General features: G+C 40.0%; 4 protein-coding genes and 1 long non-coding RNA gene across 17 annotated transcripts; 2 read left to right on the plus strand and 3 right to left on the minus strand.

The window, feature by feature from the left end:
• Positions 1-31,308: 31,308 nt before the first annotated feature.
• On the minus strand, positions 31,309-40,959 carry MAIP1 (matrix AAA peptidase interacting protein 1). Its single transcript, XM_061149069.1, has 5 exons — positions 40,460-40,959; positions 35,465-35,536; positions 34,922-35,048; positions 33,294-33,441; positions 31,309-31,563 (listed from the first exon to the last, which is right to left on the minus strand). The coding sequence occupies exons 1-5, from the start codon at positions 40,907-40,909 to the stop codon at positions 31,485-31,487; spliced, it is 876 nt and encodes a 291-aa protein (XP_061005052.1). The 5' UTR covers positions 40,910-40,959; the 3' UTR covers positions 31,309-31,484.
• Positions 40,960-41,096: 137 nt separating this feature from the next.
• Positions 41,097-66,055, plus strand: TYW5 (tRNA-yW synthesizing protein 5). The gene is made up of 9 exons (XM_061149068.1): positions 41,097-41,308; positions 47,848-48,002; positions 52,547-52,616; positions 55,420-55,464; positions 56,077-56,214; positions 59,762-59,849; positions 60,256-60,372; positions 62,366-62,639; positions 65,399-66,055. The coding sequence occupies exons 1-8, from the start codon at positions 41,231-41,233 to the stop codon at positions 62,620-62,622; spliced, it is 948 nt and encodes a 315-aa protein (XP_061005051.1). The 5' UTR covers positions 41,097-41,230; the 3' UTR covers positions 62,623-62,639; positions 65,399-66,055.
• Positions 66,056-67,230: 1,175 nt separating this feature from the next.
• Positions 67,231-81,553, minus strand: C8H2orf69 (chromosome 8 C2orf69 homolog). Its single transcript, XM_061149054.1, has 2 exons — positions 81,075-81,553; positions 67,231-70,227 (listed from the first exon to the last, which is right to left on the minus strand). The coding sequence occupies exons 1-2, from the start codon at positions 81,423-81,425 to the stop codon at positions 69,400-69,402; spliced, it is 1,179 nt and encodes a 392-aa protein (XP_061005037.1). The 5' UTR covers positions 81,426-81,553; the 3' UTR covers positions 67,231-69,399.
• Positions 79,474-206,729, plus strand: FTCDNL1 (formiminotransferase cyclodeaminase N-terminal like). 12 transcript variants are annotated; one of them, XM_061149059.1, is made up of 11 exons: positions 81,696-81,882; positions 87,226-87,294; positions 88,095-88,162; positions 103,725-103,818; positions 106,875-106,993; positions 125,591-125,692; positions 130,390-130,516; positions 133,190-133,285; positions 134,746-134,898; positions 161,009-161,194; positions 170,631-172,072. In XM_061149059.1, the coding sequence occupies exons 7-11, from the start codon at positions 130,402-130,404 to the stop codon at positions 171,065-171,067; spliced, it is 987 nt and encodes a 328-aa protein (XP_061005042.1). In that variant the 5' UTR covers positions 81,696-81,882; positions 87,226-87,294; positions 88,095-88,162; positions 103,725-103,818; positions 106,875-106,993; positions 125,591-125,692; positions 130,390-130,401; the 3' UTR covers positions 171,068-172,072. The 12 variants fall into 12 exon arrangements, with proteins under 12 accessions (XP_061005039.1, XP_061005042.1, XP_061005040.1 ...); XM_061149057.1 differs by lacking the exon at positions 103,725-103,818; XM_061149060.1 differs by lacking the exons at positions 103,725-103,818; positions 125,591-125,692 and having other exon boundaries at positions 170,631-172,073.
• On the minus strand, positions 206,018-223,983 carry LOC133061001 (uncharacterized). Of its 2 annotated transcripts, XR_009693887.1 has the most exons (3): positions 223,503-223,983; positions 207,153-207,420; positions 206,018-206,338 (listed from the first exon to the last, which is right to left on the minus strand). It is a non-coding gene; the product is annotated as an uncharacterized LOC133061001 (long non-coding RNA). The 2 variants fall into 2 exon arrangements; XR_009693886.1 differs by lacking the exon at positions 207,153-207,420.
• Between the last annotated feature and the right edge of the window lie 64,375 nt (positions 223,984-288,358).

Raw genomic sequence — 288,358 nt, forward strand, 5'->3', positions numbered from 1 at the left:
TTATCAAAGGGACACTGGCCTCTCTGATTACTGACTTGTTTTATATATTCAACTTCCACACACAAAGTTTTCAATCTTGCAAAGTTATCAGATCCTGAAACTGCCTGAGAAAAAGAAACTTCGTGGTCCAGTACACCCACCTGACATTTTTAGGCAGTTCCTCTAACTTAAATTTTACCTTTGGCTTATGAAATTTTATTTAATGGATCAGTTGTGCTCCTTAAAAACTTTGGGATTTTATTAAATTACTAGTTGTTAGTTGACCCCATGCATCTCTCCCCATTGTCCCAGCTTACTGCAAGGTACATATGATTAAATATCCTTAACCAAATAGAACTAAAGAAGTTTCATAAATAGACACACCAACCTTTCACCGAATATGGTCCATAGGCTCTTTCAGAAAAGAAATGCTGGAGCTTTCTTTTGGCGTTTCTGTTTCTGAATTCGATTAGGACTGTGTGAGGTGATAAGGGTACTCACCTAGGAGTTACAAGCCTGGCTTCCTATCTAGACCCTTCCCTCTAGTTGTTTTGAACTCTCAGAGTTATTTAATTTCTCTAAGCCTCAGTTTTTCTCATCTGCTTCTGAGAATGATAAAACTTATCCAACCTGCCCTGCCTGCCTAGGTGGGAGGATTAAACAAGAGGATGCTTTGAAGGGGTTTTGGACACTGCGAAATGGTCTACATAGAAGTGCAGGTCAGTGGTGACAGATGCTGTTACTTTCTGCCCCACAGAGCCCTTGGTTTGCAATGCTTCCTCTAAAGATACAGCTTTGCTTTTGCAACAGGAACGTGTCAGTGAAGCAGTAACTGCAGCTCTCACCGGACAGAAGAACAAACCATCTGAAGCACCACCTCTTTGAAGCATCCCAAGCCTTGTCGCACTGGTTGCTGGGAAGGTGGGCCTTGGCCCCTCCTGGGAGTAATCTCCACCTTGTTTTCAGAACTGCCCTCTCACCTGCTATAGAAGGTCTCTGCAGTGTGTTATTGCATTTATTCATTAGATTAGATCATTAGATCATTTTTATACCTGCAGGATGCAATCTACCAAAAAAGTTTCCACACTCATTTTATGCACAGCCCCTAACATTTGTGGGACAAATGGAAATCGATACATCCTGAAAAATATGTTTCGAGTATCAAGGAAGCTAATAAAGGGGTTAAATAAAATACATTCTCATATCCTGACAAATATACCTTTACATTATGACCTTGAAAGCTAGTTTCAAATGTAAATTTCCTCTAAATTCAAACTTAGACTTTTCAGAGTTCCTTCCTACAACATGGTGCCCCCCGCCCTTCTCTTCCATCCTGCATTCTGAGGGGCCTAGTGATCACACATGTGGACACCGCAATCCCTGTGTCCACGCTCCACTCACACTCCTCACAAACCTTCTGGGCCACGGGTAGACCCGAGGTGTGCACTGGGGAAGCACAGTCCACACTCAGAAGGGCAGACTGGGGTCAAGGTCTGCACAGTCCCTGGAAATGGGCCACGGGCCATTTGAGCAGGGATTTCCAGGGTCCTGGACACGCGGGTGTGGTCTAGGAGGGGACCCGTGGGCTCTAGAAGCTGTGTTCCCTTGGGCCTGCAGACTCCTCAGCCTTTACTTACTAAAATCCTGGAGGCTGTCAATTCTCAGGTTCACCACCTTCCGCCCTCCAACTTCAAAAGCAAGCCACAAGCCATGAAGGGATTGTGTTGGCCACTGGTAGTGACAAAAAACACCACCACAAAATTATGTCCATTCAGTCAAGATGCCTGCATGGGCTTTGGAGGCAGGAAGCAGACCCGAGCTCTCTGGATGGTGGATTTCTGAGGTCCTAGATACCCAAGTGGATGTTGTTGACCAAGAGGGAGGGTGGGCTTTAGGGGGACATCTCTCTGACCCAGGGACTGGCACAGCTGGTGAAGGTGGGAATGAGGCCCCCTAAAGCTTGAAGATGAGTCAAGTTTGAGAAGCTGATGAGAAATCCACGTGTAGATGTCCTGCAGACCATTGGAAATGTGGATGTAAAGTTTGATCAAAGAACAAATAAATAAACTTGAATATTAAGAAAGGAAATGAAGTGGGATTTCCCACACAAGCTGAGAGATGGTAGAAAATTGTCAGCACAGGCTTGCAATGACCCTGAAATCACTGCTCCTAACAGCACAGAGGTGGTTGTCTCTCCATCTCTTGCAAAGGCTGTTTTAGTGAGATATGAGACCGTCCAGTGACCATTAGGGGGCATCTGAAATTATCCTGAGATAAATGCGTTTGGACTACAAGTGTCAAAAAGATATCAATTACCTACACAGTAGCTGTCCAGGCTGCAAACTTGGTGCCACAATCTTCAGATTTCCAAACTTCTTCTGTCTGCATCCTGAATAATAGTTTCTACCTCATGGTTTAAGATTGCTGCTCAAGCTCCAGGCATCATGTCCATATTCCAGTCAGCAGGAAAGAAGAATAGAGTAGTTCTTTACCAGAACTTAGACATATGATCACATCCAACTACAAGAGACTTGGAAAAAAGAAAAGAAAAAAAAAAAAAAAGAGAGAGAGAGAGAGAGAGACTTGGGAAATACATAGTTTATTTCAGTCAGCCAAGATCCCTCCCTCCTAAAAATTAGGGCTTCCATTACTAAAGAAGAAATAGATAATGGAAAGTTAGAGACAATTAGCTGACTCTGCCGCAGGTTGGAAAAGAGATAACAGAAAGAATCGCTTTAGCAATAGCCTCTCTGTTTCTGATACGTTGAAAGAAGTGAAAGTATTAGTCACTCAGTTATGTCTGACTCTTTGAAACCCTATGGACAGAACCCACCAGGCTCCTCTGTCCCTGGGATTTTCCAGGCAAGAATACTGAAGTGCATAGCCAATCCCTTCTCCAGGCGATCTTCCAAACCCAGGGATTGAACTCTGGTCTCCCACACTGCAAGCAGATTCTTAGCCATCTGAGCCACCAAAGTCCTGGGAATGTGCCCTGCTTGATATCCTGGTCCCTCTCCTGCTGTTTCGGAGGGTGTGGCAGAAGCCTCCCCAGCTCCTCGCTCCATTTCTTCTCAGATAAAGCCTCCTGCAGCAGGCTACTGTCTAGATACTGGGCCAGAGTCACGTCTTAATTTGTCCTTGCTCTGCTCATCAAAGGCTATTTCTCTCTTTGAATGAGCTGTAGCTGTAGCCATTATTATGCCCAGAAAGGCTGTGAAGTTTCCACGGATCAGCAGTTTTGGTAGTTGACTCTGCCTGATCAGATGTAGAGCAAATCATAAACTATTCAACATGTAAACATTGAGGATGTGCTCTGCATGGGTAACTCCCACGAAGTTTGGTTTGGCTAAATGCGTCCTGGGAGGGCTTTAGCCCAGTCCATGGATTAAAGGAGAGAGGGGCGGCTCTAAATCCTATCAGCAAAGTTGGGGAAGGGGAGGCGGTGTTGAAAGGGAGCTAAGGGGGAAAATAAGGAGCATGGATTTATATTCTAACGATGAGTTTTTCCTATGATAGTCTGTTGTCTTCCTTCCTGATGAGTCCCTTAAAGCCAAGGACTTCCTGGGAAGCCCACTGGGAAAAGACTTGGTCACACAGCAGTCTAGGGGAAGAAGGATGGCAAGACTGATTCCTTGGAGTATGAGCAAATTTGCCACTCAGGCTGAATCCTCGCATTCACGGGCCCCTCCTGGTAACACTTTTCCCAGAACAGCTCTCAGTGATCTGTCTTTCTCACCAGTGGGCTTTTCTGGTAGCTCAGAGGGTAAAGAATCTGCTTGCAATGCACAAGACCCGGGTTTGATCCGTGGGTCAGGAAGATCCCCTGGAGAAGGGAATGGCTACTCACTCCAGTATTCTTGCCTGGAGAATTCCATGGACAGAGGAGCCTGGTGGGCTGCAGACCGTGGGGTCGCAAGAGTCAGATATGACTGAATGACCAACACTTTGACTTTCCCACCAGTTGCCACTCACTGAAGGGTGGGACAGGGGGCACCATTCTGGCAAATGCATGGGATTTGGAGCCACAGATTAAAACTCCAGTTCTGCTGTTTACTATTAATAGTTACACAGTCTTAGGTGTGGCAACCTTAAGCCTCAATTTGCCTACCTGTACAATGATGGGGAGAGGACATCCTCACAGGATTGCTTTGAATCTGAAGTAAGGTAATTCGCATAAACTCCTAGATCAGTTGTGGTCCATTTGGTGACGCAAATTATAATTTCCTTCCACCTTTTCTCCTTCCCCACTGGAAACACTGAGGCACCTGTGGAGACCACCCTGGAAAACTTGCTGTGTCTAATAATCCTTGCTCCCCACCTCTACCCCTAGCAACAAATCCCCCATCTTGTTCTCCCTGTCGGATTGGGCCCTCCTCCAACCCGGTTCTTGGCTCACTGGTCATGGACTGTCCTTTCTCAACAGCTACCTGGCCCCCATCAAGTTCTCTCTGCCCCAGAGAGGCTTAGGGAGGAAGTCTTTAATTTCTCTGATCACAAAAACTGCTTGTTAGCTAAGCCATACGTCAGCCCAGATGACGGGGGCCTGGCCAGTCCAGGGTGTCAGGAAATCCACAGCTGTGAAAACATGCAGTCCCAGTGGACAAAAGTCCCCTGGTGCCCAGGGCCCTCAGGAACCCCCCACGGTGGCTGAAATCTTCTCTTGGATCAGAGCAGGATGCCAAGTCTAAATGGAGAGACTGGAACCCCAGAATCTTCCTTCTTGGCTGGTGTGCCATTTACAATTCAAATCCCTTATTCTCTCCTTCTCCTCTGCCTCCTGCCAGGAAAAGCCTGGCCTCATTGGGGTCAGTTAGCATTGGAGGCCTTAGGGTGGCAGGAATAAGAGAACTCACCCCTGAACCACTTGCTTCCTCAGTGAGACACATCCCGTGAGACCTGTACCCGCCTCATCTGTTTCCCCCTCCTCATAATGCAGGGAGCCCCTCAACCAGCCCTCTCCAGGGTCCCTGCCCTTCACGCCATGTCCCTCAGTCATCCTTTCCTCTGCATTGTCAATGCTGCCCTCTGGATGGACTCACTCCCCTCACCATACAATCAGATTTGACCATCTCTCATTTAATAAGCAAACAAAACAAAACAGAGACCTTCTCCTCACCCTCCATCACCCGGCAAGCGTTATCCCACTTCCTAGGTCCTCTTAGAAGGGTTGTCTCCCTCCCTCACGCCTGTTCCCCGCACAACGCAATTCAACCTCCTCTCTGCCGTCTCTGTTGTTATCAAGAAGAAGACCTCCAACCATCTCCGTGTTGACAAACCCAGAGGAACGCTTTCTTTCTTCATCTCCCTTGACTGAGCATCAGTTTTCAGTGAAATGGGCCTTTTCCTCTCTTGATGTGCTCAATCACGTCAGTCAAGTCTGACTTTTTGCAACCCCCCAGGCTCCTCTGTCCATGGAGATTCTCCAGGTAAGAGTACTGGAATGGGTCGCCATGCCCTCCTCCAGGGGATCTTCCCAACCCAGGGATCAAATCGGTGTCTCCTGCATTGCAGGTGAGCCAAGAACCGCATCGGAGGAGGGCCCAACCGGACAGGAAGAATGAGGTGGGGGATTTGTTGCTGGGGGCAGAGGTGGGGGGCAAGGATTATTAGACACAGCAAGTTTTCTGGAGTGGTCTCCACATGTGCCTCAGTGCTTCCAGTGGGGGAGGAGAAAAGGTGGGAGGAAATTGTAACTTGTGTCACCGAATGGACCAGAACTGATCTAGGAGTTTATGCGAATTACCTTACTGCAGCTTCACAGCAATCCTGGGCCACCATGGAAGCCCTCCTCTCTTGATCCCTAGTCCCAACGGTCTCCTGGTTTTCCTCTTTACTCACTAATCACAGTCTCTTCAGCTCCTTTATGCACACCCTCTTCTAGCCAAGCCTTAAATACTGGAGTTGCTCACTTCCCAGCCACGGCCTTACTTCCTCCTTTTTTACAGCCTGACTTCAAGGGCAACATCCATTCTCATGGGTTTAGATCTCTCTAAATGCCATTTATATGCTGATTACTCCTCAATCCACAAGTATTCCTCAGAACTCTCTTCTAAAATCCAGACTCCACTCACTACTGGGATTCTTCATTGGGTGTCTCACAGGTATATTCAAAATGGCCAAAATAGTACTTTTGATGACCTGAAACTCCTCTTTCTTCCTCAGCCTTCCTCGACCGAGGAAAAGACATAACAACTCTATCCAGTTAGTTGCTCAAGCCAGTGATCCTGGTTACATGTAAACTCCACAAAGGAAAGGATCTTTGTCTATTTTCATGGTTGATGGTCCCAAACAAAGAGAGCAGTGATGGACACATGCTGACTCAGCACTTATTGTTGAATGAGCGATTCCCTCAATTTTTCTCAAGTTTCACATCCAATCCATCAAGTCTGATTAACTATACTACTTCCAAACCATATCCCCCACCACCCTCACATCTTCATCATATGCCCACCATTCTTCTCATTTCCTATTTAGATGTCTCAAACAGCCTTTTTTTTTTTTTGGTCTTGCTGTTTCCCTTTTTTCTCCTTGTCAATCTGTTCTCTTTACAGCATCAGATGATATCGTATCAGTCCCTTAAAATCCTTCAGGGACTTCCCACTGGGCTTAAAAGGAAATATGAACTCCATTATTTGGCCTACAAAGCTTTGAATGATCTTCATTTCACAACCGTTTCAGATTTTCTCATTAATTTTGATCATTGGTCTTCTATGAATTCCTGGAAATTTCTGATCTCTTTCCACCTGAGACACTTGCTGCTTCTTTTCCTAGAGTATTTTTCCCATTTCTCGCTGTACGGAGGGCTGTTTCTCAGCCTTTAGGTTTCAGCTTAAATGTCACTTCCTCAGGAGACCTCATTGACTATCCCACCCAAAATATCCCACCTTGGTATTTTTTTATTACAGCACTCCCATTATTAACACTGGGCTTCCCTTGTGGCTCAGCTGGTAAAGAATCTGCCTGCAATGAAGAAGACCTGGTTCAATCCCTGGGTTAGGAAGATCCCCTGGAGAAGGGAAAGGCTACCCACTCCAGTATTCTGGCCTGGAGAATTCCATGGACTGTACAGTCCACGGGGTTGCAAAGAATTGGACACAGCTGAGCGACTTTCACTTTCATTATTAACATTGAATAGAACCTGTCATTATTTGGATCATTCATTGGGTTAAATGTTTATCATCTCTTCCTATCTTTTCCTCTACTCATCCCTCACTAAAGGAAACTCCGTAAAGTTAGGGACTGTGTCTGTCCTGTTCCCATCATATGCCACTGGGTCTGGTTTGCAGCGTTTACTCCTACATTTATTGAATAATGAATACATGACTCCAATGTGCTTCACCTCTCAAGTTACATGTGCATTCCTGAGATAGCTGTTCTACCTTCGCACTCATTTGAATGTTAAGTAACCCAGATATCCGTTGAAGGACCCGTTCTTTCAGATGTATATGTAGTTAAGAGGAACTCCCTTTCCTGCACAAGTCCAATGCCCTTGTCAGGATTTTTCTGAATTCCTGATGTCTTAGGTTCTTAAGAGCACTTCTGCTTTAAATTTTCTGCTCCTATAAATTCTCAGTCCCATGCAGCTGTTCTTAGCTTTCTGCTCCACCGTGACCCCCATGAGAAACTCAGCTTCCTCTTCCTCATTGGCCTCAAACATCACATAACCAGGCGGCTGAGGACAGGGCAGACTTTGTTGATATGTTGGAGCTCAGGTCAGGACGGAAAAGAGGCAGCCAGGAAAGCAACGGAGTGTTTATCCTACAGCACCAGAGAATAAACGGCTTTACATTTCAGTGCTAAATTTTCCCGTCCTTAAGAGTCCCTCTGTCCTCAGCACAACCACATGAGCCTCGCCATCACTGCCACCACCCTGCTGTCGCTGAGTTTTCACTCTGGCCATTTCTCGCCTTTGCTCCTCACCTCATTTCTTTTGGAAAGTGGCTTCAAGCTCTTTTCCTGTTCTTTCAGACCAGAGGTGAGAGGTGACAGGATGGGAAGAGAAAAGGGGCACTTGTCTTCCAGATAAACAGAGGGCAATCTACTTCAGAGAAATAGTCCAGTCTCTTATAAACATTGGCTTTAGGTAACTGTGATTTTAAAAAGCATCTTAAAAAAAAAAAAAAAAAAACCAAACCATTTTACTTACACATTCTGTGCATTGATTAGAAGCGTATTTATTGCCATATAGGCCCGCCTTGATAGTGATACATAGATTGATAGGTATAATGTAATAGTGATATAATAGTTATGCATATGGAGACAGGGGGCCTTCCCAGGTGGCACTAGCGGTAAAGAACCTGCCTGCCAGTGCAGGAGATGCAAGAGACGTGAGTTTGATCCCTGGGTCGGGAAGGTCTCCTGAAGGAGGACAGGCAACCCCTCCAGTATTCTTGCCCAGAGAATCCCATGGACAGAGGAGCCTGGTGGGCGACGGTCCACAGGGTCACAAAGAGTTGGACACGGCTAAAGTGACAGCATGCACGCATGCATATATAGTGAGATTCAGAGACAGAGACAGCGAGAGAGATTTGGGGCAATTTTTTGGGTTGTTTTCCAAAGAATTCCTGTAGACAGGCCAGAATTCAGTGAACTTGACTCTCTAGCAGTCATGACTTTGGAATCCGGGCAATGATTCCCCTTAACTGGATCTATAGTTATCTCACTTCCACCCCTTCACACCGATACCTGTTACACCTGGACTCAGGTTAACAAAGTAACTGCACTGGTAGAGTGGTCTGGGGAAAGGCTCCAGTTAAGATCAGGGCCAAGGAAGAGTAAAATCCTCATTTGGATGTAAAGTGCGGAACGTTGATGGGAATGGTCTCACTTGATTTCCAAAGAACCACTCTGAGCACATAGGAAATCTCACACATCTCAGAACAATAAAGAAAATAATAAAAAGACTATGTTCCTCTGGTGAAAGAGATTGAAACCATTTTCTCTGGATGAAAACAACTGAAAGGGTCATGTATAGATTACCTATGAAACATGATAGCTGACTCCCCAGAGCCAGAGTCAAGGATACTCTCAGACTTCAGTCTGTGATTGAAGTACATTACCTTTTGTTCTAAGTTCAAGTTGATATACTCTAAACCATTCAGACCCCTCAAACTTGGTCTCGGAATAGAGAATGATTTATACTTCTAGGGATACCTCGGACCCACTGCTAGCTTCCTTAAATTACGGGGAAAGTGAAAGTGTTAGTCACTCAGTTGTGTCTAACTCTTGTTGACCCCGTGGACTATTGCCCGCCAGTTTCCTTTGTCCATGGGATTCTTCAGGCAAGAATACTGGATTGGGTTGCCATTTCCTTCTCCAGGGGATCTTCCTGACCCAGGGGTCGAACCTGGGTCTCCCGCGTTGAAAGCAGACTGTTTGCCATCTGAGCCATCAAGGAAGTAAATTATGGGGAATGAAGCCATAGTAAAATGATTTGCATTCATTTTTGTGTGGGTTACTGAGTGACACACAGGCCAGATAATCTAAAGAGGATGGAAGTGGGACCGTCCCACCATACCTAGCAAGGGGGAGAAAGAGCGGTAGTTCTGTTGTTCCTCTTCTATGCTCTCTCCTTCCCCAGGGAGGGCAGATCGGGCCAATCCTCACCCCCAGTCACTGTCTTCCCCCAACCTATCCCCTTTGGCAATTGTCTGAAATAGCAAGAGACACAGAGATGGAGTCTTTGTCTTTGCAGGAAGCTATGGCCCTTGTGTTGGGACCAGACATCATGCCTCCCACATGGACCACACTCTCGTCTCTGAATGACTTCTCCTGCCCACTGTTCTTCCTCCCTCTTCTCCACCTCTGGCCTTCTCTAGCACCAGCTCGCTGGCCAGGTGAGTGGTCAGAGCTAACGACTGAATGAACTCCTGCTCCTGTTCTTCCCCTCACCTTCAGGCATAACTCAGAGTAAGGGGGAGTGGGAGGGGTCTTTTTGGCCAATGTCTGTGGCCAATAGAGGACCCAGAGTCCTCGGATCCCCTTGACTGAGTAGTTCTGTGGTCCCAGCTCTGCTTCAGCTCCTCCCTTCCCTCAACTCCCTCCAAATTCAATCCAATAGATTTGTAGACTTGTCAGTAGATGGCTCAAAATCTGCTCCCTCCTTCCGCCACCACTGCCATCAGCCTCGCCCAGTCCTAGACTCCTTCATCAGCCAGTTCCAGTATCTTCCTTCACCTGATTCTCTTCTCTTCCTCTTCTCCACACACCAGCTGGAAGGATGTGCTGGTCGGATGACATCATTGCCCTTCTAAAGGTCTCTGATGTGAAGGTGGCTTCAGAACGTCTATTACAGGTTGTATGCCATTTAGCTGGTATTGTGGAAACAGCAATTGAAGAATGAGGGCAGGAAGGGTTGATGCAGATTACCAGGCATAGTTTGGCGGGGGTCGGGGGGGCAAACCACTCTGAATAAAATCCACTCTATGCCGTGGCATTCAAGGGCTTGCATGGGATAGCCCTTTTCTTTCTTTCTGCCCTCAGGTGGTCCCATTGTCCCTCCACTTGACAGTCTTTCCCACAAATCCAGCTAGCTCTAACCCTGTCCTGTCTTTCCCATAAGTCCTCCCCTCCACCTCTGCTTCAGCAGGACTGGCTCCTCCAAAGCCAGCGTGTCACCTCATTGGAGAGGTCTTCTCTGGCCTTCCTGTCAGCCAGATCCCAGGGACTTCCCTAGTGGTCCAGTTCATTGGTGCAGCCAATGCAGGGGGCCCAGGTTCAATCTCTGGGCAGGGAACTAGAGCCCACATGCCACAACTAAGAGTACTCACTGGAAGGACTGATGCTGAAGCTGAAGCTTCAATACTTTGGCCACCTGATGTGAAAAGCTGGCTCATTAGAATACACCCTGATGCGGGGAAAGATTGAAGATGAAACAAGAAGAGGGCGATAGAGGATGAGATGATTGGATGGCATCAGTGGACATGAGTTTAGACTCAGTGGACATGAGTTTGAGCAAACTCTGAGAGATAGTGAAGGACAGAGAAGTCTGGCATGCTGCAGTCCATGGAGTCACAAAGGAGACTTAGCAGCTATACAACAACTAATAGTTGTTATATACAGTAACTTAAAAAAAAGATCCCGCACGCGGTAACAAAGATTCTGCATGCTGCAACTGTTGTTCATCACTGTTCCCCAGTGGCCAGCACACTGCTGGTCGTCATGGTCACCCCGAAAATATTCGGGAATGAATGAATGAAATTTACACTGGCTGACTTTATCATTTCTTTTCCAGGTAAAAGAATCATGTGTAGCCAAATTAAGAAAGTAGCAATGATTAAAAGCAAATCCGGGCTCTGCACATGTAACCTCAATCATTCAGGTGCATAATCCATATTTTATCTGGAGTTGACCACATACATGTGCTATCAAAGGACAGCCTGCTGGTGGCTGAACCCAGAGAACAGGTATCAGGGGTTTAGGAAGGGACGTGTCAAGATATATCACCATCATATTTTAAGTACATCTAGAATCATGTGGTCTAGTGCAGTGTTTCTCAGCCTCCACACTATTGAAATTTGGGGCTGAACAGCCATTGTTGTGAGGAGCTTTCATATGCTTTGTTGGACATTTAGTAGCATCCTTGGCTTCTACACATTAGATGTCAATATCACCCTCTTATCAGTGGTAAACAACAAAAATGTCTCCAGAAATTGCTAAATGTCCCCAGGGAACAAAATCATCCCAGTTGAGAACCACCAGTCTAGAGGAACAGTTAGTCATCTTCAAGAAAATTGCTATCAAATCTTGGGTACCACACACACACAAAAAGAAACTACAAGAGTAGACTGGTAGTAGGTTGCTTTTTATTCCTGGTGTGAGGACTAGCACAAAGTATTCAAAGGCTACAATGTGTAATCAATCTAGCTTCAGCTTCAGAAACAGACAAAAGATCCACTGGATGAAGCCTGAAGCTCACCAGAGATTTCCAAAAGAAGAAGGAGGTGAATTAAATATGACCAGATAAAATAATTCATGCAACAGAGGTAGAATTTAATTACGGGTGACTGCAGTCTATGAATGTGAATCCAAAATGTGCCAAAGGCACATCATGCAATGATGACTGAAATGAAGCTCATGGTAAATGACTGGCTTATAAACCAGGGCTTCCTGGATGGCACACAGGATGAGCAGCATCAGGCAGGGGCCGTCATCAATAGGCAAGTCCAGGTAGACAGTTCAGAAGCTGCCAACCTGATGGTGTCACTGGCCCGTGGTCCTGGGATGAAAACGCTTTATAAATCATCTTGATGTCAATCCGAGCACTTAGAAAAGCAGAACTGAGGTTTCAGGTCTTAGGTCTGGAAGGATGTGGCACGTGTCGAGATAAATGGAGTAAAAAGAAATGACAGGAATGAGACAGAAGTGAAACATGCTATACTTACTTGAATAAACACCCCTATCTTACTGCAGAAATGCAAATTTTGACACAGAGAAGGCAGCAAAACAGTTAAGTAAATCAGCCTAGAAGGAACTAGGATGGAAAAATGATTACAGGACAGAGCCCGCCCAAGGAAAACAGGAAACATGCTGTGCTGGAGAGAGAGCAGAAAGCCTTTCTCAAACAGACAATTCTACAAGCAAGTGGGAACTTGAAAGGAGATACGGAGCCACCAGTCCTCACACAAACACTCAGTAACCACAGAACAGCTGCCTGATGCAGAGCCGAGTCTGTGAATATGTCTTTGAAATTATCAGTGGCAACAGCTGAATAGGACAGAAGCTGTGAAGGCTTCTTCTCTGTTAAGAGAGGCTTTTAGAAAAGATGTGGGAGACCACATACTTCATGATTTCAACAGCGAGGGAAAAGTGTTTTGAAGCTCTAAGCCATAGCTTGAATGTAAGAATTGCTAAGAAAGTTATGTTTAATTACAAAGAAATCAGCAGAAATTTTCAGCAGGGAAACTGTCCTGCAAATCTGTGAGGTTAAACTGCAAAGGAAAATGTTAATGGCTGAAGCAGGCTATCCAAAGAATTCAAACACCTTTCCGGAAAGCATTCGACGTTGTCCCTTGTTTAAAAAAAAAAAAATCCTAATCTGCAAAAAATATATTCTGGCATTTACAAGGCAAGCTATTTTGACCACAAGGAGAAAAAGAAGCTTCCAAACCAATTTTGAAATCAACTATCGGATTACAGTCAATATTTTGGCATGGCAGGAAGAACACTGAGGCTCATTTGAAATACTGTGTGCAGCTTTGATAAGGACATAAATATGGAGAAGGTGGAGCAGGAAGCAACCAAATGATAAAGAGACTCAAAGGAGACATTCTTTACATTAGCACGTATCTTGCAAAATCAGCAACTGCACAGCACTTGGTCAGCAAAGAAGGGGATTTATGAGAGAATTTCATTGAGATGTTAAGGGAAAATCTAAAGGGATTACCAATGATAATGCAACAGGGCTGCTTAACTTGAATGTAAGACCAGGGTCTGCAAATTCAGGTGAATAAAAAAAAAGAAATTAAAAATATTTTTCTTGTTTGTTTGTTGGGGGAGGGTTTGGGGTTTTTGAGGAGGGGAGAGGAGTCTTGAGGAATATTGAGTGGGAAAGAGGAATTGTCAGAGCTGCGGAAAGGATAAAGAAAGAAGAGCATGAATTTTACAGCATCTTGTAAATGACAGTATAAACTAGAGAAACAAACATTTTTCTCCTTGAGTCCACCCTTAGTTTTAAACTTCCCCTCGTGGACCTACCTCATCAGTGAATTTTGTATAATCCTGCTCTACAATATAAAAAGCAACTTGTTTAACTGTAATAGAGAATCTGGGTCACATAGCTCAGACCTCTCAATGTCCTTCCTGGCTTTTTGCTTCTGTTATTTCAAGTCCAAGTGCTCCACCAAGATTCAGCCCAAATTCCATCTTCTCTGGAAAGCCTTTGCTGGCTTCTTCATTGGAAGCGATTTCTTCCTGTTCTGAGCTCTTCCACCTCGGCTTTCACGTTCATTCGACGCTGTTTAACTGCCAGGAAGAGGAAGCACACTCTGTCATAAGAAATTTAAAAGAAGGATCAATATGCATGTTTTCTGCTTTTCCTTAATACCTCTCACTGTAATTTTTGGTAAAGAAGTTACTCCTTTGGTAAAAGAGTTAACTTTAAAATGAGTTATAGATTGGTTGATGAAGTACACACAGCATCTCATAATAAACTCATTGCATCTTATTATCCTAGGAGAGTTGTGCAGTGGGGTTCTGTTGTGGTAACAATAATAGCTACTGCTTACTATCCCATTACTATATACTTAGCATAAGTTTTGTCAAGAGCAAAGGAAAAAATGAAAGAACTAAAAGGTGAGTATCTAATTTTGAGTGATGAAAAGAAGCAGGAACAGATTAAAATTAGAGAATTGAGATCTAATCTTAATTAAGGTTTTAAAATGGAAGAGACCAATTTTCTTAGAAAAGAAAGGACTTTTAAATGCTAATATATGGTTATATTTATGCTACATTATTTCATTATGCTTTCATTAAGTGATCATACTATACAATAATGAGTCTGTGTGTGTGTGTGTGTGTGTGTGTGTGTGTGTGTGTATAAATGCATTTTTTAAAGTTCTAGAGTGACAGACACCTGTTAATAACTGTATTTTCCTCTAGGGAATGAAGTAACTAAGTAATTGAGTAAACCCGAACAAGATCTTATTTATGTCACCCCATTCAGAATGGGGTGTGAAAAGAGAAGGAGAGGAGATGTTTAAGGACGTTTGACTTGACTCTATTTGTAGATTATTTTTATATTCATATTCATGAATATGAATACGCATATTCATGTGTGTATCACCCAGAGTCTCAGTCACAAGAAATAAATCACCCCAATTATCCTAACAGTGAGCATTTCATATAAAGAATTTAAACTCGGCATTAAAGAATGGAAAAAGTAAAAGGGGAACCCTGAAATATCACAGGAGAAATAGCTGTACAAAGCAGCCAGCACCTAGGGCTGGGGAACAGAAAGGAGGTTGGGATTGTTAGGTTTTAGGAGTTTGGAAGGGAGTTTAGCTGGTGCTACGGCCTCAGGACCGCAGAGGACAGAGTCAGATCTCTGCCAAGTGGGTATCTGCAAAGACTGGGACAAGTGCAAACTGAAATCAGCTACCTCGGGGGAGGGGTTCCGGCGAAGGGCCCCTGCTGGGCAACACCCGCAGGAACAGGAGGGAAACAGGAAGCAGCTAGTTCTTCCTCTTCCTTCCATCTTTCTGTCTCCCTTTGGCGCCCCCTCATGGAGACAAGTGGCTGAGGTTCTTTCTCAGTCTCAGGGCATGTGCCTAGCTTATTAATGAACCTATTTACAGTTTATCGATTAAGCTGTGCTGCAAACTCTGATCCTGGGGGATGAAATAAACAATTCAGCTCTATCATAATCATAGGAGTCAGAAATGGCCTCAAAGAGGTTTCCCTCTGCTTACACAAAACCAGTTTCCTTGGAGAGGAACATTAGTTTGGTAGAGGACACACAGCTAGGAGCCAACATTTTTTAAATTCTCTTTTTGGCTCTGCTACTGAGTGGGCAGTCTTATGTAAACCACATAATCTCTTTAAAAATAACAATAATAAAAATTAATTCCTGAATGGTGCTCACCATGTGTCAGGCACTGTTTTATGTATATTAATTAATTTAATCCTTGCAACAGTTCTATGAGAAAAGGGACTTTAGCTACTTCACCCAAGGTCACAAAATAGTGAGGAAAAGGCCAGAGATTGAATCCAGCAGCCTGATACACAAATTTTCTCTTTATCACCAAGCATCACCGTCTCTCAAACATTTATATTACACACCAGAGACCATTCTACATTATTAAAATAGAGAAAAACCGTCTGAAGTAAGGACTGTCACCCTCAACTTACATATGAGAATAATGAATCCAGGGGGCTCTCTGGCCTCCATCTCTCTGTCTGTCAAATGGGTAGGTTGGATCAGCTGACATTGATCCCAGTTTCTGCAGACACTGGGATTCTATAATTAAACAGCTCAAGGGTTCTGGTTAAAACCCAACTAGAAAAACTCATTTTACACATTTGCAGACCCCCTGATCTCACAAGTTTAATAATAGCGCACTCACTGTACAGAAGTACAAAAATTGCCAACTCAACACAGGTTATTATTCTCCATCATCTATTCTCTAAGAATTAGATGGGCAATAAAAGGAAGGGAATCAAAAATCATTTAGGGTAACACATTTCTTGCTTTCAGCAATTAGCTCCAAGATCATATCCACATCTAACTGTGTTATATTGGGAAAGGGATGACACACACTTTTTATTACTTCTCTTTTCCTCATTTTTTAATATTCTGTTTGACTTTTAGACTTTCAGTCTACCACAAGCCTTTGAGAAAGGTTAGTATTTTCACAGCGGAAAGGTTCAGAACCCAGGGAAGCTTGCCTGAGGACACCCACCTGATAAGAACTGAACTGGGATTTGAACTTGTGATGAGTTTTACCTAAAGTGACAGTATCAGGACTGTTAAGACTAAAATTGACCTTGTCTTCAAAAATCCTATTTTTTTTTAAATAAAAACTCTCCTGTCAGTGTATATAACCTTGTAACTCTTGACAAGCCAAGGGATGGACATTGATAAACTCCCAGCTGAGTCAGCTGAGTGACCTGACCTCAGTGACTCCCTGTCAGCATCACTGTAGCAAGTCACAGACCAGCCACGTAACATGCTGACACCATCCAGGGTCCACAGGCATCTATTGTCCCTAGGAACTTCACACCACACTACAGAGCCTGGTATGTAGAATATGGCAAAATCTTTAAGAACCTCAGAAATTCAGTGATTTTTATAAGGGCAGATGCCTATCTTCTTAGAAATGTTTCTATGAAAAAAGTTGTGCATGTGGGCAAAATCAATTCCCCTCTGCTCACCAACCCTTGATTGGTGCCACTTTTACCATTAAAAAAAAAATTCCTAATAGTCTTTTGGGCCCTAATCTTCTGGGAAATGAGGGTTTCCTGCCATAACAAGAGGTCTGCCTCAGAGAGAGATTTGATTCCTCATTTGAACATTTGTAGAAACCCCTAAAATAGTTTAGATAGAAATGAAAAGGATGGGAGGAGAGACAACCTCCATGAGGGATGGTCCTGGAATGCAGGTTCCATGTGATTTACTCCAAGAATAATTAAGCAATAAGAGGATGGAGCGCTTGCTCCTGATTCTCACCTTCCCTCCCCAGATGGGGCAGAAGTCCTTCGGGAATCCTCTCCTCCGGGTTACAGCACACTTCCCACAGCTGGTGCCCCAGGGCTGCCTCCAAACTGAAGATGAATGACTGCATTCAACCATCAAGGTCAACAGCCGACTGAATCCAACGCTACTGGAAGGAGGTTGGGAGGCTTCGGCACTTTGTTACCTGGGGTTCAAATCCCAGGTCCTCCACTGACTGTGCAAATCTATGCAAGTAACTTTGAGCCTGTTTCTTCATTTGACAAATCAGGGCAATAATACCCATTTCACTGGCTGGTGCGTCAGTTTTCAAAGGCTTTCATAACAAGTACCACAAACTAGGGGGCTCAGAATAACAGACACTTTTTCTGTCATAGTTCTGGAGGCCAGGAGACTGAAATCAAGATATCAAGGAGGCTAAGTTCTCTCTGAAGAGTCTAGGGAAGAATCCTTCCTTGCCTCAGCCCCTGACATTTCTTGGTGATGGCAGGATCACTCCAACCCCTGCCATCTCCTCACATCTCTCTGTGTCTCTGTTCTCCCCTCTTCTTATAAGGACATGAGTCATTAGATTTAGGGTCATGGCTAACCTGGGATGATCTCATCTTGATCCTTAACTAATTACATCTGCAGAAGACCCTATTACCAAATAAGATCAAATTCTGAAGGCCAGATGGACGTAAATTCTTGTGGGGGCACTACCAACCCATGATAACTGTTTAGGGGATTGAATGAGAAGGGTGCAGTTAAAGCGCCTCATTTAATACCTGCATGTTATAGGTCTTTAATAAATACAGGGATGATTTTTATTTTTTGTTATTACTGCTGCAGCTGGTCTCATCATTGCCTTCTGGGCAATAACGGAAAAGGGTTGATTTGGGAATGAAAGGACAGGTCTGAGGAGTGGCAAGGAAAGGGGCAGTGGAGAAAAAGCAGGAGGTTTGGAAAGCGGGAGGAGAAAGTGCTGAGTGGACACTCATGACCTAATTTGCTCCAGTGCCCACATGGGCTTCCCCTGAGGCTCAGCTGGTAAAGCATCCACCTGCAATGCGTGAGACCTGGGTTCGATCCCTGGCTTGGGAAGATCCCCTGGAGGAGGCAAAGGCTACCCACTCCAGTATTCTAGCCTGGAGAATTCTACGGTCTCTATAGTCCATGGGGTTGCAAAGAATCAGACACGACTGAGCGACTTTCACTCACTCACTCTGGATACACTGGGCGTGAAGTAGGAAAACTGGACATCTGAGCCCGACCCAGCCTGGCCACCTCCCCATTGTGGTCTCACTGCCCTGAGGGAAAAGAAACTGAAGAATCTGGGGGAAAAAATTCTCTACATGCTCACTTCTTCCTCTCCTGGTACAGATGCCTGCTTGTTCAGACATGTCTGACTCTTGTGAACCCAAGGACTATAGCCCACCAGGCTCCTCTGTCCATGGAATTTTCTAGGCAAGAATACTGGAGCAGGTTTGCCATTTCCTACTCCAGGGGAATCTTCCTGACCCAAGGAACGAACCCTCATCTCCTGTGTCTCCTGCATTGCCAGGCAGATTATTCTTTACCACTGAGCCACCTGGGAAGCCCCTTTGGTACAGGTACTTCAGAATTTTTCATATGGGAGTAGGAGAAGAATTGACTCTGGAAGCAAGACTCACGGAGCGTAGAGGCCTCCTCCCTGAAAATTAAGTGGATCTCAGTGCTGAGTGTGGGGAGAGACTTCTGTTATTTCAGAAGATTCCTGAGCCCTGGAAATGAGCCAAGCGTAACAACACATGAAGTCAAAGGCAGCTAGAGAAGCTCGGCCTCTTCCGCCCCGAGGCCAGAATGACAGGCATCCTGGATGCTCTAAAATTTATCAGTGCCATTCTGAAGACACCAAAGTTTCACCCTGATATAAGTTATACACCACCAAGCACTGTAGCTTGGGTCAGATTCCTGGGTCAGGAAGATCCCCTGGAGAAGGAAGTGGCAATCCACTCCAGTATTCTTGCCTGGAGAATCCCATGAACAGAGGAGCTTGGCAGGCTACAGTCCATGGGGTTGCAAGAGTTGGACATGACTGAGCGATAAACCACCACCAAACACTGTAGCTAACAGTTTTGCTAGAACTGTGGTACATGTTTATGTCACTGGAAGAGATCGAAGTGCAAGAGGTGAGTCGTGACCAAAAAATTATTTAAGCCTAAAGACTCTCTTGAAGACTAACTCCTTTCCTCCAGAGAAAGCCTTGTAGACTGTCAGCCAGGTGTCTGCTTTTTTGTAGCATGAACACTTTGACGGTCTGAGTCCATGGGCTACTTCTCAGAATAACATTTTAAATAAAATAATTAAAAAGGACAAAGCAAACAATGAAATCAAAAGACAGTTATTAAAACACCAACCAAACAACCAATTTATGATATGTGCTTTTTTTCTCAATGCATTAATCACAAGTTCTAGGAACAGGTCTTATAGCTACTGTCATTTTTTGAAGTTAGGGGGAATTTAACCAATATTTCAAGATCTCTGCAGCAACTGTAGAGAGTTTGACAAATTTCAGTGGTTTAGTGTCTACGTTCATAATTGAAGAAATGCTAACTTTCAGTTGGGGTTAAGTGGAAATATACACATAGTTGTTTTTTTTTTTTTCTTATCCAAGTTCACAAAATTCTCTTCCTAGGAGTCGGTGGACCCCATATTTCGAACCTCTATTCTGAGCAAACTTCAAAGGTACCCAAATTGTGGTGGTACTCTGCCAGCAAGCGCAGGCGCCAATTCAGTTACGTTAGCAAAGGAGGCCCCCTGCTGGCCAAAACGCGGCGGCCATCCATCCGAAAACTCAGTTGGCAGTGTTAGAAAACAATTGGTCAGGCAATTAATTCACTGACTCACATCAAGAAATGGAGCGCGGAAGGCTACTTGTCAGCCAGGCCCCCGGGTATCTAATCAGTACAGATTTAAAAGTCCCATCTGGCTTAATGGGAAAGTGCTGAGGTTTATGCTGTTGGTCATTAGCAGAGGTGGAGATGCCAGCCTGGACCGCTGTTTCTAAGGCTGCGTCTTTCTCCTCTCCCGGTCAAGAACAAACTCTGCAGATTGCTTAAAGGCTAGATTTCCCCCGGGGCTTGTCTGACCAGGGTACTTAAAGCCTGGTTTCAGTGCTTGGAGCCAAGGGCAAAGGAAGGAGAGGAGATATGAATGCAGGACTTAGGATGTGCCAGAAACCAGGATAAGAATTTTCACGTGTGCTATTACTGTCAATTCCTAAAGCAATCCTGCATGAAGTTACTATTATTATTTACAGAGTCTTGGAGAGCTGTCACTTGCTCATGGTCACTTGCTCATGAATGAATGGCTGGGTGGGTTTGGGGGGATGGGTAGCCCGTCTGACGCCCAGTTTCTGCAACCTGAGGCCAGGAGAGTCCGGCCCCGGGCACCCACGACAGTTAGCACAGTTAGAGTTCTGGATCTTGGTGTCAGGTTTGAGCCCTGGGCTTCACACTAACAGCATGAACTTAGACAAGTTTATCAATCATCTGTGCCTCGTTTTCCCTATCTGGGAAAGGAGGATAGTAACAGTACCTATTACAAGAGTTGTTGTAAAGATCAAAGGTAAAACCCATAGAACAGTGCCCAATATCTGTAGATATTCAATAAATGACAGCTGCTATTACTCCGAGAAAATGTTGCTTTCTGAACACTAACACAGCCAGCAACCTCATCATTCCTCAATTAAAGGCAATTTTGTTCCCCAGGGAAGTTTTGGCCAAGTCTGGAGACATTTTTGGTTCTCACAACTAGGGACCATCTAATGGGTAGAGGCTGGCAATATTGTTAAACATCCTACAATGCACAGGTCCCTCAACAAAAAATCAAGTGGCTTTAAATGTTAATATTGTCAAGACTGAAAAACTCTGCCCTACTCTGAACACCAGTGAGGTGAAAAATAGTTTGTCAGATATAATGGGGTATTAGGTAGAAACTGGAAACCCCATCCTAATGGAGGAGGGCCAGGCAATAACCAAGTACATAAACAAGAAACTCTTAGATGACCATAAATGCTGTGATAGAAGTAAACAGTGGCAGAGAGTGATGGGGTTGAGCTCCTTAAAGTGGATGAGAAGAATGTTTTCTTAGAGGAGGTGGCATTTTAACTGGACTTGAATGACAGGAAGTGACCAGACAGCGAAGATCTAAGCAAAGAGCCTGGCTGGCAAAGGGACAGTCCCTGCAAAGGTATCAAGGCAGCGACGTGATGTGACTGAGGGCAGAAAGAATGGGCAGTTAGAGAGCAGTGGTGGGAAGAGGGAGGTCGAGAGTCAAAGAAAATTCCAGGAAGAGACCACAGGTGATTTCCTTTTGACAGTCCTACTTCCTGATATGCTTACTCCCTAGGAAAAAATATTGTCTCAAAGTACGTGACAGTAACTAAAATATGTGATTTGCTATGTGATATACATTTTAAGTTGGTTTTTAAACTGTTGTTCTTTCTTTTAGGAAGCAATAATGGAGAGTGTCTTCCTTAGCAACAAAGTAGTTAACAAGGTCAGTTATTGGATTTGGTTACTTCCGGTTTGAGATAAACCATGCTGCATCTTCCTGTTCTCTGTCGCAGGGGGCTTATTCAGATGCAGTGCGGTAAGAGGAATTTTCAGAGGAGGGAGGGCAGGACACAGTTCCATTCTGCTCCTTTGGAGCCTGTCAGTGGCCCCGAGTAGAATGCAATACTGCAAAGCGTAGTTTGAGAATCAGTAAGGCCAGGAGAGGAGGCAGGGAGAAGGGCTAGGCATCTTGCCAGCTTTGTCCATAGCTCTTCTGCCCGCCCAACATCAGAGGCTAAGGAAAGGCCTGTAAAAGGAGTCAATTATCTAATTTTTCCTCTGTTTCTGGTGGATTTCTCATATATTGCTGAGCCACAGTTGTAGTTTATTAAGCAAGTAAAGGAAGTAAATTTTGATAGAATGTCTAATAGACTGGTTTATCAATAGGAAGGGGGAGGAGTAGGCAGGAGGAGGTTTCTGTTTTTGAAGATGGGATAAACTATACTGGGATCCTCAGGGCAGGAATGTGTGTGTTTGGTGTAAATAGCAGGGATTGCGCCCCCTGAGGTTTGGACTTATTGTTTGAAGCATCCTAAAACAGCTCTGTTACATTTAGTTTCAAAACTTGCTGGCCATGTTTAGGACTTTTTACCAGACCCGTTAGAAAACACATGGGCTCTTAAAGATGGTTCTCAGTGAAGCTGGCAAAGCAAGCCAGTCAGCGAATTACCAGAGTCAGCACTGGTTTACGACTCAAGTAACCCAATTTGGACAAATTGCTGATTGTCTTTTCCTCTTCCTTAATCTTAGGACCCCTAGTTTTATTCAGGGCAATAAATGATACCCAGCTAAAAGACTATGTATTTCCCAGAAGCCATATGACTTCTGTATGGCCATATGACTAACTCCTAGCCAATGAAATGAAGTGGCAGTGTTTTGTGTAACCTCTTGGAAAGCATCTTAAAAGACAGGTAATGTAAACACTTTGCTCATTCTTTCCCCCCATTCTGCCACCTGGAATTTGGAAATGATGGTTGGAGCTCTACCAGCCATTGTGTGCTATGAGGACAGAGTCATACTCTAAGGAAGGTGTGGTGACTAGAAAGAGTCTAGATCTCCAAGGACTTTGTGGGGTTGGCATACTAGCCCAAAATATCTTGTCTCTGGACTTCTGTTATGTGTAAGAGAAAGCTGTTTCTATATTACTTATTTTTTATATGACGTTAAAGTTTTCATTTAATGCAGTCAGAATTACTCCACCAATATTTGCATAATGTACCCACATTGTGAGACTGAATGAACAAGATTAATACTTTCATAAAGTTGTATTTTATCTAAGCTTCTTAAAATTATCAGTTTGAAACAATAAGCAATTTATAATGAGATTGACATTATATAAAGTCTTAGCTGACTAATTTTGACTTAGTCTAAGGGGTATTTTAATGCACCTTGGCAGATCTCATCAAATGAAGAGAGTGGAATTCGGGTTTTGGTGGCTTTTTTTCACTTAAAACTGGTCTAAGACAGCTGAAATCATTGGTGAACAGTAACAGAGTACCTCACCTTATGGGTCCTATAGCAGCGTATCACGGATTCTGTTTGTATCACCAAAACATCTGGGATGTCTCTCTATCTCTTGAGCCTGCTGATCTCTCTGATGTAACAGTGTCTGCTGATGGCTTTACAGTAGCCCTCCCTAGGGCTGAAACAAGAGTGGTTCCTCAAAGCCAACTGCTGCTCACCAAATACTTCTCTCACTCTGCCTTCCAGCCACGGGATGAGAGTTATACTTCCTCGCTCTCTGTGGCTGAGTATGTCTGAGTTCTGGCCAGTGAACGGTGTCACTTCCAAGTTTGGCATATACTGCTCATGTGAGACCCTTCACAGTTGTATTTTTCACTTGCCATAGTATCAGGTAGTGGCTGCCCATCAGCTGTGTCCCAGAGGGCAGGTAATGCCAACCTCTGAGCAGCGTCCCTAAGTGTCTCTTGTTGGACATGTAGTTTGAACAAGAAACATGCCCGTTTTTGTTTCAATCCACTGAGATCTGAAGATTGTTTCTGCAGCATAATCTATATTCTGATTAATGCATTATACCATCCAAGAAAAGAGTCTGAGGATGGCAGTAATCACAGAGGAACTGAATGATATTATCTATGGTTCCAGCCATCAGAGAAGACATGTGAGCAACAGTTCCCTCTGAGGTGACTCATACTTTTAACACCAAGAAGTTCAAAAAAATTTTTTGTTGAGAAGTTGCCTTAACATATCTAGCTACAACAATCCATCAAAACCAAGCAATCCCAAAGAAAGGCAATGCCAAAGAATGCTCAGACTACTGCACAATTGCACTCATCTCACACGCTAGTAAAGTAATGCTCAAAATTCTCCAAGCCAGGCTTCAACAGTTCATGAACCGTGAACTTCCAGAGGTTCAAGCTGGTTTTAGAGAAGGCAGAGGAACCAGAGATCAAATTGCCAATATTCGCTGGATCGTCGAAAAACCAAGAGAGTTCCAGAAAAACATCTACTTCTGCTTTATTGACTATGCCAAAGCTTTTGACTGTCTGGATCACAACAAACCGTGGAAAATTCTGAAAGAGATGGGAATAACAGACCACCTGACCTGCCTCCTGAGAAACCTATATGCAGGTCAGGAAGCAACAGTTAGAACTGGACATGGAACAACAGACTGGTTCCAAATAGGAAAAGGAGTACATCAAGGCTGTATATTGTCACCCTGCTTATTTAACTTATATGCAGAGTACATCATGAGAAACGCTGGACTGGATGAAGCACAAGCTGGAATCAAGATTCCCTGGAGAAATTTCAATAACCTCAGATATGCAGATGACACCATCCTTAAGGCAGAAAGTGAAGATGAACTAAAAAGCCTCTTGATGAAAGTGAAAGAGGAGAGTGAAAAAGTTGGCTTAAAGCTCAACATTCAGAAAAATAAGATCATGGCATCTGGTCCTATCACTTCATGGCAAATAGATGGGGAAACAGTGGCTGACTTTATTTTGGGGGGCTCCAAAATCACTGCAGATGGTGACTGCAGCCATGAAATTAAAAGACGCTTACTCCGTGGAAGAAAAGTTATGACCAACCTAGACGGCATATTAAAAAGCAGAGACTTTACTTTGCCAACAAAGGTCTGTCTAGTCAAGGCTATGGTTTTTACAGTAGTCATGTATGGATGTGAGAGTTGGACTATAAAGAAAGCTGAGCGCCAAAGAATTGATGCTTTTGAACTGTGTTGTTGGAGAAGACTCTTGAGCGTAGCTTGGACTGCAAGGAGGTCCAGCCAGTCCATTCTAAAGGAGATTAGTCCTGAATATTCATTGGAAGGACTGATGCTGAAGCTGAAAGTCCAATACTTTGGCCACCTAATGCAAAGAGCTGACTCATTTGAAAAGACCCTGATGCTGGGAAAGGTTGAAGGCAGGAGGAGAAGGGGATGACAGAGGATGAGATGGTTGGATGGCATCACCGACTCAATGGACATGAGTTTGGGTGGACTCCGGGAGTTGGTGATGGACAGGGAGGCCTGGCATGCTGCGGTCCATGGAGTCGAAAAATAGTTGGAGACAACTGATGACTGAACTGAACCGAAACTAAGCAATTCTATTTTTCAGTGACTTCCGGCCCTATCAAACTTACTTCAAGTTCTGCATTTACATTCCCCACACAACTGGCTCCACCATGTGGTGTTCAGAAGAAATAACATTTATTATAGGACTGTAAAAGCAAGGTCACATATCCAATAATACCATATATGCCTTGAGTGGGGACTGCACATGATAAAAAAAATTACATCCAGCTTACTAGGCCATTAAATCAGAAGTAAGAGGGAAAATGTTTCTGTCATGTGAACCAGAAAATGCAGCAGTAGGGAGTGAGGCTTGATCATTTGTTATTCAATTATTAAATAATATTTACTGAGCTCTACTATGTACCATAATTTATTATGGGCTCCGGGGATATAGCGGTGGACAAGATAGAAGTTACTGCCTTAGTTGGAAAGGCAGACAATGTAAAAAGTCAACAAAGTAATATTTATTACAATGTTGGATGTGATAAGTGCTATAAACCAAAATAAATCTGAGTTAGGGCACAGAAAGTGATGCTGAGGGGTTCTTTTAAATAAGGTTGACAGAAATAAAGACAAACAATTCACATTTAGCTCTCCCAAAGTTCATTTAGATCAGTCCAGTCACTCAGTCATGTCCGACTCTTTGGGACCCCATGGACTGCAGCACGCTAGGCCTCCCTGTTGATCACCAGCTCCCAGTTTACTCAAACTCATGTCCATTGAGTCAGTGATGCCATACAACCATCTCATCCTCTGTCGTCCCCTTCTCTGTCAGCCTTCAACCTTTCCCAGCATCAGGGTCTTTTCCAATGAGTCAGTTCTTCACATCATGTGCCCGCAGTACTGAGTTTCATCTTTAGCATCAGTCCTTCCAATGAATATTCAGGACTGATTTCCTTTAGGATGGACTGGTTGGATCTCTCTGCAGTCTAAGTGACTCTCAAGAGTCTTCTCCGACACCACAGTTCAAAAGCATTAATTCTTCAGCACTCAGCTTTCTTTATAGCCCAACTCACATCCATACATGACCACTGGAAAAACCATAGCTTTGACTAGATGGACCTTTGTTGGCAAAGGAATGTCTCTGCTTTTTAATTTAATATGCTGTTTAGGTTGGTCATAGCTTTTCTTCCAAGGAGCAATCATCTTTTAATTTCATGGCTGCAGTTACCATCTGCAGTGATTTCTGAGCCCCCACAAATAAAGTATCTCACTGTTTTCATTGTTTCCCCAACCATTTGCCATGAAGTGATGGGACCAGATGCCATGATCTTAGTTTTCTGAATGTTGAGCTTTAGGCCAACTTTTTCACTCTCCTCTTTCACTTTCATCAAGAGGCTCTTTAGTTCTTTGCTTTCTGCTATAAGGATGGTGTCATCTGCATATCTGAGGTTATTGATATTTCTCCTGGCAATCTTAATTCCAGCTTGTGCTTCTGCCAGCCCAGCGTTTCTCATGATACACTCTGCATAGAAGTTAAATAAGCAGGGTGACAATATACAGCCTTGATGTACTCCTTTTCCTATTTGGAACCAGTCTGTTGTTCCATGTCCAGTTCTAACTGTTGCTTCCTGACCTGCATACAGGTTTCTCAGGAGGCAGGTCAGGTGGTCTGTTATTCCCATCTCTTTCAGAATTTTCCACAGTTTGTTGTGATCCACACAGTCAAAAGCTTTGGCATAGTCAATAAAGCAGAAGTAGATGTTTTTCTGGAACTCTTTCTTTTTCAATGATCCAACGGACATTGGCAATTTGATCTCTGGTTCCTCTGCCTTCTCTAAAACCAGCTTGAACCTCTGGAAGTTCACGGTTCATGAACTGTTGATGCCTGGCTTGGAGAATTTTGAGCATTACTTTGCTAGTGTGTGAGATGAGTGCAATTGTGCAGTAGTGTGACTATTCTTTGGCATTGCCTTTCTTTGGGATTGGAATGAAAACGAACCTTTTCCAGTCCTGTGGCCACTGCTGAGTTTTCCAATATATACATTATATATGTGTTACATTATGAAGTACAACCACTTATAATATATGTGATCACTTATAGACATAAGAATCTAATTAAGTCTTTAGCCCTAATTCCAAGTTATAGAAATGACACTATAATAAATTAATCAAACACATTCAGGATATGGCATATGGTATATGTCTACTATCCTAGACTCCTCAAAATTGGAATGTCATAAAAAGGATGGAGGATTTCCTAAAAATTTTAAAGAGACTTAAAAGACATAATAACCAAACACAGTGTGTGAATCTTGATTAAGTCTCAGTTCAAAAAGATAATTTTAAGACAACTGGTAGAATTTTAAATTTTGTTTTAAATATTGGATGATATGGAATTATTGCTAATGGTCTTATTTAGTGGGGAATGCATGTTGAAATATTTAGGATAAAGTATTTGAAGTTTGAAACTTACTTTCAAATGGTTTAGATAAAAACTGTGTATATGTGTGTGTAAAAGAGAGAAAAGGAAAAAGAGATGACAAAATGTTAATGTTTGATGAAGCTAAGGCAGAAATATACAGTTGTGTATCATAAACTCCTAGAGAAATCATGGGGGTAATCTCCTTGACAGTGGTCTTGGGAAAGATTTTTTGAATTTGACACTAAAGCAAAGGCAACAAAAGCAAACATTAAGTGGGAGAACAACAAACTAAAATGCTTCCGCACAGTAAAGGAAACAATCACCAAAATGCAACTTGTGGAACAGGGGAAAATGTTTGTCAACCACACATCTGACGGGGATTAATATTCAAAATATACAGAGTCCATACAGCTCAACAACAACAAAACAAACCCAAATAACTCAACTTAAAACTGGGCAGAGGATCTGAACAGACATTTTTTCAAGAAAAGACACATAAATGGCCAACACATACTAGAAAAAGTGCTCAACATCACTAATCATCAGGTAAACTCAAAAATAAAAGCCTAACACCTGTGAGGATGTTTATCATCAGAAAGTCAAAAGGTAAACAAATTGGCGAGGATGTGAAGAAAAGAGAACTCTTGTGCACTGCTGGCGGGGATGTAACTTGGTACAGCCATTATGGAGAACAGAATAGAGGCTCCTCAAGAAATTGAAAATAGAACTAACATATGATGGAGCAATCCACCTCTTGACACATAGATCCAAGGAAGATGAAAATGAAATCATTATTCAAAATGGTATCTGTACTTCCATGTTCATTGTAGGATTATTCAACAGTAATCAAGATATGGAAACAAATTAAATGTCTGTTAACAGATGAATGAAGATATAGTGTATATATGTATGTGTGTGTGTAGTATATTTATATAATGGAATACTGTTCAGCCTTAGAAAAGAAGGAAATCCTGTCATGTGCTACAACCTGAATGAATATTATGCTATGTGAAATAAGCCAAAGAAAGACAAAAACTTCCTGGTATCAGTGATATGTAATTCCACCACGCCCACCCCGCTCCCCACCCCCAAACAAGAAACACATTGAACTCACCGGGAACAACTAGATTGTAGCATCTATAAGGATAAAAGCTAGTGAGATCAAGACAAAAACCTTAGAATCCCTATTGTACAACCTTAAATGACCAAAATCTTTTGATTAAACAACCCAACACAATAGGGATACATCAGCTATATTCAATAACACCACTAGGAAAATTTACTGGGATAGCAGATCTGCGAATTTACTTCATCTGTATCTAACATAATTTGTAACAAAAAATTTAAAGATCGCTCAGACCAAAAGTGACCCAGTGCATCCAGCCTTCCAAACACCTCCAAGAAGACAGACACACAAGTAAAGCAATGTTGCATCAACTTGGCCTTCAGCTAAATATCCCCAACTGACTTCAGTCAACACTACATGGAGCAGACAAACCAAGTCAAACTCTGCCCAAATGTATGGGTAAAGTAAGTAACTGTTGTTATTTTTAAATTTTGGGTTTGTTAAATGGTAATAAGTAACTTTTAGCATGACTGCAGTCAGCTTTGAGAGTGTCCTTGTATTCTGGCCTAACAATATGTTTCAAGTTACTCTTGTTTTCAGTATAGAACTGGAATTGCCCCCAACGCCTGGCTCCTTTTATTGAGAAAACATACACAAAGACCATAGTTTGAGTATCAAGATTTTTTTTAAGAAACAAAACATTACAGTCAAGTTCCACTCCCCTCCCTCCCAGATAGTTGCCACAATATATCATGCATTTAGTGCCTTATTAATCTCTTGCATTTTAGAAAAGTTTTACAATTTATGTATATTTTCACAAACAATAAATAGCACTGTATTTCATTGATTCTAAGTTAAACACTCCCCATCTATTTTTAAAACCACTGGAGATGTGTCTTACAACAGATAGTGTAACTGGTTGCGTTTTTCTTTTTTAGTAATATGTGCCTTTCTTAAACTTTTTATTTTGCATTGGGATATAGCTGATTAATAATGTGATTGTTTCAGGTGAATGGCAAAGGGCCTCGGCCATACAAACACTTGTATCCATTCTCCCCCAACTCCTCTCCCATCCAGACTGCCAATTACGTGCCTAATTGATCTTATTTTCTGTTTCACCTAAGATTAGATAAAACATAGATTAGCTGCTTTATACTTTACAAAAATTTAATCATTTATTTTTCTGCAAATTACTCTTGCTAAATATTTTAGCAAGCTTTGTTTAGGTATAACTTGCATTAAAATATATAATAATTTACATATAGTAAGATGGACCCATTTTAAGTCCATAGTTTGATGAGTCATGATAGTTGTATAAAGCTAATTTTCCATTATTGAGTTATAAGCATTATATATGTATTCCAAATACAGGCCCTTTGTTAGATAATATGTATTACAAATAGTTTTCCCCAACCTGTGACCTGACTTTCCATTTCCTTGCTACTGTGAACAGAAGTATTAATTTTAATTAATTCCAATTAATAATTTTTTTCTTTCACAATTCACTAAGAAATCTTTCTCTATCCCAAGACAGTAATTTCTGTTTCTTTCCAGAATTTCTAGAGTACTAGCTTTTGTTAAATCTATGATCCATTTCACAATCTAAATTTTGTACTAAAATTATGTATTGTGTAAGGCAAAAGATGAGGTTATTTGCTATTTGAATATATAGTTATTCTATTTGTTAAGACTTTTCTCATTAAATAACCATGGCACCTTTGTCAGAATCAATTGTGCAATATGCATGGGTCCATTTTCGAACTCTATTCTGCCCACTGGCCCCTAACATTTCTTATAAAACAGGTTTTCTGGCAACAAATTCTATCATCTTTTCCTTGTCTGAAAATCTTTTCTCACGTTTTCTGAAGGATATATTTCCTGAACATGGAATTCTAAGTCAAAAGGTATATGTTTTTCTTTCAAAGATACCATGCCAAGGCCTCTAACTTAAAGTTTAAGAAATACAGTCACTCTCTGTCTGGAATGTGGTTGTTTTCTTCTTCTCCAGCTGCTTTTCTAATTTTCTCTCGTTTTCAACACTTTGATTATGATGTACTTTAGTTTTATGTGTGTCCCTGATGGTTGAAACTCTTGGATCTCTGGGTTTATAATTTTCATAATTAGGAAAACTTTCAGACATTATTTTTTACATTGTTTTTGTCTCCCTTATCCCATCTTCTAGGAGTCCAAATACAAGTATGTTAGAAAGACTTGATGTTATTTCATAGGGGACTAAGGCACTGTTCTATTTCTTTTTTCTCTTTGTGCTTTAATAAGGTTCACTGATTTTTAGTTCTGCAGTGACCCATCTGCTGTAATTCCATCTATTCTTTCTCATCTAGCTAGTGAACAAAGAGGTAATCAAATAGCAGCAGTGACTTTTAAAAAATAAATCTTCCACATACCTGAATTATTGGTATAAGTGTATTAACCACAAATAAATATTTCAGGACTATGACTTTAGAAATGTGTAGTTTTTTCAGTATCTTCTTTATTACCTGTAAAATTAGTCTGTGTATATATACATATACATGTAACATGAGAAATACACTGAACATGACACCAGTGACGGGCTGCTGTAATTCTTTTTACTTTGACTTCTACAGAAAGTGACGAAAATCTGTGGAAAATGCTTTATTGTATCATGCTTACTTACTACAAGGAACATTTTATAATAATACAAAAGTAATCCACAAACTTGATTAAGTGAAGATCAATTGATCTGAAAATTTTTTCTCCCTTAGTCTTTCACAGTAATTGCCAAAAGTTCAATACGCTGATTTTTCCAAGAACAATTATTCTAATAACTTTGGGTGTTCAATCCGTGCAATGGTCCAGTCAGGCTTCACTCCTTGTGTAAACTCTCTCTGAAATCTAAGGAAAACATTATAAACAATGTGTATCCTGTATCAGTTCAAAAACTTCCTGGATCACTATGTAATTTTCAAGTATATAGTTGAGGCAGTTTTTAGCAAAAAGCTAACAGATAATGGTAAATAAAAATCAAAAGTTTGATCTACCAATTTGATCACAAAAAATATCCCCACAAAAATTCTCAACTGAGTATTTTTAACAGACAGATCTATATACACTCCAATATCTGTCAGTCTGTGAGAGAAACGTGTTATTCTGCTAACTACTAGCTATAATATATGCCTAATATGAGGAGAAAAAAACTGGACTATGGTGATAAAACAGCACTTCCATGCAAGTTGGTTATGTGATTATATTTACTCATAGCTGGCACTAAGTTCATTCTTGAAAATAGCAGTCTTTATGAGCTGCATGTGATCTTAGTAGGGACTCTCAGAACAACCAAAGGTTAATGTTGATTATAGTGTTCTAGATGATGTCTTTAAAAAGAGACAATTCAGTAGATTGAAATTAAATAAGTACTTAAATATATAGAATATTTTGGGTAATTACAAATAAAGCAAAATTCCAAACAGGAAAAAGAAATGAAAAAAAAAAAAGCACATTTCCTTCAAGAAGTGAAAAAATGAAGATATAATTCTCTTTACCTTAGTGAAACAGGATACATTTTCTTTCTTAGGTCATTTTGGGGTTTTGTTCATTGTTTTAAAGCAAATTTGTATAACTTTGATGACATAAAAGTATTCTCTTTTAAACAGATATTAAACTATATCTCCACTGACTTGCTTGAATTGTTCACTGTTCCAAATTTTATTTGCACAATAATACACTACAGTGTCTCTTTTAAATAGATTGCTAACCTCCCATTAGACAGTATCTCCTTAAGGGCAGGAACCCTTCAATTCTGTGTCTGAACTCCCACCAGAGTACCTGGTAAAGAGGAGATGGTCAATAATTATCTAGTGAGTGGATGGTCCATGTGCCAATTACAGCATATTTATTTTCCAAAGATGGTCATAACTACATTTCACATGCTCTTCTGCAATGTGACCTTGCTGCTGCCCCATGAAGAGGTGGAGTATCTCCATGTCCTTCACTGTGCAGATCCTGTGACTGTTTGGACCAGCAAACCATGGCAGAAGTGATGCTGTTCCAACCCTGGACATAGCCCTTTACTGGAGGGCTATGTCTAGCATCTTCTGTCTTTTGGAAGCCAACCACCATGTAGAATACATAACTGTCTTAACACCTCCACAGGCCCAAGCCACGAAGAGAGGCCTTGGAGGATGAGACATTATGTGGAGAAGCCGAGGAGCATCCTGGTGCTGCCCTGTGGATGAGGAAGCCCACTGTGGAAATCAATCTCTGGCTCCTGCCGCCCCAGCTGACGCCAGGGAGAGCAGAGAAAACCCCACAGCTGAGCCTTTCCAAAATTCCAGAGCAGCAGAAAAGCAGGCAAAATGAATGGCTGTTTGCTGTCACTGACTTGGAATGGTTTGTAATGTAGTGATAGACAGCTGAAACACTGTTTAATTAGGTTCAGCAACATGACCTCTTCCTAATTTCTGAACACTGCTGTTTTGTGGCCAGTGCGTCTTTATGACTATCTTTCATCACAGATACTTGTCAAATTTCAATTTGTTCTTCTGAAAGCTCCCTTTAGTTTTCATATCTTCATACTACCTTCCATTTTCTAAAGAAAGGAAACGAGGAAATGTGATCAGACTTACTCATAGCTTGCACTAAGCAGCTGTTTGGTTTCCACGTTCTGATCCCCCAACTTAACCTGGAACACACGGGCTCCACTTATGGCTTCACTGGGGATATTGGCACTGGTTAGATACCAAAAGCACACCAGGATGTTAACAAACTTCCTTCCTTAGAGAAAAAATACACACACACACAGACACAGATCACAGTGATCTATCAGCCTTATATCCAAAACGAAATCAGCAACTGGCAGTAATTACACAGTCAGTACAGATCAAACTTTGTGCTCATTCTAACTTAAGGTACCCGTATTGACACCTTCTATTTTTAGAAAATTCTCTTGGGGTTTACCACGTATTTGCCTTCCTCTCTGCAACACAATACAAGAGCTACTATTTGCTGAGCAGGCACTTATTTCCCAAGCGTACTATGTGGATTCTTTCCCATTTGTGGGATTTTCTAAAATTATGGTAACAGGTATCTATTGTCAAGCCAAAAAAGAGTAGGGGGGAAAACATTGTTTTGGTGCTAAGTTATTAACTTATCCCCAACTGCCAGAAAGAAAAAACACTTCTATTCTACTCTAATTCACTTTACTACGCCCAGTGATTATGCAAAAACCAGGCAGTGACCATGGGGCTAAGATGCAATTTGAAATATTAGGGAGAAGAAAATATTTATCATTAAAAGTACCTTTCTGAATGTTTCAAATTAACATGTATGTGAAAATATTTTCACTATTAAAGAGTCCTCAATCAGAACCGCCTTGCCAAGTGTGTGAGCAAAGGCAAGATTTCCTATGTGCCTAGCACATAGTACATACGTGTATATTTGTAGAGGGAATAAGTAAGTCACTGAGTTTTCAGGAATGCTCTTGGGAAAATAGGACAAGGAAAAGAACAAGATAAATGCCAAAGTTCCTCTCAATTATTTTCACCGTCTCCAAATAAATCCAATTGGGAGTTCTGAGTTTATGTTACTCTTAAAACAGTGTTTAGCTAACAGTATTTACTTTTTCTTTTACTTTTTACTCCTACTTAACATACAGCTGGACACTTAAAATACTGAATTGTTTCCTTTAAGTTAGGAAATCTGAAGCACAAATATTTTCCTTTTGACATAGGAGCAGCTTGTCTTGGGCAATTTTCATTAACTTAAGTGACAATGTCCTCTTCTATGAATTAGACGGCATTAGGGAAAAGTTCTTTTTTTTGATTAATCTTTTTATTTTGTAATGGGGTATAGCTGATTAACAGACAATGTTGTGACAGTTTCCGGTGAACAGCAAAGGGGCTCACCCACACTACACGTGTATCCATTCTCCCCACACCCCGTCCCAACCAGGCTGCCGCATACCACTGAGGGGAGTTCCAGGCGCTACACAGGAGGGCCTTGTTGGTTATCCCACTTTAAAAACAGCAGTGTGTACATGACCATCCCAAACTTCTAGAGAGAAAGGCATTCAGAACCATTACCATAACCCAAGTCTTTCAGAGCCAGGTCTTTAAAGAATGAATAAATTATTTTCTCTGCAATTCTATAAATATCCATTTGTACCAACAAAATGCTACTATTCCAGGATCTTTCACTAATTGAGCTTATCTGGACAACTGTGGGCCATTTAAAGTTGCCTATGCTCCAGGATTACCTTTCTCATCATAGTAAATGGAGATGTCTCCTGTTGATGTGTACACAATTTCATCTATGTCAGCAGCAAGGGCATTTTTATGGTTGTCAGGTAGTGAAGTAACCTTTTCTTTCAATACACGTAGAGTCTAAGTATGGAAAAAAGCAAACCAGAGTTCACTTGTTGAACTGTCAAAAGCTTTTCAAAAAGTAGAGTGAATTCTTCATGGAGTGTATTTTGTAAAACTATTTTTAATTTTACAGCCATACGTATTCACTTTCAAAAGCAAGGCTGAGAGGCATCTGATTCTTCAGTTAGATAATTCCTAATAGAACATTCTATGTAAGAATTGAAAGACATCATACTCACTTATGCCTTAAGCAGCAAGTCATTCTATGCTCCTTAAAACCCCTAGTACTCCAAAGGCAAAATAGAGGGACTCTACTTTGGGTGACGGCATACATGTTATTTTAAGCATAATTAAGGACAATGCATATCATTCTAATGAAAGAAAATAATACATGTTAATATTTATTTACAAAGGAAAATTAAAGTATACGTTACCTCTTTGGCCACAAGTTCTTCCAATAGATCAAACTTACACTGTGACAGCAATTTGGACACATGAGCAAAAGCCTTAAAAAAAAAAAAAGAAAAGAAAAGTGGGGGAAGGGTGGTGATTATTATTTTAAGATACTATGCGAAATACCATACAATGTACAATGCTCATACTTCAGTGGCTAAGTATAACAAAGACTATTTTATGATAAAGGCAATAAACATTGTCAACATTAAGATATCGATGGTTAGGCATGACTCCTTCAAAGTTGGTTGACTTTTTTAACGGCCTTTCCACATGCACAGTAGTAAGTGGGCAGATTGCAAATGATGTGTCCACTCCAAGGGCCTGAGAAGAGATAGTGTGTGGTGTACATACTAGGTTCTCAATAAAAAAAATCTTCTATATAGTCTCTTTTAAAATAACGATGAAGTAAGTAATCAGCCATCCTGACTGTCATATGACCCTCCTCTAAATCTTGAATACATAGCAGTGCAACCTAAATGGTACTGGGAGTCGGGAGATCTGGGCTGCAGCTGAATCTCACGAAGATAGATAGTGAAAGTGAAAGTGTTAGCTGCTCGGTCCTGTCCAACCCTTTGATATTTCATGGACTGTAGACTGCCAGGCTCCTCTTTCCGTAGAATTCTCCAGGCAAGAATACTGGAGTGGACTGCCATTCCTTTCTCCAGGGGATCTTCCTGACTCAGGGATTGAATTCTGGTCTCCCGCACTGCGGGCAGATTCTCTACAGTCTGAGCTAACTCTTCAGACAGGTCTAAGACAGATATGGCATTGGTAAAGTGGGAGGAAAGAGAATGAGTTTGCACAGTCTAATGCACTAGACCTCAACTTTAAAGTACAAGATCCCACTTTAAAGTGGGAGACAGTCAACTGCAATCCCCCACACTACTAGCAATGAGGAATGGAGCTGTGCATTAAGACTCTACTTGTTTTCAAGGAGCTTCCTGTCTACTTGAGGAGAGAGCCGAGAAAATGGACAAATCCAAGAATTATGACAGGAATAAGAACAGGATGATTTTGGGAGAATACAGGTGAGAACTTACACTATCTGGGCAGACAATAAGGGGGCTTCCTAAAGGAAGAACCATCTAAGAAGAAATTTGAAGAACTAGCAAGAGAAAGAGGATGCAAAGGTGTGTCAGCTAGACAATTCTCATAACTGTTATGGGCTGAATTGGGTTTTCCAAATTCATACATTGAAGCCCTAACTCCCAGTACCTCAGAAGGTAGCTATATTTAGAGACAGGATTTTTAAAGAGGTGACGACATCAAATGAGGGTGGGCCCTAGTCCAATTTGACTGGTGTGCTTACAAGAGGAAATGTGGACACACACAGAGATACCAGGACACATGAACACAGGGGGAAAAAACAGGGGAGGACACAGAAAGAAAATGATCATCTACAAGCAAAGGACAGAGGCCACAGAAGAAACCAAACTTACCAACACCTTGTTCTAGGACTTTCAGCTTCCAGAAATGCAACAAAATAAAGTTTTATGGTTTAAGCAACCCAGACTGAGGTATTTTGTTATGGCAGGAAGCAACAGTTAGAACTGGACATGGAACAACAGACTGGTTCCAAATAGGAAAAGGAGTACATAAAGGCTGTATATTGTCATCCTGCTTATTTAACTTACATGCAGAGTACATCATGAGAAACGCTGGGCTGGAGGAAGCACAAGCTGGAATCAAGACTGCCAGGAGAAATATCAATAACATCAGATATGCAGATGACACCACCGTTATGGCAGAAAGGGAAGAACTAAAGAGCCTCCTGATGAAAGTGAAAGAGGAGAGTGAAAAAGTTGGCTTAAAATTCAACATTCAGAAAACTAAGATCATGGTGTCTGATCCCATCACTTCCTGGCAAACAGATGGGGAAACAGTGACAGACTTTATTTTTGGGGGCTCCAAAATCACTGCAGATGGTGACTGCAGCCATGAAATTAAAAGATGCTTGCTTCTCAAAAGAAAAGTTATGACCAACCTAGACAGCATATTAAAAAGCAGAGACATTACTTTGCCAACAAAGGTCCATCTAGTCAAAGCTATGGTTTTTCCAGTGGTCATGTATGGATGTGAGAGTTGGACTATAAAGAAAGCTGAGCGCCAAAGAATTGATGCTTTTGAACTGTGGTGTTGGAGAAGACTCTTGAGAGTCCCTTGGACTGCAAGGAGATCCAACCAGTCCATCCTAAAGGAAATCAGTCCTGAATATTCATTAGAAGGACTGATGCTGAAGCTGAAACTCCAATACTTTGGCCACCTGATATGAAGAACTGACTCAATGGAAAAGACCTTGATGCTGGAAAAGACTGAAGGCAGGAGGAGAAGGGGATGACAGAGGATAAGATGGTTGGGTGGCATCACCGACTCAATGAACATGAGTTTGAATAAACTCCGGGAGTTGGTGATGGGACAGGGAGGCCTGGCGTGCTGCAGTACATGGGGTCACAAAGAGTCAGACACAACTGAGCAACTGAATTGAACTGAACAATAATGGAGTTGAATTTTGAGAAAAAGCACACTTCCAAATGGACTCAAGGATCCCTTGCAAACATTCTAGATGCTCTCAGGGTTCAGAAACAACCTATGTATTTTAGTAAGCCTTTGTGTGTGGAAGATGGGTGAAATTTGGTAAGAAGTAACAGACATCACAATCATGTTGAAATCCAACTATGATACTCTAGTTTCTGTGGCCAATGATCAAACCTGAGCAAATTATCCTGTAAGGTAATAACGTCCCAATAGGAGGCTGCCCTGATAAGGCTTTGATGATATAAGACTTCCTAACCTAAGCAAGGGGCTTCCTTGGTGGCTTAGTGGTAAAGAATCTGCCTGTAATGCAGGAGCCACAAGAGGTACAGGTTTGATCCCTGGGTCAGGAAGACTACTAGAGCAGGGCATGGCAACCCACTCCAATAATCCTGCCTGGAGATCCCCATGGACAGAGGAGCCTGGTGAGTTATAGTTCATAGGGTCACAAAGAGTTGCACACGACTGAAGTGACTTAGCACGCACATACGAACCTAAACAGGCTTCTGGGAAATAGCTTTTTGTTTCATAGAAAAGGCCAAAATATGTAAAGATACTGGAAAACAAACAGTAAATGGTTAATGTGGTTTGATGGCAGTAACAGGGATAATATCATATGTACTTATCAATGGAAGTAAAGTTTGTGGCACAAATAAAGCTGTTTAAGGACTGTATATCATTGGACCACCTATTCCTCTGGCTCACATGATGAATAAAAGCTTGCCTAGATTGGTTTAAAATAAGCTACAGGCTTTATTATATAACACAGGGAATATAGCCAATATTTTGTAACTATAAATGGAGTATAATCTTTAAAAATTATGAATCACTACGTTGTATATTTGTAACACTGTATATCTGTAACAATATTACAATTATACTTTGAGAAAAAAATTTTAAATTATAAAATTTTTTAAAAAGCTTGCCTAGATTATACTTAACCATGTCAATTTCTAGTAACTCTGGAGAACCAAGAATGCTTGTAGAGTGGGTCACAGAACAATGTACCTCAGCAGTTGCTAGCTATGCATCCTTGAGTTAATCATTTGACCTTTTTAGACTTGATTTTTATCATCTGTAAAAGAGAATTAGACTAGAATAACGAGCATGAAGGTGTCTTTCATGTTCCAAGACTGAAAAAGAAAAATGTTAATGAACATGATCTAACTGACAGCTTGATAGTCACATCCCAAGATAATATTCTATAGTTGGGAAGTTAAAGGGCAAGTTGAGCTCAAGAGAGTAGATAATCTAGCCAATGTTTATGCACCAGATTATTCCCAAGCCCTAGAATTACATCTATGCAAAAGAAGGAAGAGTTGCCTTATGAGATCTAGGTAGGAAGACTTTTGAGCCATGTCCTTTTAAACTGTAGGTGTTGAAAAACTGGTTTGCTTGATCTGAAAGGTTATGTTAAGCAACCACTGGTTTAATGGAATCACGAAATATTTGCCATGGATGACCTAACATTCTTTTTGGAAATCAGAATGGCTAAATGCACAAAAATTGATTTAGATGAGGCAAAACTGCATACAGACTGTCTGATGAATGGGTGCAAATACTACTTAATAGCAAGGATGAGGGCTAAAATAGCTCACAGCTGGAGGACCTTTAGGATAAAGAGTGACTAAAAAGTGTTCCATGCTCCTTTGTGGTCAAAGGAAGGAGGGACTTAGGTTTGATTCCTATCCTGTCCATGGGGGGATGACTTCCATTCCTTATTGGTGCGTAAATGAGCAGGAGGTAGACAAGCTCACAAGTCATCTGCAGGAATCCTGAAGGACAGTAGTATCAAGCTCATTTACCTCTACACAAACAAAAATTTTGAGAACTGACAGGAACTGAGGTTTATCCCTTATAATACTATTAACTATGCTTGTTCTTTGCTTTTAAATTTTTTTGTAAAAACACAGATTAGTCAAGAATTGACTCAGGGAAGCAAAAAGCATGAGTTAATATTGACACTGATTATATTAACATTTAATTTATAATTGACAGACAGATCACATAAATAAGTATAAATGGCTGTGTTTATAGAAATAAACTGAAAAAAACCAGAAGTAAATATATCAATGCCAGCATATAATCAGTATCGTCTTTTTCATTCTGCAGAAAAATCACATTTCAGAAAAAATAAAGCCTTTTAAGTGTCAGAAATAGGCTTTGAATCCATTTCTATCTGATTCAAAACCTGAAGACGGCAGATAAAGTAGTTAAGGGACTTCAAATTGGTGTCTCAATCAATACCCTATTCCTCGGAGACCGTGCAAACAAGTAGAAGCTTAGCTTACAGCAAGTGGCCGGAGGGCCTTGTATTTGGGTCACTACCCACATTTGATCATTTGAGACCCAGTGGAAACCTCACCGCTAAACACTTTTGCGTATCTTAACTGCTGAATTCATGAGAGGTGGATAGGTTATTCCTAGAGAAATAAACCAACCTGCTTCGCTCCTTCTGAGAACTCTGTGATGCTGAACTCTTGGTCGAAATAGGCCCAGATAAGGAAGGAGTAAATTCGAGTCCGCACCCAGTTGATGGGGTTGGAGAACCCTAGAATAATCATTTTGGTTTTCTGACGCTGCTGGGGCTGCTCCTCGGTGCTGTAGGTTCGCCGGGGATAGGAAGGGAAAGTGGGGAGGGTTGCGGCGACTTCCAGGGGGCTGAGCACGGGACGCTGAGGACCCCGAGCAGACAGGGCCAAGGCCGCGGAGGCCCAAGAGACTCGAGGAAATGGGGCTGCTCCCGAGCAGAGGCGGCGGCGGCAGAAGCAGCAAAGTCCAGACAATGGGGGCTTCACCTCGGCCGAACCGGGAGTCCGGAGGCGGGCGGCCCAGGACGGTAGAGGCCGAGAAAGTAGCAAGCGGGGTAAAAGACAGACGGCCAGCGCCATTTTTGTGACCTTTCACCCCTGTGCTTGCCTGTGCATCATGGAAAGTAAGTCGGTGTGAAACCACCTCAGCGAGGTTCGGAGAAATAGACTTGGAGAGTCGAGCTGGCTTGTTACTGCCACCTCTGGTGAATTCGCCCCTTCTCTGCTCTCCATCATACGCCTGTCGGCCCCGAGCCCCGCACTCGGAACAGGCCGTTCTCGCGATTCAGCCGGCCTCCGGGACCTTTTCTCTCCGGGTCCTGTTTCCGGGCGGATCGCGCGCTGAGGAACGTGTTAGTGCAGAGGGTCCCAGGACAAGAAAGAGGATTGGCGTGAACAACTATGGCCGGGCACCGCTTCGCAGTACCCCGATTCGAGGGCGTTTCGCGGGAGCAGTTCATAGAGCACTTGTATCCGCAGGTGAGGCCCTCTCGCGGGGCGGAACCACGGGATGTCGGTGGATACCCATTCCTACCACTCGAGCGGCTCCGAACTGGTTTCTTCCGATCCAGGTTGTGGGGAGGAGGTTGTCAGTTGGAAGTGGCTGGTTGGCCCTACGGCCAAGGGAGCACGTGGGGGATGTTGACGGTCTTACCAAAATTTTCGGCGAGCACCGTTCCACGTTTCTGGGAAGCAGTTGGATGGCAGAGCGCTGACTACGAGAAATACTTCGCCTAATAAGCCCCGCTAGCTGCCTTGCGGGAGTCTAGTCAAGGAGTCTAATACCATTACCATGGCACCCTAGGGAAATACCCACTCCACCCTCCTCCCCCGCCTCCCCCAGGTCTAAAGTCGAGGGGCAATTTCGCGCCCCACCTCCCACCCCCACCCCCCAATAGCTTGAATGGCGCCTGTTAGTCTACACGAATTACTGGATTTGAAGGAGCAGTTTTTCACTGCACTGATCCAAAAGGGGAAGCAATGGGAACCCCCCGAGAAACTTCTACTGGATTCTGACTAACGTGGGTTGAAGATCAGACGTTCGATTCTTTTGTATCTGTAATTCGAACCTTAGTTCTTTAAACTAAAACTCAGAAAAACGTTAATGGGGCAGAAAGTGTTTTTACTTGCAGTGCTTTATCAAGGGAATCTAGGCTCAGAAAAACTGAGAATAAAGAGCCGTTCAGTTCAGTTCAGTCGCTCAGTCGTGTCCGACTCTTTGCGACCCCATGATCCGCAGCACACCAGGCCTCCCTGTCTATCACCAACTCCCGGAGACCACCCAAACCCATGTCCATCGAGTAGGTGATGCCATCCAACCATCTCATCCTCTGTCATCCCCTTCTCCTGCCTGCAATCTTTCCCAGCATCAGGGTCTTTTCAAATAAGTCAGTTCTTTGCATCAGGTGGCCAAAGTATTGGAGTTTCAGCTTCAACATCAGCCCTTCCAGTGAACACCCAGGACTGATCTCCTTTAGGATGGACTGGTTGGATCTCCTTGCAGTCCAAGGGACTCTCAAGAGTCTTCTCCAACACCACAGTTCAAAAGCATCATTTCTTCGGCTCTCAGCTTTCTTTATAGTCCAACTCTCACATCCATACATGACCACTGGAAAAACCATAGCCTTGACTAGACGGACTCTTGTTGGCAAAGTAATGTCTCTGCTTTTTAATATGCTGTCTAGGTTGGTCATAACTTTCCTTCCAAGGAGTAAGCATCTTTTAATTTCATGGTTGCAATCACCATCTGCAGTGATGTTGGAGCCCAGAAAAATAGTTAGCCACTGTTTCCACTGTTTCCCCATCTATTTGCATGAAGTGATGGGACTGGATGTTACGATCTTAGTTTTCTGAATGTTCAGCTTTAAGCCAGCTTTTTCACTCTTCTCTTTCACTTTCATCAAGAGGCTCTTTAGTTCTTCTTCACTTTGTGCCATAAGGGTGGTGTCATCTGCATATCTGAGGTTATCCCAGCAATCTTGATTCCAGTTTGTGCTTCCTCCAGCCCAGCGTTTCTCATGATGTACTCTGCATATGTTAGGGCAGCTATTAAAAAAAAAAACACCCTACAAGATTACAATTAGCCTGCTCATGATAAAGAATCCCCTACCCCAGTAATTTTACTTGATATTTACATCTCTGAGGATGGTTATAGAGCTACAGTTCTGAGTGTTACAAAAGTCAGGGATGAAGTTTTCTTTTAGGAGTTAGAAACTTACGGGGAGGATTCAAGTCTTTTTTTTTCTTCCTCAACCCCCCTCAAGTCTTAATTTATTTGGGAGGTTAGGCTCGATGGGTTATTGTCCTTACCCACCAGAGGACGCATTAGTATAAGATGCCTTCAGGACAGAATTGTGACCATCAAATGATGTATGAATGTGGAAATGCTTTGTAAGATGGCTAGCAAAATGTGTTTTGTAATTTAGCCTTCCTAGACAAGACATAATATGTTACAAAGAAAACATCACTAAACATTGTAAAGTGGAAAATTGCAAATACCACTGATCACAGTGTAATAAAACCAGAAATCAGTAACTAATTTGCAAAACAAGACTTTTCTACTTAAGAAACTCTAAAGAAAAGCTGTAAAGGGATATAGTCCTATCGGATTTTTAAAAATGTTTTAATAACCAACAGTGTGGTACAGTTGCATGGATAGACAGATCAGAGGAATAGAGAAGAAAGTCTGAGTGACTTTATATATGTGTCTCCAGAGTCTGGGTAAATTTCCATTCATATAGAAATTTAGGGTGTGATGAACATGACATTAAATCACTAGGGCAAAGATGAACTTTTAAATAAATGGTGCTTGGACAACTGGATAGTCACAGTCATTTCAGTTCAGTTCAGTTCAGTCGTTCAGTCGTGTCCGACTCTTTGCGACCCCGTGAATTGCAGCACACCAGGCCTCCCTGTCCCATCACCAACTCCCGGAGTTTACTCAAACTCATGTCCATTGAGTCAGTGATGCCATATAACCATCTCATCCTCTGTCGTCCCCTTCTCCTGCCTCCAATCCCTCTCAGCATCAGGGTCTTTTCTAATGAGTCAGTTCTTCGCATCAGGTGGCCAAAGTATTGGAGTTTCAGCTTCAGCATCAGTCCATCCAATGAACACCCAGGACTGATCTCCTTTAGGATGGACTGGTTGGATCTCCTTGCAGTCCAAGGGACTCTCAAGAGTCTTCTCCAACACCACAGTTCAAAAGCATCTTTTCTTCGGCGCTCAGGTTTCTTCACAGTCCAACTCTCACATCCATACGTGACCACTGGAAAAACCACAGCCTTGACCAGACAGACCTTTGTTGGCAAAGGAATGTCTCAGCTTTTTAATATGCTGTCTAGGTCGGTCATAACTTTTCTTCCAAGGAGTAAGCGTCTTAATTTCATGGCTGCAGTCACCATCTGCAGTGATTTGGGAACCCAGAAAAATAAAGTCTGACACTGTTTCCACTGTTACCCCTTCTATTTGCCATGAAGTGATGGGACCAGATGCCATGATCTTAGTTTTCTGAATGTTGAGCTTTAAGCCAACTTTTTCACTCTCCTCTTTCACTTTCATCAAGAGGCTTTTTAGTTCCTCTTCACTTTCTGTCATAAGGGTGGTGTCATCTGCATATCTGAGCTTATTGATATTTCTCCCAGCAATCTTGATTCTGGCTTGAGCTTCCTCCAGCCCAGCGTTTCTATGATGTACTCTGCATATAAGTTAAATAAGCAGGGTGACAGTATACAGCCTTTATGTACTCCTTTTCCTATTTGGAACCAGTCTGTTGTTCCATGTCCAGTTCTAACTGTCTCTTCCTGACTTGCATATAGATTTCTTAAGAGGCAGGTCGGTGGTCTGGTATTCCTATCTCTTTCAGAATTTTCCACAGTCATTTATAAGATGATAAAATTAGATTTATATCTGACACCATACACAAAAGTAATCTCCAAATGGATCAGAGATCTAAAATAAAAAAAGAAATTACATAAGTACTAGAGGAAAACATGGATAAATTTCTTAGTAATCTAGGTCTGTGGCAGGGTTTCCTTATTATGACTCAAGTGTGATAAAGAAAAGATTAAAATTTGAGTACATCAAATTCAAGCTGGGAGGAAAATATTGCAATATATATTTCATTAAAGGTCAGCAAAAGCACATGTATGGGAAGAACTTTTAAAAATTAATGAGGAAGCAGGCAAAAATCTGATTAAAAAGTGAACAGTTGACAAAAAGATAAAAATGGCCTCTAAACACGTGAAAAGACATTCAGCTTTACTCATAAGAGAATTTAAAGTTACACTTAAATAGATACTATTTATGTATCATATTGGCAAAAATCAAAAGACTTTAATAATACACTCTTTGTGAGTCTGTGAGGAAACTGGCATTCACATTTTATGCCAAGTAGTACAAGCCTAATGGAGGGGAATTTGGCATATCTCACAAAGTTGTTGATGTGTTTACTTTATGATATAGTAGTTCCTCTTCAGGAATTTACTCTGGGGATATACTTCAACAGTATGAAAATAATCTAGTATTTATTATGTTTGAGAATGATTACAAATAACCTAAAAAACCTACTATAGAAGACTGGTTAAATTGTCCATTTACACTATAGTGTGCTAAGTTGTAAAAGAACAATGAGAGAAAATCTGAACTGATAGCAGTGATTTTCAGGATATAATTTTAAATTAAAAAGAAAAAATTACAAAAGACAATGTATATATAAGATAGTTTTGTATAAAAAAATGAGGAAGTTTATATGTTTTTTAATCCCTTTGCAAGGAAGAAACATGGGATGATAAGCCAGACATTAATGAGACTGGTTATCTGTAGGGGTTGAGTGATTACAACATGGGTGAGTATAGATGCGGTGACCTTTTTTATATAATTTTGACTTTGGAGGTCACATTAATGTTTTATATTCTGAAATAATAGTAATAATAAAATTAACATGGATAAGGAATAATTAAAAAACAAACCCAAACTGTAGTATAGAATATAAAAATAACAAGTGAACCTAATTAAGGGAGAGAGAAGTAACCTAAGTCACTTTTGAACACAGTACTTGATTATGAATTTGGAATGTGTTAATTGCTCAGTCATGTCCGACTCTGCAATCCCAGGGACTGGAGCCTGCCAGGCTCCTCTGTGGAATTTCCCAGGCAAGAATGCTGGAGTGGAGTGGATAGCCATTTCCTTCTCCAGGGGATCTTCCCAACCCAGGGATCAAACATGGGTCTCCTGCGTTGGAGGCAGACACTTTACCATCGGAGCCTCCAAGCCCATACTTTGATTCTATGACAGTCTAAAAGCAAAAAGAACTATCAACAATGCTGAATTCTAGTTTGTATACTTTTTACAGTGGTATAACTTAGCAGTTGTAGGAGTACTTATTGTTTATTCTGAGACTGTACAACTGATTAAACATTGAGGATGATTGGAACCAGGTTTCTCATGAAGAGAGGGGGTAGTTTACAAATATATGAACAAGAAATATTAAAATAAATGTATAAGTTTGGAATTAGTTAACCATATTGGAAGTATCATGATTCATCATACATCCATTAAGACTGTGTGTGTGTGCGTGTGTATGTATAGTACATATTGAGAGAGAGGAATACAACCATATGCATATGTAGTGTGTGTGTGTGTGTGTGTGTATTTTGGTGTGGGGGGGAGTGAGTGAGTATATACACACCTTCGTGTGTTTCCTAGCTCTGTCCCCTGAGAAGGTCTATATGTAACGACACATTAATAGTCATGAACACATTTAGCACCCAGATGACTGTTTCTAAACAGCATTCCCCACTAGAAGATAGAGCTACTTGAAGAAATAACTATAGGGCTGGGACAGAGAAGTAAACGAATACTGGATTATGTTATTTTACCATAAAGTAAGACGTGCTCAGGCAGAAAGTCATAGGAGCCAGCTTGAAGGGATTCTTACTGGCCAAATCTGGCTTCAAAATTGTATCAGTAGATTATAACTCAATGAAAAAAAAAAAAGAATGAATGGAGAAGTTAGAGCTAATTCTTACATTAGAATACCAACTAGTACATGTAGAAGGTGATTTTTTTTTAAATCACAATTTTTGCACTCGGCAATACTGAGTGGCACGTTCTTTGCAGAAACGCATAAGCTGAAGCATCATGTAAATTCCCACTGAAGGACATTCTATAAGATAACTAGCCTGTACTCCTCAAAAAATGTCTAGGTCATAGAAGAACGAGTTTGAGGAACTGTTCCAGATTAAAAGAGGTGTAGGAACTAAATGCAGTGTGGTATCTCAGAAGTAGGGAAAAAATACAGAGACAATTAGCGAAATTTGGATACAAGCTAGATTAGATAAAAGTATTATAACTTAAATATAATTTTGATAATTATTCTGTGGCTATATAAAAGAATGTCTTTGTTCTCAGAAAATATGCTCAAGTTTTACAGATAAAGGAGCATGATAGAGACAGTTTGGAAAACTACCCTGAAATAGTTTAGAAAAAATTAAATTATCTTTAATATGTCTCTATACACACATTGCAAGAGTGAGAGCAGATGGTAAAGTAAGTGGGGCAAAGTGTTAAATTAGCAACTCGTGACTCAGAGTAAATGGTATATGGGAGTTCTTTGTAATGTTCTCGCAACTTTTCCATAAGTTTAGAATGGTTATCAAAATAAAAAGTTGCAAACAATATTTGACTATAAAGTACAAATTTTAATCAAATGTATTTTTTGTTACATATAGCACTCATAAAAATGCTTTAAATAATATTCAAACTTCTCTTGTTTCTAAGCTTATGATAGTATTGCTGTTTGGTTTGGTTTGGTTTTCCTAATGTTAAAATTTTGTTCTAAGTATGTTACATAGTTTCCTCTTCCTGTTTTAGTTAACAGCATGAATTGTCAGCAGATCTGATTTTGAGCATCTTGGGATCAATAGTCATTTCTTATTTGTTTTTATCCCTTTATTACCCAATATAACTCCTGATATATTTTTGGTTTTCCCTAATTTTTGTTGATTTTTCCCACACAGAGAAAACCTCTAGTGTTGGAAGGAATTGATTTGGGAGCGTGTACAAGCAAATGGACAGTGGATTACCTCAGCCAAATCGGAGGGAGGAAAGAGGTGAAAATTCATGTTGCTGCAGTTGCCCAGATGGACTTCATTAGTAAAAACTTTGTATATAGGTATTTTCTTCTGAGGTTTACTCTGGGGATACATGTAACTTTTTTTAAACCTGTAAAATATTTTTGCATTATTATACAAAGACCATATGGCATTTTCTCTCTTGGCTTGTTTGATATAATTATGGAATAGCTTACTAATTTTTAAAGAATGGCTTTTAAAAGACAAGAATTCTCAGCTTACATAATTATACAAAGACATTTCCAAAGACTATTTTAAAAATAGAGTGTATGCCCAATACCCTCTGGAGTTATGGAAAGAACAGAGAATTTCTGTAACTCGAGTTAGAGTACATCTAAAGCTGGGTGTGCAGGGCTCATTCAGTGCTTCATTGATCAGTTGGTCCTCCCACATCAGTAATTGTTATCTAGAGTTGTAAATTCTAAAGTTTTCCTTTATAACCTGTTTTAATTTTAAATGCCCTATTTTTGGAAGATTTTCTACTTCCAGATTGTTTTTAGTTAAGTATAAGCTCCTGTTTTTTTTTTTTTTTTCCTTCCCTCTCCAGAAATATAAGACAGGTGGTTGCTATGTTTGGTATAATCTTTTGTCAACTTGGATAAATATGACTTAATTTTCTTTTTTGACAAAATAATCTTAAATACGTTAAATTTCCCTCGTGGTTGCCATTTTATGTTTTGGGATGTCTTAAATGTAAAAGATAGTTGAATGCCGTGGTATGTCTGAACTTAAAAGCTTTAAATGCTGTAATCTTATAGTTTTACTATGCTGTTTATTCCCATGAGTTTATTCTCTTGAGTTTCACTAAAAATGTTAAATTTAAAAACAATTTTCAAATTCTGAGCATGTGTAGTTCCCAGCAAATCCAGTCTAATGAAAAACCGTGTTCACAAAAGACTGATTTTTTAAAGAAAGGTGGCTCTCACTGTTCCTTCCAGAGTTTAGAGATGAGCTGAACAGAGCTTCCAGTGTCCAGGGTCATACTTTTCTCATTAGAGTTTTCCAAGTTCGTATAGTAGCTTGCCAAACCATTTCTTGGTATTTGATTCTTTGAATATTTGCTGTTATGGTTTTGGTTTTTAATAGGCCATGAATTGAATTTAATTGCCATAAATTTTTCCAAGTGTAAGAACTTTTCATTTTTTATTAAATAAGAAAGTGGAAGAAAGTGCTGGAATGAAGAGTGTTTCTCAGCCTGCAGTTAATGATGTTTATTTTCCAGGGAAACCCAGTGCTGTAACAAATGGGTATTGAAACTTCGTCTTGAATTGCCTTGATGTTATGTCATGTCCTATAAACTTTTCAAAACATGTTTTTGAAGCATGTATATTATGTAATAGTTCCTATTCCAGCTCCTCTAAGCCTTTCACTAGAGCTGCTAAAGAGTTGCAAGATTATTTGCTTAGAGAGAGAGGGAAAACAGATGTAGTCATTTTCGCAGTTATTGGGGAACAGGAAAGAAGGGAGACAAAGAGAGAGGCTGAAAAGTAAAAAACCTACGCACGTATCTCGTTATTAACACTTTAAGGTTTCATTTCTGCTTTTTAAACACTTGAAGATAAATATGTTCCCAAGTCTTAGCCTTTACTTCTGTTCTCATGGTAGCTCTTACGGTTCTTCCAGAATCCATTATGTAAAAATGAAGAGCCTTGAAAGGATACTGTTGGTATTCTGTCCATAGGTTTTTTTTTTCCAAGTCTGAGTCTTACATGAGCTTTGCTTTGCTGCTTCTGCCTATCACATCCACATCGTCTAACTCCTGTCATCCTGCTCTTGTTGTTTGTTACACTTTCATCATTCCTGATCTTGGAAAGAAACCTTTCCAAAATGGGGAACAGAATAGTAAGGGTTTTTTTTTTTTCTTTTTCTTTTTCTGAATGTTGTTAACTGCTTGCTTGCTACGTTATTTACCATTATTGTTACCCCCACCATCTGTCTTTTATCGAACATTTGTTATATATCAGGTACTCTGCATCCTAGATTATATTACTCATTTAAATGTCTATAAGGTAGATTTTTTAACTGATAATTACACAGATGAGAAAACGGAAGCTTAAAAATGTTAAATAATTTACTCAAGACTGTAAATATAGCTTGAAATGATGGAACCAAGACTTACTCCCATATTTGCCTGACTCCACAGAGTCCTAACAGTCCTAATCCCTCTTGGATACTCCCTCACTTGCTGGTCTGTCAGTCAGTCCAGACAGTGGAGTCGTATAGCAGGTGCTCTTCTCACTGAAGCATGCATAGGATAGATGAGACCTCAAGGCCAAGGACCTTCCCAACTAATATGCCTGTTTCCCCCTCTCTCAGCTTAGCTTCTGTAGAAGCTTGGATGGTACTATTACAGGAGAAGGTTGCTGGGGCCACCCAAGTTCTGCTTTGGACTGAACTACTCTACCTGGCCTGTTCTTGTAAAGGTCTTAGGTTCTCTCTAAGACCTTAGCAACTGCACCAGTACAGAGGTAGCTCTGGCCTGCGGAGGCTTCTGTATTATTTCCAAACTCTTCAAAAGATGCTTTGGTAGAAATGAAGGGTATATAGTGAGATCAGAGATGGAAAACATTGAACAAATAAATTCGTTGATACTATTAGCCAGAAACTATAGTAGTAGATTGGTCTGAGTGGAAGACAGCCTTCTTTCTTCTCTTCTGCTGTGTCCACTGTACATAATTATCAGTAGTGTCCTCAAATTCAGATTGACACCTGCTAGTCCAGAATCTGGCATCAGATTGGCTTAGCTTTGCGAAGGGGTACAAGGCAGGAAATAGTATCCTAGCGGGATAGTATCAGTAGAGTCCTTAGGCCAATCCAGAAGCCATTTTTGGCTCACTCAGTGACAGCTTCCTTGTAAGGGAACAAGACTAGAGGTGGATACAGAGATCCCCTAGCTTAGTTAAGCTGCATCGTCCACAGACACCGTAGCGTAAGATGAATATGACCGTAGTTTCTCAGTTCTTCCAAGGGACGTGCTCAATTACTGAGTTATACTGCACCCAGGGAAGCCACATCCTCTGCTTCCCAACAATTAAGAGTTGACTCACCATCCTTCTAGTCCAGACATAGTAAATAATTGTTTTTTGGCTGAGATTTGCTTCCCTTGTGGCTCAACTGGTAAAGAATCTGCCTGCAATGCAGGAGACATGGGTTCATTCCCTGGGTTGGGAAGATCCCCTGGAGAAGGGAAAGGCTACCCACTCCAGTATTCTGGCCTGGAGAATTCCATGGGCTGTATAGCCCATCGGGTCACGAAGAGTCAGACACGACTGAGTGACTTTTACTTTCACTTTGCTGAGATGCCTGGCATGTGTAATCTTAGTTCCCTGACCAAGGATAACACCTATGCCCCCTGCACTGGGAGCACAGTCTTAATCACTAGATCTCCAGGGAATTCTCAGAGGGTCTTTTTCTTTTCAGTAAACAGTGTTATCTATCTAACAGCTGACATTCCACATTTATCTTAACCCACTATGTTTCAAGGAAAGCATTGCATGGTCATCATCTTACAAGGAAATCTTACTTCCCTGTTACAGAGTTCAAGTGGAAAGATATTTATTAGTAAGAGCAAAAGATTACAACTCCTAATCAGAGGTGTGGAGGCTAGAGTGTAGGGATCCAGATGCCTTTGATGATGTCATTGTCTGTGTTTGATGTCTCTGATAAGGTATTATCTTCAGGTAGTGAGCAGTACTTTTGATTCTAGAAGATTGAACAGATAGGATATCACTCAGAAAAGGTAACCCTCAGACTCAAAAGAGTGAGGTAAAGGAAACAAATTTTGCTTCTACAGTGTTCAGTCCTGTTTACCAGGATGGAAGGAGATGGGCCTTTGGGCAGAAATATTTTGGAATAAAATTTGATCACTTCACTGGAATCCTTGGGCTAATACTCAGAAGCCTGAAATGATAGAATGTGGTGTAGAAGGGTGAGAGCGGTTTTGTTTGGTCGTGCCAGAAGGCAGGCAGGTTGGTGAGAAGGGGAGGGACTTGTCTTCATAGGGGAGGGACTTGTCTTCATGGGAGAAGACATGCTTCATGCTTGCTATCTCTTCTGCAGTAGCATTAGTAGTTTGCCCCATTCATCCCGAGACTTGTTTTGCCATGAAACTTGAAAATTAGTAGCAGTATGCTGATTCATGTCAATGTATGACAAAACCCACTGAAAAAATAAATAAATAAATAAATAAATAAAAAAAAAAAAAAGAAAATTAGTAGCAGTAAAAGCTTGCAAGTTTGTATATTTCCATATATACCATATAACCAGAAACATTTTTCTAACAACAACTTGGAATAGGAGTATGTTGACATATGAGAAGGATCCATCTGTACTGTAGATCTAAAAATCTTTAATTTTTGAAAGCAAAATTTCAGACAACCTAAGTCAAATAAGCTCAACTCTAAATGAAGTTTGAAAACTTAGAATTCCACATAATAGGTTATAATAAAAATTATGACACTGTGTTGTAAAACAGAAGATTATATGAAACTCCAACAAGTAGTATGTGTGTGTGTGTGTGTGTAGTGGCTAGAGTATTACTAGTTTATTTTTACTAAGTCCAAGGATTCTTTTGTGCTTATTTCAGAACTTTACCTTTTGACAAGTTGGTACAAAGGGCAGCTGAAGAAAAGCATACGGAATTCTTTATTTCAGAGGTAATTGTTTTTAACACATTTTCTTAAGAAAACATTAATATGTAATTACTAAATTATTTTCTTATAAAAGAATGTTAGATATATGAGAACTATAGCTTTCCGTATATCCTAGCTGTGCTATTTATTAGATCTCAAACCTGGTCCTCATTACTTTCTCTGCTTCAGTATTCTCATCTGTAAAATAGGAACAGTAATAGTACTTATTTCATAAGTTTTTTGTGACAGTTAACTCAATAAAATCTGTATTCAGCACAGTGCTTGACAGGTAGAATCACTCACTAAATGTTAGTTATTAATACTACCTCCTCTGAAAATGCTTTGGTCTGATATGCCAAGTTCAGATGCTAAAAAGGAGAACTTTGTTTTCACATCTATAAGACTTTCTGTATTTTTTTATTGTTATTAATGTGATTTCTGTTGTGTGTATTTGCTATAACATTTGTTCAGGATTATATGCCGAAGAATTCTACTTATTTACATAATAATCCAGCTTAAAATAATGCAACATAGAATTTAAATATCTTGAGACATTGAGGCTTTTATAAATACATTTTTTAAAAAGTTTACTGTATTATCTCAAAAGCATATTTGAAAAATAAACTGCTTTTTAAGCTTTGAAGAAAGCTGTTGTCTGCATCTGAGCCAGCTGGGCTGATGGTCAGTTTGGTGGTAAAAGGTATTGCATTTTCTCTGTTCTTTCATCACTTGATGTTTTATCCCTACAAATCCCAGATGTCTTATTCTAATTGTATGACTAGATTATCTACAAAACTGATTGCATTAGCTATACCTGAAAAATGTTTTTTAGCTTTACAGTCATGCTTTAACATGTATGTTCAGCTGCACTTTGGTACTTTCCTGTCCAAGGGTAAGTAGTGGCACAGATTTAAATAGCCATGAAATGTCAAGTGAAATAAAGGAAATAGGGACAAGGTAATGGTATTAAAGTCTAAAAGTTAGGGTGATGTGTAAGATGAATTGGACTGTCAGTTCAGTTCTCTGGGAAACACATGCTATGATGAAATTAGGACTACAAAAGATTTATTGGGGAAAGTGAAAGTGAAAAATGAAAGTGAAGTTGTGACCCTGTGGACTGTAGCCTACCAGGCTCCTGCCTCCATGGGATTCTCCAGGCAAGAATACTGGAGTGGGTTGCCATTTCCTTCTCCAGGGGATCTTCCCGACCCAGGGATCAAACCCGGGTCTCCCGCATTGTAGGCAGATGCCTTAACCTCTGAGCCACCAGGGAAGCCCATTATTACTGGGGAAAATACCTGTGAAAGAAAAGGAGAGGATTTGGGTAGAGGGTGCCACCAGGCAGTGATCCAGAGCTGACCACCTCTCTGCCAGCTCCGTGTGGAGCTCTGAGCAAAGACTACTTCCTGGGGGAGTCCTGTCCAGGGTGCAGGGTCTAGGCCTTTTACCATCTTGCTTAGTCACTGGTTGAGGCTTCCCTAGAAAGAGCATGACCTTCAGTCAAAGGGTGAGTTGGACCTGAAGGAGTTAACACCTGGGAGCTGTAAGTTTATCACACTTCTCGCAATTAACTAATCTTTTCTTGAAGAGGGTTCTGTGGTGCATCTCTGTTTCTGCCACATAAATTTATATTTTAAATCCTGAAACATTAGGACGGGTAGAAAACTCTTAGAATTTTGAAGAACAGACTTTGAAACCTGTTTGAAAGTGAAAGTGTTAGTCGCTTAGTCGTGTCCCACTCTTTGTGACCCCCCTGGACTTAGCCTCTGTCCATGGAATTCTCCAAGCAAGAATATTGGAGTGGGTTGCCATTCCCTTCTTCAGAGGATCTTCCCAACCCAGGGATCAAACCTGGATCTCCCAAATTGCAGGCAGATTCTTTGTGAATCTGAGCCACCAGGCAAGCCCTGAACCTGTTTAGCTAGTAATAAATTTATGAAACTTATCTGTAATGGTACTAATTAAAAATTTAAAATCAGTAAATCTTGGATTTAAGTAAAATCTATGAACATATATGTATAACATATTGCTATGGTAAATGAGATATATTTTGAAGTTTGTGCTATAATGGTCAATGTAAGTATAAAAGAGGCGGAATTCTTGTGTTGGGTTGTCCCTGGTTTGACCTGATGTGGCTCAGTTGACTAATTATTACAGAAAATGCAGGCAATGTATACTTCATAATTCAAATAGTTCCCTATTAGAGCTACTTAATAAAGTTATAATTGACAGTTTTTTAAAGCATCAACTTAAGTTTATTACTATAAGATGACATAGTTCTAATTCATACCTGAGCTGACTGTTGATTTGGGTTGAGAATTATGATTAGGGAAAAGCTTAGCTTTATAAAATACAATGTTTCAGATTTTTTAAAAAAAATTAGTCTTAAAAGTATAAAGTACTTTATATTATTTTCTACATTTGCATTACGTTAACGAAGTTTGTTGTTGGCCCTCAATGATACTCTGAGATCATGTGTGTTATAAAAATGGGAATTCTTTAAAGTCTTAAGATGCTAATTAAGATTGTAAATAATTTGGAGTATAAAGTATAAATTAAGCTTTGTGGCTTTAGATGTGGTATGCATGTGTTGCCTGTATAAAGAATTAATTTAACCTGATATTTTGTGGATCCTGTCATTATTACAAGCACATATAGAGACATTTCTTCATATGGCCACCAGAGAGCATTAGTAGAAAGGAAAGAAAATGGAACCTTTTTTGAAAATGGCTTAATTGGGTTAGATTTTTAAATTTATTTCCTTTTGTCTTTACTTTCTAATATTTTTAAGTGAATACTGATGTTGTTTTTCTTTGGCATGTTTAAGGATGAGAAGTACTACCTCCGATCACTTGGAGAAGACCCTAGAAAGGTAAGAATTCTGAATGTAAAAAGTTATCTAATCTTTCCACAATTAAGGAATCTATTCTACTTATTTTGCAGATGGCATTCAGCTAATAAAATACAATCTAAAATCATAGAAAAAACCTGGATAATTCATATATATGTATTCAGAGTCAAATTAATATGGACACAGTGTTAAGGAGCGGTCCCTAAAATGATCAAGTCAGATTCTGTCTTTTCTCTTTATGGCATGTTATTTCTTTACCTTCTTTTAGTCTTCTCTTTGAGTAGAACCCACAGGTTTTACATAGTTGATAACATTCAAGTTAATAACTCTTACATTTAAGTAGGTGGCAATTGTATGATTCTTGCTTAGAGTAAGATGAACTGTCCTATTATGAAGCATACAAAGGTTAACAATAGTGATATCATTGAATGTCTTATTACACAGTCTGTCATTCCTTCACTTGAAAGATCATGTGTTGGCTATGGTCACATCCTAGTATTTTAAAACAGTGAGCAGAATTTTGCCCCATTCCTCCATGATATCATGGGCTCTGATGGTAGCCTTAGATAAAATAAGCATTATTCCAATATTGTGTTTATTGTTAAAATTCTCATTGTATTTCTCTCAATGCAGGATGTTGCAGATATCAGAAAGCAGTTTCCTTTATTGGAAGGAGACATTAAGTTTCCAAAATTCTTCAAAGAAGAGCAGTTCTTTTCCAGTGTTTTTCGAATCAGCTCACCAGGGTTACAACTTTGGACACACTATGATGTATGCTACGTAAAATGAGAAATCTAAAACTACAGTAGCTCTTTAGAATTTATAGACTGAACATTCACAGTGTTAACTTTCGAGAGGCTACCCTGAAGATCTCTGACATATAGTTTGCTGAAACATGAGCAAACCTTTGAAAACAGGTGCTCTGCCATGCAGTGGTATGGGAGTAAATTGTTTAGTTAATGCCAGAGCCTAGGTAGTTTCTTACATTTGCATTTCTCTGTGGTCTTGTTCTTGATTCATCATTTTTTTTTATATATGTATACACAGACACACACACTGAGTTTTTTGAAGTTTTTTTTTTTTGTTTTTGTTTTTGTTTTAACATGTGAAAAATGGACAGCAGATGAGGGGGGAAACTGAAAGTGGAAAAAATGTTAAGGATGAAGTTATACATGCGACTAGATGGAACCGTTCTTTGGGAGAAAGGCAGAAGTTTGTGGAGAGCCATTTCCAACTGTAAAAATTTGGAGATGCTTGGAGGTCTCAGGGTATATATCCCTTGAGAATGTCAAGTGTCTATTGTATTTATCGAGCAGTAAGATGTTCAGATACTGATCTTGACTATTTATTCTATGGTGTTACAATTTTATTTGCTTAAACATATGCATGGGCTTCCCAGGTGTCGCAGCAGTAAAGAATCCACCTGCTAATGCAGGAGACACAATGATGTGGGCTCAATCCCTGGGAGGATCGCCTGGAGTAGGGAATGGCAACCCACTCCAGTATTCTTGCCTGGAAAATTCCATATACAGCGGAGCCTGGTGGGCTACAGTCCGTGGGGTCACAGAGCTGGACACAACTGAGCATATACACACACGTGCAAACACATGCAAATAAATAGCTAAAAAACATTAAAAGTCTAGTTTTGTGTGTAGTTTGGTGTTGGGTAGAGAAATTTAGAAAATTTAAAGTGATATCTTGTGTGTACATTAGGTGCACAGTTGTGTCTGACTCTGCGACCCCTTGATAGGTTTCCAAAGATAAAAGAATATTTTGAGAAGTTCTAAATATAAAACTTTATAATAAAGTTTTAGAAGTGTATTTTATAGTGTTTTATAGCTGAGGACCTCTTGGGAGGATTTTGATACAGTATAATTAAATGAGATAGATATAAGATCTTAACATTTTTTAAGGTTTTAAGGTTTTCAGTTCAGCTCAGTCGCTCAGTCATGTCTGACTCTTTGCGACCCCATGAACTGCAGCACACCAGGCCTCCCTGTCCATCACCAACTCCTGGAGTCCACCCAAACCCATGTCCATTGAGTCGGTGATGCCATCCAGCCATCTCATCCTCTCGTCCCTTTCTCCTGCCCTCAATGTTTCCTAGCATCAGGGTCTTTTCAGATGAGTCAGTTCTTCGCATCAGGTGGCCAGAGTATTGGAGTTTCAGCTTCAACATCAGTCCTTCCAATGAACACCCAGGACTGATCTCCTTTAGGATGGACTGGTTGGACCTCCTTGCAGTCCAAGGGACTCTCAAGAGTCTTTTCCAACATCACAGTTCAAAAGCATCAATTCTTCGGCGCTCAGCTTTCTTTATAGTCCAACTCTCACATCCGTACATGACTACTGGAAAAACCATAGCCTTGACTAGACGGACCTTTATTGGTAAAGTAATGTCTCTGCTTTTTAATATGCTGTCTAGGTTGGTCATAACTTTTCTTTTGAGAAGCAAGCATCTTTTAATTTCATGGCTGCAGTCACCATCTGCAGTGATTTTGGAGCCCAGAAAAATGAAGTCAGCCACTGTTTCCTTTGTTTCCCCATCTATTTGCCATGAAGTGATGGGACTGGATGCCATGATCTTAGTTTTCTGAATGTTGAGCTTTAAGCCAACTTTTTCACTCTCCTCTTTCACTTTCATCAAGAGGCTCTTTAGTTCTTGTTCATTTTCTGCCATAATGGTGGTGTCGTCTGCATATCTGAGGTTATTGATATTTCTCCCGGCAATCTTGATTCCAGCTTGTGCTTCCTCCAGCTCAGCGTTTCTTATGATGTGCTCTGCATAGAAGTTAAATAAGCAGGGTGACAATATACAGCCTTGACGTACTCCTTTTCCTATTGAGGTTTTAGTTACATGAATAATATGGTGAGAAAATGATAACTCATACTTTTAACTGTATCCACAAATTTTATGTAGTATCTGTTTTATCTTAAATATTATGAAGTTTTTCTTAAACATAAAAATAAGTCAAAGGAATGCTAGTTATATAGTTAAAGCTTACATAAGTCAGCGTTAAAGGAGAAATGTTTAAGTTGAAGTGATATGTAAATAATCATGAATATGTCTTGCTTAGTATATATTTTAATTCCTTAGCTGAGAATTAATGTAGCTCTGCCTTTTTTTTTTTTCCTTTCTATTTTTGGCTGCACTGTGAGGCATTTGGGATCTTAGATTCCCAACCAGGTATTGAACCCGCACCCCCCTGCTTGGAAACATGTAGTCTTGATAACTGGATTGCCAGGGAGTCCTTGTACCTCTGCTTTTAGGATTTTTCAAAATTTGTAGTAATGCTGTGTACCCTTACCAACATGAGAAAAGTCAACGTTGCTCCATTATTACTAAGTTTGTCAAAATTATTTGCCAAGTTATGGTCCATGGAAGTAATTTGGAAATCAGCATATCTTCCTGTAACCAGATTCTGGTTGGCCGCATAGTAAGAGCTTAGCGGCAGTTGCAGCCTTACCGTGTGTTCCCTCAACACCTGGTTTTTCTAAGTGCTCTCATCCTATCTAATGTCGGCCTTACAGTGTTCCTTGATAGATGAGTAAAATAGATACTTACAACGTGCATGTGTGTGTGCTAAGTCACTTTGGTTGGGTCCAACTCTTTGCGACCCTATGGACTGTAGCCCTCCAGGCTCCTCTGGCCATGGAATTCTCCAGGCAAGAATACTAAAGTGGGCTTTATGCCCTCCTCCAGGGGATCTTCCCGACCCATGGATCGAACCAGCATTTCTTACATGTCCTGTTCTGGCAGGCAGGTTCTTTACTACTGGTACCATCTGGGAAACCCATACTTACCAAATGCAAGTGCAAAGTGAAGAAGTCGCTCAGTTGTGTCCAACTCTTTGCGACCCCATGGACTGTAGTCTACCAGGCAAGAGTACTGGAATGGGTTGCCGTTTCCTTCTCCAGGGGGTTTTCCTGACCCTGGGATTGAACCCAGGTCTCCCACATTGTAGGCAGACGCTTTACCATCTGAGCCACCAGGGAAGTTGGTCGTACTTACCAAAGGGATCTTCAAATAAATGTAACTGTACCTGCTGTCATAACGATGAGGCAGAGGCAGATGTGTTCTGAGCAGCTTTTCTAATGGCCTTCCAGTCCTTCCCATTGTAAGGCAGTGTTGGAGAAATGATGACACAGTTGGGTAACACATCTGTTTTCACTCTTAAATTAGAATATTACTATAAGAGTTTTAGGTAATCTGAGTCAAGCTTTATTAAAGATAGGATTTATGGTTAACTGTTTGGAATACCATTGATTCTGTATATTAGAATTTTATGCTTTTTCATAAGTTTTTATTTGCCTTCAGGTAATGGATAACTTCTTAATACAAGTGACAGGAAAAAAGCGTGTTGTTCTGTTCAGTCCTCGAGATGCCCAATATTTATATTTATCAGGTACTATTTTTTTTTTTAAGAATACATTTCTAAAGTTTTATTTTTTTAATGTCTTCATTCTCATAGAAAAACTTTGTAGGGCTTCTTCCTAATTATGATTCTTGTGTTGTATTTGTGTATGTGTCTTGTATTGTGTTCTTCATTGTGTACGTGTATACATGAGATGATAGGTTATATGAATAATGAAACTTTCAGATTATCTTGATTATATTACATGAATGCCAATGGTTATAAATAAAGGGTAGGTCACTGAAAATTGTCTTCAGGAGAACAGTAATTATTCTCACAGTGTGATACGGTAAAGTAGTTGTTAAGGAAAAAAATAAATTTTCAAATTTATATTTGTGGTTATTTTAAAAAAATCCTAACTGTTCAATCTATATCATCCTGTTTTGGAACTTTTCAGGTTCTAAATCAGAAGTACTGAACATAGATAACCCAGACTTAGCTAAATATCCCCTGTTTTCCAAGGCTAGAAGGTACGAATGTTCCCTTAAAGCTGGAGATGTGCTATTCATTCCTGGTAAGATTTCTAGACTTCAGTAACTTGCTTTTTATAATAATTATACTCAGTCGCCTGACCATTATGTGATTTTTTTTAATACAAAAGTTTGTTTTCTGTATCCTATCCTATACAAGATGATTTTTTAAATATACAAATGTGTGTGTTTAAAGTATGCTAAGACAGATTCTTACAATAAGTCTTGTTTTTCAAAGACAACCTATAAATATATTATTATACTCTTAAGTTCTCTTATTAAAGGATACTAAGCCAGATACTTTATATCTGCAAAAAAATTGTACCTCATGGTACTTTTAAAATAATTTTGTTTCTAAAATATTTACGTGTTTTAGAACTGGCACTTAAGTAATTATGAAGAAATAGTAAATATATTTCAAAGCCAAACAATATTTTATTAAATATCAAATGTTATAATGCAATACCTATGATGTACACTATTGTGCACTATTTTTCTAAAGTCTGAATTAGTGTCACTTAATTTCTTTGAACAGTATATAGGTATTAGTTATTGTTAGTAACCAGTGATACAGTTAACATCTGTAATTATGCAAAACTGAATACTTGAAAATTATAAAAATCATAATTCTAAGGGGTGCCTTAACAAATTTGGCTTATAGTTTTACTTTTCATATATAAGTTGATATGTTTATAATAATATCTCTTGAGTGATAAAATTAAAAGTATTGATAATAAAATGATTGTATTTGGGACTAGATTATAAATTCCTTGGGAACAGGGAACCATAGTTTGTTCATCTTTCTGTTGTCCTGTTTAGTGTACTTTACACAATTGTGTATAAAAGTTTAATACCTTGACTTCTCAATTTTCATTGAAAACAGTCACAGTACACTGTGTTTTAAATCCATTGCCATTACTTAAATTTGGGGGTTTTATATCTTGAGAGCATGGTTAAGGGTGATGCAGTTCTGCCTTATTCTGTATATAATTTTAAAAGAGGAAAAATACTGAACATTTGCAGATATTTTGAAATAGGAGCAGAAGTCCCATCTTTGGATTTAAATTTAACAGAATGGTTAGCTTTTTTCCCTGTTATCTCTGAATAAGGAAAAAAAGGTTCTGAAAGAAAGAGTAGTTAAGATTAAAACCATGTTTGGAACCTAGTTTTGTAAATCAGAATATTTTAAGCTTTTGTTTTTTCTAGAGCACTCTTAGAATGAGTCTATTTCTAAAATTTAGCATCTTCTAAATCTTCCTTTCTGTCACAAGATTAAACACTTTTTGGATGTGACTAGCATTTCATCTTTGTGTAGTGTTGGTTTAGTATTTCCTTAGCACCTGTGTTTTGAAAATATTTATTCTCAATTGGAAACAAAGACGTAAACTTTCTGGTGGAAGTAAAATATTAATTAGCTATATGAAGTTTATTCATCTTTTCCACAACCAAAATATTTGCTTTACTTTTATATATATATTGTAAAGGAACATTAACATAGGATGATTGTAACTGCACTAGAAATATAAAACTGGGGAGGCTACAATGAATGCAGATTTTTAAGCAAGTTAGAAAACCAAATGCAGCTTAAACAGGAAGTCTTTGAGAACAGAAGTACTGTACTGAGTCAGAAAATGTCAGATACTCCTCAAATAATTGAAATGTTCTGTGCACAAAACATGAACGTTTTTGATGTGGCGTGTGCCTCAGGAAGTGTAAGCAAGCGACACAAATCACAGCCCCAAACTACAGAACTGAAAACAGAGAGCTTTATTGTGTCTCTCAAGTTAAAAGGAGAAATTGCTGCTTTCAGAAGTTTTAAACGTAGGGTTGTGCTATTGACACTTTAAATTGGTTGGCAATTCATAAAAGTTAAAATGATTCTGTTAAAAGCTAGGAGTGTGCTAACGAAGGAATCTAGTTATAAGATTTATTTCTTGAATTGGCTATATGCAATTCGTGATATTTCACTGACATTTTGTTTTTTTTTTTTACTGTAGCTTTTATTTTTAACTTTTTTTTTTTTTAATACTTCTTCAGCTTTATGGTTCCATAATGTAATTTCTGAAGAGTTTGGAGTGGGAGTGAATGTCTTTTGGAAGCACCTTCCATCTGAATGCTATGATAAAACGGATACCTATGGAAACAAAGATCTGACGGCAGCATCAAGAGCTGTACAAATTTTGGACAGAGCCTTAAAAACACTGGCTGAATTACCAGAGGAATACAGGGACTTCTATGCACGGCGAATGGTCTTGCACATTCAAGACAAAGCCTATAGCAAAAACTTTGAATGAATAAGGAAATGAATGCAGTGAGCATAAACTTTTAAATACAGTTCAGCCCAAATATTGGAAAAGTGTAACAAGATGTAAATTAGTTTTTTAAAGATTTAATCTTTGTTAAAATAGGAAAGATAAATCAATCTCGGATTTACAGATTTAGAATGAAGGCATGTTTGTGTGGTTTCTACTTAATACAGATTGTTAGGGCTTCCCTGGTGGCGCAGATGGTAAAGAATCAGCCTGCAATGCAGGAGACCTGGGCTTGATTCTTGGGTTGGGAGGATCCCCTGGAGGAGGGCACGGCAACCCACTCCAGTATTCTTGCCTGGAGAAGCTCCGTGGATAGAGGAGCCTGGCGGGCCACAGTCCATGGGGTCACAGTCAGACACGACTGACTAAGCACAGCGCACGTGATTGTAAAGGTGCTGCGGTGGGATAGCCCGTTAGCTTTCAGAGGCAGATAATTAAAAATCCAAGTTAAAGTGACCTAAACAGTGAGAAAATCCACTGAATCGTTATACATGAAGTTAACTGGTAAAAAGGGCTTCAGTACTTGGATTCCAGTGACCCCGCAGGAGGGTCACCAAGAACCTCTGGGCTTTTCTTCTCCCTGCTGTTTTCAGCTGCAGCGTTGGCATCATCTGGTGCTGGCTACCCTCGTGGTCACGGGATGTTTGCCAGCAGCAGTTGGGACTGTGTGCATCTTCATTGACATGCAGTGCGGGAACCAGGGAGGGTTTCAGGGCCCTCTCTTAACGTGCAGCAGCTTTCCCGGAGTTTGCCACCAGATGCTTGGGTCTCATTGATCTAAAGTGGCTTAGTTAGACCTGTTCACCCGAGGGCCTATCACTGGTAAAGGATATGGAATAACTCTTAGGTCAGTTGGGTCTACTGTAGCTGGAAGTGGAATTCATTTCCTCTGAGACACGGGAGGTATTTATGAGGGCAGAGTGGGTCATTTTTAGAATCAACTTAGATAAGGGAAAAAAAGGCAACCAACAATATGTGTACTACATTAATCTTTTGAGCTTTTTATAACTTACAGATACATAGGCCTCATCTTTGTAGAGCAGTATTTTGGGAGTTTGGCACAGGTATCTAAGAGATTTGTGGGGTTTCTGATGCGTAATTACAGTTGAGAACCCCGGGATTAGGTAACAGTAATTTGGACTGAGTTTTGTGATTTGTCCAAAGCAACTGTTAGTCTGGCTGTGGTCCTCATCGAGGTCTTCTTGGTACACAGTAAACGTCATGCCTGCCCTTTTTCTCAGGTTTGAATACTCAGACCTGTTTTAATTTATACCTGTGGCTAAACTTTAACCTCATTCAGGTTTTCCCCATGAGATGTTTTCTGCCTATCCCCTTTTTAAAGAGAGTTTCTTTTAAGAACGCATACACGAGAGATCTCAATAATGCTGTCATCGCTGAAGACAGTGAGCGTCTGTATGTGGATCTATGCTATCTTTTGTTTTGCACCTAGTAATTATTATTGCAGTGTCACTGAAGAGAGACCAGATATATTTACTGAACACAAATGTGCTCATATAAAGCAATCTGATTACATCGATTTAGTTCAAGTATGGAGAAAATTTTCTCTAATAAAAATGATACATTCACTCATACCCTGTATTTGGAATGGATTCATTTCAGGTTTAAAGAGTGAAAGTGTCAGTCACTCAGTTGTGTCTGACTCTGTGACCCCACGGGCTACAGTCTGTCAGGCTCCTCTGTCCATGGAGCTCTCCAGGCAAGGATACTAGAGTGGGCAGCTGTTCCCTTTTTCAGGGAATCTTCCAGACCCAGGGATTGAACCCAGGTCTCCTGCATTGCAGGCCGATTCTTTACTGTCTGAGCCACCAGGGAAGCCTATAAACAGTAAGTTATGACAAATAAGAAAGGAAAAGTATAAAGAAAATTATTCCCAACTTCCTAGGCATCTTTGGGAAGAAAGATTGAAGTTATTCAGGTCAACAGAGTTAGTCTGTCAGAAAAAAAATTGTTTTATAGCTAATTACTAGATTTTGATCTTTGGTTATTTCTTAGGATAAGCAAAGAAGTCTTTTCCCTGGGGAAGAAAAAAAAAAAACCGATTTAGTTTGAACAGTATTTATGTCCACTCTTTAATAACCACCAGCCCCACACACACCTTTTAGTCAATAAGAGAATCAGAACAAAATACCTGTGTCCATAATCATTTACAATTTGCCTAATGAATATTCATTTTAATTCACTTTACTTGGAAAGTAAACTGGATGACCTTAGGCAAATTATATAATTCTTTAAGAAACTTTCCTCATCTTTAAAGTAAAACTTGAACTTTATAGGGTTACTACAAAAATAAAGGGGAGAGCTCAAGGGCAGGCACATAGTTGATGGCTGGTGCTGGCTCCCATTTAATTATATTCCTTTGCTGAGAGATTTGAGGTGGTTCCTACTGCAACATTAAATTGTAGTATCTAGAGATGAATCCTTTAGGATGCTTTAAAATTATTTTCCTGGTCATAATTTTTAATGTCTTTTATTTTAAATGCAAAGTATTTTAATCTTTTTTTTGCCTACCTGGTTGAGACCAAAGGAGATGTTTTTTAATATGTAAACTATTACACAGTATGTTACAACTTCTCAGGAATTCCAAATCTCAGAGTTTTTGTTGCTGAAAGGGATCTTAGAAATCGTCCAGTCGATCCAGATTGCTTAAATCATTTTCTGGCTCACACAGCTGGGTGACAGAAATTGAAATTATGGTTGTGGTGACCAGATGAGTAATTCTCCATTCTTTCTCCCTTAGGTGCAGCTCATCTCAAATACTTAGGAATACATTATACAGTTATTCTTTGGTTACAGTTCAAGGGGCATATAGGAATTTTTTCTTCTGCCAGCAAAACTTCTCACTACATTGCTTGCTACATAGGTAAGGAATACAAAGAAAGACTAAGTGAAATACTATGCAGTCAAGAATGACACAGGTATATGTATGTACTGGCAAGGTATTTTCCCAAGGTAATTAAATGGGAAAAAAAGTTTGAAACGACGGGTACAGTATGATACCATTTGTATAAAAGAAATGTGTGCTATATGTAAACATTGTGTGTGTGTGTGTGTAGTTGCTAAGTCAAGTCCAACCCTTTTTCAACCCCATGGACTGTAACCAGCCAGGCTCCTCTGTCCGTGGGATTTCCCAGGCAAGAATACTGGAGTGGGGTTGCTATTTCCTCCTCTGGGGGGATGGAACCTGTGTCTTCTGTCTCCTGCATAGCAGGCAGGTTCTTTACTGCTGAGCCACGTGAGAAGCCCCAAGTCTGCAAGGATACACAGGAAACCAGTGATCACCTCTGAGGTTATACAAGTAGATGGGCAGACTGGAATTTGCAGTTATTATCTAAAATTTTTTTTTTTTTTTTTGCCCTGGTGTATATTACTATTTCAAAATAAAATTTAAAAATACCTCAGGTGAAGACTGTAATTATCTTGTCACAAACAATAGTATTTGTCTTGGCACATAATTACATTTGAATTCTAATTATTCAGTAACTTCAAACTTGTCACTGATGAAATATCAAACAAGGGGAACTATAGGTCAACATGGCTTTTGCCCTGTCTTTCCTTCCTTCTGAACAGCAGCTATGTGAACATTTGAAAAGAACCTTAGTAATGAGGCTTTCCTCACCCATCTAAACTCACCAACAGACATCAAGGTTGAATCTGTTTATAAGCTGACCACCCCCCAAAACGTAAGCAGCAGCGATGCACATCTAGCTGGGACTGGAACTGTGCTGTTCTGAGTCCTGCCCCCTGTGCTGAGAAAGAGATCGTCAGGAGGAACTAAGACAGGTGGGCACTCACGCGTCTCTGCGGCGGTTACCTAACAGTCTTTTTTGACACATACAGGCCATGGCTATTTGGGTGTCTTCCATACACTGAAGTTATATTCTTTTTTTTCAAGTTCCATTAAATGGAGTACTAAAATGGCCATCCTCAGTGACTGGCTATCTCTACCACTAAGAGATCCTTGGCCTTTATTCTTTTATAAAGAGCAACTTGGATTCACAGAGGTCTTACCCTCTAAAGCAGGTTTCTCTTAAAAGCCCTTAAATGAAGTGTAACAGAATAATAGCTCTTTTAAGAATAGTATCTTTTGTTTCATACATTACTCTTCAATCTTAGTCTATTACACATTTCCATACTCACATGCTGGGACTGTTTTGTCTACACTGTATCCTGTGCCTAAACCTTCTTTACCCTCGATGGGGCTTGGATATTGCACGAATGAAATGAAAAACAGATCACACTACATTTTAACGAGGTCCCTCGATGATAGCTAAAGAAATAACAGATACCTGGGGTGATTAGCTCAGAAAAGGAAGTACTTACTTTTGAGAGATTTTGTTCTCTAGGAAATCCAGCATAAGGAAATAATGCTAATTTTTGTAGAGCAATATAAAGGAAAGATATATTTATATAGGAAAGGTTTCAAAGTTGCTTGTATGAAAAATTAGGGACATTAATGAAAACATTGACAAATCCAAACTGGCAAAGCGGAGAGAAATGGCTTCTTTCTAAATAACAATCTATAAAGTTTTAAACAAATCTAGTTAACATACAGCACACATCCAAATAGACTTCTGTGGATTAAATTTAATACAGTTGTACATTCATGCTGTGGCGGTAATAACTTTAACATTATTTGCCTACTTTTCTCAATTGACTCATGACACAAACACAAAAGCACAGTCCAAAAGGAAACACTAACATTTGTAACAATTTTAAACAAATCTGGAAAAAGAACAAATTTTTAAGTATTAAAATATTTGAATATGGATCAACTTGAATATATTTTCATTCAAGAAAATAATTCTACTTTTCAGCACTGTCTCATTTTGATGCAATGGCAATTCCAGGTGTCCCAGAGAGTAATTCTTAATATGCATTCAACATATAACAATTATAGTTAAGTTGGGATAGCTACAAGGACCAGATCTTTAAATACCTCAGATTTTTAAATGAATCCTTCTGCTAAAAGTCATACTTTTCCATTTTAGTTAATTCTGTAAAAATAAACGCCTTTCCTTCCTCCTGCATTAAAATACTTAGTAACTTAGCTATTTACATTAGATACACATAAATTTAACCAAGGATTATTAAAACATTGAAATGAGCCAATCAATAATGGTGTTTTAAGACAAGGTAATAAATAAAATGCTAGAATCAGACCGACTTGTTTCCTTGCTGGGAATTTTTGGTCTCAAAAGAAAGCAGGTATTTAAAAGAAACCAAAGCGACATAAAACTATTGTACTTAATCCTTTTAGAAAACCATTGAAAGATACTATTCTGCAATTCATAGAATTAGGGGCTATTACTTTTAAGTATCTGTTAAGTAAAAATCCTTTCTTATAAGTCTCTAAATATTTGGAATGTACTTACAAAAGTCATTAAAATATAATTCTGGGAAGAAACCAAGAAATTAACATTTTAAATATGGTTTTATATATTTAGACCCTCTGGGTTATTAAGATACTAAGCTTCAGTCTGTTTTTTCAATCTGAAAGCAGCATGTTACTTCCCTGCTTAATTATTTCACGACCCATAGCAGCTAAGTATTAATAAAAAATTTTTAAAAGACCATTAACCTTTTATTGTAACACACAGCTATGTTTCGGTGTTGGTTGACATTTATTAGATCTTGGTCTGTCAAAATGTATTTATCTAGGTCAAGAAAAATGGGCAGAAGGAAACCTCACCCAATTTATGTAGCAGTGTTAAGCAAATTCAGTTTTTGAGCCAAAATTAAATCATTTGTATCTTCAAACTTTCCCTTTTAACTTTTCTTATAGCAATATAATTTTGCATTTTGGCCAAGGAGAACTGCTTTCTTTTGGCAGACAAAATCATGCTTCAGGAGAAACAGTGACTTCGATCTATAGAATCTGTCTCCTTTTTAATAGAGCTGTACCAAGTAGAGGATTATATTTTACCTAAGTTGATCTCTTTCAAAAGACTGATAGCATGAAATGACTTTAAATCTGTACTGTATTTTTACCCAATATCCACAATTATGTTCGATCTGAAACAACTTTCAAAAGAACTGTTTTCTTGCCAAAATTTAAGAAACTCCAAAATGTCTTATCCAAAAGTTGTCAATTAAAATTTAAGCCACAGTGCTTAAGTGTAATATTTTAAAAACCAACTCTGTACTACTGCACATTCTTGGATATGTGGAAACAAATACATTTTGACTGTTAAGAAAAAACACTTGCTGGCACATTGAAGAATAACTTCATGAGTTTATAAACATAAGAAGCAGGGTATAGTTATTGCAAAATGATGGAAAACATCAGTGTGCCTTCACTTTGTTTGAAGAGAGAGTATTCCCACTCAAAAGTTTTGAGTCCGAAATAGATATTTACTGTTAAAGTATCACCAAAATTAGTTTCAAACATTACTCAGAAAATAAACTATTTCTAACAATAACAATCTTAACTGCCTTTTATAAGGACTGTATTGTAACTTTTCATTTTTAAGGGTCTTATATCTCCTTGTAGGATTATCACAAACCACCTTTTAAATTTCAAATGAACTAATTCTAACCCAGTCCCAATTAAAAACTATTCACATTCACAAACAAGGAACAGTATTGCACATTACACCCATATTTTAGGAATGTGTGCTTCCTTCCCCCCATGCCCAGGAAAAAAAACTGACACTGCATCTATGAATTTACATCCTCATTATCTGAATTCATAACACTTTCTGAAAGTGCTCTGCTCTTCTACATTAATAATATTATAGTCTAAAATACTTCATGAACCCTGAAGTGATTCTCTATGGAAGGAGCATCGTTTGCAAAATGAATTTGGCTAGTCACCTGCATACCAAAATCTCCAAGTATCTGAACAAATTTCTTGTGCTCCTTTCCAATCCAAGATCTCATTGGATCATGTACTTGGTAAGGTGTTACATGGGTGTGAACAATTATCCCTGTTTGTGCAAATTCTTTCAAGACTTCTGGATAAGTAATCCAAGTGTTGCTTCCTCCAGAATGACCACCATCCAACCAGTACATTGTTTTTATGTTTTTGATAAAAGCATCGATGTTCTTGTCTTTCTTGGCTTCTTTCAATTCAAAAAGCAACTGATTCAAAACAACACAACCTTTACTGAATCCAATCAAAGTAAAAGAAGCGCCATTTAATGATGGTGGATAAAAACTCATAGCAGACTCATCAAATTTTTCACAGGTCCTGTCTTTTTCTCCCTGGCAACCATTAGTAGTATGAGAAGAAGTGGACCGACAATTAGACGCTTTGGAGTCCTTATTCAAATCTTTCACATTCTTCTTTGATAGCAAACTCTTCTGACTTAAGTTAAAAGCATTAACTAATAATGTATAAAGGTGCTTAAAAGCTCCAAAGTCAGTACTGTGTTCTGGAGCACCAAACATATTGCTTTTCACAAAATTGTCATAGCAGCTGAATTTGTGCAAATGCATTCGGGAACACTTTATCACCCAAATGTAACTATTGGGGAACCGGTGGGCTAAGATGGTGGCAACATTTTCTAGACTCCAGTTTTCCCACTGATAATTCTCAGGATGACGAGTCATAATTTCATGGTAATTCTGAAAGGTAAAAAAGACAAAACAAACACTAAATACACATTTATATAAAATTATTTCCACAAAATTAGTTTCCCACTTTTATTGTGGAGGAAGTTGGTATGTTATAATGACCTATGGTTAATGTACTCGAAATGAAAACTATAAATCTATTTATTACTTTCTGGTTGTAAGATTTTAGTATTACAGAGCTGCAATGAACATTACAGAAAAATCTTTGTATACATCTGTGATTACATCCTTAAAAATAAATTCCTAGATGTGGAAAAACTAGGTTCAAGAATATTCATAGTTTAAGATTGATTATATAAACTACAATACTGTCTTCCAGAGAAGTATGTATAGTTTTTCTTTTATCTTTGTTAAATTTCACTGGCACAGGATACCTTATTCTAATTTGAATTTATTAAAAATTTAAATGAAGTTGAAATTTTGTTCATATATTTATTAGTTATCTGGATTTCTACTTGTGCCTGTTCATATCTTTTGCCTTTTTAAATTTGCCTCCTATTTATTTATAAGTACTCTTGATAATTTTTTATTTACATTCTAGGACATGCATGTAAATTTGGTTTTCCTTTTAACTTTTATTCATAATATCCTTAAAAATGGGAAATTCATTCAAATTCATTTATTCTATAAAATGTACTGGATACCTCCTGGACAGTCATGGATCAGAAGAGATAAAACCCCTACCCACAAAAAGTACACATTCTAGTCCAGAGATACTTAATAAACAACTCCGTAAATCAACAGCGCAGCACCCTCCACCAGAAATACAGTGAGCCACAGGTAAAATCTCCTAGTAGCTACATTAAAAAGTAAAAAGTTAACAGATGAATTTTTTTCTTTTGGGGGCAGGCTGTGCCCTCCAGCATGCGGGATCTTAGTTCCCAACCAGGGATCAAATCCATACTCCCTGCAGTGGAAGCGTGGAGTCTTAACCTCTGGACTGCTAGGAAAATCCCAAATTATTTTTAAATAACATATTTTATTGAGCCCCATACATCCACATGTAACATAACATGTTATTTCCACATGTAACCAACATAAAAAGTACTGAAATTACTACATTTCTTTTTCTTTCTAAGTTTCTGAAATCTAGTGTATATTTTACACTTATAACACATCTCAATTTGGGTGCTAAATTTTCATCGGAAATACTTGATCTGAATTTAGATTTCATAAGATTTACAGTTGCAAAAGTAGATTCACATACCCAAGTTGCTCAAATACACTTAAAAAAGTTTTCTAGGAACTGAACTCAGTAATAGTTTTTAGATTTAAATTTAAAGTTAAATGCAATTTAACATATATTTCTTTGATTAGACTAAATTTCAAATGGACAACAGCTACTAGCAAGACAGCACAAGATATTTTATGGTGGTAAGTGCAATGGAATGTAACAAAGTAGAGGAAAAGGACTGCAAAGTTTTGGAGAGGGTGAAAGATTATTATTTAAAACACAGGGTAGTCTCCACTAAGGCAACAGTTGAGAAGGACCTGAAGGAGCTGAGGGAGTGAGTCATGATTATTTCAGGCATAAGGAACTGCAAAAGGACCTAATGACCTGAAATAGAACCATGGTTGACATAACCAAGATACATCAGTGAGACCAGTGTGCCGCCAGTGAAGTGAAGAAGGCGCAAAAGTGATCACGCGGGTCACAGAGATTGTTGGGGAAGAAGAGAAAGTCGCTCAGTCATGTCTGACTCTTTGTGACCCAATGGACTATACAGACCATGGGATTCTCCAGGCCAGAATACTGGAGTGGACAGCCTTTCCCTCCTCCAGGGATTCTTCCCAACCGAGGGATGGAACCCAGGTCTCCTGCATTGCAGGTGGATTCTTTACCAGATAAGCCACAGGGAAGCCCCAAAATACTGGGGTGGGTAGCCTATCCCTTCTCCAGCGGATCTTCCTGACCCAGGAATCGAACTGTGGTCTCCTGCATTGCAGGTGGATTCTTTACCAACTAAACTATCAGGAGAGCCCCTGCTGGGGAAGAAGAAGTGAAGTCACTCAGTCGTGTCCAACTCTCTGTGACCCCATGGACTGTAGCCTACCAGGCTCATCGGTTCACGGGATTTTCCAGGCAGAAGGACGGGAGTGGGTTGCCATTTCCTTCTCCAGGGGATCTTCCCGACCCAGGGATCAAACCCCGGTCTCCTGCATTGTAGGCAGACGCTTTTACCATCTGAGTTGGGGAAGAGGGGAGGTGCTAATCATGCCTTGTAAGATACCCTGAAGTCTTTGCTCTGATAGGGTGTGAGGTAAATAGCTGCTATAATCTGCCTTGCAAGGAATACTCTGACTCCTGTGTGCAAAGGGGCAACAGTTTGAAGCAGGGAGAGCAGTGGGTGGCTAGTGAAGTATAACCCCAATTAGAGAATGTGGCTTGAACCAGAGTGGCAGTAGAAGTAAAAGGTGGTAAGAATCAGTCAGATTCTGAATATATATTGAAGGCAGAATCAACAGTGTCAACTACAAATTGGCCCTTGCCATCTACCTCTATAAGGATTAACTCAGGTGCCACTGCAGCTGCTGACTTTTAACACCCCCTGGAACGAGTTCAGGGTGGAGAGCGGAAATGAGACACTGTGCTTTGGGAAAAACTGGCAGAATGGGTCTTCAGATAGTTAGTTATTTTTAGGAGCTGATTTTATGAGCCCAATTCTTGCATCTCCTCATATCTACAAAAGCACTAAATCCTTCATGGTGATGACTGAGCCTAGTGACTAGCAGAAACCTTCTGCAGAAAATATGTGACTGACCTTCCCTCTACCTCTTTGGAGCAGTGTCTCAGAGCTATCTGAAATGCTGTTTCCTGGACTGTAGTCCTCATTTTTACCCTAATAAAACTTAACTCGCAACTCATGTTGTGCATTTTTTCAAGTCAGCAACAGTATTTGCTAATGGACTGGATATAGGGTGTTAAAAAGAGAAACAGAACTGTAACTTTTCCTTATTTCTAACAATCAATCATACACCAAACATTTTTAAATGCACTTTTCTTTTGACCTAGTTATTCTACTTCTAGGAATTTCTCTCAGGGCTATACTTGCACATACGCATAAATAAATCTGTATAAGGACATTTATTCCTGCTCCAGAAGAATGAGGCAGCTCTATGAGTACTCATATGTGTTGTAATATAAGGGCTAAAAATCCCCTGTATTGATAAGCTATCATTTGTGTTTAAAGAAGAAAAGTTTGCATCAGCATAGACTGTCTCTGGAAGGACATATAAATCAGTAATGGGCAGCCCTGCCTGTGTGCTAGGTCACTTCAGTCATGTACGGCTCTGTGTGACCCCACGGACTGTAGTCTGCCAGGCTCCTCTGTCCACGGGATTCTCCAGGCAGGAATTACTGGAGTGGACTGCCATTTCCTTCTCCAGGGGGTCTTTCCAACCCGAGGGATCAAATCCATGTCTCTTATATCTCCTGCATTGGCAGGTAGGTTCTTTACCACTAGCCCATCCTGGGAAGTCTTGTGGGAACTTAGTTCCATGACCAGATATAGAACAAAGGCCCCTGGCTGTGAAAGCATATAGTCCTAATCACTGGACCACCAGGGAATTCCCCAACAATGGTTAACCACAGGAATGGAAAATCAGAAACTGCCTTCAGCCATTCAAAGGGATGAAAAGGAGACTTACTTTTCAATGTATAATCTTGAATAAACTGAATTTTTAGCAATATGCACATTTTTCTATTAATAAATTAAGACTAATAAAAGTAATACCACAAAAATTTAGTCTATATATCAAAGTATAAGGAAGACAGAAATACCACCAATCCATAAAACCATCATTAGAAACAATCACTATTAAAATGTTGGTGTCTAGAATTCCAGTGTTCTTTAGTATACATATACATATATAAGAATGCATATGGGTTTATTTCTTCCCTCAACAAGATTATACACATAGTTTTCACTTTAAAATGTTATAGGCACAATTTCTCATCAATAAGTATAGATTTGTATAATTTTTAGACTTCTTGTCAAAAAGATTAATACGAATTTATACTCCCCTATTAGTACACAAGAGCTTATTTTCTCATATCCTTACCTACACTGGCTATTAGCATTTATTTTTTTAAAAAAACTCTGCTACTAAGATAAAATGATGTCTTACTTTTGATTTAATTTGCATATTTTCATTCCTAATTAGGTTGAATATTTTTCTATGCTCGCTGGCAATTTTCATTTTTTTTTGTTAATTCTCTGTTCATATTCTTTAATAACTTTCCCAACAGGATGCTCAAGTCCTTCTTAACAGTTTGCATCTCATTAATATTAAGCTTGTCATATATACTAAAAAAATATCTATTCCCAGAAGGCTATCATTTCATTTTTTATGGATTCTGCTACTGCCTTCTGCACATCCAGATTTGTGAGATATAAAATTATCATAGGAGCTTAGTCTGAAAGGGCTCATCTAAATCCTATTTTTTGGATAAATACTTCTTATTTTATTTCAGTGAGAAAGCAAATTTGGGCCCTTTCTCTTGTCCCTACCTATAAAAAATCTACACTCTTTTTCTATACAGAACCCTATCTTCCCAAGAATTAAAGAATTTGCAATTCAGGCACCAATGTAAAGAAAAGAGGGATGGAGATGAAAGGAAATATCCCTAGGGGAGGAGTGTAGGTGGGCATGCATGCACACACATCGGCATCATCAGAAAGGGAAGCAACATGTTTCCAACACAAACTAAAAACTTTGCCTATTAAACTTTGATTTCCATTTCTTCATATATTCATCAACAGACATTTGGTGGGCATGAAGCACAGTTCTGGGAATGCAGAGATGAGTAAAGCATAGTCCCTCAAGGACAAAGTCCAGTGGGAGAGACAGATAAACAATGACAAGGTAATATGACTATTGCTGTAGAGCAGGGATATCTGTGAGAGGACATAGAGGAAGGGAGACTAACCATGTTCTGGTAAATTAGGGAAAGCTCCATAAATACCTGAGTTCAGTTTTGCAGTATTAGTTAGAAATTCCAAAATTATGAAGTGGAATTCCTACTATGTCTGACATAGGAGGAATATTAGTCAAGTCTTCATAAAGATACCCAAATATTAGTTGGGAAGAACAGAGCCAAAACTGAATTATTCTATGTATTCCTAAATAGATACAAATGTCAAATACAAAAGAAAGCACAAATACCTAAACTCTTTTTTACATCTAAGGAAAATGAAGTCCTACCAACCACACAGCTGTTTTTATTACATACAGTTATTTAGTAAATTAGCTAAAATGAACAAGATTCTATGACTTTGTTTAGTCTCTACCACATCAGTTCAGTTCAGTCGCTCAGTCGTGTCCGACTCTTCGCAACCCCATGAATCGCAGCACGCCAGGCCTCCCTGTCCATCACCAACTCCAGAGTCCACTCAAACTCATGTCCATCAAGTCGGTGATGCCATCCAGCCATCTCATCCTCTCCTCCTGCCCCCAATCCCTCCCAGCATCAGGGAGACGGTAAACCTAAAAACTTTGTATTTTCTTTGATTAGCACCACATTACATGATCAGAGGAGGAAAATGCTCATACCTAGTAACTGTGTGTACTAAAATGTAAAAGTAAAATTGTTACTCTTGTATCTAAGAAGCCCAGATCCAAGAACAATGGACAAGCATTTCTAAAAAGAGAGACCAGACAGCACCTAAGGACTTGCTAACAGGTTGTCAAAACCAGTTCTGCAACACAGGCTACTACCCAAGGCCAATCTACAGAAGAGGTGGAAGAATGCAGGAAGATTCTTCTGAGAGAGAGCTTTCATCCCAGTTGGGAATGGAATGCACTTAACTCTCCTTTAAAGGGTTAAAAGGTAGGCAGCTGGATTTTCTTCATCCCCAGTGAGGCAGGTGGCAAGAGAATCTCCTGGAGAGACTACCGGGTGCTTACTCCAAAGAATGATGCTGGCTGACCTGCAAAGATGTAAAGGCCCACCCCATACGGCTACTGAAGTACTGGTACCAAGGATTTTCAGGAAAACTTGACATGTATATCCATGATAAAGACTTAATCTAGGTGGACTACTCTTATACCAGGGTGAGGAAAGCTATATAAGCTACAAGCTGTACTTGCATAAAAAAATGGGTCTAGGGGTTATCTTCGCTGAGCATAATGTGGACATCCTGTGTTTAAGCAAGCTAGAAGGACCATTTACAGGAACCAGCCTGAGAAGGCTGCTTGACAAGCACATGAAACCCCAGGGTTTCTCATCAATCAGATGAGAAATAGCAGGATGCATGTGTATGTGTGTCTACCCATGGTTCCTGGCACAGAGATCCTAAAACCGTTGAAATTTCATGGGTGACAGAGGATGGTCACTAGAAAGACCAAGTCATGATTAGAAGTTTGAAACTTTCAACTCTACTTCCCATTCTCCAGAGGGGCTGGAAATAAAGTTAATGACTGGTCATACATATACAGTGAAGCCTCCATAAAAATCTCCAAAGTACAGGTTCGGGAAGCTTCCAGGCTGGTGGCACATGAAGGTGCTAGGAGAGCGGTGCCCTCAAGAGACAGCATGGAAGCTCTGCACCTCTTCTCACACACCTTTCCCTAATGCAGCTCCTCCACCTGAATGTTCACCTGTATCCTTTATCATATCCTTCCAGAGTAAATGGGTAAACAGTGTGTACACAGCTCTATGAGCCATTCTAGCAACTAACTGAACCCAAGGAGGGGACTGTTTAAACCCCAATCTATAGCTGGTCAGTCATGAGTTCAGGTGACAACCTGGGACTTGTGACTGGCATATCAAGTGGGGAGGGGAACAGACCTGTGGGACTGAGGCCTTAAGATGTGGAATCTGACATTAATTGCAGGTAGATAGTAGAGACTGGATAACTCCGGAATTGAACTGAATTCTAGGATACCTAGCTGGTGTTGTAGAGAATTGTTTGGTGTGGGGGGTCTGTTAGAAATGTTCTGAGTGTGGTGACAGTGTAAGAAGTAAAGGAGAGTCGCACAGGAGAAGTGAGTCTTCCTGCCCACCAGGACACACACTTAGGACATGCTCTTCTATATATCCTACTCTTTAGGAAAGCAAAAGTTTTTAAAAGCTAAAATTGGAAATGACCCAAATGTTCGTGACCTACCGAATGGGTTACCATATCATATGCCCATACACAGAAAACTACTTGGCATTAAAAAGAACTAATCTCCTGATAGATACAACAGAAGCATGAATTTCAAAAGCATTAGACTAAGTGAAAGAAGCCAGAAAGACAAGACTACATAAGACATGATTCCTAACTAATGAAAATCTAGAGAGGCAAAACTATAGTCGAAGAAAGCAGATTAGTCATTGCCCGTGGCTGAGAAAACCGACTGAAGCAGCGCACAGTGGTCTCCTTAGGGGTAACGAGGATGCTGGGTTAGATGTTTGTTTTGATGGTTACATAATTGTACTTGTCAAAATTCATCAAATTGTAAACTTAAAAAAAGAGGTAGGTACAATTCTATATTCTGAGGGTTTAAAGAGCAAGAAACCCAAGAAAATTGGAAAATACCTACTTAAAAAAAATTCTGATCCCCCTCCAAAATCATTACTGATAAGAAACACATCAAGAGGTACCTAAAGTAAGGTTAATTACTATGGCCTCAACTTTCCTGTAATTCAAATGATAAAAGGACAAGTATGGCATAAAAAAGGACATACAATAAAAGATGACTGCAAGAAGAACATCAAAAAGGTAACAGTAATTAGGATTTAAAATTACACTATCAACCAGATCCAATTAACACCAAATAATGAATCTTGTGTTAAGATAAGGCAAAACTTTTAAAGGTATCCTACAAAGTTCTGTTTGGCCCTATTCTGTTCAATATTTATCCAAATTAAAAATAAAGACATAGAAAGAATGCTTAATCTATATATGATATAAATGGAAATAAGAGTTCTGAAAGGATCCTTACACTAAAAAGATGAGCTGTATGAACAGGGTAAATTTCATAAGGATAAACATTAGACTTAAAAGAATCAAGTGCACAGATAAGGAAATCTGAGCCTAAAAGCACTTCAGATAATAATAACCAAGTAGCACTTAAGGCATTGCTCAAAGGAATTTATATACATTTATTCATTCAGGAAGCTATCTACTAAACACCTACTTCATGACACTTTCTAAGCATCACAGATGTAACAGTGAAGAAAACATACATGAAGCTTTCATCATACTAGTGGAAGACAAACGAAAAACAAGATGAATAACTAATAAATGAAATGGATAAAACAAAAGAGCAAGTTGACAGAGATGCTGTGCACATGTATGATTATTAAATAGGATGGTCAGAAAAGGCCTCACTGTGAAGGCAGCTTTTGAGCAACTGAAAGGGGAAGTAATGAACCCTTACAGACATATGCAGAAAGAGTGCTCCAGGCAGTATGGGCAAGGCATTTGGGGTCAAGTGTGCCTAACATGAGCAATAAGGTCAGTGTGGCTGAGCCTTCTGGGGAGACAGTCAAAAAAGCCACAGGATGGGAATCCCCTGGCAGTTCAGTGGTTAGGACTCAGCGTTTCCACTGCAGGGGTCCCACAGGTTGGAGCTCTGATCAAGGAACTTAGATCCTGCATGCCTAAGTGAGGCGCCTAAAAAAAAAGAAGCTACAGGGTGGGAAAGGTAAATACAGTGAAGTACCTTGCAGGCCATCAAGAGGACTCTGGCTTTTACCCCTAGTGCCATGGGAAGCTGTGGAGTTTTCAGCAGAGGTGTGGTATGATTTGACTTAAGATTTCTAAATAATTATTCTTGTCACTTCTAGATACATTTAGAAGGTAAAGACGTTATATGCTCATGTATTGAGTGGACAAAAGGATAACTAACTATATGTGGCTATTTAATTAAAATTAGAATTAAAAAGTCTAATTTTTGAATTGCACTAGCTGCATTTCAAGTCCTCAGTAGCCCCTAAGGTTTTTGTATGCTGTCAGGTTGCAAATACAGAGCATTTCCATGGAACATTCCCACCATCACAGAAAGTTCTCTTGGGTAGTGCTAGTATACACAGGTAAAGCTAAAATAAGGCTGCATGTGTTTCTTAAACCGTGAAACAATTAGTTTATTATTTTTGAAATCAGTGCTTTAAAACAACATGCTAACAAACTTTATTCCTGGAGTCAGATGATGATGAAGGTATATATAGTTTTTTCTCTTGCCCTCCAAATAATTGACTGGTCGAGTTGGCTGCTAATCAAAACTATGAAAAGAAAAAACACGAGTATTTCAGTTTAAGAGAAGGAACTTAATTTACTCATTGATGCCCTCCCTTTTGCTCAGTTTGGGAAATCAGCATGCCACTGCTGACAGTGACTTCCAGAGTTTTGTGGGCCAGCTGCTGCATGTGTCTACAATAATAATAATGAGGATGATGATAATAATGGTAACTAACCTTCACTGCATTGCCCACTAAATGTTTTTAAAGAGTGCCAATCAGAATATAGCACATATCTTCAGATGAAGTCTATAAAGTGCTAAATATAGTTAGACTAATACCTCCTTTCATTTTGACCTCATCCATTTCTTTACATAGCAGAGGTTCCATTAGCTTTTTGGACAGTGATATACTGTTGATTTATGCAGAGTATGAAGTCCTCCAAAAATGCTGGTCTCTTAGAGCAGAAATAGAGAATAATGCATCAAAAGCTCTGAGGCCAGATCGCCGAGATTTAATCCCTGATTCTGCACATTTTAGCTATGAAGTATCTGGCCAGTTGTTAAATCTGTGTTGCAGCCAGCTCAACTACAAAATGGGAATAATGATGTATAATATCAATGAGGATTAAATATGTGAATACCCAATGAGTTACACTCCTTTATCTTTCCGATAAACTTAATTTCTGGGGAGTTCTGCAGCACTCAATTCTTAGACTTTTCCTGACTACCTTACCCCCTTTGTGATCTCTCTCTTGGTCTCTTGGCTTTACATACTACCTATATTCTGACAACCTTCAACATTTGGGTTCTAGCCTAGACCTATTCCTGCAACTTTAGACTTGCTAGTTACACATATGCATTTCCTTTTCAACATTTAATAGATACTGCAAACCTAAAATCTCTGGATCTTTGCCACTAAACTTGCTATTCCTGGAGTCTTCATCATCTTGTCTCTCAACTAATGGAAGCCCTTCATACTTAGTTGTTCAGGTTAGAAATCTTGAAGAGCATATAAATAGTCACATATAATGGCTACCCAATCAAAACAAACCAGTTCTAGATAAAGATCTAGATTAAGACACAACATATCCGTGGATATTAACCTGAAGCCGCAAAATTAATAATAAAAACAGAATCACACACAAAAACAAAAGCACAGAATTTAGGTGAGCATCAAAGTACTGACAGGCTTAGCAATTACTGTCCCTTTTCTGCCACCCACTCTCCCTTTCTTAGTGTTACTAATAAAGTACATAGTACGAGTTTTTCTGCTTGCTTTTTAATAACTGCCAGCGTTTTTTGAACCCTACATACTAGTTTGAAAGGCATTTCTCCGTCTCCTGCTACCCCCAACACCCCTCTGAGAAACCAAGTTATAGAATAAATATACACTGTCTCTTATCTATGTCTTGAACACCACTCCCTCGAAACCGGGACTGACAGCTGGCTCTTCCGAGGTCGCGGCCCTCCAAGGACACCTATCCTCTAGGGCTCTATGAGGGGGTCAGGGCGTGGAAGGGGCGGTTTTGGATTGCGTGGAGACAGGGAAGCGCATGTGTGGGTGTGTTCAGGCGAGGCAAGGAACCGGCCGCCAGCTACGAGGGAAGAATCTAGAGAATTCGCATATGCACAAGAGGAAGGAACAGGTGCCCAGGCAGGCCGCGGGTTACCTGCACATCCCCGGGGAAATAGACAACGTGATGCTGGGGCGGCGGTTGCACCTCCCCCTTCGCCGGGTCCCCAGAGAGGTCCCGCCGTCCTGGTCCCTCCCCGGCCGTCGCCGCCGCCGCCGCCAGCAGGAGCAGCTCGTTGCAGCGCTGAGGGTCGGCTCCCGGCACCGTGGACAGCTGCACGCACTGCTGCCGGCGCGGCTCGGCCGAGGGGGAGCAGGGCGCGCCGCTGCTGCTGTTGCTGCCCAGGTTCATGGTTCCGGCGTGAGAGCTGGACGCGGCGATTCCGATTCCGAGCTGCGGCAGCAGAAGAAGCAGCGGCGGCGACCGCAGGAGCCTGAACCCCCACATGGGTCGCCGCCGCCGTAGCGGTTCGGAGGGTCCGGGGGTGGGCCTGAGGGAGGAACTTCAGCCTGGCGCCAACGGTCCGCGGGAGCGGCCTGGGCGGGAGCCGGCCCCGGGGGCAACGACGGCGTCAGAGGCCGACGTCCGCGCGCAGCGTGCGTAAGGGAAGGAGGGGTGTGCGCGAAATACGACTCGGGTTCCCGGAGCGGGCCATGAGGGGGGCGTGGTCCGAAGAAGGAGGTTTGTGATTGGTGGGTTCTGCCCTGGCCGGGAAGTTTGAACGGAAGTCTGGGAAAAGGCTTGAGAGGAGCAGAGGAGAGGGAATAAGCCCAGAACCCCCGGCAAAAAGGGTAACAGTTGTGATACCAGCGCTGCAGCAGGGGCTGCCCGAAGGTCGCTTCCAGTAATGGGGTAGAGAGTTTGGAGTAAACCATGCTCCCCTTTCGCTAGGCTCAACTTTCAGGTGAGGTTTTTCTAGTCCTTTAAGCCTTAAAAGAGACATAAGCCCTAAGATATTAGAGCAATTCTGTCCTCTTAGAGAGATCTGTGGGAAGTCTTGTTGTTCAGTCGCTCAGTCGTGTCCTCTCTTTGCGACCCCATGGACTGCAGCACTCCAGGTTTTCTCATCCTTCACCATCGACTGGAGTTTGCTCAAACTCATGTTGATTGAGTTGGTGATGCCTTCCAATCAGCTCATCTTCTGTCATCCCCTTCTACGTGCTCTGAATGAAGAACAGATTCTCCCTTTTCTCACACCCTCGAGTTTCTTTGTAGGTACACAAAGATTTCTAGGTTCTTGGGAATTTATATAAAAAGTCTAATGCCTCTCTGATTGGCACCAGGGAGCAGGACACAGGAAAGGCGTTAGTTGTTACACATTTGCTGTCGTTCGTGTTTGCCGCCAACGAGATTTGCTATTTAGGATTTTCAAAAACCAGCTTGAACAATAGGAATGTGGTAGATGTCCAGCAACAATCTGTGGCCAGTTGTGTATAAATACATTGCTGTTGTTGTTCAGTCACTAAGTTGTGTCCAACTCTTTGGGACACCATGGACTGTAACCCACCAGCCTCCTCTGCCCATGGGATTTTCCAGAGAAGAATCCTGGGGTAGTTTGCCATTTTCTTCTCCAGGTGATCTTCCTGAATCAGGGATCGAACCAGTGTCTCTTGCATTGACAGGCGGATTCTTTACTCCAGAGCCAGGAAAGCTCTATGTATGAATAAGATTTGGCCACATGTATGCTAAAGACAGAGAAGGGAAGGGAGAGTCCAGTATTCTAAACTCAAGTGCTTGTGAGGCAAGGAACTCTAAAGAATCTTGTGGGAGAGAATATTAGTGAGAATTTAAAATATTACGGTCAACACTTGAGGCATACTATAGGCCAGGGATTGAACTAGTCACTTCATATATTAACTGTCCTGAGTCTGTATATGTGTGTGCTTGAGCGCATGTACTGTTTTCTTTACTCCATATATCAAGTATTAATAGCCTTGAAATAGCACAAATGAGCAAATGATAAAATGTAATTTTCTTGTATATACTTATATATATAAGTGACTTCATAGTGGTGTAATATGCTAGCCTACTCTAAATTATTGAGTTCCACAAGACATCATCATAGTGTGACCAATTAAAATTATTTATTATTACTAAATAAATCTACCTACTGCTTTCTAAAAATAACTTGTTAAAAAGAAGCAGAGGCTAATTATATAATAATGAATATGTAACCATATTTTGGCCATCAGCATTCATCCTATTCTGTGAATCACTTTACTGTCTCTTATTATGTAGAAGGTTACTGAAATGTAATCCAAAAGCCCAAACAAGTTCATGTACTCCAAATGTAGATTTTGACTTTTCTGCGCTTATTTTTAGATTGACCTTTTAATTATCTGTCACTATTGATAGGGATGGGGAGTTCTTATGTTTTAGAAAGAATATTAATTGTAGTAACCATTAAATATACAGTTGTTTCAGTAAACTAAGGTAATTAAAGTCTATGAGAAATACAAATAAAGATTTAAAGGGCAGAGTAAAGAGACAGACTGAAGTAAGCCCAAGGTTCTCCACCCACAGTCAAACATTTACACAACCTACAGGAGCCACTTCTGGAGAAAGTAGTAACTCAATTCATATGTCTGTATGAACTGTGTCATTTATGGTAAGTCATTAACATTGTAATTCCTTCTCATAGCTCCCACTAATATTACTGTAATACCTGTTTTCTTTCTTCATCCCCTCTTCTTTTTTCCTATTTTGTAAATGACTGCTTTTCTAACCAGGTGGCACTAGTGGTAAAGAACCTGTCTGCCATTGCAGTAGACATAAGAGTCTTGAGTTGATCCCTGGGATCCCTGGGTCTAGGAAATGGGAACCCATTTCAGTATTCTTGCCTGGAAAATCTCATGGACAGAGGAGCCTGGCAGGCTACAGTCGATGGGGTCGAAAAGAGTTGGACACATTTGAAGTGACTTAGCACACATGTACTTTTCTAACAGGGCTTCCCAGGTAGCTCGGTACTCAAGAATCTACCTAACAATGCAGGGGATGTGGTTCAGTCCCTGGGTTGGGAAGATCCCCTGGAGAGGGAAATGGCAACCCATTCCAGTATTCTTGCCTAGGAAATCCTATGGCACAGAGGACCCTGGCAGGCAACAGTCCATGGGATCTCAAAAGAGTTGGTCACAACATAGTGACTAAACAACAACTTTTCTAACAATCATGGGCACAGACAGCCCTACTTTCTCTTTATTCTTTCTGAGAACCGCACTTTCCTTTTTTGCTAGAGGTTTTACATATACAAAGCTACTGTAGCCAGTTGTTTGAGTTTACCCCTCCTTTCTAACAGATAGAGATCTCTACAAGGATTTTATTATGCTTATAGTGCCCAGAAGGCCATGGCTCATCTCTGGACTCTTGACAGTTCTCAAGCAGTCCTTGGGGCTCTCAGAACTTTTGTTTTACAACTTAATATAATAAGTAGAAAGACGAGGAAAATTGAAAGGAATCCTAGAAAGACGAATTTACACTGAAAATGACAACCTTAAAAGGTCACAAACTCCAGTGTCTACAGAGGATAGGCCTCCATCATAAATAATAAAATTGGCCGTCTGTAATATAATAGGGTCAACACCGAAATCAGATTGATTTGCAGCCAAAGATGGAGAAGCTCTATACAGTCAGCAAAAACAAGACCTGGAGCTGACTGTGGCTCAGATCATGAACTCCTTATTGCCAAATTCAGACTTAAACTGAAGAAAGTAGGAAAAACCACTAGACCGTTCAGGTATGACCTAAGTCAAATCCCTTATGACTATTCAGTGGAAGTGAGAAATAGATTTAAGGGACTAGATCTGATAGACAGAGAGCCTGATGAACTATGGACGGAGGTTCGTGACATTGTACAGGAGACAGGGATCAAGACCATCCCCATGGAAAAGAAATGCAAAAAGGCAAAATGGTTGTCTGAGGAGGCCTTACAAATAGCTGTGAAAAGAAGAGAAGTGAAAAGCAAAGGAGAAAAAGAAAGATATTCCCATTTGAGTGCAGAGTTCAAAAAATAGCCAGGAGAGATAAGAAAGCCTTCCTCAGTGATCAATGCAAAGAAATAGAGGAAAACAATAGGATGGGAAAGACTAGAGATCTCTTCAAGAAAATTAGAGCTACCAAGGGAACATTTCAGGCAAAGATGGGTTCAATAAAGGACAGAAATGGTATGGACCTAACAGGAGTAGAAGATATTAAGAAGAGGTGGCAAGAGTACACAGAAGAACTGTACAAAAAAAGATCTTCACAAGCCAGATAATCACAATGGTGTGATCACTCACCTAGAGCCAGACATCCTGGAATGCGAAGTCAAGTGGGCCTTAGAAAGCATCACTATGAACAAAGCTAGTGGAGGTGATGGAATTCCAGCTGAGCTATTTCAAATCCTGAAAGATGATGCTGTGAAAGTGCTGCACTCAATATGCCAGCAAATTTGGAAAACTCAGCAGTGGCCACAGGATTGGAAAAGGTCAGTTTTCATTCCAATCCCAAAGAAAGGCAATGCCAAAGAATGCTCAAACTACCGCACAATTGCACTCATCTCACATGCTAGTAAAGCTCAAAATTCTCCAAGCCAGGCTTCAGCAATACATGAGCCGAGAACTTCCAAATGTTCAAGCTGGTTTTAGAAAAGGCAGAGGAACCAGAGATGAAATTGCCAATATCCACTGGATCATCAAAAAAGCAAGAGAGTTCCAGAAAAACATCTATTTCTGCTTTATTGATTACGCCAAAGCCTTCGACTGTGTGGATCTCAATAAACTGTGGAAAATTCTGAAAGAGATGGGAATACCAGACCACCTGACCTGTCTCTTGAGAAACCTGTATGCAGGTCAGGAAGCAACAGTTAGAACTGGACATGGAACAACAGACTGGTTCCAAATAGGAAAAGGAGTACGTCAAGGCTGTATATTGTCACCCTGCTTATTTAACTCATATGCAGAGTACATCATGAGAAACGCTGGGCTGGAAGAAGCACAAGCTGGAATCAAGATTGCCGGGAGAAAGATCAATAACCTCAGATATGCAGATGACACCACCCTTATGGCAGAGAGTGAAGAGGAACTAAAAAGCCTCTTGATGAAAGAGGAGAGTGAAAAAGTTGGCTTAAAGCTGAACATTCAGAAAACTAAGATCATGGCATCTGGTCCCATCACCTCATGGGAAATAGATGGGGAGAAAGTGGAAACCGTGTCAGACTTTATTTTTTTGGGCTCCAAAATCACTGCAGATGGTGATTGCAGCCATGAAATTAAAAGACACTTACTCCTTGGAAGGAAAGTTATGACTAACCTAGATAGCATATTAAAAAGCAGAGACATTACTTTGCCAACAAAGGTCATCTAGTCAAGGCTATGGTTTTTCCAGTGGTCATGTATGAATGTGAGAGTTGGACTGTGAAGAAAGCTGAGTGCCGAAAAATTGATGCTTTTGAACTGTGGTGTTGGAGAAGACTCTAGAGAGTCCCTTGGACTGCAAGGAGATCCAACCAGTCCATCCTAAAGGAGATCAGTCCTGGGTGTTCATTGGATGGACTAATGCTGAAGCTGAAACTCCAATACTTTGGCCACCTCATGTGAAGAGTTGACTCGTTGGAAAAGACCCTGATGCTGGGAGGGATTGGGGGCAGGAGGAGACGGGGATGACAGAGGATGAGATGGCTGGATGGCATCACTGACTCGATGGGCATGAGTTTGAGTAAACTCCGGGAGTTTGTGGTGGACAGGGCGGCCTGGCGTGCTGCAGTTCATGGGGTCCCATGAGTCGGACACGACTGAGCGACTGAACTAATATAATAGGAAGTGGTAAAGACAGTAGCAGATTGAAAGGACATGTCATATTTGAAGGAGGCAGTCACTGTTTATCACCAGCCAGTTATAAAATGAAGGCAACATTTAGCCAAAATTTCAAATTTTTCAAGGGACATCAGATACATCAGATTTTTATGTATCATTTCTCAATTTACCAATGTTAACAACAAATTAAATTTATTTTTAAAACATGTATCAAATTAAATGTATGCACATTAGACCACATATGTGCTATTTCTCTACTAAAAGGTATAATGAATGGATACTGGAGATCTTTAAATTGGTTCCTGTGAGGAATTTAATGGAAAGGAATGGGAGAGGGGTGATGATTTTAAGAAGTTTTTTTTGTTGTTGTTGGGATTTGAGTTGGATCCCATCTGATATTTTTTGAGAGATTCCAATAAATGTTTTAATTCTTTTCAATTTTTCTTGGTTTTGGACAGGTATTTTTTGGTGTGTTTTAATAAGCTTCTACCAAAACTGGACATTGAGAGGAATGAACTTCACATGAGGTATGGAATTCTAGCATATAATTTTGTCCCCCAAATGCCTGGTAAAACAAGATTAGAGGATAAAGCTATTTGGGAATTTGAAAGCTTATTTTTTGACTAATCTTGCTAGTTAAGTGACACTTGTAGCATATGATTTAAACATGTGCATGGCAAAACCAAAGCTTTAGCAAAATACAAATTGCTACATGTCAGGACCTTAAGAATTACCTTTAACACTCAGTGAACTCTCAAATGCAATGATTTGACTGACCATATTTGCATGCATTGTACTTCACCCACTATGAAGAGGATGGGAAATATCAGTTAGAAACATAATAAATCCTCAACAAAATACTTGGAAGCCAAATCCAGCAACATACAAAAAAGAATTAAACACCTCAACAAAGTAGGATTTGTCCCAAGAATGCAAGATTGGTTTCACATTTGAAGTTCAATTAACATTATAATCTATATCAATAGAATAAAAAGCAAAACTTACTTGATCATATTAATAGACACAGAGACAGCATTTGAAAGAACTCAACAAAATAGAACCTCAGTAGGTTCTTCCACCTGATGAAGGACATCTGTGAAAAACCCATAACTAAAATCATTTTTAATGGAAAAACTGAATATTTGCCCCCTAAGAACACAAGCATGGTAAAGATGTCTTTTACCATTTCTAATTGACATTGTGCTTCCCTGGTGGCGCAGATGGCAAAGAATCTGCCTGCAGTGTAGGAGACCTGGGTTTCATCCCTGGGTCGGGGAGATCCCCTGGAGAAGGGAATGCCTACTCACTCCAGTATTCTTGCCTGCAGAATTCCACGGACAGAGAAGCCTGGTGGGCTACAGACCATGAGATCACAAAGAGCTGGACATGACTGAGGTAGTAACACATAACAATCAACATTGTACTAGAGGCTTAAGCCGAGACAGATAAGATAAAGAAGTAAAAGACATCCAGATTGGAAGGGAAGAAGTAATACCATGCAGATGACGTGATCTTGTATGTCAAAAGTCCTAAGGAATACACTAAAAAATAATAGAAATAATACAGTTCAGCAAGGTTGCAGGATATAAGATCAATATACAACAATTAATTGTATTGCTCTACACTAGCAATGAATAATCTAAAAATGAAATTAAAAAATAATTCCACTTATAATAGCATCAAAAAGAATAAAATATTTAGGAATAAATTTAATAAAATAAAGAACTTGTATACTGAAAGCTACAAAACATTGCTGAAAGAAATTAAAGAACTTGGCTATTCGAGGTTTTTTGTATTTCCACACAAATTGTGAAAGTCTTTGGTCTAGTTTTGTGAAAAATACCGTTGGTACCTTGATAGGGGTTGCATTGAATCTATAGATTGCTTTGGGTAGAATAGCCATTTTGACAATATTGATTCTTCCAATCCATGAACATGGTATGTTTCTCCATCTGTTTGTGTCCTCTTTGATTTCTTTCATAAGTGTTTTATAGTTTTCTATGTATAGGTCTTTTGTTTCTTTAGGTAGATATACTCCTAAGTATTTTATTCTTTTTGTTGCAATGGTGAATGGTATTGTTTCCTTAATTTCTCTTTCTGTTTTTTCATTGTTAGTATATAGGAATGCAAGGGATTTCTGTGTGTTAATTTTATATCCTGCAACTTTACTATATTCATTGATTAGCTCTAGTAATTTTCTGGTAGAGGCTTTAGGGTTTTCTATGTAGAGGATCATTAAAAAGAGTTCATTTGAACCAGTCCTAATGAGATGGATGAAGCTGGAGCCCCTTATACAGAGTGAAGTAAGCCAGAAAGATAAACAACATTACAGCATACTAACACATATATATGGAATTTAGAAAGATGGTAACGATAACCCTATATGCAAAACAGAAAAAGAGACACAGAAATACAGAACAGACTTTTGATCTCTGTGGGAGAATGTGAGGGTGGGATATTTCAAAAGATATTTCATCTGTGGTGAAACAGATCACCAGCCCAGGTGGGATGCATGAGACAAGTGCTCCGGCCTGGTGCACTGGGAAGACCCAGAGGAATCGGGTGGAGAGGGAGGTGGGAGCGAGGATCGGGATGGGGAATACGTGTAAATCCATGGCTGATTCATATCAATGTATGACAAAACCCACTGAAATGTTGTGAAGTAATTAGCCCCCAACTAATAAAAAAAAAAAAAATATATATATATATATATATAAAAAAAAAGAAATTAAAGACCTATGTAGCACTAGGTATTCACTCTGGCCCCTCTTGGTTCAGCTCTGCTTCCCTCTGAGACAAAGGTGCTGTTACTGGGAGTGGAGAGATCTCATGCTTAGAAGAAACAAAACCAGCTCAGACCTAATCCTCAGGGCTTCTGCACACTGGGACCTGATACTGCCCCTGATAGGGTAGTGATACCCACTGAGCATAGGAGAATCCCCAACTTAGGCATGGCTCTGGCTCTAGCCTCTCCATCTCCAGCCCCAGAAAAGTGATAGTTACCACTGAGAGAGCTAATTCTTAGGTAGGTTGATAAGGAGTCGGGGGCCCTTGAGGAGAAGAAAAAGGGGTCCAGGGTCCTCAAGGAAAAATGGACAAACGTTTTTTTCTACATTGCTTTGTCCTTGCTTAGTCACATCAGACATTTTTTCTTAAACTCTGAGTTATTATGACAACCATCTTTAAGACTAACTTTCTTTAAGCCCAGAGCTAATGATTATACAACAAAACAGCTCATTTTGCTCAAGGGTATGTTTTTACTTAAGCTCTGTATTAATGATTATATAACAACAATGTTTCTTGCTTGAGGACTTGTTTTTCCTTCACAAGAACCTTCTGACTAACCTTAAGACATATGTTGTTATCTTTTTTTTTTTCTTTTTTAATTTTTATTATTATTATTTTTTTTTCCCAGTGGGTTTTGTCATACATTGATATGAATCAGCCATGGATTTACATGTATTCCCAATCAAGACATGTTGTGGGAGTGGGTCTGGTAAGACCTTTCTGTTGTTAGTTCTAATCTTGTTAATTTGACATGTATGTTGTGGGAGTGGGTCTGGTAAAAGTCTATAAGGTCTTGATAAAACTGGCCACGGTGGCATTCTCTGTCCCCCTTCTGATGTCTCTGTCTGAAGCTTTCTCTGTCCTTTCTCACTGTAATAAAACTTCTGCCACACAAAAACTCAGTGCTCAAGCCTGCTCCCTGGTCCCAAAGCTAAATCTTCTTCGGAGATCACAAATCCGACATCCTAAGCTATCACCAGCACACCTTAGGAGAAGATGTTATCAGTGCTCACTTCAGGTCCAGCTCTCCCACCAAAGCCGCCAGCCATACATGTACTGAACAGAGATGCTGCAGCCATGAAATTAAAAGATGCTTACTCCTTGGAAGGAAAGTTATGACCAACCTAGACAGCATATTAAAAAGCACAGGCATTACTTTGCCAACAAAGGTCCGTCTAGCCAAGGCCATGGTTTTTCCAGTAGTCGTATATGGATGTGAGAGTTGGACCATAAAGAAAGCTGAGCACCGAAGAATTGATGCTTTTGAACTGTGGTGTTGGTGAAGACTCTTGAGAGTCCCTTGGACTGCAAGGAGATCCAACCAGTCCATCCTAAAGGAGATCAGCCCTGGGTGTTCATTGGAAGGGCTGATGTTGAAGCTGAAACTCCAATACTTTGGCCACCTGATGTGAAGAGCTAACTCATTTGAAAAGACCCTGATGCTGGGAAAAACTGAGGGCAGGAGGAGAAGGGGATGACAGAGGAGGAAATGGTTGGATGGCATCACCGACTCAATGGACTTGGGTTTGGGTACACTCTGGGAGCTGGTGATGGACAGGGAGGCCTGGCATGCTTCTGTCCACAGGGTTGCAGAGTTGGACATGACTGAGCGATTGAACTGAACTGAACTGATGCTCCCAAACAAAGACATCCCTTTACGACTGGGATAGGTAACTGTTTTACCTAATGTTACAGAGACAGAGAAGTTAAGCCAAGTGAGAAGACTGTAGAATTTTTTCCAAACAAAAGAACGAGGAAAAACCTTGAAACAACAACAAATGAAACAGATCAGGCTTCTTGAAGGGAGGATGGCCAAAACTTTTGTGGACATGTTTTAAAACAATCAGAGGCTCCACTCCAGATCGTTAGAATTCAGAGATCAAGCACAAGGGAAATAAGATATCAAGTAGATTTGGTGAAGCTATTTCTTATAAAACAGACATAAGATTGGTAGAAAAAAGAAATCAGACAGGCTGGGGTCCTTGAGACTTAAGGAATATCAAAGTGGTGAATAGGTTTTACTTTTGCCTTATATATTACAGAACTGATGCTTAAGATTTCAGAAACATCAGTTGACACGGACAGATCTGTGTCTTGAAGTCTCAAGAAAAGCATCTCTCTAGACACAGCACTAGGAAAGGGGAAGTCTTGCAAGATAGAAAACTTGTAGAAACCAAATTCTCTACCCAAGCCAAATATCACAGAAACAAAACTGTGGCTATACACAAGAAGCAGCGGCTAAGGGGGGAGTCTCAACTTTCTAAAATAAGGGGCCCTAATGCCCTTGCCGGGGTAGTGTCAGAGAAGGCTACGTAAGGAGCCTGGACTCTAGCACTAGGAACAGGCATTCTCTACCATCCCCCAACCCCAGTGCAGTGGCTCCTTTGTGGAGAGTCAGGACTTTCACCATCACCCAGCATGAATGAGATCTCCTCTACCCACAGCATCATCACAGGCGGAGTGTGGAGCCAGAACATCACATCCGGCAGGAACAAGAAACCGTCCCCTTCCATCCAGTGTCAAGACAGGCCACGTATGGAATCTGGGCTTCTCTCTCCATCTGGTAGTCATAAGGCAGCAACACTTCTCAGCTGCAGTGGTATCAGAGAAAGTAAGTTAGAACCAAATGTTTAAATAGGATATAGAATCTTATAACATAGTATGAAAAATTCTAGTTTTCATTTGAGAACCACTCATTACAACAAGGATGAGGTAAGTCTCAAGCTGACTGGAAACCAACAACCAATATACTCCAAAAGTGAGATGTCAGGGTTGATAGAATAATCTGACAAAGATTTTAAAGCAGCATTGAAAAACATGTTTCAGCAAGCAAACACACTGGAAACAAATAGCTTCAAGAAAGAAACTGAGTCTCTCAACAATGAAATATAAGATACAAAGAAAAACATAAATAAAAACATAATGGGTGGGCTCAAAAGCAGAATGTAGGGAATAGAGGAAAGAATAAGTGTAGCTAAAGATAGAGTAATAGAAGATACCCAATCTGAACAACAGAGAGAAAATAGTCTGGGAAAAATAAAACAACCCAGAATATTAGGAGCTTGTGAGACCATCACAAAACACCTAACATTCATGTCATTAAACTTTTGGAGATGAGGAGAAAAAGAGTAAGGTTGAAAAAGTATTAAAGAAATAATGGCTGAAAAGTACCCAAATTTAGCAAGATACTTAAATAACCAATGGATTTAAGATTCTGAGTGAATCTCAAATAGGATAAACTTAAAGAAATCTATACCAATATCCATCATAGTTAAACTAAATACAAAAAGATCTTGAAAGCATCCAGAGAAAACTGACATCTTTACTGTAGGAGGAGAACAATCCAAATGACAGCAAATTTCTTATCAGAAATTGTGGAAGCCAAAAAATGTTTTTCAAGTGCTGACAAAAAAGGAACTGTCAACCCAGAATCCTATACCTTAGTGAAAATACCCTTAGAAATGAAGGGAAAATGAAGACATTTTCAGATGAAAGAAAACTAAGAATATTTTTAACAAGCAGGCTTATCCTAAAAGAATGACGAAGAAAATTTTCTAAACTGGAAGGGAACAACAAAAGATAGAACTTTGTAACATCAGGAAAAAAGAAAGAACACAGCAAAAATATGAGTAAATACAACAGGCCTTCATTTTCCTCTTAAGTTTTCTAAATTATGTCTGATAATTGAGGCAAAAAAATTATAGCACTGTTAGATGCTGTAATTTTTCTTTTACATACATGTATAAATGTATAGAGGAAATATTTAAGACAGTTTTATAATAAATGGGCAAGGGCAAAGGAAGGTATGGTCTCTATAGTTCACTCAAACTACTATATGATGATGACACCAGTAAACTGTGATAAGTGATGGAGATACGATATCTAGATCCAACTACTTGAAAATGTATACAAACTTGTACGCTTAAAAAACACTATAGATAAATCCAACTGGAATTCTCATAATGTTCAAGTAACTCAAGAAGGCAGGAAAAATGAGACAGCTTGGGGAAGAGGTGGCGTTGGGGAACAAAGCAAACGGAACAAGATTTAAAATGACGGCTGCAGCCTAAACACGTGCGTAATTATGTTAGATGTAAATGGACTGAGGACACCAGCTCACTGACAGAGATTGACAGAAGTGGTTAAAAAGCACACCATCATTGTCTACAAGCAACCAGCTTCAAATATAATCATATAGTCAAGTAGAAAGTTAAAAGCTAGAAAAAGATATAATATGCATACATTCAGTTCAGTTCAGTTCAGTCGCTCAGGCGTGTCTGACTCTTTGTGACCCCATGAACCGTGGCACGCCAGGCCTCCCTGTCCATCACCAACTCCTGGAGTTTACCCAAACTCATGTCCATTGAGTCGGTGATGCCATATAACCATCTCATCCTCTGTCGTCCCCTTCTCCTCCTGCCTTCAGTCTTTCCCAACATCAGGGTCTTTTCAAATGAGTCAGCTCTTCGCATCAGGTGGCCAAAATATTGGAGTTTCAGCTTCAACATCTGTTCAGTTCAGTCGCTCAGTTGTGTCCAACTCTTTGCGACCCCATGAACTGCAGCATGCCAGGCCTCCCTGACCCAAACCCATGTCCATTGTGTCGGTGATGCCATCCAACCATCTCATTCTCTGCCATCCCCTTCTCTTCCTGCCCTCAATCTTTCCTAGCATCAGGGTCTTTTCAAACGAGTCAGCTCTCTGCATCAGGTTGCCAAAGTATTGGAGTTTTAGCTTCAATATCAGTTCCTCCAATGAACACCCAGGACTGATCTCCTTTAGGATGGACGGTTTGGATCTCTTTGCAGTCCAAGGGACTCTCAAGAGTCTTCTCCAACACCACAATACAAAAGCATCAATTCTTCGGCACTCAGCTTTCTGCTATAAGGGTGGTGTCATCTGCGTATCTGAGGTTATTGATATTTCTCCCAGCAATCTTGATTCCAGCTTGTGCTTCTAGCCCAGTGTTTCTCATGATGTACTCTGCATATGAGTTAAATAAGCAGGGTGACAATATACAGCCTTGACGTACTCCTTTTCCTATTTGGAACCAGTCTGTTGTTCCATGTCCAGTTCTAACTGTTGCTTTCTGATGGGTGCATATAGGTTTCTGAACAGGCAGGTCAGGTGGTCTGGTATTCCCATCTCTTTCAGAATTTTCCACAGTTTATTGAGATCCACACAGTCAAAGGCTTTGGCGTAGTCAGTAAAGCAGAAATAGATGTTTTTCTGGAACTCTCTTGCTTTTTTGATGATCCAGCGGATATTGGCAATTTGATCGCTAGTTCCTCTGTCTTTTCTAAAACCAGCTTGAACATTTGGAAGTTCTCAGTTCACATATTGCTGAAGCCTGGCTTGGAGAATTTTGAGCATTACTTTACTAGCATGTGAGATGAGTGCAATTGTGCGGTAGTTTGAGCATTCTTTGGCATTGCCTTTCTTTGGGATTGGAATGAAAAGTGACCTTTTCCAGTCCTGTGGCCACTGCTGAGTTTTCCAAATTTGCTGGCATATTGAGTGCAGCACTTTCACAGCATCAACTTTCAGGATTTGAAATAGCTCAGCTGGAATTCCATCACCTCCACTAGCTTTGTTCATAGTGATGCTTTCTAAGGCCCACTTGACTTCACATTCCACGATGTCTGGCTCTAGGTCAGTGATCACACCATTGTGATTATCTGGGTCGTGAAGATCTTTTTTGTACAGTTTTTCTGTGTATTCTTGCCACCTCTTCTTAATATCTTCTACCTCTGTTAGGTCCATACCATTTCTGTCCTGTATCGAACCCATCTTTGCCTGAAATGTTCCCTTGATATCTCTAATTTTCTTGAAGAGACCTCTAGTCTTTCCCATTCTGTTGTTTTCCTCTATTTCTTTGCATTGATCACTGAGGAAGGCTTTCTTATCTCTCCTTGTTATTCTTTGGAACTCTGCACTCAAATGGGAATATCTTTCTTTTTCTCCTTTGCTTTTCACTTCTCTTCTTTTCACAGCTATTTGTAAGGCCTCCTCAGACAACCATTTTGCCTTTTTGCATTTCTTTTCCATGGGGATGGTCTTGATCCCTGTCTCCTGTACAATGTCACGAACCTCCGTCCATAGTTCATCAGGCTCTCTGTCTATCAGATCTAGTCCCTTAAATCTATTTCTCACTTCCACTGTATAATCATAAGGGATTTGCTGTACTCCAGCTATTTTATCCTTCCTTTCCTCCCTCCCCCAGAACCGTTGGCAATCTCTGTTCTTTGTGTTGTCTCCATAGTTTTGCCCTTTCCAGTATGTCATGTAGTTGAAATCATCTAGTATGTAGGTTTTCCAGATTAACTTCTTTCACTTAGCGATATTCATTTGAGTTTCCTCCATGTTTTTTTGTGGTGTAATAGCTCATTTATTTTAGTTGCTGACTAATGCATTGTATCGCTGTACCACAGTTTCTTTATCCATTCACCTATTCAAGAACATCTTGGTTGCTTCCGAGTTTGGGCAATTATGAATAAAACTACTATAAATGCTTGTGCAGAGGTTTTTGTATGGACGCCAATTTTCCAAGTCATTTCAGTAAATACCAAGGCATATAGGGTTGATGGATCATATGCTAAGAGTATGTTTAGTTTTGTAAGAAACTGCCAACTGTCTTCCAAAATGACTACTGTTTTTGCATTCCTACTAGCAGTGAATGAGAATTCCCGTTGCTCGACATTCTCACCAACATTTGGTATAGTCGGTGTTTTGGCTTTTAGCCATTCTAATAGACGTGTAATGGCATCTCATTGTTTCATTTTGTAATTCTCTGATGACATATGTTGAGTGTCTTTCCATATGCTTACTTGCCATGGGTTTTTTTTTTTTTTTTCCTTATTGCTGAGTTGTAAGAGTTCTATATACATTTTGGATACAAGTCCTTTACCAGATATGTATTTGGCAAAGATTTTTCTCCCAGCCTATGGATTGTCTTTCATTCTCTTAATAGTGTCTCTCACAATGCAGAAGTTTTAAATTTTAGTGAAATCCAACTTATCAATTTTTTCTTTCATGAACTGTTTCTAAAAAGTCATTGCCAAACCCAAGGTTACCTAGACTTTCTTGTATGTTATCTTTGAGGAATTTTACTGTTTTACACATTTATGACTATGATATCTTTTGAGTTAATTTTTGTGTCAGGTATAAGATCTGTGTGTAAATTCATTTTTTTATATATGGATATACAGTTGTGCCAGGGCCATTTGTTGGAAAGATTATCTTTTCTCCATTGTATTGCCTTGATCCTTTGTCAAAGAATATTTTGAGTATATTTGTGTTGTTCTATTTCTGTGCTCTTCTTTCCATTCTATTGAGCTTGTCAATAGCTTTTTAATAATTTCCCTTAATTTCTTATGCTGAGTTGAGTTGAATTTTTATCAGTTCCTGCTGAAATATCACTGATTAATTCAAACACTTGGTACATGCCAAGCACTGTGCTAATCTCTTTACATAAATTTAACCACAGCAGTCTTTTGAAATAAATGAGGAAACTTGGGGTTTGCCAGTTTAAGTAACATGTTCAAAATCATACCACTTATAAGTGATCCAGACTCTGTCTGACCATCTATATTGTATTATCTGTCAAAGATGACCTTGTTACTCCTTACTCGGACTATTTCAATTTCTCTAATAGTCTCTCTTCTGCTAATTACTGCCTTTAACTGGGAAGCCCAATTATACTATAGTTGTCTTCTAAATTAAATACTGAGTTCTCAGCCAGCATTTAAAGCCTGACCTACTTCTCCAGCTTTTTTCCCCCAGTATTCTTACTTGCTCAGTTGGACTGCTCTATGATTTTATATTACCCTCTCTGCTTTAATATGTCAGTATGTGACCTAACCTATTCCTATACTTGCTACATCTCCAAGTACTAAAATTCCTTTTGTCAAAATTTATCTCAAATGCCTCTTCTCTCTTGACCCTTCTCCATTTTGTATCCCAATGTCACACTAAAACTGGAATTGAGAACTTTCTCCTTAAAATAACCAAAGCATTTCATTTAAACCTCACTTGTGGCACATCTGTATGCCTTGTGTTTAGTTATGTGAATTTAATTTATTGTTACTACTAGACTGCCACCTCCTCGACAGCTTGTCTAGTTTATAGAACCTGGCATTCATTTAAAAAAATTCCTTGAGTATATAATATCTATACCAAGAACTGCACTGAATATTGGAGTGGCAAAGATAAAAGACACGGCCACGGCCTTAAAAAAAAAAAAAAAAAGGACAGAATAGTAGAAGCCAGATCAGAAGGCAATTGAAAGTGAAAGTCATTCAGTTGTTTCTGACTCTTTGTGACCCCATGGACTATATAGTTCATGGTATTCTCCAGGCCAGAATACTGGAGTACATAGCCTTTCCCTTCTCCAGGGGATCTTCCCAACCCAGGGATTGAACACAGGTCTCCCGCATTGCAGGTGAATTCTTTACCAGCTGAGCCACCAGGAAGCAGTTACTTTTCTGTAATTTGAGTTCTGTTATGAAAGTAAACCTCTCATACTGTGGGATGGAGTATGGAGTGTGGAGTACTTAATACAGTTTGAGTTTGGGAAGGAGAGAAGACTTATCAGAGGACAACAGATAAGAGTTAGGATCCTGACTAACAATATATGGAATAGCAGAAAGGTCTAAGAGATCATAACACATTTGGTGTGCATGTAGTTCAGATTAGCTATACCATAGTGACTGAGTTAAAGAATGGCAAAGAATGACATCAAAGAAGCAGAGAAGGGCTACATGCTAAGGAAATGTCTGAGTCTTGCAAAAGAGGAAGCATGAAGGATATGAAATTCAGTATAAGGTTTCACACAAGGAACTATCATGACCTCATTCATGCAGATGGACCATGTTATGTAGATAATAAGTTGGACTTTGCTGAGACTAATGGCAATCCCAAAGAATGCTCAAACTACTGCACAATTGCACTCATCTCACATGCTAGTAAAGTAATGCTCAAAATTCTCCAAGCCAGGCTTCAGCAATACGTGAACCGAGAACTTCCAGATGTTCAAGCTGGTTTTAGAAAAGGCAGAGGAACCAGAGATCAAATTGCCAATATCCTCTGGATCATCAAAAAAGCAAGAGAGTTCCAGAAAAACATCTATTTCTGCTTTATTGACTACGCCAAAGCCTTCAACTGTGTGGATCTCAATAAACTGTGGAAAATTCTGAAAGAGATGGGAATACCAGACCACCTGACCTGCCTGTTCAGAAACCTATATGCACCCATCAGAAAGCAACAGTTAGAACTGGACATGGAACAACAGACTGGTTCCAAATAGGAAAAGGAGTACGTCAAGGCTGTATATTGTCACCCTGCTTATTTAACTCATGTGCAGAGTACATCATGAGAAACACTGGGCTAGAAGAAGCACAAGCTGGAATCAAGATTGCTGGGAGAAATATCAATAACCTCAGATATGCAGATGACACCACCCTTATGGCAGAAGGTGAAGAGGAACTAAAAAGCCTCTTGATGAAAGTGAAAGAGGAGAGTGAAAAAGTTGGCTTAAAGCTGAACATTCAGAAAACTAAGATCATGGCATCTGGTCCCATCACCTCATGGGAAATAGATGGGGAAACAGTGGAAACAGTGTCAGACTTTATTTTTTTGGGCTCCAAAATCACTGCAGATGGTGACTGCAGCCATGAAATTAAAAGACGCTTACTCCTTGGAAGGAAAGTTATGACCAACCTAGATAGCATATTAAAAAGCAGAGACATTACTTTGCCAACAAAGGTCTGTCTAGTCAAGACTATGGTTTTTCCAGTGGTCATGTACGGATGTGAGAGCTGGACTGTGAAGAAAGCTGAGTGCCGAAAAATTGATGCTTTTGAACTGTGGTGTTGGAGAAGACTCTTGAGAGTCTCTTGGACTGAAAGGAGATCCAACAGTCCATCCTAAAGGAAATCAGTCCTGGGTGTTCATTGGACGGACTGATGCTGAAGCTGAAACTCCAGTACATTGGCCACCTGATGTGAAGAGCTGACTCATTGGAAAAGACCCTGATGCTGGGAGGGATTGGGGGCAGGAGGAGAAGGGGATGACAGAGGATGAGATGGCTGGATGGCATCACCGACTCGATAGGCATGAGTTTGAGTCAACTCCGGGAGTTTGTGATGGACAGGGAGGCCTGGCGTGCTGCGATTCATGGGGTTGCAAAGAGTTGGACACGATTGAGTGACCGAACTGAACCGAACTGAATGACAGGAAGGAAGACCAGCTAGCAGCATGTTACAGTAATCTAGGCTGTATAGTATTTGGATCTGAGTAGTCCAAGGAGAAAAGAGGACTTAGTTTGAGAGATGTTTAGGAGATAGAATTTATATCGCTTCTCGGCCTTTTGGCTAAGATCAAGTGTGGAATGTATAAGACTTGGTGATGGGATAAAGTAATTTAAGATCTCAAGTTCTGTATACCTGGGGATTCATCTAAACAGTATCTTTGTCCGGGTACTTTGAAGAGATACTCCTTCCTAGTCTACTGTATAAATTACTAGAATCCATCTCCCTCCTCATCACCAACAGCCTCCTGGCCAAAAGAGCCTCTATTGCCAAAGGAACTTGCCGAGGAGGTTCTGCCTTATTATCAGAGCCCGCCTCTAGTAGATAAGAGCTCCTGCTCACATAGCCAAACTTGAGAGAGATATACTCTGAAAATGAAAATTAGAACTTATCTTTCTTTGAAATAATGTTGAAGATAAGTACTTAGATATATCATGTGTTAAATGTCCCTTTTATGGTCTACTCTAGGAACATAAAACTGTTTATGCCACTTTGGTGACAAATTCTAAACATCCTTCTCTTTTAAAAAAACTTCAAATTCGGTTGAAGTCTTCTTATATATACTGATGAATAACGGAGTAGGGAATGGTTCGCCTCAGCAAGAGGTAATATTTTATTGCTGACATTCTTGAGAACTGCTATCACATAATGACAATGGTAATAAAAAAGCAGACCTATTTTTAGTTTGTTTTATTATTGTCTTTAAATTTTTCTTGCAGCTAATGCATCCCATATTGCATGCTCCCAGAGCTCATAGTTTCCTCTCTCCCCTCTGCCCCAGTTAGTACACCACTGCCTACATCTGAGTTAGAAGTTGTGAAATGGAAATCAGGGATACATTTTGAGACAGGGAAAATTTCTGAAGGAAAGAAACTTGGGCATAAATTTATGTTCTCCATTTCACCAATGAAATGATCTGGGCTGATGACAATTTCTCTGAGCTTCAGTTTTCCCATTATTAAGATGGGGTTAAAATACCTATTTTGTTGTGGATTAAATAATGTAAACTTTCTGTGCTCAGTCATGTCTGACTCTTTGCAACCCTATGGACTGTACTCCACCAGACTCCTCTTTCCATGGGATTTTCCCAGCAAGAATACTGGAATAGATTGCCATTTCCTCCTTCTTGGGATCTTCCCAACCCAGGGATCAAACCTGGGTCTCCTGTATTGCAGGCAGATTCTTTATAGCCGAGCCACTGGGGGAATAATGTATGTAAAGTATCTGACACTTAGCAAGTATTCTCAACAAATATTAATTCTCTCCTATTTTTATATTTTATAGCTTCCCAAGATATTTTGAATATATTTTTTATGTTTAAGGAATTTCCATTCTTAAAGTGCTGCTTCCCCAGGGGAAGCTCTGAAAACGAAGTTTCCAGACTCTCGTAGTAAAGGGACAGACATGTGACCTAGGCTTCAACATTCAGCACACCTACATAGACTTTGATTGGGAATCTAGTAGCTTTGAGGAAGCCAAGATTCTGCTTGGAAATCAATTTGCTGATAAAGGCATCTGACATTTGTGGGAGGCGGTGCTTGTTAGGTTAAATTCCTAGGGCAGAAGTCGCTTTGGCGGGAGTAGGGGTGGCAGCAGTTGCTTTTAGTGTTTTTTGCAGCAGAAGTACGTAGTGCTCTGACTTCCTCATTGGGCCAGTTAAGCTTCCTTTCTGCTCATTCAGTAAGAATTAGCATATGTTACTTGCCACAGTGAGCCTTAACTGATATATATTTCATCATTAGTATTGCATCCTTTAAGTAGCAGGCTAAGCAGAATGTCAAGGTAGAGGCAGTAGTGTAAAAATGGCACCCCACTCCAGTATTCTTGCCTGGAAAATCCCATGGATGGAGGAGCCTGGTAGGCTACACTCCATGGGGTCACAAATAGTCGGACACGACTGAGTGACTTCTCTCTCTCTCTCTAAATAAAAGTACATAGTTCTGGAAAGTATATCCCAGAAAAGCTTGGTGAGCTATAATTGGAGATTGAGGAATATAGCTTTTGAGGAAATTACATATAATATTAGAATACTTTTGTCAAATGTTTTTCTCTGTAGCTCTTGGAAATAGTTAAGAGAACTTAGGCTTTTTAGTCCCCCAAAGAAATTCTTTCAGAACCAGTTTATAAAGAAAATTTAATCCCTGGATATTGATTCTGCAAAGCAGTCTCAGGTGAGTTCATCAATTCGTGTCAAAGCCAGAATCAAAATAAATCAGGCATTATATGGCATATTAAATTTCTGGAGCTCAACTTATTTCCCTTAATCTCTTAGCAGCAGTAACAGAGTGGCAGCTCTCACTCACTGCAGTGGGGAAGTAACAAAGCAACAGAAATTGCTGTTGCAAAATGAAGCACATCAACGCTTTTCCATCTAATGCATTATGGTTCATGAATCTCCCAGGAGCCAGAAAAACACAGTGAAGTCTTTAAAAGCGAATCCAGATGTCAGTCATCATCACAGCAGTGCTTTAATTATCAAAAAACAAAGAAATAACTCCTTAGGTACATTCTAAGCAGGTGTTCCCTCTCAGAAAACAGAATAGCTGAAGAAACAGCTGTGGCATTCTATCTGCTTCAAGAGGAAAGAGAACTGCAACCTAAATAACGGAGACTTCTCTGATGGAGCAGAGATAAAACACAATTGTCAGAATTTTGCAAGTATTAACATTATAACCTGATGACTAGTTAATATTAATTACTCCATTTTCCAGGTGAGAAAACTGAGTGCCTTATATGACAAACATTTCTAATTCAAAGTCTGTCAGTCTTCGACAAGTTTACCACAAAATGAATTGATTTTGCAAGATCTTTTAACTATCAAATGACATGAAGTGATTTTCTAGAAAACATTTGTGTGTTTTACACAAATAGTCCATTTTCATTTTGGAAAATATAAAGGTGAACAAAAAGGAAACTTTTAAACTATCTCTAATAACTGCTATTTCAAACTGGGATTTTAAAGCTGGGCCCATGGTTAGACTTCAGGGGATCTGTGAATCTCTGAAACAAAGCAAAAAAAAAAAAAAAAAAAGACCATGTGCATTTTTCTGGGGTGAGGGTATATATGCCTTCATCAGTTTCTCAAATTGTCTGTCATTCAATAATTATGAACTACCTCTTTCTGGACTTTATGTTGTGACTGGAGGAACAGAGATGCTGCCCACAAGTCACAGCCTGAGAAGGAAGGTGGCCTTTATCTAAAATTTTATGTTGGCCAAAACAAGTAGTAATTTCTAAAATTTGACTTGGCTTTTGTGCAGTAAACTGTGGAAAGTTAGGAATATTTCCTTTTCTCCTTAAGGGTATTATTTATTTATTGACTTATAAGTTGATATACAATGTTGTATTAGTTTCTGGCATGTATCAAAGTGATTCAGATATATGTATATTTATATATATATAATATATACACTCTTTTTCATATTCTTTTCCATTATAGTTTATTTGAAGTTATTGAATATAGTTCCTTGTGCTATACAGCAGGTCCATGTTGCTTACATATTTTATATATAGTAGTGTGTATATGTTAATTCCAAACTCCTAGTTTATCTCCCCCTCCCCATCTCCTTTGGTAAAAATAAGTTTGCTTTCTATGTCTGTGATTCTGTTTCTGTTTTGTAAATAAATTCATTTGTATCATTGTTTTAGATTACACATATGATTGACATTTTATGATATTTATCTTTCTCTGTTCGACTTATTTCACTTAGTATGGTCATGTCTAGGTCCATCCATGTTGCTGCAAATAGCATTATTTCATTCTTTTTTATGGCTGAATAATATTCAACTATATATACCACATCTTTATCCATTCATTTGTTGATGGACATTCAGATTGCTTCTGTCTTGGCTATTGTAAATAGTGCTGCAGTGAACACTGGGGTGAACATTGGAACATTGGAGTATCCCAATGCACTGATCCGCACAGCAGTTTGGAATCTCTTATCTAGTCTTCCTGTGAGTATAAATATATACTGGATAGTTAGGTAAGTCAATTGTAATGATAGAGTAAATCAAATTCACAGTAATAATAATGGTAAGTTAGGAATCAAGTTTGTAGTTATTACTATTGTATTACTTTAAGTATTTGAAAAGGTAAAGAGAATTTAATATATTAGCTTGTAATTTAAATCAGAAAAGTTAAGAAAGTTTGATGTCAGATCTCAGGTGTTAATTTGAACTGTAGAAAGAATAAGAATTGTGCTTGAATGTTTGAGAGCCCTAATGTAACACATGGATGAGTTCAATTCATTAGATTTTTTGATACTGATTTGTTTATTTTTATTGAAGGATAGTTGATTTACAATGTTCTGTTAGTTTCAGGCGTCCAGCAAAGTGATTCATATATATATATATATATATATATATGTTCTTTTTTTTTCAGATTCTTTTCCCATGTAGCTTATCACAAAATATTGAGTGTAGTTCCCTGGGCTATACAGTCTGTCTTGTTATTAACTCATTAGATTTTTAATAGTTATAAATCTTAGGTTTTGCCTGTTGAATTGTTTGTCTGCCTTGTCAGTTGGGTAAAGTAGCTTAGATAATCAGATATCTTAAATGTGTCAATATGGTTTAAAAGACTTAATTTTTTTTTGTAAGTGGGGAGTTATCTTTTTAAGGAATCTTAATCTGTTGAACTTATGAATTATTTGAACATTCAGCAAAGAATGAATAAAAGTGATTTATAATGTATTTTTATGTCCCACCGTATTGATAATGATGAAAAAGCCTGACCATATCAAGTATTAGAAAGATGAAGATCTCTTTGCTTGAGGGAATGCAAAGTGATGGAATCCTTTGAGACACAGTTTGACAGACCTCACAACTCAATGATTCTATTCCTAGGTATTTATCCTAGAAAGGTTCTTACATGTATACACTAAGAGATATGTTTCAAGAATGTTCATAGCAGCCTTGATCATAATAGCAAAATAAAACAGAAGAAAAACTGAAAACGACCCAATGTCCATTGACAGCAAATGGATATGTAAATTATTGGTTTTTGAAATTATGGAATATTATACAGCAGTCAAAATGAGTGGGAATAACTAAAATAAATCTCAGAAATATAGTGTTGAGTAAAAAAGCAAATCATACCAACACAATTCTATAAAACAATTATTCTTCAATTAAAAAATAAATTAATTGAAATAAAGAAAAAAAGCAAATCACAGACAAAGCATGCTGTCATCTATGTTCAAAAAGATATAAAACTAAACAATATGATTTCAGCATATACACACTCATTTGTAGATAAAACTATTTTGGAAAGTGAGGGGATTATAAACACAAAATAGGTAGTTGTTTCTGGAAGAGATGGTAGGGGAAGAGTATTTGATCAGGGAGAGGTTAGAAAAGCTTCAAGGGTGATAATCTTTTCATTGAGCTGGGTTGTGGCTCCATGGATATGTATTTTATTATTATTTGAGCCATGTATATTATTTTATGTCTCATTGTATGAGTGTATACACACATAAATGCACACATTCTTTTATGAGATAATTTATAATTTTTAAAAAATCCACAGATTAAAATAAAGTGAATTTATTAGATTTCTAAGTTGTGTTTCAAGTCTTAAGAAAAACTAGTTTTATTCTTATGACTTGAATACATTGGATGCTATTGAAAGTACAACAGTTGTTAACTACTGCCTTCCTTTTCAACCATCAAAGTCCTTTAGAACATTTCAAAACTCAGCTGGTACAGTTGATAACGTCTCTTTCTGGCTGCCCTTTCTCCCCTCTCCAATGGCATTCCTAACGTCATATCTTGATGAATCTTGGCTTTTACCAAAGATGGAAAGAGCAACTTTTGGTTTTAAACTAAACCAGTTACAAAACTCCCCTGACAAAGGGAATCTAGAGCATAGCTGTCTGCTTGAAATAGAGGGAGAGAATAATATAGGGAAATATGAAGAGGGCAAGCGCAAACTAACAACTCAAATTACCTTGTTATAGATGCTCTATTACACTTTTATATAATTTGTCTTTCCATATTCAATGGTTTTCAGAATATTTAACCAAACAGATTCCTTCCCATCAGTTTATTATAAATAATATTCATTTAAAAACTATATCCTATTTAAACAGCCTTAATAGCCAGAAGTTTTTTTTTCCCTCCCAAATACTTTTTAAAGTTTGTTTCAAATTGGTCTGTTCCTGAAATTCAGTCTTCCATCCTGGCATCTGAGTCGATGAAAAAGCCTTAAATCATCCCTAGTGACTTCATAATCAAATTTCCTTCAATGAAATCCTTGTGTGGGTATTTGCTGGCTTAAAAGAAAAATCTCCCAACTACAAATTGGCCTTTAGGTTATGGGTTCTGTGCTCTTCCCTTCAGAAATTCTGCTTAGTTCTTTCCCTTCAGCAGAATTCTCTTTTCTCATGGATCTTAAGGGAACAATTAGGCAAGATATGAATTCCAGAACCACTTTGCCTTCCTTTCCTTGCATTGGACCTTCAGTTTTCCTCCCCTGTGTATTCATTCCTTTTCTCTCTGCACCTTTTGTCACTTTTCCTCTCAACCTCTTCCCTTTTCTGAGAGTGTAACTGTTCATTCCCCAATTCCCTAAAGGAACGTACCGGACCTCGTCTTTGTTGCTGACTTGCCCGTGTTTCTGCTGCTTGTCTCCAGGCCCTTTCAGTTTGTTTCTTCATCTCCCATCTCCTTCCAAACATAATTTTATGCCCTTTACCGAACACATTTTCTTCTGGCTTTATTCCTTTTTAAACTTTAATTCTCCTTTTCTTAGTCACTATTTACAAAGGCGTCACCTGGGATAAAAGCAATAGATTCGATCTCGAAATTGTCGTTTAGTGTTTTGTCATGAAGAAGTAGTTATCATCCACATTTTACAAATAGCTAAAAGAAGGAGAGAAAGGAAAATATCTTGCCTTAAGCCATGTGTTAAGTCCGTTAGAAAGCCAAACCGGATTAGAGATCAATTGTCCCCACATCTACCACCGCCTGCTGCCCTTATCACCTGAACCTTTCTGTTTTTTTCGAGACAGGACCTAAGAACCATCTGCACTCTTGTTGCTTTTCTTCTCCAAACTGAGGATTCACAGATTGAGGAGACATAGCCCAGGAATCTCCATTTTAACAACTCCCAAGATCCTTCTTAGGCAAGGTAAAATGCTTCCTAAAAATAGTGAGGGAATTAGTCATTTTTGTGCACATCCTATGTGTCTGATGCTATGCTCTAATTTTACATACACATGCCATTAGTTGATTGACTCCTATGAAAACCCTTTGAGGTAGGTTTTCTAATATCTACTTTATAGGAGAGAAACTGAGATTTGAATTAAAAAACTGCCCAAGGCTACTTAGCTGGTAACTGGAAGAGGCAGTCTAGAAGAGTCCACATCTGACTTCATTACCCTGGATTTCAGGAACTACGACATGACACATGTTTTAAATTTAGCATAAATAGGTATTAGATATAATAAATGTTACCATATGTATATAGGATTATATTAATCTCATAGTATGCAGCAAACAATAAAACAGACAAATTGATTAAACACATTCAAATTTGTTTTTTCATTAAGACATAATTGGTATATAACTTTATTAGTTTCAGGTATACAACGTAATGATTCAATATTTGTGTGTGCTCGGTCGCTCAGTCATGTCCGACTCTTTGTGACCCCATGGACTAACCTGCCAGGCTCCTCTGTCCATGGGGATTCTCCAGGCAAGAACGCTGGAGTGGGTTGCCATGCCCTCCTCCAGGGTATCTTCCCAACCCAGGGATCGAACCCAGGTCTCCCGCGTTGCAGGCAGATTGCTAACTGAGCCATCAGGAAAGAAACTTGCATATATTATAAAATGACCACCACAATACGTTTAGTTAACATCTATCACCACATAGTTAAAAATTTTTTTTTCTCGTAATGAAAACTTTAAAGATCTACTCTGTTAGCAACTTTCAGATATACATTACAGTATTCTTAACTAGAGTCACCATGCTATATATTACATTCCCAGGACTTATTTACTTTATCATGAGAATTTTGTACCTTTTGACCACTTTCACCCATTTCACCCATCCACATCCCCCCTACCAATCTGTTCCCTGTATCTATGAGTTTAACATTGTTTTTTAGATTTTACATACAAGTGAGATATTAGTTTTTCTCTGTCTGACTTACTTCACTTAGCATAATGACCTCAAGGTTCAGTCATGTTGCTATAAATGGCAGACTTTCTTTTTTATGGTTGAATAATATTCATACATATATATTTGTATAATGGAATATTACATATATCACATTTTTTATGCATGCATCTATCAATGAATATTTAGGTTGCTTCCATATATCTTGGCTGCTGTAAATAATGCTGCAATGAACATGGAGGTGTGTGTATCTTTCTTGAGTTAGTGCTTTCATCTCCTTCAAATAAATACACAGAAGTGGAGTTGCTAGATCATATGGTAGTTCTGTTTTTAGTTTTTTGAGGCACCGCTATACTGCTTTCCATAATGGCTGCACTAGTTTACATTCATACCAGCAGTACACAAGGGTTCCCTTTTCTCCATATCCTCTCCAACACTTATTATTTCTTATCTTTTTGATAATAGTCATTCTAACAAGTGTGATATCTCATTGTGGTTTTCATTTCCATTTCCCTGATCATTAGTCACGTTAAGCATGTTTTTATGTTCCAGTTGGCCATCTGTTTGTCTTCTTTGGAAAAATGTCTATTCAGATCCACTTTTCAAATGAATTTATTGGCTATTGAGTTGTGTGAGTTCTTTATTTTGAGCCCTCATCAGAAAAATGTTTTGCAAATATTTTCTCCCACACAGTAGGTGGCCTTTTGATTTTGTTGATTTTGTCCTTTGCTGAGCAGAAGCTTTTTAGTTTGATATAGTCCCACTAATTTGTATTTGCTTTTGTTGCCTTTGCTATTACTGTCAAATCCAAACAAAATATCGTAAAGACTGATGTAAAGAACTTACTGCCTGTGTTTTCTTTAGGAGCTTTATGGTTCAGGTCTTGTGTTCAAGTCTTTAATACATTTTGAGTTGGTTTTTGTGTATGGTATAAGATAGTGATCTACTTTCATCCTTTTGCATGTGACTATTCAGTTTTCCCAACATCATTTGTTGAAAAGACCATTATTTCCCCATTGTATATTCTTGGCTTCTTCATCATTAATTAACTGATGCATGGGTTTATTTCTGAGCTTGTTGTTCTGTTCCATTGATCTATGTGTCTGGTTTTTTTTGTTTTTTTTTTTTTTTTAGTTTTCTTTCCATTTATTTTTATTAGTTGGAGGCAAATTACTTTACAATATTGTAGTGGTTTTTGCCATACTTTGACATGAATCAGCCATGGATTTACATGTGTTCCCCATTCTGAACTATGTGTCTGTTTTTATGCCAATATCATATTGTTTTTATTACTATAGCTTTGTAATATAGTTTGAAATAAGGACACATGATGCCTCCAACTTTGTTCTTCTTTCTCAAGACTGCTTTGCTGTAAGTCATTATTTTAGCTTTTCCTAAAAATTATCATCTAACATAAGAAATGTATAATTAAACATAATGATGAAAGAGTTGAAAATTATGAAGTTGCTAATTACACTATAGAATCTGTGCTAGTCATACTTGATACACTATAGAATCATGTACTAGTCATAAAAATTAGAAGGCAGTGTTCTGGGTGGAACATGCTCCCTTTTTGTCTCCTACTACTGGACCATGAATGTAATAATGAGGTAGAGCAATCGCCTTCAATCACTTGGAAAGTGAATACTGAGGATGGTATGAAGCACCTGAGTCTGAATGTGCATCCATAATACCAGCCCTGAACTGCTTTCTGGATTTTATAAGAGATGGAAACTTTTCTCTTATTTAAACCTGGTAATTTGGGGTTTCTGTTTCTCACAGTTGAACCTAATCCTAAACAGTAATTACTTCGGTTATAAAATTCTATCATGAGAAACTTAGTTATTTTATCATGATAATTAATGATTGTAAAAGTTAGTAAAGCTGTATTTGATACCATTTCAAAAGTCTAACCCAACAATAAGAATGTGGTATTTTAATGGCGATTAATACACGTTGCCATTTCTATAGGTTCTCAGTTACAGTCATTAAAAGTCTGTTTTGTAATTAGCAACCCAACATAAGAATTGTTCATAGCCCACTTCAGTTTAAAATAAACTCAAGATGAAAGTGATATAAATCCATTGTTAAATGATTATTTCTGATTCCATGGTAACCTTTTAGAGACAGCTTTGCTATGTCAAAAATAAAACTTGAGTTTTATAGGATGAGTTATACATTGGGACAACAAAGGGACTCTCTCTTTTTCCAAAGTTTCCAACCAGGTTTCTGGCTCTGTTACACCAAGCCAAATGTCCCATATCCATATAAAGTACTCTAGCAGATTTAGGATTGGAATGCAAAAATTACATTGTAATACTGGGTAAAATGTGCTAATGGGAGGAAATCTGAACTCTTGGAGAAAGTTCAAGTATCAGCTAAACTAGTCAAGAATTACAGTTTATCATTATAATTGGTACTTAGAAAAATGTCTTCCCAACATTATTTGTTGGCTATGAAGGATATTTGAGGAATGAAGGTCAAAGTCCTGTATTTTCAATACTAGAAATTGACTCATTGTATCTAACTCTGTTATGGTAGACTTTTATCCAATGGTTTAAATTTTTTTTTTTTTCTTTTTTTCCCTTTTCAGAGGTGCAGCATCACATGTGTAGGAAATGTTTTCAACTTATTTCCACTGTATCTTTAGGCGATGGGGAAGTAAAGTGGGGTTGACTTGAGAACCCATAGAGAACATAAAGACTCAGAGTTTGATTTTAAAAGGGGAAATTTAGTGTTTTATAAATAAACTAACAAATTTCAAAGAATCTTCCCTTTCTTGTTATTATTTTTGAATGTAAGATGCATTGAACAACGCAAGTAGGGAATTGAGAAGTGGACTTTAGTGGACTTAATACAGGACTAAATTTTGGTATTTTGTGTAGATACTACTATTATTTCCCTACATGTTCTGGTTTTTTTTTTTTTAATAGGTATAACTTTAATTTTATGAACTTAAGAAGTTGAATTTCTCCCTTTTTTATTTAACATAAGTTCAGTTGTAACCTACAGGCACTCCATGAAGCTGTTAGAGCTACTGCAAAGCACCACACAAGGATTCCATTCTGAGATCTCCCCTAGAGGACAAATTTAAGGAAAGCTCAATTCTAATTTTCCTCCTGTGTAATACCAGGAGACCAAACTGACCCTGTTGGGATTTGATCCTTTGACTCCATGATTTCTCACCTGAGATTTGGACCATTTAATAGTGCTTTAAGTACTTTAGCAAGGCATTCTTACACTGCATTTCTAATCAGAGAAACATAAAACAGGATCTGTCCTTAAGCTGTTTGACTTTGCCTTATAATGGTTTCCATTTCCTTTCATGAGGCATTATCTTGATAAATTGCTGTTTTTAAAGATCACTCTTTGCCTGGAAAGTGTGCGATAGATCAGGAACTGAAGGTCCTTGTTGGGGTTGAGACTCTGGCCGAGTGGTTTGCAGCCTCCCTGCCTGCTCTAGCAACACTCCAGGACATATCTGATTTGCTCTTTGTTTCTCATTTGTATGTTGACTATCAGCAAATTAGACTGGGTGGATTCTCCCAACAATTAAGCATAATCTTTAGCTAAACTAAGGACTAAAAAGCATAGAAGAATATTATCATACTCAAAAAAATCCACAGAGTACTCAAACTCTGTTTTTAAAACAGAAAGAAATAGAGCAAGCCTATAAGTCAGGTCACATTCCTTGAATTCACATGTTAATTATTCCCAGTGAAAATTACCGTGGTAATTGATTTATAGAGGTGTGTTAGAATTTGAATTACTTACCTACATTTATCCCTAGAAATCTATCAGTAATTTAAATAAAACTTACATGGTAATTTATCTGTACTTACTACACTGGGAGGAACACTTAAAAAACACTACACATAAACAAAAATACAAAGCAGGCTCCTCACTGGGGGGTACAAGTTCCTTAGAGTGACAATAACAATTAGTGTAAAAAGAGCAGTGTTGGCTCACTGAGGACTGCCATTTCCTCAAAAACAAAGGAGCAATTTGGAGGAAAACCATACAAAATATCCCCATTATCAGCAGGCTGATGGTTAAATAATGACTTGAGCTAACTTTGAAATAGCACATGGGAATAGCGATGCTACTGGCAAATGGTAAAGAAAAAAATTCTGAATTCATTTATATTTACCTGACCTTTCTTTTTTGTCAAGTAAGTTTTTTTACCACCAAGAAGTCAAGAAAACACCTGTCAATTTTTCTATAGGATTCTGATAGAGGATTAAAAGCTACTTTGTAATTATCAAGCACAAATCTCAAATTTGTATTTAAAAATAAAGTTAATGTCATTCCCAAAATCATGGAGAAATTTAGAACTGGTGTTTAAAATAGAAATTTAGACTACTGACTTGAAATCCCATGCTCTGACCACCAGACCACATGCCTGCCCAAGGATACTTACATTTTTTACAGAGTTATTCTTCTTTGTAATTAGATGCAATGATTAGAGTGTCTTTTGCATTACTCTGCATTTTTCTTTTAAGTCAGGGTTATAAGCCACACAGGGCACTGTCCCTTATAAAACTAAACAAGGGATTTTCAGTCTTGCAATACAATCTCTTGATATTTGTTTATAGGTTTCACACATCAAAAAAACAATGAAATCTGTAATTTTTCAAATTACAATCCTCTTATTCTCTAAGTTATGGGCCTATGAGAATTGCAAATCTTTTGAAGAGAATGTAATCTTTATGCTTACAAAATGTAGGCTTTCATATTTGGGTACAATTGCAAATCAAGGTTTTTTCCCCCATAATAATCAGTTTCTCAAAGTTATGGGTTTTCCTCACTTGAAAATAAATTAATGTGGATTTAAAAATATAATTCATCCAGTTATTAAATCTTTTCAATCTTTAAAATTAAAAATAATTTCTATTCTCATTCTCCAAAAAAGCAACAACAGAAAGTACCTTATACTATAACATATTATAATTTAATTTTTTTGATTAAGGAAATAAAAATAAATAGCTGAAGCCAGTTTACTTTAAATTTAAAAAGGGAGAAAACTTTTATGTGACAGTTTATTACTTTACTTCTTTTCACAACAGACATAGATTGTGTGCTTAAATATTGAGTTTTTCTCTATCAAGTACCTGTCAAGAAAGAAAGTCCATTTTGAAACAGCCAAAACTCAAAATACTACAGATGGCTTTCTAAAGGGATTCAAATTAGATAGTATTCAATGTTGCAAAAAGCTATGATAACTTTTATAGCTTTAAACACAAGTTTTAAATTAGAGATTGATATATAAGGGAACTAATTTTGCATAATCACTCATTTTAAAATAATACATTATAGTTACTAAATTATACAGTAGTTTTATGTGAAGACATACTTTTTTTTGAATGCTGTCATATAATTATTTAGAAACTGTATTCTCAAAACCATGAGTTTTGGACACAGGTTATTTATTTATCTTTTCTATTAATACTTTATCTTGAGATGAAAATGTGACCATTCACATTTTTTTCCAGAGCTTCCTGGAGCAATATGCAGGGCAAGGGATGGGAGTTGGGGGGTGGGGTGGCAATAAACACATGTAAAGCTTGTTAACCTGTATGTGAAACGCGTGGGCCTGTTTTGAGGGTATAAAGAGTTTCCCAGAGGGGAAAGAAAGTAGAATCAGGAACACCAATGCCCATACAAAGAGGTAGTCTTCCAAGTAGTGGTTGCCTCTTTGTCAAAACTCTAGAAAATAAGTTCAGAGAGCAGTTCTTTGTCTAATTTGCTCAGTAATGCACTAAGTGGCTTCGTTGTGCCTGACTCTGCGACCCCAGGGACTGTAGCCCACCAGGCTCCTCTGTCCATGGGATTCTCCAGGCAAGAATATTGGAGTGGGCTGCCATTTCCATTCTGGTGTTTGGAACAACAAATATTTGTTGAATGAGTAAATGAATGGATGAATAGAAGATGCCCTTTGGACATCTTTTACATCAAATTACCACATTAACATTAATAGTCATTGGTAAATTGAAGGTAATCCCACTGATGAGTGAGTGGGATAGAAAGTACACGCACTGAAAATATTTGAGAGAACAGAACCATGAATGGGATCAGGGATTCTTGAGGGAAAAGCAGGTATAAGTCATGGAAAGACCAGTGATCTACTGACATCAAAAACCTTCTTTTAAAATTATAGATAAGGGAATTCTCTGGCGGTCCAGGTGTGAGGATTCCATGCTTCCACTGCACAGGCAAAGATGTGTGTGTTAGTGGCTTAGTGTCTGACTCTTTGTGACCCCATGGACTATAGTCCGCCAGGCTCCTCTGTCCATGGGATTCTCCAGTCTAGAATACTGGAGTGGGTAGCCATTCCCTTCTCCAGGGGATCCTCCTGACCCAGGGATCAGACCTGTATCTCCTGCATTGCAGGCAGATTGTTTACTGTCTGAGCCACCAGAGGGCCCCACTAATTGTTACTATATTGCTAATATTAGATTTTTAATAATCTTGGGGGAAAGTTAAAGAGCTATGCATAGGCTTATTTTACACAAATTTCAAGTCATCCTCAGCACATCTTCACATTCACTTAGATGAGGGCTGAGGAAGTCCAGTAACTTAAGTTATTGGAAAAGTAACTAAATAACGGTAACCTTGATAACCCATCTGCTGTTGGGCCATCTGCAGAAAAGACTTAGGTGTGGCCTAAGAGAATCAGGTGCTGGACTCAGTCTTAAGCCTTTGAGGCTGTTGCAACAAAATGCCATAGAGTGTGTAGCTTATACAGAACAAAAATTTATTTCTTGCAGTTCTGGAGGCTGGAAGTCTGACATCAGAGTGCCTGCGTGTTTGGATTCTAGGAAAGGTCCTCTTCCAGGCTGCAGACTGCAGATTGCTCTCTGTATCCTCTTATAAAAGCACTAATCCTATTCAGGAGGCCTCCATCCTCAAGACCTAATTACCTCTGAAAGGCCCCACCTCCTAATACTATTAGCTTGGGCACTAGGTTTTCAACATATGAATTTTGGGGGGACACACATATTTCAGACCACAGCAAACCCTTCAGTGATTTACCATTTCTTTTAAAATCTAACTCCTTAACAAGTGACACATGCATATTCCTGCCTCTTCAGAGGGTTTTTTCATGTCTATTCACCTCAGTGATTTATGACTTCATAAACAAAAAGCCTAATAGATATTAAGTAATTAAGGTAAAATAAGTTTGAATTTTCAGTTTATCTTTTGGCACCATCACAAGTGAGGTGATGTATTCAAATAAGAGTTGATGAGAGGAAATGAGGTGACTTTTTTTCCTACTCAAAGGACATTTTCACTAAGATTGATTTGAAGTGTTTGGAATAGAAGTTAAAAAAGAAAAAACAACCCAGCTATATATTACATACTCCTAGGGGCAGGAATTATCTCTCCACAAGTACCTTTTTCATTTTCTCATAGCACCTAATAAATAATTCTACTAAATGGTAGACCCCAACACCATTCTTTGCAATTATTACCAATACTATCAACACATAGCCTGACATGAAATGATTCCAATCTTTAATAGTATTAATCTGAAATTATAAAAGCCAGTCTTGTTACTGAATTAAGAAAACATACAATGGCCTGGGCTTCCCAGCTGGAGCTAGTGGTAAAGAATTCGCCTGCCAATGCCAGAGACTAAAGAGACGCGGGTTCAGTCTCTGGATTGGGAAGATCCCCTGGAGGAGGGAATGGCAGTCCTCTCCAGCATTCTTGCCCCGAGAACCCCACGGACAGAGGAGCCTGGTGGGCTGCAAGTCTGTAGGGTCGCAAAGAATCAGACATGACTGAAGTGACTTAGCACACACGCACAATGGCATCTGTGCTAAAAGTGAAAAATCATTACTGTAACAGAACAAGGTTAAAATTAAGTGAGCTGTTCCCTTTAAATGGTACCTTAACTCTAGTATTCACACAATATGTTGCAGTTTCCAGCTGATCCCTCAAATCCCCTTACAAGAAGAGAGGTTTATAATTCAAATAGTATAGGAAGAGGAAATCTAATTTTGACCTTGAGTCAAATTGATGCCAAAAGGAGTTTATGGTTTTCTTTATAAGCTGTAATTGCAAATACAGTTTCCTTCATCTTAAAAACTATTCCACCCTGAAATTTTCAAACAAAAATAGTTTGCAGAAACGTTGGCAAAAGACGTCTTCAAAGGAAACTAGTTTGAATTAGAAAGAGAGGAGAGGGATGGTAGATATTTTTAAAGGGATTATGTTTTCAATATTTTGGGCACTCTAATTCCTGTTGCTTTTTTAAAAAGCATTTCTCATTTAAAATTATAAGTAGATTAGTAATTTAAATGTGCTTAATTTGTAAATAAGGTAAAATAATGTGAATGTGTATAACTTTAAGAGAAAAACATATTATAAAAATCTTTTCTTGAAATATTAAATAGAAGCAAAATTATCATTAGTAATGATATGATACTAATGATAAGCACAATGACAATTGTCATACTAAAATATGTGGGACCATATAATGGCATTAATTAAGATATAGAAATGGTATGAAATTCATTTACCAAAAATATTTTGATTGGTTATTTTAATCAAAATATTTGATAATATAACATCATGTGTAACAACAATAAATAATGTTAGTTTCCTCAACACTGCTATCATCATGTGTCTATAGGTTAAGTTTAAAACCAAGCCTGAGTTAGAGGTTAACTGACTGTCTCATCACCTTTGCTACAACTGTTGTCTAATGTTCAACATAAATCAGGTCAGGATGCTGGTTCAGTAGGTGAGGGTTTAGCGTAGAGGAAATTAGCATTAAATAGAAATGTTATCCCTTCTTACTTCTTATTGTGGCAGGTTCTGAGTCCTTAACTGATCTCAGTTCTTGTAAATATGTAACTTTTCTGTATGTATGTATATTCTTTAAAAACTCTCACACTCCAAGCACTTTTTTCCCAGTGAATATCAGACATGGATTTTCATTACCAAAACCATGTCTGAACAAGGCAGCACAAAGGAACCCACCATCTATGTCTCAAATACTCTTAGTTTGGGCTTCCCAGGTGGCTCAGTGGAAAGAATTCACCTGCCAATGCAGGAGACTCGGATTCGATCCCTGGGTCAAGAAGAGCCCCTGGAGGAGAAAATGGCAACCCACTCCAGTACTCTTGCCTGGGAAATCCCACGGAGGAGGAGCCTGTGGGCTACTGTCCCCGGGGTTGCAGAGAGTTGGACACAATTTACTGACTGAACACACACGCACATGCATGTTAGTTACCTGTATTACCTTAGTTCTGAATTACCTGCAGGGGTAGTTTCAGTAAGCAGGAGATATCTGAATCTTTGATAGTACCTAAAGATTGGACTTAAGTAGTTCATGTACTCTACCAAACGGTCATCCTCATGTTAAAGAGAAAGTTCAGGAGTTCTTATTTCTAGAAAGAAATAATTAAATACAATAAAAAACTGGAAAACCTATCTAGAAGCATCATGTCTTGCCAGGAATGGCTTCTGTGCTGGATCAGGCTGAAGTAGGTTTAGAAAGATAAAGCCATTTCCCTCAACAATAGCTTTCCCCAACCCCCCGCCCCAAAAGTTCTGCCAGACCAAAATAAACTAAATAAAAACAAGCAGAAAATAAAGATAGAAGTGGATTTCATAATCATTAAAATTATAATGGGCATGGTGAATATCCCAGAAAACAAGATACCATGTGGTGAGATCCAAACTCATTTTCTTTGTGGAAAACTTAGCATCTCAAGGAAGATATATTCTGTAGGTCCTCTTCACAAAAAGACTGTTTAAAAGATATGTGATCTATAGAAAGGTTCAGAAATTTGAAACCTAGATTTTTGAATAGTTAGAAGTAGGTGCTATCCTATGAAATTTGAAGAAAATATTTACAAGTAAAATGAATTCTTCCTATGGAGATGTGTTATATATCGAAACTAAATAGTGTTAAGCTTTTGAATGTACCATCTTCTACCTTTGGTGACTAGGAGAAGTTAGAGATGTTCTTGTTAGATCCCTAAACGGTGCCAGGCAACACTATTCAAATCATCCCTCAGTACCATTCCCAGAAAGAGAATATGGAGGTGAGGTTGTGCTCCTACCCAATAGGATAATTCATAGAATCTTAACCTGTTAGGCTGCAAATGACATTACAGAACACCTCCTCCAGCTCTTTCAACTTACAGATATGGAAACCCAGGAGCAGAAGATCTGAGTCATTTGTCTAATTCATACCATTGGTGACAGGAGGGAATAAAACTATGGCTACTTGATCTCTGGTCTGCAGTTTGTTCCACTATGCAATACTGACTAATCTCTGTATCTGCTCAAAGCCAAAAATGTGTTATTCATAGCACTGGCTCCCTACTTACAGAGATAATGTGGGTTAAAGAGAGCTAAATGCCACTGCAATTATTGTCGTTGTGGTTGTTAGATTTCACTTCCTGATCCACCTGCTGGGGCTCTATTTTAAGCTACACAGACAGGCAAAGCAGTCCACTGTCCTGAATGATAAAATAATTACTTTGGGATCAAAACAATTATGTGACATTTCCTGCGGGAAAATTTCTTCCCCTTTTAACACCTTGCCTTCTCCCATTTCCCAAAGTAATGATACCTTCTCTGAGGAAGAAAGGAGCTTGGGTATCCAGTTGTCCTGGGCTGAACCCCACTGACAATTCTTACAGTTGAAGAGGTGAACAAAGGAGATGATCAAGTAACGGAATCTTTTAGTAAATGGCTATGCTAAGTTTGTCTCATAGAGAAGAGAAGAAGATTGTGTATTGGGATGGGACGGACGAATAAACATGATAGCCAATTAAACATTTTATCTGTAAAGTTAGGCTTTGATCCCATCTGTTAGTAGAAACGCTTTTTCTACATCAATAATCCCCTGTAGATTCCCAGTATTGCTCTTAGCACTTGATGCTTATCATAGTTTGTGCTTGAATATTTTTTTTTGCAAGTCAGAGGAGAAAAATTCACATGTTTGAAAAAGAGGAAGAAACTTTTAAGTCTATTGAGTCATCTTTCAATTTTACTCTCCTTTTAGATTTAGAATAGAGGCATATAAATACATATTTAGGTCAAATGCCCAGTTACTTAGTATTATATCAACAATTTTCAGAGGCTGAAGCTGGATATCATCATAGAATAAACCTGTTGGATAGAAGAAGAAATGTGAAGTGTACTTGCAATTACCCTTTTACAATAAAAAAAAAAATCTCAGTAATAAAATTTTATAAACTTGATATCATGGTACAGGAATAAATATTCATATTATCATCAATCCAGTCCCCATTTCTCCATTTAACAACTTAAAAGTTTTTTGTTTTTTTTTTAACAAAAGAACATCTGCTTCCACAATCTTCCCAAATTTTGTAACACTTTGCTCTTCCAGTACTTCCACCATACAAGGAACTTTTAATTCCAGTTGTAGATGTACATTCAAAGTTAATATTCAAATATTAACCAGTGTCTGAGAATGTCCTTCCTTGTTGGCCTTATGCGCGCCTTTGCTGACTGTACAGATTCAGATATGACGATGATGACGTAGGTATATGGCTATTTGACTTTCCAAAAGCCAAAGGGCAGGATGTAATTGAAGCCAAATAGAAATTTTGGCCAAATATCAAAAAAAGTCGAAGTCAAATTTCAACTAAGTCCCTAATTCAGAGTTCAGTAGAGCATTTAAATAAGCAAAGAATGTCCAAAATTTTTAAAATAGTTTCTCTATTTTCTTTTTCTCCTTATCTAGAGAAATATTTATAACCAGACATTTAAAACTGAAATCAATGAATTCCTCTAAAATCCACAAGATGGTGCTATGAAGCGGCATTTAGAAAAATTTTAAAAACCATATGCCTTCTAGGAGCAATTTTTAGGCAAGGCCAAATAAGTACCATTTAATAACATCCACTAGAGATAATATACTATTTTTAAAAAAAGCAAAACCAAATCCATTGATACAAAAAAGGCATACTTTTACTCCTCATATTGCTTTTTAATAATTTATCCGATAGATTATACTTCTGTTAACTCTGTTATTGATCTCAGGTTTTAAGAATATTTTGGAGAGGACTAAGAATTGAACTTGGATCTCGGCAGGGAGAAATCTTAATAGGAAAAGTACTGGAGTGAAACAGAGACCAGAGTTCTAATCTCTGCCTTGGACTTGAGTTGCCACCTCCAGACGTCATTCCACCTACTCCCGCTGTTCCTAAGCAGGGGCAGTTGTGCCTTTGGCAAAGACTAGAGCCATTTTTGATCATCACAACTTGAGGGGTTTGCTGCTGCTGGCATCTAGCGGGGAGAGGTCAAGGATGCTGCTAGACGCTCTACAACACTCAGGACAACCACAACAAAGAATCATCCTCCCCTAAATATCGATAGTGCTAAGATAAAAAAAGTGACCTATTTGTTCACTCCTTTGTTGGTTTGTCAGTTCATTCATCAAATAGTTCATATATATAAGTATATGCATAAGTGGATAAATCAACCCATCAGTCCATTAATTCACTCTTCAACAAATTTCTTACAAAGTGTCTACAACTCAAGACTGCACTAAACTCTAGGGATTAAAAAGACAAGAATTATCTTATCCCTGTTGAGTCTAACAGAAGAAGAGAGACACTTATGAAATAATATAACAGTAATATGTGATAAATATTTCAGTGGTAAGATGTTCTGAGAACACAGTATGATGACTTTTGGAGAAGATGGCAGAATCCAGGAAGGTGTGCTAGAGGTGGAGATTGTTTACTAGGTGGGTGGAGGGTGGTCATAGAATAAACTTTTGAACAAGGCACGAGCGAAGCCAGAGACATACGGTAGTTCAAACTGTGTTTGGCGAACAGTATACTGTTGTGCTATGAGATTAGACTAAGGAGGAGGGTTAGGAAAAGGAAAGGAGAAAATCTGTTAAAAGTATATAGATGGGACCCCACTGAGAAGGGTCTTGGATTCCATCTTCCAAACACTGAATTTTTAAAATAGAAGACTGATACTAGACATGGGCTTCCCTGGTGGCTCAGACATTAAATAATCTGCCTGAAATGCAGGAGACCTGGGTTAAATCCCTGAATCAGGAAGATCCCCTAGTGAAGAGAATGGCTACCCACTCCAATATTCTTGCCTGGAGAATTCCATGGACAGAGGAGCCTACAGTGGGCTACAGTCCATGAGGTCACAAAGAGTCAGACATGACTGAGCAACTAACACACACATGCGTGCACGTGCACACACACACACACACACACACACACTAGACATGTGGCAATCACTTAACTTTTTTAGGTCTGGGTTTCACATCCTTAAAGTGTTTGATGAGATATATTTCAGGTTTATTTTCAGCTTTAACACTGTTTTATAGTTATAAAGTCAAGCCATTAGATATATTAAACTATATAGTCTTTGATTTATATTACAACCATCAAAGTCACAATATCTGTAAAGAAAATACCACTTTTCATCTATAAAATTTGTATTATTATAGATATTTTAACTTCATTATAATGAACAAGGTATAATATATTCCTATTAATGTATTTGGTGTTTAAGGCTGGACATATTTGAGAAGATCAAGTTATCTTGAAGAATATACAGTCTTCTGATTAGTTTATTCCTATATCAGTAACTACTATAGGGTGACCCAGGATAAATTTTTAAAATATCTTTTCTGCACACAGTCTTCTCTGTTTGTACTTTTATCAATGTTTTAAACAATCTAATTAGATTGGAATAGTTAACATATGTTTTATGCTTTGAATAGTTACTTCATAAATGTTTTAGGGAAATGAAACATTGGGGTCTTTTAAAAATGTTTTTTCATTGAAGTATATAGTTGATTTGCAATGTTGTATTAGTTTCAGGTGTATAGCAAAGTGATTCAGTTTTATATATGATATATATAAAAGAACATTTATATTCTTTTTCAGATTTCTTTCCCATATAGGCAATTACAAAATATTGAGTATAGTTCCCCATGCTATACTGTAGACCCCTGTTGTTTATCTATTTTATATACAGTAGTATGTATATGTTCCTCTCAAATTCCTAATTTCTCTCTTCTTCCCACCTTTCCCCTTTGGTAACTGTACATTTGTTTTCTATGTCTGTGAGTCTGTTTCTGTTCTGGAAATAAGTTTATTTATATCATTTTTTTTAGATTCCACATAGAATGATATCATATGATATTTGCCTTTCTCTGACTTACTTCAATCAGTATGATAATCTCTAGGTCCATTCATGTTGGCCTAAAAAACACTGGGCTCTTTTTTATGTCTTACATTAGTAAATGAAGAAAACTCAAAGATTAAGAATTATTTGAATTTCACGTGAGTAAATTAGTAGCTATCAAGTGGATATTTGATCTTGATTTACAAAATATATTTCCATTATATATTTTTCACTTAATATTTTAACATTTGTAATTTAAACTCAGCTTTAAAATATGGGTAGCTGAAACCGCTGCTACAGACCAGTTCTGTTGTCATTCAGAATTTAAGCCCATCGATCAAACGGCATAACATGAAATGAAAGAAAAAAAATTGAAAGGAGGTTTTCAAAAAAGAAAAACAGGCTCCATATATAAATAAAATACAGACATCTCCTATGAGGGACACTGCCATTCTTTTGCCCCAAATAGGGAAATGAAAATACTGATGTCAAAAGTGACAGAGACACCCAGAAGGCCTGGGCTGTATTACAGTCTCCTGAACCTGTTAGTGATACAGTATCTAAACCACTTTCATCCTTGCCGGTTGTCTGACTACAACTGTCTACTCTATTTGATTGTATCTTTTTGAGTCTTTTTTCTTCTTCCCCCGAATCTATAAACCTTCTGGTTTCTGTACCACGTTTCCACAAGTATTAATTAAAATTACCCTTGATGGGTCATTTCAGATTTGAATATCCATTCATATTTATTTTCCTCCACAGAAAAATACTATTAATAGAAACCAATCCAATAATTTTAAAAAGTAGTGTGGATTTTCTACAGTGCTTGTGTTTTGAGACAGTATCATGGATTCGATTCAATATAGAAGGTTAATCTTCAAAAGATGAGAACTTTGTATGATGTTACAAAAAGGGTTTCAAATCCCAGAAAAGTAGTTGAACTAGTCAGTTGTTTTCAAAGGCACCTTGGAGTTCGGAGGGCCCACGGAAGCAGCAGTTAGAGGGTCAGAGTGCAGGACTTCAGGGACACTCCCACTGCCTAGCCTGACCCTGCTTTATCACAAACTCTGCTTCCAACCCTACTGCGTATTTGTTCCAGGTCCAACTTTGTTTGAGCAAATATTATAAGAATTTCTAAGGTCCCTTCTGACCTAAGATTCTATGAGTTTTTATTTTCAAATCTTTTTTAAAAACCACAGAACTTCAAGTAAGATTTCAATAATAACTGAGAGGCTTAAGGCAGGATAAAGAAAATATTAAAAATAACAGTACCAACAATTTTTAACTTTTCCACTTCTTCCTCTGAAATTAGACATTTTCTATTTGAATGTAATGAAAAGATATGATTCAAAAAAGTTAAATCCTTTCAAACACTGAACCAGACAGTAAAAGACAAACAAATCAGCGGTACAAATCCAGAAGGTTCAAAATGCCTTGAACCTTCAGTTTGAATTCCCTGCAGAGACAGACCTTGCAGATCTGCCCAAGAACAGAAGAACTGGTTCTCTCCTTTTCAGAGCAAGGGATAGCTCTGAACACACATGGGAATTAGGGCCTGCAGACATCACAGGATGCTTCTGCTCAGGGTCTCAGATTCCTGTGCATGCGAGAGGTTATCCTGTTGGTGTCAATAAGAGCTGGCATTCACTTGCATGTCCCTAGGACATTAAACAACAATAACACAAAAGTGCCTACAAGTGCACAGAGCATGACTGAACACTACTGGACTGTCTGTCCCAAGATGTGTCATTTTTCTTAATACAGGTTGGCAGTCATCACCTACTAGTTGGATTTCTTAAGTAGATGCCGATTAAACCTCATAATGCACCAAAAATTCATGTTACTTAGGGGAAATGTTTCTAAACATTCTCAGTGTTTTTGTGGATAATATAAGATACATTTTATGAATTAATGTAGTCTCATAAATTAAGACAAATTTTCAGCAAAAACTCAAAGTCAATTTAGGGATTGCTCTTCCTCTGCAGTATAAACAATAGGTTGTTTTTTGTTTTGTTTTTTTTTAAAAAAACAAACAGCTTTGGAGAGAGGCTCTGGGAGACACTTCTTTCCATTTGACACCTAGGCTGCATAATGAAGGAATGCATAAAGAAATGACCATGTGGAAGGCAGAAAAGGAAAGGAATGAATTAAAGGATGAATAGATCATAGACTTTTTTTTTTTTTGGCTAGTTACAGGAGATATTCCAGCTATGAAGGAATAGAATGCGTAACAAGGGATTCCAGCTTAAACTAATAACTATGCTTACATTGTAGTCTGCTGGTCTTTCATGATAAAGAGATCAGTCAACTAAAGAGGAAGAATCCAAGAATTCATGTTGTGTAAAGAGAAAGATATTTCCCAAATATTAATAAAGATGAGAACTTGCTAATTCTGGCAATTCCTCTGTTCCCCCCCCACCCCTTCATTAAGACAAAAATGGCTAGCGATCCATTTCCCATAATTAAAGGTAAAAATGTAAGGCCAATGGAATTATTTCTCTTGTTTATTGTAACTTCTTTCCGGATATCAAGCTCCTTTTCTTTTTAAAATAAATGAATAGCACAGTTTCCCCATGCTAAGTAAGCAGCACTGAAGCCTAATTGCTATTTAGAAAATAACTAATAGAACACATATTTCATAATATCACATAATTCAAATAATTTAATCCAAACAAGTAAATCCGCTCTGCACTCAACTTGTCCCAGAGTGACAACTAAAGTCGCTCTTTTTTAATTCTTCATTTGTCAAACCACATTTATATGAAAGAAGAAACAAAATTCTTCTCGAGTTCCCAGGGGAGGGAAAAAGGCAGAATGAAATCTGACATAGTGCAAAAATATGGTGAAAGTGTAATCTTAGAAAAATTGCACATGGAATTAGACTTCTTTTTTCCTCTTTTTTTCTGCACTGCTTGGGATCTTAGTACCCATCCCAAGAATCGAACTGTGCTCCCTGCTGTGGAAGCTCAGAGTTGTAACTAGACTGTCTTATCTTTCCAAGAGAAATTTTCTACTCATATTTCCCTGAACACAGATAAATGCTAGAATATGAAAAGAGAAAATGATTCATTGTATTAATTGAAATGTTCTTTAAAACATTATTTCAAAATTCCACAGCACAATAGGAAGATTTCTGATTATCATATTCTGAAATGCATCAGGTAAGTAGGTAGTGAAATGGATTGTTAGTAGAGTTGATTCTTTTGCTTGTCCTAATAAGGATTTGTCTTCAAATTGGCCAAGTCTCCTATACATGAAACTCTTGTGTGTGTTATGTGAATTGCTCAGTCGTGTCTGACCCCCTGTGACCCCTTGGACTGTAGCCCGTCAGGCTCCTCTGTCCATGGAATTCTCTAGGCAAGAATAATGAAACTCTTGAACAAACTATAAATTATATGTATCTGCTGGCCTGGAAATTTCTACCCTTGATATTTTTGGTTTTGTTGCCCATTTCAGGGGCAGAAGAGAGGATGTAGGCAAGGCAGAGTGACGTAGTTTCTTCTCAACCCTACAATCAGAAACGGGCTGGCACGCAGGGGAACACAACCACAGGCTGAGGTGAGTGTGGCTGAGCCGACAAGTGTAAAACAGGCTCCTGATGTTCCTTAAAATTTTGATATTTTGTTCAGCACTGACTTATTGCTTTGTATTGACTTCTTAAAGTATTGCATTACTGAAGCTTTTGGCACCACTTCTATTTTGAGCCTGAGCTGAATGGCTCCCTCACTCACCCGAGTCCCAGCCCCACTCAAGCAGCACTGGGCTCTGGGTTCCAGTGGGTCTGCGGAGCCTCCCCCTTTGACCTGCCTCAACTCTGATGGGCCGAGAACAAGAACTGTTTTCTCTCTGCTTGCAAAAATGAAAATGAAGAATTTAGAAAAGTGTCCTTTTGTCTCACGGGGAAGCTATGGGAGTGTTCGGAAGCAGTTGTCATTGATGGAAGTGACACTGGGACTTTGAGCTGTCCTCCCTTTCCAGTACTTACTTGTTTCTGGACAGAATCCACGATGAGCAAAACAACTAAGCCCAGAATGTGGATTTACAGCAGAAGAAATGAGGAATCAAAGTAACACATTCACCCAAAAAGTATGAAAATGTCCCTCTGAAGCATGCTAAGTTAAACAATGAGATGTTTAATATACGCAATTGTAAATGTGATGTACACTCTTTTAAAACAGGGCAGAATTACACGTGATAAACTAACACCGAGGGTACTTTTCCATTCCTGAAGACAGCAAAAGACTTTCAATCTCAATGCTAAACATCTCATCAGGCTTGCTGCTATCCGTCTCCTTGTCTTTTTCAAAAAGATATGCTTACAGTCCTCAGGCAGGGGCAGAGGCTGCCCCCCTTTCTAAAAGAACCCTGGGCCCTGCTTTCCCTCCATTTGTGTTTGACATGGCTGCAGTGGAGAAAAGGGCAAGGCTTACTGAGTAACTCCTCTGTGTTGATGCTTTCAGAGGCCTTATCTTACTTGATGCCCCAGCAGTCCTGGAAGGGAGAGTGATTCTCACAAAGAGGATTAGGAGATATGGTGAGGAAGATTTAGTCCTGGCAGATGCTACAGCTACGATCATGAAGCCCCATCTTCTCTGGAGGGGTGTAATGTCTACTCTGTCTTTTGTCTTAGCAAGTTATCGCATGAGATTGTTGGAGAGGTGAAAAATAAGGGCTTCACTTCTATTGTCCTCCGTGGAAAGAAACTTTGGATACTTAGGTACTTTTTGGAAACTGGAAGTGAAAGCTATGGGCAATAAGAATTTCTAGAAAGAAGAGAAAGGTAGGGATGTTGATCTGGTTAAAGAGCTCTCAAAATTATCTGCTGACATTAGATAACAGACATTAACATGCATATAAATCTATTTTATACATTTTCTATGCAGATTCAATAGGAAAAAAAAAAAAAAAACCCTCAAATATATATTTAATTCCTTAGGGTCCCAAAGCACTTTGAGGATTTAAACTGATAAACCAACCTCAAAGGGACTGATTCTTGCAACTAAAACACAGACACCTCTGGGGTGAAATGTGGCAACAGTTTGACAGGCATAGCAGTAGCTTAGGCCAGAAAGGATTTATCCAATTAAAATTATGGGATGAATTTTGGCTGGCAGAATGTAATTACCAGCCTTGGAAAGGATCCAGGATCCTGAGGTTAACACCCCTCCTCTTGCCAACAACCCTCCTACCTGCCAACACTCTGAGATGGAGAAGGCTGGATCTGACACAATCGCACATAATACTGTTGTGACATCTAAGTACAATGATGATGATGTGAGAAGCATCATGAACCTGATTTTTTTTAACACTCATTATGTTACTTATTTTTATGCCACATTAGGCTAGAAACCAAATGTCCACATAAATGTTAATTTCCTCAAATCTGTGTTTAAAAAGTATAATTAGAAAATAAAAAATAGATTTAAAAATTAATGTATTCCACCCAAGTAGTTATTTAGTGATTATTTCACTTCGGGAACAAAATTGGATCAAAATGGTGACATTTAATCCTTGTTACATTAAAAAGAAAGCAGGTCCTGATTTTTTTTTTTTTTTGGAAGAGAAATGTATTCTCAAGGTTCGCTGGCCTAGAAAAAAGGGAAATGCTTAATGCCTGGTTCCTACTCGTAATTTTGACTAAACGGGTATATGCTTTTGTCTTGGTCCAGATCATATTCACAGTCGCTCGCGGACAGTGTTTCTCAGGAGGGAATTTATCAAAGGGGGGGTGTGTGCGGGGCGGGGGGGTGTGTGCGGGGCGGGGGAGGGGGGGGGGCGGTGAGTTAATGTGTAAATAGAGAAAAGAGCCCCCTGCTGGTGTAGGATCAATGAGTAATGACCTCATCATTAGATTCTAATTCCCTTTTGAAAAGTCATTCATTTACAAGAGAACCGTGGAGAGTTCCAAGTTAAAGCAGGCGGGGTGGGAAGGCACTTCTAGAAGAAAGGTTAAGCTCTCCGGGACGCAGCACGCGGTCGGGTCGGGTCGGGAAGAGGCAGGAAGGAAGCTCAGATCAGAGCCCAGCCAGCGGGCGGTGGGGCTGGAGCGCGCCCGGGAGGCGGGGCCGGCGGCGGAAGCGGCGCACTGGTCACGCGGCGCCTGGGCTGGGCGCCGTCCTACCCCGCCGCCCGCCGCGCGCGCAGGTGGGTCCCCCGCAAACCGCGGAGCAGCCGAGGTGGCCGCCAGCTCCAGGCGGGCCGGCGGGAGCGCCGCCGCCCGCCGCCCCTGGCTCCCGGCCCCGCCTCCCGCGGACGCTGATCCCCTCGCTGGCTTCCCCGGGGGCCCACAGCGAGCCCCTCGGTCTTACCCTCGGCCCACCCCTCGTCTCACGGGGCTCTGGGCCACTCCACGCTAGGACCCGCGCGGGACCGCGCAGGGAGGGCCCGCGGCGGCGTCTGCCCTGCACTGCGCTGTGCCTCCGGGACGAGCCTCTGCGGCCCTAAAAGGCTAGCGGTGGTGCGTGCGCCGGACGCAGGTGATGTGGCAGAGCGCTGGGGACTGCTCTGCTCCGCACTGGTCCACCCAGTTCCTCCGAGGGAGGCAGGTTTTGGGCCTCTAGCCGGAAGTAATCCCAAAGGTGATCCAGGGGGTGGGCGAATTACGGTCATCCTCTCAAACCACAAGTGTTTGGGGTCTTGCTCGGGGTCAAATTCTTAGAGGAGGAGGAGGAAGAGAAAGACTTGCCCTTTCTACTAATAAGCCTGAGTGCTTGCCAAAAGCCTGATACTGCCGCTAATTTCAGCTTTTGCAATGAAGGTCGATTTTTCTAACACCATCTTTGTGTGATTTAGCTGTCCACAGGGAATCAAAATGTGGAATGAGAGGATGAAACTAATCCTTTCTTTTGCACTGTTAGGGGTTGCCATAAACACCATTTGTTAAAAAGCATAATTATGTTGGGAAAGTGCCTGATGAGACAATTAAGCTACATAAACACACTGAAAACAAATGAAAGCCAGAAGACGCCCACACCCCTTGTGTAAAGCAATTTTTTGTTTACATAAAAACGAGAGAGGTCTGAGCTGCTCTATTGCAACAGTGTTATTAATGTCTCCAGAATCCTAATGACGCTGTTTTTTCTGAATTTTCAACCGTGAGATGATGGTCACGATGTGAAAACTGGAACTAACGGTTAAGCCCTGTTATCTCCTCTTAGGTTAGAATGATCAGGCCAACGAACAGTCCTAGTAAACAGAAGCCATTGGATTTATGCACGGAGAGCACTATTAATTACACCACAGCGTGTTAGCTTTAACTTATGAGCTTAATGTGTATCTCAGAGTTGTGCACCGTTCTCTGCAGTACCCCTCACAGGGAGGACTTTACCTGTCACAAAATGTTCTACAGTAAAATTTACTGAATGAGTTCATAAGGGCCACCTTCACTTTTAGCTATGTTTAAAAGAGGTGGAAATATGATGACCTGATCTTAAAAAGGGGGGATTTTTTGTTTTGCAATATTTAAACTTAAGTTCATAATATCATTTGAAGTTTGGAAAGATAACTAGTTGAAAATACTGTTCTGGGGTACTGAAGAAAGTCAAAGCAACCTCCAAAACTTGTATGATGATTCCAGTTTCAAAGAAATCAGTCACATTTTTGGCTGATTATTGAGTAACACATCCGAGTACTCCATGGCAGCTTTCAGTTCAATGTACAAAGTCCTGTGAAAGATTTTAAACTGGTTTAGGGACTATGGAGATCGAAGTACAAGAGGAACTTAATCAAACAGTTATTTAAAACCTCCAAGTGAATCTCCTTTATATATGTTCACGTACTATCCATGGCATGGCTGGTGGAGGTACCCTTTCTGTCAGGATACTTTTTGTAAGAATCAGCATATTAAGTAATCTCTCGTTTCTCTTTTCTGTATTTCCCCAATAATCTTTATTTAACAAAAGTATCATGCTTCTTCAAAAACAGGATTAAACTATAGAAGGCAATATTTAAAAGAGAGTGACATACTTTAATGAAAAAGTTTCCCATGACAGAATTCAGACTGAGTACTTGATGGATATTTTCTAGAGTGTTACTGTCTTCACATGTTCATATGTGCATGACCTCATGTGCATAGTTTTTTGGCTGTCAATGTGAGATATTATCCTTTAGGTGTTACCTACGATTGAAATAGTAAAGTATTCATGTTATGGCTACCTGGTTTCCAAACAGCTATGACTTTTTAAATGTTTAATGAATGTGAAAATATGAACAAACTGTAGAAACCAAAATGAAGACTCATTTTTCTCCTTTTCTAGAAGAAAATCACCATGTCTTCTTGCCGAGTGGGGCTCCGTTTGGCTGCCTGTTTGTTAAACATTTCAGAAGCCAGAAAAAAGTACATTGTTGAGAACATTGCGAAAGCTGCTCTTCTTGAAAGAAATGGTAGGAACAACAGGCAATAGATGTGAATATGTAGTATTTTGATAATGAGAATAATTTTTTTATTCTGCTGACAGTGTCCATAGAACACACTTCTGCTTTCTTCCTGAATTTTCTCCCTTGTTCTTGGGCTATCATAGCTTGGCTCCAGAATGCTGAGATAGATCACTTACTCAGATGTGCGCATACACTCTCTTCCAAATGCCTGCATACCATCCACAAACATATTTCTTCACATTGGAGAGGGTGTCTGAAATGCACATTGTTCAGGATATTGACAGACTCCTGAAGAGGATATATTCACATACAGGTTTAATGCTTCCCTCATGGGCCATGTGTATGATCATTAATAGAAGGAGCATAATTCATTATGCTTTTTATTCAGCAGGTTAAATAAAAAATAAACTTGTCGAATACCAAGTACTTTTCAAAAGCACTCCTGCCAGCAAAGTCTAGGCTGTTATTACAGCATTAATATATCTACTCCATTTTCTCCGTATGAAGACTCTTAGGCGTTTAAGTGATGTGTGTAAGATCATTCAGCCATTCAAATTCGGAAGACTGAAACTCAATCTCCTTTACTCCCTGGACCAGTATTTACTATTAGAGATGCTACTCTTTCTCTCTTTTCTTAACCTTTGTTAAAATGATCATGTGATGACATATAGTTCTAGATATTATTTGTTTTTACTTTCACGCATACACAAAACATAGTGTATTTACAGGTTTACCATCATTTAAATACAAAAGCTTTGTTATTAAATCAACAGCTTTTTGGCAACAGGTGAGTATTAGGGTCATAGCCCTGAAGCATTTGAAACAGTCTATTTTAATTTCTGATTGTAATTTTTGATTTGGTTATTGCTTTTCATGAGAGAGAGGTGCTTTTCCTAGTGTTTCTAACACTGAGCACCTTTAAGTTACCATCTAGCAACTTTGGGGGGCTAGGAATGTCTGTGAAAATTCCTGATAATTGCTGATAGGAAAACTCCTCTGGAGTCAGCATGCAGCTGTGCTTTTCCATTCTCTTTGTGGGAAGAGCCAGCTTGGGCCCCACATTGTCAGATAGTACATCTAATGGGATTGGGTGAATGTACAGAGACACATTCTGTGATTGAATGACTGGGCAGAGACATTTGTGGAAGTCACACGCTGATGGACGCCTGGGTCTCAACTCACAGTTTTTATCAGCTTATTAGTGGCAGTAGCTCAAATGGAATTATAGCTATTATACTCCATTACAAATACCAAACAATTTACTTCTGCTGAGATTCATACTGACAGCTCCTCCTGCCAGAAGTAATTTTTTTTTCTATATGCATGCTTAAGAAATTGCAGGAGAGAGTGTTTCATTCTTTCAGCATTTGAATCAATTGAATCATATGAAACTGAGAATAAAAGCTTTTCAGAAGAAGATTTCAGATGAAAAAAATAAAATTATCTCTTTTCTTCTAAAAGCTAAAGTATGTTGAAAAAAATACATAAAAAGGAGGTTGTATGATCTCGTTCCTGCTCTGTTTTTCATAGTTTTAAAAATTCAGGGAAGGTAGCACTAGTTAAGAAAATGACCTGCTGTTTTACGGATACTTTAAAGGCATTTATTTTTAAGTGAGTGGAATCAAACTATATCACCTATATTTTTTCCAATTAAGCAATGTGAAAACATTTAAATGGTCTGAAAGGTCTTATGTAAAGAAAGCTGAGTTATAAATTTTAGACCTACACCAGGGTAGGTCTCTGTAGATGCTCATTTGGCTATGAGTGAGTGACATAAGTTTATCTTTTCACATTATTAAAATTAATAGCGTAGGGCTGCTGTAAGCTCTGTAGTTCCGTATGTAACTTATTTTCCCTCTCCTTGAAAAGATTAATTGTTAAGCTGCCAGGGGACAGGGCGACAAAGGTATAATGGCATAGTGAAAGGCTTAATTACCGCCTGAAAACTTTTGTCCTTCACTTTGAATTTGCTTTTGTAGGCATACGAGGAACTTTTAAGGAGCTTGAGCAAGGCTTGTAAACTTCAAAAATAACCACGGGGTTATGGGTGGCCACCATACATGGGTATGGCAGCTTTCTCCTCCAGGTTACAGGTTTCAGTGAGTCACACGTGGCTGAAGGCTGGAAGTCGTTAACATCTGAAGGCTGTTGGTGGCCTTTGAAAAGGAGACGCTGGAGTCAGAACAGCTTCTAACAGGCAGGTGCATGTATCCCAGGAACCTCTGCTCTAGGCACTAATTGGCCTATCCTAGTTTTTCCAGATGTTATTTTTTGATCCAGTTTAATCTCTGTGTTTGGAAGGAAAAATTGCCAAGGCATAGAAGATGAGATTGAAAGGAAACAGAATTTAGTGTGATACGATTTGCTAACAGAAGAGGCTATCATCTTGGACTGAGTTAAGAGAACTTTGACAAATTCAGAAGCAAGTGCAAGAGAAGGTCTCTCATAGACACCAAAGCCTGGTATCTGAGCTGAGCCATCCGATTGTAAAGGAAGACAGTGTAGGAAGTGGACATTACTGTCTATGATAATTTCTTGACTAGTCAGTGTCACTTCAGAGGTCACCCCTTCCCCCAAATCTTTCTGTTAAGCTAAATTTTGTTGTATCAAGAAAAATAAAGTATTAAGGTTTCACCAGAGAAAAAAATTCTTGCATTTATGTGTTGTTTTTTTATATAGGACAGAGACATCCTGAAGTATCAGTGCTCAATATATTTTCTGATCCGGAGTATAATAGATCAGTTATTACAATAGCAGCTTCTATTGAGGAGATAGGTAAGATTTCAGTTTCTTTTTCTATATATGTCTTTTGGTTAAGGGTCGGCTTCCAGTAGACCCAAATGCTCCTTAATCATTGATTTCCTGTGTTAATCTGAATACTCTTCTCCATGCATAAGAAATCTACCTCAAAACTGCATTTCTTCGTTTTTCTGAACGGGTACATCTTTGAGATATTCATTTCCTGCTTCCTCTTCATTAAAATGAATCTTGAGGTCCAGTATTTAATAACATTCTTTCCCTGAAGATGATCACATATGTTTTTGTGGTTAAGAAAAATATCTTCAGGTTTTAACCTGTGAAGTCATAGTGTTGAATTTGATTTCACTGATAAGTTGACTTGAAATGAAACATGCTAAGCAGTTGTGTTTTGCGTCAGGAGCCTGAAATCTTGAGATGGTCCATTGGGTGAAATGAAATGGGTTTCATGTGTCCTGTTGTAAGGTTTAGTGGGACAGCTTGAATTTGAAGGATCATACTTGATTAAACAAAAATCTGTATTATCCCTAGCATTGCTTGGTAAAGAATTTAAATTATTTTCAGATAAACTTGGTTTCGACTTAGCAGATTGTTTTTTCTCAAAAGGTATGTTTGTTTGGAAAGCAAAGAGCTGATGGATGATTCTCAGCAAATACAGGACCAAAATGGTCATACTGCACTGCTAATGAAAACTCAAGAGTAATAACACTCTGAGGTGTCTATATGTATTTAGATAGAATAATTAATGAACCTGGAGAAGGAAATGGCAACCCACTCCAACATTCATGCCAGGATAATTCCATGGACAGAGGAGTCTGGCAGGCTACAGCCCATGGCGTTGCAAAGAGTTGGACAAGATTGAAGCGACTTAACATACATACAAAATTTAATGAAAATCTAGTTATAAGAGCAAAACTAAAATACCTATGGTATACTTTTAAAAACATATTTTTGTCTTTGTTGTTCAGTCACTAAGTCATGTCCGACTCTTTGCATGAACTGTAGCACACCACGCCTGACTGTCTCTCACTATCTCCCGGAGTTTGCCCAAGTTCATGTTCATTGAATTGGTGATGCTACGCTATGTTTATCTGTCTTAATATAAACTCATAAAATATTCTGAAAATAACAAAGAATTTTATCAGATTAATTTGATAAAGTCGAAAACATTGAAAGTAACCAATTGTAAAAAAAAAAAGATATAAAGTTTTTTTAAGACCAATAAACTTTGCTTACTTCTTCCACTTTGGAAAGTAAAGAATTAGAAGATATGGGGAACTTTATGACACTTGGGAGGTGGGGAGAGGGGAAATGTTGGATCTTACATTTTTCTTTATTTTGGATGAAAAAACAATCTTCTATACATTTTACGAAAGGAAAACAAACTGGTAGGACAATAATAATTATAGCTGCTTCTTTAGATGCAATTGAGAGTTTAATGCTTTTATTTTATTTTTTTTAAATTTTACATTTTTAAGGCAATTCCGTTCTGGCTGCCTGCTTGGAAGCCTTCCAGTCTATCGATATGGAGGTTCAGGAGGGGATCCATCCTTGCCTGGGAGCAGTGGACCTGATTCCCATTTACCCTCTCTCTGGTGTCGGAGTGGAAGAGTGTGGCGCTGTGGCCAGAAGTAAGAGAAAGTTTGGGGGAAGTGTGTTATTACTTAATGGAAACCATTTTTACAAATCAGAACAGCTTGTGACAATATAATCACTCCTCAGTTCCCTGGGAAAAATCGACCTTGAAGAATTGTGTCAGCAATAAGCTTTCAGGGCTTGCAGTGGCACACGGTGTCTTTGTGACTCATCCTTCTACTTTCCAGCCCACGACGGTGTGGGACTCTCAATGCTGTGGGATGCAGCCAGTCAATCATTGTGTCCCCTTACAAATCCACGATAGACCATGAGGAAACAACACTAGTTTCTAATGAGTTCCTTAGACTCTTCAGGGCAGAACGATGGTGTGTTTCGCCCATCTGTGTTCTATTTTCTTGAGCAGGGGTAATGATGAGGTTGAAAACCCACTTAAATGTTAACTCCTACCCCTTTTTCCTCTGATTTTTTTTTTTCTTCTCTTTTTTTCTTGTGCACAACTCTCTTTAAGATTTTCTTTAGAACTGAACTGTCACATGCTTGATTTCAGCCCCAGGGGTAAGTTTAATTTGGAAAATTTGAGCTATGTCACTTGAGGTGTTTTTGAATTAAGCAAATTGGGAGAAAAGAAAGACCTTTTGCCTGGACTGTCTCACTGGTTAATTATGAGATTCAGAGGCCCATAAGCTTTGGGGGAAAGTCCGCTGTAGGATGATTGCAGACTTCTCTCTATGACCTCAGAAATCCTCTGCGGTATTGCCTCATTTTTAGGTAACAGGGAGGTGTGTAACATTTGCGATGTAGATTTGGACTCTAGCTGAGCTACATCAAGTCCTAGAAATAGGAGAGGAGGCTTGTTTCCAAAGGTGTACCTCACTGCTTGTGCTGCATTTTTAACATGATCTGACAATCTGTGGATTATTTCTCCGGGGAAATCTTGGCCCAAAATTTGGTTTACTTTTCCTCTAAGAAAGAGTTAAAATTCAGCATGGGGGAAGATACATTTCACACAAAAATGAAGAGTTCAGAATTGTTCAGTCCAGAATAATGATTTTAATTGTCTTCAAAACAATTATGTTCGGTTGTATTAAGTCTCAAATTAGCTAGTACATGAAGTTCTTCATCACATCAGGACTGGTCCGCCCCAGATTCTCGGCCAGTGTAGGAGGCAGTGGACAACAGGAGGGTCTGGGAAGAGTACCTCTCCCTTCCGTTGCCCTTTTACTTCATTGGCAGCTACTGTACCTCATGATTTAAACATGGACATTTCTAATTAAATGTGAGCTCAGCTGCATTCTTGAACTAATTTATAACATTCAATTTGAAATGTAATAGCTTCAATCTTCAGCTGATTAAAAACAGTCATATACTGTACATGGTTACTATTTTGATGCTCTAACATGCACTTTTTATTTTTACAGTCTCCTTTCTACACAGCTGTTCATCTAAGATCATCCAGTTTTTTTAAGTTTTTTTTATTTTTTGGGTAACAGCATGCTCAGGCATTCTCATGAGGAAGAAGTGTTCATATTCTAGGATCTCAGCATTCTCAGAACAGTGACAGGATGTTTTCTACTAGGGTAACTGCTTCTCAGGGAAACTACATTAAAATAATAATTTAACTAACTTTCTTTGGGAAGAAGGGTAATGGAGAACATTCCAGTGATGTGGAATACAGTTAATATGTCTGATTCACGTATGCTTTGTGTGCTAAACTTCTGAATGATAGATTTCAGAACTTTTTGATATCAGTTGGAAGCTTGCTTATTCCTTAAGAAAGGGGTTCTTAAAGTAGGGTCCAAAGTTGATGTTCAGGGAACTTATAAATAATGTCAGAGTCACTTGCAATTTTTTACGATATGCATTTGTGTATACATACATAGCTACACACACATAATTTTGCATATAATTTTAGTTTAAAAACTCCCACCTCTCAGTTCAGTTCAGTTCAGTCGCTCAGTCATGTCCAACTCTTTGCAACCCCATGGACTACAGGACTCCAGGCCTCCCTGTCCATCACCAACTCCCGGAGTTCACCCAAACCCATGTCCATTGAGTCAGTGATGCCATCCAACCATCTCATCCTCTCTCGTCCCCTTCTCCTCCTGCCCTCAATCTTTTCCAGCATCAGGGTCTTTTCCAATGAGTCAGCTCTTCTCATCAGGTGGCCAAAGTATTGGAGTTTCAGCTTTAACATCAGCCCTTCCAATGAACATTCGGGACTGTTTTCCTTTAGGATGGACTGGTTGGATCTTCTTGCAGTCCAAGGGACTCTCAAGAGTCTTCTCCAACACCACAGCTCAAAAGCGTCAATTCTTCAGCACTCAGCTTTCTTTATAGTCCTACTCTCACATCCATACATGACCACTGGAAAAACCATAGGCTTGACTAGACGGACCTTTGTTGACAAAGTAATGTCTCTGCTTTTTAATATGCTGTCTAGGTTGGTCATAACTTTTCCTTCTAAGGAGCAAGCGTCTTTTAATTTCATGGCTGCAGTCACCATCTGCAGTGATTTTGGAGCCCAGAAAAATAAAGTCAGCCGTTGTTTCCACTGTTTCCCCATCTATTTGCCATGAAGTGATGGGACCAGATGCCATGATCTTAGTTTTCTGAATGTTGAACTTTAAGCCAACTTTTTCACTCTCCTCTTTCACTTTCATCAGGAGGCTTTTTAGTTCCTCTTCACTTTCTGCCATAAGGGTGGTGTCATCTGCATATCTGAGGTTATTGATATTTCTCCCGGCAATCTTGATTCCAGCTTGTGCTTCCTCCAGCCCAGCATTTCTCATGATGTACTCTGCATATAAGCTAAATAAGCAGGGTAACAATATACAGCCTTGATATACTCCTTGTCCTAATTGGAACCAGTCTATTGTTCCATGTCCAGTTCTAACTGTTGCTTCCTGACCTGCATACAGGTTTCTCAAGAGGCAGGTCAGGTGGTCCGGTATTCCCATCTCAGAATTTTCCACAGTTTCTTGTGATCCACATAGTCAAAAGCTTTGGCGTAGTCAATAAAGCAGAAATAGATGTTTTTCTGGAATTCTCTTGCTTTTTTGATGATCCAGCGGATGTTGACAATTTGATCTCTGGTTCCTCTGCCTTTTGTGAAACCAGCTTCAACATCTGGAAGTTCACAGTTCACCTATTGCTGAAGCCTGGCTTGGAGAATTTTAAGCATTACTTTACTAGCGTGTGAGATGAGTGCAATTGTGTGGTAGTTTGAGCATTCTTTGGCATTGCCTTTTTTTGGGATTGGAATGAAAACTGACTCTTTCCAGTCCTGTGGCCACTGCTGAGTTTTCCAAATTTGCTGGCATATTGAGCAGTACTTTCACAGCATCATCTTTCAGGATTTGAAATAGCTCAACTGGAATTCCATCACCTCTACTAACTTTGTTTGTAGTGATGCTTCCTAAGGCCCACTTAACTTCACATTTCAGGATGTCTGGCTCTAGGTGAGTGATCACACCATTGTAATTATCTGAGTCATGAAGATCTTTTTTGTACAGTTCTTCTATGTATTCTTGCCACCTCTTCTTAATGTCTTCTGCTTCTGTTAGTTAGTTAAAGTCACTCAATCATGTCCGACTCTTTGCGACATACAGTCCATGGAATTCTCTAGGCTGGAATACTGGAGTGGGTGGCCTTTCCCTTCTCCAAGGGGTCTTCCGAACCCGCAGATTGAACCCAGGTCTCCCACTTTGCAGGCGGATTCTTTACCAGCTGAGCTGCCAGGGAAGCCCCTGTTTCTTTAGGTCGCTACCATTTCTGTCCTTTATTGAGCCCATCTTTTTCATTAAATGTTCCCGGAGCAGCCGTGAAGAGATACCCCAGGTCCAAGGTAAGAGAAACCCAAGTAAGACAGTGGGCACTGAGAGAGGGAATCAGAGGGCAGACAGACTGAAACCACAATCACATAAAACTAGCCAATCTGATCACATGACCATAGCCTTCTCTAACTCAGTGAAACTAAGCCCTGCCGTGTGGGGCCACCCAAGACGAATGGGTCATGGTGGAGAGGTCTGACAGAATGTGGTCCACTGGAGAAGGGAATGGCAAACCACTTCAGTATTCTTGCCTTGAGAGCCCCATGAACGGTATGAAAAGGCAAAAAGATAGGACACTGAAAGATGAAGTCCCCAGGTCGGTAGGTGCCCAAGATGCTACTGGAGATCAGTAGAGAGATAACTCCAGAAAGAAGGAAGGGATGCAGCCAAAGCAAAAACAACACCCAGTTGTGGATGGGACTGGTGATAGAAGCAAGGTTTGATGCTGTAAAGAGCAATATTGCATAGGAACCTGGAATGTTAGGTCCCTGAATCAAGGCAAATTGGAAGTGGTCAAACAGGAGATGCCAAGAGTGAACATCAACATTCTAGGAATCAGCGAACTAAGATGGACTGGAAAGGGTGAATTTAACTCAGATGACCATTTTATCTGCTACTGTGGGCAGGAATCCCTTAGAAGAAATGGAGTAGCCATCATAGTCAACAAAAGAGTCCAAAATGTAGTACTTCCACCTCTAGGACACAGCAATGCAGCAGTTCTAGAGGTGGAAGCAGCCTGGACCTACAAAGGATTGCATGTGCCTGCGTGGGGCTCAGAGATGGGGTGGGGTGGGAATGTTTAGAAATAAAGCTCCAAAGGTGATCAGAGGTGAAATCTTGAAGTCTTATATACCAGGTTAATGAGTTCAAACCTTATCCTAAAGGCAGTGGAACTGTTGAAGAGTTTTAAGAAAGAAAGTCTATGATTGGCTTTGAACTTTAGACAGATTACTTGCCTGCATGGTGGAGATCAGGGAAGAAGCAGGCAGAGCAGTTTGGAAAGGTGATAGCCTAAGATAACAGAGAAGGGAGAGAGTGGGGAGACTTGTAGGAGGCTGCGGCTTGGGGAGTGAAGCAGTGGTAAGAAAGTGTTTTCATTTACAGATGCTGCCACGTAAAAAAGGAGACACAGGGATCTAGTCTATATTTAGTTAAAGCTTGTAATTTTAAAAAGAACTTTGCTTCATTTCTCTAAAAGCCATATTTGATCTATTAGACTATTTCATTTTTATCCATATTGTTTCTCTTAACACTTTCCTCCTCCTCCCTGTTTTCCTTTTCCCCACTTCATCCTTCCCTCTCTTCCTTCTTCCTTCCTGTCCTCCGTTTGCTTCTTTTTCTTGCGATCAGAATGATGCATCAGTCAGTTAGTCATTGCAGTCGCTCAGTCATGTCTGACTCTTTGCAACCCCATGAATCGCAGCACGCCAGGCCTCCCTGTCCATCAGAAACTCCTGGAGTTTACTCAAACTCATGCCCATCGAGTCGGTGATGCCATCCAGCCATCTCATCCTCTGTCGTCCCCTTCTCCTTCTGCCCCCAATCCCTCCCAGCATCAGGGTCTTTTCCAATGAGTCAGTTCTTCGCATGAGGTGGCCAACGTACTGGAGTTTCAGCTTCAACATCAGTCCTTCCAATGAACACCCAGGACTGATCTCCTTTAGGATGGACTGGTTGGATCTCCTTGAAGTCCAAGGGACTCTCAAGAGTCTTCTCCAACACCACAGTTCAAAAGCATCAATTCTTCGGCACTCAGCTTTCTTCACAGTCCAACTCTCACATCCGTACATGACCACTGGAAAAACCATAGCCTTGACCAGACGGACCTTTGTTGGCAAAGTAATGTCTCTGTTTTTTAATATGCTATCTAGGTTGGTCATAACTTTCCTTCCAAGGAGTAAATGTCTTTTAATTTCATGGCTTCAGTCACCATCTGCAGTGATTTTGGAACCCAGAAAAGTATAAGTCTGACACTGTTTCCACTGTTTCCCCATCTATTTCCCATGAGGTGATGGGGCCAGATGCCATGATCTTAGTTTTCTGAATGTTGAGCTTTAAGCCAACATTTTCACACTCCTCTTTCACTTTCATCAAGAGGCTCTTTAGTTCCTCTTCACTTTCTGCCATAAGGGTGGTGTCACCTGCATATGTGAGGTTATTGATATTTCTCTCGGCAATCTTGATTCCAGCTTGTGCTTCTTCCAGCCCAGCATTTCTCATGATGTACTCTGCATAGAAGTTAAATAAGTAGGGTGACAATATACAGCCTTGACGTACTCCTTTTCCTATTTGGAACCAGAATGATGCATAAACATGGTTAAAAGTCAAATATACATAGTCTGTTCCCCAGACTCTGAAGACCTACATAACTTCCCTTTCCCCCTCACTGTGCACTTCCCCCTTCTTTTCCTTCTCCCCTGAGCCAGGTACTTTCAATTCTTTAATTATTTAGGATTCAAATCCTATCTTGGTACTTCTTTTTTTTTTTCAATTTTAGGCATTGTCTATTGACTTCTTACTGCAGAAGATGAGAATTTAGCTTCCTTTCACCACATCCGTCACCCCCATTGTGTGTGCAGACACACATATGCACACACACTTACATTTTTTGGATCAGTATTTAGTGGTCACATTATTATAACTATGTAAACATTATTCACAATGAAACATTTAGACTTTCATTATTTTACCATTTCTGTTAAACCTTTTCTTTTTGCTAGAATTGATTGTTATCTTTTTGATTGTTTACTTACGTTTTTTATATACTTACCACTGATTTAACCACAGACTCTGTCAATAATAACATTTATCCACGCATTCAGATAAAACACATCATGTATTGACTGTTCTATAAACTTTGTCTTCTTAAACAACTGTCTTCTAGAACTCCTTGACCTGATCCAATTAGAACCAGTTACTCTAAATTTGCTGAGGATAACTGTCATCATAGCATTTCTTATTACTATTTAACTAGGTTTTCCCTTCATCTTTCTGCAGTTTGGATACCCTGATTCCTGAATCCCACATCTTCTCTCCCCCACCCCTTATTTTATGCCCTTGTTTTAGTGAATGTATCCTCTACTGGCTTTGTAAAAAAAGGGGGGGAGGAGGAGAATAAATTTTTGAGAAGTTACATGTCTGAAAATCCCATTATTTTACCTTCATTTTTAGTTTGCCTAGGTATAGAATTATATGTTAGAAATGATTTTCCTTTATTTTGAAGACTGTATCAGTTCTTATTTCCATGTTGCTGTTGACACTTCTGAAGCCATTATGATTCCTGATCTTTGTACATGATCTGTCCCTTCTCTCTGGAAGCTTGTAAGATCTTCACTTTGTTTCTAGCGTTCTTGAATTTCTGTGACATGCCTTTGCATGCATCTGTTTTCATCCATTATGCTGGACGCCTGGCAGGTCCTTTGAGTCCTTGAAACTCATCCCTCATTGCTGGAAGTTCTCTTGAGTTATTCCATTGATGACTTCTTCTGTTTTCTCAGTTCTTTCTGGAAGCCCCATTATTTGGTTACTGGAGCTCTGTACTGGTTCTTTGCACTTACTTTCTCTCTCTCTCTCTTTTTAAAATCACTTTGAATTTTTACAATAATTACTTGCAAATGTCCTCTACTTTATATCAAAAGCCTTCAATAAGTTTTTCATTTTTTCTATATTGATTTATAGGTGCTTTTATTTACTCTCTGAGTGTTCATTTTTCTAAATAACATCCTGGTCACATCTCATGAATAGTAACATTGTATCATTTTTGACAGTTTCTTCTTTCCAGCATGTTGTCTGTTCCCTACCTCCCTACCCCCACTTACACCCCCAGGTTGCTTTCTCGTTTTGTTTTAAAACCTTCCTCAGATGTCGGATGATCACTGGTTGGCTGCTTCCTCCAAGAGTGGACACTGAAAGACTGATGGATAATCTGAGGATGTAAGTAGGTTTGTGGCCAGGTTGTTTCTTTGGTGAACTCCTATTTCGGTATCTTTGGGGTCTTTCTTCTTGGGTTTTTCAGGTTTCCTAAAGAAGAATCCACCAGTCTTCAGCCTGGAGTATTCAGCTGTCCATGATTTAGGAACTGAGTTGCAGAAGAGGCTAGAAGAGTCTCAGCAGTTAGTATGTAAATGTTCCCTTCATTCCCCTCTTTTCACGAATCCCCACTGCCCTCAGCTGTATCCCCTAGTCCAGACATACATAGTGTTTACCTCTTATGTCTCCTGCCAGTTGCCCATCCGTGTGGAGGGGGTGGGATCTAACTGCTGCTTAAACAGACTTCCCACCAGTCTCCCTGTTTGGAGCTGTGCCTTTAGCTTCTGTCCCAGAGTGAGGTCACCAGTTCTGACCACTTCCAGGTGCCTGTGCTGTAAGTCAGGCTGCTTCTCTGCTGTCCAGGGTCTCCCGCTCGTCCTATATCCGTTCTCCAAGTTCCAATGCCATCGCTTCCTCTTCCGTTTCTGTTTGTTTGAGGGAATCAATGCTTTTCAAATAGATCTCTTTGACATCATTTCTTCTGGGATTTTTGGAAGAAGTGAAAGTAAACATAGGGATGGATCTACACTCTCATCTTTACTTGGAAGTCCCTACTTCTCTGATTCCTCTTGGTGATTTTGATTATCTTGGATCCTTCAAGAGTGCAATGAATTCACCTAATTGGAACCAAAGATACATTTACAGGAACATTATTCTTTTTTCTGACTTCTAACTCTTAATCAAAGGTATTTAGTCTCAATCTCTAGGCTTCAGTTATTTTTTTGTAGACTGATTACTGTGGGCCATTGAGCCGCATGTATGTCTTCCACTTGTTCCTTTCTCAGTGTTTCATGGGCCAGAGACAGTGTCTCTGAAATGTGACCTTGTGTCTCACTCAGACGCAAACCTTCCTGAGAAGGACTAAGTTAAGATGGAGGGGCGGGGTCAGAGCAGGAGGTACTCAGACAAATCCCCTCAATGATTTGCTGGTGAAAGTGGGCTTAACTAACCTGTGATTTCATAACATTCTTCTTTGAAAGTCTATACCATAGCTATGAATATTGTAAATCATATGGAAACTTGCTTTTTGTTTTATGTCATTAATCAAATGAAATAATGTTTATATAATGCTTTGCAAATTGACATTATTTAGAAGATTGGAAAGATAAAATGCTAGTTAAATAAGTTACGTAAATAAGGATTTCGCTCTTACATGATTGGTTTTTTTTAATTTACCTTAAAATATATGACCATTAATGAATTTGATTAGATTTATCAGCCTTGTTAGGTGATGTTTCAAGTGTTTTTATGTCTTGGAGAACATGTGCCATGACAGATTCACACGACATCAACACTTGTGTGGTAGTCTTAAGACCCTTCGATTACCTTGTTACAGATTGTCAAAACATGGGCTGATCTGGCAAATCAGGAACAACTTTTCACTTCAAGAATTGCCTACTCTGATTCTCCAGTTGCTATGGAGATTGTCTCATGAAACAGCCTTGGCTTTCATTGCGATTAGTGAGTTTGGATGTTGAGTTCTGATATTGTTCTCTCTGCCATTAATACTGCTCTGATTGCCACAGCATAAAAATAATGGTTAACTTTACAAGCATATGTTGACGTAGTTTTAGGACATAGCATTTACTTTGAGATTTACAGGGTACTGCCATCAGACAAAAAGCTGGAAAAAAAGGGATTATGCATTGGGAAAGTACTTAAAATACCCAAACTGATTTCTAGCAACTTGAGTATATTTTAGCTACAAAGAAGAGTTCCTAGGTTGTTCATAAATGCATATTGCTACAGGCTTAAAAAATGCAACAAGATTATATCTACCACTGTAAAACAGAGCTACTCATGAAGAAGAAAAAAGCCAAATGAGAGGACTGGGATAAACTAGGTTATTCTACCATGACTGGCAGTTACCGACACACACAGTCATACTTGCAAAAGCTGCTCCCTTTCTGTCACTTTGACTCTGCAGCAGCCTGAAGTCCAAGTAAATTAACAAACACTCCGTGGGCACCCCTCGGCCAGTGGGGTACCTGAGCCTGTAGATGGACAATTCTGAGGCCCATTCCAGCCAAGACCAAGCCCCAGTTGCTCACAGCAATGACTGGTGTGATAACACACCTTTGTATTGGCTTTTCTTTCTCTCCTGTTTCACTCTTGCTGTGTACTGAATAGACTTTATTGAAAATTTTGACAGGAATAAGTGTATTATTATTTTATTTAATTAATAAAATAATTGTTATGCTTCCCAGTTGGTGCTAGTGGTAAAGAACCCACCTATCTCTTATGCAGGAGACATAAGAGACACAGGTTGGATCCCTGGGTTGAGAAGATCCCCTGGAGAAGGAAATGGCAACCCACTCCAGTATTCTTGCCTGGAGGATCCCATGGACAGAGCAGCCTGGTGGGCTATAGTCCATGGGGTCGCACAGAGTCAGACACATCTGAAGTGACTTAGCATAGCAGACATGTGTATTATAAGATTCTTCTAATTGGGATGAGTAGGTGGAGTTCATGAAATCTTTGCTGCCTGACTTTATACTTCTCATAATTCTTCCCTAGTCTATAAGTCTATAGTTTAAAACTGGGAGACCCCTACCCCACCACCACTTCACCTAGGGAAGGGGGTCTCCTAGAATACTCAGGATTAGTCATGGGTCACTGTGGGAGATGTTAACACTCACCCTTTACTAGCATAGACAGGTCTGGGGTCTCAAAGTTTAGGAGTTCTAAGTTTTCTGATTTTCAGTGTATATATGTGTGTGTGTGTGTGTGTGTGTGTGTGTGTGTAGCACCCAGAAATTGCATTTATGTTATTGCCAATGTTGTTTTAGAGACTATTGACCTAATAGGATTTATAGCAGATGATTGATATGATGCTAACTTTTTTGAACCTAGACCTCTAACCTTGGCTCTGCTTTTCCTGAATTCCTTTCCATCTCTCCTTCCTAGTATACGCAGTGATTTCCAGGCCACTAGGATAAAAAAAATTCTGAAGAAATAATGTAGTGATGCTAGTGGCCTTGATGGGCCTGTAAGATGAAGTGCTCCAGCACCAGTCTCTGGACACCCTCGTGTGTCCACCAGCCTGTCCAGCTGGTCTCCACTTGGCAGGTGAGGGTGTGCTTCTCAGGAGACCCAGAGTACGTCATAATGGTAATGACGACAGCACTGGTTGTCGTGAAATGCTTTCATGATAATCGTAGCATTATTTATTAGATTTTCATTTATTGTTTGATTCAAAATTGCATATATTAAATAACTCACACTCCAATTTTAATTAACCAAAATATATCGTCAGGTAATATCTCAAGATAAAAATTGTTCTGCCTCTCTTACCCTCATAGTCTATACATGACAGTTTCCTGGATAGTCTAAGTTATCTGCTACCTTGAGGGAAATAGAATTGTTATAATGAGAGTGAGGAAGTAGCTGTCCGTGTCTGTGTGTGAATTTTTAGGAGCCATTTAATTTTTAAAATTTTTCCTAACATATATATTTCATTGAAGTATAGTTGACTTACAGTGTTTTAGGTGCACAGCAAAGTGATTCAGTTATACCTATACACATATATTATTTTTCAGATTATTTTCCATTGTAGGTTGTTATATTGATTATAGCTGCCTGTACTGTACAGTAAATCTTTGATGCTTATTGCATATATGTTTTTTTCATTAGAAATCTAGCATTCTTTTCACACTAAGTCAAACACGTGAGTCAAAATGTTATAAATTTTTTAGTTAGGCAAACATTCATAAGTTTTCTAAGATATACATATTATTCATAAAATTTATATATGTATATACAAAAGCTTTTCTACTGTGCTTGATAAAAGCTTGGGAAAAACATCAGAAAAATAAAGGAGAGATGGAGAAATTGGAAAACATAAACTAAATGAAACGGAGCCCTGAATATAAAATAGAAAAAGTGAAACAAAAAAAGGAAAAGATCATCATATAGTCCAGTTGTTTTTAAACAGGAGTACTCATTAGAAACACATCTGGAGCTTTGGAAAAAAAAAGCAGTATCTGGGCCTTTGTGTTTTTCAAAAAATTCCAAGATAACTCTAATTTTCATCTGGATGTTAAAAAATGATCACAGGTTTTTCTATTAAATGATAGTTTTGGTGATATAGAATTCTATTATTTTTCTGTTGACCAATCATGATACAGTGGTATTAAGTGAGTAATAGTTACGTAATCACAATAGTAAAAGATGTTAATCAGTTTTTGCAGTCAACAGCAGGACAAAAAATAAAAGATAATTACAATTGCAAGCCATAATGGGAACATGATTAACCTAGCAATATAAAATAATTACATACAGTTTGGGGGGTCAAACTGAATGATGTGATAAGTGGAAGTACATACAAGCACATTTTCATCCACCAAGCCAGTCTATGTCTTTTGGTTGATGTGTTTAATCCATTTACATTTAAAGTAATTATAGAGATGTCTGATCCTGTTACCATTTTCTTAATTGTTTTGAGCTTATTTTCTGTAGGTCTTTTCCTTCTCTTATGTTTCCTGCCTAGAGAAGTTCCTTTAGCATTTGATTTAAAGCTGGTTTGGTGGCGCTGAATTCTCTTTTGCTTGTCCGGAAAGCTTTTGATACCTCCATCAAATCTGAAGGAGAGTCTTGCCCAGGTAGAGTATTCTTGGTTGTAGCTTCTTTGCTTTCGTCACTTTAAATATATCTTGCCGTTCCCTTCTGGCTTGTGGAGTTTCTGTTGAGAAATCAGCTGATAACCTGATGGGCGTTTCCTTGTAAGTTTTTTGTCATTTTTCCCTTGTTGCTTTTAATGCTTTATCTTTGTCTTTAATTTTTGTCCATTTAATTACTGTGTGTCTCGGTGTCCCTCCCTGCGTTTATCCTTCCTGAGACTCTGTGCTTCCTGGACTTGGTTGACTATCTCCTTTCCCGTGTGAGGTAAACTTTCAGCTCTTATCTCTTCAAATATTTTCTCAGGTCCTTTCTGTTTCTCTTCTGCTTCTTGGACCTCTCTAATGTCAATGTTGCTGTGTTTAATGGTGTCCCAGAGGTCTCTTAGGCTGTCTTCATTTTTTTTCATTCTTTTCTCTATATTCTGTTCTGTGGTAGTAATTTCCACCATTCTGTCTTCCAGGTCATTTATCCATGCTTCTGCCTCAGTTATTCTACTATGGATTCCTACCATAGCGTGTTATTCATCTCTGTTTGTTTGTTCTTTGGTTCTTCTAGGTCTTTGGTAAACATTTCTTGCATCTTCTCCATTGTTTTCCTGAGATCCTGGATCCTCTTCACTATCATTATTCTGAATTCTTTTTCTGGAAGGTGCCTGTATCCATTTTATTTAGTTATTTTTCTGGGATTTTATCTGATCCCTTCATCTGGGACATTCTGCTTTTTCACCCTGATTAACTTTCTGTAGTGTGGTTTTTGTCCTAGCTGTGGGATTGCAGTTCTTCTTGCTTCTTCTGTCCACCCTCTGGTGGAGGTGGCTAAGAGGCTCTTATGTAAGCCTCTGATGGGAGGGACTGGCAGTGGGAAAAACTGGGTCTTGCCTGGGTGGGCAGGGCCTTGCTCAGTAAAACTCTCATCCGATGATCTACTGATGGGCGGGGTTGAGTGTTTGGCCTCGGTGGCCCAGCCCTGGGGTCTGTGGGCTGTATGGTAGGGTTAATGGTGACCTCCAAGAGGACTTACAGCAAAGAGCGCCTGCCAGGACTGCTGCTGCCAATGCCCCTGTCGCTGAGCTGAGCCCCTGACCCCCGCCTCTACAGGAGACCCTCCAACACTAGCAGGTGGTTTCGGTTCAGTCTCCGGTGGGCTCACTTCTTTCCTCTGGGTCCTGGTGTGCACAAGATTTTGTTTGTGCCCTCCAAGACTGGAGTCTGTGTTTCCACCAGTCCTGTGGAAGTCCTGTAATCAAATCCCACTGGCCTTCAGAGTCAGATTCCCTGGTGATCGGCAGTCTCTTTATCAGATCCCTAGGCTGGGAAGCCTGACGTGGGGTTCAGAACCTTCACAACAGTGGGAGAGCTTCTTTGGTGGCATTTTTCTCCAGTTTGTGAGCCACCCACCTGGTGGGTGTGGGATTTGATTTTATTGTGACTGCGCCCTTCCTGTCATCTTGCTGTGGTTTCTTCTTTGTCTTTGGACTGGGGTATCTTTTTATAGTGGATTCCAGCATCCTTCTCTTGATGGTTGTTCAACAGCTAGTTGCAATTTTGGTGCTCTTGCAGGAGGAGATCAATACATGTCCTTCTACTCTGCCATCTTGAACCAGAGTATCACAACTTTTTTAGTTAGGCAAAAATTAGTAAGTGTTTTAAAATATAGATAATATATATAGTGTTTATATATATGTATACAAAAGGTTTTGATACAGGCCTTTTGATAAAGGCTTGAGAAAGAAAATTTAAAAAAAAAGAAGAGATGGAGAAATTGAAAATCATTAACTCATGTGTGAATTTTTGACAACCAAAAAGATAGGACTTGTGAAAGCAGGTTACAAAGTTTATTCCATAGCAACATAGTCAAGAAAGAAGGAAGGCCACCTCACTGTTTGCTCCCAGGAAAACGAGGACTGGGGGTGGGCTTTGGGAGGAGAGCATTACAAATAGCACTCGTCTTCCTTTCCCAAATCTTGAATCAATTCAACAGTAGAGGAAGGCAGATGAGAAGTGGAAATACTAACTTTATTACTGACAAAACTCATGTGACAGTTCGGCTTACCCACCTGGAGGATTAGACATCCCACCGGTTATAGACAGCCCTAGACAGCACAGGCCCGACCCTGGCAAGCTAATGGCAAGGAGGAGATGGAGTGGAATGGACGTTTCCTGCTGACAGCTAGCTCCGAAGAAGGAAGAGAGGAGGGAGGAGCAGGCCTCTGTGCACTTCTCTCCCAAACTCCACATCAGGGAATGGGTGTTGGGAAAGAGCAAGGCCAAGTGTTGTAATTTCCTAAAGGCTGCAGTAACAAAAGTGCCACAGACTAGGTGATATAAACCCCAAGAATTTATCATCTCACACTTCTGGGGGCTAGAAGTCCCAGCTCAGGGTGTCGTCAGGGCTGGTTCCTTCTGAGCACTGAGGGAAGGAAGGGTCTGTTCCATTTTGGCTTGTGGATGGCCCTCCTCATGTTCACATGGCGTCCTTCTTGTATATTGTCTGTGTACAAGTTTCCCTTTTTTTATGAGGATTAGGGTCATGTTGGATTAGGGCCCTGCTCTAATCCGATATGTGACATCATGTTAACTAATTATAGCGCAATGACCCTACTTCCAAATAAGGTCACATTCTCATATCCTGGGGGCTATGACTTCTACAGATGAATTTGGCAGCGGCAGGGTTTAAACTCATAACAGCCAGTAAGACCAGCAGTACTCGCTACATGTGGAAATAAACATCAGTAGTGAGCAAGAAGCATTTTCCTTCAAAAGGAGATTTATTTATCTATTTATTATCCCACACATGGTACACTTTATTGAGTTCAAACAGCACAGAGTTCTGACACATGTTATTGATGGTAGATAAAATATTGTTCTCACTGAGTCTATGAAATATTTATTTTTACTTGTTAGAGATATTTTATTATTTTTAAATTAATTTATTTTAATTGGAGGCTAATTACTTTACAGTATTGTGGTGGTTTTTGTCATACGTCGACATGAATCAACCACGGGTGTACATGTGTCCCCCAGCCTGAACGCCCCTCCACCTCCCTGCCCATCCCATCCCTCTGGGTTGTCCCAGAGCACCGGCTTTGAGTGCCCTGCTTCATGCATCGAACTTGCACTTGTCATCTATTTTCCATATGGTAATATACATGTTTCAATGCTATTCTCTCACATTATCCCACTCTTGGCTTATCCAACAGAGTCCAAAAGTCTGTTCTTTATATCTGTGTCTCTTTTGCTTTCTTGCATATAGGGTCATCATTACTGTCTTTCTAAATTCCATATATATGCACTATATGCAGATATATGCATTATATCCATATATATGCATCAAATGCATTCTTTTTTATAGCTGAGTAATACTCCATTGTGTATATGTAGCACAGCTTCCTTATCCATTCATCTGCTGATGGACATCTAGGTTGCTTCCATGGCCTAGCTATTGTAAACAGTGCTGCAGTGAACATTGAGGTACATGTGTCTCCTTCAATTCTGGTTTCCTTGCTGTGTATGCCCAGGAGTGGGATTGCTGGGCAGTATGGCAGTTCTGTTTCCAGTTTTTTAAGCAATCTCCACACTGTTCTCCATAGTGGCTGTACTAGTTTGCATTCCCACCAACAGTGTAAGAGGGTTCCCTTTTCTCCACACCCTCTCCAGCATTTATTGTTTGTAGACTTTCAGAAGAAGATTTAAAGTGGTGGGCATGGGTGCCTGGAAATGGGCATCCCCTGAGAGGAGATAAAAAGGAGACAGATTGTGGATGGGGGATGGGAGGACTTGCCCTGTTTTGGGGGCAAGTGGTGAGAGTTAGGGCTAGACGTGAGACTACTAAGAGGTTGTTGAGTGTTGACACTGGCCAGTGGCCGGGGAGATGGGAGATGTATGAGAGCCAGACATGCACGAGAAGACCAAACTGCCTCATTTGAGCTATTTGTTTGGCATTTGGGTATCTCTGGTTGGGTGGAAGAGCCACCTTTACCGCCCCTTACTGTGGGGAGTTGACTTTGTACTGAAGGCTGTTTACACATTGCTGATCCATTGGCCAGCAGGAGGATTCCTGGCCATCCCCAAAGCTTAGCCATGTCTCAGCTGAACTGCTCTTTTGGGGAGTCCCAGCTTCTTAAGATCCTCACTGAAAGAGAATGAGAAGTCCTTATGAAGTGGATCCACTATAAGGAAGCCACAGGCCAATTTCAATCCCACCCACCCTTTACAGTATATATATGCCCACGAGTTTTTGATCCGTGTGACCTAAACAGTTATATCACATTGAATGGCTAGACAGAGAAGCCAGATGGTAAGCGGACAAAATAAGGATTTTGGAGTTGAATAAACCTGAGCCCAAAAGTAAATGTTCTACTTACTTGCCAACTGACTTAAGGAAAATTGTCTAGTCTCTCTTATAGTCTTTTTTGGTCTTATATCTATACCATGGGGAATAATATCATCCTGTCAGGATGGTTATGAAAAATAATGCCCATAAGTAAAGCCCCTGGTCTCCTGCCTTGCACCAGGAAAGAGCTGTCACTATTTTTGGTGATTCTCTGTGGCCTTATTGCAGAGGCTTGCTGAGCAGTCGGGGCCTAGGCTGTCCCCCTCCACCGTAAAGACAGTGGGTTCCTCTTCTCTGCTTTGTGCTATTGAGATTCTAAATAAAGTACCTCTAAGAGAAAGGGATTGCATGACAAGATGTTTGCAAACCTCTCAGGCAGAAGATCTGTGAAGTGCTTTCAACTCTAAAATTCTAAGTCCTGTAGCAGACAGCTTCTTCCATGTCAGTTCTTATCTTGCAGAATGGTATTCGGCTCCTATTTCAGAGAACTGCTATGCAGGTAAATGAAGAGGTGTTGGGAGTGCCTGTTGTGTTTCCATTTGCCACAGGACAGGCTATGGGGACTGTAGGAGAAGCATAATAGAGCTCCTCCCCGCCAAGAAAGCTGGGCCATGAAATCTGCACCTGAAACAGGAGCAAGCACCCATTTGTTGTTGTTGTTTACATGGGGCACAATAAAGCATGTGGCTGAATCCACATGTTAGGTCACTCAAGGAAGCATAATTCTTTAAAGAGAGAGTATCATGTCTGCACGAAATCTGCAACATATTCCCTACAAAGGAATAACAAGCTCTCTGCATGCACATCTCCATGAAAGTATATGTTATGTGCAAGCAAACAGTAAGATTCTTGGGTATAAAGATCTGTGTGTGTGGGAGTTCCCTGGTGGCCTAGTGGTTGGGATTCTGGGCTGTCACTGCCGTGGCCCACGTTCAGTCCCTGGTCGGGGGACTGAGATCCAACAAGCCATGTGGCACCACCGAGAAATAAAAACTAAACAGTAAATGCATGTATGCATGCGTGCTATGTTGCTTCAGTCCTGTCTGACTGTGTGTGGCCCTATGGACTATAGCATGTCAGGCTTCTCTGTCCATGGGATTCTCCAGGCAAGAATCCTGGAGTGGGTTGTTGTGCCCTCCGCTAGAGGATCTTCCTGACCCAGGGATCAAACCCGCATCTCTTATGTCTACCTTCATTTGCAGGTGGGTTCATGTATTTTTATGGATACCTATATTGCCATGCAATTATATGATTTGCTAAGGTTTTTGGGGCACATGAGGATAGGTCCAATTTTTTCGTTCTGTAGCTGGAAACACAGACCTAGAAATATTAAGAAATACTCATAGTTTTCCATCAAGACAGCAACAGAACAGAGGATCCTCACAACTGTTTATTTACTCGACCTTGCCCAGAACTTTTTGTTCTCGTTTTCAAAATTTCAAACATTACAAATGTGGTTAAAGTTCACCTCTGTCCATCAGCTACATCCCTGCCAAGTTACGGCATAGTATGCTCACATTCGGTCAAGAATTTTCCCTATACTTTTATTTCTACCTATGTATACACTCAAAAGTCCAATATAGTACTTGTTGTATATGTTTGTAGTCTAAATACTATTGTACTATCACTTAAAATTTTTTTATTTTATTTTTTAATTGAAGTGTAGTTGATTTACAATTGTTAGTTTGAGGTATACAACAAAGTGATTGTGTTTTATATATGTATAGTGTATATATCATATATATATCCATATAATATTTAAGATTCTTGTATACTATAATTTTTATATTCAGCAAGATATCATGGAAATCTGTCTATCTAGTTCATTCCCTTTAACTGCTATGTAGTTATCATAATATGCATATATCATATTTTTTCTATTCTATTTATGGACATTCAGGTTGTTTCTCATTTTTTCCAACACAAATAATGTAGCAGTGAACATTCTTGAATATACTTTCTTGTATACAAGTGTAAGGATTTCTTTAGAGCAAAAAAAAAAAAAAGAATGGAATCTTCAGGTACAAATATTTCAAAATATTTTCACAGATTAATTTTTATATGAAAATCAAGTGCTTATTCTGACCTTGTTTCTGTTAATACATAACAAGCTTTTTTCTTTACATTTTATCTTTTACTGCCATGCCAATGGTAAATTGACAGCTCAGAGACACAAGTGAGATGACGTTCTTTTAGCAAGTACTATTCATTTTGAATTACAGACGCTGTTGTCAGCATAGCATTATTTGTAAGCTTATTTGTCCTTTAGAAAGGAGATGCAATAGAGTAAACAGTAGCATCCAGTGATACACAGCAGAGTTTTGCGCCCCCCCCGCCCCCAAACCCGGCTAAATTGTTTTCTGCTCCCTCAAGAAAGAACAGGCCACAGAATGTGTCAGTAGAAATTCAATTTAGGAATTGCACTTGATCTTGTTTTTCAGCATAATGTTTCTGTTCTTTCATCATAAAGATCAGCTGCATTTTATTTTTTTCCAGTCCCTTAGAATAGCATCCAGTTCTAGTCAGCATGTTTAATGTACTTCTCAATGATGTTCTAGCACAATAAATTTTCGTATCTCGTGCATGTGTACATATGGTAAAAATTTCTTCAAGTTCTAGCCATGTGGGGGAGGAATATTGTGGTTGCTTTGTTAATGCAGTGTTTGTGTTGGAGTGGTTACGGCCTTGCGCTTTAACTCTCAGCGCTGGGCATAATGAGATGGCTTTGATGGTGGCGTAAGAGTCTGGTGGGATGGTCACAGCTTCACACTTCAAAGCCGAGCATATGGGGCGAATACTGGGTAGCTTTGTGCTCTTTGGGGATGGTTGGGAGACAATTCTTAACAGCTCTATTTAATGAAGACTTTGGAAAAGAAACACTCCATCTTTAAAATAATTTTGAATTGCAAAGAGAGAAATTACCACCACCCCCCTTCCATAGACTAAACTAAGAATAATTTTTCCTAGTCTGCACTTAATTAGAGAAAGTAAAGCATCACAACTACACTGCATTTTCAAATGTCTTCTTTTTCAAAGTAGTGTAGCAAGATTAATCGGCCAGTTTTATTTTAGGTATGTGTATGAATTTAGGCAAAAACTTTTAGGGCTATCTGTTTTACCATCTGAGAGATTTTTATGGCTTCTGGTAGAGAATCTTTTTTTTTTTTCCTTCTCATTAAAAAATACATAAATAAAAAAATCAACTAAACAAGAAACTTGGCTATATTAAGATAGCTGTACTAAAACTAGAGGATGCTTGTAAGATTTCAAGTCTAGCACTCAGCTTAATTTTTAGATTCTGTGCTTTTTTTCCCCTCTGCTTTTTATTGAGTGTGAGGTGATGGGGTTGAAAAATACACTTTTTGATTGGTATGTCCTGATGAGAATGTGTCAGTAGGCTTTTTTAAGTATCATTAGAGTTCTGGTTTAAAAATAATAATAATAAGCCTTACTTTCAGACTGTGGGCCAGGGGAAATAGAATTTATCTATTCCTAGTGGAAAGGGAATGACAGGCTTGAGGTTTTTCCTAGCTGTGCATTTTGACTGCTATCAAAAATGTAACAAAACCAAGCATATCAGTTATGTTCCTTGAGCTTCTGAAATGCAGTTTCTGTTTAACAGTTAAATCTTAACTCCATTTACATCAGTAGTCCTGAAATGCTCCTGAAAGAAACAAAAGCAGAAAGAGAAAGAATGATGTCAGATACTTCTGTAGACATGAAGTATGTGTTAGTGTAAGGCAGGTGAATACATTTAATAAAATGGTTTCTTAAATACTGTCTTAAATATTGTACATTCTCAATAAAACTCTACGTTTCAGGCACAGTTGAGTCCGTTACAGGCTCAGAAGTAAACATTCATGTTAGGGATATGAAACTCTGGTCACACTGTGCTGAGGACACTTTCTCCTTTTGCAAAGAGGAGTAATCAAACTAATAGAAGTCTCTAGAGGTGAGGCTGTAAATGATAGTTATACATGTGTAGAAATGACGAAAAATCATTTTCAAGTACAGAAGATCAGCTAACCATAAAGGTTGCATTATGTTTTAAAATACTGTCATTGAATCAGCCTTTTTAGAATATGACTAGTGAAAATGAAAAGATCAGAAATACAAATAATAGTGGTAGGGAAAAGTTGTCAAGAATGGCAGAGAAACTAGGGAATACTGGTCTTTTAATAAAGAGCAATTTAGGAAGCTGCAGTTTTGCTTTATCTGTTTCAAGCCAGCAGGATGACATCATACTCTGTTGGCACAAGGCGAGTCAGATGTTTTTCCTCTCTGACGTTACTGACTGTCTCAGGTGCTCTGACAGCTGGGGGCTGGAAGACGGCGCATAAAATGTGATGCCGGTGATGGAAAACTGATCCCATGGCTTCTCACTAGGGATGCATCATGTGCCTGCTGGTCTTAAACCCTATTCTCGTTTTGTTAGCATGGCGACCCCCTACTCGCACGTGTAGGTTTGGAATGGATGCTGCTCTTTTGGGCTTGCAGCATCCAGCACCTGCAAAGTGCTTAGGAACCAAATTCAATTCATTCAACTTAACAAATGTTGATTATTTAGGGAGTTTGAAACCTAGCTAGAGGAAAAAAGTCCACGGTTAACTATATAATACAAGTAGATTAGATTTGATGTTCTATCAATAAAAGCTGTACTACATGTATTCTCCAGGCAAGAATACTGGAGTGGGTAGCCATTTCCTTCTCCAGGGGATCTTCGCGACCCAAGGATCAAACCCAGGTCTCCTGCACTGCAGGTGGATTTTTTTTTTTTTTTTTTTTTTTACTGTCTGAGCAACCAGGAAGCCCACCATATGAACACGAGAGGGAGAGATGCAATCAGTGGAGGATGGGGGAGTGCAATGACAAAGCTGGGGGAAGTCCAGACAGTGGAGGACAGGGGAGTACAATGGCAGAGCAGGGAGACGTTCAGAAGTTCTGGTTTCTTGGGACTCATGGAAAATGTGGAAAGTCCCTGCTCTGGAAAGGCCTGATTCCACTGTTGGGGGAACACCCGATTTACAGGAAACACACACAGAACTATTCCTTTAAACAATGCCACTCACCTAAAAACTGTGAGACTTGAGCTTTAAGATTCAATGGTTTTATCTTCTTTAACAGGCCTGTTTGTTTGCATGATGTGAGCGTTTGTAATTATAGTACAGGGGATAATTTTTACATAGATTAATTGTGAAAATAAAATATAAAATTAAAACCCTTTTTTAAAATGCAGTTCGTATAACAAGTAAAATACCTTGCTAGCAAGTATTCTTCTTTGAGACATTTGAGACAAATTTGAGACATTTCTCTGAAATTCAGGCAATCTAATTTACTCTTCAACGACATTACAAATACTTAACCTTCCATGGGCCTTTGGGTTACAGTCATTGGAAACATAAAAGTTACTTCCTTGAGTATGAAGAGTATAGTGTACTCTCTCTAATGCTAAATGTTATTTTGGCCTTGGTTGTCTTTCATTGCATGAGAATAATGAAATGTCTTATTCATTATTAGAATCATAAGAATACAAATTAAGAATTTATAAGAATAAAATTTCATTGCTGCTTCTGCTAAGTCGCTTCAGTCGTGTCCAACTCTGCGACCCCATGGACTGCAGCCCAGCAGGCTCCTCTGCCCATGGGATTTTCCAGGCAAGAGTACTGGAGTGGGTTAAGAATAAAAATTAAGTTTGATTCTTTCCATCATGAATTGCTGTAGAAGAGATAATGGTAGAGGAGTGTTGCTTAAATATGTGGAAATTTCAAGTAAGTAGGGACATAACAATCCAGGAAGGTATTCGGAATTTCCAGAATTCAGAACAGTGGGGTAGGCTTGCAGAGGGGAAAGGAAGCAATGTGTACTGGGTACTGTGCACCCAGCATTGTCTTCAATCCATGCTTTTCTTCGTTTATCTAATCTTAATCTCTCTATCCATTCTGTGGGATAGCTTCTTTTCTTTCTTGTTTCTTTACTTCCTTTATTTTTTTTTCCTTTCCTCTTTATCTCCCTCTTTTATCTTTTAGTTTTATTAAAGGTTTTTTAAAGCAGGTTTCAGAAGTCATATACTTTCACCCTGGCTTATTTAAAATATCTAAGCAATATGGACATATTTTTAATATTACCACAATGCCAGTATCCATCAAAATGATCATTTTTTTGGTACCATCTAATATCCAGTTTGTAATCCAAGCAAACGTCTTTTTGTGATTGGCTTGTCTGAATCTGGATCTATATGTGATTCACACATAGAGGTGATTGTTGTATCCCTGTCTCTTTTGATATAATCCAATTCCCCACACGCACCACCACCACTCCCCCACCCCCACCAACACCTTTTTCCTTCTGATTCACTGGTTGCAGAAACTGGCTCAGTTGTGCTATGAAATTCCCACATTCTGGATCTGTTTGCTCCCTGGTAGTATAAAAATGTAATTTGTATCTTTATCCCTCTCTTTTCCTACAAACTTTAGGTTAGCCCCAGAGGTTTGATTGGCTTGAAGGGTTTTTTGTTTTTTGGCAGAAGTTCTTCATAGGTAGACGGTGAGTTTTGTATGTATCCTATGAGGAAGCCATAGTGTCTGATTATCTCACATCTAGTGATGTAAAGATAAACTCCCTTTGTGCGTAATTGACTTTTCAGGAGGGTTTCATCCATTGATGATCTTTGCCCTGAAACAGTTAAAAATTTTCTTAGGAGATCCAAAATAGTGATATTCTAACACTTTCTTCCCTGATGCTGGGAGGGATTGAGGAAAAGGGGACGACAGAGGATAAGATGGATGGATGGCATCACTGACTTGATGGGCATGAGTTTGAGTAAAGGCCGGGAGTTGGTGATGGACAGGGAGGCCTGGCGTGCTGCGATTCATGGGGTCGCAAAGAATCAGACATGACTGAGTGACTGAACTGAACTGAACTGAATACTTTCTTCCACATTTATTAGTTAAGAGGTTTTTTCTCAGTTAAAAAATCTTTCCCTCATCAGTTCCGGCTATCTGGCTACCCTGAAATACAGTTTATATAGGAAAGGGAAGGTAAATTTTTATTTTTGTTCCTTTTAATCATCTGATTTCTAGATAAGGATTTGGTGCTTTAAAGGAAGATTTTTTTTTTTTTTTAATTTTTTCATCTTATAGATAGAGAACTTGAAACTCAGAGATGGCAAAAAAAAAAAAATTGCTCAAGATCTCAAACAGCTATTAAGGAATAGAAATGGTATTCAAACCAGTATCTTCTGGCCTCAAAAGCTTGTGCTATTTCTACTATGTACCCCTGACCTCAATCCTGTCGACTGCTACTGCAACCGTCTTTGTCCCTTGCTTTGCTCTTTAGGAACCAGCTTCAAGGCTCCTTCTTTAGATCACTGCGGGCTTTGTACGCTTATGCTGTACTCCAGAGCTGTGGCTCCAAGTGGAGGCGCTGGCCTGTCTAGGTCAGGAGCTGGGCCAAGCCAGGAGACAGGTCACATTGTCTCTACTTAGGAGAGGCTTTCCCATCACAGTTTGTGCTTTAGGCTCCTGCAACAGCCAAAGTGTGAGTCACTCTGAGTTACGGTTGGACCGAACATCAGTGATGGGAACAATTTGGAGAGTCGTCAGATGTTAAGATGTCTTAACTAACTCTTCTAAACCACTTTCCCTTTCTTCTGCCACCCTAGCTCTCTGCCATTCCAGATTTGAGGGGAGTATTTAGGTAACTGCCTAAAGATTATCCTGCAATTCCTAAAGCTTTGTTGACTGTTTGTGTCCCTGGCATCTGGCCCCAACCACCCCCCAGAAACCTGTGGTCCATTAGTATCTTAAAGTAGTGTTAAAGAAGCAGAGATCACTTAGGAAATTTGGGAGATTTTCTTGGCTTTGTGGTGTCAACAACATCATGGGATTTCTAATGCTGGCGTCCCTACCTGACTCAGAGAAAGAACATTTCCCTAGATTTTGTATGATGCAGAGGTACAAAATCTTTTTTTAATGTCCTCCACATTTCACACCTCCCAATCAATGTGGCAGTCTACATTATAAAGAAACAAATACCAGACTTCAAAATTGCAGTTTGAGGTTTCCTATGCTTGTTGTGGCTAAAGGCTCTGTCTCAGCCTTGGATGTCCCGTGATGCACCTCTAAATCAAGGAGGCCCACACTCTTGCCGTCCCAGGCCAGCACCCAAACTCCCTAAATACCTACAATAAAAACCTAAAATAAAACATCAGACAAATAAATTATGTTATCTCTATCGTTGCTTACTGGGTACTATACTTAGTGACATGAAAACAGCAGTTCCCTGAAGCAGTTCTCTAGAAAAAAACAGGAAAGCAATTCTGTAATCTACCTTGAGAAGATAAGGTCAGAGACAGAATCTAGATATAAAAGTGGAAGAAGAAGGTGAAAAAGCATTGATATTCAGAGTAGCCCCCATGAAATTGTATTTAGATACTAGGCTTCTTACAGAATATCTGTCCCAGGGCTGCTATCTAGAAGGACTTTCTGTGATGATGGCAATGTTCTGTATATATGCTGTTCAGTAGGGAGCCCACGTTTGGTTCCTGAGCGCTTGAAATGTGGCTACTGCAACTGAAAAAAACTTACTGCATTTTAATTAATTAAAATTAAAATTTAATGGCACATGTAGCTAGGAGTTGCCGTATTGGACAGTGCAGATCTGACCCTTGTATTCTTAAATTTTTCTTTCTTCTAACAGTATACACATTTTGGAGCTGTTATAAAATTGTTCAAAAATTGAAGGTACTGATTTCCTTCATCTTGGTGATAAATTTTCCTTATGGAATTAGATTTGTAATGGCTTAGAAATTCTAGCCTCCTTTAAAGTATAAAGTGTTGCTCAGTGGTGTTCCACTCTTTGCGACCCATGAATTGTAGCACACCAGGTCCCTCTGTCCTTGGAATTCTCCAGGCAAGAATACTGGAGAGGGTTGCCATTTCCTTCTCTAGGGGATCTTCCTTTGCCCTTTTTCAGGGGATCTTCCTGACCCAGGGATTGAACCCAGGTCTCCTGCATCACAGGCAGATTCTTTACCATCTGAGCCACCAGGAAAGCCTTGTACATAAACTTTTATTATGAGACTAACCAAGGAAAAGTTAATTATGCTCAAACTTTGAGTTTTAAAATTTGTGTGAATTATATACCCTTTAGTGGTGATGGTTATAACAGTGATGGGAATGCACTTCATGTGACTAAACTGTACACCTAGAAATGGTTAAAATGGTAAATTTTGTGTGAAGTGTATTTTACCACAATAAGGAAATTCTGTGCTTTGTTTTCTGTCACCAGGACTGATTTTTAATTTAGTCTTGTTAAAATTTCCCGCTGCCCGTAGGCCTCGCTGAGAATCTGGTCCTGAGTATTCCTGGCTGCAGCGTGTTTCTCTTTGGTGAGGCTGACCTGCCCGAGAAGCGTCCCCTTGTCCAAAGAAGGAAGCAGCTGGGCTGGTTCACAAGGAGGGATTTCAGCGCTCTTAAGCCTGACCTGGGAGCTGCACCTGCCAGAAGATGTGGTTTGACGGGTTTGCAGTCTGGATTTTTTTCTGCTTTGGTTTTTAAACTTGAGAATCCTGAGGTTGCCTTCATTTGGTCTCTCCCACATAATGCAGGAAGGTTACAGCTGGAACTTTCTTGACTTGCTTGAAGGTCTCCTCTCAGGTCTCTCTACTTGCGCCTTTATGAGCCACTCAGGGAGGCTGGAAACCCTCATTGGATACTCGATAAGAGCCCCCAAGAGGGATGTTCAAGATAGATAATGAGCCCTGCTCATCAGTGGCTGCACTGATGATGAGAATGGTTATCACTGGGATGATGGGTCCTGGTGGCCAGGCATGAGGTTGCATCTGGAGACAACTGGTGGCCCAGGATGTGGGTGTAGCTTGCTTTTAGCTGGTGGGAAGGGCTTTCAGTACTTAAACATCCAGAGTGTCCAGGCTGATGCTTACACCTGATGGTCGGTGGTGGAGGCACCCTGGAGAGAGGCTTTCCTACACTGCGGGCTCTAGAAGAGTGAGAACAAACACAGGGAGTGGTATTCTCCCTTGCCCTGGATCTCATCCGCTCTTGTCTCTCTCTGCTCCTCCTGCCCACTCCTGGCTTAGAGCATATCTTCAGCAAAGGCAGTGGCGCCATCTCAAAAACTCCATCCCCATTTGCTGCAGTTCACCATCCCAGGTCCATTTATTTGGGTCTTGATTCTTTTATCCTCTAATATCTTCTGTAGGGCTCACTAGTTAAACCATGTTAGGTCACATTTTGGTAGTTAATATTTTAGCTGTTACTAAAATACTAGGTCCCAAGAAGCAAGAGGTGGGCAACCATAAGAAACACATTTCCTCAAGGCACAGTTACACATAGGCTTTTGGTTACTAATCTCTGGTGCAGAATTCTGCTCTCAAACCAGTGACATCTGTCATCAGCTAGAGCGGTGCAGTGAAAAGAGTATGGACTTTGACAGTGAAAGCCACTCAGCTGTGTCCCACTCTTTGTGACCACCCCGTGGACTGAAGCACAGCAGGCTCCTCTGTCTATGGAATTCTCCAGGCAAGAATGCTAGAGTGGATTGCCATTTCCTTGTCTAGGGGATCTTCCTGACTCAGAGATCGAACCTGGGTCTCCTGCATTACAGGCTGATTCTTTACCATCTCAGCCACCAGCAAAGCTCAGAGTGCAGACTTTGAGGCTATGCTCAAATCCTGACCTTGCTCTTCATTGGCCATGTGACTTTAGAATGTTCCTTAGCTCAATAAGCCTCAGTTCCCATATCTTTAAAATGGCCATATTAATTATTTTTCCCTCATGAGACTGTAAAGTTTAAATGATGGCTATTAAGTGCCAAACGTGGTACCAAGGGACCATTTTTTCCTTCCGTTTAGAGAAAAGATTTATTTAAAAAGTGATTATAAGTGTATTCTAGTCTTTACTTGTGGAAAAAAAGGAAGAATCTGATTTGAACCCTGCCAACTTGAACCTCACATATTTTCCCACGATTTGTCTCACAAATGGAGAAGTGTAAGTTTGTGACTAAGTTTTCAGAAAGCTATTTCCTGGTTTCTAATTTGAGCCTCGCTGAAGACCGAAAGGATTATTACACAAACCTAGTCAGCACAGTGCCGGGTGACTGAGATTACAGTTAGAGGACGGGAGTTAGAAGCAGGAATCCTAGTACTGGAGAACAGAACTGGATTTAGTGCTGGGTTAGACAGTCCCTGGGAAAACTTAACTCTCATTTCTGCCGTGTGGTGGGGCTGAATGGGTTGGTGTTTGGGAGGGACTTTAACCTGCTCTGAAAAGCATATCCAAGTTAAAACCTGAATGTTCGTGGTATCACGAATCATGTTCAGCCTTCTAAGAGCAGACTCAGCTTGTGATCATTTAAACCAAAGTGAGCAGTGCTCCCCCCATCTCACTTAATGATTGTCTGATAATCTCACCTGTTTTACATTGTTTGTTTGGAATGGACAACCCATTGGGGATTTTGATTCCTTCTCTGATTTTTACTCCACATGGAGATCTGTGATTTACATGGAGAATTTCATCAACATCTGAAAATCCTAAGTTTACTTTAAAATGCCAAGATTGACACAGATATTTTTAAAAGATGGTATTTTAAAGGTAATATTTGCACTGGAAGAGGCACTCATGTGACTAATGGTAGCATCAGTTGGTGTAAACTTTTTGGAAGTGAGTTGGTGATGTATATCAAAAGCTCTAAAAATATATGTAACTGCTTTGCAGAAATTCTAGTTCTAGATTTATCTTAAGTAAATAGATTTATTCCTGAGGAAGCAATAAAAGGTACATGTACTTATGTACCAGTATGTTTATCAAAGAGCTATTTATAATAATAAATACTGGAAATAATATAAATGTTCAGAATTTGAGAGTGATTAAATAAACTATGGAATACCTTGGCAAGAGACCATTATGCAAGCAATTAAGTGTGAAGGTTTGGAGGAATTTTTAGACAAGTGGAAAATACAGTAGAAAATACAATATAGAGAGAATTTTTAGTTTATTGATTAACACAACGAATATTTATTAAGTACCTAAATGTGCCAGGCACTATTATCAATGGGAAAAATAGAATTTATTTGCCTTCAAAGAATTTATATTCCAGTGGGGAAGGGGTGAAGAGAGCAAAAAGAGAAACAATAAGTTACAAGCTTAATAAATAATTAATTATATGATATGTTAGATAATAAGTGTTGTTGTTCAATCACTAAGTCATATTGTGCTCTTTTGTGACCCCATGAACTGTAAGCCCACAAGGTTCCTCTGTCTATGGAATTTTCCAGGCAAGAATACTGGAGGGGGTTGCTGTTTCCTTCTCCAGGGGATCTTCCTAACCCAGGGATCAAACCCAGGTCTCCTGCATTGGCAGGTGGATTCTTTTCTGCTGAGTCATGGGGGAAGCCCCTAGAAAATATATGCTACAGCCCCAAAAAAGAAAAAATCAGACAGATTTTTGGTCGTCAGATGGGATAAATGAAGTAGGCCTTGTTGTGAAGGCAGCGTTGGAGTAAAGACTAGGAGAGAGGCAGTTGGCCATGTGGAAATGTGGACAGGAGACTCAGGTGGAAGGAACATCCGGGGTCAAGGCCAAAGGATATAAAGCAGTATAGTGATTTCAATATTGTAAAATATATATGCACCTATTTATTTTATTTATCTTATATGTTTGTAAGGAAAGGAAATTCTTAAAGCTTCCAACTTATTTTCACTATTTCTCTAAATTGATCTGTTATTATTGCCATCATCTTTCTTAAAGGGCAATTATTGAGGTTTATCATGTCTGTAGAAGCTGGATTGCAGTGCATTCATTCATATTGCTGACGAAAGAGTCAAATAAGAAAGGAAAAGCAGCACAAGTTTTCCCCCATATGTCTTTTTTGCTAATATCTCCTTTCAAGTGGTAGGCTCTTTAGTTTGTGCAAAAGACATGAAAATTATAAGTTGCCAAGTTTAGGTAGACCGTTACTCCTTGAGGGACTCATTTAATAGGCTCAAAGCAGATTCTAATAGAACATTAAAATGTTTCAGAGAGGAATATAGATATAGTATAGATAAATGGTTTCATGAACAAGATTGTAATTCGAATTTAAGTCACATGATCAACTGAAATATTAGGTTACCTTACTTGCCCAAATTATCTGTTAAGAAACTCTTATATAAGAAGGAATAAAATGGTTTCATTTTTAAAAGTAATATCTGTTGCAGTAGAATTTCTAGCACCTCTGTCACTAGGGTAAAAATATTATTCATCTAATTTTTCAACAAGCTTAGTTCCCAACCACGGCAATTTCCCTCATTTTTAAATTTAATGGCTTTATATATTTTTCTAACATTCTTTATTTACATCAGTATTTCTCAACATAATTTTCCACTCCTCCCATCAAAACAGAAAAGCTTCAACACATTGTTTCTATGTTTATTTCTTTTCCTAAAAAATTTAAATAGAAATGATTGGTGCTATGAACTGAACACTTACAGTTAACTTTCCAGTGACAAATTAATCTATACAGTACCCAAAAGGAAGCAGAATCTATAAGGGAACAGGTTTCTGTTTTGAAGTTCCTTGAGAATATTATAAACAGAAGAGAAAAAAGTGAGCTCAGAAATGATTAACACCCAGAGTCAGTGCCAAACACACAAAATCTTTTAAACCAAATTCCTTTTAAAAGTTTGTAGTTGGCCAGCTCATGAGGAACATAAATAAGGACAAAGCAGTAATAGTTGATACTTTTAGATCTATAAATAAATACTTTATACATATATATTTTAAAACCCTAAACATGTATGGGATAATTTAAACACTGCTGGCTGATATATTGTATGACTGGCCTGCATATATGCATCATTGTTTAAAAATGAGGGACAGTTCTTTGAACTGCAGTTTCACATGATGCCATGGGAATCATAGATGGAGGTAATTGGCACATCTTGGGATCAGGGACTTCTGCTTAGTTATATCAGTGGGTTACTGAGAGCTGCCCCTGCTTACTTCTTTCTCTCTGAAATGAGAAACTGCAGCATCAGGCAGTTTTCTTGACATTGAATAATGCCATTTACTGCATACCCCAGATTTTACCTAGTCTTTGAAAAATAATTTCTGGCCTTAGAATGAGTCCTGTTTTCAGGAGACTATACCTGTAATTTTCTATGTTTGCTTGTAAATCTGTTTGGGATGATGGAAGATGAAAGTCTCAATGTGTAATGAAGTGTGTCACCCGTAATTGAAACATGAAGGACTATGTCTCTGCATGAGCTAGTGAAAGGCACTTTTCTATAGAAAACCTGGGGGCAGGGAAGTCGCCTGAGGTTGCTTTCACCTGGGCTGGCTTCATTCCATGATGATGTTAACATGTATCTACCTCTGTGATTTCGTCTCTGAATCGCTGTTACTCTGAAAGATTCAGAGTTGAGAAATTGAGGCTTACGGTTCCTCACAGAATGGGAAAATGTCATAGCTATTTTGCAGAAAGACAGCTGAGCAGAGGCAGTGTCCCTGAAGAAGTGGAACTTGCACTCAGACCCCTGGGGAGCCGTTCCCAGCCCTGTGCCGCAGCGTCTCTTAGCTTTCTCTTCTGAGGATTTGGCCACATGCACAAGAGTCCTGCGTTCTTCCCGCCATGGGAGTACTGGACTTAGCAATTATGTTTGCGTTTTATGGCTTTAGTCATCAAATGTCCTGTTTCAGCTGTGGTTTCTCTTTAATACATGTTCTAAAAAATGTAAAATCCCGATATGTAATGATGACTAATTGCTTTCAGTGTAGGAACAGCTGTCTGTATTTTTGAACCTGGCTTCCAAGGCTGTCGTCTTGCTCTGTTTGTTACCCTGAAGCAAGGCCCACAGTTAGGCTAGGTTTTATCTTTTGTTTAGCCTTCATGTTTTTACACCCAGGAACCTGCATGGTTCTTGGCACTCAGCAGGTTTCAGTAAAAACATATTTAATAAGAGAGCCGCACATTAGTTCATGAGAATCTCTTTATTTATTCAATGTGTAATGCAAAGTTCTCTCTTCAGACATAAAAATGCAAAATACTCTAAAACACCACCTTGGCTCCCTCCTTACGCATCTTTTAAAGCTAAGCCATCAAAGCAGAGCTTAATATAATAAGCAGAACTTTTAAATACATCCCTTAGCAAACTTCTGACCCCCTAAAACAAAACCCCTTCTGTTGGAGGAAAATATTGAGAATCTTTTCACCATTAATTGATTGAAGGTGATGGTGCCTGGAACAATTTTTGAGAATAAGTTTGATCTAAAGGGAAAAAAAAAAATGTGTTTTTTCTGAGTGCTGCTTTTCCATTTTTCTAATGGGCTCTTCACTATTGTTTTGTCTGAATGCAGTTTTTTATTTGTGTTATTCCAGACGTGGTCCTACCACAAGCATCTTTAAACCAGACATTAATAGCATAGTTCACAGTCATTACTGCCAGTGCTCAAACACAAATATTGCATTTGTGTTTGTAAAAACTACACATCAGATGTTAATTAAGTGCATTTGTTTTTTTTATGCTTAAACAATCTGGCATAAAGAGTTTACATCTATATCAGTTCACCATAAGGTCTCTACAATATCTGAATCACCAGCCGTACAGTATATGATAAATACAGTGTTTCCACACAGGAAAATAACAGAATTGTCAGGAAAACATCAGGCCTGTTATATTTCCCTGTGAAATAATAGCAACTGAATCTCAGTTTCTTTTTGATAAAAAAAAAAAGTATTTAACTAGGAGTAAACACCAATATTTAGAACGATAAATTTTTCATTAAAGAACACATGGAAAGTGAAATCATACCAAAGATTTTTTTCCTTGTTTTTAGCTTGCTTCAGGGCGTTGTGACAGTTGCTTTGGAATAAAATTGGAATTTCAGCTTTGCAGTGAGATTCATGCTGCCGCCGGAGCAGCCGAGTGCCAATCTGCGGGAGGCAGGAGCCGAGCGAAACCGCAAACTGAGAAACAAACTTTCACATCAGGTTTCTAATTTTAGAGCAAAAAATGGAATTACTTTAATTATATGACATTTAACTGGAAATACGATTTGCTGGGATTAATTGCCTCCCTTAATTAAAAAATTTTTACTAAGTTTAAATTAGCATAAAAAGTCAAATCCAGCATCTTAAATAAGGTCAGTGGGACTGCTGGATTTAAATGCAGAATTTGATTGATTAGAATTGGATCACCATATTGGTGTTGGACTTGGGAAGGATTAAATGGAAGAATTAGAAACATGTGCATTTGGGCAGAAAACAGTTTCTCTCTTTTTCCTTCTTTCTTTCTTCTTTTCTTCCTTCCTTTCTTCTTGTCTTTTTTTCTTCCTTTCTTTCTTTTTCCTAAGGCAGAAATGGATCATGGCCTTATAACCCCTCAGGGTGAAAACCACTACCTGCTTAGACCAGAAACTTCTCAGCTTCATTGACTTGTCTCTGTTAATCACTGCTTAAGTAAGACATAGTGGTAAAGCAAAATCAGGTATTGTGTAGCTAAAGCTCAATAGAAGAGTTTAAAATACACGTAACAAGGGCATACACCAAAAGTATCATTCTGTATATAAGTGATTACTCTTACTTTATTCAAAGTGAAGTCGAGTGAAGTCGCTCAGTCATATCTGACTCTTTGCGACCCCATGGACTGTAGCCTACCAGGCTCCTCCATCCATGGGCTTTTCCAGGCAATAGTACTGGAATGGGTTGCCATTTCCTTTATTCAAAAGAGAATACAGAAGTTACTTCTTATGTTTAATTTTATTTTTCTAAGAAATAATTAATTTTAAAGTATGCTTTTGAAGAAATTTTTTAAGTAGAGTTTTATTTTATTTGATTAAGTCAGTGTTGGGACAAGTGAATTCTTTGTGACACTCGTGCTCTGGACTTAACATCTAAATTTCTTATACATTTAATAATTTATCTTAGGTAAACTATTGTTTATATTATCTTTTATCTTAGGTAATACATTCATTTATTAGCAAGAGTGATCAATTTTAGAAACTCTGTGACAAAAGGGACAGTTATTGGGCACATGGGGATAAAAGGTGCCTTGCAATCTGCTAGAGGATTTAGAAGAAGTCCTGTCCCATGTATTTAGGGATCGAATGGTCCATGCTACCATATTGTCAGAAGGAGAGGCCCTGGGTCCATATGAATGAACTTACCTTGAAAGTGACTTGCTCCCCCAGGCTGATAAATTACACATAAATATCTGAACATTGACTAGGCATATCAAAGTTCTGGAATAGCAGAGCACAATAGGCCTAATGGATATTTTGAATAGTACTTAATAAGCCCCCCGTATGAAACTCTATATATGTATATTTATATACACACACACACGCATACTTTTCAGCAAAATGTGAGCGTGATCTAGCTATTTGTTTGGATAGTGATAAAGGTGAGACCACTTCTTGAATCAGAATAGGGTATGTGTGTCAGATACGAGGCAATGGGATTTTTGTAACACTACCTGTTCAGGGGTAGAGGAGAGAGAAACTATGCTTGGATGCTTTCAATTAATGAATGACATTAGCATTGACAAAAAAAAATGTCCAGTTATACTCTGTGAAATGTTAAAACTGATATAATTCTCAAAGATATTTAGAGTAAGTGATTGGTGTATGAGGTTGAGAGAGATATGTATTGACTGTTAGGAAATTTAATTTTTATGAAATCAGCATTATGGAGAAATACTGTAATTTGATTCATTCCTGCAGAATTCCCAGTAGAAAGAGGCCCAGCCTCGGGAGTTGAAATGTTTCATTATGTACATGTGTGGGAAAAAGATGAAATGTGGTTTCCGTGTGCTGATTTTTTGTAAAGCGTCTATTAGTATGAGAGTACCCAGGCTAGGCAGCAAAGCCCCCGAACCACGGCTGTCAAGGGGAGAGTGAATTCAACAGGATCTCTTGTTGAATACTGACATCATGAGCAATAAGTTTGAAAGTAGTAAGAAAAAGCAATGACAGTAAAATGATGTTGAAATAGTAGCTAAAGAATTGTCTTATGCTGAAGATGAGGTCAGCCTTTTATCCCTCATCAATCCCTAGTCAACTTAGCTTTTAGAAATGTGAAGTTGCCCCAAAATGAGGAAACTGCAAACCTAAGCTTTTTATACCAATGCTAATTTAACCAAGTTGTCCATCTTATAATGTAAACTATAATTAGAGCAGGGATATTTATGTAATGTGAGCTGCATCATCCCCAAGGCAGGGTAAAACATGCTCTAGAGTAACTGGGCTCTGGAATAGCAATGACAATCCTAGTCCCTTGGGAAGCCAAGGATGGAAGAAAGAGATGCCTCCAACTGGTTATACCAAGAAGGTATACATAGTGCTCCAAATCCTGCCCTGCCAAACCTACGTCATCATGAGACACAAGAGTCCCTTTTTCCTTCCCAATTCCAAGACTGTTTGTTACTTTTTAGTGACCTCCTTTACTAGCCAAGACTGTTGAGGTTCATTCGAATCTGATCTTAACCTAGCTCAGTGATGACAGGTCTGTGTTTGGGGAGGAAGAGATGAGTACAGAGTGTGATTTATTTCTGTCTCCCAGACCCATAGACCTGGCACTGAATTCCAGCCCCTGTGAAGATGGCCTTGTAAATGAATGGAAGGCCAATACATTTTACTGCTATTGATATTTGATTTTCAAATGTGCCTTTTGAAATATCTGTTGATATTTTCAAAAGTCTGAGCTTTTCTTAACCATTCTAGAGTAAACATCCAGATACATTTAGAGTAGATGAAAATATCTACTTGTAGCTCAAATAACTCTGTTGGTAAAAAATATGTATGACCTTTAGAAAATTCTGGAGTTAATAATGAGGAGTATTTCTGTGTATTATTTTAAAATAAAATCAAGTAAAGTCAATAGAATAGAGTAGAATTGGGTAAAGACTAGAATCTTCAAGATTTTACTTTGCTTGACTAACATGCTTTTCTAAATGATTTAGGCATCGGCGCTAGCCCATACGTGATGAACTGCAATGTTACCATAGATTCTCAAGACTTGGCTCTGGGAAAAGAAATTGCTAGTGCCATTCGGGGCTCAAATGTGAATGGACTGAAGGGCGTCCAAACAATGGCTTTTCCTCATGAAGGGAAAATTGAGATAGCTTGCAATGTAGAGAGTTTTGAAGATCAAGAAGTTACAGAAACCTCTGAAGGCTCTCAATACATGGCTTACAGTGTCCTTGGGGACCATTTTTATTATGTATCTCCTCATTACATAGAAGCTCAAGTTAAAAAATTGGCAAGTGATCGAGGAATCGGTACGATAGGGAGAGCATTAATTGGATTTACACCCCAAGAGTGCAAGAGCTGTGCTGAGTATGCAATAAAGGAAAGCATTGGGGAGTTCTGGAAGATACGTGGAGGTGTTTTCATGTGATCCAATCGAAGGTTTCATTGAAATTGTAAGAAAAAAATATCAGCCATTGCAAACTTTTCTTATCGGCCTGTGAAGACAAGGAGAAGATCCAAGAGCTTGGTTCCAGGTGTGAATTGGAAAACTAGAAGCATTCTCTGTCCAACGACAGCAACAGGTGTTTATAGATTGTAATTGCTTTATGATATTTCTATTCATCATTGAAACTTTGTGAAATCTTCCTCTGTATCAAGTTCATGCACTTGGGTGTACTAGAAGCCCCCCTGAATGAGCTGGATAAAATGGCCATCGTTACTGAATCATCTTTGATTATTATGAACTCAACTAAAAACAGACTCCATTTGTTTGGTGTTCCTGAGCTCTTTATTCCAGAGTCCTGTATCCAATGCTCATTTTTTGAGTCATCATTTTTTTTAATGTGCACTTTTAAAAATCAAGTACTAAGTAACTAAAAAATGGGGAGAATTATAAACTAAAATGATCAAATAAAAGACTAATCATATTCTTTTATTCTTTCTTGTCTTGTTTAGGATGACCTACTATTCATTCTGAAGATAATTCCAAAAGCCAGACTTGTCTAATTTTTTTATGTTTATGTGGGAAAGTGGAATGGCGGTGTTGGGCATGACTTCAAGGGATTATATTTATCCTTTTTGGAATTTAAATGGAAGTCTGAAGGTTTAGGGAATTTATTACTCTTGAGTGAAGTGAAGGTATTGGTGGAAGAATTTTGTTTGAAAGAAATCAAAATATGTTGCCTCTTTGTGAACTAAAAGAAGCCACTTGCTAATTCTGGCAATTTTATGTAAATCCTTAGTGCTTATGTTTTTCAGTACAAGGCGTTTTTCTGTCCATAAAACACAAAGAAATAAATTTTTCCATAGATTTTGTCTAGCAAATAAATTGTGGTTTTGGCTAATAAGAGCACGTAATGTGAATTTAAGTAATTAAAAATAAAAGAGGTTGAACTCAGTCTTTTTATAGGATCCAGGGCATGCATGGACTCTCAGTTTCGTCCAATTCTTTGAGACCCCATGGACTCTAGCCTACCACGCACCTCTGTCCATGGGATTCCAGAGGCAATAATACTGGAGTGGGTTGCCATTTCCTCCTGCAGGGGATCTTCCTGACCCAGGGATCAAACCCGGGTCTCTTGTGTCTCCTGCATTGGCAGGCAGATTCTTTATCACTGAGCCGCCTGGGACACCCATAGGATCTGGTCATCTATCCAGTCTGTGTATTGGCCGCGCCAGGTCTTCCATTGCAGTGCGGGGCTCTTCATTGCGGTGCATAGGCTTCCTCTAGTTGTGCTGTGTCTGCTTCTCCTGTTGCAGCCCCTGGGCTTAGTCCCCCTACTAGAGATCAAAACCGCGTCCCCTGCATTGGAGGGCAGATTCTAAAACCACTGGACCACCAGGGAAGTCTGTATCCTAACATATTTTTTTGACTTACATTTGACTGTTGACTGCAACTGCATTAATTTTGTTTCAGAATTATACTTCTGGGGTGTTTTCTTTTTGCCATCAATATAAATACAAGAAAGATAGAGTAATGATGAACCACGTGTGGTTTTCAGATGCAAGGAAGTTTAGCTGCTGTGGTGAAAAGAGCAGATGCTCTCCAGTTAGACCCAGTGGATCTGGGAGAGCTGCGAAGTAGTCATGCCTTGCTTTTCTCTTGCTTTGGCAGAGGCCATGTGGCCTAGTAGGACAAGCCCTGGACAGCAGATTCTGGCTTGGGTTCTGGCCCTTGTTATCTTTCATGGAGCTGTAGTTTAATTACCTGTAAAATAGAGAAAAGAGTTTCCACCCAGATCATGTTCTGGGGAATTAAATGGAAGTACTTTGTAAGCTGTAATGTGAAAATGAAATATTAGCACTCTTTCCAGATCTCACCTGGAGCTCTGCTTCACTTATGGTCATCAACGTTGAGTAGGTGGGACTTCCCTGGTGGCTCAGATGGTGAAGAGTCCACCCTCAATGCAGGAGACCAGGGCTGATCCCTGGGTGGGGAAGATGCCTTAGAGAAGGGAATGGCTACCCACTCCAGTACTGCTGCCTGGAGAATTCCAGGGACAGAGGAGCCTGGTGGGCCACACACCATAGGGTCGCACAGAGTCGGACATGACTGAGCGACTGACACTTTCGTTAAGCGGGTGATTGAGAGTAAAAACACAGGATGTCACTGTGTCATTTGGGGATGTAGTAGCAGTTGATTCATTTGCCATTTCCCTTCTTAACTTCTCCAGATTCGTATCACTGTAGTCCAGACTGCTGGTTTTGAGCAAGGCTTATTTATAACCAAACATCTATTTAATGGGTGTATAGAGTTTCAGTTCTTGAAGGCCAAAAAAAAGCAAAATTCTGGAGATGGATAGTTACGATGATTGTATAGTAATATAAATACTTAATGCCACTGAACTACACACTTAAAAATGGTAAATGTTATATGTATTTTACTACAATTAATTATTGAAAATTATATATTAATTTCATGAAAGTTTAAAACAAAATCTGAATAAGTTAATTTCACTAACTCCACACTTCCTAAATAAAATTTTATCAAATTTCTAATATCCATTAAAGTATACAAGCACATAAGACCTGTTTTTCCCTTTTTCATCTATTATGATGAACTCAAGTACTACATATGAGACTTAGTTCATTGGTTTAAAATAGAGTTGATTAAATTTGACCTATGATACAGCTATCCATTTAAAACAATAATTTAACTATTTTTGTTATAAATAATTTTCAAAACCAGGACAATTTTACTCCTTACCTCTTGTTCATATTTTAATCCCCCTGTTTTTTCTGTTGTCTTTCTGTCTTCCCTTTGTTTCTTGCTCCACCACGTTTCTCCAGAAAATCTGAAGCAGTTGTAGGTTGCTGAAGGTTTATCCTAGGGACAGATGTGGTATCATCAGTTTTTTCTATGTGTGAGCTGACAGAAGCAGCTGGGTTGATCTGTAATGATAAGGATTATCAAACTGGGTTGAGAAAATCTGACCAAACTACAAATACGCAAACTAACAAATATGCTAATTCATATTTTCTTTTCTCATATTGCTCTCTTACAAGCAGACCAACACTTTGTGCTAATGTCCTGCAGTACCTTGTCCATTGGACCCTAAAGTGGACGTTGTACGGCTTGTGGCTTCATAGCTTGTTTAACCGCCATCTCCTGCCAGATGACTTTGCCCGTGACTTGTGCCAGTTGTAAATGGGACAGAATTGATGTGGACAAATAGAGTTTACGTTTTATTAACTCTTCAGTGTTTTTGCTCTACCCCACTTTCCACTTCAACTTTTAGTTTGTTAGAAGAGGGATAAGGAAAGCAAAAAGCTAGTCTATGAGGGTGATAAGGGCTTTTGTTGGTGGTGGTGAGAGGGGATGTTATTTATTTCCATCCTGAAATTGGGCTTGACTCCACGATGTTAAAATGTCTTTAACATAAGGGGGAGGGGCGGGCTAAGTGAAACAGAACTGTAAAATAAAGTAAAATGGGGGGTGATATTTTCATTCCTCAACATAATGAAAAGCCTTGCTCTGTAATTGGTTTGTACTGTCTTGGAAGTGGCGTCCATGGACCACAAAGGACCACTCTATGAGAGATCTGCAAGGAATTTATCATTCCCTCTGGCTGAGCCAAAGCAGGCTTGATATCCAGTTTTGTTTAGTATAAATATTCTCATGTTACCGTTTACTTTGTGGGGATGTGAGGATCTCACTGACAGGGTACGTGCTCCACAGCCTCGCTTTTAAAAGGCATTTATTTGACTCTGTTGTTTGTACTTGCCCAGAAACTTCAGAGAATGGCTCAGGAACTTGTTTGATAAGCATCCAGACCATGCTCCCAGAGTATGTCGCGCTTGGGGGTTAGAAAAGCTTATTGTTTTAAGCAGGCCCGCACACGGCTTCGCAGGAGCCCATTTTTCATAGGTAAGAACGTTTAGGACGCTAACAGCAATCTCAGAGAGCGCTCCCCTAAGGCACGTGGCAGGGTCCTGGTGAGCGTGGCTGGGGCTGAACTCAGCCTGATGTTGGTTTACTCTGTCACTTCTTTGCCCTATTTGCAGTATTTTGGGGCAAATTAGTTTACTGTGAGTTAAGATATGCATCAGAGACCTAACTACGCGATGCGTTTCTCTTTTTCAAGGCGTGGTGTGTGTAAGGTTCAGCTGTTGCCTCTCAGCCCACACTGACCCTTCCCTGCACTGCGTATGCTGCCGGGACGCTGCACACCGCCTTCTCTGCTCGCGGGTTCCCCGGAGGCTCTGCCTGTATGCGGGGGAGCCAGGCGCGAGGCTGCGGGTCTAAAGAAGGACAGGGGCTTGCTCTTGCTGCTTCCTTCCGGCTTCTGGCAGACCCACCACAGCAGTGGCCCTTGACCTGATACAATGGCTCTTGGTTCCAGGCTCCAGCCCTTTTTCTTGGTACTTTAGGAACTGGCCTCATCAGGCCCCTCAGAAGTCCCATCAGTGGCTGAGCCCCGGCTCCTCTGCAAGGCCTCTCTAAGCTTCTAGGCTCCGAGAACACCGCCTCCTCCCATTGTTCCTCCAGCCTCAGGGCCTGGTGCTTCCTGCAGTTACTTACGTCCCTGGTACCAGGTTCTCTCTTAGCCCTTTTAGTTCTCCAACAACTGTTGACCAAATTTTCAGTGTCATTTCTTTGGAAATACTTAGTGTGATTTCTGTCTTCCTGACTGGATCTTGTCAGAAACAAACTATCAACAGACCAAATGGAAGGAAAGGAGAAGGCAGAAAATATTCAGTGTGGATCTGTAGTTCCTAATGAAAGCAGCTTGCTGATGATCACTCGCCTTCTCATCCACATTGTATCCTCTGAATTTCCTCGTTTTCTTGTTGTCACATTCTGTGATTCCTTTGACAGTCTTGCTTTTCTTTCGGCTAATGGGAAGCCGCGTATTGAATTGGGGTAAGGATGGGAAATATGGTAAATCACTGGATGGAGTTTTCCAGTGAATGTCTTTCTTATAGTAGCTTATTGCACCATTAAAAATGTAGACTAGTATAATTTAAAGAATTAAAGTCTTTTCAATCTTTTAATAGGGCATGTCTTTCCTTTCCTTCACCTGCCAGGTAGATGATGGTTTTTAGCTGGTGGTAGGTGCCCAGCCAAACATCTTTCTCAAATCTTCTGTGCACCATCCTACTAACTTTTTCTTAGGAAATCCCATATGCAACTAGTCACTGTTTCCTAACTTCGTAGGTACCTCTGTCTTCATGAAACCCAACTGCTCTGGAGAAAGTAATCACTATGATTGATGTAGTCTGGAAATGACCTATTGTTATAAAAGTATATTGTTTCTAGTAAGTATAAAGAATTTTTAGTAATTGATAACTATTAGTCTCTGTCTGCCCTAAAATTATGTTTAATAGTTCAGCTTCCTGTGTATCCACTCCACTATTTCATAAGGATAAAAGCAAGGCGAAAGAGCGAGATGCAGGAAAGAAGTCTTCAGTGAATTCTTTTCACATCGTTAATTGTGACTCTCTTTCACTGAATTCCAACTAAGTGTCAAGTACCATTATGCGGTTTTTCCCAACAACCCTTTGGAGTAGAGGACTGTAAAGAAATAAAATCCCCAAATTCTTTTTAGCCCGCCCAGTCAATCAGGAGCCTCCTCCCACCATAATCCCTATTCTGTAGGTTTATGCCACCACTCTAACCCTAAACAGTGCCCTTGGACCCACATCGTCAGGACTTCAGGCCTCTCTGTCCTACGCCTGGCCAGCTTTTGTCTCTAGTTTCAGAAACTGTATATCCAGTTGGTTGAGCTTCCCCTTCCATGGCAGTTTCATAGGATGGCCCACCTCAAAATCCTGAAACTTCTAGACCTTAGACTGCTCTCCAGTGCCTCTGTACTCTTTTCTCATTTAAAATTTCTTCCAGATCTGTGTTTTACACAATTATGGTCTATGGAGTTCTTGCCCGTTTATTCCTTCCTCTTCCTGGAAGATCCATCAGCATCTGGTTTCTTTGTTTCCTCTCCTACCCCGGCTTTGCCTCCTCTGAAGGACTGATCCAATGCTGCTGCTACGCACAACCCTGCCTCACCAACTGAAGAGGTAGAGGATGAATCTCCATATTCCCAGGTTTTTCCCAGATGAATTTCCATGGCTTGAGCCACAAAACTTGCTAGAGTTAATGGGGAGATTCCTGGCATCATTCCCACTGTCCTAAAAGAGCCAAAATGGCCATAGGACCCAGGGTGATCCACGCTGTGCTGGCCCGTGCTTAGTCTGGTCGTGTCCAACTCTTTGTGACCCGGTGGACCGCAGCCTGCCAGCATCGTCTGTCCATGGGGATTCTCCAGGCTAGAATACTGGAGTGGGTTGCCATGCCCTCTTTCACGGGATATTACCGACCCAGGGATTGAACCGGGCTCTCCTGCGTTGCAGGCAGATTCTTTAACAGCTGAGCTATCAGGGGAGCCCAGGGTGGTCCCCATCGATATTTAAATCAGGGAGGAAAATTGCCACCAGATGGTGCCAAAACTGCAGCTAGGACCAGGGTGAATCTGAATTGTGCAGCCAGCACCCCAGAACTCCTGGCCGACTGTAGAGTCTCTTGTTTTTTCAACTTTGAATTCATGTCCCCACACTTCATACAGTTCTGTTTTTTGGACTTGACATGCTGGGTTGTGGCAGGGCCTTATTGATCTCTTGTTTGGCTTGCTGGCTCAACTGTAAAGTGTCTGAGGGTAAGGCTTCATTCCCACATATTTATTGAGCACCTACTGTATTTTAGAAGGGCAAATATACCACAGTGCGAATGAAATTTAAACTGCAAGTGCCCGCACTTGCGTGAAGCCCTGTGAGGCCTGGGGCAGGCCCTGGTCATAAACTCATGGGCTTGTATGATTTTGTAAAACTTGGAAACATAAGATCTTTAGTCACAGTTTATTGAAACCATTGTCTCTTCCTAATAATACTTCATGAAACTTCTCATGACAGGTGATACTGGAGCGGCCAGGTCAGCTTCATGGGCTTACAGCCTGCGCAGTAGCCCAGGGTGCTCTGCGTGTTTTAGTGTTCTGTTGTCATTGAAATTCTGAATAAGTTTTCATTGCACTGGGCCCCACAGATTATGTAGCTGGTTCTGGCAGTGGCCATGGGCACTTGGACCAGGTTAAAGGGAGGTTGGGTTGGGGGTAATTAGGATTTAGTGTGATATATACATGGGGTTCGTAGTCACTTCCATTCATAGTTAAGTTCCTGCCAACTCTCCCAGTGGGGAAATGGCTTCCAGGAATTACCACCACACCCCCCCCAAACTGTGATGGCTCACCACAGTTGTGACACGGGAAACAGGGCCAGAGGCTCGTCACACGTGTCCTCTGATGCGCAGCGCCAGAAATGCCTAAGCTGAGTAAAAGCAAAAAGCTGAGGCTCAGAGAGGTTACGTGACTTCCTTGAGGTCATACAGCTGATAAGTTACAAGACCAGTTTCCCATGTAAGTTTGTCCTTTCTAAAGTTTGTGATTTTTTGCCCATTGCTCTCTAGTTTCTGGAGCAATGAGTCGTTTCCTTGGAAACATCTTCTAAGACCATTGGGTTAGGAGATAGGCTCCATAATGCCTGCTGTTTCTTTCAGAGCCCACATCACAATAGTTTAACTACTAAAGTAAATGTCATTATTATGCTCCACCTTCCTTGGAGGAAACCTTCTATTTCATTTGCAGCATGGGGTCTTGGCATGTATAATCAGTATAATCCTTTCAGTTCAGTTCAGTTGCTCAGTCGTGTCCAACTCTTTGCGACCCCGTGGACTGCAGCACACCAGGCTTCCCTCTCCATCACCAACTCCCGGAGCTTGCTCAAACTCATGTCCATTGAGATCCTTTGGGTCTACTAATTTTCCGAGATACCTTTGAGTGGCTTCTTGCTTCAGACATTTTCTTTCTCACCTGTCCTCTTCCCCACCCTGAGTAGAGGTGGTGGTGGGGTCTGGGAACCACAAAATGTCAGGCTCCAAGTTAACACCAGGGTGTGTTAGGGTAGTGCGTTTGGTGATGGAGTGATGTTATCATTTCTTCGTTCTCACCTTCAAATGGCTGCCTGGTTCCCATTCTAGGTACCAGGTACCCAGTTCTAAGGGGGTAAGTGTGCTGGCCACATGCCGTGCATGTATCTATTTCATCGTCTTACGGTTTTGTAAACTGAGGCTTCTTAAAATGGGGGAACACCTGTATCCAATTTTCCCTGGAATGTACAACTGAGTTCTCTTATACTCCTCATTTCAAACAGGGTTTTCTGGATAACACCATCTGGGAAATGTCACTTTGATTAAAGTAAATATGCAGCACAGTTAACACTGGGAGCCTGTGTGAATTTCCCTAAGTAGCCACATCTTAGAGAAGCAGAAGGCAGCCGGCCCTTTGGGTTGGGAGAACTTAAGAGTGTCGCATTCCACGCTTCGGTGTCAGCCGGGTGGCAGTGTGTGGCCGACTAAGCTCTGAAGGGTTTTGTGTATTTTTCTTTTCTTAACATTGGGCATTTTTTTTTTTCCTTTTTCAGTTTATTTTGACAGTAAGGAAAAAAAATATAAAAATAAAAAACCGAGCTTTATGATTGCCAAGTTTTTCTTCCAAACTAAGAAAAGAAACCAGTTGTTGAAAAATATGATGAATGGCATCCTTTGTTTTACTTTCAATGCAGCACACGAGGGCACTGCCATTGGAATGAGGCCAGCTTCCCCAGGCAGGAGGGGGCCTTGGGCTGAAAGGAGACCCAGTGATTTTGTGGGGAGCGGGTCAGGTTGGTGTGTCAGGATTTCTTCTCAGCTCTCGCAAACATCTCTTTGCTTGCTCACACGCCCACCCCCTCCTCTCTTTCAGTCATTCTTTGTGTTTTCAGCACTTGCTACTGACTAGGATGTCGTCTGTTTTTAAGGAAACACCACTGGTACAATGTGGGTCTTTCAGCCTTTAAGTTGTGGTTTTCGCAGCTTCCACAGCTACTGTGGGATCATGTATGGTTGAGGGCAATAGTCGGTTGGTAATGTGTAAGCAAAACCCTATGATTGTTGGCATTATTCCTCCTTTATTCTTGTCTTGTCACCAAGTGGTTTGGGAGAGCCAAGGGGCAGAGTCCTGAGTTCTTTGTCTGCAAGTCAGCCTCAGAGCAGTCCCCTTCGGAGCTCCCTCTGCCACCCACCCACATGCTGGAATTAAGGGGAAGGGCTGGGTAGGGAGGACCACACTTCACTCTCAAGGAAGCAAGGGAAATGTCTCAGATGCCTTCAAAGCATCCACGTGTTTCCTAAGAAATTAAATCCAAAATTGCTCTGTGGATTTGGGTAAACCATAACCCAGCAGAACCTGTGGCGTTTCCCCAATTCGGAAGTCCCCTCTGAAAACTGTGCGTACCTTGGCTGGCATATTTAACTTCTCTGTTATTAATTTTGTTTGCAAGGATGTTTTCCTCGCTAGACTGTGAGCTCTTTGAGACTGTTTGATTCGCCTTGGTAATACCAGTGCCTGGCATGAGAAAATCTTTGTCAAATGAATTCATGTCCAAATAACTGGATTCAGAGCACTGAGAATGTCAGAACTAGCCAGCTGTTAAGCATAGATGGTTTAATCGGTCATCAACAGACTTGAGGTGTTGTTGCATGAAGTTGAGTCACACCGAGGAGGTACATTTAAGGGAAGGAACCATTGGAACTTCCGGGGAACAGAAAGTCTGGCTCAGTGTATGTATGAGGCCAGAAACAGGTTGGAGGCACTAAAATCCTTCATGAAGGCGCACAGGAAAGTAACTGCAAATGCAAACACCTTAACTCCCCACGGGAAGGTCAGCAGAGGGCAGAGTGTTAGTGTGAGTGCCTCCCACATCCTCCTGTTGGCGTTACACTTAGATTCAGACTGGCTTTTAAATGTCCTGTAGATCTGCTTGAACACTCTTTAAGGAAAAATGATGCCAGTTTCTGTTCTGTGGGCACCAGATTGGAGCTTTTCTCCCCCTATTTCATTCAGCTAATTGAGCTGTGCTGTAAGGTTCAGTAATTTATTCTATGGAGTCTTTCTGTGCAAACAATTGCAGGCTGAGGCAAAGAGACTTAGCCGAATCTCTCCAACACTTGAAATACGGAATTCATGTTTTGGAAAACACCAGTGAGTCACTGTCCTCAAATGTCATCAATAAAAGACAGTCTCCATCATCAGCTTTTCATTAACTGAGCTCAGAGTTGCCTCTTCTCATTGCCTTCTACATGTTTACAGTATCTCATTCTTTCCTTGATTCTGGATTTTCACACCATATGGCCACATCTCTAAGTCATTTTTCAGCTGCTCTATTAAATAGTAAAATGAGATTCAGAACAGATTTCTTTGATTTTAAAATAGCATTTTGGGTGTGTGACTTTTTTGTAAATAAAAAAAATTAAAGCACTCCAAAGCATGAAATTTCAGGTATTCCTATCCAGACAGTGGAAGACATAGCATTTTACTTACTTAGAGTAAATATATGTTTATCTTGTGGAATTTCAACTGCAATATAAATTGATTCATTCATCCTGCATATTGAAATTCATTTCTACTTGATTTAGCCTCCACTATTGCTAATGAGCATAGATTGAAAAGGAAATTGAAAGTATATCTTTTATCACCATTCAATATCATATTTCTCATTAGAAATGATTGCTAAAGCTTATGAGCAAACATAGTACCTATCAATAATGCTCTATTGCAATAATTGTGGTTGTGATTCCAATAAAATAAAATGTAGGATTTGTTTATGTTTTACTTTTTTCTGGGATACTTAGTGTAAGTATCTTGAGAAACTGAGAAGGAAAGAGTTATTACTGGTCACATTTAGATCTCACCAGTATAGAGTTGATTCATGCGGCTAAAAGCATTGAGTCCTACCATTTAATACAGCTTACTTTGTAAAGAATTAGACATTTTAAAGGCTATTAAATATTTACTGCTTCTTTTTCTGAGCCAGAAGGGACATTTAAGGGTAAGCAGATTGGTTTTCTTTTGTTTTTTTAAAGAATAGCACTTAAAAAAAAAAATCACTGCATGAACAAATTTTGTAAAATGAGTAAATTTGCCATCGATCCAGACTTTAGCAGCAGAGACTGTGTCAGTCACAATCAGCTTATGAGTATGTGATGTGAAATCTTCAATTACCCATTAAATCTAGACCTCAGCTTGAAGAAATGACTGACCTAGAGTTGATTGTTTAAAGTTAAAACCAAGTGCACTCAACATCCAGAAGGTCAATAGTCTCTTAATTATAATCCAGTGAAGTCAACTTTAAGAAGTATAGAGTTTGTGAGCTTTATAAATAAAGTTCACATGTTTTGACTCTGATGGTGATACTATTTGTTAGAGAAAGATGCTTCAGTTGAGAATAAGTCCACTGAATGAGTATATTTTGTTTATCAATATTTTCTTAGTTCATTATTTAATGTGATACACAGGAAGGTAGCAATTTGGAGCAACCGTTCTAAATAATTCTGGTAAAGTTATGCTTTTTCTGAATTACTTGGTATATTCATTGTTTTTATTGTCACCATGATGAGCTTACAGAAAACCTTAAATGACAGTAACAAGAAAGTAAAAAATTATTTTTAATCTGGTGTAAAATATTAAAATTGCAGTCATTTCCATGTGTTCGATTGTCTCTTTTTTATAACATAAATCTCAAAGACATAGGAAATATCACTGAACATGCTGTGTACTATTTCTAGAGTATAAAGATTATCTTTAATAAACTAAAATTCAGAGGGCTTGTGTTTTCCACAGAGCAAAAATTCTCACCTCTCAGCATTTACTAAGCACCTAAAAGTTATTGGTGGTAGCAATAATATAGACCCAGTGCTTTTTCCTAAAAGTTTGAAATTAAGAGAGATGGCACTTCAACAGGTAAAAGAAGGGTGCGTGGCAATGTGACACATCGATCAGAGTGACCAGCATGCTTCAAATTCTGCATTTTCAGTCTGAACGTGAGCACAGAGGCCCCCTCCTTGAAGGAGATCCCAGAGGGGGGTTGGGAGAGGCGCCTGTCTGTTGTGGCTTTCAGGTCCTCGCCTGGCAGGAGGCAGCTTATTCTTCTTAGAAGAGTATCTATTCAGTAGCTAGTTATCCAACGCCTTGTGTGTGTCAGGCAGTGTTCGGGAGGACGGAGCTGTGAGTGAGACAAGGCCCTTGCCCGCAGGGAACTTGCTTTCTAGCTGTTGTTGTTCCGTCACTGAGTCGTGTCTGGCTCTTTGCAACCCCATGAACTGCAGCAAGCCAGGCTTCTCTGTCCTTCACTACCTCTTGGAGCTTGCTCAAACTCATGTCCAGTGAGTCAGTGAGGCCATCCAACCATCTCATCCTCTGTCGCCCCCTTCTCCTCTTGCCCTTAATCTTTCCCACGATTAGGGTCTTTTCCAGTAAGTCAACTCTTCTCATCAGGAGCTTCAGCTTCAGCATCCGTCCTTCCAATGAATATGCAGGGTTGATCTCCTTTAGGATTGACTGGTTGGATCTCCTTGCAGTCCAAGGGACTCTTGAGAGTCTTCTCCAACACCACAGTTCAAAAGCATCAGTTCTTTAGTGCTCAGCCTTCTTGATGTCCAACTCTCACATCCATACATGACTACTGGAAAAATCATAGCTTTGACTATATGAACCTTTGTCAGCAAAGTGATGTCTCTGCTTTTTAATGCACTGTCTAGGTTTGTCATATCTGTTCTTCTAAGGAGCAAGTGTCTTTTAATTTCATGACTGCAGTCACCATCTGCTTTGATTTTGGAGCTCAGGAAAATGAAATCTGACACTGTTTCTACTGCTTTCTAGTATAGTCTACAAATAAATAAGTGAATAGAAAAAATGGTCAGGGGACTAACCGATGGTCCAGTGGCTAAGACTCCACACTCCCAATGCAGGGGACTGGGTGTGATCCTTGACCAGAGAACTAGATGCCACATGCCACAACTAAGACCCAACACAACTGTCAGATGATGCTAAGTTTCACATAAAAATAAAAGCAGAATGAGGAGGAGGGGGTTGTCTAGGGCAGTTTGCATCTTTGTAAGGTGGTCAGAGAATGCCTCGCTGAAAGATTCCTTTTGAGCTGAGACAAGGCAGAAAGAAAGAGTACTTGTGTGAAGGAAAGGCAGGGCAATAAGACAGCTGGGATAAACCAAACAAAACCCTCCTCTCTACCTGCCTTGTGTTCAGTGATTGTATTTGACATGGCATTACAACGGGGGAAGGGACAACTTACAAGAGTATTTAGGTCAAACGGTCTGTGATTCTCCGGTAAATACCAAATGATCAACTATTTATTGAATGCCTTGTGTGGCAGGCATTGGGTTGGGAATTTTGCAGCAGTCTCCAAGTCGAAGAAGTTTTCAGTTCAGCTTGGTCGCTCAGTCGTGTCCAACTCTTTGTGACCCCATGGACTACAGCATGCCAGGCTTCCCTATCCATCACCAACTCTGAGAGTTTACTCAAGCTCATGTCCATTGAATTGGTGATACCAATTCATACTCTCATACTCTGTCATCCCCTTCTCCTCCTGCCTTCAACTTTCCCATCATCAGGGTCTTTTCCAATGAGTCAGCTCTTTGCATCAGGAAGCCAAAGTACTGGAGTTTCAGCTTCAGCATCAGTCCTTCCACTGAATTGTTAGGAGTGATTTTCTTTAGGATGGACTGGTTGGATCTCCTTGCTGTCCAAGGGACTCTCAAGAGTCTTCTCCAACACCACAGTTCAAAAGCATCAATTCTTCTGCGCTCAGCTTTCCTTATAGTCCAACTCTCACATCCATACATGACTCCTGGAAAAACCATAGCTTTGACAAGATGGACCTTTTTTGGCAAAGTAATGTCTCTGCTTTTTAATATGCTATCTAGGTTGGTCATAACTTTTCTTCCAAGGAACAAGCGTCATTTAATTTCATGGCTACAGTCACCATCTGCAGTGATTTTGGAGCCCCCCAAAATAAAGTCTGTCACTGTTTCCACTGTTTCCTCATCTATTTCCCATGAAGTGATGGGACCAGATGCCGTGATCTTAGTTTTCTGAATGTTGAGTTTCAAGCCAACTTTTTCACTCTCCTCTCTCACTTTCATCCAGAGGCTCTTTAGTTCCTCGCTTTCTGCCATAGGGTGGTGTCATCTGCATATCTGAGGTTATTGATGTTTCTCCTAGCAATCCTTATTCAAGCTTGTGCTTTATCCAGCCCAACGTTTCTCATGATGTACTCTGCATATAAGTTAAATAAGCAGGTTGACAATATACAGCCTTGATGCACTCCTTTTCCAATTTGGAATTAGTCTGTTGTTCCATGTCCAGTTCTAACTGTTGCTTCCTGACCTGCATACAGATTTCTCAGGAGGCAGGTCAAGTGGCCTGGTATTCCCATCTCTTGAAGAATTTTCCACAGTTTGGAGTGATCCACACAATCAAAGGCTTTGGCATAGTCAATAAAGCAGAAGTAGATGTTTTTCTGGAACTCTCTTGCTTTTTCAATGATCCAGCAGATGTTGGCAATTTGATCTCTGGCTCTTCTGCCTTTTCTAAATACAGCTTGAACACCTGGAAGTTCACGGTTCACGTACTGTTGAAGCCTGGCTTGGAGAATTTTGAGCATTATTTTGCTAGCATGTGAGATAAATGCAATTGTGCAGTAGTGTGAATATTCTTTGGCATTGCCTTTCTTTGGGATTGGAATGAAAACTGACCTTTTCCAATCCTGTGGCCACTGCTGAGTTTTCCAAATTTGATGGCATATTGAGTGCAGCACTTTCACAGCATCATCTTTCAGGATTTGAAACAGCTCAACTGGAATTCCATCACCTCTACTAGCTTTGTTCGTGGTGATGCTTCCTAAGGCCCACTTGACTTTGCATTCCAGGATGTCTGGCTGTAGGTGAGTGATCACACCATTGTGATTATCTGGGTCATGAAGATCTTTTTTGTATAGTTCTTATGTGTATTCTTGCCACCTCTTCTTAATGTCTTCTGCTTCTGTTAGGTCCATACCATTTCTGTCCTTTTTTAAGCCTATCTTTGCATGCAAATTTCCCTTGGTATCTCTAATTTTCTTGAAGAGATCTCTAGTCTTTCCCATTCTGTTGTTTTCTTCTATTTCTTTGCACTGATCACAGAGGAAGGCTTTCTTATCTCCCCTTGCTATTCTTTGGAACTCTGTATTCAAGTGGGTATATCTTTCCTTTTCTCCTTTGCCTTTCCCTTCTCTTCTTTTCATAGCTATTTGTAAGGCCTCTTCAGGCAACCATTTTGCCTTTTTGCATTCTTTTTTCTTGGGGATGGTTTTGATCACTGCCTCCTATACAGTGTCACAAACCTCCATCCATAGTTCTTCAGGCATCCTGTCTATCAGATCTAATCCCTTGAATCTATTTCTCACTTCCACTGTATAATCATAAGGGATTTGATTTAGGTCATACCTGAGTGGTCTAGTGGTTTTCCCTACTTTCTTCAATTTAAGTCTGAATTTGGCAATAAGGAATTCATGATCTGAGCCACAGTCAGCTCCCAATCCTGTTTTTGCTGACTGTATCGAGCTCCTCTCTCTTTGGCTGCAAAGAATATAATCAATCTGATTTCGATTTTGACCATCTGGTAATGTCCATGTGTAGAGTCTTCTCTTGTGTTGTTGGAATAGAGTGTTTGCTATGACAAGTATGTTCTCTTGGCAAAACTCTGTTAGCCTTTGCCCTGCTTCATTCTGTACTCCAAGGCCAAATTTGCCTGTTATTCCAGGTAGCTCTTGCCTTCCTACTTTTGCATTCCAGTCCCCTATAATGAAAAGGACATTTTTTGGGGGGGGTGTTAGTTCTAGAATATCTTGTAGGTCTTCATAGAACCATTCAACTTCAGCTTCTTCAGCATTACTGGTCAGGGCATAGACTTGGATTGCCATGATGTTGAATGGTTTGCCTTGGAAACAAACAGAGATCATTCTGTCATTTTTGAGATTGCATCCAAGTACTGCATTTTGGACTCTTTTGTTGACTATGATGACTACTCCATTTCTTCTAAGGGATTCTTGCCCACATTAGTAAATATGATGGTCATCTGAGCTAAATTCACCCATTCCAATCCATTTTAGTTCGCATATTCCTAAAATGCCAATGTTCACTCTTGACATCTCCTGTTTGACCACTTCCAATTTGCCTTGATTCAGGGACCTAACATTCCAGGTTCCTATGCAATATTGCTCTTTACAGCATCAGACTTTACTTCCATCGCCAGTCACATCCACAACTGGGTGTTGCTTTTGTTTTGGCTCCATCTCTTCATTCTTTCTGGAGTTGTTTCCCCACTGATCTCCAGTAGCATGTTGGGCACCTACCATCCTGGGGAGTTCATCTTTCAGTGTCCTGTATTTTTGCCTTTTCATACTGTTCATGGGGTTCTCAAGGCAATAATACTGAAGTGGTTTGCCATTCCCTTCTCCAGTGGACCATGTTTTGTCAGAACTCTCCACCATGACCCAACCGTCTCGGGTGGCCCTACACAGCATGGCTCTTAGTTTCATTGAGTTAAACAAGGCTGTGGTCCATGTGATCAGATTGGTTAGTTTCCTGTGATTGTGATTTTCAGTCTGTCTGCCCTCTGATGGAGAAGGATAAGAGGCTTATGGAAGCTTCCTGTTGGGGAAGACTGACTGAGGGGGAAACTGGGTCTTGTTCTAATGGGTAGGGCTGTGTTCAGTAAATCCAATTTTCTATTGAAGGGCAGGGCTGTGTTCCCTCCCTATTACTTGACCTGAGGCCAAACTATGGTGAAGGTGATGGAGATAATGGCGACCTCCTTCAAAAGGTCCCATGCATCACTGCTACACTCAGTGCCCCCAGCTCTGCAGCAGGCCACCGCTGACCCACGCCTCCGCCCTGGGCACTCACGGGCAAGTCTGGGTCAGTCTCCTGTGGGGCCACTCTTCCTTTCTTCTGGGTCCTGGTGTGCACAAGGTTTTGTTTGTGCCCGCCAAGAGTCTGTTTCCCCAGTCCTTTATAAGTTATGTCCGCTCTATGGTGGGGTAATGGCGACCTCCTCCAAGAGGGCTTATGCCACACCCAGGTCTCCTGCACCCAGAGCCCCTGCCCCCGCAGCAGGCCACTGTGACCCTCACCTCTGCAGGAGACACTCAAACACAGTTCTGTCTCAGCCTCTGTGGGGTCTCTGGGTCCTGGTGCACACAGGTATGTTTGAGCCCTCTGAGCGTCTCTGGCAGGTATGGGGCTTGATTCTAAATGTGATTTCACCCCTCCTACCATCTTGCTGGGGCTTCTCCTTTGCCCTTGGATGTGGGCTATCTCCTCCAAGTTGCTCCAGCACTTCGCAGCCACTGCCCCAGCGCCTTCCGTCTTGCTGGGGTTTCCCTGCCCTTGGACGTGGGCATCTCCTCACAGTCGCTCCAGCGCCACGCAGCCGCCACGCCAGCGTTAATGATGTGCTTTTCTCTAACAAGGAACTGATGCTTAACCAAGGTGAAGTGACTTGCTTAGACCCACATAGCTTTGAATGCTGGACCCAGCATGTGGCCTGGTGTCAGTCTGACCCCAAAGTCCCTTTCTGTATGCTCTTGCCTACCCAAGAGGGTAAACTGCCTGGGAAAATGGCCATATGAATGCATTATTAAAATAGCTTCAAAATGTGGCAGATGTTAATGTTCTTAACTGAGAGAGAAAAGTTGAATTGTCTGCTAGAAAAAGGCAGAATAGCAAATGACTACCAACCTTGGTTTGGCTTCATTAGAGGCCCCAGGATTTTTAACCACAGAGAAGTGGTAGCATGGCCATTATTTTGTACGTTTGACTTTTTGGACCACTGATCCACATAACCTGTGATTTCTTTCTTCTCTCAAGTAGGAAATATCTGCTTTGGTCGCAAAGCTTTTTTATCTTAAAATTGCGTACTATATTAGGTATGTTGGTTCTTCTGTACAGATATAGACAACTCACTGGCACTTCCCTGGTAGCTCAGTGGTAAAGAATCTACCTGCTAATGCAAGACATGGGTTTGATCCCTGATCTGGGAAGATCCCTCATACCACAGAGCAACTAAGCAGATGCACCAGGACTATGGAGCCTGTGTTCTAGAGTTGCAGAACTGCAACTATTGAGCCCAGGCACTGCAACTACTGAAACCCACCATCCCCAGAGCCTGTGCTCCACGACAAGAGAAACCACCAAAATGAGAAGCCTGTGCAATGCAAGGAAAAGTAGCCCTTGTTCCTAGCAACTAGAGAAAAGTGCATGCTGCAATGAAGACCCAGCACAACCATAAATAAATAAACAAAGTTTCTTTTTTAAAAAGATATAGACAATTCACTATTATGTGTAAAAACTACCCAGTTCCTTTATACATCCTTGAAAATATCTTAAGATTTGCTGGCTCCCACCTTTTCCAGTCTGTACTCAAATATATATTAGTAAGGCTAATAGCCATTACTATTCATCTGGAATTATACATTTTTTAGGGCATCTGTATTTTCAATGATGAAGTTTAGGTATTTCTATCCATCTAAGACTTGTCAGCTGGGGTACTTTCATGTGAACATCAGTGTATGGAAAAGTGATCTTCAACTGGGATGATTAGAGATGCAGATCTTCCTCTTTATGTCTTTCTGTAAGGTTTTGGTCCTACACTTTGAACTAACCTTGCAGAGAAAAAAGTGATAGCAAAGTGCAGTGCACATATAATGAGTATCTGTTAAAATAATAGCTCTGGAAAGAAACTGAAGTCTAATGCAGGACAGAAATATTCTTTACTTCTTTAGCAGATTTCATGTCACAGCTGGTTTTAGGTCTTGGTCCAAGTGGTTATGAGTTCTTGATGTCGATGCCATATGTTTAGAGGGAAACATCACTTCAGTAGCCATTTAGACCCTCTGTTCATTCTTGTGTGCTGTGTATTTAATACTGGATTCTGCTTTTTCTTTTTAATGCAGAGGTCTAGCTCAAAATTAGCTTAGAGTTTTAACTGTCTTTGTAGTCAAATCATGATTAGTTTTGAAGAGTGAATAAGATTTTGTAGTAAAGATTCACAAAAGCAAAATGACTGTATAAATGCACTTAAAACTTCAGCACTTTTATCCCTTCTTTGTTCTCTAGTTATTTTTTGGTACTTTTATTATTTTTTAAGTTGATGATTATCATTCATGTAGGTTTCATATTTTTGTCAGTTGCTTCTCAAGTAATACCCCCCTCCTTGATCTATTCCCAGGCAATTCACACTAACCCCCAGAGAGCTTCTGTGGAAAACCAGACAAGAATTATGCTTTGGGTTGTATGTTCTTTATTCCTATCTCACCTAATTTATTATTATTTTTCAACCTCATGTATTCTTTACATTTCCAACAGTCTCACTATGCTTCTAAGGGAAGTCTGGACAGAGAGGTACTTGCAGGCAGTTTGAGATGTTAATTTCATATGTATAAGGATAGCAATTAGGATCAAGGACTATCTCTAGTTTAGGAGGAAGATTTGAGTCATCTTATAGGGATATAAAGAAAAAAAGACTCATTTCATCACTTTCCCAGGGTCTCCTTGGGCCATTGTGTGATTCTAGAAGCATTTTGAAGTCATTGTATTGGTGTGTACACTCCCGAATCCATCCATTAAATACAAATCAAAGAATTATAAATTTAGTAACATATCTGAGTGTACAATGAGACTCTAGAGAGCGAAAAATACATTTGTGCTCCTTAGTTTAACCATAATTAATGATTAAATTACTTTTGCTTGGTACTAGAATATTTGAAAATTTAAAAAGCAGTCCCCATGATTTCTGTCTAGGATCTAGCTTTGGATACAAAGTATGAACATATGGAGTAATTAGAGAGCAATTTGAAGCAGTGCATGGACACAAAAAGGAGATAAATCTCTATGCTGGGCATAAATGGTCTGTAGAAACAAGAAATCATCAGAGGGAAATACACTCAGTTTTTTAGGAGACACAAATTACTGAGAAGGGTGAGAATATTGAAGAATGATATACCATAATTAAGAGTACAGAAATGGGAAATAAGTGGCACCTAAATGGGCTGTTTGTATTCAGTCAACACTGCAGGGCTAGAATGTCCCAGGCCTTGGTTTTTGCCCTCAAGGAGCTCACAGCCAAGCAGGGAGTAGAATATGCTAGCCACCTAATATAGCATCAGTAGGTAAGAATAGATGGCAAGAGTCATATATCCTATGCTGCTAGAGGAGTCTGGGCAGGCTTCTTGAAAGAGGTAAAATTTGAAGAACAGAACAGGGACATTCAACAGGAGAAATAGCAAGATTTAGTTGGACAGAAGTGATATCTCTGATAAGAAACAATCTTCCATGTTCTTTATCTAGTAACAATTATTTCTAAATTTAATGAAAGACCTACTACTTTGTGAGACCCTGTTGCACAATTGCTTCAGGACTTCATACTGGTGAAAACTAAGTATAATAGAAAAATTTTAACTTTCTCCAAAATTCATCTTCCATCATTTTTAGGTTTTTTCTTTTTAACAAAATTCACAGTGAATTGTTTTTTATACATAAAATTATAAAGAAAAAAAATACAAAAATCATAATGGAAACACTCTGCATTGTTCATCTACAATTTTATCTTCTAAAGAGGGTAATATGCGTGCTAAGTCGCTTCAGTCGTGTCCAACTCTGCGGCCCTATGGGCTGTAGCCCACCAGGTTCCTCTGTCCACGGGATCCTCCAGGCAAGAATCCTGGAATGGGTTGCCGTTTCCTCCTCCAGGGGATCTTCTTGACCCAGGGATTGAACCTGTGTCTCTTACCTCTCCTGCATTGGCAGGCAGGTACATAAAATTATAAGGAGAAAAAAGATATAATTCATAATGGAAAGCATTCTGCCTTGTTCATCTACAATTTTATCTTCTAAAGGGGGTAATATAGTTAATTCTTTTAGTACCACTATGGACATGAACTCACATAAGCAATGTAATTTTTTAAAATCTGATAACATATACAAATATGGCATAGCATGCTAAAGGACAGGGACGCCTGGTGTGCCACAGTCCATGGGGTCACAAAGAGTCGGACGTGACTTAGTGACTGAACAACACAGTGTATGCAAATACATATATATGCGTATCTTCACGTGTATGTGTTTGAAAAGGACACCTGATATTTGCATTGCATGTAGCCTCTCTCATCACCTTGTATTATAGCATCAGAATTTTTTCTTTATAGTGTCCATCCTTTGGAAACCACAGTCATAAACAAACAAAAATAGATGGCCTTGACTGTATAATATTATATGGATTTAACATAAATTTCACATTATGTACAATGACACTATTAAATGTGTTAATACAACAAATAAAATGACCAATTCTCTTTAAATTTTAATGTTTAGCATATTTGTTTTGATTGTACATGTGGGAGCTGTGAGAACAGTTCTGCAAAAATACTTTGCAGGTTACCATAGTGACTAAACTGGAGTGCTTTATGGGGTTGTCCTTCCCCTGGGTCTTAATTCAGTTTCATGTTTTTTCAATCACAATCCAATAGGTGACATTTAGATTTTCCTATTCAAAAAAAATTTTTTTGTGTACATGCACATAGGTTTATAACTTTTCATAAATATACAATTGGATCATGCTCATACTCTTAAAGTAAAAATCTCCTTTTTCTCTTTCTCTTTTTCCGGGTCCCCACATTTCTCTTCTCTTCTTCCTTCCCCATCGCAGTAGACTATGTTAACAAATGGTAATTATCCTTTCATTCCCCCCCCCCCTGTTTTCATACAATTATATACAGGGCTATATATACATTTACAAATATAAAACAATATTTTGTGGAATTCTGCCAAAATTAATTGATATTCAGTAGTTCCTATTTATTCCTTTTAATGGCTACTTAATATTCCATGTTGTGAATGAGCCACATTTATTTAGCTACTTCATTTCTACTTTTCTGCCATGAATAAACTTCAATAAACATCATTATACATTTGTCCTCACCAGTGGTGTTTTGATTTCTATGGGATGGGTTCTAAGAAGTTGGGATTGTAGGGTCAAGGAGCATATTATATATTTTAAATTTTGCATAAAAGTTACATGTTACTTTCCCAAAAGGACAATAATACATTACATTTGTACCTAGCAATATTTGGGAGTATCTTTTCCCCATGTCCCTACCAGCAATAGTGTTATAATTCTCTTTAGTTTTTGCTACTCTGATAAGTGTAAAACTAAATTTTATTGTTGCTTTAATTTGTATCTTCCTGACTATAAGTGAATTGGTTGAAAATTTGGATGAGTTTAAAGAATATATTTATTGAAAATTTATGTCTATTTAAGAATAGCCTATTCATATCCTCGCCTATCAGATTCTACCTTTTAAAACAAAATCAGATTGTGAGATCTCTTTGTATATTATAGACACCTTGTTGTTCAGTCACCAAGTCCTGTCTGGCTCTTTTGGGATCCCATGGACTGACTGTAGCCTGACAGGCCCTTCTGTCCATGGGATTTCCCAGGCAAGAATACTGGAGTGGGTTGCCACTTCCTTCTCCAGGGGATCTTCCTGACCCAGAGGTTGAACCCACGTGTTCTGCATTGGCAGGCAGACTCTTTACCGCTGAGCCACCAGGGAAGCCCCATATTACAAGTGTGTGTGTGTGTGTGTGCACACATGTGTGCGCGCTCAGTCATCCAGTCATGTCCAATTCTTTGTGACCCCATGCACTGTAGCCCTCCAAGCTCCTCTGTCCATGGAATTTTCCAGGCAAGAATACTGGAGCAGGTTGCCACTTCCTACTTCAGGGGATCTTTCTGACCCAGGGATGGAACCTACGTCTCTTGCATCTCCTGCACTGGCAGGCAGATCCTTTATCACCGCAACGCCTGGGAAGCCCAGGTATGTTATTACACAAATATACCCCTTTATGTATCATCTCTGATGCAAATATGTTTTTTATCTCTACTGTTTCTTTCTTGCCTTTCACATGTTTTATGCTATATGCAAGTTTAAAATTCTTTTTACATACACCTTCAAAAAATAAAACTATCTAATTCTTTTCCTACCTCCCTAAAACAAAACCCTGTTGAAATTCCAATTGGAATGGCATTACACTTGAAAATTGACATTTTTATGAAGTAAAGTCTTCTCGATCAAGAACCTGATATGTCCTTCTACCAGCCAGACCTTATTTGACATCTTTCAATGGGTTACGGTCCTCTTCAAAGAGGTCCTATGTCTTTCTTGGAAAATTTTTTCAAAGTATTTGATTGTTGCTACTATAAATATAATATTTATCATTTCTAGGGAACTAAATGGAGAAAAGACGTTGATATTTATCTTATATCCAGCTTTCTTGCTAATTTTGTTCATTCTAAAGATTTTTTTAAACTTGCATTTCTCATAGGCTTCCTGGTCATGCATTCATATTACCAACAGAAAATACATAGTTTTGTGTCTTCTTTTCTTATTTTTATGCCAGATGTTTTATTTTCTTCAAAAGTCCCCAGGACAGAATTAAATAATAATGAAGATACTGAACATATCTGCTAAGTTCTTAATTTTAATTAAGATACTTGGCAATGCTCTCTCACTTAGGATAATACATACTCTTGATTTTTAGTTAATTACCTGCCTATAGGTTGTTTTCTTCTATTGCTATTGTTCTTAGGGTTTTTCTAATTGGCGATGACTGCTGAATCATATCAAATAACATTTTGTCATTTATTAATATTTTCAATGATTATTTTCTTAAATGTGTAGATATAAGGAATTATGTGATAGATTTTCTACCATTAAACACTTTCCATTCCATAAATAAATTAACCTTAGTTATATTAACTATGCCTTTGACACATTGGTTATATTTTTGCTAATATTATGTTTAGAATCTTACCTATATTTATAGTAAAGTGGGCCTATTTCTTTTCTTTTTTGAGTTGCCATCTTTAATCAGTCAGTCAGTCAGTTCAGTCGCTCAGTCGTGTCCGACTCTTTGCGACCCCATGAATCGCAGCACGCCAGGCCTCCCTGTCCATCACAAACTCCCGGAGTTTACTCAAACTCACGTCCATCAAGTTGGTGATGCCATCCAGCCATCTCATCCTCTGTCGTCCCCTTCTCCTCCTGCCCCCAATCCCTCCCAGCATCGGGGTCTTTTCCAATGGGTCAGCTCTTCGCATGAGGTGGTCAAAGTATTGGAGTTTCAGCTTCAGCATCAGTCCTTCCAATGCCATCTTTAATAGGTTTTGATATTAAGGTTATGCTTTAAAAAAATACAAGAGCTTTCCATCTTTGGCTAGAGTCCGAAATAATTTAAGTGTTTTGCAATTCTAATTGTTGAAAGATGGGATAAAACCATATTGCCCTGTTGACTTTTCAAAATAATAGCTCTTACTGTGGTAATTATCATGTTTTTACTTTTTAGGTTGATTTTAGTTGATTTATATTCAGTTAGGAAATCATCCATTTCCTCTAGGTTTTCAGATTGTTTGCTATGAAGTTGTATATAGTATTCTTATATTTTTTAATCTCTTTTATATGTTTAGTTAAAATGCATCCTGTTTCACTTTTATCTCTATCTGGCTTTTGAGTATTTTTTTAAATGACTTTATAGATTTTTTTCAAAGATGAACTGTTTATGATATATCTATCCTTTCCATTTCTTTTGTATTCTATTTTCTGCTTTTATCTCTTGTTATTGTTGATTCTTGCCTCCTTGTTTCCTTAGGTTTATTTTGTCATTATTTTCCCAGTTTTTTGAGAGGGAGCACTTCTTTAACTTTTAGCCTTTTATCTGTAAAAACAAATAATTTAAGGCCATGAATTTTCCTCTGCAAAGATCTTGCTGTATCTTAATTTCTCTTTTTACTTCACGTTTGGGGCTTATTTAAAAGAATATTTTTAGATTTCCAAGTTGCTCAGATGATTTTGTTCATCCTTTTATTGTTTACTTTTAATATTATTATGTTGTGATCATAGAGTATGTCCTGTTAAAATTTCTACTTAAGAAAAGTCCTTTTTCCCTAGAGTTGCTGTCTTTCCCTTCCCTCAGCACTCCTGTTCTCATTGCCTATTCATAATGCTTTGGCTATTATTCTCTAATGGAGAAATCAAATTCCTTGCATGGAATAAAAATGCACAATGCTTATAATTTCAATTGTGCACTTAGTGGTAATGGCAGTGTCACCACAGGGATGCAAAACAAAGTTATGTCCTTGGAAAACATATGTATTCAAGTAATTTTTACTTTTATTTAAATATGAAAATATTGAAATTGGCTATCTGAATAAGTACTTGTTTTAGTCAATCTAAGAGCCATTGACTTTAGGTTGTGTCATCATTTATTTTTTACCATTAAGAAAGAAACATTTCTGCCAGTTGGATGGCTCAGTGACTCAGTGCTTGTTAGCACTTGGAATCCTGTGCTTTAAGATTGCTTTTAGACTCTTCTTTAGACATATATTTTTCCAATTGTGGTATAGTTGGTTTGCAGTACCATGTTAGTTTTAGGCGTCCAGCAGAGTGGTTCAATTATGTATATACATATATATATCCTTTGCCAGATTCTTTTCCATTATAGATTACTATAAGATTTTGAATATAGTTCCCTGTGGTATCTAGTAAATCCTTGTTATTTATCTATTTTGTATATAATAGCATGTATTTGTTAATCCAAAATTCCTAATTTATCTCTCCCCTGACCCTCCCTTCACTGTCCTCTTTGACAATCATTAGTTTCTTTTCTGTCTGCAAGTTTGTTTCCGTTTTGTAAATAAGTTCATTTGTATCAGTTTTTAGATTCCACATATAAGTGCTATTATATGATATTTGTCTTTCCCTGTCTGACTTACTTCACTTAATATGATAGACCTAGATTTTTAATCATATAAATATTAGTCTTGCAGAGATAAAATTGATTGTGTAAGTGAAATAAGTTAGATGAAGTATTCCCTAAACCCCTTTCACATTCAGAGGCTGGATTTCTGAGTCACTTTAAATTCATAGTCATTGATAGTCATATATGTTTTTATCACAAAATATCCTCTATGATACTAAGATGCAAAATATTTTAAAAGAATGCTTCCCTCTTGTCTCTGAGATTTCCTCGCAAACCTCTGAGACCAGTTTACCGGTCTTGATAAACATACATGTGGTAGATACTGAATCATCGTGTGTACATCTGAAGCTAAACCATTATGTGAGCATGTGCATGTGTGCACGCTCACTTGTGTCCTACTGTTTGCAGCCCTATGGACTGTAGTCCAGCAGGTTCCTCTGTCCATGGGATTTCCCAGGCAAGAATACTGGAGTGGGTTGTCATTTCCTCCTCCAGGGGATCTTCCCCGCCTGGGGATTGAACCCAAGTCTCCTGCATCGGCAGGCGGCTTCTTTACCACTGAGCCGCTGGGGAAGCCCCTATAGCAACTACATATCAATTAAAAAAATGCGTATGGTAGGGAAAAGAATGGCCCCCAGAGATATCTGTATCCTAATCTCTGGAAGTTGTGAATAGATTACATGGCAAAAGTGAATTAGGGTTGCAGAAGGAATTAGCTTGCCAATCTGCCAACCTTAAAAATATTGAGATTATCCTTGATTATCATGTGTGTCCAACTTAATCACAAAGATCCTTAAATGCAAAAGAGGGAGGCAGAGTAGGTACATATCTTTAGTCTTCTATTGCTGCTGGAGAGTGGTGCAGTGTGAGAACTTGACCCGCCATCACCGACTGTGAAGGTGGAGGAAGGCCATAAGCCAAGGAAACAGAGCTGTCTCTCAAGACTGGGAAAGGTCAGGAGCTTCCCCCAGAGCCTCCCTAAAGGAATGCAGCCCATCGAGATCCATTTCAGGTTTCTTACCCCAGAGTGGTAAGATAATGAAATAGTATGGTTTTAAGGCACTAAGTTTGTGGATTTGTCTAACAGCAATAGAAGATTAAAAGTGCAAGTGATGATATTATCTCAAGATTGACCCCTGAATGACAGCAATTTGAAGACATGTTCTGATTTCAGAGACAGTGAAGTGTAAAAAATATATATGTTGAAATTGACGAAATATGGATATATGTATATTAAATAGGTGTCATAGGAAGAATCATCTTAGAAACTGTGACCGTGGACTTAGATGGTCGTAGGATATCTTGAATCCAGTTAGACATCATTTTGATATCTGAAGTAATTGTGCCACTGCCCAATCAGAAAAATATGGAAGGAAGTGGGATTTCATCCAGTTTAAAGGTCTTTGGGGCTAGGTGGGAGTGTATGTCAATATCTTAAGAGCCAAAAAATAAAATTAATCAACTGATGTGGCAGCTGGGACCTGGGCTAAGTGTAACCTTCTTTTAAAGTTCTGGAGACCCCTCCCCCACCCCCATTATATACTATAAACAATTCTGGAGGCAGCCCATTGTCCCAGACAAGGATTGTGACAATGGTGTGTGGTCATTGCACTACCTCACAATCAGGGGTAGGACACAAAATTCTTTAGGACATTACTGTTCTTTTGGTGAATGTATGTGTCCTCTGTCGCTACAGTCCGTGTCTGACTTTGCAACCCTATGGACTGTAGCCCACCAGGCTCCTCTGTCCATGGGATTCTCCAAGCAAGAATACTGGAGTGGGTTGCCATTCCCTTCTACAGGGCATCTTCCTGACCCACGGATCGAACCTGGGTCTCTTACGCCTTCTGCATTGGCAGGCAGGTTCTTTACCACTAGCACCACTTGCAAAGCCCATTTCTTTTTGGTGACTAAGCAGCATGAAATCCAGTCTTGTGAACTGCTGCTAAAACTCTATAAAGACGTAATTTGAAATGATATCTATGGTAAAAAGCACTACAATTTAAGAATCTGAAAGATTTCAGAGACCCTTATAGAAGGAAAAGTATATATATGATATATAACAATTCAGATCATTCCCATTTCAGATCTGTGAAAATACTTAAGAATATGCTCTAACCAGTGAGTGAAGCAGGATAGATGTCATGTTTGTTGTTGTTAGTCGCTCAGTTGTGTCCGACTCTTTGTGACCCCATGGACTGCAGCATGCCAGGCTTCCCTGTCCATCACCAACTCCTGGAGCTTATTCAAGCTCATGTCCATCAAATCAATGTTGCCATCCAACCATCTCATCCTCTGTTGTCCCCTTCTCCTGCCTTCAGTCTTTCCTAGCATCAGGGTCTTTTCCATTGAGTCAGTTTTTCACATCAGGTAGCCAAAGTATTGGAGCTTCAGCTTCATCATCAGTCCTTCCAATGAATATTCAGGACTGATTTCCTTTTGGATTGACTGGTTGGATCTCCTTGCTGTCTGAGGACTCTCAAGAGTCTTCTCCAACACCACAGTTCAAAAGCATTGATTCTTCAGCTCTAAGCTTTCTTTATGGTCCAAATCTCACATCCATACATGACTACTGGAAAAACCATAGCCTTGACTATGTTTGTTGGACCTTTGTTGGCAAAGTAATGTCTCTGCATTTTAGCATGCTATCTAAGTTGATTATAACTTTTCTTCCAAGGAGCAAGCGTCTTTTAATTTCATGGCTGCAATCACCATCTGCAGTGATTTTGGAGCCCAAGAAAATAAAGTCTGTCACTGTTTCCATTGTTTCCCTATCTGTTTGCCATGAAGTGATGGGACTGGATGCCATGGTCTTAGTTTTTTGAATGTTGAGTTTTAAGCCAGCTTTTTCACTCTCTTCTTTCACTCTCATCAAGAGGCTCTTTAGTTCTTCTTCGCTTTCTGCCATGAGGGTGGTGTCATCTGCATATCTGAGGTTATTGATGTTTCTCCCGGCAATCTTGATTCCAGCTTGTGCTTCATCCAACCCGACATTTCGCATGATGTACTCTGCATAGAAGTTAAATAAGCAGGGTGACAATATACAGCTTTGAAGTACTTCTTACCCTATTTCGAACCAGTCTGCTGTTCCATGTCCAGTTCTAACTGTTGCTTCTTGACCTGCATACAGATTTCTCAGGAGGCAGGTAAGGTGGTCTGGTATTCCCATCTCCTTAGGAATTTTCCACAGTTTGTTGTGATCCACACAGTCAAAAGCTTTGGCATAGTCAATAAAGCAGAAGTAGATGTTTTTGGAAATCTCTTGCTTTTTCAATGATCCAACGGATGTTGGCAAGTTGGGAAATCCTAATTTTTAGCTTCAGATAAATAGCATTAAATATTCTTATTTTTGTTCAGATGAATATCAAATTTCTGTAGCATTTATAGTTAACTGGTTGCATGTCCTGACTCTTCTCTGGCTCCAAGTCCCTCTTCAGTGATGGTGTAGCTGCTGTTTTGGACAACTCAGATCCCACTTTCTAGAAGCCGTCTGTTGCCAGCTGCTGGCACAGTTGGCTGCTGATCACAGATGAATTTCTTCCAAGAATTACCCCAGACAAAGGGAGATGCCTTGCCCAAGTCACACTTCCTCCCTGGAAGGATCCTCTGTCACAACTGGTTGCTGTGTGGTACAGAGCCCCAACGTCCTTGTCTCAATCTCAGCAACTCTGAGAGGGCTTCCCAGCTCCAGTGGCTCCTGAAGGATTGGCTGAGGCCTCTGTTGCAGCTGCATTGCCTTTAAATTCCCTCTGTCTAATTTTGCTCCCTTCACCCCTGATAAGTATCCTCAGTAAACCTCTTCTAGCAGGCGAATCCCAGAGTCTCCAAGTTTGTTTCCCAAGCAGCACAATCTACCACGGGGATTTTGGAGCTGAATCACATGCTGCTAAGAGAAATCAATCCTGAATATTCCTTGGAAGGACTGATGCTGAAGCTGAAGCCTCAATACTTTGGCCATCTGATGGGAAGTGCTGACTCACTGGAAAAGACCCTGATGCTGGGAAAGATTGAGGGCAAGAGGAAAGGGGGGCGACAGAGGATGAGATGACTGTACGGCATCATCGATTCAATGGACAGGAGTTTGAGCAAGCTCCGTGAGATAGAAAAGGACAGTGAAGCCTGGTGTGCTGCTTCATGGGGTCGTAACGAGTGAGACATGACTTAGTGACTGAACAACAAAAACGTGTGCCACTGGTTGGCAGTGAGGACCCCCATCCCTGCCATCAGATGGAGTACCAAGAGCCCCTGCATAGAGTTTGGGTGCAGTTCACAAACTTACCTAGTGGTGAGCAGGAACTCAATGTGTGCAGACTGGAATGCACTGGTGGAGGAATATCATAGGCATCTGAGAGTAGGAATTATGAGGACTTTGGAATCAGACTGCTGTTGCTGAGAACCATTGGTATATCAGGGCAAGTTTGAGGGTAATTTCCCACCAAGTGGGCCTACTTGGTAGCATATAATGATTTTCTCATCTCCAGTCTTTGAAAGGCAGAAAAGCCTAATTATACAGGCACTGGAGCATCAACACAGATTTAATTCTCAACCTTGGGATTTTGGCTATGCTGAGTTTAGGGCCCCTATTGGGAAAGAGTGGAACACTGAGACTTGAAATGGGGATGGGGGGACGATGCCCTTGAAAATCTTGAATCTCTAGATTTATCTGAACTCTTTAGGTCTGCAGGAGTCTGGCTTACTCCTTCCTGTCAAGCAAGATCCTTCCTTGTTTGCAAAGTCTTCCTTTTAGCACTTCACTCAGAATGCACCCTACCTGCCTACAGGCTGTGTGTGTTATCAGCTTCAGTTCAGTTCAGTTCAGTCACTCAGTCGTGACCGACTCTTTGCGACCCCGTGGACTGCAGCACGCCAGCTGTCCATCATCAGCTCCCAGAGTTTACCCAATCTCATGTCCATTAAGTTGGTGATGCCATCCCACCATCTTAGCAGTCTGATTCCAAAGTCCTCATAATTCCTACTCTCAGACGCCTGCCGTATTCCTCCACCAGTGCATTCCAGTCTTCACATATTGAGTCCTGGCTCACCACTAGGTAAGTTTATGAGCTGCACCCAAACTGTATGCCAGGGGCTATTGGTACTCCATCTGATGGCAGGGATGGCGGTCCTCACTGCCAACCAGTGGCGTGGTTATCACCTTAGTCATGTCCAACTCTTTGCAACACCATAGACCATAGCCTGCCAGGCTCCTCTGTCCATGGGATTTTCCAAGAATACTGGAGTGGGTTGCCATGCCCTCCTCCAGGAGATCTTCCTGACCCAGGGATCGAACCTGCCTCTCTGTGTCTCCCTTACTGGCAGGCAGGTTCTTTATTACTAACGCCACCTGGAAAGTCCCACCTGTCTACACACCAATAACTCAGTGACTTACAGTATAACTTGGCCCGAGAAGGGCTAGACCAGCTACGGGAGGAGAGGGAGCGTCTCTGGAAGGTGCCGCAGGACCCAGTTCATGTGTTTGGGCGGTTGTCCCACTAACCCATAGCAGAGCCCGCGGGTTCCAACATCTGTTTGGTCCAAGAGAGACACAGCGATTGGAAATATGAGTGTGGATGTGGGCAATGGATGGATTTTCTCTATGAAATGATTACACCAGGCCTAGATCATTGGCAAGAACACTTATATTTTCCAGTAAATCTGGGAAGTTTAGATTCCTTGGCATACCAAATAACTCTTCTAGAATATGTTTCACTTCAGCTTTATAGTTCGAGTCTTGAAATTTTACTGAACGAACATTAATCAAGTCTTTTGCTCACATGATTTAGCCAACTTACAAAAATATTCACTCTCTGTGCAACTATGATTTGAAAATAGCAGGAGATATTTCAGTTGGCTTTCTCTTTCCTTAAGGATAGCAGTTCTGGGTGAAATCTTTGTTTTGCAGTCCATCTTTGCAGTCGTGAACTTGGAGAGGTGCCTTTTGAGACGGAGTGAAGGTTTCAGTTGTAATCTGATGGAAAAGTACATGACCAAGTGCTCCTTCTTGGCACAGAAAGTCCTTGTGATGATCACTTGATCCTTATATCCAGTGATGAGGCTTCCCTGAGCCATTATAAATGCCCTTCACAGATGACTGGAGTCAGTAGAAATTGTTGGCCTGTCATAGGAATTTGCAGTTACACTAGAATGTCATCATTTCAGGAAACTATAAAGCAATGAACATGTTTACTTTCAGCCACAAAGGAAAAAAAATATCCTGAGAACCAGATTTTCTTGGCAGTTTGAGGCATTTATTAGAAAATCTGTAATTTCTTTTTGTAATCCCACACTCAGTGGGCATCCCCTTTAATGGAGATATGTCAAGCTTGGAGAATTATATGGTACATTCTGAACTTGCTTTGCTGGGAAAATAAGACTCATGACTTAATTTATAGGCTTGTTGATTTCACCACCCTCCCAACTCCCTGGAAGGAGGAATTAAAGTCTCGTGATGGCTTGAAGTCCCTAAAAGTCCCTTAAAGTCCCTAAAGTGCTCTCAGGTGCCCTTAGATATGCTGAGTGGAGGGCGCTGAGTTTTGACACTGGTGTTTCATTCTTAATAGCATGCAGTGAAAAAAGGTTCTCTGAAAAGTTATACTGTCTGAGAACTTTCTGAGTAATCTCACTGGATGGAGGGTGTCTCTGTTTTTCTGCATTGCTACTATGTTCCCAATTTTTTTTATTCCTCCCCACCTAGAAACATACTGGCTTTTAGGTAGTAACTTCTTCAAATGTGCTCTCCATATGGACAGAACAAGAATCATTCATGTGTTGGGAGATAAAGCCTAGCTCCTCTTTCAACCTACAAATGTAGCAGCTGGCCACATTTCCGTTGCTGGCTATGATGTCCTGGGTCAGAGTCCATTGTACATGGTGACGACTTCAGGTGGACTCCTGTCTGCAGTTTTAATCTAATAGCATTTATACTTATTCTGGTTAATATTTCTTCTTCCTGGCTCACTAGTTCTATCATTTTCTTTTTTTAAGATTTTTTTTTTATGTGAACTATTTTTAAAGTCTTTATTGAACTTGTTACAGTATTGCCTGTTTTATGTCTTGGTTTTTTGACTGCAAGCTGTGAGATATTAGTTCCCCAACCAAGGATCAAACTGACATCCCCTGCATTGGAAGGTGAAGTGTTAGCCACTGGACCACCAGTCAAGTCCCTCATTTTATTTTCTTATCCATTAAACTGACTAAAATCTGAATACTCTTTTGTAACAGAGTCTGACCCCATTTTTTGATCTGTGTTTGCTGACATCTTTGAAGACTCAGTCCTCCTTCTCCCCATTGTACCCCAGCTAGACATCCATAATAAGGCAGTCTAGAGCTTTGATACTAGAGGGAGGTTCAAAACATGCAAACCCCTGCCAGTGTCTGGGAACCCTCCTCTGACCTCACACACTCACTACAGTAAAAACCCCAAGCCAGTCCTTTTTCTCTTGAGTCATTTTTGGATCTGTTTTAGAGAAGCCTGCTCTTCCCAGAAAGCCTTATGTGAGTATTATGGTCTTTTTTTTTTTCCCGCATCAATATGGCTAGGTCACAGTAACCAGATATTCTGTCAAACATTATTACAGATGTTTCTGTGAAGGTATTTTTAAAAATGAGATTAACATTTAAATTAGTAGACTTTGAGTAAAGCAGATTACTGTCCATAATGTGGGTTGGCATCATCCAGTCAGTTGAAGGGCTTAACAGAAAAAGACTGACTTCTCTTAAAGAAGAGGAAATTCTGCCACAACCCACCTTCACTTTAAACTGTAGTATCAGCTCCTCCCTGGGTATCCAGGCTGACAGCCCACCTTGCAGATTTTGGAATTGCCAGATTCCACAACTGTGTGATCCTTAAAATAAATCTGTCTCCCTCTGTGTGTCTCTGTCTCTACACACACACTCACACACCCCACACCCATATACACACATCTATCCTATTGGTTCTATTTCCCTGGAGAACTTTGACTAATACAGTGAGTAATAATTTTTTCTGTATACTTTTAGTGTGTGTGACATTCTAAGTCTACCTGAACCAAATAGTGGGTGAGGTTCACCTTGTATCTACAAGAGTGTCCATAACATCTTTCGTGGCAGAATATTTTGTTTTTATTTCCTATCCTTACCTTGCCCAGTTAACTCTTGAGTTGTGTGCATTTTTGATCATATGAAACACAGAGAGAGACCAAAGTGATGTTTACGGGGCCAGAATGTTTAATGAAACCCCTCACTTGCATGGGAAACTTCCAGTGCTCAGGATGATATGTCACTGGGTAGCAGGTAGTATCCCTACCACTTGTCATGGGAACTAGGCTGGTAGAAGGACGGGGCTGAGAATGTGGGAGCAGTAGAGGAGCATAGTTAAAATTAAGAAGTCTATTGTGAGATGTTTTGTGACATAGGTGTGTTTTGGTTAATAGATGCTCATTAGAGCTAGGTGACAGACATTTGTACCTTTGCTCTCATCTATGACAGATAGAGCCCTAAAATCTAAGGTACTTTGGGCAAGACCAGCTTCTGACTTGCCTACATTATAGCATAATTCCAAGGAGTCACGGCCCCTTGAAAAGGTAAACTGCTACTGTAATAATCTATTCTGAGCCTTGATTTCTTTATAAGCTGGAAGCTATCCTTATTTCATTGGATTGTTGTAAGAGGCAAATCAGGGAACAGACTAAAGAGATTAGTACTGGGCCTGGTACTTATTAGGGTCTCAAGGCATATTAATTTCATTTGCTTTCTCTTCCTTCTTTCCTGCCCACGTTTCCTGCTTCAGTTCTTTTCTGTCTTTTCTAAAGTAGACCGTGGAGAGTGGGGGAGAAGCGGAGGTTGGGGAGATTTTACTCAGCGCTGTCGTTACAGGCAGCAACCGGAAACATGAGCCTGGCTACCTGGAGCAGAAAGGGAAGACTGGTGTCTACGGTTGCCTGCTGTTCAGACACCACCGCCAATCTCTCCGCCCCCACCACCCCAGCCAGCAGCTCTTTGGGAAGCATGTGAGCAAAGCTGAAATTCTCCCAGAATTGGTAGAAGAACAACCAGAGACATTGCTGCACTGTTCTGGAAGTTACGGCTTAGTGGAAGGACTATAGGATTTAGAACTATATACGCCTGCATTCAAATAATTGGACTTAAATTACCCAAGGGCTGGGTGTCTATGGGAAAATGAGTTTTATTCTGTCTCAGTTCTCTTATCTTCAACATGGGGATATAAAGGACTCTGGGGTTGGTTCAGAATCAAGTCACTCAGTTTCTGTGCTGCTGAGAAGTGTTGGTTACTGAGAACTTGCAACTAAGTCCCTTAGAGGACGACAATGGACTTCTCCAAACTCAGCCAGGTAGTAGCCCCAAACGCAGTTACTGAGCCAGGCGGGTCTTTTCCCTCGCAGACCGATGCAGCAATTGTCACGACGTGGTGTGCAGTCAGATTTGGCTCGTGTGTTCTGTTCTATCTCTGTCAGGAAGGGGAAGCGAAACCTGTTGACATTCAGGAGGAACAGACAACAGTGCGCATTTAAGGACTTACATCAAGGCTATGTTCACAGTCCCACCCTCCATCACAGTACATAGTCAGTGTCCTCCGTATGAACCTCTGAGTTGCGAAGTTTCAAATAAGCGAATGTACATTCCACCAGTGTCAGGCATGAGTGAAACTGCAGCTTGCCCTCTGTCCTACTGCTGCTGATCCTCAACTCTACCATCTCCCGCCTCTGACTCCTGCTCCGGTGAATTCCCCTTGCCTGTTCAGCTGATGCTAGCCCCTGTATGCTTCAGCTGTTACACTTCTGCACTTTGCAAGGTGCTGTACTTTAAGATTAAAAATGTTTCCTTTATTGTTTGCATTTGTTTTTAATGTATCATTTGTGTGAAGAGTACTCTAAACCTATTCCAGTGCAGTACAATGTAGCCTGGATTTTCCAGGTAGAACCCTGGTAAAGAATCCTCCTGCCAAACAGGAGATGTGGGTTCGATCCCTGGGTCAGGAAGATCCCCTGGAGAAGGAAAGGGCAGCCCACTCCAGTATTGTTGCCTGGGAAATCTCATGGACAGAGAAACCTGGCGAGCTACAGTCCGTGGGATAAAAAAGAATCAGACCTGGCTTCCTGAGTAGCAGCAGCACTAGATGGCCAATTGTGTTAGTTGGGTATCTAGGCTAACTTTTCGGACTTGTGAACAAATCGGACTTATGAATGGACTCTCAGAACAGAACTCATTTGTATGTAGGGGACTTACTGTAGTCTGAAGGGACCTGGGTTATCTGGACGTCCTGAAGAACATCATATTAGCTCACCATACTGATGTTGTTGTTGTTTAGTCGCTCAGCTGTGTCTGACTGTTTGTGACCCCAAGGACTGTAGCCCACCAGGTTCTTCTTTCATGGGATTTCCCAAGCAGGAATACTGGAGTGGGTTGCCATTTTCTTCTCCAGGAGATCTTCCCAATCCAGGGATTGAACCTGTGTCTCCTGCATTGGCAGATGGATCCTTTACCACTGAGCCAATCAGATTGGATGACCAGAAGTGGCAGATGTATTGGAGATCTTTGGGAAGACAGGTGTGCTGCAGAGAATGGAAGACAGACTGTACCATTATTCAGACCATGGGGGTGTAGGGGAGGATTTGGGTCCCCTTGTCTAAATATAGAGCACACTGCCTAGCACAGAGTCAGAACAGTTGATATTTACTAACTACGTGCCACACCATGAGACCATGACCCTTGCTCTTTAGTACTCTGCAGGTTAGACAAGAGATAAATGCTCTAACAGAGGGCAAGATGATTCCATTATCCTAATTCTGGCTGTTTTAGTTGTTGGTGACATTCTTTTAAGATCTAAATGATAAAAAAAAAAAATGAGTTCTCTACCAAAAGGAAAATCGTTGCTTCCATCATTGGGTAATACAGGAATGTTCCATGGCCCAGAGTTTACAAGAATCTTTTCATTTAATGAGCTAAATGACCATGCATAACACACTTAAATTATGACTTATAGTTTTTTCATTTACCGGTTGTTTTTGTTCTTTTATACCATAAGAAATTAATGAGGCTGAGAGGCTTAAATCGTGTTTTATGTATTTAAAATAATTATGATTAAAGGCCTTTTACACATGTGTATTTATCATGAATTCTTGTTCAAAGAACTATTTTTCATGGTTCAAGAAGAAAAATTAATTTAAATCGGCAGCTAATGCATGGTTCTCAGTTCCATGAGTCAACTGGAAGCTGCTGACGTTTTTATGTGGAGCCTCCTTTAATGTAATAAAAGCGTAGCACTAAATGGTGTGTCTGACACGGGAGGGATGACATATCCATGGAGAGGCACGCTGCAGTCTTCCAGGTCATGCCAAGGGCCACAGCCTGCCATCTTCATCGCCTCTGCTACACTGAAGCTGGCTGGCGTGACTAAGCAGAGTGGTGTCATGAAGCGCCCATCTTGGGAATCAAGTCCTGTTAAACTTCAGTGACTGAGGCACACGCTCACCATTCTCCATCAGTCAGTCTCTCAGTCATGTCCAACTCTCTGACCCCAGGTGCTATAGCCCATCAGGCTCCTCTGTCCATGGGATTCTCAGGCAAGAATACTGGAGTGGGTTGCCATTTCCTTCTCCAGGGGATCTTCCTGACCCAGGGATAAATCCCTGTCTCCTGCACTGCAGGAGGATTCTTTACATCTAAACCATCAGGGAAGCCCAGGGAATAAATTCAGCCCTGCATGTCCAGGAGTCCCCAAGGCAGCAGTCGGAGCACTGAGAGGAAGCACTGGGAGCTTGGCATTTGATCTCAGTGCTCGGAACTCCAGTGTTCCTTTAAAGGGCCTGGATTCCAGGACAGAGTAAGAGCTTCCAACCCCATGCAGTGCTCCTTGTGTGTGTGTGTGTGTGTGTGTGTGTGTGCGCGCGCGCGTGCGTCCACAGGCAGCCAGGTGCTCCTTAGAGGACAGTCTGTAATTGTGAATATTTTAAATGTGGGTAGTTGATCCCTTCGCTATTCAGCATGTAGCTGTGAGTGAAGCTGCAGCCAATGGCCAGAATCTCTTTGTGCTGTCCTGAATTTATCTGAGAATATTGAAGTAAAGAGCAAAAGGGCTCTATTCTCCCCTTCCCAGATATGCGGGCAACAGTAGAATCCAGCTTTTGGGTGGTGAACTTTTTAAAGTGGTCAGGGCTGGGGATAATGCACAAATAGGTACCAACTCTGGGGACTCAAGAAATGGTATTTAACTAGGAGGAACAATGTGTGCTGCCTTTGAATGTCTTTGAAAGGGAAGGAATAACTAAGTATTCAGGTATGAAGAGGTGTGATTTTTGGCAGTAAGACACAGAGACACTAAAACTAGTATCAGAGTGGCAAAGAATAATGAAAACATTCTTGCTTTGGGCCCCCCTCTGGCTTTGCCACCTCCTGACTGTGAAATGTTGGACTGTTAGGTCACCTCTCTGAGCCTCAGTTTTCTCATCACCGCAATGGGGAGACTGGGCCAAAGTTTCTCCCTAGTTCCTTTCTACTCTAGCTATGATCCTGTGACATGCTCTGCAGATTTCAGATGAACATGCTCCCCTTCAAAGGAAGGAACGACGTCTACAGTCCAAGAAAGACTTCCTGAGAGCCTAATACTCAGCCAACACAGTGCTGAGTTGTTAGGATGTAAGCCAAGAATATTAGAGCTGTGCTGGTGATGCTGAGGAGATAATAAAAAGAGCTGAAACAGGAGACACACGGTGTGCTGTGGTTGATAAATCTAAAGCACTTCAGATGGGAGATAGTGATGTAGACTGCATAAATAAAGAGGTGGGATTTGATCAAAATGGCAGCTGAGCTTTATAGGATGGGTAGGATTAGGGAGGTGGAGAAGGGCTAAAAATAGGTCATTCCTGGTTTGAGGGTGAGTCATGTTCCTGGCAGGAAATACCTGACTCAATCAAACTGGGTAATTGAGAAGAGTTTAATAAAGGGGACATTTACACAGGTGTGGCCGAGGCTTAGGTAAATGACTGGAGATGATGCAATGCTCTGGGCTAGCAAAAGAGAGGAGCCATTACCAATCTATGTCGGAAAAAGCAAGAGATTGGAGTGGTCATCATAACAGGACTTGCATATCTGAGAAGGGAAGCCTTCAGTAGAGGGGCTGATGACAGCCGACCCATTGCAACTCTGCCAGCAAGAACTGTTGGGAGCAGGGGGAGATACCCAAACCTCTTTCTCCTCCTGCCTTCAGAATCCTTCTGGAGCCTGTTCCTGGCTAAATTCAGCTGGAAGATTGATGAAGGTCCGCCTCCTGGGGCAGAGGTGGGAAAGGGTGAAAAGTGGATCTAGAGAAGCAAATGGAAGACATTGGCAGAGCAGCAGACCATGAGCGCTATGGATAGATGAGTGGAAAGCAAAGCAATGGTGGAGAACTCACCACTGAAAGTTTGGGAAGTCAAGAAGGAAATTGCATACATGTGGCCACTGAGCAGGATTCTTTGAGTGCAGGACCACCATGGACTGCTGCAGCAGTCTGGGGGAGGAGTGTGAAAGAGCCAGGAGAACACTTCTGGGCATTTCCTGGCCTCTGTGAGAATGCTGACCACGCCCAACCATTCCGACCTTCTCCTTTTGGAGGGGCAAGCTCTTACACCACTCATCTCTTCTATTTTACATTGAGACTTTGGGATCGTTAAAATTTTTCAATATTTACACCAAATCTATTCGGATCTGGAAACTTAGTAGCAACCTGCAATATTGCTTTGTCTCTTCTCCCCTCCTCCCACTCCAACAACTACAAATATTAAATATTAATATTTTAAGGACTTTTCTTATATTTTTCCCCACACATTTCAGTAAATCATTATTGTCTAGACACCAAAAGAAAGTCAGAAACCATTGCTGGAAGTGAAAATTCTTTAGGGATTTTTATTCAATAATAGAGCAATTAAATAGGGCAGATTATTGAACAATAGAAAGTGCTTTCTTTACAATCTGCACACTTAGCAGATGTATCATTAACCATCAAGTGGATGCTTAAGTTCAGGGCTGCATATGCTGAAAAAGCACTGTTTTATACATGAATACATTTTCTTTCTTTAGAAAATGCTTAGCATTGTAAGTAGAAAATGAAGTATTGAATTCCATGCTAAGCCTCAATTTAGTATGTTGTGGTTGTCTAACTATTTACCTAAATCATAGAGCAGTAACAAAATTATTAAAGTACAACAAGAATGCTTCTCATTCAGTCAAAAGATACACCCTGACACCATTATGGAGTTCTAATCTGCCTGAGTTCAGGGCCGTAGTTCATAACAGATGAACTATGGCAGGGGTTTCTGTTCATAGGGTAATGTGGTAAGGCCATGGCAATGGCTAAATTATATTTACAATTTATTCAGCTTGTCAGCTTTAAGTTAGGTCATCTCTACAAATCTTTATTTATGGGAAATAACACATTTCAAAATTTGTGCATAAAACTCTTAATCTTGTCTAAATTGTGCTGTTTAAAAATTGCATAATTTTGTACTTCTTGCAATTTAAACTTTGCATTTATAATACCACCTTGTTGCATTAATGGTATTTTCAGCTACTAGACAATGTATAGAGGGTCCCGTGTAGGCCCTGGTGGGTAGTCTGCACCTTGTCGAGTGATGAGGGTAAGGCAGGAGGAGAATGGCAAAGCTGGAAGCGAACTTAACTCATATGAGAAAAGGTCTACTAAGGCTGTTGTGTGTGGGGTGGGGAGGGTGGTGTGTGCCTGCTTATGTGTGTGAAACTGTGAGCAGGAAGAAAAGCAAATGGGGAGGAAGCGAGAATGAGAAAGAACCCAGAGCAAGGCAGGACAACCATGACCGCGGCGACTGCACTTTCCAGGAACATGGAAAAGAGGGGCCACTGGGTGTAGCTCCAGGGTGGGGTTTCCTTTTTGTCTCCTTGTCAAGAGACTGAAGTAAAACTCACATTATTATAAATTTTATTTTTTAAGAGAAGTTTTAGTTTCACAGCAAAATTGAGTGGAAAGCACAGAGTTTCTGTAAACCTTCTGCCCCGGCGTACCCATGGCCTCCTTAACTTGACGCATCCCCCACCAGGATGGTATCTGTGACAGTTCACCCGCATGGACGTCACATGATCCCCCAGAGTCCATACATTACATTAGGATTTACTCTTGTTGCTATATATCATATGAGTTTGGACAGTATGTGAGGTCATGTATCTACCCTTATGGTATTATACATATTATTTAGAGTTGCTTAACTCATAAAAATCCTCTGTGCTCTGCCTGTTTATCACTCATGTTATTATTTACTGCTTTTTACTGTTGAATATTGTGGGACTGAATCTTGCTGATCTGGGTGTTGAGATGGGAGAAATAAGACCTAGATATATTCAGGTTCTAGGTGTGAGCTTTTTAACCATGACAGACATGGAGGCCTATTGTTGAGCCTCGGACCACCCACTTAGATGGTCTGAGATGACACAGGATACTTAGATGACACAAGAGAGTGTCACCAGGGCTGTGTGTCCAGGGCAGAGTTGTTACAGCAGAAGGCACATCTGGACTCTAGGTTTCTTATGCCTGGGTCCGCTGAAGACACTTCCTTTAAGGCATCCACAGTAAGTTCTCCTTACTATGTAAAACAAATGGCCGGATGTCTTCTCTGAGCCATGGAGAGAAGCAAATTTCAATACCTCTGAATTCCAAAAGGGAGTAGAATGCCTCTCCTGAATAAGATGGCTTCTCCGATAGCAATTCTGGCCAATCAATCATATGAATATTAGACCCATCAGAACATACTGGAAATTAGGTCCTGGAGAGAAGAGAATTGTGAGAATTAGCATACTACAAGAGGCCTTCCTAGGTGGAGCTAGTGGTGAAGAACCCGCCTGCCAGCGCAAGAGACAGAAGAGATGCAGGTTCGAGTACTGGGTCAGGAAGATCCTCTGGAGGAGGGCATGGCAACCTACTCCAGTGGAGAATGCCATGGACAGAGGAGCCAGTGAACTCCTGCCCACAGGGTCACACAGAGACAGACATGGCTGAAGCAACTCGGCATGCACATGTACACACATACGAGGGGAGCTCACTTAACTTATCCCCGCCTCAACTTTTCCATCCATAGAATGAGAATAGAAAGAGTGCTTGCCTCAAAGGGTTTTTGTGAGGATTAAACAAAGTGATGTTTTAGTAATTTAGTCGTGTTTTTGCAGCGCTGATCCTACTGGACAATGCCTGGCGTGCAGTGTGTGCTCCGGCAGTATGTATATGTAATAAACACTCCAAATTTGTCATTTCACATGAGAAAATTCTCTTAAACATAATTTACTTCAAATTTTTGAGGCGTTTCCTCAAGTCTGGAATAAAACCTTGTTTTCATGAAGTCACTGGTTTCAGAAATTTTGTTGTTCAGTCTTTCAGTCGTGTCTGACTCTTTGCAGCCCCATGGACTGCATCACTCCAGGCTTCCCTGTCCTGCACCATCTCCCAGAGCTTGCTCAAATTCATGTTGTTGAGTCAGTGATGCCATCCAACCATCTCGTCCTCTGTCATCCCTGTCTTCTCCTGCCTTCTATCTTTCCCAGCGTCAGGGTCTTTTCCAAGGAGTCAGCTCTTTGCATCAGGTGGCCAGAGTATGGAGCTTCAGCTTCAGCATCAGTCCTTCCAATGGATATTCAGGACTAATTTCCTTTAGGACGGACTGGTTTGATCTCCTTACAGTCCAAGGGAGTCTCAAGAGTCTTCTCTAATACTACAGTTCAAAAGCATCAATTCTTCGGTGCTCAGCCTTCTTTATGGTCCAGCTCACACATCCATACATGACTACTGAAAAAGCCATAGCTTTGACTATACAGGACTTTGTTGGCAACGTAATGTCTCTGCTTTTTAATATGCTGTCTAGGTTTGTCATAGCTCTTCTTCCAAAGGAGCAAGTGTCTTTTAATTTCATGGCTGCAGTCACTGTCCACAGTGCTTTCTGAAGCCAAGAAAATAAAGTCAGAAATTTTGGGATTTTTCTAATTACTTCTCAGCATTGCATGAGGTTCTTTCCTATGGAATGGTCTCTGTTTAAATCTACAGGTTGCCCCATCCTTGAGAAGGGTCACCAAAAATAAGTACGGAGTGGAAGTGGATGAGTTGGGGGTTGGGGAAAGATGAGGAAGGAGCTGGAAGGAGGCCGAGGAAGGCACCATTCTTTCTTTTATAAAAATCTGTGAATCTTCAGTTGGTGGGCACTACATAAAAATATTTAGAGCAGGGATCCTCCCAGTCCTCTCCCACCTTGTAATATTGTTTCAGTCTTATTTTGTAACATAAGGATGCAAATCACCAACATCCCAATAGGCTCTGCAAAATTCAGTACAAACTGCAAGTCATGCTGGAGGAGAGGAGAGTGTGAACATTCCAAGCCCCAGCTGGAGCACCCAGCAGTGAGCCTGGTTTTCCTGTAGGGATGGTGGAATCCACCTAATTAGTGAGGGTGAAGTCCTGGAAGTCACTTGAGTGTTGTCGTCTCTGCATGAGGTCTACCTAATTGTGGTGATGGAGAACTGGACAGGCCCTTAGCAGAGCTGTGTAGTCAGAAGTTGCTGATGTGTTGTTGCTTAGGAACAGACGTGTTGAGAGACGCCTCTCACTCTTCAACGTTCCTAACACCACCGTTTTGAGTAGACATGCATCAGACTTGCCTCCAGTGACTACTATGTGACCTCTCTAAATGATATTATTACAAAGCAGAAGATATTAAGATTGACTCCAAATGTGTACTTTCAGAACTTAACCTTGCATTTTACAGGAATGACATTATACTTTACAGTTTCAGAATAGTATCTTTTATTGTTACCTATAACATCAAATTTATAATTATATTCAATACAGTTATACAATATATTAATATATATAATGTATTATAAAAACAATATAAAAAATATCATAAAAATGTAATATGCTTCCCTGATAGCTCAGTTGGTAAAGAATCTGCCCGCAATGCAGGAGACCCTGGATTGATTCCTGGAATGGGAAGATCCGCTGGGGAAGGGATAGGCTACCCACTTCAGTATTCTTGGGCTTCCTGGTGGCTCAGCTGGTAAAGAATTCACTTGCAATGCGGCAGACCTGGGTTTGATCCCTGGGTTGGGAAGATCTCCTGGAGAAGGGAAAGGCTACCCACTCCAGTATTCTGGCCTGGACACTTCTGTGGATTATATAGTCCATGGGGTCGCAAAGAGTCAGACATGACTGAGGGACTTTCACTTTCACAGGACAGATTATTGCTTTACTTTTATTGTACAGATGAGGCACCTGAAATTCAAAGAGCATATAAAATCACAAACTAAAGGGTAGAGTTGAAAAAGCTCATTTATTCATATGGTTATTCATTTATTCATCAAATATCCATTTGTGCTACTTCACTGGACCAGGAGCTATTCTGAGTTATAGGCAGATAGAGAACAAGACTCCTAAGACTCATCCTAGAGCTTGCATTTTAGTGGGGGGAAAGAAGCATTAAAAAAACAACTGAGAGATAATGTGAAATAGTAAAAAAAAAAAAAAAATTAAGATGAAAATAAAATATGAGATGGAGGAGAGTGACTCCTGATTGGGATGGTGATGGAAGGCCTCTCTGAGGATGTGACACATGGTGATCTGAGGCTTGAGAACAGCTGGAATCAGCTACACGAAGACCTTGGGACCAAGCATTCCACATGCAGGGAAGAGAAAGTACAAAATCCAAAAAACAGGAGTCAGCTGTGTGCCTGATGTAGGAAGAGGCCAGCGTGGCTACAGTAAGAGGATAAAGGTGTCGGAGTCTGAAATTTCACCCCACATACACAAGCAAATAGGTTAGCCTGTTCCCGTGTCCTGGGTGAAGAAGACATTGAGAGTTCTGGATCAGACTCAGCACAGCCAGCAGCAGAAGCGCTGTGTGTGTGTCTGTTCCCTTTGTTCCTGGAGATCCACGATGGGCCAGGAGGATGCTGCATGTTAAGTGAGTTTGTGTCCAACCTACTTTATTTATAGCAAGTGGTAACCAAGACTGCTTTTTTGTCCTGGAGAGAGACATCATCTCATCCAACTACGCGGGTGCAGAGAGGTTGGAGCCTTGCACTCTCGGCACGCCCAGCAAGAACTCACGGGACTCTCAGGTCTGTGGCAGGCGGCCTCTCCCAGCAGCGGGGCAGAGCATTCGGTTGTGCAGGGTGTCATCTGGCCCTGGCCGGGATTTGTTCCAGGATGGCTTGGGGCTTCATTTACCAGTTACTGGCTTTATATTATACCAGTATTCACAGATACCTACAGGCTTTAGATGGCTTTGTGCAGTAAGCAGTTATGAGTCCTCGCAAGAAATTGATGGTATACTTATGGGATTAACCAAAAAGGGTTTTGCGAAGGGACTAATTTCAGAGATTTAGGGCTGGGTCAAGGACCCCAATGAACCTTGGAGTCCCACAGCTCAGGGACCACTGTGACTGGAGATAGCTCAAAGCTGTGGGGTGGTGGGGGCGGCTTGTCAGCTCACCAGTGCTGACAAGACAGTGAGGATGCAAGGTAGGAATGGAGACTGGGTGCAGAAGGATATGCCCCAATCCCACTGTCTCCTCCAAATTCTAATCTCTGCCTTACTTTCCACTGTATGAACTCAGCAGAAGGCTGGACGCAAGGATCTCAATGTAGAGCTTAGCTTCCAAGGGCCAGAGCAGGTCAGAGAAAGCTGGAGAATGGATCTGGGATGGCAAAGGGTAAATAACCAACCCATTTTTATCATTTCTTTCTTTAAAAAAAAAAGACTAGTAGAAATGACTGCATATCCAGAATTGCTAAATTCTAATGAAAGGTATAATGTGAGAGTTAGATTATATTAAAAAAAAAAAAAAAGACTGAGTGCTGAAGAATTGATGCTTTCGAATTGTGATGCTGGAGAAGACTCTTGAGAGTCCCCTTGGACAGCAAGGAGATCAAACCAGTCAATTCTAAAGGAAATCAACTCTGAATATTCATTGGAAGGACTGATGCTGAAGCTGAAGCTCCTATACTTTGGCCACCTGATGCAAAGAGCTGACTCATTAGAAAAGACCTTGATGCTGGGAAAGATTGAAGGCAGGAGGAGAGGGCAACTGAGGATAAGATGGTTGGATAGTGTCACCAACTCAATGGACATGAACTTGAGCAAACTCCAGGAGACAGTGGAGGACAGGGAGGCCTGGTATGCTGCAGGCCTTGGGATTGCAAAGAGTTGAACTCAATTTAGCAACTGAACAACAGCAATAAAAGGTGTACTTTATTTACATTTTAGAAGGGCTTCCCCCATAAATCGTCTTTAAATTCACTTTAACGATATGTGATGAAAGGCATTTAACTCTACTTTCAAAAATAATTTCTTTATAAAATTGGGCTGATTCATCCATTGGTATACAAGGTGCTAAAGTCATTTGTGTTTCTTCTATTAACACTCAGAAAGAAGCCTTGGACTAAAAGACAGAAAGGCTGGATTCTAGTCTCAAATTTAGCATTCACTGGTTATAAAATAATGGGGTTGTTAATGGTCTCTAACTTTCTTTCTGGTTCACTGCTATGTTTAAATACTGCATTTGATCAGGAAAGCAGGATTTTCTCTTAGGATAGGGTGCAGAATTGATTGAACTTTGTAATGAATTTTGCCTTATCTTTTGCTTTTTAGTATAAATTTGGTTTTCTTTTTAATTCTTCTTTAACCAAGATTCTTATATCTGTCCCCATGGGGGACAGAATTCTGGTTTATTCAGATTTCCCTATATCTTAGTGAAAATCTAGATTCATACATAATACAAGCTACCTCTCTTTCTTAATTTTTTAAGATTATATATAAAAAATTTAGGTCCATGAATCAAGGTAAATTAAAAGTGGTCAAACTGGAGACAGAAAGAGTGAACATCAACATTTTAGGAATCAGTGAACTAAAATGGACTGGAATGGGCAAATTTAATTCAGATGACCATTATGTGGGCAAGGATCCCACAGTAGTAGTACTGGAGTAGAAGTAGAAGAAATGGAGCAGCCCTCATAGTCAACAGAAGAGTCCAAAATGCAGTATTTCAGTGCGATCTCAAAAATGATAGAATGATCTCTTTGTTTCCAAGGCAAACCATTCAATATCACAGTAATCCAAGTCTATGTCCCAATCACTAATGCTGAAGAAAGTAAAGTTGAACGGTTCTATGAAGACCTACAAGACCTAATAGAACTAACAACAAAAAAAGATATATTTTTCATCATAGGGGACTGGAGTGCAAAAGTAGGAAATCAAGAGATACCTGATGTAACAGGCAAGTTTAGCCTTTGAGTACAAAATGAAGCAGGGCAAAGGCTAACAGAGTTTTGCCACGAGAACACACTGGTCATAGCAAACACTCTCTTCCAGCAACACAAGAGAAGAGTCTACACATGGACATCACCAGATGGTCAATATCAAAATCAGACTGATTATATTTTTTGTAGCTGAAGATGGAGAAGCTCTATACAGTGAACAAAAACAACACCAGGAGCTGACTGTGGCTCAGATCATGAACTCCTTATTGCCAAATTCAGACTTAAATTGAAGAAAGTAGGGAAAACCACTAGGGCATTCAGGTATGAACTAAATCAAATCCCTTACATTTTGTCACAGTGGAAGTGACAAATATATTCAAGGGATTAGATCTGATAGACAGAGTGCCTGAAGAGCTATGGATGGAGGTTTGTAACATTGTGCAGGAGGCAGTGATCAAAACCACCCAATGCAAAAAGGCAAAATGGCTGTCTGAGGAGGCCTTACAAATAGCTGAGAAAAGAAGAGAAGTGAAAGGCAAAGGAGAAAAGGAAAGATATACCCATTTGAATGCAGAGTTCTAAAGAAAAGAAAGGAGAGCTAACAAAGAAAGAAAGTTACCAGTGCAAAGAAACAGAGGAAAACAATAGAATGGGAAAGACTAGAGATCTCTTCAAGAAAGTTAGAGATACCAAGGGAACAGTTTGTGCAAAGATGGGCACAATAAAGGACAGAAATGGTATGGACCCAACAGAAGGAGAAGATATTAAGAAGAGGTGGCAAGAATACACAGAACTATACAAAAAAGATCTTCATGACCCAGATCACCACAATGGTGTGATCACTCACCTAGGGTCAGACATCCCAGAGTGTGAACTGAAGTGGGCCTTAGGAAGCATCACTATGAACAAAGCTAGTGGAGGCAATGGAATTCCAGCTGAGTTACTTCAAATCCTAAAAGATGATGCTATGAAAGTGCTGTACTCAATATGCCAGCAAATTTGGAAAACTCAGCAGTGGCCACAGGACTGAAAATGGTCAGTTTTCATTCCAATCCCAAAGAAGGACAATACCAAAGAATATTCAAACTACTGCACAATTGCACTCATCTCACACACTAGCAAAGTAATGCTCAAGATTTTCCAAGCCAGGCTTCAATAGTATGTGAATTGAGAACTTCCAGATGTTCCAGCTGGATTTAGAAAAGGCAGAAGAACGAGAGATCAAATTGCCAACATCCATCGGATCATAGAAAAAGCAAGAGAATTCTAGAAAAACATCTGCTTCATTGACTACGTTAAAGCCTTTGAGTGTGTGGATCACACCAAACTCTGGAAAATTCTTCAAGAGATGGGAATACGAAATCACTTTGCCTGCCTCCTGAGAAACTTGTATGCAGGTCAAGAAGCAACTGTTAGAACCAACAGAGAACAATGAACTGGCTCCAAATTGATAAAGGAGTACATCAAGGCTGTATATTGTCACACTGCTTATTTAACTTATATACAGAGTACATCATGTGAAATGCTGAGCTGGATGAAGCACAAGCTGGAATCAAGATTACTGGGAGAATATCAATAACCTCAGTTATGCAGATGATACTATGCTTATGGCAGAAAGCAGAGAGGAACTAAAGAGCATCTTGATGAAAGTGAAAGCTGGCTTAAAACTCAACGTTCAAAAAACTAAGATCATCCAGTCCCATCACTTCATGGCAAACCGATAGGGAAACAATGGAAACAGTGAGAGACTTTATTTTCTTGGGCTCCAAAATCACTGTAGATGGTGAGTGTAGCCATGAAATTAAAAGAAACTTGCTCCTTCGAAGTAAAGCTATGGCAAACCTAGACAGCATATTAAAAAGCAGAGACATTACTTTGCCAACAAAAGTCTGTATAGTCAAAGCTATGGTTTTTCCAGTAGTCATGTATGGATGTGTGAGTTGGACCATAAAGAAGGCTGAGCACCGAAGAATTGATGCTTTTGAAGTGTGGTATTAGAGAAGACCCTTGAGAGTCCCTTGGACTGCAAGAAGATCAAACCAGTAAATCCTAAAGAAATCAATCCTGACTATTCATTGGAAGGACTGATGGTGAAGCTGAAGTTCCAGTACTTTGGCCATCTGATGGGAAGAACTGACACCTTGGAAAAGACCCTGATGCTGGGAAAGATTGAAACCAGGAGGAGAAGGGGACAACAGAGGATGAGATGGTTGGATGAAATCACCGACTCAGTGGACATGAGTTTGAGCAAACTCTGAGAGATGGTGAGGGGCAAGGAAGCCTGGCATGCTGCAGTCCATGGGGTCACAAAGAGATGTACACCACTGAATGACTGAAACACAACAACAAATGAAAAATTGAAGAAATAGAAAAGAAGTCTCTTGTTTCTTTGTATAATGGAAACATGGTACCATCATTGCAGATTTTCAATCTAACACCATCTTTGTGTCCAAAGTAATTATATGATCATCACATGCATGATTATTGCCTGAGCTGATACCTTCTGCTAGGATGTATTATTTATTTTAGTCATTATTTATTTTCACACACTGATGCTATTAAAATCAGGGTCCTAAAGATTCACTTATACTCAGCCCTTGGAAAACTTTAAGGAGCAATTTGTTTTATCAAGTCTCTAGACTTTAATTTTAAAAATAAAAAGCTTCATATAGCCAAAAGTGACGGTTAAACACAGGAAGTCTCATGTAAGTCATTAGTCTTAAGATGACATGTGGAAGCAATTATTAACTCATTCCTTAAGGGACATAGATATGCATGCTTCTCTTTCTTTCTTTGGTCAAATATATTATGCAACCTAATTTTCATATTCAGAGGACTCTGGCAAAAATTGTAGCAAGATAAAGCTGGATAAAATGACTCTGGATTTGACTGGTCTGATTCCTGGTTTGGCAGTTTAGGAAGCTGAAGCCTGAGGAAGCTGATATGTGCTCAAGATGATGCAACTAGATGGTGCCCAGGTTGGGTCTAGAACCCAGATCTCCAGCTAGAAATATAGTTTTACAAATAGTTCACATATAAGCTCTTACAAAAAAATCAAATGACAAAAGGTTAGTCTTTTTAAAAATTTTCCATTGAAATATAGTTTATTTACAATGGTGTAATGCTGTGTTAGTTTCAGATATAGCAAAGTAATTCAGTTATACATATACATATATGTGTGTATGTGTTTGTACATATTCTTTTTTAGATTCTTTTCCACTAGGTTATGATAATATATTGAATGTAGTTCCCCCAAAACTATAGTCTTTCTTGACTGCTTTCCAATCCCAAACCCTTTTCAGAATAATCACTGTTATTAATTGATATGTATCTGGACATTTTGCTGAATGTTTATATATATACATACACTGTACATATATATATATATATTTATGTAGAAATGTGTATGTAGAAATACATGATATTGTTCTGTAGCTTTTAAAAAACATAAATACTAATATACATTGTATCTGATTCTACAATATTGTCTATCTTGGGTGTTTTTCTAGATCAGCATGTATCAACCTCATTCTTTTAAATTGCTGGCTGATTTTCTAAAATATAAATAAGCCACAGCATATGATGAGAGCTCAGATTGTTTCCGTTTTTCCTCCATTACAAACAATGTTATGACACAGCACTGCTCAAAGTTTCATAAATGTCAGAATCACCAGAGGGGCTTGTTAAAACAGATTCCTGGCCCCACCCCACATACTCTAATTCAGAAGTTCTGGGATGGAGTAACGGTCCCATTCCTAGCAAGCATTAGACATGCTAATGGAAACATTCTCAGGGAACTCTGATGCTGGTGGTTCAAGGACCATCCTTTGGGTTGTACTCCTGTCATGAAGATAAATGCATAGCCTTCCTGTGCACACTTGTCAATGTTCTTGCATGAGGGTGGGAGAAGGAAGTAGACATGAAGAAGGATGTTCTGAGTCATAGGGCTTTTGCATTTACCTTTTATGGATACTGAGAGGTTATCCTCCAAAGTGGTCACACTGTTTTGTATACTTGGCTGTTCCCCCCAGCAGTGTATGTCGTATGAGGGCTCACCTTGACTCACAAGCTCACTACCTCTGATGTAAACAGTCTTTAGTTTGTTCTCAATGCATTTGGTGAGAATGGTATCTTGTTTTTTTTTCCCCTGATCACAAAGCTAATGAGGCTGATCACCATTTCATAATGTACAAGTCATCGTAGTCTCCTCTTCTATGAGATGCATACTATACCATAAGAATATTTGAAAAACCGGTTGCTGAATTGCTCTGTTTTTCTCATTGATTTATAGTGATTTAAAAATACATGTTTCAGATATTCATTCCTTGCCTGTTTTATGTATCTGAAACTGTTTTGCCCAGTGCTATTTTTTTTCTATACAACACAGTTATTATTTTACTCCTAATTTTATAACATTACCTGAATGCTACTGGTCCCTCTGAGGAACATAACAATTCCAGAATCAAACATTATTTTCCTTTTGGACCCTCAGTTCAAATCCTGTGACTGTACTGCGACATGTTGGCTAATGATCAGTGAATTGTGGAAAACCTGAGAAAGAGAATAGGTTGGAGAGCCCCCTCCCCCCCCGACCAAAGCCCCTCTTAGCTAAAGGAGATTCCATTGTGGAGGAGGGCCTGGACCTCATTTAAGGGACTAGCATTCACATATGTAGTCGAAATAAAGCAACCTCCATCTTGTCATAAAGGAATTTCTGTAAGCTCCTGAGAAAAAGTTCTTGTAAGCCACTTTGACATAGGATTATTCTCTTTTGACATATTATAAACATTAAAGAAAATTTAATGCCCATCTGGACAGCTAGTTTTTGCCAATTGCTACCACCACCAGCTGCAAAACTGCACCGACTACAAGCCATCCAGCTGCCACGCGTACCCAGTGCCAGGAGAGAGAGCAGGCTGCCAGCGCTGCCTCAAGTGGCTGGGCTGGTTCGCAGCCAGGATTTGAGGGAGGATGTGCTATGAAACACAGTAGTCACGACTCGGAGTTTCAATGAGTGTTATTTGTGTTTGCATTTTTTCCTGGTCATCTACTGTGGGAGGCTGCTGGGGGACACCATCCCTTTCCTGGAAATGGCAGCAAAACATGTTGATCCTCCTTGCTCTGCCTTTTATGTGCTTGCTGGCACCCTCAGCACGCACACTCTGCTTGCCCGCAGTCATTAGCTGGAGCCGCCTGGAGCTGCAGAAAATGGTGTCGTCTCTCCAAGACTGGCTTTCCCCAGCTCCTCTTCTCTCTCCGCAGCCCTATCGGCACCCTATGCCTTATTTCCCCCTGCCCCCGTATTTGTTTGGCATTTATTTTTCTCACAAAGTAGCAAAAAAGACAACTGCTTCCTCCCCTAGTAGTTCTCCTAGAAGTGAGTGTCCTTACCTTTATGTTCCTGGGTTCCAAATACTCCTGTATGGATGTTTGCCTTCAACAAAGAGAGTTCTTTTTCCTTCTTTTTAGGGACAGCTAATTTTCCAATTCAGGAGATAAATTCTCCATTGACCTCTGTCATAGATTGTACTGGTGTTCACCCAGTACTCTATTTCCTCCGCCAACTGTGTTTTTTTTTTTTCCCACGGGTGGACGAATTAGTCATACCCTCTTTGCTGAAGTCAGGAGAAACCATGTGATTTGCTTTGGCCAATAAAATATATGTAGAAGTGATGTGTATCATTTACACGCCGTAATTTTAAGAGCCACCTTCTCCAGAAGAACAGCAACTGCCAGATAGAGGCTGCTTCTTCGGCCTAGGTCCTGAAATAAAGGTGTGGAGCAGGGCAACAGCTGACGCTTGACAGACACACAGTGTCAGTAAAGACAAAACTGAGTTATTGAAAGCCACTGAGATGTTTGGGATTGTTTGTTATCATAGCATAACCTAACCTACTGTGACTGATCCAGTACCATTGCATTTATAGGTCTCTACAAACAAACACAGAGAAGGAAATGGCACCCCACTCCAGTGTTCTTGCCTGGAGAATCCCAGGGATGGGGGAGCCTGGTGGGCTGCTGTCTATGGGGTCGCACAGAGTCGGACACGACTGAAGCGACTCAGCAGCAGCAGCAGAAACAAACAAACCGCACTCTAATACCTTGAGATTACTTAGTTGGATATGGAATAAGTCATCTTGGAAAGTTATCCCTAAATCTAGGCAGGACTGTTTGCCTGCTAATGTGTATCCGAGCAGGTTCACATGGAATCTTAAACTGAGAAATCCCAGGCATTTTAGAGATCTTCTAATTAAGCCTCTCACTTTGCATAAGGAAATTGAGGCTCAGAGATGTTAAGCGAGACAATGTAAGTCAGCCAGCTGGTGGGTGGAAAGACCTGGCCCAAGCCCTAAAGAAACCAGGCTCCTGCTCCCGTCCTCTGTCAACTGTGCTTTCTTCTGAGTTTTTCAGCTCAGCTAGCATTGGGAATAAGATAAGAGAAGATTCTCAAATGCACATTTTCTATGATTTTATTTAAAATATTTCTGAGAACTTTAAACATATTAGACTTCCATCTGCCCACTTTAAACCCCAGATTGTCTCCTGTTCCCTGTACTACTTACTGCTTCATGTTGAGAACACTTAACATTATCAAAATGAAAAGCATATTTAGAGAAGTAAATTTACTATAAAGGACAAATAAAAGAGGTTTTCTTTTAGGCACTGTTCCAAAATGTCCCCATTCACGATCTTCATTTTACCTTATAGCTGAGAGCTTTCCTAATAATTTTTAGTTTGACTGATAGTTACAGAAGCTGACATTTATATAACACAATTACTAAAGCTCTGTTCAAAGTGTTTTATATTGTTTTACACATTTAACCTTCACAGCAAACTTGTGATGTATTACCATCACTCCTCATTTCCAGATGGGGAAACGGAGGCACAGAAGAATTAAGAACCTTACTCAAGGTCACATAGATGGTGAGTGGCAAAGCTGGGCCACTTGCTAGAGTGACTATAAGGCTGACAAAGATAAATGCAGTAATAGCAAAACAACAGCCAAGTTAATTATTAACTAAGTCCTATGTACAGGAGTTATGTGTCACTGTATATTTCACCATTTGTGGGCCCTAAAATACGCATCACAGTAACTTTGGAAGCTTAAAGACATTAAGTGACTTGCTCCAGGTCACCTAAATGGTAGACCTGAGTTCAAGGCCAGATTCGTCTGACTTTGAGAGTCTGTCCTCCCTTCACTTTGCCATGCTGATTTTTCTTTTTCATGTCATTGTCACAAAAAAGCAGTGTGACAGAGTAAAGATGGCGCTTTTATTTTTCATTTTTGGCCACGCCACGCAGCTTGCGGGATCCTAGTTCCCCGACCAGGGGCTGAACCTAGGCTCTGGCAGTGAAAGCTCTGAGCCCTAACCACTGGACCGCAGGGAATTCCTAAAAGTGGCGTTTTTAGGAAATGCTTACTGCGATATGATTTGACTATACTAAGCTGAATAATGATGAGATCCTTACCACCTGGAAACAGGCATTGGATGCGTGCTTGGACCAGGTGCCCAATGATGTCCTCTTTCACTCCGGCTATCCAGGATGCGAATCCTCACAATATTTCTTTACAACAGCTGCTCTTTCCGAAATGTGAAATAGAGGTACAGAGCATTAAAGTGTTCAGGCAGGCTGCCTGTGATGTCACTTGTGGGGCTGGTAGTAAAACTAGAGTCTTTTACTCAGATCTCATGTTCTATATGATGGATTTCACAGTTTAGACTATGTGGGAATGTCTTTTGCAGAGATTTTCCAAAGCCTGATTGGAAATTTTTACCACTATAAGTGTTGAAACTGTTTTTTTTTTAAGAAATACTGGGAATTTTTTTTTCAGTTGCGTATGTGTTTAAATTTTTAATTAACCACAGCTAAGGAAGTGGTTACAGAAGAATATAGATCCAGTTTGTAAATTGCTGCTTATCTAACCTTCAGGGCATAGTTATGAGATCCCTGAGTCCCCCAGTCTATGAACAGGGTAGAGATAAGATTCTACCCTTGTTTTTTACCACCACATCTCTAGTGGGAGAGATAGGAAAATTTTAGAGAGAACTAGAGGCTCTCTAGTAAACAACTGGTAATACTTAGGATATGGTTTAAAATAATGGCTTAAATAAGCTATAAGTTATTTCTTCCTTACATACTAGTCCAAGCGTTGTCTGTGGGGGCTCTAGGTGCCTCTGTCTTTAGCTCCACCACCCCTGGTGTGTTGTATGGACGATACCTTATCATCCAAGATGGTTTACCACACACCACAGTCCAGCCTGTGGAAATGGAGAAAAGGGGCCAGGAGAGGGGACACCACTTTCTTTGACGGGCATGTTCTAATGGTGTTCATCCCATTAGCCATAATAATTTGGCCACAAGGTCACTCGTATTCAACTCTAAAAGAATCTGGGAATTAGAGTCTGTACTCTGGGTGTCTAAATGCTGAGATAAAATGTTTTCATGTGGAAGAAGGGGAGAAAGAGAGAAATTTGAGGACAATGTCAGCTCTGTTCCTTCTGTTAGTTTATGTCTCCACCACCTCTAGAAGATCCCAAGGTCTTCTTCTATCAGCCAAGTCCATTGCTCTCATCTGTTGGGTGCTTAAGCATACCTTTTGTGAAGTGACGACCCTTTTATAAAGGCCTGCATAGTCCAGTAGAGGAGGAGAGGAAGACCCAAGGAAGCACCATCCGACAACCAACAGTAATTAATAAAGGACTCCTGTTCTTAACTCGGGGCTTCCCTCGTAGCTCTCAGTTGGTAAACAACCCGCCTGCAATGTGGGAGACCTGGGTTCGATCCCTGGGTTGGGAAGATCCCCTGGAGGAGGGAAAGGCTACCCACTCCAGTATTCTGGCCTGGAGAATTTCATGGGCTGTATAGTCCATGGGGTTGCAAAGAGTCAGATGCAACTTTCACTTTCATTCTTAACTTAAACTTTTCTTGATAAATATAGAAAGATCTCATCATAATCCACAATAGTTTAAATTTCCCTTTCCTTCTCCACTGGTTTTCTATCCTTGAAAGTTGCTCCCAGAAAAAGAAAGAAGCCTCAAATAAGCTTCTTATTTACTATAATTCCTTCCTTTCAACCCCCTCCCTCACCCATGTCTCTCTCTCTTATTTCTCCATTTTTCAATTATATATTTCAATTAAATCTATCCCCGTATAAGCAAGAATCTCTCCACTTGAAAGGTAACAAGCCAAGGTGGGAATGGCAAATATAGGTTTCCCCTTATCCAGTTGGAGAAGAGAGGAAAGGAAAATGTCCATCACGTTGGTCTTACCATATGTACTCTCCAGTCTATTTTCCACACAGAGGGAGCCAAAATAATTTTTGCAAATAGAAATTAAGATAATGCCACTCCTCTGTTTAAAATACTTCACTAGCTTTTCACTGTACTTGGAGAAAACACAGCTTCCTCTTCAGGGAGACAGGCTCTTACATGCCTGGCTCTGCCTGCCCCTCCTCACTCCAGGGTTCCACTCTCCACACTCCTTCCCTTTGCTTTTCACGGAGATCGGCCCTGCTTAAAAGCCCCACATCTGCTGCTGCTTTGCTTGAAATTCTCTCCCCTAATTTCGGCAACTCTGATTTGTTTTTCAGTTTCTCTAAACTGTTGTCTCTGGAGCTTACCTTGTGGCTCAGATGGTGAAGAGTCTGCCTGAAATGTAGGAGGCCTGGGTTTGATCCCTGGGTCGGGAAGATCCCCTGGAAAGGGAAATGGCAACCCACCCTAGTATTCTTGCCTGGAGAATTCCATGAACGGAAGAGCCTGGCAGGCTACAGTCCATGGTGTTGCAAGGAGTCAGACGCAACTGAGCAACTTCACTTTCACTTTTCCTTTCAACCTATAATGAAACAGGTTTATTTCCTCTAATGGAATTCAGCAGGTATCATGATATATATTTGCACGTGACTTTATGGCTCAAGGGGTAAAGAATCTGCCTGCAATTCAGGAGACACAGGAGACCCAGGTTCAATCCCTGGGTCAGGAAAATTCCCTGGAGGAGGAAATGGCAACCCACTCTAGTATTCTTGCCTAGAGAATCTCCTGGACAGAGGAACCTGGCAGGCTGCAGTCCAAGGGGTTGCAAAGAGTTGGACACAACTGAGCACACATGTGTTTTCTGTTTAATACCTGAATCCTTCACTAGATTATAAGCTGCAGGAAAGCAAGGCACTGTTTCATCTCCTTCGTGTGTCTAGACCTTTGTAGTATTGGAAGATGAAATTCTTCCTATAAACTTCTTATGAAATTGTGCCATATGTCCATCAATGAGATGGATTTATTACTTCTCTTTTTAAAATTAATTTATTTTTCAATTGAAGGATAATTGCTTTACAAAATTTTGTTGTTTTCTGTCAAACCTCACCATGAATCAACCATAGGTTATTACTTCCTAAATGAAGGATGCAGAGCCTGTAGTCAAATCTGGACTGGTTAGCAAACACTCATCTCACCTCTCTCTGCTTCTTTTCTATCCGCTTTCTGTTCTACTGTGAAGCCTAGGATGTGTTACCCAACAGCCCAGCTAGAGTACAAAAGATGTTGTTATGTAAAATAAGACCACCAAAGCTTACCTGTTCTCAAGGCTTGTTAGGTCCCAGTCACTATCATATACCCTAACCTTTCGGAGTGGAGTGGTGTCTTAGTCTATACACTCATAGGCATATGTATTAGTCGGGATTCTCCAGAGAAACAGAAACAATAGTATATACCTGTATCTTATATCTATATATAGAGATTTTAAAGAATTGACTTCTGTAGGCTGCAAGTCCTGAATCTGCAGGGTGGCCCAGTAGACTGGAGGCCCAGCAAAGAGTGGGTGTTGCAATTCAAGTCCAAAATCATCTGCTGCAGAATCCCTTCTTGCTCAGAGGTCAGTCTTTTGCTCTATTCAGCCCTTCTACTGATTGGATGAGGCCCACCAACATCATGAAGAACAATCTGTTTTACTCAAAGTTTACCAATTTAAAGTTTAATCTCATCCAAAATCACAGAAACATCCAGAAGAACATTTGCCCAGATATCCGGGCACTGGGGCCCAGTCAAGCTGATATATAAAATGCAACCATCGTAGTGTATAAAATTGTTCCTCTGAGGGAAGAAAAAAAAACTCTAGTGTTCTTTGAGAGCAAAGAGGTCCCCAAACAAAGAGCCTAAAGAGTATGGCTAGGGATAATGATGGCTGTGGAGGAAGGGTTGGCTGTGCCCAGAACCCCAGGGTATCATTAGCCAAGGCGGAAATTAGACAGGTCAGAAGGAATCACAAGGGAGCAAGATGGGATAAAAGGGGAATACAGGGAGAGACAAAAGCCCTCAGCACAGGGACCAGTGGGCTCTCACCCACCTTTCAGGCCCAGAGGTTTGCGCCATTTGCATTCCGCCTGTCTGTAGCTCGATTCCCCCCCACCCCTCCATATTTTGCGATGTGCCCATGGCTTCCTGCCACTAAGCTTATTTGGAAGCAATAGATAAATGTCAGCACTTAGAAGCTATGAAACGTCCTAACTGGCCCCCCTAGACTAATAAACATAAAAAAAAATCCTGATTCAGGCAGCTTGATGGGCTCATTGGTGAGAGAGAGATAAAGTTTCCCTTCAGGACATTTATAATTTACATAATAAAAAGCTTTTCACCTTCCAGTCAAGGAGCAAAATTAATTATCGTGGCCCCGTTATCTCTTGGAGCATTTTTGCTTAAACTAGCAGGAACAATTTGTGAACTCTTAAATGCGGCGTCGGGGCCTAGGATGGGGTGCTAGTGCAGTTAGGGTTGGGGGGGGCGGGGAGAAAGGGACCCACAGCACACTCGCCTGGAGTGTGCTCCATTTAACAAAGACATTTGTGGCCTGACCTGTCCTTTCAATGCATTCAGCACCAAATAATGTGCTAATGATAATGGACTTGGCAATCTGAAGCCTGTAATCACCTCCCCTCGGACAGATGTTGAATGGACGGTCACCAGAAGGGTTGTCTCGGTCATATCCTTCAGTCATGTCTTGTCCTCTTCTCTTTTGGGCACCATTTCAAATAACAAATAGAAAAGCTGGTGTTCCAGTGCCCCTGATTCTGAAGATATATGGACAGCCGGAAGTCCTTTGATTAGGGAACCATATCTGATATCCATACGGGGTCTCTCATTCCAAATTCCCTGGACCCTTCAGAAAGCTGACAGCATTAACCTAATATCATTAATTCTCACCACTCTCCTGTGAAGGAAGCAGGTGGCCTGCATTATTTCACATCTTTTACAGATGGAGAGATAGAGGCGAAGGGAGGTTAAATGGTCTGCTTTCCACTGAGGAGCTGGGCACAGAATTCAGTGTCAGGTATACAAGGTTACAGAGTCTCCTGGTAGACCAGAAGGCCCAACTGAGGGTCTATCTGTCTGTCTGTCTGTCTGTCTCTCTCTCTGTCTTTCTGGGAAGTAGGACAAGACCATGGAGGTGAATATGAATACAAGCTTCCTGCCCACATTTTAGGAAGGAAGAACCATTATTGATTTAATTTTTATTGTTATTTCAAGGTAATTATAACACAAGATTACATACAAAAAGAAATAGCAAAAGGTGACATGGCTACAAGTACGTTTTTCACCTCCTTTAACTAAACCTGCTTTCCTATCTTGGATAAACAGAGTATTGACAGGCAATACTCTTTTTAAAATGCTTTCATTTAAAAGTTCAGAGTCTTGAGGAGAGAAGAGGCTGTGTGGATAGTCAGCCACGTCAGAGACCTTGAGCCTCTCCCTGCCTCTCCTGGTCACTCCAACTTCCGTGTCTTCTCCCTCGATCAACATGTCTTTGGCCCTTTCTGGAATCCAGTATCCTAAAAGCTGCAGGGCACCCCAGTTTTTTGCTCTCCAGGGAGTGGTTAAGTTAAAGTCATCTCAAAACCAGTTTTATGGGTAAGGGAGCAAAAATCAGTTAAGTCAGAAAAAACGTTACCTCCCCAACGTTTGCTGTGTTTTGTTTTATGAATGAATTGACCAATGGAAGTGACAGGATCTGACTACAAGAGCAACTGGGATTTGCAAGGCCTTTCCGATCTGAATGGTCTTCCTCTGTGGCTCAGCTGGTAAAAGAATTCACCTGCTTTTGTATCCATTCAGCCAGTCTTTGTCTTTTGGTTGGGGCATTCAGACCCAGAGGGATGGGATGGAGAGGGAGGCGGGAGGGGAGGATCAGGATGGGGAATACATGTAAATCCATGGCTGATTCATGTCAATGTATGGCAAAAACCACTACAATATTGTAAAGTAATTAGCCTGCAACTAATAAAAATAAATGGGAAAAAAAAATAAAATAAAAGAGAAAAAAAATAAATGAAGGAAAATTATATTAGCAATTTTAATAAAGTTTTTTTACTAACAACAACAAAAAAAAGAATTCACCTGCAATGCGGGAGACCTGGGTTTGATTCTTCCATTGGGAAGATCCCCTGGAGAAGTGAAAGGCTACCCACTCCAGTATTCTGGCCTGGAGAATTCCATGGACTGTATAGTCCATGGGCTTGCAAAGAGTCGAACAGGACTGAGAGACTTTCACTTTGATCTCAATATAGGATGGAAACTGTAGAGAATTTAATTATGGTTCTCCTTTGGAAAACATTGTTTGCTATAGAAATTATACCATGACCATTTGTGTCCTGAGAGACAGGATATAAACTATTGGGTGAGAACATGGGCTGTCTGTGTTCTGCTGGGTACCTGTAGGTATCTTCCTCATTTGTTAAGTGGGCACCATAAAGGCACATACCTTGTAGAGTTTCTGTGAGGACTAAATGAATCAATGCACATAAAACACGTAAGTCATTGCCCACTACATAGTAAGTACTCAATAAGTAAATGTGTTAGTATTTTAAAATTCATAATAGTTGCTATATACTTCTTTTTTTAGAGGGAGAATTTATTTCATATATGGCTCAATCAACAAATGACTAAATCTCATTTGCATGTTAAGATGACCAAAATAACTAGTTCAATTGTATGGCAGCCTGGTTATTGCTGGTAGCTTAGTGGCCAGGTTGGATTAATTGTTTAATAATAAGATATTAGTACACAGTTTTTGCAAAACATATATGAGTCAGTTCATATAGACCTGACTACTGTGATTTCTTTTATTCATTTATTTATTTATACATGAGTGAATCTAGTCATTCAAAAACCATTTAGCATCTTAACACAAGAGAAGACTCTACACATGGACATCACCGGATGTCCAACACCGAAATCAGATTGATTATATTCTTTGCAGCCAAAGATGGAGAAACTCTATACAGTCAGCAAAAACAAGACGTGGGGCTGACTGTAGCTCAGATCATGAACTCCTTATTGCCAAATTCAGACTTAAACTGAAGAAAGTAGGGATAACCACTAGACCATTCAGGTATGGCCTAAATCAAATCCCTTATGAATATACAGTGGAAGTGAGAAATGGATTTAAGGGACTAGATCTGATAGACAGAGAGCCTGATGAACTATAGATGGAGGTTTGTGACATTGTGCAGGAGACAGGGATCAAGACCATCTCCATGGAAAAGAAATGCAAAAAGGCAAAATGGTTGTCTGAGGAGGCCTTACAAATAGCTGTGAAAAGAAGAGAAGCAAAAAGCAAAGGAGAAAAGGAAAGATATTCCCATTTGAATGCAGAGTTCCAAAGAATAGCAAGGAGAGATAAGAAAGCCTTCCTCAGCGATCAATGCAAAGAAATAGAGGAAAACAACAGAATGGGAAAGACTAGAGATCTCTTCAAGAAAATTAGAGATACCAAGGGAACATTTCATGCAAAAATGGGCTCAATGAAGGACAGAAATGGTATGGACCTAACAGAAACAGAAGATATTAAGAAGAGGCAGAAAGAATACATAGAAGAACTATACAAAAAAGATCTTCATGACCCAGATAATCACAATGGTGTGATCACTCACCTAGAGCCAGACATCCTGGAATGTGAAGTCAAGTGGGCCTTAGGAAGCATCACTACGAACAAAGCTAGTGGATGTGATGAAATTCCAGCTGAGCTACTTCAAATCCTGAAAGATGATGCTGTGAAAGTGCTGCACTCAATATGCCAGCAAATTTGGAAAACTCAGCAGTGGCCACAGGATTGGAAAAGGTCAGTTTTCATTCCAATCCCTAAGAAAGGCAATCCCAAAGAGTGCTCAGACTACAGCACAATTGCACTCATCTCACATGCTAGCAAAATAATGCTCAAAATTCTCCAAGCCAGGCTTCAGCAATACGTGAACCGAGAACTTCCAGATGTTCAAGCTGGTTTTAGAAAAGGCAGAGGAACCAGAGATCAAATTGCCAATATCTGCTGGATCATCAAAAAAGCAAGAGAGTCCCAGAAAAACATCTATTTCTGCTTTATTGACTATGCCAAAGCCTTCGACTGTGTGGATCACAATAAATTGTGAAAAATTCTGAAGGAGATGGGAATACCAGACCAGCTGACTTGCCTCTTGAGAAACCTATATGCAGGTCAGGAAGCAACAGTTAGAACTGGACATGGAACAACAGACTGGTTCCAAATAGGAAAAGGAGTACATCAGGGCTGTATATTGTCACCCTGCTTATTTAACTTCTATGCAGAGTACATCATGAGAAACGCTGGGCTGGAAGAAACACAAGCTGGAATTAAGATTGCTGGGAGAAATATCAATAACCTCAGATATGCAGGAAGTGCATATGGAAGAAAGTGGAGAGGAACTAAAAAGCCTCTTGATGAAAGTGAAAGAGGAGAGTGAAAAGGTTGGTTTAAAGCTGAACATTCAGAAAACTAAGATCATGACATCTGGTCCCATCACCTCATGGGAAATAGATGGGGAGACAGTGGAAACAGTGTCAGACTTTATTTTTTTGGGCTCCAAAATCACTGCAGATGGTGACTGCAACCATGAAATTAAAAGACACTTACTCCTTGGAAGGAAAGTTATGACCAACCTAGATAGCATATTAAAAAGCAGAGACATTACTTTGCCAACAAAGGTCCGTCTGGTCAAGGCTATGGTTTTTCCAGTGGTCTTGTATGGATATGAGAGTTGGACTGTGAAGAAAGCTGAGCGCTGAAAAATTGATGCTTTTGAGCTGTGGTGTTGGAGAAGACTCTTGAGAGTCCCTTAGACTGCAAGGAGATCCAACCAGTCCATCCTAAAGGAGATCAGTCCTGGGTGTTCATTGGAAGGACTGATGCTGAAGCTGAAACTCCAATACTTTGGCCACCTCATGCGAAGAGTTGACTCATTGGAAAAGACCCTGACGCTGGGAGGGATTGGGGGCAGGAGGAGAAGGGGACGACAGAGGATGAGATGGCTGGATGGCATCACCGACTCGATGGGCATGAGTTTGAGTAAACTCCGGGAGTTTGTGATGTACAGGGAGGCCTGGCATGCTGCGATTCATGGGGTCGCAAAGAGTTGGACACGACTGAGTGACTGAACTGAACTGAACTGAACTGAACTGAGCGGGGATGAAAACTCGCAAGATCTGGTTTCATTCCTCAGAAGTCCTGCTCTGGGAAAGAGACAGGCAGGTGACATGTGAAGGGCCCAGTGTGTCCAGGTGATTAGAAGAAATGTTTGTGTTGAGGCTTGATGGAGAAATGGAGTTAGTCAGGGAAAAAAGGGCATTTCAGGTGGAGAAAACAGCAGGCACTACCAATATAGAAAAAAAGAATGGGTGACCGCCGTAGGGTATGTGCAGGGCAGAGGTGGGGCAGAGCTGCTGGATCCCCACTCCTGCAAGGCCTCCTGCGCCCTGGGGAGTTTAAACTCCATCTTCAAGGCCAGAAGGTTTTGAGGAGTGGAGGAGAAGGGGAGGTGAGCAGGAAGGGGAAGAATGACTACCTCACAATGAACCAAATTCCTTTCCAGCTCACTTTCAAGCCCTGACACTATGTCCCAATCAAGAGCGAGGAAGGGAAGTTATTATAGAAACAATATAGAATGTAAAAGCTCTGGGCAGAGATTCCAGTCAATTCTCTTCCCACCACCCCTTGACCCTTGAGAACCAGTTTCCCTAGGAATGGAAGGTATGGCAGAATTTCAGCAGGGCTGGGTCACACTCAGGGATGCATAAGAAAACATCACTAGGATTGTAGTGTGGATAATGGACTGACACACAGATCACAAACAGATGAGCATGTGGTTGTACAAACCCAGGCAGAGGGGCTCAGGTGTGAAGGAAATAGGAAGCATTTAGCAAATAATCACTCATAATGGCCTCTTGGGGCTTCCATTGGTAGCTTAGAAGGTAAAGTGTCTGCCTGTAATGCAGGAGAGTCGGGTTCAATCCCTGGGTTGGGAAAATCCCCTGGAGAAGGAAATGGCAACCCACTCCAGTATTCTTGCCTGGAGAATCCCAGGGACAGAGGAGCCTGGTGGGCTACAGTCCACGGGGTCATAAAGAGTCAAATATGACTGAGCGACTAACATTTTCACTTCATGGCCTCTTGGACATGGAGTATGAAAACAAGTCACTTTATCCATTATCCTTAACAAATGTAGGGATATAGGGGAGGAAGTACTTGTTATTTTGAGGTGCTAGTAAGACTTCCCCATGAATACATTTCAGTATCACTTCCAAAAAAAGGATGTGTAGTTTAGGAGATAGTTCTGTCTTAAAATTAGTACTTTTCTTTTGTAGTCCCAGCTAACCTATCTGAATATCAGAGATGACTTCAGTAAAAAAGAAAAACAAACTCTCCTATAACTCTTTCATTAGCATTTGTAAAAATGCTAATATAAAAAATGCAAATATATTCTTTCCCTATATAGAATATATTTGGTGTATTTTAATACCTTCTAAATTGAATTTTTCCTTCCAAATATTAGACTTCTCTTCTTGAGCCTACTCCTACCTCTTTGGAGTTAGTAGTTTTCATATTTCAAAAGTTGGCTGTTTAGTTTTGCAAGTTAAAGATTTATGGGTTAAAAAGCTTAAAAAAATAAAATGAGGACCTTGTGAAAGTGAATGACAAGATCAAATAAGGGTGGGGGAAAAGAAAAAGATGATAATTAGCAATCATTATTAATTAAATTAAATTAAATTAAACATAAAACAGAGATTCCCAGGGCAAGAGGGTCTTGGGAAAGGGGAAGAGAAGAGAGACTGAGTGTACTCATGTTGATGTTCTTTGCCTGTATAAATTTTAGATCAAATCTGGCTTTAGATTTCTGGCAGTGCAGACTCCGGGCAGAATGAGAAAGGAGACTTCTTGCTTGCTGCTTTTAGCTCTCACCATTCTGCGGGTTCAGACAACTTCTCGCCGGGTTCAGTGTACCGCAATGAAATGCGAATCATAAAGGAGCAGAGCGGGCCTCCGGGGGAAAAAGGGGGCCCTGGATGCGATCCAAGGTCTGTAACACAGAGAAAAGACATATTTCTTTGTCACACACAGTAGATCCTCCCCGAGGGTTTCAGCGATGGGAATAAAACGATGGGGAGGGGAGTGGTAGTGGAAATCATTACAACGGTTCAGCTCTCACATGAAAAACCAAACAAAAACAAACCCGGGGTGAGTGGGAATGCATGCGAGCCGGAGGCCTCAGCCTCGCAGCCCCCTTCATGGCTCACTCCATATACCATAGTTATTACTCGTGGCAGCCGGGCTGCGAGCGCCCCGTGACCCTGCGCTTTACCCACACACACCAATATTTATCACGCGGGTTGATCTGGGGTGGGGAAACTGCCAAAGAAGTTTGAGCTTATTTTTCAAACATTTTGGGTTCAGAACACGTTTTTCCCAAGCACTTTCCCTCTGAATACTTAAACCCATGCGTATTCTGAGGGAAACTTGATCCACATGTTTCTGATTCATTTACACTTAATTTATCAAATTGTTGTTTTGTAAGAGCCATTGATGTCCAAGGAGCTTTATGAGGGTTGTTTTTTTTTTTTTTTAAAAAAAAAAAACCTTATTTGAAACAGGATGTTGCTTATGCCAGCACGGAGGACAAAATGCAGAAGAATGTCAGTCTGAACTTGACCTGGTGACCCCACAGGTGAGTGGAGGTGAGGGAGAGAAGAGGGGTTAAGAAGGACCTCCGTTTGGCAGGACACAAGGAACACTCTCATCTGTAATCAGGATGCTGAACACGAGGAACACACTCTCATCTGTAATTGGGGAGCTGGGGGTGGGGTTTATTTATTTAACCCACCCGTGAGGTCTTCTTATTTAATTTCCCACAGAAAATAAATGCAGAGAGCACGTTGTCCAAGGGAGGTCTTAACCCACCTGCTTGTGATTCTTGGTGGAGGTTACTTTCCAGTGTATGTAAGGAGGGTTCGGTGTCTCTGCTAGCCTGAGGATCTAACCCCTTAGTAGAAAGATTATCATTGATTTTCAAACCGGTTTGATGTATGATGGCCAAATACCAGTGATTTTAGACAATGTCTGTTTGGTTGGATGGCATCAGTAATTCAATGGACAGGAACTTGGGCAAACTCTGGGAGATGGTGGGGGACAGGGAGGCCTTGTGTGCTGCAGTCCATGGGGTTGTGAAGAGCTGGACACAACTTGGTGACTGAACAGCAAAAATTGTTTTTACTGCCTCTCAGGCTGGGCTTCATCTGTACATCAGATGCTGACTTCCTCATGGAGTTCCAAGGTCAAGGACTTGGATTTCTCTAGTGATCTGGCATCTACATTGTGGGGGTTATTAAGCTTTGCTTTGATAATCAGATTGCCTTGACTGTATACAACCATTCCAAGAGCTTGTTCTAACTTGTTCCCCTATGGCGGAAGGTCAAGTCTAGGCAATTTCTGTATGAGTTTCTCGGAATGAAACCCCATTCTATTTTTGAACCAAACACATACTCCTCAACAGCCAATAATACTATTGTCATTGACTTAATTTCAGAGAGGGTGAGCTCCCAGTGTGACAAAACTGTCAGAGGAGTTAAGAAAACAATAGCAACAACAACACAAGATGCAAAGGGTGGTTAACCACAGCCTGGAGAAATTCTCTTTCTTTAACATAAAATCTTGGGACATTGATAGTTGTTTACTGGTTTGGGTAAAGGGGGAAAAAAAAGATTTAATCTTCAAACAGATTTATAAATATGATAAAGGTAATTTCTAGGGTGATCAGCTTTAAAGAAGAGTTTTTTTTTTTACAGTATGTAAAATCTGATCCATGTTGCTGAATCATTTATATTTAATATGTACATTTTACACATAAGTATACGTTGGTTTCTAGATGTTTTCAGAAAATAGTGCTTTGAACCCAGGATAGCCATTTGATTGAGACTTTCTGTAGTCAAAAATAAAATAATTACAGGGTAGATCCTGTGTTCTGGCTTTGAGTTCATGCCTGTAACTCGTATCCAAATTCTGGGATCAGCGTGCAATATGCATTTCACTGTCATGACCTTGGTTGATTTTGTCTGAATCAGTGCAACAGAGTTACAAGAAATCAGCCAAGAAGGGTCCCCATGGAGAAGTTATGGGGAATTTTGTTTGTATTTTTACTGCCAGTACAGGGTTTTAGTGGAAACTAAGAATATGAAGCACTTGTGCTTTGCTTTCTGATGGTTAATCTGTACTCCAGACTTGACAAATAGTAGATTCAATTACCTTTTGCCCTTCAACATCCCTATTGGTAAAATGGACTAAAGGACATGGGAAAGCAGATCAAGAAAATGACTACAGATGGAAACCTGCTCTATTAAAGGATAAGGTAACTTGTGAAAAATAAAGAACAGTATTAAAATAAGATAAAATAAATGAGAGTTCTTGCTCCATTAGAAGTTATTTCATTAGAAGGTAAACTCCACGAAGATGGGGATTTTTGCTTATTTTTCTCACTGCGATATCCCAAGTCCCTGAAACAGTGCTTGGCATACAGTTCAGTTCAGTTCAGTTCGGTCGCTCAGTCGTGTCCAACTCTTTGCGAACCCATGAATCGCAGCATGCCAGGCCTCCCTGTCCATTACCAACTTCCAGAGTTTACTCAAACTCATGCCCATCGAGTCAGCGATGCCATCCAGCCATCTCATCCTCTGTCGTCCCCTTCTCCTCCTGCCCCCAATCCCTCCCAGCATCAGGGTCTTTTCCAACGAGTCAACTCTTCGCATGAGGTGGCCAAAGTATTGGAGTTTCAGCTTCAGCATCAGTCCTTCCAATGAACACCCAGGACTGATCTCCTTTAGGATGGACTGGTTGGATCTCCTTGCAGTCCAAGGGACTCTCAAGAGTCTTCTCCAACACCACAGCTCAAAAGCATCAATTTTTCAGCGCTCAGCTTTCTTTACAGTCCAACTCTCACATCCATACAAGACCACTGGAAAAACCATAGCCTTGACCAGACGGACCTTTGTTGGCAAAGTAATGTCTCTGCTTTTTAATATGCCATCTAGGTTGGTCATACAGTAGGCGTCAATAAATATTTGTTGAATGACAGAATGGATGGATCTGCTGCTGCTGCTAAGTCGCTTCAGTCGTATCCGACCCTGTGCGACCCCATAGACGGCAGCCCACCAGGCTCCCCCGTCCCTGGGATTCTCCAGGCAAGAACACTGGAGTGGGTTGCCATTTCCTTCTCCAATGCGTGAAAGTGAAAAGTGAAAGTGAAGTCTCTCAGTCGTGTCCAACTCTTGGTGACCCGGTGGACTGCAGCCTTCCAGGCTCCTCCGTCCATGGGATTCTCCAGGCGAGAGCACTGGAGTGCGTTGCCATCGCCTTCTCCGGAATGGATGGATGAATAATAGTGAAGCTGGGCACAGCGGGGGAGTGATGGTCTGCCTTCTGTTTTTTTTTTTTTTTTTTTGTCCACAGGCAAAGCAGTAAAAGACAGTGGGGCACATGGCAGACAGGCAGATGCCCGTAGAGAAGCACGGAACTCTGGAACCTGTTGCCCCGGGGACCATGCTTCCGTGGTGCTGGCTAAGAGGCAGGCGTGGACGCACCAGTTGTCTAAGGACAAAATGAACAAGGCTCTGTGTGGCATTTCCCCATCTCTTTGCCTACAGCCTTTGGTCAAGTCTCAGAGGCTGTGATTTAACCACTGAATACAAATGGAAGTGATTTTAGGGGCTATCACAAAGCTTTGGCTTCAGGGCACCTATTATTTTACCAGGGCTGCCGTAACAAAGTGCCATAGACTATGTTGCTTAAACATTAAAATAAAGAAATTTATTTTCTTACCTTTCTGGAGGCTGGAGGTTCAAGATCAAGCTGTTGAGGAGTTTGCTTCCTTCTGAGGCCTTTCTTCCTGGCTTTCAGGGGCTCACCTTCTCACTGTGTCCTCACATGACCTTTTCTCTGTGTTGATGGGGAGAGAGAGAGAGAGATCTCTGGTGTGTCTTCCTCTTTTCATGGGGACATCAGTTCTGTTGAATTAGAGCCTCAACCTCATGACCTCATTCAACCTTAATCACCCCTAAAGATCTTGCATCAAGTACAGTCACATTGGAAACGAGGGTTTCAGTGTATACATTGCCGGGGAGTGGGTGGGGGGACACAATTCCTTCTGTAACAGAGAGTTTAATAGTTTAAATTCTCAGCTTAAAGCAGAGATGCCAGCAACCAAGGGTATCTTTGAGGTTTTCCCCAGTAGTTTTCCTGGAACAGTCATAGTCAGTAAAAAGTAGACTTTCTCAAGTGTTAAGGTGGTGGCAATGTAAGGCATGTTCTGTGATCTCTGGCTCCTGTTTAAAACAGCATTATTACTATCGCACTGTGGCATCGGCCATACTACAAAATATGTATAAAGCCTTCGGCCTGGTTTATGGTTGGAAAACCTTTGCAACAGGCACATGAATTAGGAAAAGAACCCGTCTGTTTCTTTATTCATTTATTTTTAAGGGCAAGCTATGTATTGGAAACATAGTACTCATGCTTTCAAGTTCTTCTGCAAACCACTGCAAATGCAAATTATTTACCAGTAATGTCATTATTCTTGGGGGAATTTCTCTTCTCTTCAATGTTGAAACTCTCGCCCTAGAAATTTAGAACTAGAAGGACCGTGAGAGAAATCTGTATCCTCATTTTTATTAGCTAGGCACTGCAGACACACAGAAATCAAGAAACGTAATGAATCCCTTGCGACCGATCAGAGACAGTGGCCGGTTCCCCGCAGAGTGACGTAGCAACTTCCGCAGCCTGATAGTCAAGAAAGAGGTCCACCCACTTCGCCTAGCATTTGGTCTTGGGTCTCATTTAATTAATCGGTGAACAAGTATTCAATGAAGATGTACTTTACACTCTCCAACAATAGACAAAAGCATAGCATTCTTGTCTCAAGAGATATCCAGTATGGTTTTGAATGACCAGGCTAAAATTCAAGAAAAAGAAATACAAGAGCAAATACAAGTTCACAGAAGCAGCTAAAATGCTAACAGGCTTTTAAAGACAGCTTCTTTTCCCTGGAGTGAAGGCCTCAGGGGTGGGATCTGGAGTTGAGCTCCACTCTGTTACTGACTGAGTAACCCGGCGCAGTCCTGGGCCTTGCGGAGCCTGCTTCCCGTCTGTGAAGGGGGAGTGGCAGGGCGCGGGACAGGTTCACTGCAGTCGTGGGGTGGTCCGCGGGGCCTTCGTGGCCACGTGACTGCAGTCCCACCCACAGCTGCCAGCAATATGCTGCTCCCTGCAGTCACGGAACAGCAGTCGACTCCAAGTTCAGTCCCCAGCTGGCCCTCCAGCTAACCTCTGGAGGCCGCTCCATTATTGAGGAATAAATAATATTTCCAACCTTCTTTATAATGCTCTCCTTTTCCCCCAAGAACTTGACGGGTGGATTTTTTCAGATTAGTTCTTCTGTAATCCTCCTTCACTGCACCATAAATATCTAATTCTTCCTCCTCCTTGGGCTTTCCTCCTACCTCAGTCACTAAAGGATCTGCCTGCAATGCAAGAGACCCAGGTTCATTTCCTGGGTCAGAAAGATGCCTTGGAGAAGGAAACGGCAACCCACTCCAGTATTCTTGCCTGGAGAATACCATGGACAGAGGAGCCTGGCAGGCTCCAAGGGGTTGAAAGAGTCAGACACGACTTAGGGACTAAACCACTATCCCCTTCCTTGGTGAACTGGGAGAAAGCTTATACCTTGTTTTTCTATTTCCATTGTAATGAACTTTTTTTTTTTCCTGTTGAATATTATACTATAGCTCCTATATTGCAATGTTATAAGAGAATATAGAGACTATGTGGAGAATCTTTGCATACAGATCCTTTGGGTACAGAACGTTTACCTGTTGCATGAGCTTGAATAAATTACTTAACTTCCATGTGCCTTTATTTCCTTATTTGTAAAATGGAGATGATCATATATTCATATCATTTGGTTATGATCATTGAACAAGCTAAGTCCGTGGAAAATAATTAATATGGAGCCTGGCATATACTAAGCACTCAAATATTAGCTATTATCATCATTATTGAAATTATCAAGATTTTAAAGAGGAGATGAGATTACTTTGTATAGGACAGCTTTGAATAAAGAAAGAAGCTAAGTAAAGAAGGAAATTTCAGGACCAGTTCCCCAAGCATTGATAAATCCTGGGGAATAAGGATACTCTGGGTCTCCTGAAGAGTTAACAGGGAAAGAGAAGGAGAAAAACACACAGTGTGGCAGTGAAAGTGCCCGGAAAGTTCCAGATACAGAGGGAGAAGTATCTAAACTTTCCTGGGGGAAGTTAGAGAAAGAAGCATCTTCACAGAGAAACAGCTGACTTGAGGCTTGAAAGAATGGTTAGGAGGTGGCCAGGTGGACAAAGAGGCCCAAGGATGCTCCAGCAGAAGGACCAGAATATTTAAAGACACACGGGCATGAGATAACAAGATAAGTTTAGGAAATAGCAAATATTTGCTTCAGTTGTAGGCTGCATGGAGGGTTAAAAAGAAGCTGGAGGTGAGCAAGAATTGCTTTATGAAAGACTTACGTGCCAATCTAAAGAATCTAGAATTTTCCATTAAGCCAATAGTCCCTAAACTGTGTTCCCCATATTCCTTGATCTGTTAAAAAATGTTCCAGTAATACTATTGTGTGGCTCAATAAGTTGGAGAAACGTTTGTTCCAACAAAATTAGTCTTTCTTACTGTTGGGTTTTTCAGAGCTATTGGTATACCCACAGTGCAATATAAAATGAAGCTTTCTTTAAATTGATTTGATTTTAGAATACTTTTCACACTGAGCAACTTTTAATATCCAGCTCCAAAGAATAATGAAGACTTTTCAGAGGGGAGTGACCTGATCATATTTTATTTAAAGTTAGTGTCTTTTTTTTTTATTGGTTACATCTTTTATTTTATTTTATTTTATTTATTATTATGAGAAGAAAGATGTTTTGAGGGAATATATGATTTGTTCTCTAAGTATAATAATTTTTCTTAATTTGGGCATAAAATGTCACTTAATATGGAATTGATTCTTATTTACAAAGCATGGTGGTACTTTGGAGGCCAGAACAACTTCCTACAAGGAATGTTATCAATGAACGGAGTGAATATTTAATAGAATTCTTAGATCACCACATGCAGCAACTTTGCTATCTAAACTTCCACAGGTTGGTAGGGCACGTTTGGAAAGCAGAGCCGTGTGTCGACTCCACAGATGTCTAACGCGGAATGAACACAGGGTCTGTTCCACCAGCTGACCGCATGGTCATGAGCAAGCTATTTTATCTTTTCAGTTCCAAATTTCCTAACTTGTAAAGGGCTGAGGTAATACCTTCCTCAGAGAGTTGTATTCATAGAACAGTATTAAAAGGACAGTCTATGTGAATAATTGGTAAACGCCGCCCACTGTTAGAGCAGGCAGTCAGTAACTGAGTCTGACCTGTGTGTCCGATGTCCCCTCAGCAACCTGCCCACAAGTTCACAGGCAGGAAGGACGCTGGGGTGAGGGCACCTCGGAGTATCCTTGGAGTGCTCTAACCCCTTCTAAGTCCTGGGTCCCCAGTCCTGGGCTCCACACCCTTCCCCTGGCAACTCTGTTGTGGTGCTCAGTTTAGGGGAAAAAGGTATGGACAGAAAATTAGATGATTCAGCTCCTTTTGTGAGCTCTTTAAGAGCTGTCATCTTGCATTCTCTCTCTAGCATTTGAGGTTGTGACTGGCTAGAGTCGAATTATAAACTATCAAATCGGTTTTTACAGAGTTTTCTCTTTTCCATGCCCCAGTCCATCTTAAAAGCCCTCCCACTCACCACAGTGGCTGCCTTTGTTTCTCTTATCTTTTCATTTAGGTGGATTTCTGCCAGGGGTGGTAGTTCATCATAATGGGGTGAGAATAATAAAATAAACCAAGTTGTCTTGAAATGCAATAGTGATGCTTGGCAGTTATAATACTTCTGAGCTCAGCTGTCAAGCTAAGAACTGAAGAAAAGTTGAAAGAATCAAAATGAATTTTCCCTTTGTACAGTGGTGGTTTTCCCACCCCCACGTCCTGTCGGGAGGTAATGTGGCCTCTTGCCAGCAGGGGGCAGTGTTCATCTTTAAATGACGCGCGCCTGGCCAGCCCGGCTCTCAGAGCCCGCAGACACCCTTGTCCAAGAATCCCACGCCCTCCAGAGCAAACATTCGAAGTTCTTCCTAAACACACATTTCCTGAATACAAATCTTATGGTTTGGTAAGTCTAGATTCGTCCTGAGTTCTGCCATTAAAACAAAATCACTTCCATAAAATGGAAAGTCAGAGCCTTTATGGAAACATGCAGTGTTAACGCATTGTGAATAATGTTTTCATCATTTGGGGTTGTTGGGATGGTCCCAGGATAACTGAAAATCACTCTAGTATTATCATGGTAGCTACTCTGGGTTTTCTGTTTTGACTTGATTTTTTTTAATTGTAGTCACTCTGAGGCTGTTCAAACAAGCAAGAGACAAATGAAACAACTTGCTACCATTCAGCCAGTCCAAGCCCTCAGCGGAGGACTCTTTACTCTTGCAAAGAAACATATTCCCGTTCCAGAGCACAGGTGAATTGGTCACCTTTACTAACCTGGATTTTGAACGAAAGGACTAGAGACAGGATATATTGCAAGTCAACTTTTAACCAATGATTTAATACACAGCAAACACAATATGCTCTAAGTTTTGCCCCTAAAACTGCTTCTGAAAGTAAAAAATGGCAACATTCATTTGTCTGCCTGTCCCTGCTTTAGCCCCTGATAACATTCCTACTCCAGAGTGGCAGGAGGTAGGTAAAGAGGGAAGGTTACAGTCTCTAGTGGCCTTGAGAAACTAGCATTGAAATAAAATAAAGTAGCCACACTGCTTCAAACCCTGAAACCTGACTTAAAATACACAATCTCTGTTTTTATTAAAATAAGAAACACACATGTTAAGAAAACGTTTAGGATTCTTTTTCCAAGTTTTTAAAAAAATTTTCTTTTTCTTCCTTCTAAGACATGGCTTCTAGTAATTTTCCCATACAATTTGTGCTTCCTGTAACTGATAGTTTATTGCAATGCCTGACACATTTTATGGTACTATTACAAAATTTAACTGAAATATATGAGAATGGTGTGTTTACAAAGATTGTGCAATCCTCTAAGTTAATAGAAACAAAGTTCCTTTGGAAGAGTTAAGTGGGTTTTAAGCCACAATATCCAGAGAGAGAGACAGACAGACAGACAAACAGATAATTTAGTCCTTCTGCTCTTCACTTTTGCTTTTCTCAGTTACCATCATTTATGGTTGAATTTAGTGTGCATGCTACAGCAGCTGTGTGTTGAAACCAACTTCCATTAAGAGTTAAGGAATTTAAAGCTCTGAGATTTTTGGACATCCAGAAACACAGAATGAATCGTTTGACCTTGGATTATATGTCACAATTCCCTGTTTCAGCATAAAGGCTGCATATGTACATGTTTAATGAATAAGACCCTTAAGGTTTGCAGAAAAAAAAGCAACACCCTAGATTTATATATTCCATTAAACATGATCTTCACAGGCTAATTAGTTAGTAATTTCACCCTTGCTTGTAATATAAACCATTTTATGCTCAATAATAATAAAATCTATGTAAACCAGACTCTTTATTAATAAACATTATGTGCTTCTGGCTTTCAAATAAAATAATGCTTTATGTGCTTTTCTCTCTATCATGCCTAGACTAATCACACAGTAAAAATCAAACAACTAAAACAGTGGTTTTTATCTCCTGCCATAGAAAAACCATAGAGACCATGTCAAGGGCTTAAGAAATGAGATGTGAACTAAAGAAGCCTGGGACAGAGAACAGAAGATTCCAAATCCATTTTTTCAGTGTTTGGTATCAAGATAATTTTAGGCTCTTAAGACTGTTCAAGGTATGTTTGTGACTGATGGACTGACATCCGTGGGATCACGGATGAGGGGAAACGGCTCAGAATCGCTGTTTCTCATCAAATCCTCCTGACCTGTGAGACCCCGGGAGGAGCTAGGTGGAGCCGGTCTGTGGCTCCGTCTTGTGACTGTATTGTCAGCAGCTGCTGCCTTCCGAGGCAGCTCCCCCATGGACAATAACCACAGGAAAACTACTTCAGTTACAAGTATCATACCAGCTGAGCTAGTCAGCGTTTTATTAAAATCTCCTAACAGAAAACCTCTGGTTTGTGGAACGTGCACTACTTTAGAATCTTTTCTTTAAAAATCTACTTATTTTTAATTGAAGGATAACTGCTTTTCAGTATTGCGTTGGTTTCTATCAAACGCCTATGTCCCCTCCCACTGGACCCTCCCTCCCACCTCACAGCCCTTCCCACCCCTCTAGGTTGGTCTAGAGCCCTGGTTTGAGTTCCCTGAGCCATCAGCAAATTCCCATTGGCCATCTATTTTACATACGGTAATGTAAGGCTTCCCTGGTAGCTCAGACAGAGTCTGCCTGCAATGCAGCAGACCTGGGTTTGATCCCTGGGTCAGGAAGATCCCCTGGAGAAGGAAATGGCAACCCACTCCACTATTCTTACCTGGGAAATCACATGGATGGAGCCTGGCAGGGAACACCCCATGCAAAGAGTCGGACATGACTGAGCAACCAACAAACACCATGTATGTTCCCGTGTTACTTTTTCCGTACTTCCCACCCTCTCCTTCTTCACCACCACCCCCTCCCACTCCCAGCCATGTCCATAAGTCTGTTCTCAATGTCCGTCCCCATTGCTGCTCTGCAAATAGGTTCCACTCCCCTAGAATCTTAGCTACTGGTAATAGATCACATTTAGGCTTTAGTTTACAGGGCCCATGGAAAAATGAAAATTCGGGGCCCTTTGTTCAACAGTTCTTAAGAATTTTAAGAAGACAACAACAGGGCATAAAGCTATGTGTGGGGCCCTGCGAAGCGCCCGTGACACTTCCCGTGTTGCACCTTCACGAAGCTTCCTCCGCACCAGGCGGACATAGCAACCAGTGTCCTCTGCACTGAAATTACTTCTCCTACATTGTTCATCTCTCTGCGAGATGATATATTTTAGTCAGTACAAGAAGAAGTCTGGTCGTTTTGGAGCCAATGTGGATATTTTCAATAGGATAATTCCAGATAACCTTCCTGTCGATGTTACATCTAGTATAAAAACTATGAGTATTTGGAGAACTATGGAAAAATATAATATTCATTGACAAATGAAAGTGTCTTTGCTGGGAGATATATTATTTTAAATTTAAAAGCCTCCGAGGCTCTGGGAAATTATGGTCATATCACGGTCTCCTATCTGAAGTGTCTTTCTGTTAAATTACAATAACAAAAGAATGATGGCAAACATTTTTTAAATGTTCACTAGGTGCTTTGTTCGTATCCATCCGTTATTACACCAAACAACCCAGCCCTTTAAGATAGGTAGTATCATGTTCAAATTTTAGGTGGGAGGCAGAGAGCAGTTGCGTAGCTCACTTCATGTCACAAAAATGTTAAGTGACAGAGTTGAGAGTTCGTTCAAGGGAGTCTTGTTTCCAAAGTCCATACCCTAACCACTATGTCACAGCTCTTGGGGAGGGTGGAGGACACAGAGAATGAAGCTGTTTCGCACAGTTCAGACGCTGTGCCTCAGCAATCCTGCAGACAATGGCCTTCTGCCCGAGTGCCCTATTTCTGTGTCCGCTGTGGTCAGCATGCATTCCGCTGTGGGACTATTCAGACAGGTAACACAGGGCCTCCAGGACAACTGCTTTGAAGTGAATTAATCCACCCAATCAAATGGTTCGACTCCGTCAAACAACCGGTTTCATTGATTGTTTATTTGACTTGGTTGATTGGTTGTCTGGACGAGTGAACGGGCAGCCAACTCTTTGGGGGCAGCATAGACAAAGCCTTTGTTGGAAGTGATGCCACTGATGTGATGCTGAGTGGCACTCATCAAGTTCTTCCTGTAAAAATCAACATCACCAGGCTTGACTCTATCAAAAGCATATTTGCTTCTCTCTTGATCAGATCTAAGCAGGTGAAAATGTTGTTAATCCTTTGTGAAGGCAGCTAAATGGGTTAAATGATGGGCAGAACTAGTAGAGCAGAGATAAAGACAAAATACAGAACAAAAGGCATTTTGCTGTTTACACCTTTAAGGGCGAATGCTGCTGGTAATACTTGTAAGATTTTCTTCTGTTTAGAAAGTCAAGGTTAGCATCCACATTTGTAAATTCTAAAGCCAGTGAGCAAGTGAGGAATCCCCACAGTTCTGGAAGAACAACTTGGAGGCCAGAGGGCAAGCTAGCATTTGTTGAAGTTTGACTAAGGCAGGTAAATGATCCAAGGAGGCTCATGGAAATGTGGCAGAACACTGAAGACCCGAGGAATGTTTTTAAGAGGCGGGTGAATGGTCTCTTTGCTCTGTAAAGACCTGCAGGATGATTTCACTTACCTGCATGTATCTCTTTATCACTGTTAAATATTTACAGATCGATGTTTGAGTGCCTGGAGGCTTGGGGAGCATTACTTACCAGAAAGCACTTTTTAAAAGGTCATTAACACTGGGGCTGGTGGACAGATGAAAATGCCATCTATCTCACTTGCTTCCCTATAGCCTCAAACCTCCTTGGGTTTGGTGCTGGCTATTCCAATGGATTTGCTGGGCAGGAAATCTTAGACCACTCATTCTGAATGAATTCAAAGCTGTCCAAGGAGAGGTTGTTAGAAGGTAGTGTGCATAGTCATAGAATAGATGTGTTTTCTGTCATAGGCGAGCCTCTGTTTGAGAGAAAAACAATTCTGACGCTGGGCTTCCCTAGTGACTCAGGGGGATAAGAATCCTCCTGTTATGCAGGATACATAGGATACCCGGGTTTGATCCCTGGGTTGGGAAGATCCCCTGGAGGAGGGCAGGGCAACCCACTCCAGTATCCTTGCCTGGAGAATCCCCTGGACAGAGAAGCCTGGCGGGCTACAGTCCATGTGGGCTTAGTCGCTCAGTCGACCCTTGAAGCCACGTCTCCCGCATTGCAGGCAGATTCTTTATGGTCTGATCCACCAGGGAAACCCATACAGTCCACAGGGTCGCAAAAGAATCAGACACAACCGAGGGACTAAGCCTAAGCGTTCTGGGGCTGCTTTATTCATTCATAAACATGCAGCAAACATTGCCTTATTCCTGTCTAGAGCTATGCTAGGAACTTCAGTGACACTGTGAATGTGGCAGACAAGAATGGCACCTCCACGAAGCTGCAGTTTTAGTAAGAGAACACACAAATGTGGTATCTGGACATGCACATTTTCACCAACAAACAGGACAAAACAAAAAGGAACATGTACACTTGTAAACTTTCAATGTTCTTTGCCCATTTCTGTAAAAGAAGCTTTTACCTGAGAGGCAAATGCAAATACTTCCTGCCCATCACTAAAGATATGTCTAGGGAAAAACCAAGGAAGCATGGAATAGGCTCCTATAAAGATTTAAGCTGTAAACTTTAATTTGTTGTGCACATTTTTTTAAAAAGGCAGAATCACAGTCACTATTGGATAAATCAAGCCAACCATTTACGCTGTAAAATACTTTAATGTATGATGGATCTCATAAAGTTGAACACTTAGCCTGTTTTGTGAATGTCAGTTTGCTTGCACCAAAGCATAGCATAAATTGATGGATCACACAGGTTTCCTCCACACCTTTCCCAACGTTCGATCAATTGACAGGTCAAAATTGGGATTATGTTATCCACCCGTTGAACCAACTGTTCTTTAAAAATCAAGTTTTGGGGACTTCCTTGGCAGTGGTAAAGACTATCTGCTTCCAATGCAGTGGGTGTGAGTTCAGTCCCTGATGGAGGAACTGAGATCCTATCAGCCATGAGGGATGGTCAAAAAATAAAAAAGTAAAAAATCAAAATCAAAATCTTCTTAGAATTTCTGTATTGCTAAACACTAGGATAATCTCATATTTAGGACTCATTTCCCAGAGAAATAATCAGTTTCTCAAGTTAGTGGCTTTGTGTAATTGACTATATTAGTAAGTTTAAGAACATTCTAGTTGCTTGTTAGCTTTGATGGAAGTCTAAGACACGGTTGTGGTTCTTACCTGGAGGTCAGGATGAATGACTGAGTTTTTGTATTGGCCTCATTTTTCTAACCGTCTATCAAACATTTGGGGTTTGGCAAATTCTTTTAGTGAATTTTACCAAATATTTTCCCTGTAATTTTTAAAAACCATGTGTATTTCAAAAGAAATTTACTCTACATATTTCTGGTTCATTTACACTTAGGTCATCAGGATGTTATTTTACTGGAGTCTTTTCATTATCTGTAGATGGTTAGATGGCATCACCAACTCGATGGACATGAGTCTGAGCAAGCTCCGGGAGTTGGTGATGGACAGGGAAAGCTGGCATGCTGCAGTCCGTGAGATCACAAAGAGTCGGACACGACTGAGTGACTGAGCTGAGCTGACTGATTTTCATTATCTAAGAGGTTGGTGAATCCTCTAGCAAATGCTATCTTTTTTTCTTTGACAATTTCTGAGAATAAACAGAATTTGAACTTTACAATTCTGTATTCTCAGCATTCTCGGTGCTGTTTGAAATACCAGGCTGTACTCACAGCCTTTGATGATGGTGTGTCATCCAGCTTTGTGGAGCCCAGAGTAAAAATAAGAAAAATGATTTGATTTGAGGATTAGATAACTTTTAAGATAAGTGAAAGAAAGAAAGTGAAAAGTGAAAGCGTTAGTTGCTCAGTTGTGTCCAGCTATTTGTGACCCATGGACTGTAGCCCACCAGACTCCTCTGTCCATGGGATTCTCCAGGCAAGAATACTGGAGCGGGCTGCAATTCCCCTCTCCAAGTAATCTTCCTGACCCAGGGATCAAACCTGCGTCTCCTGTGTCTCTTGCATTGCAGGCAGATTCTTTATGGTCTGACCCATCAGAGAAGCCTCAATTCTAAAAGGAGATTTTCTGAAAATAATCTCCAAATATCCCACCTACTATATAATCATTAAAAATTGGTTAAAAATATTGGTTGATGGGTGTCTAGCTGGAATCATTTGTGATTCATTTGAATTCTGGAGTTAAAGGAATTAAGAAGCTGGAAACTTTTTGCCTCTATCTAAGGATACCTTTCAGGATTTGAAATAGCTCAACTGGAATTCCATCACCTCCACTAGCTTTGTTCATAGTGATGCTTTCTAAGGCCCACGTGACTTCACATTACAGGATGTCTGGCTCTAGGTGAGTGATCACACCATCATGATTATCTGGGTCATGAAGATCTTTTTTGTATAGTTCTTCTATGTATTCTTTCCGCCTCTTCTTAATATTGTCTGCTTCTGTTAGGTCCATACTATTTCTGTCCTTTATCAAACCCATCTTTGCGTGAAATATTCCCTTGGTATCTCTAATTTTCTTGAAGAGATCTCTAGTCTTTCCCATTCTGTTGTTTTCCTCTATTTCTTTGCATTGATTGCAGAGGAAGGCTTTCTTATCTCTCCTGGCTATTCTTTGGAACTCTGCATTTAAATGGGAATATCTTTCCTTTTCTCCTTTGCTTTTCATTTCTCTTCTTTTCACAGCTGCTTGTAAGGCCTCCTCAGACAGCCATTTTGCTTTTTTGCATTTCTTTTCCATGGGGATGGTCTTGATGCCTGTCTCCTGTACAATGTTACGAATCTCTGTCCATAGTTCTTCAGGCACTCTGTCTATCAGATCTAGTCCCTTAAATCTATTTCTCACTTCCACTGTATAATCATAAGGGATTTGATTTAGGTCATACCTAAATGGTCTAGTGGTTATCCCTACTTTCTTCAGTTTAAGTCTGAATTTGGCAATAAGGAGTTCATGATCTGAGCCACAGTCAGCTCCCGGTCTTGTTTTTGCTGACTGTATAGAGCTTCTCCATCTTTGGCTGCAAAGAATATAATCAATCTGATTTTGGTGTTGACCATCTAGTGATGTCCACGTGTAGAGTCTTCTCTTGTGTTGTTGGAAGAGGGTGTTTGCTATGACCAGTGCGTTCTCTTGGCAAAACTCTATTAGCCTTTGCCCTGCTTCATTCTGTACTCCAAGGCGAAATTTGCCTGTTACTCCAGGTGTTTTTTTGACTTCCTACTTTTGCATTCCAGTCCCCTATAATGAAATTCCAGTTGAACTATTTCAAATCCTGAAAGATGATGCTGTGAAAGTGCTGCACTCAATATGCCAGCAAATTTGATAGGGATCATATTGATTCCGTAGATTGCATTTGGTAATATGGTCCTTTTCACAATATTGATTCTTCCTACCCAAGAACATGGAATATCTCTCCATCTGTTTATGTCATCTTTGATTTCTTTCATTGGTATCTTATAATTTTCTCTGTATAGTTCTTTTGTCTCCTTATGCAAGTTTATTCTTAGATATTTAATTCTTTTTGTTGCAATGGTGAATAGGATCAATTCCTTAATTTCTCTGATTTTTCATTGTTAGTATACAGAAATGCAAGTGATTTCTGGGTATTGATTTTGTATCCTGCAACTTTGCTAAATTCACTGATTAGCTCTTGTAATTTTCTGATACTATTTAGGGTTTTCTATGTACAGTATCATGCCATCTGCAAACAGTGAGAGCTTTCTTTCTTTTCCTATCTGGATTCCTTTCATTTCTTTTTCTTCTCTGATTGCTGTAGCTTGGACTTCCAGAACTATGTTGAATAATAGTGGTGAAAGTGGACACCCTTGTCTTGTTCCTGATCTTAGGGGGAATGCTTTAAGTTTTTCACCATTGAGATTATGTTTACTGTAGGTTTATCATATATGGCCTTTACTATGTTGAGGTAGGTTCCTTCTATACTCATTTTTTGAAGAGTTTTAGCTATAAATGGGTGCTGAATTTTGTCAAAGGCATTTTCTGCCTCTATTGAGATTATCATATGGTTTTTATCTTTCAATTTGTTAATATGGTGTATCACATTGATTGATTTGAGTATATTGAAGAATCTTTGCATCCCTGGAATAAACCCAACTTGATCATGGCATATGAGCTTTTTGATGTGTTGCTGAATTCTGTTTGCTAAAATTTTGTTGAGGATTTTTGCATCTGTGTTCATCAGTGATACTGGCCCGTAGTTTTCTTTTTTGTGTTGTCTTTGTCTGGTTTTGGTATCAGGGTAATGGTGGCCTTATAGAATGAGTTTGGAAGTGTTCCTTCCTCTGCAACTTTTTGAAAGAGTTTTAGAAGCATAGGTATTAGCTCTTCTCTAAATGTTTGATATAATTCTCCTGTGAAGCCATCTGGTCCTGGGCTTTTGTTTTTTGGGAGATTTTTGATCACAGCTTCAATTTCAGTGCTTGTAATTGGGTTGTTCGTAATTTGTATTTCTTCCTGGTTTAGTCTTGGAAGATTGAACTTTTCTAAGAATCTGTCCATTTCTTCCAGGTTATCAATTTTATTGCCATATAGTTGTTCATAATAGTCTCTTATAATCCTTTGTATTTCTGCATTGTCTGTTGTAACCTCTCCTTTTTCATTTCTAATTTTGTTGATTTGATTCTTCTCTCTTTTTTTCTTGATGAGTCTGGTTAAAGGTTTGTCCATTTTGTTTATCTTCTCAAAGAACCAGCTTTTAGTTTTATTAATCTTTACTACTGTTTCTTTCATTTCTTTTCCGTTTATTTCTGCTCAGATCTTTATGATATCTTTCCTTCTACTAATTTTGAGGGTTTTTTTTTGTTCTTCTTTTTCCAGTTGTTTTAGATGTAAATTTAGCTTGTCTATTTGATGTTTTTCTTGTTTCTTGAGGTAGGATTGTATAGCTTCCCTGGTGGCTCAGAGGTTAAAGCATCTGCCTGCAATGCAGGAGACCCAGGTTTGATCCCTGGGTCGGGAAGATCCCCTGGAGAAGGAAATGGCAACCCACTCCAGTATTCTCACCTGGAGAATCCCATGGATGGAGGAGCCTTGTAGGCTATAGTCCACGGGGTCGCAAAGAGTCAAACATGACTGAGTGGCTTCACTTTTTTCTTTTCCCTCTTAGAACTGCTTTTGCTGCATCCCATAGGTTTTGAGTTGTCGTGGTTTCATTGTCATTTATTCTAGAAACTTTTTGATTTCCCTTTTGATTTCTCCAGTAACCTGTTGGTTATTTAGAAACATATTGTTTAATCTCCATGTGTTTGTGTTTCTTATGGTATTTTTCTTTTAATTGATATCTAGTCTCATAGTGTTGTGGTCAGAGAAGATGTTTGATATGATTTCAGTTCTCTTAAATTTACTGAGGTTTGATTTGTGACCCAAGATTTGGTCTATCCTGGAGAATGTTCCCTGTGCACTTGAGAAGAGGTGTATTCTTTTGCATTTGGATGGGATGTCCTGAAGATATCAATGAGATCCATCTCATCTAATGTATCATTAAGACTTGTGTTTCCTTATTAATTTTCTGCTTTGACGATCTGTCCATTGGTGTGAGTGGGGTGTTAAAGTCTCCTACTGTTACTGTGTTACTATCAATTTCTCCCTTTATGTCTGTTAGAGTTTGTCTTATGTATTGAGGTGCTCCTATGTTGGGTGCATAGATATTTACAATTGTTATGTCTTCCTCTTGGATTGACCCCTTGCTCATTACGTAGTGTCCTTCCTTATCTCTTGTAATCTTCTTTACTTTAAGGTCTATTTTGTCTGACATGAGGATTGTTCTTCCAGCTTTCTTTTGCTTGCCATTTGCATTGAATGTATTCTTCCATCCTCTCACTTTCAGTCTATATGTGTCTTTAGGTCTGAAGTGGGTTTCTTGTAGACAGCATATATGGGTCTTGTTTTTGTAGCCATTCAGCTAGTCTGTGTCTTTTGGTTGGAGCATTTAATCCATTTACATTTAAAGTAATTATTGATACATAGGTTCCTATTGCCATTTTCTTAATTGTTTGGAGTTGATTGTGTAGATCTTTTTTCTTCTCTTGTATTTCTTGACTATATAAGTCCCTTTAACATTTGTTGTAAAGCTGGTTTGGTGGTACTGAATTCCCTTAACTTTTGTTTGCCTGAAAAGCTTTTTATTTCTCCATCAATTTTGAATGAGATCCTTGCTGGGTACAGTAATCTTGGTTATAGATTTTTCCCTTTCAGTACTTTAAATATATCCTGCCCTTCCCTTCTGGCCTGCAGAGTTTCTGGTGGAAGATCAGCTGTTAAACTTATGGGGTTTCCCTGGTATGTTACTTGTTGCTTCTCCCTTGCTGCTTTTAATATTCTTTCTTTCTGTTTAGCCTTTGTTAGTTCGATTAGTATGTGTCTTGCTGTGTTTCTCCTTGGGTTTATCCTGTATGGGACTCTTTGTGCCTCTTGGACTTGATTGACTACTTCCGTTTCCATGTTGGGGAAATTTTCAACTATAATCTCTTCAAAAATTTTCCCATACCCTTTCTTTTTCTCTTCTTCTTCTTCCTCATAATTTGAATGTTGGTGCGTTTGATATTGTCCCAGAGGTCTCTAAGACTATCCTCAGTTCTTTTCATTGTTTTTACTTATTCTGCTCTTCAGAAGTTATTTCCACCATTTTATCTTCCAGCTCACTGACTTGTTCTTCTGATTCAGATACTCTGCTATTGATTCCTTCCAGAGTATTTTTTTATTTCAGTAATTGTGTTGTTTGTCTCTGTATGTTTATTCTTTAATTCTTCTAGGTCTTTGTTAACTGATTCTTGCATCTTATCCATTTTGTTTTCAAGGTTTTTTAATAATCTTTATTATCATTATTCTGAATTCTTTTTCAGGTAGTTTGCCTATTTCCTCTTCATTTATTTGGTCTCCTGTGTTTCTAATTTGTTCCTTCATTTATATAGTATGTCTCTGCCTTTTCATTTTTTTTTTTTTTAACTTACTGTGTTTGAGGTCTCCTTTTCTCAGGCTTCAGGATTGAATTCTTTCTTCCTTTTGGTTTCTGTCCTCCTAAGGTTGGTCCAGTGGTCACTATAAGCTTTGTATAGGGTGAGATTTGTGCTGAGTTTTTGTTTGTTTGCTTGTTTTTCCTCTGATGGGCAAGGCTGACTGAGGTGGTAGTCCTGTCTGCTGATGATGGGGTTTGTATTTTTGTGTTGTTTGTTGTTTAGGTGAGGCATCCTGCTCAGGGTGCTGCTGGTGGTTGGGCGATGCTGGGTCTTGTATTCCAGTGGTTCCTTTGTGTGAGTTCTCACTATCTGATACCCCCTTGGGTTAGTTCTCCAAGTCTAGGGTCTTGGAGTCAGTGCTCCCACTCTAAAGGCTCAGGGCTTGACCTCTGGTCAGGAACAAAGATTTCACAAGTGTTTGTTATCACATTAAGTGAGATTAAAACAAATACCCCAAATCAGAAACCAAAGATGAATCCCAGACAGATTGCAGTTACAAAATCAGGCAAATAATAATTAAAATAATAGACTATACACATATACATATAACCCATAAGCAAAGTCAAAACAGTCCAACTAAAATAAAGTGCAGTAGATTGACCTGGCAAACAAAGGATATCAAAAATTATATTTACCAGTTAAGAACAAAACTAACTAAAGCACAAACTGGAAAACAAAACTAAAGCAAGGTGTCAAGTGGGGAATAAAGCAATGAAAACAAAACTAACAGATATGTTGAGAGGAAAGGAATGAAAGAAAAGAAAGAAGCAAGGTGTCAAGTGGGGAATAAAGCAATGAAAACAAAACTAACAGATATGTTGAGAGGAAAGGAATGAAAGAAAAGAAAGAAGGAATAGATATGCAAAGTTAAATAGAGGTAGAGGAAGAAGATTTATATACATTAAAGATTTACTACAAGGGGAAAGAACAGTAGGAAAGGGAAACAAAGGAATACACATAGAAAAAATATAATAAGTTTAAGAAAAAAAAAAAAAGGAAGAAGAAAGGAAAAAAGAAAAAAAAAAGGAAAACTCCACAGAACTACAAAAACCCAATCTAGAGGCAGAGGTTTATAAGAACAATAAAAAGTGTGAGTGAATATATACATATACATATAGACCCATAAGCAAAATTAAAACAGTCCAACAAAAATAAAGTACAATAGATTGACCTGGTGAACAAAGGAAACCAAAAATTATATCTACCAGTTAAGAACAAAACTAACTAAAGCACAAACTGGAAAACAAAACTAAAGCAAGGTGCCAATTGGGGAATAAAGCAATGAAAATAAAACTAATAAATATGTTGAGAGGAAAGGAAAGAAAGAAAAAAAAAAAGAAAACAGATATGCAAAGTTAAATAGAGGCAGATAAAGAAGATTTATATACATTAAAGATTAGCTGCAAGGGGAAAAGAACAGTAGGAAAAGTAAACAAAGGAATAAATATAGAAAAAATAATGATAGGTTTAAAAAATTAAAATTAAAAACAGAAAAGAAAAAAGAAAAAGAACTCCACAGAACTGCAAAAGCCCAACGTAGAGGATTATAACAATAAAAAATGTGACTGAGAAAAAAAAAGCTCAAATCTTAATTAGATTTCATAGTACCAATAAAATTGACAACTACAACGGGGGGAGGCAATGGAAAAAAAAGAAAAAAAAACCAAAAGAATCTACAGAACAAAACAAAATATAAGAATAATATTCATATTCATATTTAATATTCACATACATATTTAATATAATATTCATATTCAAAACACAAGAATAATAAAAGAATAATAAAATTTTTTGAGTCACTGCTGCCAGAGTCCGTTCCCTCGCTGGGAGTTACAGTCCCCCTCACCTCCCCAGGATGCCCTCCAACACGGTGCTGGTCTCTGGACCTGCTGAGGGGGCAGCTCAGAGTCTAACTTGGTCCTCCTCCTGTGCGTTCTTGCCTCCAATGTCCACAGCTATCAGAACTAGCGCGTTTTCTCTTGTGGGAGCTCTCAATGGCCTTTTATATATTCCATAGACACAGAGTCTGCCTAGTTGATCCTGTGGATTTAATCTGCAGCTTGTGCAGCTGGTGGGAGGGTTTTGGGTCTTCTTCCTTGGCCACACTGCCCCTGGGTTTCAATTGTGGTTTTATTTCCACCTCTGCATGTGGGTCATGCACTGGGGTTTGCTCCTGAGGCTGCCCTGGAGGACTTGGCTTTGCCCCTGCGAGGGCCAGGTGTGGAGGTGGTGCAGCTGCTTGGGTCACAGGGGTTCTGGCAGCACCAGGTACTCAGGGGAGTTGCGGCTCGGGCAGGAGGAAATACAGTGCTCTGGATGGGTATGGCAACCAGTATTGGCCAGTACGCTCCAGTATTCTTGCCTGGGGAACGCCCCTGACAGAGAAGCCTGGCAGGCCATGGTCTACAGGGTCGCATGGAGTTGGAAACAACTGAAGCAACCCTGCGTGCATAGACGCAAGATTTTTTTTGTGCCTGTGGCAGCTCTGCCCCAGTGAGAGTTGAGCGTGAAGCTGGCGCAGCTGCTTGGCTTGTGGGGACCCCGGCGGTGCCAAGTGTGCAGGGACACAGACTACCTCTGCTGCAGGAGTTGTGGCCCCATCAGTCTTTTCTTGAGCCTCTTGTAGCCGGTGCTCAGAAGGCCTCTTTGGCCAGTCTTTCTCCACAGCTCCGCCTGCTATGCTTAGAGGGCTCCCTTGCCCGGGGTCCTTCTCTGCTGTTTGGTGTGTCAGGCACATACAGGGGGCCCCCCTGGCTGGCATCCTACTCTGTAGATTGATACGTCAGGCACTTAAAGGGCACCCTGGGTGGGGTCCTACTCTAGTTCAGTGGTCAGGCGTTGGATGGGCCAGCCTCTCTATCGTTCAGCTGCCTGTGCTGGTGTCTGGGGTGAGAGAGGTTATGGTGATGGCTCCATGCTGCAAGCATGACTCGGCGGTATCGCCTTGCTTCCATGGCTGACCCAGCTTTCCTCCACAGGCATTTCCCACCACAGTCTCTTCCCTCACATCCCCTCGATCCGTATCTCTGCAGTCAACAGCAGCCCTCGCCCAGGGATTGCTCCACAATCCCTAAACTCCAGCTCCCAGCTGCCGCGCCTTCCAGGGTACCTGCATCCCTCTCTGGGGTATGTATGGACGTGACAAGGACTGTCTAATTCTCATTCCGTTTAGGCTGCCACAGATTAGCTGTTTCACTCTCAGCCCTAACAGTTTCTCCTCTGACTCAGATAATTGCCCTGATGTGGAGATCGGACCCCTGCTTCAGTTCCCCCACCTGCTGAGGGCAGGTCCAGTCTTACTAACACTCCTATTTTTCCCCCTAGTTCCTACCGAGTTTTGCGTGGTTCTAGATATTCTTTTCCACTGGTCAGGTCCTCCTGTCCACTCTCAGCTGGTGTTCTGCATGCAATTCTGCATCTGAAGGTGTGTTCCTGACGCCTCCGTGGAGAGAGATGTACTCCGCATCCACCTACTCCTCTGCTGTCTTGTTCTCTCCTGTTTTTAACTTTTTCTCAAGGTAACTTTTAACTATTTTTCTCTGGAAATAAATTCTTTCAGGTAGGTTGGTGGTTAAAGTCTGCCTTTTGTTAAGTCTTTCATCTTAATTTGGCTACAATTCCATCAGTGTCAGTAGATCAGGAACTGAGTCATAAGTGGACTTTGAATGCAGACCTAATTCTAGAAAAATATGTTTATGTGTTAGACTCTGTCCTTTAATAGGATCATTTAAGTTACTGAAGCTGAAACTCCAATACTTTGGCCACCTGATGTGAAGAACTGACTCTTTGGAAAAGACCCTGAGGCTGGGAAAGATTGAAGGCAGGAGGAGAAGGGGACAACAGAGGATGAGATGGTTGGATGGCATCACCGACTCAATGGACATGGGTTTGAGAAAGCTTCAGGAGTTAGTGATGGACAGGGAAGCCTGGTGTGCTGCAGGCCATGGAGTCACAAAGAGTTGGACATGACTGAACAACTGAACTGAACTGAAGTTATTCCCTGTATGAAAGTGAAGTGAAAGTCATTCAGTTGTGTCCAACTCTTTGTGACCCCATGGACTATACAGAATACTAGAGTAGGTAAGCCTTTCCCTTCTCCAGGGGATTTTCCCAACCCAGGGTTCGAACCCAGCTCTCCTGCATTGCAGGCAGCTTCTTTACCAGCTGAGTCACAGGGGAAGTTCTGTATAGTCAAATCTTTATTTTCCAAAAAACATCCCAGAGTAGTTGACTCTGCAGAAGTGAAGCTTATTTCCTCAGTGGCCTTGACTGTGGGATCTTAGTTCCCTGACCAGGGATCAAATGCACGTCCCCTGCACTGAGAGCTCAGAGTCTTAATCAATGGATCTCCAGGGAAGTCCCAACTAGCCACATTTTTGACAACGGCTGCCTCTTAATGCCTTTCTTCTCTTAGTCCTTCCCTGATCATCTGAAGATACAAAACGAATGCTAGGATTTGTGCCTTTAGTACTTGTTAATCTAGGGCTGTTGGAAACCCAAGAAATCAGAACATGTTAATCAGTCATGTTCTACTGTTCATTTATTGCAACCCTGATTATTAAAGCTGATAAGGTTTGATTAAGGCTTAAATTTTCTTGTAAGTTAGAAAGCAGCTTGCGACTCCATATTATTAAATGAGGGAATCGGTATACCTTCAACATGATCAAATTATAGATCAGATTCAATCGTGATCATGGCAGTAACTCCTTGTGTCTCCAATGAATGCTTAAGTTGCTTTGGTCATGTCTGACTCTTGGCAACACTATGGACCGTATCCTGCCAGGCTCCTCTGTCCGCGGGATTCTCTTGGCAAGAACACTGGAGTGGGTTACCATTTCCTTCTCCAGGGTGTCTTCCCAACCTAGGGATTGAACCCACATCTCTTATGTCTTCTGCATTGGCAGGTGGGTTCTTTACAACTAGCACGACCTGGGAAGCTCTGTGTCTCCAATACCCATACTTAAAAAAAAAACCTCTTTATTTTGTATTGGGGTATAGCTGATTAGGGCTTCCCTGGTGGCTCAGTGGTGAAGAATCTACCTGTCAGTGCAGGGGACATAGTCTTGTCTGGGAAATCCCATGGACAGAGGAGCCTGGTGAGTTACAGTCCATGGGGTCGAAAAAGTGTTGGACTCAACTTAGTGACTAAACAACAACAACATAGCTGATTAACAATGTTGTGAGGTTTCAAGTGAATAGCAAAGGGACTCAGGTATGCATATACATGTACCCATTGTCCCCCAAATGACCCTCCCATCTGGGCTACCATATGACATTAGTCTCCATGTGCTATACAGTGGTCCTTGTTGTCTAATACCTGCTCTTTTTTGCACTTTCCTTCTCTCTTTTTTTGTTATTGTCTAAATAGCAGCCCTGGAACACATTTTATAAATAAAAGTAGTAAAGTTCTTTATGACTTTTCCCTTGGAAGCAATGTTACCACAAAGGTTTTGATTCTTGATTGTTACACAACTTGATAAAAAAAAAATTACCTTGAAGATCTTTCCCAATAGATTGTAAATGGTTTATAGTAAGCAGGGGAGAGGGGCTTAGAATCTTGATAGTTGACACCAAAATTCTTCTCAGGTTGAGACTATCCCTGAAAGGAAACTAGTTTTATAAGATTTCCAGGGTAAAAGGTAAGCCCTTAAGGGCAGGGCTTGCTGAAGGAGGAAAGAAAGTAGATAATGAAACTGTCCTACTAAGAATAAGTAGGAATGAGAAGGAAGGAAGAGAAAGGAGATGACACAGGGAATGTGGGAATATGAAAATGTGGCTGAAGAATTGAGAAAATGAATTTCTCATATTCAATGTAAAGAAATTTCCCTTCATATATTCACCCCCACCCCATTACTGATAATCTAATAAAATCTGTTGCTTATGTTAGAACCTTGAAAGAGTGGTTGTTTTTTGATTGCAGAACTAGGGCAAATCTTGTTTTTGGATCAGCAGAATATAAGGAAAAGAACAACAGGCAGTAAGAATTCGTGAACTGAATTAACTCAAGAGAGTTTATTAATCATGTGTTTCACCCATTCTAAGATGTAGCGGATGCCCTAGGGAGGGATTAGGTTTCCCCAGGACATGGAATTGGGCTTCTAGCAAATTACATCTTTATCTTAAAGAACAGGAAGACTTCAACTACCATCCAGGTTAAAGTTGTTTATATTGTGTAACACAAAGCTTTCTGAGGTGGATAAGATCCAGTTAAAGGATAACATAGTGTGGTGCATTCAGTGGTGACCCCCTCCCCAAAAGATATATCTACCTGAAGCTATAAATATAACCTTGTTTGGAAAGTGGATCTTCATAGATGTAATTAATTTAGGGATCTCAAGATGAAATCAACCTGGATTACATTGCATCCTAAACCCAAGGGAACTATCCTCCAGAGAGAAGGGACGGGGAACGGACACAGGGGAGAAGCCATGTAGAGACAGAATCAGAGACTAGAGTGATGCCACCACAAGCCACGGAGCACCTGGAGCCGCCAGAACTAGACCAAGGAGGACTCTCACCTGGCGTCTTTGTAGGGATTGCAGCTCTGCCAATGTCGTGATTTTGCATTTCTTGCCTCCAAGACAATTAGAGGATAAATTTCTGCTGTATTAAGCCACTGCATGTGTGGTAACTTTTTATGGCAGCCGTAAGAAACTAATACTCATAGTAACTCATCAGCTAGATTCAATTTCCTATTGTCCTAGAAAGTTCTCCTCCTCATCAATCTTGCCTAATTTTTCCTGCAAAGAATCAAGTGCTCAAGGACAGCGTTATTGGCTTCACAGAGCTCAACAATTCCTTGGAAACATTTGTTCGGCCCAACTTTTAAACACTTATTTATTTGTTATTTTATATTTGGTTGTGCTGGGTCTCTGTTGCCTAGTGTGGACTGTCTCGAGCTGCAGAGAGTGAAGGTGAAGGTTCCTCTTTGTTGCAATACATGGACTTTTCGTTGTGGTGGCTTCTCCATGTTGCAGAGCATGGGATCTAGGTGCAAGGACTTCGGTAGTTGCAGCCTGTGGGTGCAGTAGTTGCGGCACACAAGCTTAGTTGCTCCACATCATGCTTCCCGGACCAGGGATTGAACCCATGTCCCCAGCATTGACAGGCGGATTCTTATCCACTGCGCCACCAGAGAAGTCCATGTTTGGCCATTTTTGTGGGAGAATAAAGAGGATGTTTTGAGTAATGAATCCAGGGATGATGGTGTTGCTGCAGCCTTTGTTGCCCATCTGTTTCCCATGGCAGGTTTGCAGAGGAACATGGTAGAAGCAGTTGTGGGTCTTCTGGCTGCATTTGTCATTGGGGGCTTGTTCTTTGAAAATGATTGGGCAAGGATGTTTATGCACTGCTGATGTCAAGTGTTAGAAGGAATAAAGTGGGTGTCATTCATCAGGCCCTGGAAGTAAAGATTCCTCTTTGAATAGCTCTAAATCAAGTCTTGCCCTCCGTCCCCTTCTTATCTCACAGGAAGCAGCTCTGCTAATCAGTTGTGCCTGCATTTCCATGGAAATTTAAATTTTCTCTTAGTAGAAAAGGTGCTTTTATATGGAGACTTGGAAATAGTCTTTGTTGGTTATAATAGTTTTCTATGAAAACATGAAAACAGCAAAGGCTTTGTCATGTCGACGAAGCAAACACATCTCTCCTTGTAGTGTGACCATTTACTCTTGGGAGAGTCTATGGCTTTTGAGCAATTTTAAAGAAATATTGAAGAAAGATGGGAAAAAAAAAGACTCAAAAGATGGAAGTTTGAGAAGCAAAGGTATAGGATATATAAAAACAACTTTATAAAAACTACCCTCCACTCAATGGGAAATTGAAATATCTGTAATACAGACTGTCGTTTCTGGGACTTTCCTGGGGGGTGGTGGCCAACGGTTAAGTATCCGCCTGCAATGCAATAGGCCCAGGATCGATCCCTGCATCAGGAAGATCCCCTGGAGAAGGCAATGGCAACCTACTCCCGTATTCTTGCCTGGAGAATGCCATGGACAGAGGAACCTGGTGGGCTACAGCCCAGGGGGTCGCAAAGAGTCAGAGACAACTGAGGGACAAGCACTTTCACTTTCTTTCTAGTGGCCAAAGCTCTGGGCTCTCAATGCAGGGGGTCTCGGGTTTGATCCCTGATTAAGGAACTAGATCCCACATCCCCAACTAAGGACTCACATGCTGCAACTGGAAAATAACCAAAACAAAACACAGACTGTCATTTCTTTGATAACAGAAATAGCAGTATCTTCTATAGCGTCTAAATCTTTTTTGATTCCACAGCCCCTAGTATTATGAAGCACATGAATGAATGAGTGGATGAATGAATGAATGAGATTGAATTAAGGACACAAGCTAAATTTATATTCTCTGTTGCTCTTTGGGCTCCTGAGAGGCTTTTTTTTTTTTTTTTTTTTGCTTATTTCTGGATTCCTGGCAAATTTCCAGATGAGGGAAATTGCCCGCAAGGAAAAACATTGGTTTCTCTGACACCTACTGCGGGAGAAGGAGCAGACCCACTCCGAGGTGAGGCAAGCTCCAGGAGCCAGAACTTCACTGAAACAAAGGGTCAGAGTAAACTTAGCCATTTCCCTTCTCTGACTCTTTGAACTTTAGCTAACAGCTTGTTGCTTTTTTTTTTTTAACAGGATTTTATACTTACATTTATCCAGGAATTATCCAGGAAACTGCTAATTTTATTTGTCCCTTTGGCCTGTTATTTCTGGTTAAATCTATAAAGGCAAATTATTAGGGCTGTAACTCTAATCCCACCAATTTTCTCAGGCCTCATGGTAAATAGTATTAAAGTCCTGCTTAAGCAGCTCCTAAATAATCAGGAGACTCCATCTATCTAAAGTGTTTTTACTGCACTCTGCTGTTTGAGGGGAACTGGGGTCAGGTAACAGAGTCAATTAAATAACTTCATCACAGGGAGTTACAAAGAAAAAAAAACCTTCTAGGATACTCCTATATTTTCTTCATTTTTACATGATAAAATCATATTAAAAAATCACTGAGAATTAGGGTTAGAAAAAGTCTTAGAAAGTGTTATCTAGTTCAACCATCTTCCTTTTAAACTTTTTATTTTATATTGGAATATAGCAGATTAACAATGTTGTAATAATTTCAGGTAGACAGTAAAAGGACTTGGCCACATATACATATGTATCCATTCTTCCCCAAGCTCCCCCTCCATCCAGACTTAGCCATTTTTTTTTTTTAAATAAATGAGGAAACAGGGAGCCAGGATGTCAATTGCAATGTCTAAAATCAAGAGCTTATCAGTGGTCAAGATGGACCTAGAACACAGGCCTCAGTTACCCAAGGTGACCACTGGATCTGGTGTAATGGCTTAGAGCAATTTCTAGACCGTCATTTGTCAAATAAAAGTTCCATTGTCTTCATTATATTTAGTAAAGAAGAAAAACTAATCAATTTTTGAAAGGATATTGAAAACAGAGCATTTTCTGCTCAATGGAATTAAAAGGGAGCTATCAATGACAACATCTTAAGGCTGTTATATCTCTGCTCTAAAATCGTTCCTGTATGTTTCTTGCTTTTTTTATTTTCTTAGTAGAGGCTGTACAGTTAATAGTCACATTTTATGTGTGGTATACATTTCTAAAGACTTCAGATAATTCAGGACAAATATCCCCATGGACAAAATATTGAAACGCCACATTTTGGGTGAAGATTAATCTTGGTACTCTGATACTCTGATTGCCATGTTGTCAGGCCTTTTCTACTCTTTTTCATGATCCTTGTCCTGTTGACACACTCTCTTACCAATTATGTTACCCTGGACAAGTAACATGACCTGTTTGTGCCTCCGTTTGTACATCTGCAAAGGTAATGGTACGACACACCCCGAAGTGTTGCTGGGATGATTAAATGAGATCATTTTTTAGGTATCATACAGGATCAGGTTTGGCTTCCTATTTGATATGACACAAAATAGTGATGATTCAAGCAAGATAAAAGTGTATTTCTCATTTAGGTAAAAAAAAAGAAAAGAAAAAAGAAAAAGAATGTTGAAGGCATATATCCAGGGCAGGCATGGCAGCCTCAGTGGCACTTTTGTTTCTTGATTCTGTCCCTGTTTGAGCAGAGTCTGGCTCTTCCCCTCTCTGTGGCCCTCCTGTCCTCTGGCAGTCACATCCTCCCGGGCCCTCCCACATTTCTGTTCCACTTGGGTGGCCCAGTGTCCCCAGCCAAGCTTTCTTTCACCTGGGGACTTTCTTCCCACAGTCAACTTTGAATTGTCCATTTGGAAAGAAGGATAATTCAGTTTACACTTGGATATGGAAGGTTGATGGACTTATTGGGTTTGCAGTTTTACTCCTCAGTTCACAAGAATGTTGCTTTAAAAGTGAGATTTGGGAACTGATAGTGAGTGTGTTAGGGGAAGAGAGGATCTTTCGGATGTAAAGGCTCCTACAATGATGGTTCAACTGCTTAGTAATGTTTACTTGAGCATTTTTATAAGTGATCTCTTGTTTTAGAGATTTAGCATCAAATATTTGGAAATTCTGAGGCTAAAATAAAGGACACTGAAAATGAGATCCAGGGGGTTTTAAAAATCTTTTCCACAATCTACATGGTAACATGCATGTTTAGAGGATGTTGTTTCCATTTTTATCTAGAAAATGTGAGGTCTTGGAAACTTTCTTAGGCTTTAAGCTGTATCAGTTGTAGGGCTCACTTCTTTTGTTTTCCATCTTTTAATGGTCATTGTTTTTTTTGCCTGATATTCAGTATCTTGAAAAACATTTCACATGTTTTAGGTGTTTTGAGCAGAATAATGAATATGATCTCTGTTATTCCATCTTGACTAGAGATCAAAGTACCATAAAGTCAAATTTTTATATTAAAGAAAATCTCCTAAATCAAGTTAAATGGTGCCAGTAATCATTTAACTTTGAAATCCAGACATAATGAAGAATTTGAAAAAGTGATCAAAAAAGAAATATTAGAGAAAAATGAGGAACTCTATAAACACATTGGTTCTCACTATACTACAAAACTTCATTAAAGAATACTTTAAGAACAATTCTCTATTATTTTCAATTGATGGACACTGTTAAGTTGAATTGTGGGTTGAATGGGTTGAATTGTCTCCCCAAAAGATATTTTGAAAAAAAAAATAAATAAAAATTAAATAAATAAATAAAATATTCCCTATTGAAATCCTAACCGTCATTGCCTCAGAATGAGACATTCTTAGGAAATCGCATCTTTGTAGATGTAATTAGTAAGATGATATTATACTGAAATAGAGTGGGCTGCTAATTCAATATGACTGGTGTCCTTACAAGAAGACCATTTCAGAGGGATCCCTGGCAGTCTAGTGGTTAGGAATCTGAGATTCTACTGCAGGGGGCATGGGTTCAGGTTCAGTTCCTGGTCAGAGAACTAAGATCCCACATGCCATGAAATGCAGCCAAAAAAAAAAAGAAGATCATTTGAAAACACAGAGACACTTGAGGGAAGAATTATATCATGTGATGGCAAAGGCAGAAACTGGAGTGACACAGCCACAAATAAAGGATTGGCGGCCACCACCAGAAGCTAGGATGAAGCAAGCAAGAAATCTTCCTGGAGACTCTGAGAGCGTGGTCCTACCAGCACCTTGATTCTAGACATTTAGCCCCGAGAACAGTGATACAATAAATTTGTGCTGTTTTAAGCCACCTAGTCTGTGGTACTTTTGGAATTGAAAATGGCAACCCACCCCAGTATTTTTGCCTGGAAAATTCCATGGACAGAGGAGCTGGGCAGGCTACAGTCCATGGGGTCACAAAGAATCGGACACAGCTGAGCGGCTGAACACATACACACCGTGGTACTTTTCTATGTCAGCCCTGGAAATCTAACATAGGAACTATGAATTTTTTTTTTTTTTTTTTATTATTATTGTTTTTTTTTTTTCCAGTGGGTTTTGTCATACATTGATATGAATCAGCCATGGATTTACATGTATTCCCAATCCCGATCCCCCCTCCCACCTCCCTCTCCACCCGATTCCTCTGGGTCTTCCCAGTGCACCAGGCCGGAGCACTTGTCTCATGCATCCCACCTGGGCTGGTGATCTGTTTCACCATAGATAGTATACATGCTGTTCTTTTGAAATATCCCACCCTCACATTCTCCCACAAAGTTCAAAAGTCTGTTCTGTATTTCTGTGTCTCTTTTTCTGTTCTGCATATAGGGTTATCGTTATCACCTTTCTAAATTCCATATACATGTGTCAGTATGCTGTAATGTTCTTTATCTTTCTGGCTTACTTCACTCTGTATAAGGGGCTCCAGCTTCATCCATCTCATTAGGACTGGTTCAAATGAATTCTTTTTAATGGCTGAGTAATATTCCATGGTGTATATGTACCACAGCTTCCTTATCCATTCATCTGCTGATGGGCATCTAGGTTGCTTCCATGTCCTGGCTATTATAAACAGTGCTGCGATGAACATTGGGGTGCACGTGTCTCTTTCAGATCTGGTTTCCTCAGTGTGTATGCCCAGAAGTGGGATTGCTGGGTCATATGGCAGTTCTATTTCCAGTTTTTTAAGAAATCTCCACACTGTTTTCCATAGCGGCTGTACTAGTTTGCATTCCCACCAACAGTGTAAGAGGGTTCCCTTTTCTCCACACCCTCTCCAGCATTTATTGCTTGTAGACTTTTGGATAGCAGCCATCCTGACTGGTGTGTAATGATACCTCATTGTGGTTTTGATTTGCATTTCTCTAATAATGAGTGATGTTGAGCATCTTTTCATGTGTTTGTTAGCCATCTGTATGTCTTCTTTGGAGAAATGTCTGTTTAGTTCTTTGGCCCATTTTTTGATTGGGTCATTTATTTTTCTGGAATTGAGCTGCAGGAGTTGCTTGTATATTTTTGAGATTAATCCTTTGTCTGTTTCTTCATTTGCTATTATTTTCTCCCAATCTGAGGGCTGTCTTTTCACCTTACTTATAGTTTCCTTTGTAGTGCAAAAGCTTTTAAGTTTCATTAGGTCCCATTTGTTTAGTTTTGCTTTTATTTCCAATATTCTGGGAGGTGGGTCATAGAGGATCTTGCTTTGATTTATGTCGGAGAGTGTTTTGCCTATGTTCTCCTCTAGGAGTTTTATAGTTTCTGGTCTTACATTTAGATCTTTAATCCATTTTGAGTTTATTTTTGTGTATGGTGTTAGAAAGTGTTCTAGTTTCATTCTTTTACAAGTGGTTGACCAGTTTTCCCAGCACCACTTGTTAAAGAGGTTGTCTTTTTTCCATTGTATATCTTTGCCTCCTTTGTCAAAGATAAGGTGTCCATAGGTTCGTGGATTTATCTCTGGGCTTTCTATTCTGTTCCATTGATCTATATTTCTGTCTTTGTGCCAGTACCATACTGTCTTGATGACTGTGGCTTTGTAGTAGAGTCTGAAGTCAGGCAGGTTGATTCCTCCAGCTCCATTCTTCTTTCTCAAGATTACTTTGGCTATTCGCGGTTTTTTGTATTTCCATACAAATTGTGAAATTCTTTGGTCTAGTTCTGTGAAAAATACCGTTGGTAGCTTGATAGGGATTGCATTGAATCTATAGACTGCTTTGGGTAGAATAGCCATTTTGACAATATTAATTCTTCCAATCCATGAACACAGTATGTTTCTCCATCTGTATGTGTCCTCTTTGATTTCTTTCATCAGTGTTTTATAGTTTTCTATGTATAGGTCCTTTGTTTCTTTAGGTAGATATACTCCTAAGTATTTTATTCTTTTTGTTGCAATGGTGAATGGTATTGTTTCCTTAATTTCTCTTTCTGTTTTTTCATTGTTAGTATATAGGAATGCAAGGGATTTCTGTGTGTTAATTTTATATCCTGCAACTTTACTATATTCATTGATTAGCTCTAGTAATTTTCTGGTAGAGTCTTTAGGGTTTTCTATGTAGAGGATCATGTCATCTGCAAACAGTGAGAGTTTTACTTCTTCTTTTCCTATCTGGATTCCTTTTACTTCTTTTTCTGCTCTGATTGCTGTGGCCAAAACTTCCAACACTATGTTGAATAGTAGTGGTGAGAGTGGGCACCCTTGTCTTGTTCCTGATTTCAGGGGAAATGCCTTCAATTTTTCACCATTGAGGGTGATGCTTGCTGTGGGTTTGTCATATATAGCTTTTATTATGTTGAGGTATGTTCCTTCTATTCCTGCTTTTTGGAGAGTTTTAATCATAAATGAGTGTTGAATTTTGTCAAAGGCTTTCTCTGCATCTATTGGGATAATCATATGGTTTTTATCTTTCAATTTGTTAATGTGGTGTATTACATTGATTGATTTGCGGATATTAAAGAATCCTTGCATTCCTGGGATAAAGCCCACTTGGTCATGGTGTGTGATTTTTTTAGTATGTTGTTGGATTCTGTTTGCTAGAATTTTGTTAAGGATTTTTGCATCTATGTTCATCAGTGATATTGGCCTGTAGTTTTCTTTTTTTGTGGCATCTTTGTCTGGTTTTGGAATTAGGGTGATGGTGGCCTCATAGAATGAGTTTGGAAGCTTACCTTCTTCTGCAATTTTCTGGAAGAGTTTGAGTAAGATAGGTGTTAGCTCTTCTCTAAATTTTTGGTAGAATTCAGCTGTGAAGCCATCTGGTCCTGGGCTTTTGTTTGCTGGAAGATTTTTGATGACAGTTTCGATTTCCTTGCTTGTGATGGGTCTGTTAAGATCTTCTATTTCTTCCTGGTTCAGTTTTGGAAAGTTATACTTTTCTAAGAATTTGTCCATTTCATCCAAGTTGTCCATTTTATTGGCATAGAGCTGCTGGTAGTAGTCTCTTATGATCCTTTGTATTTCAGTGTTGTCTGTTGTGATCTCTCCATTTTCATTTCTAATTTTGTTAATTTGGTTTTTCTCTCTTTGTTTCTTAATGAGTCTTGCTAATGGTTTGTCAATTTTGTTTATTTTTTCAAAAAACCAGCTTTTAGCTTTGTTAATTTTTGCTATGGTCTCTTTAGTTTCTTTTGCATTTATTTCTGCCCTGATTTTTAAGATTTCTTTCCTTCTGCTAACTCTGGGGTTCTTCATTTCTTCCTTCTCTAATTGCTTTAGGTGTAGAGTTAGGTTATTTACTTGGTTTTTTTCCTGTTTCTTGATGTAAGCCTGTAATGCTATGAACCTTCCCCTTAGCACTGCTTTTACAGTGTCCCATAGGTTTTGGGTTGTTGTGTTTTCATTTTCATTCATTTCTATACATATTTTGATTTCTTTTTTGATTTCTTCTATGATTTGTTGGTTATTCAGAAGCGTGTTATTTAGCCTCCATATGTTTGAAGTTTTAACAACTTTTTCCCTGTAATTGAGATCTAATCTTACTGCACTGTGGTCAGAAAAGATGACTGGAATGATTTCAATTTTTTTGAATTTTCCAAGACCAGATTTATGGCCCAGGATGTGATCTATTCTGGAGAATGTTCTGTGTGCACTTGAGAAAAAGGTGAAGTTGATTGTTTTGGGGTGAAATGTCCTATAGATATCAATTAGGTCTAGCTGGTCCATTGTGTCATTTAAGGTTTGTGTTTCCTTGTTAATTTTCTGTTTAGTTGATCTATCCATAGTTGTGAGTGGGGTATTAAAGTCTCCCACTATTATTGTGTTACTATTAATTTCCTCTTTCATACTCGTTAGCGTTTGCCGTACATATTGCAGTGCTCCTATGTTGGGTGCATATATATTTATAATTGTTATATCTTCTTTTTTGATTGATCCTTTGATCATTATGTAGTGTCCTTCTTTGTCTCTTTTCACTTCCTTTATTTGAAAGTCTATTTTATCTGATATGAGTATTGCGACTCCTGCTTTCTTTTGGTCTCCGTTTGCATGAAATATTTTTTTCCAGCCCTTCACTTTTCGTCTGTATGTGTCTCTTGTTTTGAGGTGGGTCTCTTGTAGACAGCATATATAGGGGTCTTGTTTTTGTATCCATTCAGCCAATCTTTGTCTTTTGGTTGGGGCATTCAACCCATTTACATTTAGGGTAATTATTGATAGGTGTGGTCCCGTTGCCATTTACTTTGTTGTTTTGGGTTCACGTTTATACAATCTTTCTGCATTTCCTGTCTAGAGAAGATCCTTTAGCATTTGTTGAAGAGCTGGTTTGGTGGTGCTGAATTCTCTCAGCTTTTGCTTATCTGTAAAGCTTTTGAATTCTCCTTCATATCTGAATGAGATCCTTGCTGGATACAGTAATCTAGGTTGTAGGTTATTCTTTTTCATTACTTTCAGTACGTCCTGCCATTCCCTTCTGGCCTGGAGGGTTTCTATTGATAGATCAGCTGTTATCCTTATGGGAATCCCTTTGTGTGTTATTTGTTGTTTTTCCCTTGCTGCTTTTAATATTTGTTCTTTGTGTTTGATCTTTGTTAATTTGATTAATATGTGTCTTTGGGGTGTTTCGCCTTGGGTTTATCCTGTTTGGGACTCTCTGGGTTTCTTGGATTTGGGTGGCTATTTCCTTCCCCATTTTAGGGAAGTTTTCAGCTATTATCTCCTCGAGTATTTTCTCATGGCCTTTCTTTTTGTCTTCTTCTTCTGGAACTCCTATGATTCGAATGTTGGGGCGTTTCACAGTGTCCCAGAGGTCCCTGAGGTTGTCCTCATTTCTTTTGATCCTTTTTTCTTTTTTCCTCTCTGCTTCATTTATTTCCACCATTTTATCTTCTACCTCACTTATCCTATCTTCTGCCTCCGTTATTCTACTCTTGGTTCCCTCCAAAATGTTTTTGATCTCATTCATTGCATTATTCATTTGTAACTGACTCTTTTTTATTTCTTCTAGGTCTTTATTAAACAGTTCTTGAATCTTTTCAATCTTTGTTTCCAGGCTATTTATCTGTAACTCCATTTTGTTTTCAAGATTTTGGATCATTTTTATTATCATTATTCTAAATTCTTTTTCAGGTAGATTCCCTATCTCCTCCTCTTTTGTTTGACTTGGTGGGCATTTTTCATGTTCCTTTACCTGTTGGGTATTTCTTTGCCTTTTCATCTTGTTTAGATTGCTGTGTCTGGACTGGGCTTTCTGTATTCTGGAGGTCTGTGGTTTCTTTTTGTTGTGGAGGATTAACCCAGTGAGTGGGGTTAGACGATTGGCTTGTCGAGATTTCCTGGTTAGGGAAGCTTGCGTCAGTGTTCTGGTGCGTGGAGCTTGATTTCTTCTCTTTGGAGAGCAATGGAGTGCCCAGTAATGAGTTTTGAGATGGGTCTATATGTTAGGTGTGACCTTGGGCAGCCTGTATGTTGATGTTCAGGGCTATGTTCCTGCGTTGCTGGAGAATTTGCGTGGTATGTCTTGCTCTAAAACTTATTGGCTCTTGTGTGGTGGTTGGTTTCAGTGTAGGTATGGAGGCTTTTGGACAGTCACTTATTACTTAAAGTTCCTTGTAGTCAGGAGTTTTCTGGTGTTCTCAGGTTTTGGGCTTAAGTCTCCTGCCTCTGGATTTCAGTTTTATTCTTCCTGTAGTCTCAGGACTTCTCCAACTGTACAGCCCTCCTTTCGAAGACAATTTCGAAAAACAATAATTTTTTAAAAATTATTGAAATGATTGCTATAGTTTGCTAACCATTTTTAAGTTTTTGAAGATGAAGGATAACAGTACATTCTGGGCATAAGGTTTCTTCTAGAAAACATGTGACTCAAAATATTCTTCCAAACTATATATTTTTTGTATATAAAAGATTAGTGATATTATTAAAAGTGCCAGTTGAAGTGAATGTCAATTTAATACCCCAAATGGTGTGGTGACAGCAGGAGTAAGTTAGTAGTTGACAGTTCTGAAAAATTGTTTATCTTGCCCTATTAAAGTCTGACTATAAAAAATATGAACATTAGGTATTTTTAATAAAGTTTCAGTTTTATTTTTGTATCCCTAAGGTCCATTTCTAAGGTTCCTAAGGTCCATTTCGATGATCCGCTGGATCATTGAAACAGCAAGAGAGTTCCAGAAAAACATCTATTTCTGCTTTATTGACTATGCCAAAGCCTTCGACTGTGTGGATCACAATAAACTCTGGAAAATTCTGAAAGAGATGGGAATACCAGACCATCTGACCTGCCTCTTGAGAAACCTGTATGCAGGTCAGGAAGCAACAGTCAGAACAGGACATGGAACAACAGACTGGTTCCAAACAGGAAAAGGTGTACGTCAAGGCTGTATATTGTCACCCTGCTTATTTAACTTACATGCAGAGTACATCATGAGAAATTGCTGGGCTGGATGAAGCACAAGCTGGGATCAAGATTTCTGGGAGAAATATCAATAACCTCGGATATGCAGATGACACCACTCTTATGGCAGAAAGTGAAGAAGAACTAAAGAGCCTCTTGATGAAAGTGGAAGAGGAGAGTGAAAAAGTTGGCTTAAAACTCAACATACAGAAAACTAAGATCATAGCATCTGATCCCATCACTTCATGGCAAATAGGGAAACAATGGAAACAGTGAGAGACTTTAATTTTGGGGGCTCTAAAATCACTGCAGATGGTGACTGCAGCCATGAAATTAAAAGATGCTTGCCCCTTGGAAGGAAAGTTATGACTAACCTAGATAGCATATTAAAAAGCAGAGACATTACTTTGCCATCAAAGGTCCGCCTTGTCAAAGCTATGGTTTTTCCAGTAGTCATGTATGGATGTGAGAGTTGGACTATAAGAAAGCTGAGTGCTGAAGAATTGATGCTTTTGAAGTGTGGTGTTGGAGAAGACTCTTGAGAGTCCCTTGGACTACAAGGAGATCCAACCAGTCCATCCTAAGGGAGATCAGTCCTGGGTGTTCACTGGAAGGACTGATGTTGAAGCTGAAACTCCAATACTTTGGCCACCTGATGTGAAGAGCTGACTCATTGGAAAGACCCTGATGCTGGGAAAGATTGAAGGTGGGAGGAGAAGGGGACGACAGAGGATGAGATGGTTGGATGACATCACCGATTTGATGGACATGAGTTTGAGTAAACTCCAGGAGATGGCCTGGCGAACTGCAGTCCATGAGGTCACAAAGAGTTGGACACGACTGAATGACTGAACTGAACTAAGGTTCATTCAATGATAATGATTTTTAGCCTTGCTTGGAAATGAATTTTCATTCTTGGTCCTTGATAAAATTTTGGACCAAATATACATTCAGAGTACCTCTACCTTGAAAGTTATCTGCTAATTCTGCTTGGAATCTTTTTGGATCCTCCTTATGGGCAGCATCATCAGGGCCTCTTCCTCACTGAATTCTGGTTGCGCAGTGAGGAACAGAGACAAGCCATCAGGAAGTGGAGACAGAGAGAACTGAGGTAGGTATTCCTTTAGTTCCCTTCCTATAGGCTTGAGCTCACTGATGGTTGACCAGTTGTCACTGCTCCTCTCCAGGTGACCTCCACATCATGACTCTCTAATTCCAAGGTTTGGAAATCCAGGATCTGGAAACATATCCCTCTTCTGGTCCCTTCCAGACGGGGGTGGCAACAGCTCCACTGTTACTAGCCCTAGTGCGAAGTTGCTTCAGTCATGTCAATCTCTTTGTGACCCCCTGGACTGTAGCCCACCAGGCTTCTCTGTCCATGGGATTCTCCAGGCAAGAATACTGGAGTGGGTTGCCATGCCCTCCAACAGGGGACCTAGGGGACTGCCCTATTCCTTCTAGTTTCCCTATATATCATTTTTTTTTAAACAGTCCCCTCCCTTCCCTGGTGACCCAGTGGTTAAGAATATACCTTCCAACGCAGGGACGCAGGTTCCACATGCCAGGGAGCAAATAAACCTGTGGACCACAACCAGAGAAAGAAGATCCTGCATGCTGCAACTAAAATCAACAACAACAAACAAAGAAAACCCTCCCCCACCCCAAAATTATCTTAATTTGATTTTTGCCATCAATTTCCTGCTAGGATTCTGACTGACACAGACCAGTGTTGCCAAATGACATAATCCTGTACAACCAAAGACCCTCAATGAGATGTAGCTTTTCAACCACCCAGCATCAAAGACTGTGTGAAGCACCAAAGACTACTCAGGGAAAAACTATTTAAAAAAATTCTCCTCCTTATTTTTAAGTTGCTCTTAATGTTTTTCTAATAAAGAAAAAAAAGCCAAATTATGCAGAGAATTTGTTTCATTTTTCAATCCCCTCCCTGCCCCCTCACACCCACCCCCCTCCCCATAAGACATTCACCTTCTGTCATTACACATATGGGCCTGTATTCTTAACACTCAGCAGAGCCTCATCCTTTCACAAAGAGTTGCAAATGGCTTTCTTGCTTCTGATATTAAAAACCCTGAGTGTGAATTCAGGTTGCCACCTGACCGTACTCTCTGTAATTCCTTGTATTTTTAGTAATGTGTCCATACCTCACTCAGTCTGCCTGCATTTTAGCACTCTGTATTCAAAGCTGTCATCAGAAGGCTGCACCCTATTTAAACCTACTGTGGTTGTTTTCTTTTAAAAATCTCTCATTAATATCTATTTCTTAATGTGAAATGTACTGTTAACATGTGGGGGTTATTTTGATATGACTCCCAAAGCCATAAGCAACTCTTTTCCTGGGAAAACTTCCCAGATTTAAAAAAAAAATCAGTGTATTTTATTTCATCTCTATGGCACTCTCTAGAACATGGTGCTTATTTGTCTTAATATAAGATCATTATTTCCTCCCTCACCCCATGATGGAGTGAAGTGGTTTGAAATGAAGCAGAAGAGACTTTCTTGGGAAAAAGCCATCATTGAGAATTTCCCTTAGTGATGCTGCAAGGTCAGAGAATGCTAGAGCTTTAAGGGCCTTAGCAATAATCTAATTTTAGGAGTTCCATTCATACATGAAGAACTGAAATGAGGCCACAGTATTCAGTGAAGGATGCACTCCCGGTTACTAGAAGAATGAAAACTAGAAAGAAGTTCTTAAATTTCTTGGCCCAGTGCTTTTTGTACCACACCTTCCTTTCTTTTAAAGAAAATCATTTTACACTCAGTTCTCATTCATTTGCAGTGGTTATGTTCTGTCAAGTCACTACAAAGACGAATAGCAACTACTGAACCACTGCTTCTAGGGTGAAAACAGGATTATGGTCCTGCAAGTCTCTGGTCACAATATTTTTGTCAATGGTCAAGGCATAGCCTTGTTGTATGTGTATTCCTGTTTGAAGACATTCTATGTGATATACATCGTTAGTTCATTGACAATGAACTCATGGCCAACAGCACTATTACTTGTGCCTGGATAAAGCTTATCTAGAAGCCATACTTGTCTCTTGTAAGATACATCACGGCTTTCTTTCTCTTGGGAACATTAGACAGCGCTTCTGCACTACACTTGAGGGATATTTTAAACAGTGAAATCACCTAAAGAAAACCCACAAAAATGTGAAAAACGTGGCACTAAATAGACCGTGAAAAAAGACAGTTGTTTACAGTTTCAGACCTGAAACCAGAGGAGAGTGCTGCCTTGTTCAACTCAGCTGGGAATGTGCGCGTGGAGCAAATCGAAGTTTTCAGCACCCTGCAGATGTCTGCAAATGATCGTGAAAGGGCTGTAAGTACTGATTTGGGGGGTTTTGAATAAATTTTAATGAGTAGATGAATTTGAACATATGAAATCCTCAAATAATGAGGATCTACTATCTATGGAAAAGGTGATAAGCAAATCAATGGAAGAGGGAGTTCCCTGGTGGGCCAGTGGTCAGGACTCAGCGCTTTCACTGCTGTGGCCCTGGATTCAATCTCTGGTCAGGGAACCAAGATCCCACAAGACATACAGCGCAGCCAAAAAAAAAAGGGGGGGGGGGGGGCGGGGGCAGGGGGAACAGCAAATCTATGAATGGGAAAAATTAGGGTTAAAAAAGAAGTATTGTGACAACACTGGAACCTTTTATTACAGAAATAAGTAGCATTTTTCTGTAAAGGACACCTGCCTTTAACAAAAGGCTTTGTCTTTCTGTGCTTATTTTCCTCCAGGCACCTTCTCTGCTCCTCATCATGACAGCTGTCTCCTTCCTTCATCATTGTCCTGAAAACATTCTTGCCAGATTACCAACTCTGCATCTTGCCTGATCCAGTGTTCAGATCTCATCCTTCATTTTACTTAATCTCTAACACCATCCGCTCACTCCAGCCCCCTGGAAAGGTCTTCTCACTTAGCTTCCAGTGCAGCATGTTCTCTTGATTTTCTCCTCCTTCATGAGCAGGCTTCTCATTCTCCTTGATGAGTAGCCCTCTTCCCACTCCTCTAAGTTTCAAAATGCTCAGGACTTAACCTCTTGCTTTATTCTCCACATTACTTTCTAGTCGAGCAGATACAGGGCTTCCCTGGTGGCTCAGCTGGTAAAGAATCCGCCAGCACTGCGGGAAACCTGGGTTCGAAGCCCTGGATTGGGAAGATCCCCTGGAGAAGGGCATGGCAACCCACTCCAGTATTCTTGCCTGGAGAATCCCTATGGACAGAGGAGCCTGGCGGGGTGCAGTCCATGGGGTTGCAAAGAGTTGGACACGACTGAGCAACCAAGCACAGAGTAGGTACAAGTAATGTATACTTAAAATTATTTTCATCCTGGAGTGAGTGGGGGTGGCAACCATTGGTTGAGCACAGCCTGCAATTACCACCCAGCCGCCTTGAGGGCTTAAAGAAGCACTCTCTCCACACAGCATGATCAAGCCTGGAAAACGCCTGTACTACTGACTCCCAGATGGATAGCTGGACTCAAGTTTTCTCAGTGCCAGAGTCAGACTCAAATACTCAACTTCCTAAAAAATTCTGTACCTAGTCATGATGGAGTAACATGAATTTACCTTCCACTCTATACAACAAGGAAACTGGATAAAAGATTTGAATTAGAAAGTCTTCATATTTGGGACAACAGGAAGGACACTTCTGTGATCCTCAAGAGAAGGGAAATCATTTCAGTCAGCGCTACAATCAGCGCATCTTTTCAGTGGGAGGAACAAGGAGGAGATCCCAAGGAGAGTGTGGCAGCTTTGGTTTCTCTGAGTCTTGGAGACAGATTCCTGCTCAGGGTATTGGACCTAGAATTCATAAAGCAGTGTTCCAAGGAGAACTACACACACACAACAAAGGAGGTCCAGAAATGTACATAGAGATCCCACTGAATTTTCACTAAGACATGTCTGCATAATATTAAACTTCAAGAGGTTGACCAAAGAGGGAACAGGAAGCTGAATGGTTTCCAAACTCGCAGAAGTCTTCTGAGAATTGTTCAAGCTTTCACCAGCCAGAGTGGAGAACCTCTGTTGAATATATCATGAATTCAAATGATAACCAGAACAGTTATACCTTCATAGGGAGGCTAACTTTGTTCTGGAATAAAGGCTACATAGACATACCAACAAAGACTGAAAACTAACCTTGAAAGGATTGATCTCATCCATAAGTAACTTAACTGCCTACTAAAAACCCAGTTTTTAAAAAAGATAGACAATAAAAATCCAGACACTCAACATTATAAAATCCACAAAGTCCAGCACCCAATACAATTTTTTTCACACATTCCAAGAAGCAGGAAAATGTGAGCCATGCTAGGATAAACAGCTTCAATAGAAATAGACATAGAAATGATAGGAGTGATGGTATTAGCAGACATGCACACTAAAATAACTAATCTAAAAATACACATAGTGAGAAAAGAAATCAGTAATATGAAAAAGAACCATGTGGAATTTCTAGTGTTGAAAATCACAATATCTGAAATGAAATATTCTCTGGAGAGGATTAACATCAGAGTAGACACTGGAAAAGAAAAGAGTAGTGAACCTGAAGATAAAGCAATAGACGTATCCAAATGGAAATAGGCAAAAAAAGACCAAAAAGTCTCCCAGAATATTTTTGATTTGTGGACAATATTAAATAGTCTAATGTGAAAGTAGAGAAACAGAAAACATATTTGAAGAAACAGTGACCAAACATTATCAAACTTTGACAAAAACTATAAATTCACAGACCCAAGACAATCAACAAACCCCAAGCAGGACAAACACAATGAAAATCACATCAAGACGTATCATAATCAAACTTCTAAAGACAAAAAATAAAAATTTTAAAGAATTGAGGAGAAAGATGCATAGTATACAGAGAGACAAACATAAAAGTGACTATATCACAGATTTATTTTCATAAGTTCTCTAAGCCAAAAGATGATGGGAGGGTATTGGTAAAGTGCTGAAAGAAACTGTCAACCTAATTCTATCCTTACTTTGGAAATATTTTTTTTTTAATGAAAGAGAAATAAAGCCTTTCAGTCAAACAAAAGCTGAGATGATTTGTTGCCAGAAGAACTGCTCTACAAGATATGTTAAAGTAAAAAGAACTTTACAAAATGAGCAAAAAACATAAATAAAAGAGAAAATATGATTTTTTTCAGGCAAGAGCTTAAAATGGTCTTAATGTATATCATAATAGTGGGCACAGAAAGTGAATCCATAGCTAAGTTGCCATGATACAGTGTAAAACATCTATAACAGAAGGCAAATGATGGCATACTTGTAAAAGTATCCTAGAATACTGATGCTTTTTGAAAAAAATCATCAAATTATTGATGTTGGGAATGAAAGAAGAAGCCTCACTAAAGACCTGACAAACATTAGAAAAATAATAAGGGAATATTAAACCCAAGTTTGTGCCAATAAATCCAATGACTCAGGAAATGGACAAATTTTTTTGAAAGACATAAATTTATAAAAACCTAAGGAAAAATAGAAAATATAAATAGTCCTATTCCTATGAAAAAATTAATTCACACTTTAAAGCTTTGTATCAATGAGTTTGCCTGGCCCAGTTGGCTTCACTTTGAATTTTATCATTCAAAAGAAATTAGCAGTACCATAAACATTCTTCCAGAAAACTGAGGAAGATGGAGGACATTCCAACTTGTTCCAACATTCCTGGCCGAGTGTTGTGTCTTTACAAGGACTTAGTAACATGCTAGAAGAACTTGACCACAGCACCAGATAACCACGTGTTCACCATCATCTGCGTTTTATTGAATGAACCAAGATATTGTCCGTCATTCCTAGCAGTAGCCTGTACTAAGATGGAAATGTTACATCTAGGATAAACCCCAAATATTACCAGAGGGCATGAATAAACTTGGCATGAGCAGGTAGCTCAGACCCCCATGTCACCCAGCTCAGAGTTCTTCTTTCTTAAGCTTGCAAGAATAGCCGTATGGTGGTGTCCCATAAAGTCAACTGAAGAAGTTAGGTTTTGGTTAGGCTTACAGATGGATCAACTTAATATGTGGGAACAAGTTAAAAATGGATGGAAACTACATTGCAGACACATCCAGGGCTGGCCTTAAATGTCAGTAAAAAGACAAAACATTCTCAATGGACAGAACTGTGAGTAGTTCAAATGGTCACCCATTTTGTGGAAAGAGTCATGGCCCAAGGTGAGACTATATTAGTATCCTAGGACAGTAGTCAATGGCTTTGTCATCTTGTCAGACACCTGGAAAGGAAAAAACTGGAAAGTAAGAGATTTAGGATGAAGGCATGTGAATGAACTTATGAGAGTTGACAGGAAGTATGAAGATTTTTATATCATACATTAACAAAAAGCCTCAATCAGCAAATAAAATGTATTGGCCAGTTAACATGAAAATTTTTCAATTAGACTTCACAGGGTGCCAGGGTGGCAGAGATTAAGACTATCAAGGACCTCACCAGCCTGAACTTCTCTTTCCAAGGCAAATCTAACTACCCCTACCTCTGAACATCCAACCTCACTTACCCACTGGGATTTGCTTTTCCATCCCTGCAGAACACTGGGTCTTGCAGTGTTCTGCTACTCAGAGGGGGTATAAAGGGTACTGTCAATTTTATGTACTTAGGGAATAATCACTCTCTCAGCAGGGGTTACTGACTCCAACCAGCAGGAATTAGGGCTGCTATTATACAATTGGGACAGGTAGGAAAACATGTGGAACTCAGGTGATTCATTTGGGCATCACCCTGGAACTCATTTGCCCTGTTGTAACTGTGAATTCACATGTGCAGAAATCCCTGGGAAGGGCCTTATTATCAAGAGCTCAGACCCCTCAAGTATAAAGATCTGGTTTATACCACCTGGTAAATCGCCAAGACTCTTGGCTGTCCTTTCAGAGGTGTCAGACCTGCAGCAGACATGAAGTCTCTTCGGAACACTTCCTCCCCTTTATCCTTCATAGGAATTTCCTCTGAAAAATCCCTTGCACAAATAATCCCATTTTGGCATCTGCTTCTTTGAGGGGTCAAACTGACACAGAAGGCAATGTGATCAACGTCATAAATGGCATCTACACAGTATCTACAATATCACACTAGATGCTATCCCTTTAAGGAAGAGATCAAGGCAAGTACATTCACAGTGCTCCAATTCAACATTGTATTGAAGGTTCTAGCCAGAGAAGTAAGGCAAGAAGAAAGAAGTAGAAGACATACCTATTAGACCGAACAGAATAAAGATGCTTTTATTCACGATACATGATTGCATGCATGCTCAGTTGCACAATTACGTCCGACTCTTTGCATCCCCATGGACTGCAGCCCACCAGGCTCCTCTGTCTACGTAATTTTCCAGGCAAGAATACTGGAGTGGGTCACCGTTTCTTCCTTCAGGGGATCTTCCCCATGCAGAGATTGAACCTGTGTCTCCTGTGTTCACAGGCAGATTCTTTACCGCTGAGCACCTGGGAAGCTCAGGTACATGATTGTCAGTGTATAAAAACCAAAGGGTCTTTGAAAAACTTATTAAAACCATTAAGTGAATTTAGCATGGTAGCAGGATACAAGGTCAATGTATGAAACTATAATTCTAAATTACAGAACTAAGCAATAGGAAATAAAAATTAAATAACACAATTTCAATAGCATCAAACCCCATGAAATTAAAAAAAAAAAAACCCATATATTTAGAAACCACGTAGAAAAATTCTTGTCACTCACTTCCCCCAGTCCTATCTCAGTCCATAGTATGTACATCCTGTCACCTGCCCAGTCCAAAGCCCTAGGATCTATTCTTTACTTTTCTCTTCGTCACCTCAGTTCAGTTCAGTACCTCAGTCATGTTGGACTCTTTGCGACCCCATGGACTGCAGCACGCCAGGCTTCCCTGTCCATCACCAACTCCCAGAGCTGACTTAAACCCATGTCCATCGAGTCAGTGATGCCTTCCAACTATCTCATCCCCTTTCTCCTCCCACCTTCAATCTTTCCCAGCATCAGGGTCTTTTCCAATGAGTCAGTTCTTTGCATCAGGTGGCCAAAGTATTGGAGCTTCAGCTTCAGCATCAGTCCTTCCAATGAATATTCAGGACTGATCTCCTTTACGATTGTCTGGTTGGATAGTCACATCCAGTCCATCATCAATCCTGGTGATATTTGAAAAATATACTTAGAATCCTGCTCCTTTTACCACCCTCCTTAGAGCAATCCATCACTGTCTCCTTTTCCTGATCTAACTGGCCTCTGAACTTCCACTTATTGTTTCTATGGCTGTGATCTTATAGGCACACATTTATCTGAGCAGAGTGTCCCAGCTGAACCGTTCTGACTCCTGAGTGAAGGCCTCCATGGAACCTCACTTCTCTGACTTGCCAGGACATGGTCAGGAACAGTGGAAGAAGAGGTAGTAATTTTCATCAGCAGAATTGTTTTATCTTTGTCGTATGGTATTTTTTGCTTGCATTTCTGTGGTTAGGGATGGTGATTAGGGTGGTTTACAAGATTCTTAGCTCAAGAGCTCCCTCTGTTGTAAGTGTAGCATCCTGTGGATTTTTAAAAAACCGTGTATGTGTGTGTGTGTGTGTGTGAGAGAGAGAGAGAGAGAGAGAGAGAAAGTGTTTAGGGGATTGATGGGAGGAAGTTGTTCTTTGATATTGTTTAAAAATATTCTCTTAAAAAAAAATAAAATATTCTCTTCTCTTGAAGGAATCCTAACACCTACTCTTGCTTTTCCCCCTTCACTGTGCAGTTTTCTCAAGGTGCTTCTCCCTTCTTGTTAAAGCCACCCCTCCTTTGCCTGGAAAGGTTGCCTTTCCAAAGATGCCACTCTGAGTCCTGCACATACTTTAGGTCTCTTCCCTGATCTTGCCCTAATCCATAAAGATGCCTTCCTGGCATTTTTGCATGTAGGCTGGACTTTCCCACCCTGTGATTTTAGATCAGCCTATGGCATTTCCCTTGTAGCTCAGTCAGTAAAGAATCTGCCTGCAATGCAAGAGACCTGGGTTTGATTCCTGGGTCAGGAAGATCCCCTGGAGAAGGGAATGGCAACCCATTCCAGTATTCTTGCCTGGAGAATCCCATGGACAGAGGAGCCTGGCGGGCTACAGTCCACGGGGTGCAAGAGTTGGACACGACTTGGAGACTAAACCACCACGGCCACCACGGTCTTTCCCCGCTTCTGTCTCTGCCATGTCTTCCCCAAACTGCCCTTCTGCCTGTTAGGCTTGGGCAGCAGGAGCAGAGGGCAGCTTGCTGGGATTTAATCTTTACTGTCTTACCTCTGGTAATCTTAAATTTAATTGTCCAGTCTTTTATTCACACTAAGGGCATGCTTTTATGTAATTTTCTCTGTTATTACTACTCTTTTTTTTTTTTTTTTTTTTTTGAGGGATGTGTTGGCAGATATGAACTGACAGAGCTACAATTAACTCAGTTATAAAATTTCTTAGTTCCCTTACTTTCAAAATTTGGGCAAATTGTGAATAAAAAGTTCTTTCCAGGAAGAGTGGTATTCTGCTGGAAGTAAGATTCAATTGATCTCTGAGAGGCCAAATCAGAAAAAGAGTTCTGTGATATCAGGACTGATCAAGGATCATTTCAGAATCCATGCTGATAGTGATCAGCTAATATCCATTTACCAAAAATTGAGAAAAACATTCAGGATAATATTTATTGAGTATACTTAAGATTTCCATTCTGGTATTTTTTTTTTATTTGGGGGGGCTGTTTAGAATAGAATTCCCTTATTCCAATAAAGACAGCAAGAGTTCTTCAGGGAAGAGAGAATTTGCAAAGGTTTCCTCTTGCTTATTCATGTTGCCTTTTACAGAGATTATTATGAGATATTTTAAACTATTTTTTTTGCAAAGTCATCAAAATCTTATGTGTATTTTACAATTCCAGCATATCTCAGTTTGGGCTAACCATATTCCAAGTGCTTAATAACCACATGGGTTAAGTTATGGGTGATTTAAGAGAGTAATCAAAAGTTATTAATGGTGTTTAAAATATATAAAACTAAAATATAAGCTCACTTATAAAAACATGTGTGGTAGATTGGATCATTGTTCCAATTTGTCATGCTTTCCTTGTATTAGAATTACACACCAAGGGCCCTTGCCCTGTAATTTTGAAGTTCCTCCCACTGAAATGAAACATACTTCCCTTCCCCACTGATGTTGGGCTCAATAACTTGTCTTGCTTTGGCCAACGGAATATGGGTGGAAATGTTAGTGTGTGCATTCTGGGCCAATGCTTTAAGCCTCTTCCTTTGATATGAAAAGAACATTTCCTGGGTAGTTGCTGATCCAAGAAAGATAAAAGACATGTGGAACATATAGCTGACCTATATCCTAGATTCTGGAATCCAAAGACCAGATCCCAGAGCCTTAAGTCCACACTAGCCAGGCCAAGGGGCAGTCAACCTGCAGACTTGGGAGTGGGCAACCCCTGCTTGTTGTTTTAAGCCATCGGGTTTTTGGAGTGGTTTGTCATATAGCATTATTGCAGCAGTAGCCGACTAATACTTCACCTGAAATAGAAGCAGGAAAACACTGACCGTCTGCAGGAGAAAGTCCTAAAATGTCCACTTAATGCTGGTTCATGTATACAAGGCCAGGTACCCCAAGAGTTGGGGCTGATAACTGGAGCATCTGGTTATCAGTTTATCTCAAATATCCACACTTACAGCAAAAATTAGGAATAAAAAAACCCCAGCAAACCAAAAGGTAAGATGAGATCATATAACATTCTCTACACATCCCAAATCAATATTCTAATCCCTAAGTCAAGCTGATTAGTATCATTAAAAGTTGATCCCAAAGAAATCTGTCCAGTGGTTCACAGATATATCTATCTGATGGTTCTCTAAGTGCGTTTTTATATAGCCACAATAACAAGAATTTAAATTTGTAGATGTCTGCACATTACTAAGTACTTCCATTCCATTAACTTACTTCTGTTCAACATCCCTTCAAGATAATCATAAAATGTTACCCTCATTTTACAGATGCATAGACTGAGGTTCAGTAAGGTATGTTGCTTGCTTAAGCTCACATGGCTAATAAATAATGAAACCAAGTTAGATGTTATCTCCTTCAAACCAGACTTACTGTATTTTTATTATCTATTATTATCTGTGTAGACATTTTTTATATTATAGATTTCTTAAAGAGAAGGTCACTAAGTCTTCTCACAACACTTTCCCAAGGGTCTGTTTGTTACTTAATGTACTTTTCATAGTGCAGATGCTCAAACTATAGGAAAAACATTAGTTATGGAGTAAGAAGTCTGTGCGGATGCTCCAATAGCTATTTCCAGGTAGTTTAATACTAATATCTCTACACACCTAATGTGCCTTAGTTTGTTTCGTTTTTCTATATCATATGGATTCATAAGTTGGCAGGTATTAGTTTGATTATAGCAAGGCTTTTCCAAAGAGGTTTATCTGTATACATCATAATTGTTGACTCATTAATGCACACGAATTCATGATCCTTTACCATTTCTTTGTAAATGAAGGCTACTTTGTTTTTACATCTTTTTGCTTGAAGTTGTTGCTATCTTCTCCGGTATCTATTAATACAATGAGGAACAGCACCATGAAACCTCTGACCCTAACACATTGAATGTCTATCTGAAAGCATTCTACCGACCATGTTTCCTTTAACAACATAAGGAATCTACAACAAGCAATGGTTTGGTTCTCACAGAAAACCTTCAGCCACTGAGGATGATTTCTTTTAGCCAATAGTTGCCATCTTGTTTATAAGGAAAATGCAGCCATTTTCTTTACTGTGTATACAAGCTCTCCAGAGCTGTTTGTTTGGTTTTCAACAAAGACAATACAAAAATAAATTAGGCCTCGATTTGGTTTAGGTAAGCAATCTTTTGAGCCACAGCTGTATCAGTAACTGATCCATAATTGCTCTGCATTTATGAGGTACATAGTTTATTCTCTTGCTTGCCACACAATAGGCCGTGCAAGTTACAGAGCTCCAAGTTTCTAGGACTGGAGTTTTTGGGTGCCTGCCAGGACTGATCTGTTTAGCAAACAAGCTGGAGGGTGCTTATTAGTAGGTTGTGGCTTGCAGACCATGAAGCCCCTGGGGCCAGATACACTGATCAAATGGTGGATCTATATACCAACGAGGCCATTGGATGAAAAGGGGAACGGCACCACATCACTAAATATGCTTCTCATAGGCCTTAATTATGCCACTGTAAATGACTTCTTTTGTAGCTCTTTCTGTTGGTCCAGAAGACAGGCTATTAAAGATTAACATAGGAACTATTTTTCAAATTAAAATGTAGACAATTCTGATGAGTTACAGCTCTATTATTCACAGTATAAGAACAATCCCCAGTTAGATTGGGAAAATGAAGAGTCATATTTCTAGTGGAACAAAACACATCTTTTCTTCGGTTGCATTTCTTTTTTAAAAAATTGCTAGTCTTCTCTACCCCCTGCTTAGATATTTGTTTCTATTGAGTGACTCAAGGTGGCTTGAGGCTTTAAAATTAATGCCTGGTAGAGTATCATTGAGGCCTTAGAAGAATGAAGCTAGTCTGATCTATGTTACATCAGAAAAATCTGGATAATGTCATGTTTGGCATTCTTGGTCTAACATATTTTCTTCTACTGCCTTCACTAGTTTGTCCTAAATTTTAAGGTGATAGAATAGAATATATCTTATAAATGTCGTTATGTTTTAATAGAAGTTATTTCAAACAAACAGATTCATGACTGGAGAAATTTTTGAGTCCGTCCAACATGTCATTAATGAAAACTTTTTTGCCTCTTGCTCTGCCATTGATTGATTAATAATTTGCTCTTTT

This window comes from Dama dama, chromosome 8 (genome assembly GCF_033118175.1).
Source record: "Dama dama isolate Ldn47 chromosome 8, ASM3311817v1, whole genome shotgun sequence".
In the NCBI taxonomy this organism is placed as follows: domain Eukaryota; kingdom Metazoa; phylum Chordata; class Mammalia; order Artiodactyla; family Cervidae; genus Dama; species Dama dama.

Excerpts from the sequence above, each read along its gene's own strand:
- FTCDNL1 (XM_061149056.1), top strand. Across the intron at positions 130,517-133,189 it reads TGCTCTTCTTGAAAGAAATG|GACAGAGACATCCTGAAGTA; the intron begins GTAGGAACAACA and ends TTTTTTATATAG. Across the intron at positions 161,195-170,630 it reads CAGAAGATGTGGTTTGACGG|GCATCGGCGCTAGCCCATAC; the intron begins GTTTGCAGTCTG and ends TAAATGATTTAG.
- TYW5 (XM_061149068.1), top strand. The coding sequence starts at position 41,231 with ATGGCCGGGCACCGCTTCGCAGTACCCCGATTCGAGGGCGTTTCGCGG. Across the intron at positions 52,617-55,419 it reads CGGAATTCTTTATTTCAGAG|GATGAGAAGTACTACCTCCG; the intron begins GTAATTGTTTTT and ends GGCATGTTTAAG. Across the intron at positions 59,850-60,255 it reads CCAATATTTATATTTATCAG|GTTCTAAATCAGAAGTACTG; the intron begins GTACTATTTTTT and ends GGAACTTTTCAG.
- MAIP1 (XM_061149069.1), bottom strand. The coding sequence starts at position 40,909 with ATGGCGCTGGCCGTCTGTCTTTTACCCCGCTTGCTACTTTCTCGGCCT. Across the intron at positions 35,537-40,459 it reads TCTCAGAAGGAGCGAAGCAG|GCTTTTGCTCATGTGTCCAA; the intron begins GTTGGTTTATTT and ends TTTTTTTTTAAG. Across the intron at positions 33,442-34,921 it reads CATTTACTATGATGAGAAAG|GAAGGAAGTTTGTTAACATC; the intron begins GTAATCCTGGAG and ends TTTTTCTCTAAG.
- C8H2orf69 (XM_061149054.1), bottom strand. The coding sequence starts at position 81,425 with ATGTGGGGGTTCAGGCTCCTGCGGTCGCCGCCGCTGCTTCTTCTGCTG. Across the intron at positions 70,228-81,074 it reads ATTTCCCCGGGGATGTGCAG|AATTACCATGAAATTATGAC; the intron begins GTAACCCGCGGC and ends TTTACCTTTCAG.